Raw genomic sequence first — 233,633 nt, forward strand, 5'->3', positions numbered from 1 at the left:
CTTCTGTGGATACTAAAAGAGAATAAGTTAATATTAATTAATTGAATGAACAAGTGCAGAAGAATTGAAATTCTGAGACTCTTTCAATGAACACAAAAATATACATAAGCAATATTAAGAATTTATTCAAAATATTAAAAAATTTACTCTGAAATTAATTTAATTTTCCACCATAATTTAATTGCATTAATTTCATTTTCGATTTGTGTACCCCGCCGTACCATTCGCCGAATTCATTCAATTCGTAGTGTTCGCCATGACTACCATTCATTGCATTCAATCACTCAAAGGGTTTCCATCATCAATCATCAGGAGAGAGAGAAAGAGAGAGAGCCTTCCTTGTCGCAGGCTGCCCCCTTGTTTAGACCCTGACTTACGCTGCCAGTCCGTCGCCCCGCTTATACTCATGGACACCCGCCACTCCGCTTGGCAGTCACACGGCCCCAGCCCAGCATCATTCAATGCAAAATTCATTTACGTTGTCCTGTTTCATGTTTTACGTTACGCTACGCGCGTCCCATATACGAAGCGGAGGACCAACCGAGTGCCTATGTACCCGACAAAACCGACTATAGCCGAAGCGAAGCGGGGGGAGGATATAGATACACGAACACGAACACGAGTCCTCTGAATGTCCCGTCATCGTTCATTTTACGATAAAATGCAACTCTTGCCAGTGACGTAACAAGCAGTGTGCGAAGGTATGACGAGAGAGAGAGAGAGAGAGCAGTGAGGAGTACGAAGCGTATGAGGAGAGAGAGAACAGGATAGAGTGCGAAGTATGACGAGAGAGCAGGACAGAAAGAAGGAGTACGAGCACGAGTACGAGTACGAGTGGGTGTTGTAGCGTAAAACTTCGTGCGGCATCGTTGCAAACGTAGTAACCTATTTACCAGAAAAGAGCTTCATATACAAATGGTACAGGATACACACAAAAATACACAAATACATACAGATATATATACTCGCTTCAGAGGGTATACAATGTACGAGTATACCCTCACCCCTCTGGACTGTTGGTTTCGCCTGTTGCAGGCATCATCATCGTGTCGTGACATGGTTGCTTTTTTTTTTTCCTGTACCGAAGCGAAAGCTTTAGACCTGCTGCCTGCCGCCTGCCGCCTGCTGCCTGCTGCCGCCCGGCTACACGGCTTTTTCTGCTCAACTTTAAGCAGTGACGTCACAAGTGATTACGTATACGTCAATGGGCTGTGCGCTAGTAGTATATGGATGTTGGATGTCTGCCTTCAAAAGAGCTGGTAAAATGTGACTCTGTGACCAAGAAATTAGCGTAACAATCGTCAAGTCCGTCAGTCGCCAGGCGGTCCGTCGTCATCAGTTGGTGGATTCGTTGCGCCTCAAAGGCATATAGAATGGGGTCTACACGTGTCGGGCCTGCCGTCATTTGACATTGGGGTGCATCGACGTTTTAGTCGAACACATCATCATCATATCATCATCATCATCATCGTCAGTCGTCAGTCGTGTGTAATTAGCCTCGAAACAAGTTTTGCTCTCCTTTTTAGTGATTTTATAGCACTGCCATTACTACTTACTTAATGGTGGACGTGATGACCATTCCATGTCCATAGTTTTTGGCGCACTTTGTATTAGGAAAAGGACTCAGAGTGAGTGTACGAGTGGGCCATGTCCGTCCATGTGGGTGTACAAATGTTTGTACGAGGTCAAAGTGCCTCGCCTTGTGCCCCGCTTTGATCTCTGTAATTGGGTTACCAGGACAGAGAGGCAGCACTCCTCACCACTCCCACTCCCACGCCCACTCTCACCCACTGCTGCGGGCGAATAGGTCAGCCAGTGGGCGTCTGTTACAGTTACAGTTACATGTATACCCGTTACAGTAACAGTCACAGCTTTAGTGTAGAGTCGAGAAAGCTGTGTGGATTTTCCGGTGTCCATTTTGTGTGACAGTTTGACATTATGTGATTGCCCGAGCTGCATTTCGATGCGTAAACCGAGGAGGGAGGATTTCATAAATTGCATATTGGATTGGCATTCAATGTTGTATTCAGAAAGGGCTGCTTGCTTAGCACTCATTGTGTGTGAATACGTTATTCAATTGCTTTGAACTTGAAAGTGAGTTACATAGCATATTCGGTATTAATCAAAGGGTTGTGCCTTGACAAATGGAAGGATTATTTTTTCCCTCCATAACTAGAATCGAATATTCATTAAATTATATCCACAAATAATCCAATCAATATATTCTGCAAATGCCATTAGATAATTTATTTAATGTCTATATTTCATTTATACCTGCATGATTTCCCATAGCTTCCATTCATTCATTCGTTTTCACTTAACTTTTCATCATTCATGCATCATTTGATTAGAGCTCACTTTTCCCAAACGGATCATTGAATATTCACATTGCTAGTAGTCCCCAATGGCAGTCCCATTCATTCTAGAATATTTTATTCAAACTACAATTCCCAGAGCAAGTCATTCATTCCCGCTATTCATCAGGCAAATGACTCGTTTCCAATTTATTTTCTATTTCGAAATCCTTGAGGACCTGTCGCGCTTCCCTCCGCCCCTCCACCCTCACTCTCTCTCATCCTTCTCGTTATATCTCTATCTATCTATCGCCCTGCTACCGTTCTTCCTTATGGGGTCTCCTGTACATCCTATTCCTCTCTCTCTCGCCCTACATATCCACCTCTCCGTATGTTCTGCATTTGCTATCGTGGGCGGCGGGATTCGCTAGAGGATAGCGCTCTCTAGGGCAAAGTCCATTAGTCTGACGCCCACGTAGCTGGCCCTCGCCCTCTTTATCCCTCAGCATATGATTACCATGTGACGCTCAGCCTTTTGCTCTCTATCTCTCTATTGCGCTGCAATCCATTTTGGGCCGTTCTCTTCCTACTCCTCCAGCACGCTGGTGCTGCTTTCTTTTACAGTTGCGGATTGCACTTATTTAAGCAGTGCAAGCATGGCAGCTGCACTTCAGTCGTCGTCGGTCAGCAACCGCTTGCACTTGAACATGAAATAGCAACAATACACAAAATAAAAATACAAAATTAAAGCGGAACAGGGAAAGCGCGAAACAGAAACAGAAACAGAAAACCGTAACCGAAAACGCAATTGAAAACGAAAACAAAGCGGCAAGGCAGAGGTTGGTTCTATTGAATTGGATTTTAAACCGAGCTTTGCGTTTACTCAGGTGCGAAAGCCAGCAAGCAGTAGTATTTCGCATAGTATTTTGTGTCCACAAATGGTGCAGGCGCCTGCACTCGCTTTTCGGTTTGGTGGACATGAGAAAGGTGAGTGGCGAAAGGTCAAAGTTGAGGCCGAGAACATTCCACGCGCCAAAATCCACACAAACACAAACACATCAGCGCGCTTCCCACTCGTTTTTAAACACACACAAAAGGTCACATGGCCGTAGAACGTTGTCTGGTACGATGTGCCTCTGCCTGTGCCTGTCTACACTCTGCTGCTTGAAGGGTACGTTAATTCGAAGGGTAAGGTGGCGACCATGGAGAGTGTAACTTGCTCCTACCTCACTCCCACCCCCTTTTTTGATGCATTCATTAGTAATTTTCAGCATTGCTGCTTGCATGCCGTTCTGCCTTACAGACTTTCTCGTACCCTGCCTTACCATCTCATAAATATACTCTGCATTCGCTTTGTTGCACTGCTTCTAAGCACGAGGCAGAGGCCGTGCGGCAGCCCCCAGCAGCAGCAGCAGCAGCAGCAGCAGCAGCTAAAGAAAGAACTCGAAGCTCTTCGCGCATACAAAAGCCCAACAAAAAGTGTCGACCCTTGCCCCCCGCCCGACCCAGACGGAGCGCCCTTCTAGCGGGGCGAGCGCTTCTTCCGCCTTTGCCACAGAAAGAGACGTCGCAATGGGGCATACATTTTCGCTACGACGCAATTGGAAAACATATTCATGCAATCAATTGCGCTTTGCGCCAGAAGCAACAAAAAACACACACGAATTTAGGTGAGCAGAAGAGGAAGAAGAATTACGGAGAGATGAATAAAAGATAGGACACAACGGCTAAGGGATGCTCTGTAGGAGAACTGTAAATTGGATATAAGACTCATTAGACAGATCAAAATCATTACCCACAAAACTTAACACAAAATGTGATTCATATTCTATCTTCGATACTTGGCACTGGATTACCATGCCCTAAAGCCCTTATGTATTATTGAAAACAACCCTCAAACGAAACCCTTATCACAGTCCCCTATGCCCTACAGCCAGTAGAAGGGTAAACCGCCACAAAGCTATATGGCGCACTTGTCGTGTTGCACGTGAAATGGGAACGTGGGAATGGATTGTGCACTAAGCACACAAGAATAGTGAAAGAGGGGTGAGGAAGAGAACTGAACGACAATCGCCATTGAGGCGCCACCTAGAAATTATTTATTGTTTAAACTGCAGTCTCGCCCCGTGCTCACCTTTTTTCCCTCGCCTACCTTCTCCTCCAGAAAGCACATAAAAAATAGAGCGTTTAGAATTTATTAACACACCGTTAGGGTGGGGGGCGTGTTGTTGGAGTTTTTCCATTTTCTTTTGTTGCCTGCTGATTTTTTGTTTTAATTGACCGTTGCAAATTCGTTTGGCGCCAATTTAATTTTTACGCCGCCTGGCGCCGTCGCACGCGGCGTATGCGCAATATATTTCGGTGTGGCAAGGAGTTCGAGTAGGAGTGTTGCACAGTAGTTTGGCGGGGGGGTATATGTGGAGCAGGGGAAGCAGCAGACACGTGTGAGTTTTGTTGATTTGTTTGGCTCTGGCTTTTTCCGCGTTTTATTTGTTTGTCGTTTGAAAGAGAGTTGAAAGCCAAAGAGGAGAATGCAGATACAGAGAAGAGCGATAGACAAAGGGGTGAGAAAAGCGAGTGGGGAGCGCTCCCACGCGTTGTGTTAATTAAATTATGGCTTTTAATTCAATTGTTTGCCACTGCGACGACAGGACAAGTCCATTAATTTATAATCGAATTTTGATCAAAATTCAAAAACATAAACATGAATCGAAAACTTTATTCCATTTATCATTGCATCGGATACACCGTGGAATAGTAGAAAGGGAAATTGAAAATAATTGAATAGAAAAAAATGTGGGTTTTGTTTTGGTGGAATTTCTGCAACCAGCCTCAAGCCTCAATGTATTGTAGTCCATTGACATTTCATTATCGTTTTATTTGACCTTTACACTGTAATTGGATTGCCAATCATGGCTATATTTGAAGACAGGTAAAAGTGGGCATAAAGAACCCATTTAAAGTTCTCCTATCGAACACTTTTCTATCCCATTCTGTCGCCAACAAAAGTGAATGCTACCCAAGTCTATTAGATTTTACATTACCCATGATAACCTTTTCAAGTTTGTACCCATCCAACCATAATCCATTTCCCACTCCCATGACCTTCAGATTCCTTTAGCGGACTGCCCTTTAGCGCATACCATGCAACTTGCCCCAAAGGAACTATAAATATACAGAGGTCAATCGTTGATGCCCCAAAGGGACATTGAAATTAATATTTAAAATAGATAAAAAACAACTGGAAAATATGTCCACCTTTAAAATTTCCCCACAAATTGTTGGTTTCCTTCTGATAATTTTTCTCTCATAATTGACCAACAAATATTTCCACTCAACAATTAAATGAAATATTTCGTTGATCAATGTGATGCCCCTGCACCTAAATACCACAAATCCCCTTTCCCTCGCACTACGTTCCACTGTTTGCTAATAAATTAAACAAATTGAGGACGGATCGTCGGGTCCATTGATGTGTAACTCTGGGATACCACCACGAACCCATCGAACGCCAGTCAGCGGGTTTTATTAATGGGTAAACTTAGTGACAACTAAATGGAGACCTCCAGGGCCCACAGAGGGAGGGGGATGCCCAAACCGGTTAGAGCAGAGGCTCAGAGGGCGAAAAGTCAGTAATTAAACGAGACCAGCCCAAGAGACCTGAGCCCCAGACCCAGACCCAGTCCCAGACCAAGACCCCCCGACGAAACAGGTGGAAGGCAAAAGCAAAAGCAAAAGCAATCGAAAGACGAAACCGAACGAACCCAAAGATCGAGCTATGTGATCGGAGGGGGGTACAGCCATATCTTTACTAATGATTCGCTTTCTGGTCTCTGGAATGCCTCGTCTCCGAACCTAAAAACCAACACAGCGAAATCTCCACTAATCCAAAAGCAATCTTCGATTTCAGTTGAATAATTTGAGAAATTATTTTTTTATGCTAAGCGTAGATTTGTTTTATGCAAATTTCGTATTATAAAAACATATACAGGTGGTATGACTATATCTCCTCTCCCACTCTCTCTCTCTCTCTCTCTGTCTATATCTGTGCGGAGTATATCTATATTTTTGGAGGCGACATTGTGTCTCGCGGAACTCCGGACTTGTCGCCCATTAAAAATGCTAATTTCTTTAAATATTTTTTGCTCGAAAGAAGCAAAAACCACAGCAGAATCGCTCGGCATCTTCTCCTCTCCGCTGCCTTTTGTGTTTGCTCATTAACAAATGAATTAGACAGAAAATGCTAAAACTGAAACACAAAACAAAAATATATAGAAAACAGACAACGAACATTGATTCGAAAAAGTAAAAAAAAAAAATACTTTATATACAACTCCAAAATGAACTTTAAAACTCATATACGAACTTTTACGTTTATGGTTTAAGGAAGTTATAACATCTAGACCAACCCCAATAGACCATCCATAGCTCAATTTTCTGGAATAAGTTATCAGCCAAGTTATGTCTATCTATTGGTAATTGTTAATAAATCATATTAAACTCAAGAAATGTGGGTTTTTATTGATTAATATTGCAATTCAGTATAAAATATGATCAGTCATAGTCGAAAATATTGTTTGCTTCCATCAATTTGTGGCTTAATCGATATTTTAGTTATTTTTGGACCGTACAAAGTTTACCTAATCTTATCGGTAACTTGATATTTTGGCAATATGTACATAGATATTTTTCATTCCTAAAAATTCCTCATTAATATTGAAAAAACTGAAAGCACACCATACCTGACGGGAAAATAAATTAAAAAAACTATAATTATATCAAAATAAAAACACAAACGTAAAGGAACGCTATGACGAAAGAACAGCAGCAGAAGCAGCAACAACAACGACAGCGACGTAAAGAGAGAGAGTGTGAGAAAGAGCAGCGACCGCGCTGCCATATCTTCCCTCAATTTTAATGTTTTGTTTTCGCCGCATCTCGCTCGCACTCACACATACATACGCAAAAAGGCGCGCGCGACTGAAATCAAAACAGAGAACGTCTGGGACAAAACGGAACACTGTCGAAGAGAGAGCAAAGCATTGGCTTGTGTGGGACGCATGCGAATGTCAGGATGATCACAATGAATTGTGGACTGTGGACTGCATGTGAGGAACTTAAGAGCGCCGATCAATGAAACGATCCAAAACCAAGCAGATTTTTTGTGAAGAGGTTGAATGGAGTGAGGGGTCCAAATAGTTCAAATTCCAGTAATGCACATAATTGGAGTTTCTCGTGGATGAAAAGAGAGAGAGAGAGAGAGACAGATAAAGAGGTGCATGCCACACAAAGTGAGCGCCACAAACCGTTAAAACTGCCATTCGAAATTTCGGGATAAACTGTCTGTCAAAGGCCGAGGCCCTGACTCATAGTTGTTTTTGTATTATTTCGAAAAAGATCTTTCTTGAACAGAAAAAGTGCCCGAGAAAGCAGGTCGTTTTTGAAGAGGAAAACAAGTGCGTCACTTTGCCCCATAAATAATTTATGGGGGCTGCATGCAAATATCGATGCAAGGGAAAAAAACGCAAATTGCCAATAACGGCACCAATAACATGACTTGCAAATCGCTTGTGAAATTAATGCCATATAAAGCAGTACTATTTCGGGTGCACCTCTATGGGATTCGATCCACTTGATCTCCCTGCTCTTCCTTTTTTTTTTTTCTAATCTTCCTGTACAATAACTGAATTTCACAGCCACTCGATACATTTTCCCTCCTTTATCTAATGATAACATAACTGTTTTCATATCCATCTAACATTATCTCTAAAAATTCCCTCTATCAAGCGAGCAAAGTGTTTGGCTGCGCGCCTTTTTGAAATGTTCCGTTTTGTATGGCCGCAATTCCAGCGTTCCACTTTTATGCCAAGAATAAGAGAGGTTTATTTCGTTCATGGCTCAAAAAAGTGGCGCAGAAATGAGCTCTCTCGCTCTTCATGGTCTCTTTCCATTCCACATCGAAATTCTGGCTCTGGCAAGGCTGCTTCCGTCGCTCGGAGTTTTCTCGACGATGCCCACTAATTTTTTTGCCTTTGGTTCGGTTGGATTTCCGCGCGCTTGAACGAAATACAAAATTCAAGTCAAGTCACCAAAACACAGCAACGGCTCTAAGCAGAGAAGTTATCTGCGCGCGCCAAAAAGGAAAATCGCAAAACAAAACAAAAAAAGAAAACTTAACATTGTCCTACCATTTTATATGTTCCGTGTGTGTCCCCGTCGTGCCTGTGCCCAAGTGTTTGTAATAACTGTAACAACTAAAGTGTCGAACAAATTATGCACCAGCAAAGGATTAATAAAATAATAGCTGTTTCAATCTGACAAAAACTACACACATAGAGAGTGAACACACAAAAGACAAATAGGAGTAGCAGCAAAGCAGTGGAGCAACGGAAGGAGACATCCAGTGTTTACCGTTGTCTTTTACCATCCACATCTCCGACCCGCATTCGTGTGCGGTGGTCCCCTCCAGCCTCCTCATGAAATGCAAAAGTTGGTCCAATAAATTCAACAATTTCGTCGTACGCCGATTCAAGGCGTCAATCAAGGTAATAAAATAATAACTCTTAAATAAATTAGGGGCGACAAAAAACGGAATATATATGTTGAGTTTTTGAGGTTGAGCTTGAGGAGTTTTTGGTTTGATAGAAATGAGAAAAAAATATTTTTTTTTTTTTTTTTAACGTATGCAAAAACGAATTTATAAAACCTATTCGGTTTTTACACACAATTTCTAATTATATTTTAAATTTCAATATTTTCTCTATAACTAATTAGTCCTAAAGTAAAAAAGTCCATCCATACATTTTTTTTTTATTAAAGTCCAAAAACCCATAAAACTTCTATTAAGAACATAATAAATTTGAAAAAGAACCTCTTTAAAACACATCAAAATAAAGTGGAATTAATGCAAAAAGTACCACAACAAAAAATTTATCAATGTTTCTATATGTATTTTGTATAAAAATAGATATTCATGTGTAATTAAGTTTCTTGACATATGGGAGTCGGGGGCCCATTAAAATAAATCTTCCCTGTCGCTGCCTGTTAAAAATAAAACCAGACAGTGTCAAATAACGGTAACTAAATTTATTAAAAAAAAAAAAACGAAGAATAAACTGCAGTTCATTTGCCTTTGAGGCTCGAATACAGCTCCAGTTCCCTTTTGACATTTATAATAAACAAAAGACTCAAAAAATACAATAAAGAAATGCTAAAAATGTATTAAAAAATAAAAATATAATTATTGCTGGTGTTTAAAATCAAACAATACATTTTATGGCTATTCATCTTAAAAAATAGTTGATTTTGGAAAAATACAAGTATTTTTTCTGGTTTTGTTTTCTGCATTTTAAATAAAATTTTAATGGCACCCCACAATAATAATAAATCATGTATTTATTTAATTTTCTTTTTTATGTCTCCTTACTCTACCTCTTCTTTCCATCTCCACCACTATCTCTGGCTGTCTGTCTGCAATCAGCCAAATGTGAAGTTGTTTACCTCTCTCTCTCACTCCACTGCATCACATATCTCACCCATCTTCCTCTGTCTCCCTCTCTCGACTCCTCATCTCCTTTACTTTACCATCTTCGCAGTCGACCACTTTTTTTTGTACCGTTTCCTTTTTGCAAAAACCAAAAGAAGATGAAGAAGCTGAGGACGAGGAGGAAAAGGAGGAAGCAGACAACACCAGACACCTTTCACTTGCATTTCTGTTGCTCACTTTTTGTTTTTATTTCTTGTATAGTTATTATTTGTTGTTATTATTATACACACACACACATACACACCGACACAGATGCACTCCCTCTCACATGCACACACACACACTCGTATATTTGATAATGTTTATTTACATTTTGAAGTCTGCCGCCGAAGTCGAGTAAACGTAAAACGTTGTTTATTTTTACATGACTTTCGCAGTCGCTGTCTCTCTCTCTCTCTTTGCTTCTCTCTTTTGGGTGCCAGAAAATTCCTAAAATTCTTTTTTCTGTTTTCTCGCCTCTTTTGTTTTTGTCACATTTTCCAGCGGGAAAAACTAGTTTTTCCAGCAGCGCATTCTTTTCGGTCTATCTCTCGCTCCCTCTCCCGCTCTGCTTCTTCTTGCTTGTTTACAGTTAGGAATGCGGTCGCTCTTTTACAACTCGTGTAGAAGAGAGCGCTTCGTTTCTCTTCTTTTGGGATGTTGTTCATTTTGCTGGCTGTGTGTGAGAGCGAGAGGCAACTTGTTTTTGGCTTTGGACGTTATTTATTTATAACAATTACAATGCAACAATTACAGCAGCAATAAGCGACTGAGCGAGAGAGAGAGAGAAGAAACAAGCATCAGCAGAAAAAAAACTGGCGCGCAACTTGTTCGCCTTGGCGCTGGCGGCGACTGCGCTGCTTTGGCCCCATTTAACATTACGAGCGCCGCTCTCTTATGCTCCCGCTCTCGGCTGTCTTCGGGTTTTGATACTGCTTCGTTTTGGGGGTAGTATCCACATGCTCTTTTTTCCCACTGCTTAGTTTTTGTGGCGCCTTTCATTCGAACGAACGTTCCGTTCCGCGGATCGTCGGAAGCACACCCATACATATAAACGGCCGTTGATAGCCACACACTCACGCGCATACACAAAATTGTAGTGGTGTTGGGCCCCCGTAGTGCGATTAAATAATACTCCACAAAGGCCAAAAAAAAAAACAAATAAAATTACATAAAATAGGAATATAACTGAGCCAAAGAGAGTGTGTTCGTTCTCTCCTCTCAAAATATCTCTTTGGAAAACGTGTTCGTCTCCGTGTTGTGTTCAAATGTTTTAAACGAAAAAAGAATCAAATTGTTTTCATTAGTCAAATTACGTATAGCCGAAAAAAATTACCGTTCCTAAAAAAATACACATACACAAGCATATATGTATACACAGTAAACGTTCCTGTTCCGTTTTGAAACCGTCTTGCTGTCGCCGTTATACAAATTTTCCTACTGCGTCTTGCTGCCCATCAAACGAATTGGAATTATTCTTACGTTGCCGCTCCGTTACGCTTGCTGTTTTTACTCTCAACGTAAGCGCTAAAGATGAGCAAAACATAAATTAATAAGAACACTTGAGGAAAATTTATATGTGAAAAATCAAAGCAAAAAATTCATAGACACATACATATGTACATATAGAGACGAGACTCGCGCATAGCCGAAAAATACGCGCGCTTTATGGCTCAGTTTGTGTGTGTGTGTGTATGCGACAAAAAAACTGCTTCTTTACCTTCGCATACAGGCCCCCTTTACCACCCCCTCTCTTAGTGCGTGTGGTGCCCATTGGAATTTGTACCCGTGAATCGCAATTACAACATACACAAACAGAGAGAGAGCGACCAAAACCAGCAGCAGCAGCCTCTCTCTCTTACTTTAGTATTCTACGCCTCACTCTCGTCTTCTTGCATACCTCTGGCTCGCTCTGGCCTACTGCTTGGTCTTACTGCTTGCTCTCCCCATTCTAAGCAGTTAAAGTAAAGAGAGCAGAGTATTGAAATACAGTGTGTGTTTGTGCGTGAGAGTGGGAGCAGGAAAGGAAGACTTGCATTTGCATTCTTGTTTTGCTTGCATTCGTCTCTCTGTCCCCCCGCCGCCCTCTTTGCATTTTCATTCATAAGCGCATTTTTACTATTTTGTTTGGAGAGAGAGAGACAGCAGCAGGCCTTTCATTTAGTGACAGTCCAAAAAAAAATTACATGTTCAAAATTTCTGGTTTCAAGTGTATTTTTCCCCCTGTTTCTTGAATCATGGAAGCTTTACCGATTTTAAAGCAGGTATGGTGCTATATATATATATATTTATGTATATATCGGGTTTAACCCAAACCTACCCCACGCCATACGTACACCCAACATTTCGTCGATTAAATTATTCAAAAGTTGTCGTCTGAGAGGGGGAGACAGGGACTGCAGATCATCGTCTGATCTGTTCCATCCAATAGAAATCAAAAGGCGTTGGCTAAAAATACAAAAAAAAGAGATTGTGTCTTGAGAGGGGGAGGGAGAGGCAGAGAGGGCAAGAAAGAGTCTAACAAAAGGCGCAACAAATTTCCGCGAATTTTTTATTACCGTTTTGTGTATCAAAAAATTGTGCGGTGTGTGTGTTTGCTGATGCCAGGCGAGACGTAAGTACCACGCCCACATATAGCTATGGCTTTGGCTTTTTCGCCTCCCCCACTATCTGGGCAGAGACGCTTTTTATGATAGGTAATTTGGTGGGGGCTGGTCCGTAGAACCCTAAACAGTAGTAGGCCTCAGTACATTTTCGGAATAGGTAATGCGGGAATATCCGCTGTGGGTTTTTTGAACTACTAGTATAACTGAAGGAATTTGAGTGTTGGAATGCTATATCTTACTACCCCTTACTTTATCATCAGGCACTACGTGATTTCAGCCACGATCGGTTGGATCCCAATTCTCCAGCAACCATCATCTCTTGGTGGAGTGTGGCACGATGAAGGGGGCTCGTTTTTAACTTAACAAATAAACCAAAACCCACGCTGAATTTTTAATAATAGTTTTTGTTGTATCTTGTGTGTGTGTGTGTGGCCTCGCTTAGCGCTTTTCAATTTTTATGTGGTGCCAAAATTAAAAACATTTTCTGTATATTTAGCAAGTTTTGGCTTCTTTTTGCAATACCTTGAGAGACCACCAAAGCCCCCTCCTCTACGAGTGTATGCCTCCCCATTTCTCTATATCTTTTCGTGTTTTAATCAGATATTCTCTTCTCGGTGGCTTTTGCGGTTGCATTTTTTCTTTCAATTGGCTGCTGCATTCTCTAGACGAAAATCTTATTTATAAATATAAATTGAACACAAGACGAGGTGGTGGGGGGCTACAGAAAGTGGGATGGGGGATCTCTAGATCTGTGTGGTGTGGAGGAACATCGTCGTACCCCATTCAATGGCGTTGGCCTGGCAATAAAATAGATTAATTTAAATGTCATTTTTGTCTAGACGCCGCAGACAACGCGACATAACAACGTCCGAGAGCAGTGCAGAGGTAGAGCGTTTTCTTCTATGTTTATAGATCGGTTACATATGTATGTACATATACATATATCCCATGTATATGTATATCATATACACCCAGATATCTTGCTGTCTGGTGCCTCTTTAGTTGGACTCTTGTCATATTGTGGATCTTCTGGTGATACACGCCCACTCTTGGAAACAGGGAGAGGGGGGAAACTTTCGATTCTCTAAAACTTTTCCACAACATTTTTATGGATCTTCTTATTGATATTATAATAATATTTCTTGTCTCGAATGGGCTATCCGTGCTCCCCCCCCATGCAAATGCGTCTCCCTCTTGCTGACGTAAAGGGACAAAATCTGGTTTAAAAACCTCCATGTAATGGACAACAATACGATTCGGAATTTTGGGTATTTCCTGTTTTTTTTGTGTGTAGTCGCTTTTTGTTGGTGGATTTCTGCCATTCACCAATTGGTTGTTGACCAGTTTTTGAGCCGCTGACGCAGATCATCGTCGTCGTCGTCGGCTTAATTAGCCGAATAGTCGCCGAAAAAAAAGAGAAAAAGAAACAAGAAAGAAAGGAAAGATTTTGATTTTAACAGCAGTACGCTTTAAATACCCTACAAGAATGATTAAGCTTAAGATTAATTAGTTGGATTTTGGTTAAATATGAAACTTAAGTGAAGTATAATGTCAAATATGCCGTATAAGATCGATTTGAGTTTCCAACTCTGGATCAATTCTGTGATGCCACTTTTTTAAAGGGTATTATATAAAGTAGGTTGGCAACTTTTTTTGGTTTTTTCGCTGCGTTGAAACGGCGGCTGAGTTCAAATATCGAAGAATTTTATGTTTATTTTGTTTAGATTGACTCGTGGGTGTGCAGAGCCCCTCCCCCCCCCAATAGGAGGGGATGTGTGGCATGCCGTTGAGGTCATGTCTTAACATAGGGAGAGAGAGAGAAGCATAACAAAATACAATTAGCTCTCTTTCCCCTCTCTATCTGTTAGCCCAATATCTCTGATTTCCATTTGTGTGCGTGTCTGAAAAGTAAACCAACGGCATTCCAATGTGTGTGACGCACATAAAGATAGAGAGAGGCAGCAACAACTAAACTGTTTTCATTGACGAATGCAAAGAATGCTTATGCTATCTCCCTCGATCCACTTAATTGATAATACACCTGTTGGAGGGCCCTGTGGCCCTTGGTTTTGGTTGGGGGCCTTCCCCTTACTCAATCGTACGGTTTGATTCTTCTCGTTTTTCGCTCTCCGAAGCCCGGCCTGTTTCTATTCTGTGTGTCTGGTTCCATTTTTATCTCCATCTCTTTATTGCTCTAAAATTAGCTTCAAGCTTCAACTTTCATTGACGCATTTGCTCACCTTGTTTTTTAATGGCTCATTGAATTTGTTATTTAAATTTCGTTTGTTTGGCTAGTTTATGGTTGGCTATTTATTAATCTGTTTCCATTTGTGGAGAATTTGCACATTTTGTTTAGCATGTGACTCGATTTCGATCTGTTAAACTCTGTGGGGTGTACAAGGCAGTGTGCGGCACTGCTTGCCGGCCAAGCAACTTTCGTGCGAATCATACGACAGGCGACAAATGTGTCGCCAACAATTTGCTATTTTCACTGCTAGAATTGATTCCTCTTAATATTTTTTCATTCTTTTGGTTTTACTTTTCATTTATTTGGTCTGCTGTTCTCAACACTACAGCCTGCCCATAGGCTTAGCTCTAACTTTGATGCCCTCCCATGAAATCACGCCACAAAGATCTGTGTCTCGCATAATGAATCCGAAAAAAAAAACACGCTAAACGAGAAGCAATAACAAAGGTAAAGCAAAGTCCGCGAGCATAAACTTCTAATAGAAATGTAAACAGGTGGCAATGAACTTTATTATATTTTCATGCTCCAAGTCCTTGAACCCCGCCAAAATCCCACAAAAACTAAAGCGTAGAAGAAGCACAGAGCTTCTGCGGCAATGAACTTGGACGACGACGTCAATGGCGGACCATTGGGCAGACTCTGTTTTTGCTTTTGCCTTTTGTGGACCTGTTCTTGAGTTCCGCTTTGGAGCGCTGCTTCTTCTTGTGTTATTGTTTGTCTTTGTGGGGGGAGAGGGCGGTTGATTCTATACGTATGCGCAGCAGAAACTTAATTTATTGCGTGTTGGGGCCCCACTGCTGATTAACAGAGGCGGGAGCCATATCTATGTTAAGTTAACAGATATGTGCATTACAGAAGCAACTGCTTTACACTTTGACCTGTTCTCATCCAGATCTGTCTTCCTCTTCCCTTCTTGCAGAGTAACGGTACACAACAACAGCAGCAGCAGCTTCAGCCCTGCAGCGGGGCCAGTATTGCAGCCGCCTCCATCGTCGTCTCGGCTGCAGCCTCAAGCAGCAGCAGCAACAGCGATTGCAGCAGCATTGAACAGACTCAGACGTCGTCACAGCACAGCAACAGCAACCATTCAACATTGCTGCCACAACAGCAACGACACAAACGGCTACCATGCCGGCGGCAATGGCCAAGGAGAAAGCCACAACGCCAGTGTCCTTAAGCGAATCGAATTTCATGGAATTGAAACTGAAAGAGCAGCTGGTCGTCGTCGTTGAAGCCATGGCCGCCACCACAGCGGCGTCCCGATTGCAACAGCACACGTGCGGCTGTGGGGCAGCCTCTGCCACCAATATCGGCACCGGCAGTGCCACAACGACGCTGACGACGACAACAGAGAACAACAACAACAGCCGCTATGGCAGCAGCAACAAGTATCTGACAAACGGTAAGTTTCAGAGAGCAGGAGCTTCCCTTATCAACATGTTGTAATGATTTTATTCTCTGTTCTCTTTCTCGCAGGCCACACATCGCCTTTGGCGGCAGCGGTGGCCAGCAACAGTTCGTCTGTCGCCTCAACGCCGCAGTGCAGCAAAGCTTGCTGTCGGCATCAGTACCAGAATGTAATCTGCCACGAATTGAGGCAGCAGAAGGACATACTGGACATGTTTCAGCAGCAGCATCAACAGCAACAACAACAACAACAGCAGCAGCTTCAACAACAGCAGCAGCAACAACAAAATCCTCCGCCCCGCAGATCCCCAAATGATTTCATCTTTGGGCGCTACATCGGAGAGGGGAGCTTCAGCATGGTCTACCTGGCGGTGGACATTCACTCGCGACGCGAGTATGCAAGTAAGTAAAGACAAAGAGAACCTTAAGCAGTAACTGTAAAAGAATCAGCCGTGGGACAGACACCATCTACCACCCACCCACTCACCTCTTGAGCTACAAGGCGTGGCTACATTTGGCATTCACTTTCGCTCTGCCGCTGCCCGCCCACAGCATTTGTATGGCCTCTGCTTGGCGCCAGCGCGAGAATGCGGTCGCCATGTAGACAGTGACAGAGACGGCGCCGTCGTCGTCAGCGATGCCTGTCACCTGCTTAGCAGATATCTTGCCAACAATCGCCGCCGCCATACATACATACATACAAATACACTCTGCATTCGCGATTATTGCATATGTATGGAAAATACTCTCAACTGATGTGCGATTCTAGAAGAGAGAGGAGGAGCAGAGATTGATACGAGCAATAAAAGTCTAGATTATCAGTGCATTGCAATCAGGAGAGGGAGAGTGATGGAAAGAGAGCTCAAGCAGCAGAATGCTCACTCAGAAATGGCAGAGAGAGCGCATGACAGCAATCGTGCGGGTGCGCTGACAGGTGACAAAAGTGGCGCAAGATCACTCAGAAAACTAGACGGACAGAATGCTTAGCGTATATCTCAAAGGAACACCTTCAATGACTATGTTCTAAAAGAAAAGACAATGAGCACCCTTTGGGATGGGTAACCAATGAGACCTCTAGATTATGGCTAAAGGACAACCAACAAAGTATTCGCTGGCACAAAAATAGCAAGCATATCACTCACGTGACTCTTTTGTTGTTGGTAATTTCATAACTTCGGCTAACGATTTTTATCAGCAAGCAGAGAGAAAAAAAATACCCAAAACGCACCGAAAACGAGCCTCAATTTTGGACGTTTGTCTGCCTGCCTCATCGCTATCAGCATAAAAGTACATCAGAAGGCGGCGGCGTCTGCTCTGATAACGCCCGCACGGTATTGACGCCAGCTTTATTCTCGTTTTCTTTCTTTCTTTCTGTTTTTGCTACGTTTTGTTTATCGATTGGAAACCAAAAGCCGCCTAACTGTTGTTGATTGACGTTAGTGCGGGTATGTACTCTCTCTTTCTATCGCACACAGGCGGCAAGATCAGCTGTTTTGTGTGATAAGCTAGCTAGCAGTGGTGTCGGTCGGAAAGCGTCAACAAGTTGACAAGTGTCGCCAATCTGGTTCTCCTATCCCCAATCTCTTTTTCCCCCCTACGCCGCGACCCGCCAAGCCACTCTCAACTTTCATCTTTTATTGCAATTTCAATTAACAGCAAATAAAGTTGTCTGAAAACGAGTAAAAGCAGCTGTTAGTTGTTGTTCACTAGATTTCTAGATGTTATATTGTACAATGTACATATAGATTGTACATATATACCCACTTATTTTGTTCTACCTTGTTGTTTATTTGTGTTAAGTCAATTTGTTTAAAGATTTTTCACAGTTGTTGCTTCGCTTTGTGTTGGGTTGAGTTGCATGGGTTGTGTGGTGGCAATGATTTTGCTATAACAGCAAATCAATATGCCCTGGAGGCTTTTGGAGGAGCAGCAGAGAAAAACAAGAGGAACAGAAGCCGCGGCACGTGTCGCATAAATGCAAACGCCAGCAGAAACCGAAGCAAACAAAGTAGTGGTAGCGTGAAAGAGTGAGGACGATACAGAGAGGGAGCGAAAGAATGGCGCGTGGCTGGGAAAATGCAATTGCAGCTAAGCTTACTTGATAAGCAGTGAAGAAGCAGTCGAAATGGTAGTGCACAAGGTGTTTAAATACAAGGTGAAGCATTCGAACAGATAGCTTTAAAGTTTAAATAAAAATAAGCTAAGCGTAAAGTATGCAACTCAAAGACAGGGAATGCCCCACCATATACTACTATAAATACACCAAACGAATTCAACAGGGCTTTAACCGTTCTCACTGCCTCTCTCTCTTTCTCACTGTGTAAATACAAATATACAACATCTCTCGCTTTGCTGGCTTTGTGCCCTATTTAATTGCATTTAAAACGAAAGGCAATAATAACAAAGTCAAGTTGTATAAAAATAGAGAAGCGCACACGCATACGAAAGTCGTAAAAACTTTTCCCCCAACGAACGCGTGTGCCTCTCTCTTGTGGCGTCTGGCCTCTGGGAAGTGTTATGAAATCCCCAGCAACAACAACAAAAATTGATAAACAATTTGAATAAACAAAATTAGTTTGCACTTTTGACATTGAAATCGTGTTGCAGTTGCTGCTGTTTTTGAGCGGAACGGGCAGTAAATAGTGCAACAAATGTGGCAAATATTGACAGTCTGAAGGTCAACAGATGGGTGTTAGCCCCACCTCCCACTACACATCGATTAAAACATTATAGTAGGCCAAAAATGTCTAGCAACAAATGTTGCCAAAGCTCTTTTTGCCTCCCACTTGCTGCCCGCCGCCTCAGCCGCCTGCTTTGCCATCCATCACACACACTCACCATGAACGAAGCAGTTTTCGTTTTCATTTTGTGTTGTGTGACTACGCATTGCGTACGAGTATGCGTGTGTATGTTTCGTTCAATGACGACAACTGCGGCGTCTATTTGACGCCATACGGAATTCTCCTATGCCATGCCATGGGCTGGCTTTTCACATTGCCTGCCTCGGTATTTCATCATCTTTTGCAACAACACACAACCACAAAAATGACGACGACTAGAAGTATCTTTACTTTTCATTTACCTGAATGAGGGAATGGAAGATTTTTCTCAGTAACACGTGCTCTGGTTCTGCCTCTGTGTTTGATGCTGCCTACAAAGCGCAGATAATCCTTGGCGCAGACGTCACTGGCTTAACAAAGAGATAGATACAATATAGAGAAGAGCAAGCAGCAGCTGCTCTGCTTGAGTGAATTCCTGGAATTTCTAGCCGCTGCGCAAGAGCGAGTGCGATACAATACAGTTAGAGCTGTTGTGCACCCACGCAGCGTTTGCACTTTGAACTGCTGGCTGTTTACAGTGGTGTCTAGAAAATTAGCACCAGTTGCTGTTAATGCTGGGTTTAAAGTGAATTTAAATATTTTTCAAGTACTCTTTAGGGGTGGGGGCACACACCTCCACCTCCTCTTTTGGGCCACTGAACTCTCTCGAACTCGTTTCTCCTTTTTCTCGTGTCGATTCTTGTCTCGAGTCTCCCTTCAGGAGGGGGTTGGAGTGTCAGTCTGTCTGTTTCTTGTTGTATTTTCTTTTCATTTACCTTTATAACAGCGCTTCTTGGGCCCTGTTCTTTTTTCCTTTTCGTGTCGTTTCGTTTCTTTTCTTTTCTGTATGTTTTATTTTTAATTACATATTTATTTTTGGACAGCAGCTGCTGCTGCGCAGTCGCAGCTGGCTGAGACTGAGGGCAGCAGTAGCAGCCGCAGGGTATTCAACTGAAATAGTCTGCCTCCTCTCAGAGGGGGTACGGTACTCGTAGTAACATGATATGGGCCCTGGAATTGGGTCATTCAACCCGAATCCTTTAAGCTTTTGGCTTTTATCTTTGGCTGATTCATAATTTTGTTCGTTTTTTTTTTTTCCACCTTGCGTTCCGTGTTCCCTTACTTTTTTTATGGCTGCAGCAGCTGCAAAGGTAGTAGAAGAGGAGTGTGGGTGGTAAATGGGTGGCTTACTGGTGCACGTGCCAAGGACATTTCCACGGAGCGGCTGTGCCGCCTGACGACGCTTTATGAGCAAATTAAATAGCGCCAGGAAGTCGCGAGAAGCAGCAGTAGATGTGTGTCCCACAGGCCCGACAATGTTTTTTTTGGTGCCACTGTATTTCTTTTATTGCACACGCACACAGTGGAACTGTTGTCCCACATTTGTGTTGCCTCTCTTTGTCGCTCTCTATCTTCTCTTTCAACGTTTGTGTGTGTTAACAGTTATATTCAAAATCCTTTGCGTGCAGTCAATATGTCGCCAGTGGCATTCACTCTACACCCCCGCTGACTCCAAAGGGCAATAAACTTGGTCAAAGATAGAAGAGGCGGGGAGTGGAGAAGCAGCAATATACAAAAACAAAATGATTATGACACACACACACACAGTCGCACACGCGGAAATCACTCGCAGGCTCTTTGCCTCTCTCTCTCTCTCTCTCTGATACTCCAGTGCTTACCTGTGCCTGTGTGTGTGTATATTTATTAGATGTCCCCTTGGTCGCAGCTTGGCCTCTGCTTCATGCTCCCTCTCTCTATTTCTGTATTTCTTCTTTTTCTGCTCTTTGTGCAAATATTCAAATTAGGTTCGGTTCCAGCGAACCAGGCGCCCAGCGTTACGTCATTGAGAGCGGGTTGCGCGTTTGCCAATTAATGAAATTGAAATTGGCAAAGGAACACGAAGCTAAGATTCATTTGTGACACATTTTTGTCAGATTTATGACACCAGACAGACAGAAACGGAGACAACAAAGATGCCGGCAAACGCCTTCGCAGACACATCTTATTATGTGTGTGTGTGTGGGCTGCATTTGGGATCGTTCTCACCTGGCGGTCATATTTCCCTTTCACAAGAGGGGCAACAATCGCGTTCAGCTTCCAGCTAATTCTAACCTAAAAATAGTTTCCCCTTCAAGTTATCCATTTCCTTGCTCGTAATGATCTCTCTCTCTCTCGGTTTTTGTGCTGCACTCTCTTTGCTGCAGTTGACAGTTCAAACACCTCTCTCTTCTGCTTGAGAGTGGAGCAACGGCCTTGCGCCTAATTGAGCTAGACTTGAGCTGAGCTTAAGGCTTTAAGACTCTCTCTTCCTCTCTCGCTCTCGCTGACACTGTTTACAGCAAACCTCTCTCTAGCTATGTATGCATTTTTTTTTTCTATTCCTCCTTTCCATACGGGGAGTGAGTACAGTTTATCTATTTGTCTCATTTTTGGTCATTGTCCTCCAGTAAGCAGGCATCAGACTCTTTATTTGGTTCTATTTTTAGAACTTCAGAACACTGCTTTATCGACTTGTTGGATGTTTTTATGGCCACAACAAACCATTGCAGTCAGTCTCTGTCAGCATCCCCCTCTCTGTTGGCCATTCTGAAAACCCGTTGAACTGCATTCCTGGGGACAGCAAGCGCTCGCGTGTTGCAGCAACAAGTTGCAGTGTTGACTGCATTCTGTGCGCATTTTGGCGCGTTTTACCAGAACTTCTAATCTCTGTTGGCACTGTGTTTTCAATGGAAATTTTTCAACGCTTACAATGCTGTTGTGGCCAGACGAAAGCAAAAACCGATCTGCAGATAGAGCGAACGGGGAGAGCGAGGGTTTTTTGTGCAGAGGGAGCTTTGGACAAATATTTATGCTTAGACGGCGCTTTGCTTGCTCTGTCGCCGACTCTTTCGCTCCCATCTGCAGCTGGAGCCAGCCCCCCAACTTGGTGTTTCTGCTCTGCTTGTTATTTATTTATGTGTGTTTACTTTCGGTGCTGCTTGTGTGGTTGCTGTTGCTGGTGCACACATGCTGCAAGCAGTGTGGCCAAGTTCAAGGCTATGCTTATCACCGAGGCCGTTAAACCTAACCAACGAAAAATAAAAGAAAAAGCGATCCGAACCGAAATATCAGAATAATTAAACACCGAGAAAGCCAAGCTCCGCAAATGGCGCGCAAAAAATTAAAATAAATAATGTGACTTTTTCAATTAAAACGGAGAAAAAGGCCAAACATGCATAAACAGTCTCGCAACAATATAAAGAACGGTAAACGAAGAATACACGCTGCTTAAGCGTGTTCCAGTTCCATTGCAGTCCGAATCAAAAGCTCAATCAGATCATTCTCCCCCATCGAAGCCCCTTTTTCTTTCGCAACAACTTTTTGAAGGTCATTTTTATTTTTACGCACTTTTATTGTTGTTTGTGTGTTCTATTGGGAAATTTAAAACGCATAAAAAACGTTTTCGGTTTTTTCGATTTTTGGTTTCTATTTTGTTAATCTTTTTAATTGCTGTATTTTGTTTTTCCTCTTTCGTGTTTATTTTGTTGCCACTCGACCGCCGACTACACGACGACTTATCGCCCCCCGATGTTTTTTAGACTAGATTCCGATTCTATTTTTCTTTTTTCCTCCTCTTTTTCTATTGCTATCTCTTTCTCTCGGGCGAATAGTTGTTGGCAGATCGTTTTGTTTTGATCTTGATAGAGAGAAAACGGCAATAACAACACACATACTAGTAGAAGTAAAAAAAAAAAATGCAAAAATTATCTTGAAATTTATTTTTGCCTATAGATTTGTGATTGTGAATTTGTAGGGGGACTTCACCTCTACTATATAGTATGTATGGGCAGATACTATAGTAGTTGATTCTAATTTATTATTTTTAGCTTTGTTTTTCACTTTTTTTTCTTGCTTGCTTTGGAGGGAGGGAGGGAATGGTGAATCAAAATGGGGAAAAGTACCGCAAAACGATAAAATGACCAGCTTGACCGCTGGAACAAAAGGCAAACGGGAAAACACTACTGCATGACCGCCAAACAAACGAAAAGGGTAGAGAGGTGCGGAACAGCAAAGAAACTTTAACTGATAAGCGGTCATAACTCTGGAGAACCGTTAACCCCAGGCCGAAAGAGCGGGCGGGTGCTGGATCGAGAGGCTGGGGAGGGGGAGGCGTTGCCAAAGCTCAAGCCTAAAACTGTATCACATCTCCTCCCTTTCTCTTCTTATGGTTTCAGTGCCGAACGGATCCCTGTATGTGCGGGGCGCTACTTCTCTCGCATGTCAGTTCAACAACCAGTTTAGAATTTCTTATGGAAGTGGGTGAAGGGGAAGCAGGGGGGAGATCCGCCCAGAAACAAGTTCCCAAGCGCGCTCGCTTTCGTTTGCTCGCCAGACGCGAGACTTCTGTTAATTTAGCAATTTGAGCAAAATTCCTTCTTCTCCTTTTTCCGTACCTAGCTCCATTCTCTCATGCTCCCGCTCTTCGGCTGTGTCTGTGGCCATGTTAAAATCTCGCTTTCCTCTCCGCTGCTGCGGCTTTTTTTTCATTTCAATAAATCACGGCAAGCGATAGACAGGGATAGCAACGTTTGTAGAGTAGATAGATGGAGTGCAGTGCCTCTCTTCTTGACCAGGCAACAAAAGCGTCACATTCGACATGGCAGAGGGCGAGGACTTGTAACTTCGATGACTTGTATCCAAATGGATTTTGACAATTGCGTCGCCTGTACTCGAACTTTTTCTTTTTCTATGGCCGCAGGCATTGCTTCGCCCGCGTGTGTGGTGTGTGTGTGTGTGTGTGTGTCTGCGTGTGTGCGGTTTTATTATTCTCACGCGTTCATTCTGTGCTTATTTGTCACATTTTTAATTTGAATTATTTCATGTTCCACATTAGAAATGTTCTTGCTTTTGTTTTGTTTTGTTTTATTTTATTCTTTGTGGTTGTGTTGCCAAGAGCCAGTGCTCCGATGATTGTCTGGCATTGAAACGAACAGCTGTTTCCGTTACCGTTATCTATGGGATTGATACTAATTTCCCATTCTCCCCCGTCTCTTTTTTCCTTGCAGTTAAAGTCTGTGAGAAGCGCCTGATCCTGCGGGAGCGCAAACAGGACTACATTAAGCGGGAGCGGGAGGTGATGCACATGATGACCAGTGTGCCCGGCTTCGTGAATCTCTCGTGCACGTTCCAAGACCAGCGCTCCCTTTACTTTGTGATGACCTACGCCCGCAAGGGCGACCTCCTGCCGTACATCAACCGCGTTGGCAGCTTCGATGTGGCCTGCACCCGTCACTATGCCGCCGAGCTGCTGCTCGCCTGTGAGCACATGCACCGTCGCAACGTGGTCCACCGCGACCTGAAGCCCGAGAACATCCTGCTCGACGAGGACATGCACACTCTGATCGCCGACTTTGGCTCTGCCAAGGTGATGACAGCGCGCGAGCGTGTCTTTGCCTCCGAGCACTGTGCGGAGACGCGGCGCGGCAACTCGGACGACGATGACGAGGACAGCGACAAGCTGGACTACGATGACGAGGAGTATTACGACAAGGATTCGGAGCTGGATGATGGCGATGATGATCAGCAGCACACCGCCGACGAGATGGACTCCCCGCGGCACCGCCAGCGTCGCTATGCGCGGCGTCGCAAGGGCAGCTTTGTGGGCACCGCCCAGTACGTGTCCCCGGAGGTCCTGCAGAACGGCCCCATCACGCCTGCCGCCGATCTGTGGGCATTGGGCTGCATCATCTACCAAATGATCTCGGGCCTGCCGCCCTTCCGTGGCAGCAACGATTATGTCATCTTCAAGGAGATCCTCGACTGCGCCGTCGACTTCCCTCAGGGCTTTGACAAGGATGCCGAGGATCTAGTCAGGAAGCTGCTCAAGATCGAGCCCCGCGACCGCCTCGGTGCCCAGGATGAGTTCGGCTACTACGACAGCATCCGTGCCCATCCCTTCTTCGCCGGCGTCAATTGGGAAACACTTCGCCAACAGACCCCTCCTCCCATCTACCCATACCTGCCCGGCGTCAGCCAGGACGAGGACTTCCGCTCCAGCTACAGTGTGCCCGGGGACCTGGAGCCGGGTCTCGATGAGCGTCAAATCACCCGCCTGCTCAGCGCCGAGCTGGGAGTGGGAAGCAGCGTGGCCATGCCCGCCAAACGATCCACAGCTAAGAGTAAGTACAATCTACTGGCACTGCCGCCTACCTGAGCCTGAGCAGCATTCTAATCTCTCATCTTTTCTGTAGACTCCTTCGACTTGAGCGATGCCGAGAAGCAGCAGCGTCTGGAGCAGCAGAAGACTGACAAGTGGCATGTGTTTGCCGACGGCGAGGTGATCCTCAAGAAGGGATTCGTGAACAAGCGCAAGGGCCTGTTTGCCCGCAAGCGTATGCTTCTGCTCACGACTGGACCCCGCCTCATCTACATCGATCCCGTGCAGATGATCAAGAAGGGCGAGATCCGCTGGAGTCCAGAGCTCCGGGCAGAATACAAGAACTTTAAAATCTTCTTTGTCCATACGGTAAGTGGGTGATAAAAATAAAGGGGGTAAACTATGGGGGGATAGAGGAGCCGGAAACATGCAATTCGACAAGTTTGTTGAACCATTCGCCGGCTGTGTGGTGACGTCACAGTGCCATTCACACGCCCCCTTAAAAAAAAGCCATTTGAACGGCACTTTACGACTCCGGCACGTGTTGGCGATGAAAACAAATTAAATGCGGCATTGAAAACTGCACACGCAACACAGATAAAACCGAGAGAACTAGTTGGGGAAGTGGCACTGGCAGTGGCATTGCCAGTGGGTGAATGATTTCCAATGAGAGCGTCTGACTAATCTCCATTCTCATTCTATACATTTTACAGCCGAGTCGCACCTACTACTTGGACGATCCCGAAGGATATGCCATCCACTGGTCCGAGGCCATAGAGAATATGCGCAAATTAAGCTATGGCGACTCAACCTCCTCATCCGCCTCCTCCTCGGCCTCGACGTCATCGTCGTCGGCGGGAGCCACCACCATATCCTGCTCGAGCGGCAGCAGCAACAGTCTGGCTGTGGCCGCCGCCCACTCGAATTCATCCGCCGCCTCCTCGAACAGCTCCCCAACGGCGCGACGCAGCTCGCCGGTGAATGCGCCCAGTAGCCGGCAACAGCAGGAGGTGAGAACAACGGGGACGTCGCCGACAAAAAAGACGGCGTCCAAGTGAGGAAGTGGATGCGATTGTAAACCTACGATTAGTTGTAGCAATGAGAAATTCAATTCTAATTTAGAAGAAATTTAGTGCAAAGCCAAGGCAAAGCATCAGCAGGAAGAGCGATGATGAATCAATAATGATGATGATGATGATGATGGGGAGAATATAAAGATAAAGATGTCTCTAGTGCTAATTAGAACCCAATTTCTGTTTCTGTTTATCGTTTGTCGATCGTCGATCGTTGATCTTTGATCGTTTTGATTGTGCTTAGTGCAGAGAATACTAATATAACTAAAGCTAAAACTAAAACTAAAGTTAAACCTAAACTAAAGTAATCTAATGTTAAGTAAATTCAATTCGATTCGAAGCTTAAATTAAATATTTATATACAATATATAGCATATATGTATATTCTGTATGACATCGTCAGAGGGTAGCACACAGCCCATGCCGCTTACACCCCCCACGCAACGCAACCGCAACACAGCCCATCCCCCCCCTAAGATTTGCCTAGAATTTAGTATAACTTGTAATAATTTTTTAGTGCGTAGTTAGTCACAATTTAAATGAATTACCGAACTAGCATCAGATTGAGATATAGATCGAAATCCATGGGTGGGGGAGGCAAAACGGCGGAACGTTGTAAAGCGGAGCGGGAGAGCCGGCGAGCGGTAAAATTTGATACACGAAAAACCGATGAAAAAAACTGTATTTAATTTAATTTGTTGTGGAAAACGTACTAGCAAAATGTGTCGAAAATGTAATATAGTAATATTTATATCTCTATATATATGTATTTGTAGGCGTATCTGAGGAGTTTGTTGATTTATTGTACATTTTTGTATATAATCGTAACTATTGTAAACCACACTATACCACTATATATATGGGAAATCCAACAACAAAACAACACACACATCAGAAGGCCAGCAAAACCGCAAACAGAGAGGATTAGTGGCAGTGCCTAGCAGACACTAGCAGTCGGGGCACTAATGCTACACTTTCTTGTTAAATTATATTATATATGTATACATAAATATATACGTGTGTATAATCCTATGCTAATTATCATTATTTATCATTGTCATTATTATGCCTAATTGTTTAAATTGTAACATTTTTTCGTTTGTTTTCTCCACTCTGGATTTTTTTTGTACAATTATGATTTTCTGTAATTGCTTATTTGCCCTATAAAGAAACGTATAAGACTTGAGCAACAACCTCTATTTAAAACAAAAACAAAAGAAAAAAAAAACGATGAAAAATATGTGAGAAGAAAAAAAAACTACAAAAAAAGCTGAAAAATCCACACAAAACATGAACACAAAAAAAAAATATATATATATATATAGACATGAATCTATATGTGAAGCAACAAAATATATATACATATATGTATATGTCATACATTTATGATTTACATAAATTGTAAAACAACAAATTTAGTGGAAATTACCATTTGGCTTTGATTTTTTTGTGCTTCTGAAACAAAAAATGTTTGAAAGTAACATTTGATTATAATTTTCGATAATATTTTGTTGTACGAACACACAACGTTTTTCTGTTCTTGTTTTTGGATGAGGATTAAGAAGAGAAGCGGAAATTAGTTTGAAAAGTTTAAGAGAAAAAAAAACTATGCAAAACAGGTATAAAAATTGAATTTTAAATTAAATTAAACTAATCTAAACGAAACGATTGGAAAGCAGAGAAGCCCAGAGGTGGATTGTAGAACCCCTAAAATATAGATGTACTATGATGTATAATTTATAATGTATGATGTATGTATGTAAAACCCTAAATGAATGTTCTTTCTGTTTCGAAGATGAGAGAGAGAGAAGTTTCTAAAACTCGCGCGTATTAGTTCAATTTTTGTAAGAGTCTAAGTTACGCCCACTACTATTAATAGACCACGCCTCCCTCACACACACACACACACACACACACACATACAAAAAACACAAAACAACCACACACCTACACCCTATATTAATTAGAATCATCCTTGATTTAGTAGCTATTTAGAGATAAGGTGGAGTGGAGATGATGATGATGATGTACTAGCAGAAGTTGAAAGAAAGCAAAAAATACATTTTGTACATACATATCGCCCGCATACAATTACAAATATGTGGGCGTGGCAGCGGCTTAGCAGCAGCAGCAATCGATATAGTAACTAAATCTAAACCTAAATCTGTTTGTAACTTGTAAGTAAATTATTTTTGCTAACATTAAGTAAATTAAATTTAAAAAGGCAAAATGCTAAAAACCACACACATAAACACACACACACTTACATAAGTATACAATTAATTAAATTAAACGAAAAGAAAAGCAAACTACAGATGGAAATAAATATATATATATAGCATATATATATACATATATATTGAGAATATGAACAATATAAATTGTATAGATTATTGCAAATTGTCATAGAAGAGCGACTAAAATAGTGAGAGAGAACGTGTAAAATAAATATTTAAACAAATTATATATACACATGCATCTATATATATCTATATATATATAAATAGAAGAAGCAGCAGAAGAAATTCAATGATATATTATATATTATAAAATATATATATTATTCATACAGTAAATTGGTCAAAAACGAAACGGATGAAGAAAAACAAGCGAAAAAAACGTATCATTAAAAAACAAAACAAAAAATTAAAGCAAAAAATACAACAAAAAAACATTTTCAAAAAAAAACAAAAATTACAACAAAATTTGTTTTTATTTCGGTTAATTTTGGTTACAACAATTGGCTTAAATCATACACCCCTCCCTCAGCAAAACCTTTTCCCGAATTTGAAGAACTTTGGTTGGTGAAGCGTTACGATACACCTGCAACCTCTACCCTAAGTCCCTTCTCACTTTATTCCCCTACCACAACAAAGCAATAAAAGAGAGTGAAAGCGATCGGAAGAAAGAGTTAGAGAGCGAGAGCGAGATTTTCAATCTTAAGAACATAACCATAGGTTTCTAAACCAAAATGTAAAATACTACAAACCACAAAACGTACTACCAAATCTTTATTTTATCCCTATTTTTGTGCTGCAGTACCTAAAATAAAAAACCAACAAAAGGAGGATAAGTGAGAAGAGAGATCAATGCGAACCAGAGAGTGTAAATGGAGAGAACCCAAAAAAATACACACATTTTTCCATAATTATTGCTACGAAATAAAACCATATGATGATTAGTTAGTTCGATTTTTTTGTATCCAGATGCAGTGCGTTTCCGCAGAAGAAGATAATGCCAAAACGATTTGATTATATCGCGAGAATTGAGCTTACCGCCCCATACTCTGAGATACCCAACAATTACGGATCCCTAACCGTTAATGTACTCACATATAATATTTGTCTACTCTTATTCGATGATTAGATGCGAGTCAATGGGAGAGGAGATGATAACTGACTTGACTTTGATATCTGGCATTCAATTGGTGTCCTTATTCAATGGTAGCGCTTACGCAATTATAGTCTCGAAACGCACTGTGTACATCATTTGTAGATCGTTTATATTTTGGTAATTTTTGTAATGCAACCAGAAAACTAAATGAAAAATGAATGAAAAACGATAAAAAACCGAAGATCTATCAGATAGAAAAAGTGCCTAGAGAACCAGTAGAAGTTTAGATGAATATAAAAAAAAAAACAACAAAAAACGAAAACAAAAACATCCATGTGGTATATTTGATCATTTATCTGTCATCGTTATGGATCAAAACGCCAGGGCCAAGTGTATACGATTTATTTCATATATAGATTGTGTTTAACAATGATCGAATGGATGTTAATTGCGTTTAAGTGCACTTTAGATTCCAAGGAAAAATTGTTTCGTGTTCAATTTGTGTTTAAATCAATCCTTTTAGTTATGGGAAATTTTTTAGTCCAAACATTAGGTCGATTACGGCCCACATAAATCTAATTATTATACAGTATACAATTACCTACAGATATATATACATACATACATACATACATACATGCGTACATATATGTATGTGTATAGTTAATAATTATACATTAAATTAACTCCAATTGTATATTGATAAAGTCGAGAGCCGAGAGTCGATCGATCCTTTTATCCAAGTTCAATCTCTAGGGGTGCTAGACTGAGTTATACATATATTGTATTGTATTGTATTGTATTGTAAGAAATGAAGCCTAATCGAGAATTCTTAAACGTAAACAAACGTAAACGTAATTCAATTACCTTGCAAAGTATCAAATACACTAACTAATATGGGTAATAGGTTACCTATATTAACTCTATATTGTATATCCAGTACTTGCCATACCACGACCCGATCCGACCCGACCCGTTGATACTCGATTGAATACTCGATATATATATACATACATATATATTTATATTTATATAGATTGTAAGCGAGGAGAAGTATTATGCATACATATACACCCCTCCCCCATCTAAGTAAAAACAAAAAACAAAAAAAACATCCCCCATATGAAATTATCGCCTAAATGGTACTCTAACCAAGGGATCCCCTTTGGTTGGATTAGTACCAATCCCCCCGTATTGTTAAGAAGAGCGGAGATGGCCCGTAACAAAATCGAGAAATGAATTCCGGAACTGCAACGTTGTATTTTTGCTGCACAAGAAATGAGGAAAGGGAAATGACAAGAGAACTCAGAGAATAGCCGGGAGAAACTAAACTAAATGACAAAACTAAAGTTCGTTACACTAAAAGACGCATTCGCGCTGTTTGAAAAATCCCCCTCAAATATCAAAGAATTCCCCAAAAAGTAAACATGGCACACGTTTGTTAATTCAAAAATTAAGGTATGAGACATTTGTAAAGGAACTGAGGCAAGTGGAACGAGTGAGAGAGTGTTGATTGAAATAAAAAGTGAAGCGAAAAAGCGAAAGAAAGAGAAACGAGAAGTGACTGTCATTTGAATTTCAAATTGGGCGGGCAACCGAGTCAACCAGCAGTTAGCTTTGTGTCGGCCACAGCGCATGTTAGAGCGGGACAACTATATGACATATGTGTTGAGGTCGGTGCCATAGCAGTCAAATATTTTCTTGATGCTTTTAGTGTTGGGTAATTTGCCAATGACAAGATTCTAGAGTTGGGCAACGTGCACCTTGTTTGCCCACTCCAGATGGCCAAATACCGAAGTAGAAAAGAAATACGTTACATTAGCCGCAGAATAGCCAACCACATTTTGGATAATTGTGTTCCTTGCGGGGGGAATCGCAAATTGATTTCAAAAACTTATAAATTCTGTCAGTCTGGCATCAAGGCATTTGGCATGTTTCAAAATGGAAATAAGGCACGCCGTGTGGACATTTAAGGCTGTTGTGCCTGTCGTTCTATGCGGCTATATCTGTGGCATTGTTTTAACTCTCGTATGGTATGAATGGCATCCCTCGCTGCGCAGGCAAGACCTCAAACCGCGATGGCTGACAATTGTGGGCCTGGCGTTGCTCTTCATTGTTCTCTTCTATGGCCGTCCCGTCAGGTGAGTGGGGGAGCATGCTCATAACCATTTCTAATCGCTGATTCTTCCTCTCGACAGGTGCATACTGACTCTGGCCATTCCTTCGTTGTGCAGCTCACGCGGTCGCGCTTTTCTGATAGCCCTGGCGTTCTTTCTGGCGGCCATTGGGCCGACTGCCAATATCCTCGCCAATCTGAAGGTGATGCTGCGCAGCTTGGCCTGCGGCCAAGAGCTGCTGCGACAGGCACTGGGCCAAATGATGGATGTATTGTTAGAACCAGCGAAATCCATTAAAATGGCCATAGACCTGATGTTGGACGAGGTGCGTCGTGTGCTCAGGCAAGTAATGGATACCCTACTGCGCATCCAAGAGTACCTGATCATCATCAGTGAGTGCGAGTGGAGTCTGGCCTCCCAGACAGTTCGTTTGCCACATCTGTACTCTCCCTTTCAGTTGGAACCCTCAAGAACTGTTTGGCCTGGCTGCAATCCATTGTGGATATGTGCAACGAAGAGATGGACACACCGTGGGCACGCTGCAAACAGGCTGCCCTTCGCGCCATGACCAAGTGTCAGGAAAATCTGGGCATCTTCAAGCCACTCTGTCATGCGGCCAAAGTGTTTCTCGCCCTGTGCTATCCCGCAAAGATCATAGATGTCTTTTGCAGCGGCTTCTGGGATGTGCATTGGGAGTTGCTTGACAATGTTATGGAGCGTATGTAGAATCTACATGAATCGACATTTGAATCTAAATATTTTGTTGTTTCCGCCATCAGAGTACCATGTGTTTGTGGGCCATATCAGGAAAATGTTCGATGCGAAAATCACCTTTGAACACGACTTCTATTTCAATACAAACTCCTCGCGGGATCTCTCGGAGGTGGGTGAAGAGATTGTCCAGGATATCAACAAGCGATTGAGCCCATTGATGCTCATGTTCGGCTGGCTGGACATTCTCTGTTACATCTTGATTGTGGCAGTGTTTATTAAGTAGGCAAGAACTCAAACTCTTAAATGTCTAAGATCCATCCGTTAAGCGGCTACTGGTACTTCCCCTCCAGGGCCATCTACTTCTATGTCCGCTACATGCACAGTCTGGAGTATAGGAATGTTTATTTAACCAAATCTATTTATGCCATCGACATGCAGAGACAAACGCATGGAGACGAGCTGCTGCTGCCCCTGAAACGACTCGAAAGGAGAAAGTACATAGCGGTTGGTCCATATCGATCCTCTATTAAGGAAATATGAATAGTTATTCTCTGATTACAGCTCACCAGTCCGCGTCTCACCTCCTCCGAGTGCCGGGATATTGTGGGGAGCACATTTTTCATGATTTTTACTTCCCTGCAATTGTTTTCCATTTGCTTTCTGGACTACAGCCTGTTCTGGATGCTGGCCACCATGTCGTACTACGGCCATCAGGAGTCCGGACTGGAGGTGCCCGGCTATATAGATCTGCAGATCAAAGGAGGAGGCTTTGTGGCTGATATAATGCGAGGCATTTCGAATGGCTTTCGACCACTCACCCAAAAAACCGTCTTGGACACTAGTCATTGTTTGCCTCTGCCTGTGGAGCCGAACTATTGGAGATATGCTGAGATATTGGGAATCTGCCTGTTTGCCTGGCTGATCCTGCTGACGGAGCCGTATTTGCTGCGCCTTCGTCATGCCATTATGCGCTGCTTCTACCCGGAGAGGGACCATGAGAGGGCCCTGTACCTGCACAATAAGATCTTAACCGAGCGCATAAGCGTATTTAAGTTCGCCCGTCGCCGGATCCGAGCTGCCTTCATGTACCAGGATCACGAAGGGCACATCAGTTGCCTCAACTGGCTGAGGGGCAAGCTGAATCGGTGAGAGATTCGATTTGATTCGATTCGATTCGATGAGTAGCCATTTCCCCATCTAATTGAACTCTCTCGCCGGTGCAGGTGCTGCTGTTGTGCCTGCCTGCTGGGTGCCATGACTGCTGATGTCTGCATCATTTGCGCCAAGTCCTTGAGCTCGTTAGTAGTTTGTTCAACATTTGTCCCGCTTTTGTTTCACACTTTCCTTTTGTGTTCTCCAGCTCCACCCGCATTAACTGCGACACCCTAGGCTGCAAAGGTGTCTACTGCCCGATGTGTTTCAGCGAGTCCAACAACAAATGCTGCCTGTGCCATCGACCCATAGATTATGGCGACTTAAGTGATTTCTCTGAAGTGCAGTGAGTAGATTTTTGGCTGCAATTGTCATTGGTAATCCACATTATTGGCCCTGCAGGGACTCTTCGGATGACCCCGAGGCAGACTCTTTCACGCAGCAGCAAGCTAGATTATACAGCGATGGATACCGCAAGCAAAGAAGAGAAAAGCCACCATAGAATGTATTTTTTTGATGATTTTCATAATAAAAACAGCCCAATCAGCTGGTTTCGATGCAATGCAACCCTGTTTCCAGCCTCGATAATCCCATTTCGATAAACAGCAGCGCGTGGGTGTAATTTATATTTTAATTGTGGTGTTTTCTAAGTGCAATTAATTGCATAAAGGGTGAGTGGAGCTACTATTAACGATATTTATTATGTATTGCACATAAAGGCATTCACTGACCGCCATTTACACTCTGCTGCTGGTTGTTCCCATTTTATTGCGACGCTGCTGCGGCACCTTTCTCCCTATGGGCTGCGGGGCGGCAGCGGGAACCCTCATTTGGCGCGATCTGTTGGCTCTGCTCTCTGCTCTCTACTTGGGCATGTGAATCTCAAATATTCTGATGAATCGCAACTTTATATTGGCAAAATGGCATCGCAGACAACAGCCACATCATCGTCGATCGTCATTGTCGTGATTGTCATCATCGTTGTGTTGTGTTCTGTTGTGTTTGGCTAGATGTGCCTGGCAGCTCGTTCGGGTTGGCTTTGTCATGGCCATAACAGAGTGTTCTGGCAGCTACTGTAAGCTCGTTTGTCTCCTTGTCACCGCTGTCCGTTGGACAATAACACTTTGTTTTCAATTTGTGCAACCGGACGGCAACCCACCAACCGACCTCCCTCTTGACACAGCAACAGCCCGTGCAACCCGTACTCGAAACCGCCACCGCCACCGCCACCGCCATGTGTCCATGTCCATGTCCCTGTCCCGGCAACAGCTCAGCAGCTCTGTTTGGGGGCAGCATTGCTTGGCGCACATGTGGGCTGCAATTAAATGTTCATTAAATCCGACAACAACGACGGGCCAGAGATTGTTTCTCAACAATTAATGCGGTCGGGACAAGGATCGAATCGCGCCACACTGATGATGACATCCAGCGGTGTTTTAACTGCCGCTCTTTGCTGTTGTTTTGCTTTGCTTTGCTTTTGATTCGTTCCAGCATGCATGCTGCTGCATTCATTCTCCGGTACGGACAGAGAGAATGTGCTGTGTAATTTACGGCCATCGTTTGCGGTGGTCCCCGCGCTCTCTCTCTCTCTGTTTATTTACGATCCTCGAAATTTTGACATTTATTTCTATGCTTTTTGTTATTCCTACTTCTTCTCTGGCTCTTCTGGCTAAAACTGTAACACGCCGTAGATCTTGGACCATTTATGGGCCCACCTCTTGAGCTTGTGTGTGTGTGTTGGCCCGCCGTTTGATCTCCGGCCTCTCTGCCTGCGTCTTTTGTGTGGCGCATCGTCTGGTGTCTGGTTCTGTCTCATTTTTCCCTAATGGTTGTTTAATAAATTCTTCCCCCTTTCTCTGTGGCTGTGGCTACGGCTACGGCTACGGCTACCATTTGCTATATGCTAATGTGTGCACAAGTGTTTATTTGTTATTTAACACCCGCTGACCGATGACCAAAGAACGAAGAAAGAAGCCCTCATCCAAGGTGACCACCAGGGTTGACACTTGAGAGACAGAGAGAGAGAGAGAGAGAGAGAGAGAGAGAGAGAGAGAAGAGAAAGAGGAGTATGTATTCCAACCTATTTGAACTGCTTGTTGCATTCTACAGGTAAGGTTCGGTATTGGGTTACCTTATCATCTCGAGGGGATTGTCGTCTCCCGGTTTGCTCTGCTCTTCTCTTCTGTTATTTGATCGCTCGCTGCGGAACTGATGAGCCAACAAAACTCAATCCGTTATACCTATCTCTAAAGCTTGGCGAAATCTGTTTTTTTTTTTGTGGGGTTCTGTGTCCATGTCCGTGTCGTTGAACCCCATTTGGAGTTCACATTGCAAAACGGATGATGCGGAAACTGATAGCCGTTGTTCAATTGTGAAGCTTCAACAATGTTTTCTTTATTCAACTGGGGATATTTTACATTGAGGATCTACCTGACGAAGGTCTTGTTGGGATAGCCAAAGAAGCCCATGCTCTTGAGTTCCATCAGCAGCTCGTAATCGTTGCCAACGGCCTTGAAAATGGATTTCTCGAGCTCATCGTACTGAAAGTGTGGCTCAAAGGGCATATCGTTTAGTGCCTGGAAGAGAGTGTTGCCACGCTCGTTGCCCACTACGAGGCTACGTCCACAGTTGGAGAATCTAAAAGAAAGGGAGGAGGAAGAGCGATTCAGAGGAGTAATTCAATGGTCTACCCACTGTGCCACTGTGTTGAAGGATGAATCCATCTCATGTCTGGCCATGGGCTTCAGAATGTTGCGTCTAATGTCCCAGACATTCGCTGTCTCGCGGTTTACCGACACAATGATCGTGGAGTGTGTGGGACTCCAGTTGGCCCAGTGCACGGGCGTCATCTCGTCCATCAGCTCCATCAGGGGACGCGTGATGCCATCAATCCACACGCGAACGTACCTGTGGAAAGGATCACCATATCTGTACTGAGAATAGAAATATTAAAGAGAGAACACAAATGCCAACCAATCATTGCCACAGGTGAGGAAGAGCTTGGGCGACCAGGGGCAGAACTCCATGACATTCACGCCGCCATCGTGGCACTTGAGGACCTCCAGATACTGATGCTGATAGTTGATGGAGCACTTGTGGATGCACCCCTCGTCGGTGAGCACGTAGTAGATGTCCTTGTGCACCGGATGGGTAGTGAGGCTGAGTCCCTGCGGATGACGGTTCGATTCGCAGGTCAACTGGGGGGGTATGGGCACCATGATGCCCTCGGGATGGCCCTCCACGCGTTCGAGTGTCATCTGATTGAAGCCCAGCAGAAAGGGGCTCTTGATGATGCGGAAACGAGTGACGGACCCGTCCTGCGACAGACTCAGAAATGGATCGATGTCAAAGTCCGTACTCTCGCCCTCCTCCACCTGCTTGATCCAGCGTATGGCCACCACGGGCGCACAGCCCGGCGATGTGCTGCGCTGCGATATGGCAATGGGTGTCAGCGCCTGGCTGCTCACGTCCCGCACCTCCACAGAGCCATCATAGAGGCCGATGGCGATCAGCGAGGGCAGAAACGGAGAGAAGCAAATGGCCGTCACGGGTATCTGGTAGTAATACGCTCGCTCTGGCTCCCCCGGATTCTTGATGCTCCAGACGAAGACACTCCCAGACTCGGGCACCTGCTGCGAGGAGAACGAATAGAGGCCGTAGGCCACGGCCACAATGTCACCGTTGCTGCGGCAGAAGCAAATGTCGCTGACGGCCTTCCGCTCGTCCCGACTGGGCACGGGCATCAGGCGGAACAGCAGCTTCATCGAGTACACGTATTTGGCATCCGTGGCGGAGCGATCGATCTTCTTGAAGTTGCGAAAGCGCTTCTGGCCCCCCTCGTTCGTGTTGCTGGAGAGCGTGCGGCCCACGTACATGACGGCATTCCTGAACTCTGTGCTGCTCAGCAGCTTCTCCATTTCGGACATCACCTTGCCGCGCTCTGCCGTGTCCTCCTCCTCGTCGAAGAACTCTGTGGTTTGCGCTTCTTGGTCCTTTCCCTCGCCCGGCAGACTCCGCATCGTGGAGTACTTGCGATTCAGATTGTGCACCGTGTCGTACATCTCATAGTTGGAGACGTAGGAGCTGACCGTTGCCTGGGTCACCAGAATGGTGTTCACCGCCCGCGTGGTGGTCAGCAAAATGTCCGTCTGGGCCTGGTTCTCGGATCGGCGACGTACCTTGCCCTTGCCCGCTGTCAAATATTCGTAGACGCGATTGTCCTTCTCCGCCTCATCGCCATCGGCTGTGCCCTTGGCAGCAGTGATGCTGCACTGCGAGTGCAGCTCAAAGAAGTCCGATTTGCGGAGCGTTACCTTCACGAAGGATTTGTTGAAGGGCTGTGGCACATACTCCTCGTCGCCTCTGTCACGGACGTTCAACAAGTCAAAGGTGATGGTCTCGTAGGTGATCTATTGGATTAGGAACAAGACGATAAAGCTGACTCTCTGGCAGATCTGTGCCCAACTGTGCCAACTACAAACCCCATTCATTAGCTCATCGATGGACTGCTTGTTGCCGCCCAGTCCTGTCCGCATGCTGGAGCGTGTCCGCGAACGTGAGGCGCCCCTGGAGTGCATTGTCACCAGATTGGCCATTTGATGGAGAAACGTCAGGTTGAAACGCATAAATTGATCGGCATATGTGTGGGGTTGTATGTGCTTTGGTGTCATGTCCACCTCCTCGCCATCGACTTCCTCCACCACCTAAAAACGGTTCCAGATCTTTGCCAATCCACACACAATATAAACAAGTCTTAACCCACCTTGATTTGTGATCGATACTGAAGATCGGTTGCTATTTCTTGATTGTAGTAATGCTGAGACTCCGATTTCTTCTTTTTTGTCGGCTTGAGATTTGCCTCAGACTCGGAATGGGCCACCTGAACGGACTTTTTAGCCTTGGGATCGACTATTCCTGACCCCTGTGGATATACCCTATTTAGACATGGCTCCAAAAGGGTTCGAGGCTTAAGAGAAGAACCCACTTACCGTAGTTTTTGTTTCGGTTTCACGTGTAGAACTCACGGCCATAGACGCAATGGTGCTACGATCTGAATAGAGGCTCATTGTGTTGGATACGTTTTCGTTTTTTTCACAGCTTTATTGAGGTACAAGATATAAACAATAATTCTAAATTGGAAAATGGGTTCTGGGCGGGGAAGTTTTGTGAGCTGAATGTTTAGGGGAGAATGCCGCCTACTTTTCATGGGATAACATTCGTATCAATCTGCCAAGCTAATGAGAAATATTCTCATAATTCTTAATTAAATCTGTTTCGCTTTTTCCGCTATTCAGGAGCCGCACGTGCCACGGGCTCTCTCTCTCTCTCTAACTCTCTCTTTCTGTCTCTCTGGGACTTCCCCTGCGCTTGCTCGTTAGATAAAAGTGAGATAAAGTTAACACTTAAAGCCACCACCCGCCACCCACCTAACCACTAGCACCACCCCCCAAAAAGCGAAGGACGCCGGGGCTGACTGACTCCCTGGGCATGTGAAGGTTGCAAGTGCGAATCCCAGTAACAGTTGAACCCGCGTTCCGTGCACACCTTCTCCTTCGTGTCGGCGTCCGTGTACGTATCCGTATCCGTATGCGTGGATTCGTTTGGTTTTTCCTTTCGTTTTCCCTGAGTGCTGTGTCGTCTGTGTGTGGTGTGTGTTTGATGTTTGATAGTTAAGATACGTGTAGTGCGACTAATTGATTTCCATCTGGCTGCCAGACATGATATAAATTGCAACAGAGAGTGCAACAGAGAGCAAATAAAATCCTAATTATGTCCACCACACAACACCAACAGCAGCAGCAGCAGCAGCAGCAGCAGCAACAGCAGCAACAGCCTCCACTACTCGTAGAGGTTCCATCAATGGAGGCAATGGAGTGCCAAAGTGAAAACCGAGTACCAGAAAACTCAATTAGGAATGTTGCAAAAGCCCAGACACTGACAACAGCAATGGCAGTGGCAACAACGGCCACAAGCGAGGCACTGCCCAAACCGCAAACGCCTTCAGTCTTGGCCAAACAGCAGCAACAGCAGCAGAAACTCCAACAGCAGCAGCAACAGCAGACGCAGTACGTCATAAATTCAGTTGCAATGCACGCCAAGGCGACCACTGCGGGCGTCATCACTGGCGGCACGCTACACCGGGTGAAAAGTGCGCAGGTACGTTGCAAAGGTAGCAGAAGGAGCCGTGGAGGTGGTGTACAGTGGAGCAGGGTACAGTAAAGTGAAGTGGAGTGAACGTGACGTTAATTGGAAGGTTAACCCAAGCCAACAGGAATGGATATGCACAGAGATGTGTGTGTGTGGTTAAGGGATACGAGATAGGTTACAAAGATATGCAGCAGACAGAACATGTCTCTGTAAATTGTGGGAATAATAAAGAAATTGGGATTCCTTTTTGGTAATGCTTTCAGGGAAAGTTTCAGGGAAGAAATGAAGATACATTCGCTCTAGTTATTTTATATTTATATATCTTTGTCACTATATTCCATAAATGCCTTGTAAATCACCTTTTATATTTCTCGAAGGACGAAAGAAAGTCACGCTCTCTGTAAGTCCTTCGGACATTATCCTTTGCCTTTGCCCCATATCATCTGATCTGATCCCTTCATCATTCGTAATCCCTTTTGCTAATCTTTTGTATCATCTAAAGCGAAAGTCATGAGGCAACCCTCTAGCCATGCGAATGCGGACACAATCGAATACAGTAACAATGCTATAGATACAGATACAGATATAGATACAGATACATACCGATTATGGGATACGCAGGGTGGTGCGTAACGTAAAATTGTAAACTGTTTTTACCGGCTAACCAACGAAGCAGAGTCCAAAGCAAAAGTCAGACCACCCCCCACCCCCTCAAGTGTCTGTCCAGGTGGACGGAAGCTGAAGCTCAATGGCTGGATGCTGGACAGAGGGCCGCATGCGTGCAGAGAGAACGAGCGAGTGAGAGAGAGAGAGAGAGAATGCCATGTTATGTAAACACCTCGCGAGTCGAGTGGCGAGTGGGAGTGGGAGCTGGAGAGGATTGGGTGGGATACGTGGACACGACATGGTCGTGACGAAACAAAAGTCAGAGTAGATCTGACTGCTGGCTACGGCTGCTGACTGCCTGATGACTATGGAGAACGAAAGGGAGTCCCGTTTGGTGGTGGCTGTGTCGATGTGTGGCTGCGTGGCTGCGTGGCAGTGGCTTCTGTTCGCAGTCACGTCATACATCAGATGCTCCGTGATGTGAAACAAATTTGCATTATGGGGGGAGAGAGGAGATATGGAAACGGAAACCATTACCATGGCTCCTTCTGCAGAACAGACACTGAAGGATGCTGCTGCAGTGGCCAGAGAGATGTGGAGCCAACTATCCATCTGAAGTTGATGAAGTGGCTGCCGCACTTCAGACTTGAGACTGTATACATTATTGGCCCCATCGAGTGCTTCAAAGAAACTTTCCATTTGACTTTTTGCCGTCGAGATTTCCTTCCTTTGCTCTTCTGATGTATTCCTTAGATATATTCCACAACCCTCGGCTGGCAGCATCTTTTTAGATGAGGGTGGCTTCCTCTGCCCCTCTGTTTATGTTTATGTTTGCTTTCGATTTTTATTTTTTATCCCCCGATTCCATTCGATTTTTCAATGCCAATGTGAACTCTTCTCTTTTGCCACAGTCACAGTTACAGTCCCAGCTACAGCTACAGCTACAGCCTTGCACTTGCCCGCAATTGAACCTCACTTGGGGTTGTTCCGGCGTTCCCCCCTCCCATACGAGGGTACACAGTCCCAAAGAGAGCAAAGCTTATGCCACCTCAAAGTTGGCGGTTGTTTGTCAGCACTCTTGCTGAATTTATCTGAGAGAGCTACGGAGAGCACTCTCTCTTGGAGTGTTTTCTGGGCGGGGAGGGGTGGTCTTTCATCTCTGCTGTTTGTTTTGCTCTGCAACATCATCTCGAGGGGTTAATCAACCTTTCCACCCGTTCTTCACGGGCTGTAAGAGCCATAAAAGATGTGCGCAATTTAAGTTTGTTGTCGTCCCAAGGAACAAAAGGATGAACGACTATATTTATGATCCAAACTTTGTGTCTGTGTGTGTGTCCTCTGCTCTGCGCTCCGGAGGTACACTTTGTGTATTGTGGGAGGATTTATGGGATAAACTTTTAGCCAAAGAACTTGACCGTAACTATGCGGAAAAGTTTGGACTTCAAGGAAGTCAATTTCGTTGTAAAGCAGGCAACGATGATGTGTGATATGGGTATTCTGTAAGATGAACTGAAAGGAACCCTTCTTTGGCTACCTTTCAAGATAAACATCTATGCACTAGCCATGTATCTTGCCATCTCTAATGTACCTCTTATTCCATGTGTTGCTGGCTATTCCCCCAGCTATTTCCATCTATTTTGTGTCGTACAATTCCCATTTCTGTTGTTTGTACATTTTATTGTTACATCTATTTTTTGTGGATTGGATTTTCTGTTTGATTTATGAATTTATTCAATGGCATAACGGAGGCAAAGCCAAAAAATGCTTTTAGCTGTCGGTCATTGAGCTGCAGAGACCACTTCAGTCTTCAGACTTGAGACTGTAAGCAGATTTTCAGCGTGCAGTGCGAATGGGTAGCCCAGCCATGTGTCCACAAAACAGTTGGCAGTTTGCAGTAGTAGTTTCACAGTTAATGGAAGCGTCGCACTCCGTCTCTGTGTGGTGCTGGCGGTGGCTGGCCGGTGGCTGGCCGGTGGCTCTCTGGCGCCAACATATTTTGCTGTCGCATTCAAATTATGAGCTCTGGCTTTGGCTCTGACATTGGCTATGGAAATTATGCATAAATCGTGGCAAGCAGTTAAAAAGCAAACCAAAAAAAAAAAACCAACCAGAGAATGCCCCATAATGAAGTAGAAAATGCAGTCGAAGCTTTGGATACCCTTAAAGAGCGATCACAGCGATTAGGTATGGATTGAATTTGGTTTAGCTATGAAGTTGAGAATTACACTGCAGATTGTTGGTACATAAGAGTATTTCACACTGAGGACTTTTCCCCTATGCAGCAGCGCTCCTCTGCGTTGTATTTCCCATCAAAGTCATAGCATCCTCTTTAAGGGTATACAAACTAAGAAAGAAAGTGGAAAGCCGGGAAAACAGAGAGACACAGAGAGACAGAGGCAAAGCCATAGTGGGGGAAAAGTGAAGAATTTATGTGTACGTGTTGGAAATTCCTTAATTTGTACAGAGACAGACAGACAGACAGGGCATAGTGAAGAGAAGAATTATTTACCTGGCGGCTTTTCTTCCTCTCATCCATTCGGCTGGCTAAACAAATTTTCATGTCACGTGACGGCAGCTGAAATATCTTCAAGATACAACCGAAAAATAACACACAAACATGACACAAAAGTATCTCTCTTGCTTTTGTGGTCGATTCAAGAACTTCTGCACTTACGAATGCCAACATGCAACAACTTGTCGCAGCGCACAACATTTGATTATATAATTGGGGGGTTTTTTTTCGTTATTTTGTGGGTCTGTACTGTACACGGAAAACGTTTAATATGCAATTGAGGGAATAGTCGACACAACCCAGAAGATTTCCCTGGGAAAAACTCTGGCGTCAGAGATCGTTTAACCCAGCTGCCACAAATATTTTTCCATCTCCCTGTCCCTTTTCCAGTCTCTATTTTTTTTTTTTGTGCTCCATGCTAATCAGCGCTGTCAGCCGCTGAGATACACACTGAAAAGATACAGTCGGGAGATACTTCTGCAACTTTTTTTTGGGATGCACATGGCGATTCTGTATATGTATCAGAAAAAAAAAATATGTCACGCATTCCGCATCGCGCGCTCGCGCTCTTTTTTCTCTCTGTCTGAAATTAATTTATGCAGTTTGGGGGCAAAGATTTTTCAGTGCAGATTAAAGCGTTGCGGCATTTAATAAATTGCTCTTAAATTATAGAAGAAAAAAAAAAAAAAAACGGATCGGAGCCAACAAAGATTTATGGTGGTAGATCTGTGCATCCGTGAGGTGGGAAAGATACACTTCGTATGCCGAAGATACGGGAGCCGTAATGCGCCGTAATTTTGTGAACACCGATAAGACCCTATTGTGTATGGCACCCCCAAATGGTGATCATCATCATCGTTTTTTCATTAGCTTTGATCGCATTCGAATGAATCTGAGTTTGAGGCAATATCTATGCGATCGTTTGTATCACTTTCCTACACTTTTATTTGTTGGGTATTGGGAAGAGGCTGTAGCCAAAATTCTGCCTCTACTCCGCTCAAATGGTGACCCATTAATCCAAATATGTCAGCTCTCATCGTTAATGATCGCATTGAAGATCGTTTCTGTTTGGTTATTCCGATCGGACCCCTGTCATTGGGGTCGCCCACGTTTTGGCCCGCGTCTCTTGTTTTCAGCTTTTATATCTACATTTATTTCGGTCTATGCTGTGACCTTATAAATCAGAGATGCATGCACAGATACAGCTACAGATGAAGAACACACCAAATTTGTAAGATCCATAAACTTTTCAAAAATCTAAACATAAATATTTGATTTACGCAACGTTTCGGTTGAAAGAAGGTGGACTTTTTGTTGTTGATTTATTTCGACTAATTTCCACAGCCATCAAGTAATTTAGAGCTCGCGACAAATTGGAATTGGCAGCCATATAGCCAGCATTGAAAATCTGTAAAGAAAATCCATGGAAAAAGCCCTGGTGATAATCGTGTGAAATGTGAAAAAAGAGAAACATTTTTATGGGCCAATTATAATTTTTGGTGAAGTGTGCTGTAAATTTGAGAGGAAATTAAGGGGTTATATGGCCAAGCGGGACTGTAACTCAATTTAGATTTTTATGGATATATAAAAACGAATGTCGAAAAGTGTGTCACAAATTGATTTGAACACTGGAACAAATTTGTGTGTGTGTTTTGTAAGGATCAGATCAAAGAATTCGTGGAAAAAACAGACAACAAAAAACAGCAATGTATATATCATCTTTTATGGGTTAACCCGAAAAAACTTGTTAATCGCATAAGTTGTGCAATTCCATGCTAAGCTTTCGGCACAAAACAATTCCTTGGGCAAGCAAAACATCTGCTGCTGCTTCTGCGTATCTTTTGTGGAATTCCTAAGAAAGATCTCTACAAATTTGCACAGCATTTCGTCTGATGTTTGCTGGAATGATCTTACAGATATTTGCACAAGTGTGGCAGTGCTGGCATACCAGCGAGTACGTTCCATTTCTCGAGTAAATGCACTGTACACGGGCGGGGGACATTTATGGATTTATGGGAAAGCTCTCGGCAATAGGAAAAAAAGTTCCATAGAAAAACGTGTGTGTGGCGTATGAGTATCTAATGCTATTGATATAACCCAAAGCGAATCTAATCTTATCGTCCTCCGTTAGATATTTGCAAAATAAAATGTCAACATGTTGAGCACACGTGATAAGATAATGATACCTACCCCGTAGGTAGTAGTAGTACTCCATGTCTAGCCTTTTGTTTTTGACCATTATTTTTCTATGGAAATATTCGCACAACACCCATAAATGCTGCAATCGTCTATATATAGATGGACTGGCCAGCCTGTGTGCCCTTCTCTCACGTAAAATGTGACTATAAATAGACATTTATTTTGTTTACCAAAACACATATCCCAGATAATGCAGAAATGCCCAAATCTTAGTGGCTCCAAAAATACACACAACAACACCAGATCCATCATGGTTGAGGTTTTGCTGATGGATTGTTTGATGATAGCATGTGATGATGATGATGGCCCCCGATGATTGATTTATTTACATGACACACACCACTGCTGCTGATGGTGATGACGCTGATGATTCTGCCAGCACCTCTATTATCATGTGGGTTTTTGTATTTGTAGTTTTGTTGCCCTGTTCTTTCTCCAATTTGCTTACGAAATCAACAGTGTGCTTGGCGGTTCCCGTGTGTCTATAAACTGAATGATAAGGCCCACACAATGTCGAAGCATTCATTCTACCACTGCTGGCTCCCTCGTTAGTCATTCCCTTTATGTATTTCCGCTCCTGTAATTGACGTCAATGCCATGACACTGTTGTACACCCCGATTCCCCAAAAATCGATTTCCAAATCAAATTCCTTGTGTATTTTGAAATATGTTAAGTAAGGTATTGGAGCAGTGTTCGAATATTACCAATGCAAAGCATTGTCATAGGTCGTTGATCGTTCAAATTGTGTTGCAATACAAATAAAACTCCTTGAGTTCACACAAGGGATATCCAAAGAAAAACAACGGCATTTACGGCAGGCGACTTGTGGGAATCGTAAAACGATCATTCATAATCTTTATGTACCTGTAAAAGAAGTACTTTGGCTATACATATTGGATATAAAAACATCTTTAATTGGTCGAATTTTTGTGGAACAATTGAACTTTAAATTTGGTTTGCTAAAATGCTAAAAAGATTTCTTCTAAGTCTGGATGACTTTGGTAGTTTTCTTGACAGTAATCCTAGATTGTTTCAGAAGTTTCATGCGTTGTCATAATATTTAAGCCATAAGTACCATAATTACTTATCACAGATGTGAAAGGATTATGCTCATTAAAGTCCCAAAAATTGATATGGAAATATTCTACATGATTCCCTATACCATTTCTAGTGTTTAAGATATTAAAGAAGGTTAAAGTTCAACTTTCCTTTACTATCTATATCTCATATATCACTCCCTTTACCCCTTCTGGCAAAACCCCACAACAAATGGAGCTCGTATACCTCTCAAACTTTGCTCAAATCTTTCATATTCCGTTCGTTAAAGTCTTCAAAACCAAAGTCAATGTTCTGCTTTCGTTTGCCCATTTATGACTTGGATGATTTCTTGACTGATGACATGAAGAAATTTCCTGTTTGGGTTGCGTTTAACAGCCAGAGGCAGGCCAGCAATCAACGCTTTGCTTCCATAAAAATGCAGCGGCACAAATGTGCAACAAATGCAATGCTAGAGAAGATCTATACATCTATCCATCTACATATGTATCTTAGAGATTTTTGTTGTTATTCTTGAGCAGGCAAAGAAGCATCTTTCGGGCATGGCATTCCAGGAAATACTTGACTCGAATGGAATCCGCTGTAAACACTTCTGCCACCAGCAGCAGCAACAGCAACAGCAACACACAACAGCAGACCATAAAGATTTGTTTTATCTGTTTGTTTTTGCAAAAGTGAATCGGGAATTGGGTTAAAATTTAGTGCCGTCTCAGCGGAAAGTACAAAAGAAGTAGAGAACGAGCAATGAGGAATGAGAATGTGGCAGCATAAGGTTGCAATGTGTCTGTCGTTCATTCATGCACTCGGCAGTGGAAGAGGGCTCCGTGCTTTGGTCTCTGGTCATCAATGAACCTCTCTTAGAGAGCAGAGACACACAAAGGCGACACAGATTCGATTACAACTGGAGGTCGGTGGTTCTTGTGGTAATTGCTGGAAACGTAGCGGTGCACTGCAGGAGGTCTCGGTCTCTCTCCTCAAGAATCAGAATATTCTGCGGCTACTGTTACGCGAAGAGACTCCAGTGCAGACATTGACATCGGCATCGAAGTGGAGGAGAGGCGAGGCGAAAGCAGAAGATATGTCTTCATTATATCAGAGATACTCTGATGCTCGGATCGTGTGTCGTCGTTTAACATTTTTACTCGCAATCGAAAGTTGTTTTTCGTGTTTCTCTCTCCCAACGAATTGGAATTCTTGGGAAAGTGTTGCAAGCTTTGGCTGTAAACATAAATATGTTTTTTTTTTTTTCGTTTGTTTGTGGCAAGCACTTCAAGTGACAACCACAGCAAGACAATCCAGAGAGTGGAGAGCGGCAGCCAATATAAGTGGGAGATACATCCACATCGAGATACATCCAAAGCCGAACTCATCCGCCGCCCTCCACAATTCTTTCTCTTCTTTTACATCATTTTTGGCGCGTAATTGCAATCAATGCCGCTTTGTATCTCACGTCTGCCACCAGCGACAGTGACAGTTCCAACAGATGCAAAGCAATTATTGCGGTTCTCCCTTTGTGGTTTTGAGACTCAGGATACAGGATGCAAAGCTCCCACTGAATGGAGCTTCTAATTGCCAGATGATTGAGGCTTCAAGGTGCAAGAGTGGGGATTGATTTGCAGCCAGAGATACTTCCGGGGAAGGGGGCAGCTTTAGTTGCAGATATTCAATCAACCAAAAGACATTTCCCCTTGTGCATTCTCTTGGAGGATTCTTGAGACCGAACCGAATGCTGCTTCCCATAGTTCCTGCATTCAAGCATTTTTCCCCACTTCAGAAAACTGCAAAAGTCAGCAAAAGTCAGATATTGAAATACAATTCTTTCGTACTCGGACTCTCTGGCTCTTGAGATGCACCCCCGCAACGGCAGCAGGAGGAGTAGGTGGAGGAGTAGGAGATGGCCATAACTTATGCTTCCTACCATATACGATATGTGGTCTGGACTGCAGCAGCCTTTTGTTTTCGCATTTTGTATCTCAATTTTCAATGTGGCTGTAATGAATGGTTGCACGATCTTGTTCTGCCTCCGCATGTGGGTGCACTGTGTGGATTGTAGCTGGGAGACTGCCATGGATAGATGGGGGATCTCATGAATTATGCAAACGTTGGCACAAAAACTGCACAGCACAGAGAGAAGGAGAGAGGGGCCACAGAGGAGCCCCCAAACGAACACTAACACTGACACTGATCTCTCTGACAGCAAAAGCAAAACAAACAAATTGTTTGTTATTATCGCTGGGTGGCGCAGAATCGCGTCAGGAATCCGGATTTGGAGTCGGATTCGGATTCGGAACCGCCCTGCCTCCTATATCGTAGATTGAGATGCCGCCGGGAAAGAAGTAGAAGGCGGCAAATTGTCAAACGCGCCGCCAGCTGCCAAACGATTTACTTAGGTCTGTCCCTTCAGACATTATTCTTGCCTCCCCCCAGTTGCTGGTTGTCCCTAGACTAGTGTTTCTTTTTCGCTCCATCTTGTTATATTTATTTTGCATTTCGTATTTCCTATGGTCTGTTGTATTTATGCTTTATTTTTAGGCCTGTGCAGCCATCAGGCCATAATGTGTGAAATTGCCGACAGCCTCTGTACATAGGAGATCTCATGGTAGAAGATCTGCTGCTGGCTAGTGAGGCACCAAGTGAGAGATCTATGATTTTGCCATCTATGATAAATGGAGCGCACACAGCGTTGCTTTTATTTGAAGTTTGACAGCAGCAAAATATAAGGAAATCCAGAGAAGAAATCTCCGCTTGTTTTTAGAGACTAGAAGCTGAGAATACCCTGGGATATTAAAGCTGATTTCTGGATGGAAAAGGTCCATTGATGGTTTAGTGTTCAGTATTTGTTTAGTTTATATTTGTATCCCTTTTGTCCCCCCACTTTGTGTGTTTCGGCTGAGTGCCATCATACCCCATTGTTAGGGTATTCAATACGAATGAAGTCGTTTAGTGCTTAAATGTTTCTTTTGAACCAAATGAACATTAATATTATGGGATAATTAACCCACTGAGTAGAGTGTTGGCGGTTGGTTTTTTTTTTTATATTTAGGGGGAGTGCCTTGAAAAAAATCACAAAACGGAAGAGGTTAAAGAACTCTCTCTATAGAAAAATTATTGTTTGGTGTATACATATTTACTATCGTATGCCTTTCTCTAACGTTCGAACCTCTGCCCTCACTGACCTCTCTGGTCCAACCCCAAAAGCAACGCAGCCAAAATAAGTTGTAAAAATTTAAGTTTCATTAAGATGCACATCTTAATTGTGCCCGCAGCTGATGCCACACCATCCTATGCCCATGCCATACCATACCATACCATACCATACCATTCGATACCATCCCATCCGATCTGATGACGATGATGAAGAAGACGATCCTGTTTTCCAATTTCCACCAAAAGTGGGTTCGGTCTCTCTATTGTTTTATGGCTGCCACGAGGAGTGGCTGCGGCACTGTTGTCCCCTGATAATTGATGAATTTATTACCCAACATGGGTACTGCTACTACTACACCCTGCCCCACGTTGTTGCCTGTTGCCCAATCACTTTTACTGATTGGAAACTGCTGCCTCTCTCTCTCCATCGTCTTATCACGTGCCCCAGAGTGCCGTCGGCTGATGAAGTGCCGTCAGCCGTTTGTCGCTTTGGGTTCTTCTAATTGTTGTACGAGTAATCTTGCCCCCCGCTGCCTAATGGGTGGCTTAACATTAAGAATGAAAGACCGAGAGACCCGGAGACCGGAATTCTCGGAATCCATTCCGTATGTTCGCGTGTAAAGTGCATTTTTTTCGGGGCCTGCTCTCCTCTCCGCTCTGCTTCATTTCTGCTCCAATTTCTGCTCCATTTCTGTTCCAATCTCTTCGCTCTTATTGCTCTTTGTTTCCGCTGCTCTTCTGCTCGACACTTGATTTTTGTGATTTCTCCACCGATTTCTGATTTCGGTAGCATCCACACACACTTCCAATCCACTCCATTCCATTCCATACCCAAGTTTCGAGTGAAATACGCTTATGCATTGTTTTCCGAATGCGGCACGTTCTGGCCATTTATGGCGGCACGCATGGCCAACAGCAACGGAAGCCAAAAAAGCTGATTGGCCCCAGAGAGCAGTTGTTGAGAGTTGATTGGGAAACGCACTATTGGGGGCTATGGCCTATAGGTGTGACCTATCCCAAGATATTCTTTAAACTAGTAGATACCTTTTTGGATGGTAGTAATGCTAGTAATAGAAGGGAATCATTTAACCATGATTCAGTTCCCCATCCACTGATGAGAGGCACTCCAGCTGTTGCAGTGGACACATCTGTCCACCAAATGGAAGGACATTCCATCCCAAATAGAGATACAACTAAATTAAATTCCACCCCCAAAAGCAGTACGTACTCTCTCTCTCCCTCGAGGGTCACTTCAGCGGGGGTGACTGCAATAAAATATACAATACCTCCATTTGTTATAGATGATTCCCTTGCTGCTCATAGAAATTTCTCAATTAACACACGACAAATATTTGCCCAGAGATGTTTTTCTCGATGGAATATTTCTTTGTGCTGATTGCGAGATCATTGTTGGATGAACAGACAGGTGCCATAATTCCCATAAAATACCATTTTCCAGGGCCCCCGTGGCAACCAACAGACACACACACACACTCACACACACCCGAGAGAAAAACAAAATAATTTAGATAAAACATATGACGCCTACAATTTTTTTTGCGCAAGAGAAGCGATAGCAAAAATATTTACAATATATATGTACTACATGCCACGGGAATGGATATATGTATGTATTTATGTATATGGGGGTGCGTTGCGTGTTTTTGGTGGTCTGATTTACATATATTATTTATTCAACTTCTAAATTGCAAATGGAAACATGTTACGAGGTGTTATGAATGCTTTTGGCTGTGGCTGTGGGTCCCGAAAGGTAAGCTAAGCGAAGCATACGCTGACGCAGCCGCTGCTGACATCTTTTAATTTGCATATTTATGATGCCCAAAAAAAAAAAAAACAAAGCAGCATGCCCCAAAAAGTGTAACAAATAATGCCAGTAGGTGGGTGGAAGCTTTGAAAGGGAGTGAGAGTGAGAGAGAGAGTAAACGAAATTAAAGATACCAAAGGCAACAATTTTTGTGGCTCTAACGAGGCAATTAGTTGGCTTAGACATCTGTGTGCTGTGTGTGTGTGTGTGTCCGTGCCCTTCTGTTGGTCATTGTTTGCCTTGCATATTTTTCTAACCCCAAGGCACACACACAGAGAAATGTCCAAAAATTGCCGACTAATTCCCTGGAATGCGGGTGGGTTCTCGTTCTCCCCTCCCCCAACCACTCTCATCCTCATCCAAATCCTCTGCCTGGATTCTGGATTCGGAAATTGTTTGTATAGTCAGCCAGAACCGGTTTATGTATGCCACGCGTGACAGCAACAAAGATCCAAAATGAGCTCGAAATTGTCATTGTCCTCGAAGGATAATGACGGACGAAGGACTGTAATGACTGTAAAACAGGATAATGCACATGCACCACAGCTGTACAGAGCGAGGGAGAGAGGAGTCCCAATAGAGAGTGATTTCCATGCAAATTAAATGGGATGAACTTTTGCCCCAATATGAAACGCGAGACGATACCCACGCAAATGGAGAGGAAAATCTTATTTGTTGAAAAGTTTTTTACGACCCCAGCCAAGCATTTGAGATAAGAACACAAATCGATCGAGAAAGCCAAGCCAAGTCGCTCCAAATGGTAATCCCCGTCCTGAAGTGTTTTGTCTACCATAAGAAAATCAAATCAAATTAAATTAAATCAATTCCACAACGAAAGTGACAATAAAACTCAACGAGTTTTCTGTCTGTCTGTCTTTTATTTTTTAACTGGCGGTCTCGGGGCACTACAATTTTCATGTTGTTGCCTTGGACTGTCTCCCTGTCGCTGTCTTTCTGTTCATTTCCATCTCCATCTCCGTTTCAGGCTCTTGACGTGACTGATGTGGGCGTGGCACTTGTGTGGCATGCAAATCATGTCAAATGTCACATTCAACTTCCACAAAAACTGCAGCTGCAACATCAGTGGCGAGGCGATGCGAGGCGCGTCTCTTTGTTCTGTTACTCGTAGCAAGAGGAGCTGGGAGGGGGTTATGTTACCCCATAAGAACTTCCTTTTTATGGAACGGAACGGGTTACCCCTGACCTTCAGCCCATTGACTTGTTAAGGAGGTGTTTCTGTTTCCTTCTTTTTTTTTTGGGCAGAACTTCACGCCTCTCATTCAGGCCTCAATGTACACAAAAAAAAAAAAAACATTGTGTTGTGTTTGGACAGCTGCTGTTGCTGTTGCACGAAGCTACTGTATTCGGTATTCGGTATTCTGTGTTCAATGGGGCAGGGCACACTCTTATTCATCGGAGTGAGGTAACGTGAGCTTGCAGCAGGGGTCCCATCATCATCTTCTGGCTAATTGAGCTTTCTGTAGGGTAAACATTCCCCACAATGGATAGCGTCTGCATTTGATATGTTCCTAGATGCATAGAATCGAATAATGGGGCCTGTCTCCCATAACCGAATATTTGTCATACCCAAATAGAAATTGGAACAAGAATATCATCGTCTGGCGAGAGGGCAGTCAACTTGAGAGCAAAGGGAAATATAATACCCCATAGAAATGGCTATGATATGTGGCAATTCGAGTTGTGGCCATTAGATATCTTCCAGGGAGGAAACTAAATGATAAAATATGGGTATAATTATAGATAAAGAGTTCCCTCTACTGATCTAAAAAAAAAATCTGCTCATCTTCATAATTTCTTATCCCTTGACTTCTTAGATTTCTTTGGAAAATTGCAGTTTTTGTTTTGGAAAATCTAAAATCTTTTTGACTTGAGAAATCTTTGGTTTTTCTTCAAGTATTCCTCTGATAAATCATAATATATATCCAAATAATTCAAATCTGAAGCAGGTTGGTCGTCTTCTGCGGAAAAATTTAAATTTCCTTCATGTAATCTATAATCCAACTGCTTTTTATTTAAATATACGAATATAGTATGCAAATAAAACCAAGCGAGCGAACGAACGACTGGCTCTATAAGAACGAGTACCGTAAGAGACACACGAAGCAAAGCACCCGACCACAAACGACTCGACTCGACCCGATGCGTGGCCGAACGAAAGCCGAAGCGCAATCAGCTGATGGCGTAGCAGCACCGCTGTATGGCTGTGGCTCTGCCACACAGAACGTCACAGTCTGCGGAGTCGCCTGCTGCGGTGCGGAACACACATTCGAGAGCGAAGCGCAAGAAAAAAGATACGACTACGGCTACGGCTACGAGATACAAAATACGAATCGTGACAAACAGAAAAAAAACTATAAGAGAAATAAGCAGCAGCAATCTTTGTTTTTGCTACGTTTGTGGTTTGGCAGCGGCTTTTGTTTTTCGATTTCGGTATCGGAGTTTGAGTTTTTTTTCGGGTTTGCCCCGCGGCTAAACTTGAAATCACAGAAAGCTGATTCGGCATTAAAGAAAGATACGAGATACATATGCAGTTGCAGATGTGTGAGCATTGCAGATAAAGATAAACCAAAACCAAGTGAAGTGTGCGAATACGCGGTGAACCTCTTACAGCGAGATACTTTATTTATATTGTCCTGGATTAAATATATATAAATCTATCTCAATGTTGTAGTAGCTTTAAGCTCTGACAAAACCCTCTCAAAAGATACTCGAACTGCCATTGAAATCTGCTGCCAAAATGCTGGACAAACAGAGCTCCATCTCGATGTCCGGCTCCTGCTGCAGCTCGAATGCAACGAACGCGGACCTGGACTACGATGTGCCCGTCTCGCGGCGCATCCACATCAAATCGGTTAGTATCTGCAGATATGCATCCCGCGATCCATAAACTATGCCGCTTTAGTGCGCAGATTAAGACATTGAGGGGAGGCCGGGGCCGTGTCCGAGGCCTCCTTCAGGATCAACTCATCAGCCAAGCCATGCTGCTATCTGCATGCCCCATCTGCCTGCCTGGCTGCCAGACGTCTGTCGCCACTTCTTCAACTGTTGTGGCTGTGGCTGGTGGCACTGTTGTGACAGCCGCCGCTGCTTGGCCACAGTTTGAGCCTGAAATTGTAACGGATCGCTCTCTCGCTCACTCTCTTCCGAGAGATCTTTTTCTATCTTTGGCAGCTGCCAGGCAAAAAGTTTCCGCAATTTTTGCATTCGTTATCACCTGAAAGTCAGAGTCGACACCGTTTGATGTTCTACTTTACGGCTTCTCAGGTGCGATATCGCAATGTCGTGATAACTCCTCCGGCTCGTACTCCTCGTACAGGTGATGCCTGAAATCTTTTAGTGCTTAGAATGTCTCAAGTTATTCTGCTAACAAAACAACGCATGAGCTCATCGCGATAAGGAATCTACTACTCTCTTGTGGTTCCCCATAACGATATTTCGGAATGAAGAAGAAGCCCCTCCGATTAGATTGGGAATCAAGTGGGCTTGCGCTTAGTTCGATTAGTAAGTAAGAGCTTTGACTGATAGCAAAAAAAAAGAAAGGAATTTCGTTCCCAAAGTTAGCGCTCATTAGAGCAACTTCAACTGCTCCTTTGCTTGAGGCAACAATTGCCGACACTCTGCCATAATCATTACGGATCACTTTTGAGTTCATTTAAAGTCCACTTTGAAAATTCCAATTGATTAAAGTATGGAATGCAAGCGGCGTCGCATTCCAACTCGTTTTTGTTGCACGAGGGGACTGTGGACTGTGGACTGTGATGGAAATATGATTTAATGGCCGCGGCACTCAATCGATCTGCGATCTGCGACGAATGTTGATCAATAGATTTATGCTGCCATATATTTTCATCAGTGCCCCCCAAAAGTCATTCAATCAACTTCATCGCTCGACGACGCCACACGCGGACGGACATTAATTCTAATCAATTTTCTCCGAGTCTCCGCGTCACTTGTAGCGCACACTCAAAAATTAAATTTCGAAGGAGAAGTATGTCTAGACGGAGAGAAGAGCTAGAGCTAGAGCTGTGGGGCGCCCACTTAATCAGTAAGAGGAAAATGTGGAAAAATGATGTCCCTCAGGGAGTCTCAGCTCTGCGGTTATCCTGCAGATAAACTCACGACTGGAAGACTGAAGACCTGAAGACCTCCTCTGACATAATCGTAATTAATATTGAGAGATATGCTGGCGACGATGCTACTTGGGATTAGTTTGGTTTTTTTGTTTTCGTTTTGTATCGGGTTCGTTTTCGTTCTTTAAGTTTCCCTGACAACTTAAGGGTCTTTGTGTCTTTTGGTTTTTGGTGTGACGCTCAATTAAGACTGATTAGATTTTGCCCAGAAATTCAGTGTGAGTGTGTGTGCTAGGGCACAGCCCTTGGACTTGCCCTTATCGTTTTGGTCATGCCTATTCCGCTATTGCCCGATAAGGGAATACCATTCCCATGCCCAGTATGCCTCTGGCCATTCCTCCAATCAATTTCATAGACAACGTGCGTGGTCTTTGGGCCCATGAGAATTTATTGCCTTATGGGGCGCTTGGGTTCTCTCTCTCTTGGCCCTTGATTATTTATAGGCTTCTCACTTGGCCTTTCAATCAATTGAAATCCTCGGCAAAAGAAATCAACGCTCCACGTTCGCGACTATTAATAACTGATTTTATTTGCCATGCCACAGGGGGATCTATGTATCTATCTGAATGCGCCTTACTTGGGATTCGCCTTCCGCCACGTCCTCCTCCATTAGTCTCCCCTTAATTGCGGGCCTTCAGTCAGGCGCACGTCCTCGGGATGGGATGCAATGGAGCTGGAGTCTACAGTCTAGAGGGAGAACTATTAATTGCCATCAGTCAGCGGCATGCTAATAAACCCTTTGGGTACCCTTTGGAGGATGTACTATTGGCTGTCTAGAGGTGGAAGCGTGACACGAATAGAAGCCATTTCTAAGTTGTGGTGGATCACAGATGATAGGGATACAAGAACTGGCTCTCCAGGCCCGTCTGTACGCCTCTCAAGTGCATCGTGAGTGTGCATCACGCTGCCATCTCTACATTCAAAGACCTCCACCTCCAGAGATTGTGTCGGAAAGCCATCTTCGAATGTTTTCCGCTGTTTGCATTTTGAAATCTAAGCTGAGAACTGGAACCGGCTTCTTGCCAGACATCTCAAGACACGCTCCAGCGTCAATTACTTTTCGCATTTGTGCGCATTTGGAGCACATTTATTTTAATCTCACCTGTGTCTGCCTCCCTGCCCCTCGCTCTCCAACACTGTCTCTTCTGTGTCCCTCCTGTCTTTGGTCTCTCGATCTCTGTGATGGATGCATCTGCGGTCGGTGCCAGAGATGCTCCGTCCCCTCCGGCAGCCCTTCAATTATGGCCCATACTTTGTGTCAGCGACTGTTAGACCAGGGAACAAGTAAAGTAACCAAAACAGGACTCCAGACACGACTCTTGTAATTAGCCGTTGTTGTTTATTTAATTTCAAGCTTAATAACGACAACGACATGCCACAGCCACAGAATATTGAGTGGCGAGTACAACTCGTAGTAGAAGTAGAGGTAGAGTGTTGTTTGGAGTGCATTTGCATTTGCATTTACATCTGTGCTCTTGGGGAGCTGCTGTCTCCCCCTACCCCCTCACCACACTTGATGGCCAGACACACTTTACTCGTGTAAAAGCCAGAGACGAAGACAGGGACAGGGAGAGGGACAGGGACAGGGACAGGGACAGCGAGCTCTGAAGTCGTAAGTAAGCTAATTTATTTCAGTGCTCAAGTTGTGCAAACATTTTGCAAATTCAAATTTGTTTAACAGGTTGTCCGGCCAAGCTATTGGCAGGCAGGCAGCTGGAAATTGATGAATGGAAGGCAAGGTTAAGGTAAGGAGCGAGCTGCAGATGGAGGCTAAAGCAGAGAGGGATCAGAGATTAATGAAAGAATCTGTCATTAAATGTGTCCGAAGATCAGGGGAACTGCGGAGAATAGATAGATATACAGACATTCAAGAGTTTTACACATAATTATTACATTACCTCAGCAGCCTTTTTAACAACATCATTTCAACAGCTTTTCCGCTATATCAAATATGGTTTTTTCTATAGGCCTTTTCAAAACAAAACCCAAACCCAACGAAGAAGAAAAACTTTCGCTTTTTTTGTGTTCAAAGGCATTTTATCTCTCGCAGTCGCATTCGACACTTGAGTTGAAGTTAAAGTTGAGATTGCGTTGCGTTGCGTTGCGTTTGGCTATATATTCACATATTGTATTATCTAACAATTGGTGGCAGTGGCAGTGGCAGCGACAGTGGCAGGCAGAGTCATGTGCTACCAACCTAACGAACCTCAACGTCCACACTGCTTATCATTTTTGCCGAAGCAAACATGTCAGCCAAATGGATTAGAGAGACGTACACACACACACACACCGTACACACGGGAAATTATGGCCAAGAGAGTGTCGATAATGAGGAAAATACGACCATAAGTACAGGTCGCTCAGGTGTTGTGTCTGTGAGTGTGTCTTGGCCTTTGGCACCTCACTCTTACTGCCTCTTTCTGCTTTGCGTTGCCACTTTCCCGCTGGCCATGCACAAACGTGAGACAAATGCACTGCCCGCGGGCCACTGTTGATAAGAGGCATGTGATAAGAGCGCCGCCCCTGTGTGCTGTCACTGCCTGCTGCCATGTAAACATGACGCGAATACATCAGCAAATATGTGCGAAAAGTAAGGATTGTCTAACAATGAGGTTTGCCATGCTACCACGCTTTTTCTTTACCTGGAATTGATTTCTTTTCAGATTCAAATGGTGAATGTAAACTACAGAAATATCTATACAATATTCTCTAAATATAACGATCGTAGCAGAATAAATAAAACAAGTTCTCAGTTACAAGCAATACCCCTCTCTCTCTCTCTCTATGCGCCGTTATTTCTGGCATTGCATTGCCAGAAATTCTTTATAGTAGGGTTCTATCTCAAGGTATCTCCACAGTCGGGAATGTTGAGTATTATTCCGTCTTATTTGTTCTTTTGTGTAAGTATCTATGGGATACGAATGCGCATTGTTTGTCCGACTCTCAATGGTGTGTGGATGGAGAGGAGAGGAGAGTACGTGCACAAGTTTACATTGTGAAATATGAATATGTCATGTCACGTCCAGGACCTCACTCACACCTCCCTTCAAAAGAGAGGGGGAGAGAGAGAGAGAGAGAGAGAAAGACTGAGAGACTGACTTGACTAATTGGTCTACGAGTCGGAGATGGAGTTTGAGGAGTCCTTCAAAAGTCGTAGAACCCCAGGTGCAACATTGAGGCTGAGGCTGAGCTGAGGTCGAGACTGTATTGTTCCGAGTGTTTACTACGGATAAACAATTGCAAATTGGCCTTAAAGGCAACTGATAATTTGCACTACATTGCTCTCTGTACTCTGTACTCTCTGGCCGTATCTGAGTCTTTAGTTAATGGGCCCCCAGCCACACCGGAAATGTGTTATGGAATGAGCTTGTCATCGTTTATGGCCAACAGAGAGAGAGAGAGAGAGAGAGAGAGAGAGAGAGAGAGAGAGGGAGAGGCAGCAGTACTGTGGGGGGAGTCTTCTTCTCTCTCTAGATAAGGACTGGAGGCAAAACTGGTCGTAAGCGAGCAGAGCACCAGCAATAAAACTTATATTGTGGCTCGTAAGTGGGCTAGGCCATCATCGCCGTTCGCAGTTCGCAGCTCGCAGTGCAGTGCAGTGATTTCAGTGTGTCTCAGCCTGCGGTTACTGCTCCTCACATCACATCACAACACATCACATGGCTCAGAAGACACTTAATGGGCCCATTTACACCAAACTTACGGATGGGCTACTGGAGTTGGCTGGCGGCGAATGAATTGGATTGGATTGAATTGGCTTTTTGGACGGGGAAAAGTGCATGGGCATAAGCGATGATTGAATAACTTACAAGAGAGTCATTTACTGGTGCGATACTGCTGATTATTCATCACTTCCCAGAAGAAACTTCACTGATCTGATCTGATCCCTCTTTAAGATGTCATTTCCTCTTCATCCGTCAAGCCGTTGTCCATCCAACGTCTTGTCCGCTCACTTTCGTTCATTAACCATCATTTTGCGTGGGCCAATGCCTCAGAAGTCGGCTTATAAATAGAGCCCAAAACAGTAATCCATCATAAGTCGCCTAACGAACGATAAAAGTGCCTTAGATGCTCGTCCAATTCCATTCAGGGTTCAAGGCAACACACACACACACATTTCACGTGGGAGAAGAGATCTTCTTCAGAGAGAGAGAGAGAGAGAGCGAGAAAAAACTGGTTAGAGGAAAGAGTTTGGATGCGGAACTCCAGGTCGTAACAAAAGCCATAAGCAAACTCCAATCATACCTCTCGCATGAGTCACGTCCGGGGTATTCCTCACATCAGACCTAATCTCAAAGTCCACTTAATGACGTATTCCACGACTCAGAGGGGGAGGAGAAACCCGAGACACATCAAATACCCAAAGTCTTGAATACAAACTAATTCTCGTAAAATGTTGTAAATGAATGGAATGGAATGAAATCTATTGAACAAACTGCTTAAATTTAAATGGTTTTGTTTTTTATTAATTTTCGTTATCTTACGCATATATTATTTTGTATTTCTTTGCTTTTTTTTATGCTTTCAAGTTCTTTCCTATGCAGTAATTTTAATTGGCACTTGCATTGCCTGGGGGGGACATTTCTTTTTGTGTTTTTTTGTTTTACCCTAGAGATTTATTATTTAATGTTTTTTTCCGTACACAACATTATGTTTTAATCTTTTTGTTGGCTATCAAATGATTGATCTTTTGTTTTTATTGGCTTTCAAAGATAAAGATATGTTATGTCCAGGGGTTGGGTTCTCGTACTTCTACACTCATCTCATTGCATGTGAAAAAATCCATTATGAAACACACTCTAAGCCATAAAAATAAGTATACAACAAAACTATTTGTACAACAACAAAAAATGCTTTACAGACACGCTCGAAAATTGATTTTAGCTCGGTTGTTATTTCCGTTGATTCATCGAACGCTTGGGCTGATTGGTTAGTCGGGTCTCTCCCTCTCTATAGAGAGGCATACAATGTACATACTACTACAATGCCGGTTCGGTGCCATTTTTCTCGATTTCTCGTGGGGAAGTAATTTTGCAACGTTTTTGCCGTATTTCACTTGAAAATTTGCTGCGAAGGTCGGCAATACTTTTGCCGTGTAGACTCCGTTTTTTATTTGTTCTTTAATATTTCAAAGTCAACAATTTGGGTATTTTCCTTTGTTATTGGACCTCGCTTTACTTCTTTGCGTTTGGGTTTATTATTTTGCACAGAAGTTACTTAAGTTAATTGAAATTGGCATGTGTTTGCACTGATGATTCGGTTTTGTTTAGTGAGTCATTTCCCTTCGGTTGGGCAACGTCTTACGATCCACCAGCGATCCACTTTTGTGGTAAATTTGCATTTTTCGGGGAAGAATCGGTACGAAAAATTCCCCTTGTTGTCATGAAAAGTGTTGAAAGTTGGGGAGCTATGAGATTTATGGATAGATCATGGTAAAATGAGCGTTAATATCTCACATTACATTGTATTTTTCCCACTTTTCTTTTACAATAGCTCCCTCTTAGCTTCTTCAATCTATTCCTTAACTCTACTTGACCCCACACATCTATGATTTGCTTAATGAACCCAAAGATTCTATTAGAATATTCTATGTATATCTAGTAAAAAGATCAAAAGCTAAAGCTAGAGGGCCTGAGAGCGACTTGCCCCCAGAGTTGAGCAAGAATAATGCAAATTGAATGAGAAATACTTGGGGGGGGTGTTGTCGTCTATAGAAGGAATGCAAGATGCAATTGACTTTTGCCTCACTCTCGCGCTGCATCCCCATTGTTAAAGGGTGGAGCTGGAGCTGGAGCAGGTTCGAATGGGTGGATGGTGATTGTGTGGATCAATTGCGCTCTCATTGACTCGCTTACAGCCCAGTGGTCCGTACAATGCCTGTCTTGCTGCGACATGTGGCTGTGATGTGGAGGAGATGCTAAATTTGATTTCGTGCACTTGTCAATGCAATTTAGCATCAATGGCAAACGGCTTTCGACCCAGTCTCGCGTCTCCATCTCTCAGATCTCTCGGATATCTCAGGAACGTGTTTCTCTCCGATTGAGTTGGCCTGCTTTTTAAGTTTTATTGTCACACCGAGAGTCTTATACAGATTTTTTTTTCTTCTTTATTTCTGTTTTATATTTTATGTATTTTTTGCACACAACTTGACGAAATGTGACGAAAAGGCCGCCGCCACATGTGAGCGCGAGAGCAGTAAACATTTTGTATATTTTTATATTTTTGCTGAAAAAGAAACCAGTTCAACGCGACGACATATGGCGTTTTATTATAAACCAACAAAAATATTTTGTTCCGAAAACTTCCCAAAAACTGCCCGCTGCGGAAGAGGTTGGATTGCTGCTGCCACAGAAAACCTTTTAATCAGTCACAGTCTTCCAAGTCCAAAGTTTACTCACAAACGAACCTTGAAGGAAAGTGACGCATACAGGTGTTAAAAATAGATGAACGCCTAACCAGGTTAAACAATACGGAGGGTGGGGTGCGAAATATTGCATGGATATCGGAAAGTAGAGTTACCTCGCAAGTGGATATTCTACATTTGTAGTTGGCAGAGTTGCGTCGTTTCTACATACTTTTGAATAGTTAAGAAAAGTTAAATCCCTTTATTATTTAGTCGCATCTTTCTAGAGTTGCTTTCTGCATGAAAATACCATGCAAAGTTGCGTGAAAAGTTTTCTTCATTGACCCAAAAGCAATAATTCTCTCTTGAGAGTCACTTTGGTGATTAAGCCCAAAAAGATTCTCCACTCGGAAAGTTTTCTTTCATCATACCAAACTCTTAGAGAGGTTTCTTCCTAAGGACAAAGCTGCCCCCTCCTGGACTACGCTACTCAAGCGCTTCCCTTCTATTTTTCAATTTCGTCAAATTCTGTTAATTAAAATTGACAAAAAATATTATCTGTCACGCAAGCGAACGCTTGACTTTAGACTATAGCCACTTATCAGCTCTCCGGGGGTTGGGTTATCACTTGGGCGAACTGTCATTGCAAAAAAAAAAAACCAAGGAAAACTGCTACAATTTCTATAGGAAATATTGCCAAGACATGGGCCATTGATTGGCGTCGAGTACGGCATACCCTCCAGGGTACCAGGCCCCTCTAATGCGGTTAATGGTCTTGGAGCTCTTGGAGCGCCGTAAAGCCAAAAGCAAATTGTCATCTTTGTCAGGTCTCTGAGCCGTGGATCGGCGTAACCAATGAGGTTTTGTGTTGTTTGTGAGTTTTTGAGTGCTCATTAAGCTGTTTGTTGGCGGCTTCTTCGCTTTCGGACTTGATTATTTATGTGCCACAACGAAATGTGCAAAAAAAGTGAGGAGGATAAAGAATGTTGGGATTGAGTAATTGAATGATCTTTTGGCATGGATCAGTGCCACTCGGCAATACCTCAAAGAACACTCGAGCATAAATAACCGAAAATGAAGTTTGTTTTGCCGAATATGTTGCTTGCGCGAATTAAAACCTCGTCTGGGGGCCACAGCCACAGCTATGGGCCATTTGGTGGAGCCATTAAAAGCAATATATGAGCTGGCAGCTCTTTCACTGTTCAAAATTCGGGGTCCGAAATGAAAGGAAAAAAGAAGCAGATACAGAGCCCAAAGGCAGAAATTACTTTTATTAAATTTACTTGACTTTTTTTCGGTGATTTATGACAGCATTTATTGCCACAGCCCTGGACAGAGGAGGGATATGTCATGTGCATGGGTTGGAAATCTAGGAATGGACTGGACACTACGATACAGAATGTTACCTCTTTTCAGTTCCGTTTCTCGTCGGACAGACGGATGGATAGACAAGAAAAATGCACTAAGCAAACCAATTAAAGTCACTCTCCTCGACCAAACAAATAAACCTCTGTCAAGAAACGCTTGCCTTGGCCATGGGGCTAAGCCTAATTTTTCCTAACCCACACACAAACAGAAATTTGATTTTTGTTTGCTTCGAACGGGTATCGGACCGCAGGCGGAACTTCAATCTTCCAATTCTCAACTTTAAATATTTGCCCCTTCAATTAGCGTGGTGTTAAAAGAGTGCGAGAGATAGCAGTGAAGAAAGCAACGAAAATACATATGTACGTTGAGATACGGTGACAACCCTGGCGCTCAGCCCAACAAACATTTGCATTGTTTGCTTTCCTTTGCTTTAACATCGTTCAAGTGTCACTCTGACGTCTGACGTTGAACTTCAAGTGCGCTCATTTTCCTTTTTGACATTTGAACGCGCTTCCATCGCGCTTTCGAAATTGAAAAGTAGAATAGCCTCCGCCTCCGCCTCCGTCCGTGGCCTGGCCTGGCGAAACGGGTTTCGAAACGTACCTCCACTTACCCACAGACGAGTACGAGTATCAAACGCTGAGACCCCGAGTTGAAAGTTCACTCGCGATTGTACGCTCGATATTGTAATCGCTTCGCTTGCCGATCGCAGCTCTCTCTCTCGCGCTTTAACCGCCGTTTCCCCGCCCTCTTGCTAAGCACTATATCCGCCAAAGCTCATATTAGTCGTAGTAGTGCAAGAGGGATAGTAAGCGTATGGTAGGAGAGTGAGAGGTACACCACAAAGAGAGCGGGGGAGAACGCGAGCGTGGAGTAGGGTAGGTAAAACAAGCAAGAACGGTAATGAGTTTCAGCATTGCGACCCATCGATACCCAGTACTTGGGGATTATCTAAAGAGACCTCTTGGAATAAGTCAAAAAGAGAAGTTCCTATGCTTTTCATACTGCAAAGAAGCATTTATTCTTCATTCTGGCAGTAACTATTGTCAGTTTCTGTGATCTAAAACGCATATACTTGAACCAACTCTGTATGCCCGTTCATACTCTATAAGTACGGGGTACCACAAAAAGTACAGGAGGAAGGAGGAGCAGTCACGGCTTTTGTCGCTGCCGCGCTTTGGCTTCGGCTTCGGCTTTGAGTTCGAGTTCAAAATGGTTCGTTTTGGATTTCTTTACGAAATTAAAAGCACACAACGCTTAACCCGCGAACACAAATACCTGCACACACCAACACATGTACAGCAATTACACATGGACACGGGACATTCATTGAGAAGAAGAAAAGCAAAGCAAACCTTTGCCCCACTCGCTCTTTCGCTCCATCTAACTCTTGCTACCCCACAGGCCCCAAAGGCTGCACACTCGTGGTCAGTGATTTAGAGACAAAAGAAAAAGAGGAAGGCTGGAAAGTGTTTCATTTCAAGTGATTAAATCCGATTGAAGGAATGTTAAGGTTCGTGCAGATGATGAATGTTCCCCTGCCATAGAGTAAATTGTGGCCCGAATGGCTAGCAGAATGTGTTGAAGTTTTATGATTGGTATCAGTTCAAGGGAGTGCTACGGAAATGATCAACAAATGTCTGATTCCAATCTCTCTCTCTCTCTCTGGCTCTTGGAAGTTGCTTGCTCACATCCTCTGAGATTCCATGAGTTCTAGACAACTATCCCCGCCTGTATGGATAGGATATCTGGGATATCTCTACTCTACTGTTAGAGGCAAACCCAAATAAAAACCAAAAAAACCAACCCAAGTTGACCTGAAATTCCAGCTAAACTAATGAAGCGAGCGCCGCATGGGCTGAAGCAACAACAACAACAAAAAATTGGCATTGTTTTGCTTGCTGTCTTTCTTTTGGTTTTGGTCTTTGCAGTTTTTCTGCAGCTCTTTGTATTCCATTCCCGCAAAACATTTCGCTACCTAAAAAGAAGAGAAATATGTGTGAGTGTACGTAAAAGCTAAAGATCAGCAAACGACCAAGTTCTTATGAATGATGGAAGTTTTTGGGTATGGCAAAGCAGTAGATCGAGACAGGGACGGGACGGGACAGGGGCAGCACAGGGTCAGTGGCTGGTCAAGCCCCCGAGAAAACGTCTTTGAAATTCCATTGAAATTGTTGCTTCGCTTGCGGCTTCTCTTAGAAGTGAAAAAAACACAGCATAAATCGCCTCATTCCGCTGATAAAACTGGAGTATCTTTTTTCTTAATTGTTTCATTTTTTGTTCGTTGATTTATTTGCAGAAACTTTATGCCAAGGCCATATATGATAATTATGCAGACAGCCCCGACGAGCTGCCCTTCAAGAAGGGGGACATCCTCACCGTCATCGAACAGGACACGGAGGGCATCCAGGGATGGTGGCTCTGTACGCTGAAGAACCGACAGGTGAGTGGAAATATTTAGAGGGATCTTGGTAGAACGAGAACCCAAATCAAGTCGAAACATCTCTGGGGCCGAGCCGAACCGAACGCCCATCAAGAGCTAACAGGGAAACGCCTTCTTTTTCTTGTTTTCTTGTATTTTTCGTTCCCTTTCTTGTTCTTAAATTACGAGTATCCGTTGGGTTGTGCTGTGTCTGGGTTCTGTCTGCATTTGTAATTAAGCAATCCGAAGTCATTTGCATAACTTTTTCCATTTCCATTTGCCCATTCTTCCGTTCCTCCCGAGGGGGGAAAAAGAAACAAAAAACTCATTTAAATTTTTAATTTAATTTCTGTAATTGTTTCAACGCTTCATCATCGCTGGCACGTGGCCCAATTGATGGCGTTGCATGCAGCATGCGGGAGATGCCACATACCCCCGAGAGGCTGAGCGCCTATATAAATTACACATATTTTTTGGCACTTTAATTGTGTCTGCAACAGCCCGCTATAATAATCATCATCATCAAAATGATGGCCCCCTCTAATGCCAGAAAGGGGGATATGAGCATTACCAGACGATTACAGATTACCAAAGTGCATACAGCATTATCTTGCCACACCAACTGTGGGGCATACAACATTATCATGCCTCGGCAAATGTGTGGAGTGGATAAATAGGTCGAAGTTGTTTGCTTCGCCTCGCCTCGCCTCGCTTCGATTTCGTTGGTAAACAAAGTGATATAATTTTTCCAAGGAAATCCATATGTGCAGATAAGGAAATTCAGACCGAAATGGGGCTCATAGTTGTGATATGAAAGAGTTCTCTTTCAGAAAGGGGAAGTACCTGAATTAAAATTAAATTCTTCGACCAGATATTTCCCATTTCAACCAATTCTTTCTCTATAACCCGCATTATAACCCCTTCTTCGAGCAAAACTTTCTAAACGAAATCTCATTTATCAATGGCAAATCCAAAACCTTCTTCTGGCGAACCTTTTCCCATAGCAAACTTCAACCTCAATTTGCGAACTTGTTAATGATTTAATCTCCCACTCGCACAAATTCGCCCCGAGGCAACCTTGAACCCCTCCCTCCCTTCTGTGGCTGATTAACCCCACCAACTAGCACCCCACCGCAGAAACAACTTTTCAAACTTCAGATCACAAAAATGATCGCAAAATTTTTCCAATTTCTGCACGTCGTTCGGTGGCAATTTTTAATTAACAACTCAATTGGCGCCGCCACTAGATAGAAAAAAAAACAACCAGCCCATTGGCGGGGCGGAACGGGTTGACTGGCGATGCTGATGATGATGGTGTCAAAACATATATCAAAATGGAAATCAAAATTGGCAGGCAAGCGTTATAGATACAGATACTACTATGTAGTAGATACTATGCCACGGTCCGTTGCTGGCCGCCAATTGTCTCTAATTAAAAAGTAGCTGCAACTTTTTAATGGAAACAATTAACCCAAAAACGGACAATTGAGTGCCTGCCGACAACAGAGCAGTAGAAACGACTTAAAAAAAAAATTAAGAGAAATAGTGTTGTGTTATAAATAAAAATCAACTTTTGGCATAAATTTCGATCGCGAAAAACACATGTTGACAAGATTTTATGGTAGACTTTGATGTTGGCCGGGGGGCCAAAGCACCAGCATTCAACATCCACAGCACACAGCATTGGGAACATTTTTTTTTTGGAGAACATCTCACACCACAGATCGGTGTCGGAAAATTGCATTAAACATGTGGGACAGCAATGATCTGCAACAGATCTTAAATAGAATGACAAGGAATGCGTCTGGCAATTAAAAACAAGCGAAAAATTATTGCAATATGTTTTCCTTAGCCATTTTATTTTTTGCACTGCCGATACATACATACTCGTATATATTTTTCATTAATAATTCATTCAGCATTGAGTTGATTAAAAAGCAATCAAAATCAATTGAGATCATTGAGCGCAGACATTGAACAATGAGTGGAGGGGGAGGTAAGGCTAAAAGTTGCGGAAAAATTGAAAAAGAATTCTGCTAATAAAACCAAAGAAAGAACTTGAGAATTGAGGATGCAAAAACATTTAAAATTCCATGCGGTTTCCATCTCTTTTGGCTATTTTTTTTTTTTTGTCTTTTCTTGGCTTTCCCTTTGACTTGATCGAGTTTCCCTAACCAATTGCTTAGGCTTGTTGTTGTTGCAATTTTCACTAAATTTCTCTCTATTTTCAGGGTCTATGCCCCGGCAACCGGTTACGCATTTTGAACTCGTACGATTCGGGCTGCTTCTCGCCATCGCCGGCCAGCTCCCCGATACCCTCGCTGGCGGCCAGCACTGCGACGCTGAACAGCTCCATCTGCTCCGCGGAAATCTATGAGAATGGGTCCATCATCAGTGCGGCCTCGTCCTCAGGTGGTGGCGGTGGCGCTGGTTTGACAAATAGCCAAGGAACGAATGGCCAGGAGTCCTCATCTGGCACGCAGGGACGCGGCGCGAGACGATCGTGGCATGTCTCACCGAACAAGGTAAATATCTGTTCCGTTCCGTTCCGTTCCCCCAACCCAATCCCAGTCCCAATATAATCCTGGTTCCCGTTCCAGTTGGTTTGTCAATTTCTTAATTTTTCGCTTCGTCAGACTCTGGGACTCCGTCCGGTAGGGAGTCTGGGGGGCTCTTAATTGATTTCGTTTCTTTCTGCAACATTTACATCCTCCTGTGGCTGCTCTGTGGCTTCTCCGGTGGCTACTGAATTATGATATTTGTCGGGAAAGTGAAAGAAAGTAATTTCTGTGGCTCCTTCGGTCCATCATTACGCTTTGAGGGGTCCATCGTTCATCGTTCACCATCTCCCCCCATACCCCACACTGGATACTCCATGCTCCACACTCTCCTTTCAACTCTCCTCTCCTCACGTCAACTGCGTGTCGTAATTGTGCAATTAATAAGAGTTGCAAGAGTCGATCCTCGGTTGCAAGTTGAGGCTGTGCCTCGTGACTGTGCCTCTCGTGCTCGTGGGGCAGCACTCTGGGGGCTCTGCTGCAGCTGCTGTCCAACGGGTTTCCCCTCTTTGCATTCGGTCTTGTAATTTGCCAATTTGTCAGCTGGACATGCGTTTTATTTGCATTTCTTTCACTTTGATTTGGTTTGATTTGGAAATTAAAGGAAACGAACAATTTGCCAACGGAAGAGCACATCGAAAGATCAATAGAGAAAGATCATAAATGATGCCAAGAGATGGGAAAAACATGGAAGAGATTGATGGGGAAAGAAGTAGATGGCTGGGAGAAGATATGGCTAAATCCCTGGGAAGGCAAAAAATATTTTTGGATGGCTACAAAGAGAGATCTTTGACACTCTAGATCACAGCTAGAGCAGTCTTTGATAAACCTTTCGCTTTCATGGGGCTTTTGGGGATTCCCCATTGCCCATTCTTCGACTCTCGATATTGCATAATGCTTAAACTTAATTGACGATCGGATCACCGATCATCATTAGCACCGCATGCAAGCGGCCTTCGAGAGCGCAGCCTGAACTTTGGCATCCAATACGCCCACCATCCATGGTGGGATGGGGTCGTTCCAATGGATGGATGGGATGGGATGGTCAGTGATTTTTGATGCGGTGGACTTTCGCTTTCCCAGCGCACTCTGGAGCTGGTGGTTGGTGGTTGGGGGCTCGCAGGCAAATCAAATAAAATGAAACCCAAATTACAGAGTCGTAAACATTTCCTCGCATTATCGGCAGCTATCAATCTTAACTGGAGGCAAGTGAAACCATAAATTCAAATTCAAATTCGAATTCAAAGTAAACGCTATGCGGGGAGAGCAGTCGGAGCTGTGTAAGCTGGAGGGGGCAAGCCACAAATTGCTGCACGCCCCAGCTGCCATTTCATTGGAGGCCCCAAAACTGCGAATTGCATTGCCAGAGCTGAAGACGAAGTCGAAGTTTCGGGAGAAACCTTTTCCCCTTGGCTGCTGCTGCTGTGCTAGTCATAAAAGTCTGACAAAACAGTAAATGCTGCCCGGCCTTTGTTCATTCGTTTGTTCGATTTGATTGACTCTGGAAATCACCGCGTGCGAAGTTGCAGCTGTCACTCGAAGGCGTCAAATGGGATGTTCGAATAGAGCTTTGAGCACACACATCACACCACACTTTACCCCCATTCAAACACTCGAAATAAAAGAGTGAATCTCTGCGGCATTCCCATTGACCCATTTTCGGGATGCAGGTTGATCGAACTTTACATTTTGTTGCTTTTAGACAAGAACGAAGTTCGAATTGTGGCCTACAGATGGGAAGATATTTGTATGGATAGATGGGAAGATACATATACGAATAGAATGAGAGATCTATGCATTGATAGATAGCTCTATAAAGATTGATAGATATAGATCGATTGAACAAGAGATTGATTGGTAAAAAGATGCATATTTAAAATAGAACAGTCACCTGAAATGTATCCCATATCCCACATAGTAACCCCCTGAATATTACAAAACTTGCAAGCTGCAACGCCTTTGCCCAGCGACAGACATTCCTTGGGGCTAATTGAGAACGGAAATGTCTCGTCTAATGTTGTGCAATCGTTGGACTGCCCAACGCCACAGATACTACTCGTGCTATTCGTATTATACTTCCAGCATCCCACAACCCACATACTTAAGTATGTTTTATGGCAGAAACCCAAGCTGTTGGTGGTTTCGGAAAAACTCGCCTCCACCGTTAGACGATGGACGGGCGGCAGCAGCAGCAGCAACGGCAGCGGCAGCGCCAACAACATTGTGTGACAACTTCAAGTTCCTTGAGCCCACATACAGACTGCTCTTTGGAGCAGACTCCAACTCTGTCTGCGCCTGCGCCTGCGTCTCCGTCTTTGTCTCCTTCTTGGTCACGCACTGACCATAAAGCCAAAAGCAAAAACCCATTCGAACCAAGCCAAAAGCCAAAAGCAAACCGAACCAAGCCGAACCATAGTCAGGTGGTGGCCAAATGCAACCGCTGCTGCAAAAGCCAATGAAGATTTATGGCCAGATCCAAAAGCAGAGAGCGAGAGCCAGAGCCAGAGCGGGAGAGAGGGAGAGCCGACGACTCTTTGAGCTTGAGCAAAACATGTCATTTTTATTTTATTGCCCAAAAATGGTTACAAATGCAGGCCCCGAGTGCCGCAGCAGAGCATCAGAGCAGCCACAATAACTCTTTTTTTTTTTTCGTATTTCGGATTCTGCCGAGATTTGTGCGTGACCAAAGTTATGGCCAGAGTGTGTGGATGGGCCATCGGATCGGGCAATGCGGATTCATAGCAGAATGTGTCCAGTATGTGGAAAGCGGTGAAAAGTCTTTACAAAAGCGGAGGAGATCCGTCCGCAGCAAGGTCGTTAGTGTTGGCCGGGGGGATTACCGCATTCGACAACAGCAACAACAGAAACAGTTCCCCCCAGCTATCCAGCAGATCCTCAGATCCCTTCCCAGTGATCGTTCATTCTTTCTCCTCTTTCTTTACTTTGGATAATTAACATTTTCCATACAAATGTTTGTTGTTTTGTTTTTTCTGTTTTCGGTACGTGAGAAAATGTTGAAATCCCAAAGAACTCAAGAACTGCGTGGGCCTCTGCACCGCTACTCCCCCGCTCCTTCTCCGACTCTCTCTCTCTCCAGGGGGCAGGTGTCCGTTGATCAGAAGAACTGGAGGGAGTGATGAAGGGAGCATTGAAATGCATTCAACGAACGAAACTGCGAAACTCCCGAGATGATTATCAGCTCGTTTGCTACTGTTTTCGGGAGAGGAATTTAAACGAGAACATAAAAAGATTTGTTTTCCTGAGATCGTGTATCGGTATACACATCTCCTCCGTGTCTGTGTACACTCGAAGAATCTGGAATTACTCCTTGACGTGTGGGGAATACTACAGCATATCTTTCGACTATCAAACGCCAATTAAATGAGGGAACAACCAGCCCCCTGGGCGGACCCAACCCAACCCAAATCCAAGCCCATGGAATGCCCCAAATGTGTCATAAATCTCTTGATATATGCCCCGGAAATGTTGCTCATTTGGGTCACACAAATATAAAAACAAAAAGGAAATTTTCGCCAGAAAGAAAAGTCGGGCAAAAAATATGGGTCACAGGGAAAAACCAAGCCCACAAAAGGAAAAACAAAGAAATAAACCAAAACCAAACCAAACCCCCTGCTGGGTTGTGTTCTTCTTGGAGTTCGGTGGTGCAATTGCCGAACCCAAAACCCAATAGCAACTTTTCAGGTGGTCAAGTCTTTGATGATCTTGAGTTCTGTTTTTGTTGGTACTTCAAATGGCATTCACATTCACCGCCGGCCTCCAGCTGTCCATTCAGCTGCTCCGATTCCCCCCGATTAGATAAAAGATAAAAGAGGGAATGTTGATACGCTTTTAACGAAACCATCCCGCAGTTTGTGCAGCCTCAGCTGTTCTCTATCGCATCGCATCGCATCGTATCGTATCCCTTTTTCTTTATTTTTTTTGGCATTTTGTTGACTCGTGTTACGCGTCAATTGGCACTTCAATGGTTGGTTAGAACAAAAGGGAAACACAACTCTGGCAACCCGATACGAAATGGCGGGGAGAGGACTGCAGCCACAGCCACAGCCACGAGTGTCCACTTCAGGTAGCATTCTTTATTTATTTATTTATTTGTTCCTCTATTCCCCTTTCTACAGATCGATCCTCTCTTTTAGAGGGGTTACTTCCTGGCGTAACGGTTTACTTAATTAGGAATCGATTCATTTCGCTGGGCTGCGGCGGTAGGCGTGTCTCTTCCCTCTGCGGTGGTACGTGCCTCGCTTAATCGAATAATTTCACATATGCCGCAATAATATTTCATCATTCGACGGCGGCAGCATATGGCCACAGATCGCATCCCCTCGTTCCTAGACTAGGCTTATGGGGAGGGTTAGGTTAGGGTTAGGCCTTGGCATATATTTATAAACTTAACGTTTATGTTGTACTCGGTATTAGTTTTCCAATTTGGATTATGTGACTTTATTGTTATGCAGTTTGCGCTGAAAGATTAACTTCTTGTCTAGTCTCTAATCCCTTTTTTATGGCAAATCAATATGGCTTGAAAAGCAATTTGTTGAAGGGTTGTTTGATATATAATTCGATATATTATATTTCTTTTCTATTATACTTGGTTCCTTTTGTTCTGCAGGAAATGAGTTTGCCATCATATCATATATTATCCATGCATGAATAGTTCATTCTGGTTACAGTTCTCAATTACCATAATTATCCATATAATTTCCATTCATTATTATTACTCGAATTTATTGTTCTTCTACGAGTATACAATATGAAGTATTGCGGGGGGTCCTTTACCTTGACACTGAACTGCCTTGAACTGCAATCGACAGTAGAAATGTCCTTCCACTTTGCTTTCAGGGCGCATGTGCCGCTAAATTCCCATTTTGTAAAATTTCCCCACTTGGCAAACGTACGACTCCGTCCGTTTACAACTCTCTTTTTGGGGGCTGCAGTCGCAGTCGTGTCTTTCCCTTTGAACAGCGACGTTTTTTGTACGCCAGGGTTTTCCCCTATTTTTTTAAAACTTTTTATACTATTGCATTTATGCAATAATTGAGAAACCAGATGTGATAATCAGACAGCAGGTGAGAGAGACCCCAGAACCACCAAACCACAACCAGAAAGAGAAACACTTCCCTCTTGGTAGACGGTGGTTCATTCACAGGAATCGCCAGACAGTCAGACCGAAACAGCAGCAGCAGCAGCAGCAAAGAAAATCGATAAACCACGGGTGTGGGTTGCAGCGTGGAATGCGACTAGTAGTAGTCGTCGTAGTAGTAGTAGTAGAACCACCCATAACTGCTTCAATAGCGACTAATCTATACGTTTTGCTCTCTGGTTTCTCTTCAGGTAATTACACCACAGAGACACGGTGATGTCTACATCTACAACTGCTCGCCCACATCATTGCCTGGAGGGGGAACAGGAGTCCGCACATCGCACCAGCAGATCTACAGCAACCAAAGCATATACCAGAACCTCTCCATGATGGCAGCAGCCCAGCAGAATCAGAACGTTGGTAGTGGCAGCGAGTTCGAGACGTACGACATACCCAAACCTGCCACGCCCGTGCCGCTGAACTACGACAGTCCCAAGGGCGGACATCCGAGGACACCCACATCGATCTCCGGACTGGGGGCGCGCTTCGAGTCGCTGAAGAGCGTGGCCGCCTCCATCGAGGAGGAGTCCTACGATGTGCCGCGACCACTCATCAGCAGCAGCAGCCTGCTGCAGCAGCAGATGACGCCGAGCAGTTCGGCCTCGTCCCTGCTGACCAGCGACAGCCTGTCTCTTAGCTTCTCCAGCTCGAACCGCTCCTCGCTGGCCAACATGCCCGACTACGATATCCCGCGCCGCAATCCGCTGCCCGTGCGCCGCACACCACTTCAGCCGAGCGGCCTGACCTACGACTTCCCCCTGCCGCCGCTGCAGGAGCAGGAGCAGCGCCTGACCAGCACCCAGAGTAACGGCAGCAGCAGTCCGGCCGCCGTCAAGGAGCTGCCCCTGGAGCTGAGCTCCGCCCTCGAGACGCTGGCCAAGCTGCAGTCGCAGACCACGACGGCCATCACGCGGCTGCTCAGCTTTGTGGTCCCCAATTGGCGCATCCGCAGCCAGCTGGAACCGGCCATAATGGAGCTGAAGCTGGCGGCACTTCGCCTACGCACGGCCCTGCACGACCTGGCCGAATTCGGAGAGGGAGCCCTGGGCAATGCCACGCGCTCGGAGGACCGCAATCTGGCGTTGAAGTTGCGGCCTTTGGTCCGGGCCCTGCGGGACGCTAACAAGCTGATACACGATTCCAGCGAAGCCCTGGACGCACAGGGCGGTTGGTCTGTGGATGTGCTGGCGCGGAGCGACGAGAAACACGGCTGCCGGCCGCCAGATTCGCTTGATCAGCTGATGGCCTGCGCACAGACCCTCACCGAGGACGTACGCTCTACCACCAGCTTTATCCAGGGCAATGCATCGCTGCTCTTTAAGCGTCTGCTGCCCTCTGAACAGAACGGTGGAAACGGCGCCCCTGCGTCCAGCGATGGATGCATTCGAGGCAGTGCCGAGTGGCTCGAAGACTACGACTACGTGGCCTTCGAATCCAAGGATGCAGCGGCCAAGAAGAACCAATCGTTGCGTGAGGCCATTCCCGTTGGCCTGAAGACGCAGTTCGACACGGTGATCCGGACCGCCGAGAGCACAGCCATGGGAACGACGGGGGGAGTGAGCTCAGTGCCCACCACACCGACGGCGGCCACGCCCTGCAAGTCGCCGGAGATGACAGACAAGGACAAGAAGCTGGTGCGCTACTATGCCCAGCAGATCTCCACGCACATGGGCAACCTGATGCAGGCGATCGACTCGTTCCTGGAGACCGTGGAGAAGAATCAGCCGCCCAAGTTCTTCATTGCCTACGGAAAATTCGTGGTGGTCAGTGCCCATAACCTGGTGACCATCGGCGACAACGTACATCGCAACATTTCGAAGGAGGCGCTGCGCGAGAAGATCCTCCACTGCACCAATGGCCTCTCCGATGCCTTAAAGACCTGTGTCCTCAAGTCGAAGAAGGCGGCGGCCCACTTCCCCAGCGGCAGCGCCGTGCAGGAGATGGTCGACTCGGTGGTGCACATCAATAGCTTGGCCAGGGAGCTAAAGACGGTCATGCTGCAGGCGGTGCATCTGTCAACGGTCGCCGGAGTGGGAGCTTGAAGAACCCTATCGTCCGTCATCACGGCACAGTATTACCAACTGGTGCAGCTTCACAGTAGCCCTGCCCGTTACGGGCACAGGATCAGTGTGTAGCGATTGCGTAGACTTGCCCAGAGTCTTCCAGCCTGGCAGCGCAATGTTCCTTAATGCTTCGTCCATGCATTATTCCCGGCACATCCCTCTATATAGAGATGCATGTACATCTGAAATTGGCATATCCCTACAGCAGACAGAGTCGTCTGTCGCTTTTATTTTGCATTGTGATATTTTTGAGCAAAACATCTGAAAATGCACAGCACCCCAGCAGCAGCAGCAGCATCAGCATCAACCCTACGATCGCACGATCTCCGCATGAACCCGACTATAACTATATTTATAGATTTAGATCCCTATTGTTAAATACCCATCAGAAAGTCAGTCGCCTAGTTTTAGTTTCGATTCCTGTACATAGTGTTTCGCCCATTTTAGCTTAAGACTTTTGTAAATTTCCATCTTCCTAGCCCTAGCCCTAGCCCTAGCCTTAGCCCTAGCGCACATCATCCGCCAGCATCAGCCCCGCTCATAGCCCACGCCATGCGCACAAACAATGTTGTGTCAGTGAAGCATTTCAGCGTAGAATACTATTATATTTGTATACCCTAGAGATAATAGTCGTACCATATTATACATATGTACACATTTATTTACGTACATAACCTAGGCATGTAGGCATATACAAGTACATACATACATAGTCAAAATCTGAAAGATTTACATTCAACATTTTGCATTTGCGCCATGGCAATTTAGTCATCAATATACAAAAATATACACATTAGCATTAACTACCATTTAAACTGTAAACAATATGGATAATATCATATAGTATGATTGGAACGAGGGACGGTGTCCGGTCCAAGCTTATTCTATGCAAAGGGAATATAATTATATTAAAACATACACAAACATTGTTTGATTTCTATTATGGAATAGTGTTTTTAAAAGACCCGCTAATTAAACTCAAAAATTAGTGATATCGGGATAGAGAAATGATTTCCGATCATAAACATACAACGATTAACCCATTGTCGTCCAGTAAGTAATTCGATATATGTACACACGAATATTATGAAAATTGAAACATTTTTTTCTCATTTCCGGTGAAAGATATCGTTGTCATATATTTTTTTAAGTTAAGTGGAAGGATGGATCTACAAGAAGAATATACAAACAGTGTAATATTCCACGGCTTAAGTGAAGTTTTTTCACTGTTTAAATAGAGGGGGGTTCAGTGGACTAAGTCTTTATTTTCTTCGGTATATTTAAAAAATGATAATTTCTTTTGGTATTTTTCTGAATGTGAGTCCTCGAAGGACCAACATTTCCAGGATTTTTAGGATCCAAACTGTCCATCGGCTAAAGTTTTCCCCCAATCCAATGGAGGCGTGGCCCGCCCTGATCAAACGAAAAATTGCGAAGGAATAAAGGATTTATAACGATTCCAGGACAATATTCTTATTGTCCTTGACGTCAAACGGTGGGGGACTTTCTCCCGATCACGAGAAGGCGTGGCACGCCCAGATCGGACTGGAAATGGACGAGTTATACGCATTTTAAATAATGCTGAATAATAAAAGAATTGTAGTTCCAGATTTCTCCGTCCCACTTATTACCCACTCAAAAATGGGGGCACCACTGTGCAAATAAAAATGTTGTTGCTGCACAGTGGCGCCCCCATTAATGAACGGTGATTTCTCGAACTACCATACTTTAGTTCCATCCGTGGCCGTCGGTCATAGTGGGGCACCACTGTGCAACAACAAAGTTTTAATTTGCACAGTGGCGCCCCCAGTCATTGATCCTTGGTCCTTTATAAGGACTCCACAAAATCGAGGATTTTCTTCCGATCACGAGGACACTTACGCGTAGGACACGAATGAAAAATGACAGAGAAAAGTAAGTATTTAGGACTGGGGGAAATATCCTTGATCCTTGGTCCTTTATAAGGACTACACAAAATAGAGGATTCACTTACGATCACGAGGACACGTACGCGTAGGACACGGATGAAAAATGACAGAGAAAAGTAAGTATTTAAGACTGGGGGAAATATCCTTGATCCTTGGTCCTTTATAAGGACTCCACAACATCGAGGATTTTCTTCCGATCTCAAGGACACGTACGCGTAGAACACGAATGAAAAATGACAGAGAAAAGTAAGTATTTAAGACTGGGGGAAATATCCTTGATCCTTGGTCCTTTATAAGGACTCAAAAAAAACGAGGACTTTCTTCCGATCACGAGGACACGTACGCGTAGGACACGAATGAAAAATGACAGAGAAAAGTAAGTATTTAAGACTGGGGGAAATATCCATGATCCTTGGTCCTTTATAAGGACTCAAAAAAATCGAGGATTTTCTTCCGATCACGAGGACACGTACGCGTAGGACACGAATGAAAAATGACAGAGAAAAGTAAGTATTTAAGACTGGGGGAAATATCCTTGATCCTTGGTCCTTTATAAGGACTCAAAAAAATCGAGGACTTTCTTCCGATCACGAGGACACGTACGCGTAGAACACGAATGAAAAATGACAGAGAAAAGTAAGTATTTAAGACTGGGGGAAATATCCTTGATCCTTTGTCCTTTATAAGGACTCCACAAAATCGAGGATTTTTTCCGATCACGAGGACACGTACGCGTAGGACACGAATGAAAAATGACAGAGAAAAGTAAGTATTTAAGACTGGGGGAAATATCCTTGATCCTTGGTCCTTTATAAGGACTCAAAAAAATCGAGGACTTTCTTCCGATCACGAGGACACGAACGCGTAGGACACGAATGAAAAATGACAGAGAAAAGTAAGTATTTCAGACTGGGGGAAATATCCTTGATCCTTGGTCCTTTATAAGGACTCCACAAAATCGAGGATTTTCTTCCGATCACGAGGACACGTACCACGTCCTGATCGGTCGATAAATAACGGAGTTATGCTTTCGGCCATTTGAGCCTTTGCACCGTGGCGCCCCCATGATCACCTACGGCCGCTGATGGAACTACAATACTTTAGTTCCAACAGTGGCCGTCGATGATGGTGGGGGCGCCACTGTCATTTTTCATCCGATATGGATGTGATAGGTATCCTCATAATCGGCAGGATGTCGACCATCGTTTCACTTTAAGGACAATAAGGATATTGCCTTTAAATCGCTATAACTCCGCTGTTTCTCGTCCGATCAGGGCGAGTGACGCCTACCCATGATCGGGAAAATATCCATAATTTCTTAGATTCCTTTTCAAGGAATTTTCAAGTCTATTCATTTTGAAGCCTGATCTGTCCTGAACGAATATTCTTGGCCTCCCGCCCATTCCAAATAAAGCACACATATAAATTGTATTTTTTGATTTTTTAATAAACTATACAATATATATATGATATATACATGTAGCTTTATATAATATTCCGTCCATGTTACTGCTAAATCCATACAAAAACACTATACTATGGTATTACTAACTGGCAAACTTATATAAGTAATATCGTATTATGTACAAATGTTGATTTCCGTTTATTAATAATGCTAAACGCATGTTTATATGTATTCACACATTTGTGAGTGTGTTTGTCTGGTGTGGCACCCAAATGAATCATTAGCTTGGCAAATACCAGAGTTCATACGCAGATGAGCAATTATTTGTATTCAATCTCTCAGTCTCTCCCCATTTATAATGATGTCACCGTTGGCTGGTAGGGAGAATCTACAAAAGGAAGAGAGATGGGATGTTAAATGAATGCCAGATGGGATATGTTTGTGTTTTGCGCACCTGAAGATTTCAGATCTCCCTTTTCGTTGAAATTGTAGACACGTGCATTAATGACACTCAAATCGGTCTGACTGGATTCCCTGTGGAAGGAGAAAGATGTTACACATAGAATAGATGATACTTGGCAGTCGATAGCGATCGCAGCTTACACATTGATGGCCTACCAGCACACGCGTATGTCCCGTCGCACAAGAGGGCGAGGGGAGGGAAGAAGGAGGTGCCACTGGGTGTGGCGCGTGGAGTCCTGGTATATACCAATTCCATGCATATATGTACATATATGTATATAGAAATGAAAAGTTCTCTGAAAAATATAAATTTATTGACAGAGTTCCAAAGTCGAAAGACGACGGCATTTGCACAATATGTAATTAAAAAAAAAAAAACCTCTCTAAAATACGGATATGTAAATGTGCAATTTCAATTAAATCAAACAATTAGTATATTTTATTTTTATATATTGTATACTGCGGCAGATCAGCTCAGGTCGCTTCATCAGCCCTCAAAAGAAAACGAAAAACCAATTTCGGTTCAAGCGTCAAAAAATTGTAGAACCCACACAAGCACAGTATGTGAAAATACATGGAAAATCTGAAATCTCAAGGCAGAATCGGTTTCGGCAGCTAAAAATGACTCCATGCATAAGCCTAGTACTCAGATCTGAAAAAACACCTCGCGAACAGAATCAGGGTTGCTATTCGTATGAAACCGATTCCGGCAAAAACTGTTTTCTAGGCTCTGTACGGAAAGCCTAGTACTCAGATCGAAAAAAACGACATTTGTTTGCTAGCAAACCGTTTTTAGATCTGAGTACTAGGCTATACAATCATATATTTTGGAGTGTAACACATACATATGTATGTACATGCTTGCTTTCAGTCGGCTCATGTCATGTCATGAGCCGAACGCGGTCGGTCCCAGACCCTAAGACCTGGGACCGTACGCTGAAACCTCAGCTGCGCCACTTTCGTTGTATGAAATGCCACATCTATACCATCGATAGTATCGGCTAGCAGCAAATCAACGATACCATCGATAGTACCCTCGATGGTTTGACACCTCTACGACGCAAGCGACGCTAGAGCTGTCAAACGATTGATAGTTGAGCCATCGATAGTTTTGAATGTTTTGAAAAAAACAATCGATACTATCGTGATAGTATCGAGCTCAAATAATTATTAATTTTTCATTTTTTTGTTGTTGATATTTACTTGTTACTAACCTGATTAAATAGAGCGGGGCTAAGCTATTTTTTCTCGGTTTCTGAGGTTCCAGTCCCACTCGACAAAACAAATCAAGTGAAATATTTATTTTTCCATATATGCATGTACATTTGAAAATGACCGCCAATCTCATTTAGCGCACAAAAATATCGATATTATTCGCTCCCAAATAGTGGTGGTTTTTTAAAATTTGCTCTCAATTCGTGGTGGGTTTTTAAAATTTGCTCTCTTTTCAGTGGTGAAGAGAGCATTTTAGTGGTGACTTTCCCCTCATTTTCGTGGTGTGAGAAACATGTTCTTAACGGGAACGCGTATGGAATGGGTTCCAATAATAGGTATCAGAACTGGGATAAATGTATATATAAAACAAAACATATGCATTAATAGGTAAAAAACATGTCACTCTAGGATAAAATCATAAATAATGTTTCAATGGAGCTTGGAACAACAAAATTAGCATCAATTAAAAGAAATAAGGTATACAAAAGTACATACGCATACAAGAAACTTAGTTGACCAGCAACACTGACGTCACATTTATAGGCCGTTTACACTGGGGCTGCGTCATGCTTCTTTGCGTCTTGGCGAAGACGCAGTTTTTTTTACATAGGTTAAGCATAGGGCCCTAGTGGTGGCAAAAAGTTGCGTCAGTGTCTGATTCATGTGCGTCTATTCGGTATATTCGATTGATTTTGCTCATTTTTGGTATTTTCTGCCTATCAGCGCAACTATCACCACTAATAACAACAAAAAATTGTAGATCAAAAATCAAATTTTGGCGCTAAAAATGTATGATTGTGCAAAAAGGTGAAAATATACATAAAGTCATTAACTAAAATACTTGAAACTGATTGTATTATTATCATATGAACTTTTTATGACCCCCTGATGCCATTAAGACACTGCTGGAGACGAACTTCGGTGGTTTTCATAATTTGAAGAAGAACTCCCACAAACTCTACAATGAAATGTCTGAAAATAATATTTAAATATGAGAATCAATTCTTTTTCGTCCATTTTCCTGACGTCTTGCTTAATTCTGTTGATTTTCAAAAATTTGTGTATCTTTCCTTGTCATCAAACACCCAAATCCAAATTCAAGGACGCACGTCTTCCAATGTAAACGCCTTTTCTGCTTCATTGCGTCTATGCCGATATCGATAGCAGACGCGCCCAGTGTAAAAAGGCTATTAGTCAACATTTACGTTTTATGCTTTGGCCGCTTTTTTTTGAACCTTAATATGTAAACAATTTAATGAAAAATAGTTCTGAAAACTAGCCAATCCTAAACAAAATTCATTGAGGAATTGGATAAAATTATTTTTTTAGGGCTGAGAGGGCCATCTATATAGTAATATTAAACTGAATATCAAAATTGACGAATTTCATATCACAAAATATCACGGTATGGCAGCCCGCAGCAACTACGAATTGCAGGAGTCTGGTAGCGCCACAAAACGACGACACATTCGTCTTATGTTGTTTTTGTTTGAACCTTAATATGTAAATAATCCAATAAAAAGGACTTCTAAAAACTAGCCAATCCTAAACTAAATTCATTGAGGAATTGGATAAAATTATTTGTTTAGGGCTGAAAGTCCCAGCTAGCTAGTAATATTAAACGGAATATCAAAATCGAGAAATATCAACGTTGAATGTTTTGAAAAAAACAATCGATACTATCGTGATAGCTCTAATAATTATTAAAAAACCATTGAAACCTTTTAGGAACTTGTCCATTGTAAAAATTAGATGCCACCTGTCGATGATTTGTTTACAAATGTGTCTTCGTATCTTATAGCAGACAATCCAAACGTATTAGAAGCGCAACGACTGTAGCTCGATACTATCATGATAGTCTCAAAACCATCGATAGTAGAGGCTAGAAGCAAAATATCGATACTATCGATAGTGCCCTCGATGGTTTGACACCTCTAAGCGACGCCAATTTTTTCTAGATTCAGTTCATTTTTGTTTTGTGTGTTATTGTTTATATATGTATGGCACTATGCCGGATGTCATATGCTGCAAATGCGGATCGCTTCCGCATGGTTTGCCATATTGCATTGGGGGCACTGGGCAAGAATATCATTGCTTTTGCTGTCTGAAACCGCCACCACAAAAGTGCATTTATTGCAATTCGTGGCGGGATATAGACCTGTGCGCCATGCACACTGACTGCGTCCAGGGACAATATCATGTTTTTGTGAGTACCGAGCCGTGGCCGCCATTTCCAAGCGAAACACCCAACATACCCGTCATGCGAGCTCCAACTCCAGAGCTCCTAGTGCCAATTCGCTTTGATCCGGAGCAGGAGGTGCCAATGTCGAGAACAGAGGTTGAATACAATGCTGAAAACTTTGCACACGATCCGGAGGAAACGATTGTGCTTGACGACGACTGTGCGTCCTCCGAGACTGAGGATGTGAAACCCCCTCGGAAACCACTACAAGAGCCAGATTGGTATTCTGTCCAAGAGATAAAGCAGTGGTACCGCTGCATCCGCTGTAATAAGGAAAAGAAGGCAATGGCTGGGTGGATTAAACATGCCCAGAAGTGCGGGCAAGACCCAAATATAAATGCTAAGAAATTCTTCATTTACAACCACATCAATGGATGGTGTAACTACCAGGTGTTGGACTCCCGCTGGGACATTCATAGCAGCCCGAAAATCGGCTCTTGCCGCATCTGCCGTAACGCGTAAGTCGATTAAAGACCCAACCTTATCAGTTATAAAACTAACCGCCTTCTTCCATTTTTAGACGGGAACATGGCAATCCCCTTCCCTACATGTCAAAGCCACCGACAAGACCCAACGAAAGCAAGCTGGCCGCACAGAGATTGCGCAACCGACGTATGAGAAAACATCGCCGGATGACACGTCTTTTCAGTCCGTCACGCAATTTAGAAACATAAAGAGTCACGCATCCTCAGCCTTAATACTTAAGATAGTTTAAGACCACCAATGTGAGTATAATTCCAAATTGTGATCTCACAAACGTACAAAATATCCAAAGAACGACGAACTTGCCATGCTGTTTCACGCATCCTTGGCACACCGAAAGCCCAGATTCCCGGCCGAGCTGTCCTCGGTGTTTTGCGAACGGGCCGCACAGCGGTAGCGGAAGCAGTAGGACTTGTGACACAAGTATGAGCCGCCCTTTTTCACGCGATTTGGACTCTCGCCGACGTCGTTCGTGTCCCACAAGTCCGCAGTCCATTCCCAGACATTGCCCACCATATTGTAGAGGTCGTACACATTCTGGCGGAACCTGTCCACCGGGCAGGTGCCCTCGTATCCATCGTCAGCCGTGTTGCCATCTGGAAAGTCACCCTGCCAGATGTTCAGCCAGTGCTGCTCCTTGGGCATCAGCTTGTTGCCCCACGGAAAGAGTTTGCGTTGCTTGCCCCCTCGGCAGGCCGCCTCCCACTCTGCTTCGCTGGGCAGACGCTTACCGGCCCAGGTGCAGTAGGCAACAGCATCGCGCCAGGACACATGCACCACGGGATGCTGCTCGAGACCTACGTACAAACGGAAACAGATGACATCAAGATGGCTGAAAGTTAATAATTTAAGACTTCACCGTTCAGGTTGGTGTCGACGCCGTTGGGATTTCGCCAGCCAACACCACTGACCTTGTACCACCAGGGCGCACTAGCCACGCGGTAGTCCTCGAGACGCTTCTGCTCTGCCGCACTGAGCAGTGTCTTGAACAGGAAGCTATCGCCAAACCGTTCCGCTTCAGTCGTGTAGTTGGTGGCCGACACAAACTCCTCAAACTTGGCGTTGGACACTTCGTGCTTGTCCAAGTAGAAGTCCTTCAGTTTAACCAAACGCTCGGGCGACTCCCGGTCCGCCTGGAAGTGAGGGTTGTCGGTGCCAATGTGTACGCTTCCACCGGGTATCAGAGACATGCCCTCGATCTCGGGCTCCGGCTCAGCATAGTAGTCACGATAGTGCTTGTTCGTATTTCGAGCCTGTTGCTGGCACACTTGATCCGACGCCTCCACGACAGTCGCGTCTCTGTCCAGCTTGTTGCAGCCGCAGTCGCCATTAATGCCAGTAAGGAAAATGATCAGGAGCAGGCCATGAAATGATGCTAATGTTTTCATTTTTATGGAATTTCCACTGTATCGATATGTACGCGATATATTTGGATATACCAAACCATCGATTATTCAAAATACTAGACGCTGAGACAGATACCACATCTCTGGCATCTGCAGTAAATTTAAACGAATAACGGAATTGGCCATAGACGAAGTAGACTAAATTTTTTTTTTTGTAATTAATGTTTAATTTTTGTATAATTGTACGAAACAAGTATGTGAACGAGCTCAATGGGTATGTGGAAAATAAAGATAAAAACAATTTGCCCAGAGAAATCATCTGCAGCAGCAGGTCGAAATTAGTTGATGGTTTTTAGATTATTTAATTACAAGAAACAGGTAGACCGTAAGTCTCAACACATTGGAAACGGTAAGTACACACAACACAAGTTAAATAGGTTTAAATTAGTTTATGGCGCAATTTGTTGTTAACAAGAACTATGAATGTGTGTGTGTGGTGCTATGCTTCACTTGGTTTCTCGTGCATCCATGGCCGGAATATTGGCAACGTTGATGGGTAATGTGTGTCCGGCTTTAGCACCGATTCTGGCCACGTGTTCGCATTGGCTGCATCGCCGGAGTTGTTCCGGAATGGATAGGTCGCCAGTACAATAGGCAGCTGAAGCTTGATCTCCTTCTCCATCGACTTGGGCTCGATCACAAAGAACACATCGTAGGATATTTTGATCAAGTGACAGCCGTGCAAGTTGGTCGGCGGCAGCGGTGGAACATACAAGCTCTCATTGTGCCACTCATCCTTCCCTCCCGGACGTATCTTTCCGCGCACCAGAACAGCCAGCTCCCGCTTCTCCGTCTGCAGCACCTTGCCGCGCGCCAAGTACTCGATTGTCTGAAAAGGAACCGGGCAATCAATGAGGGCTGAGCAATGCAGCATCAAACTGTTGATCCTACCTCTGTGAGGGACGCCTTTGTGCGCTTAATGGACACGTTGCTGTAGTTCGAGATGAAGGCTGTGACCAGAATGTTCTCCCCGGGCACATAGCCACCCCGATCCAGGGACACTCGGCACTTAATCTGACCTCCACCCACGCATACGACTCCGAGCTTGTGCTCCACCTCGCAGGTGAACGGTTGCTGTGCGGAAGGACACCAAGGAGCGGCGTAAGTATAATGATCTCCGATTATAATTCCATGCGTTACTCACTGCTAAAATCGGTTTCTCCAGGTTCAGGTCGATGGGGTTCATCACTATAAACACCTGGTGGTTCTTGTGTATGATGCCGTTGTTCTCGCGCAGCGCCGCCTTGCAGTAGAACTGTATCCAGCCGTAGCGGCCCAGGAACGTCGATGGCAGGCCCAAGGGCAAGCCAAGCTTGAAGGGGAAACTGTGTATTCCTGGCGAGAGTATGGCCGGACCTCCTTGGTCCACATCTCCGAGCAGTCGCATGCGAAAGTCAATGTAGTTCTCCTTGTCGTACGTTCGCTCCTGGCGTCGGCCATTGCGCACCACGCCCTCCCCCACCACATGGAAGTGCAGTCCCAGCGCCGGCGTCTCATCCTGCAGCTCAATGAGCACCCGTCCAGACAGGAACTGGCCGGGAAAGTACAGCAGGGAAGTGTTATCGAAGATGATCAGGAATTTAAGTAGCTTGCGCGGCATCTTCGCTTCGGATGTGGGTGTGTTGCACTCCGCTCTGGTCTGCTTTCATTCCCCTGTTGCTCCCTCCCTGTTGCGCGTTCCGTTTGTCCCTGGGAATATTCAACGACATTCAATATAAAAGAAATTCCATTTCGTGTTTTGTGTTTCGCGTTTGCAATTATTTGGCAACGTCGCGCATGCGTTCAGTTTGGCTTTTTTAATGACAACTTATCTGTCATACTTGGCTACGTCTCCGTCTCTGGCTGCGAGTACGAGTATTATGTAGGTATGGTATGGTATGGTATGGTATGGTATGGTATGGTATGTTTTCTCGGATATTTATGTGGGTAGCATCTAGGCGGGGTAAAGGAAGGAAACCAAACCAGTTTGATGTAGCCCCTAGAGATGGGTGCGTGCGTGGCCATCCAACGCGTTGGCTACATGGTACCCCAGAAGCAAGGTCAGTCCATGGAGCATCTCGTGATGCGGATCGTGTCACGACCCCAGCTCTGGGGCCAAAGTCAAGTATGTACATCTTGGCCAAAACCGTAAGCTGCAACAGCCATAACCGGGGAGCCAAACCACTTTGGTGCATTGGCTGACGACAATACTCGTAAATTGGCAATTGGGTGAAATCGAGAGGAAATTGACGTAATTTGCCCATGGGAAGCCAGGCCAAACAGAGTCACAGCAGCTCTTTGTTGTCAGCCAATCTACATCCGATTGTTGCCTCTTAAATCGTTGTGGGTGCAACCCAAAAAAAAATGATTAGCGCACATACGTACTTTTATACACACACACACACACACAAAGCTATTTTGTGTTTGCCAGATCGGAGAATCGATCCAAACCGATCAGAAGCGATCCGTTCAGTGCCGAAGTTCAATTGAGCGCGCGGTCACTTGGCCAAGATCTAAACCGCGCACGCTGACGTTTGTTTAGCGACTGAAGCAGTCGTCATCGGTTCATGCACCAGGCCGTGGCGCTGGCTGTAGCTGAAAAAGCCAAACTAAATGAACAACTTGTTTTGAGCGCGTTTTTGTGAGCAGTTTGCTGGCAACGAGAGATTCAGCTGGAGTCGAGAGCTGGGAGCTTCAGGCCAGATGCCAGATGTCGTAATATGCCAACTGAGTAGCCTCGCAGCTTTTGATTTTATTATTGTTACTGGTTCCCATACAGTCACACACATATACACACACATATTGTACATATGTATATATCTCTGGCACAGCTTACAGGATACGATTAATGTTACGCCTTTCTTTGTGTGGCTGGTTGCGCCAGACAGACCGAACGTCTGCATGTTCACCTGTGCCTGACCGAAACAATGACGACCCCAGAGGATGGAATGGAACCCGATACGGGGGAACCCTTAGAACATTTGCCATGCCGCCGCCAGCTTTGTTGCAATTGATCCAAACTTGTTTTACACAAATGGAATGGCTCAGCCGACGACGACACTTACGACACATCGCACAGATTTTGGGTGAGTTATTCAAATTCATATCGAATTGATCCGCTCGATTACAAGAGCAATTCGCTAATCAAATTTGGTAATACTCGTAGACAGACACTTGGCACTCATGGAGCCAGGCCAGGCCAGGCAGGTGTTGCGTCGCACTCTGACAAGTACGTAGCCTTATTTAGCAGTTAAATGGGTTTTGGTTGTGGATTTGGATTTGGATTTGGTCGCACCTACAAAACGCTTGACTTATAGGCTGCGAAAGACAGACACCAAGCCTGTAACAGGCTCTACATACAAACATACATATGTATGTACTTATGTATGTATGGTACATGGTGTATGGTGTATGGTGTATGCAATGCACATAAATGCATTAAGTGGCACACATTTATGCATTATGCATGCAATTCATACCGGTTTAGTGTTGTTTTTAGGTATCCAAATCGAAGAACCTCAACTGTAACTCATGAAAATGAAAGGCCAAAAGCCAAGCCAAGCCAACTATCAAAAGAAAACACAAATTGCACAGGCTACAGAAATTGAATCGACAAATGGGTTTGCAGCCAGTGCAGCATTATACACTTATACGAGTACATTACATACTATACTATTAGCATCATAGATCCTTTGATTTGATCATGCAATACTCTCTTCTACTTCTGTGGAAACTTGCCCAAAACTACTGCAGACATATTTGGACAGATTAGAGAGTTGAAAGAGATTTCCATTTTGAGGTTTTTGTAGACTAAATTGGCTGAGAATTGTGGACTTAATGACCCAAACAATAACCACGAAAGATGAACGATGATACGAGTAGACGAAGACGCAGAGGAAGACGAAAGATTTCCCAGTCTGCGGTCTAAGCTGTAGGTACAGAGTATTCGGAAATTAGTTTACTTCTGAGTGGAGTAGAGGTAGAGTGAAGTGGAGTGGAGTGGAATGGAGACAGAGACGTCTATACTTGTTTGGACTGAAATGATAATCGACTAGCTGCTGGGCTGCCGGGGTTTTGGGTAGCTAGCAATTAAGTGTGGTGAAGTTATAGTAGAGTTCAGTAGAGTTTTGCTGCTCCACAGGCACCCAGGTCTCTGAATCTGAATCTCGGCATCGTTTATCGCTTTGTTGAAGACAAACTCTTCACTTGGTCTGAGTATACGTATACACTTTGTAATTATAGTAAAACTCTGTCTTTCATAATAGACTAGAGTAGAGTAGAGTAGAGTAGCGAAAGCAAAGCCAGTCACAGGTTCGGCTTGGAGTGGACTGGCTGGCGGCCAAGAATATCTCTGCATAGCATCAACTACTCTCGTACAAGGGGAGTGGCCGGGACAAGTTATAAAACTTACCCACGATACCGTAAAATTCAAAGAGAAAAACAAAAAGTGTTTCTTCATACCAGCCACTCGCATCGCACACTCCACTGTTAGTCGGAGCAGCCACAGCTACACAGCCACAGAGTGGATCTGTTCGGTTCGGTTCGGCTCAGATCGTCAGTCCCAGAGTTAACATGGTGTCTTGTCTTGCTTGCCACACAGGCCACTGTGTACTGTGTGTGTGTGTGTGTGTTTTCGCCACTGTTAGCGCTGCTCTTGGCTTCTTTTGCCAACCGAGCGCCACTTCGTTTCGACAGGTCTCTGGTCTCTGGTCCGCTCTTACTTACTGGATGGAGTTTCTTTTTAAGCTCGGCGCTCGGCCGCCTCGTGCCTCAGTTGTAGCGATGACGTTGAGCACGCTGGTAAGCCACATTCCCGCAGAGGGGATTCCGCCGTCGACCGTCGAGACAGGTGTAACGCGAGAAAGTTGAAACTGTAACAAAACAGAAACTGTGGTGCAGCACGCTCGTAATCATACTCGTATCCGTTCCCGTACCCGTACTCCATCTCCTTCTCCATGACTCATCAGCGGTGTGGCACTTACATGGTGGCACATGTAACGGCATGGAAAGGAGAGGAGACCCGCGCGCAGTGGCTTGTTCTAGTTTGTTACCGATCTTGTCAGCAGAAATGTACACATGTTATGAGCAGCGACAGTTACGGGCTCGCCACTGCACTGCAGATTGTCGAGAGATTTGCATAATTGCCTAATTACAGATCTTGACACGTTGTTAACAGCCAAAGAGAGCGAGCCGAGCGTCCAGCTCAGGCTCTGGCTCTGGAACGGAGACTATTGTTTGTGTGGGGAAGAGAATAACTGTTAGCCCATTCTCAATCGGAGTACTATCGGGCGGAGAGTGGAGGGTAGGGTAGTGGGCAGTGGGGACTGAGGCTATCTCAAAAGAGTGACTGAATAAATTAGATGTAACAAATGTTTTCGTCGCTTTGTGCAAAACCGTTAAATGCTCGCCCCGTCTTATACAATAAGTTATTTGCATATTATTATACGCCGGACGGAGCGGAACGGGAGGGGATGGGATGATGGTAGCTAACCCACTTCTCTGTTGTGTGCCATTTCCACAGAATGCCAGCAGACATAATGCAGACCACTGACCAGGCAACGTTTGCACGGTTCGAGCACCAGAAGATAATGCCCGCAGCAGCAGACGACGCTGCGGGGGAGGATATAGAATCGGTCTCCTCGATGGCGGACAATCTGTCGATTTGGATTGATGGCGAGGAGCACTGGATATCGGGCGTGGATGCCAACACAACCTGCACGGATCTAATCTGCGCACTGCTCAGCTACCAAGACGATCCTCAGGATGCAGGGCCGCCAACTGCAGATGCCCTGAAGCCAACAGCGAACATCAAACAGTCCCCGCCAGCGATGCAGGAGTACGCGATTGTGCAGAAGCAGCGGCACTACGAGGAGTATCTGGATGGCAGTGCCAGACTGTTTGATGTTATCAGCAATCGTCATGCCTCGCCAAAGGAGGAAGTAAGGGCACCAAGGCACCTTAAATTAAACTCTGTTCACCCTCTCGATATATTTCCCTTTAGTGTCAGCTACAGCTACGCCATTTAGCCACTTCATCGGCAAGAAAACACACCCCGACAACGGACAAGGACAGTGGAATGGGCAGTCCCGTGGACAGTTCTCGTAGCATGCGCTTTCGAAGAAGGGGAAAGCACAAAGTGCTGCCCTCTCTCAAGGTGCCGATGGCTACAGATCACTGGGGGGGAGAGACGAGAGCCAACAACCCCAAGCAACCAAAGAGAAGCCGGAAATTGCAGCAGAGGAACTACCACATGACTCCGAACGAGAGCCTGCTGACCATCATTCTGGCCCAGGACGAGACTATACTCCAGCAGATGTCCATGTTGCAGTAAGTTATACGCAAGGAATCGCCTTTGCAAATAATGTCCATTATATTTATGCGAATCCTCTTCCTCCTCACAAAGCGAAAAAGATCGACAAATATTGAAAATCGAAGAGGAGAAGCACCGAGTGCGGGAGCGTGAGTTGGGTAAGAATTACCTCCTCGAGACGTATTTGAAGGACTTGGACGAGCCGCAGGACAACAGCCCGACAATAGAAGAAGTCGATGAAGATGAACCACCAGATGCAGAGGATGTTCCCTTATGTACAGGTAACGATCTCCAAATATCAGCTATCAATACTGCAAATATAATGGAATTATATTCACAGAAGATGATTATAGAGCAGATCCTGCTTGGACACCGAACGATGTTGAGGTCAAGGACGAGATCCGAGTGTATTGGCTGGAAAAGATCCATGCCGTTAACAAACAGCTCCAGCGGGAGGAGGAGCTGCTACTGAGTCTGCACGCCAAGGTGCGTAGGCAACAGGTGAAGCGGGCGTATCAGACAAAGAGTGAGGTGATGCTGCAAATCGATCGACTCGATACAGAGCTGTCGACACAGGTAGCGGATATCCACCGAGTGGAACGCAAATTATTCACGGCCAACGAGCAGTTAAAAGCCAAACTGGGAGTGCTCGAATGCTTGGGTCGCGAATTCGAGACAACCGTTACCGTTGCCGACAATGATACTCATAGAGAACCTACAGCTACAGCTACAGCCACAGAAGCCGTCGACAGCGGCGAAGAGGTCACCGAGGCAGACAAAGTGGCGAAATTAATCCAATCTTCAATGCGTGACGTAGATGATCTCCGTATATCCGTTAAGTTGCCTCCAGTATTAGAAGCAGGGGTAAATCATAGAAACAGACTGCGCCACAAACACAATCGCTGCCTGTCCCCCCAGGAATTGGCCGAAAAGAACTTGAATGTTCGACATGTGGCCGACAAGGGCTTAACGAAGCAGATGTTTACCACGAGCAGAATAGGACACACCCCTGCCTCACCAGCCGTGGATGCCTACAGTGGAGAGATTGACCCTAGAGGAGCAGTCGCACTGGACAGCATCTGTGGAGCTCCACTGCGCTCAGCGCTAGATCTGCAGCACTTGGGCACCCTCGTTTAGATTGAGGTGAGCGAATGGAGTGGAGGTGGAGTGTAGAGTGTTGAGTGAGGAGAATCGGGGGTGCAATCCATTTAAGAATCTTGTGTAACGTATTTTGAACATCCCGTACCAAATTGTTGTCAACTAACCAAATAGAGATGTTTTGTTAATGTTTAAATGTTTTTGATGTCCTGTATCCGTGTCGTGTCTGTGCATTGTCTCTGTGGGGCATGGGATTTGGAGTTCTTTTGTAATGGTAAATACGTGTTAACACTTTATTGTGCTAATAGTAACACACTAAACACAGTTAAAGCCAAAATGCAGGTAAGCGGACACCGACTTAGCCTAATTTATATTTATGTTTTGCTAGACTTCTTCAACTGCTGCATGAAGCCTGCATTGGGTTGGATGCAGGGCCGCCAGGACTTGACCAGGTTGTAGGCATCCTCGTAGCACATGTCCCGCCGCTGCATCAAGTAGCCAATGACAACAGAGGCAGAACGCGAGACGCCCGCGTTGCAGTGGACTAGAATGCAGCCGCGGGACTTGCGAGCCTCCTCGATGAAGTCAATGGAGACGGGCAGCACGTACCGCAGCAGATCCGTTTCGGGAAGATCCAGACAGGGTAAGTACTTGCACTTGACCGACGTTGGAAGCTCGATATTGGGGGTTTCTATGCCAACGCTGAGGATGTGCGTCAGTTTGTACTTCAATATGTTTTCCGCACTGACGGCATCTTGGGAGCCCAGATAGAGGAATTCACTGAGAATGCATGCGGGCACGGCGTCAGGTTTTGTGTCCACGACAAAGCCATACTGGCGTGCCTCCAGCTGTTGGGGAGTCGTGTCTGTTCCGTCCTCGCTTCCAGAGGACCTGCGCCGCTCGATGAAACGTGCGCCGGTGGGTGTGGTGACGACGGTGGTGGTGGGCCTCAGATTGGCCAGCCGCTTCTGCAGCTCATACAGCAGTATCATGATTGGGACTTAGCTTAGTTGTCCGTAGTATCTCTGTAGTGCACACGGCACAGGTAAAGTCCGCAGGCTGGCGCTGGAACTACTCGGGAATTCCACGAGTGCTTAGAGGGTATGGTCAGCATTTGGTAGATACACTTCTCGTCAATGCGGTCGCTGCCCAGGGAAAGCAGTGACCCCACAATCCGCCTCACTTGCTTGTAGAGAAACGATTTGGCCTTGATCTCTATGTCCCAATAGTCGTAGGTTTCCGCAGCCAGAGTCGCGTTCGACGGCAGGGAAAGCGTTCGTCCAGGACGTATATTGATCTCGTCGATTTTGCGCAGGGTGAACATGGGATGGTCACGACTGGGGCTCTTCTGCCGGCTGACGCTCATGAATGTGCGAAAGTCGTGCACGCCGATAAACATGCGAGCCGCTTTTCGGATGCGTTCAATGTCGAAGCTCGGGGCCCTATGCGGAAGAAGGAATTAGGGTTACCGCACGGTAGGGGAAACTCTACAAGCGGAATACTTTACAGCAAAAAATAACAGCGATCGATTTCCTCCACGGGCACAAATGCCTCGAATCCTTTTTTCCGAAGCTTCCCGTCGGCGAACAGGGGATTACGCGCGACGGCAAAGCGATACAAGTAGGTTCTCCCTATGGCGTGGTAGCGACAGTGGAAGGTATCTGGCACCACTTGGCTGCTGAGCACGCGGATGGGAAGGCGCTGCTTGTCCAGAGTCCTATTGAGAACTCCCGTTAGCGTTGTGGTATCATAAGGTTGGCCATCCCGGCGCTCCAAGTCCACGTGCACCGTCGAGTGCAAGGCATGAACACCCGCGTCTGTGCTGAGAATGACTTGATTAGCTGATGCCAATAACCACTTGACCATTCGAGACCCTTACCGACTGGACAGCACTGTCTGTATATCGTTGGTGGGATGAAAAACTTTTAGTGCTAGCTCCAGGCAGCCTTGCACTGAATTGGTGTCCAGACTCTGCTGCTCCAACTTGTTTATGGTCTTCTGTATACCACTGCACAAAATAATAGTTGTTGTTCATGGCTCTAAATAGCTTCCAGTTAACAAATTGCTCACCGAAAAGTCGTGCCTATGTAAGAAATATTGAGTAAATATCTGTGCATCTTCCCAACGCCACCCACATGACCAGTGTAACCTCAGAAATATACCAAAATATACCGTGTCATTACCAAAATATACTGAAAGACACGACAAAATGCGTTGATATTTTGCGATTTTGATATTCGGTTTAATATTACTAGCTAGTTAGCATTCTCAGCACTAAACACATCATTTAATCCGATTGATGAATCCACTTTCTACACGATTGGCTAGTTTTCAGAACTCTTTTTCATTGCATTGTTTACATAAAAAGGTTCAAACAAAAACGGCCAAAGCACAAAACGTACATGTTGACTAAATGTGACGTCATTGTTGCTGGTCAGCCAAGTTTCTTCTATGCGTATGGGCTTGTGTATACCGTATTTCCTTTAATTGATGTTAAATTTGTTATTCCAAGCTCCACTGAATCATTAATACTGCATTTTTTTTAGATTGAAATGTTTTTTACCTATTAATACATATGTTTTGTATTATATATATTCATTTATCCCGGTTCTGATCTATTATTGGTACCCATGAGCTGCAAAAGTTCGTTATTATCTTTAAAACAGAGACTGAGCAGCTTCTGCATTAATTAGAGCCTAAGATTACAAATATTACATCTGTTCGATAATATTCATTTTCCCAAGGTATGCAGATTGTTGCTCATTCCGTGCCAATGTTTCACAACAATACTGCTAATTCATTTCCCCATGTTGCTGAAAATTTTGCTCGATTTTGATGTTCCGTTTAATATTACTAGCAAGCAAAGATTCTCAGCCATTAAAAAAATAATTCATCAATAAATTTCTTATAAAATAAGCTATGCTAAAATAAAAAATTTGTTACATGGTATCTACACCTTGGCTTCATGTCAACTACATATCGATATATATTTAATCAGCAATCGATATAAAAGTACGCGAAAACTGAAACAGCTGTTCATCGATACCGATAAGTAAAGTAAGCAAGGCTGTTTCTGTCATAATTTTGTAATCAAAAAATCAAGTTTTGCATTTGCAGAGCCGGTTAATTGATAAATTGCTCCGTATTTGTTTAGCACAGCACACACCAAATTCAGCGCGGCTACTCTAAAGGCAGAAGCATAGCAAAAAGTATATATAATGGACGGACCTTTTGCACGAAATGAGGATACGGAGGTGAATAGTTGGATTAAATTTGGCATGCGGCTGGGTGTTAGCGCTGCCCTGCATCCATTTGAGTACTCCAAGACGCTGATTCAGCTGGGATATGAGCCCATTGCGGCCATTCCCAGCACGTCGTGGACGGGCAAACCAATCCTGAAGCTGCCGAACATTTTCCAATACAGTGGGTACAAAGTTCTCGCTTGCCGGGCGGTATTGATATCGCTTTTACCTTTGCAGCCGGTCACATCAAGAGAATCGATGGGTTCTATGGTTGCTACCGCGGCCTGGCTCCTAAGCTGGTTGGATCCGTCGTGGCGATGGTGGTGAGCGAGCGAGTGGCCGACAAACTGGGACTGAATCAGTTGGAGGAAACCAAGGACGACACTGATCTGTCGGAGGAAGACGAGCAAGTGTTTATTCACCACTATCCTGCAGCTCTCGTCTGATTTTTCGTCTCATTTGCTTTAGGTATGCTCAGTTCAAGTTGAATCTGAAGCGTGATATTGTCGTGACTGTGAGCGGAATTGTTGCTTCGCATCCTTTCCACGTGATCTCGGTGCGGATGATGGCCCAGTTTATTGGCCGCGAGACTCTCTATAGATCAATAGCCGGTTCGATTGTGGAGATCTGGAAGACTGAGGGAATTGGTGGCTTTTTTGCTGGACTGGTGCCCAAGCTCTTGGCCGATGTGGCCTGTCTGGTACTCAGCAGCTCCACGATCTATATTATTAACAAATATTGTATCAAGGACAAGCTGGCCAGGCAGTACAACGGTGCCATGATGCAGTTTGGCTTTTCTAGTCTGCTGTATCCTTTGCTAGTGGTTTCGACTTGCTCTTCTGTGAGTGGGTCGCGTCTGATGGCAGGCCAACCGCCCATCATGCCCGCTTACGCAAATTGGGTGGACTGCTGGAACGATTTGCAGGCACGAAAGGAGCTGAAGCGTGGCGGCTCGCTCCTTTGGCGGTGAGTTTACAACCAAATTGACAGCTGTTTTATTTCTAATGGCCGCAACACCTTTTCTAGCTCTCAAATCAGACGTTCTCCCACCCTTTCTGCTGGCTATGTGCCCTTGCCCTCTCTGGCTCGTTACCAATAAACACCACAGCACACATAATAACTACGTCGAGAACAGGCTCTCAATTGCCAAACACGCCTAGCGGTGTTTGCCTTTGCATTTTAATGGTACCACGACGACGATGAGGTCCAACCGAAGACAACCGCATTTGTTTTACTGCGACAAACCCAATTATACATCTACATATGTTGACGTGTGTGCATTCCCATCGGGGTCGCTTAGCCTTACGTTCTATCTATCCTCGCATTGTATCCATTTATTTATCCGCGTCCCTATATCTCCAAATTCCTCTAGAACGAAACCGTTTTCCCAAATCCCACAGACTGCGCAGGATCCTTGTTACTGTTTTATTGCGACAGCGTTAAAAATAAAAATACCCAAAGAGCGGAAAAATAACAGAATAGAAAGAACAGCGTAAAGAAAAGGCTTATATTTTTTCTATTCATGATCAAGGATATCAAAGATATTTTTCTAATCACGGAATCACATCAAACGTCACAAATAACTGAGAAAACGAAATATTAGATTGCAGTAAAGGTTCTTGATAATGACTCCATCGGTGATGTTGTTATGGCGAATAGCGGAAATATTGAATATTTTGATCCTTGATATCCTTGGTGTTTGGCAAGCGGAGTCCATTAAGTCAAGGATGTACTATCGGCCACAGGAAGCCTTTGCAGCCAGCCGTCGACCGGACCAAAAATATTGGAGCAAAAAGGATAAGGACTATCAAATCAAGGACATTTTTCTGATCACAGGCAGACGTAGCACGTCCCGATTGACCCACAAATAGCGCAGGAACAACAAAACAAAATTGCCTTGATGTCAATTGATGCTGTTGTTGCATAACAATTTTTTTCTTGTATGTACAACATAAATTGACAACAACAACAACAAGTCAGTTTTTGTTGTTGTCTGCGCCATTTCTTGTCCGATCAAGGCATGCCACACCTTTGCTCACGAGGAAAAATTCCCCAATCCTGTTTATTCAGGTTGGCAGGCAAGTATCCAGATGTGATACGTGTCCTCATGAGCGGAAGAATATCCCGTATCCTTTGCATCCATCAGGACTTCAGAAAGTAAATGACTTTTTACGCAATTTCGTAATATAAGCGTTAATAAATCAGCCTGAAAGTATGCCATACTCTTTTTTTTTAAATAATGCTAGCCCCCAAAATTCAGCCTTGGTTTTTTAATATATTTGACTGAATAAATAACGATATTGACGTTTCTCGTCCGATCTGGACGTGTTTGTCCTCGTGTTTCGGGAACATTTGGCAATCAAGCATATTGTCTTTTTACCGTTGCTGTCCCTTAAATTCGTCATTAAGAGTTCAATATTTATCTATACGTTTTTATTTCATTTTTTAAAGCTAGTTTTTAACTTACATTTTTGTTCTCTGCGATGCGCATACATTTTTCAGATTGAAGATTGTCCTTCAGCTATGCCGTACCTCACCAGTCGGCCTCGTCTTTGATTTCCGGGCTCCTGGGTGAGATCTTCATGTATGTAGGTCGCACAGCTGCATTCGCACCCGATGTAATACTGATACCAAAATGGAATAATAAATAAATATATAATAATACAGCACAATAAAATGAGAGGAAAGGCATACTACACACTTACCACATTCTGGACCAGACCAGGCGATGTTCCACGACTTTTGGTGATCAAAAACATATCCTTGTTCAATGAAATCTCTCGAATAATTTCGCAAAGCATATAAATCGATTCCCAAATCAACAGAGATTCCTGAAAATAGCCGGAAATTGAGATCATCGTATGTGAAAAGGGTTTCAGTTTTCTTTGAGAATTTTCAAAGCGAAAACAATCTCTCATTAATAGAAACGCCCAAGACTAGGAGAACAAATTAGAGCGTAATTATAATGTGCGATACAAGAGCTAGGCCTGGCAAGCCCCCTGGGCATCAATCATTATGCAATTTTTATGAAGACAGCCTCGCGCGCCAGCTACTTTCTTTGGAGGCGGTTCATTGAACGGTTTTTAGGGGGGCCAGCTTTGGCCTGCCTTTGGGCTCGAACAGGAGCAAAGTTGCTGCGTTGTGTCGCTGCTAATGGAAATGGATAATGGATGCAGCAGGCAGCAGGCAGCAGCCTTGGCAGCGACTTTGTGTGGGAACAGGTTTCGGGGTTGGAAAAACCTCTGCGGCAAGTGTTTATGCACTTGCTGGCCCGGTCTCTTGGCCACTTAACTTCACTGGCTATCAACAAATACGGCCCATTAGAGATTATACGACAATTTCAATTTAAAAACTCTTGTAAAGCAGAGCAACCAAAACTTGATCCGACAGTGGTGCGACAGTGCATAAATTTGTGGGGGAAATGAGTTGTCAAATGATATGTGCATGGGGGGAGTGAGGGGAGGAGGTGCTAGGAGAACTCTCTATTAAGGATTCACCGAGCTGCCAGAATCAGCATTAATACAATTTATAAACTGTCGTTGGAGCTGGCTCTCCCCCCGAAACAAGTTCGCTGGCTACGCGCCTGGAAGCCCATATGAAAAGCGATTCCAACCAGCGGCGGTAGCCGTGCCATCTGATCGCAGACTTCATTCAGTCTGCAACTCGCGTTTCAGCCGATCAGACGCGCCAAGTCGTCGTACAACCAGACCCAGACCCAGACCCAGTCCAAGCCCAAGCCTCAAGTCGTACCCGTAGTCGTAGTCGTAGTCGGATCGAGTCGAGTCGAGTCGAGTCAATCAAAGCAAAAGGCGGCTAATAAAAAGTGCTAATGTTGTGTTTAAAATATGAATAAATGCGAGTGTATGCCAGAGCCACAAAAACGGTTACAAGAGCCACCACGGCCAGAGCCACAACCACAACCACAACGGTAACGATAACAAAAAGAGATTTTCTTTTTCGTGGGACGAAGAAATCGCATTTGCATTTCTCTGCGCGCTTGCTGGAAGATTAAATTGGATCAATCGCCGGTCGTCCGTTCTCCGTCGATCGCTGGTGCTGTATGTTTTGTGATTGTGTGCGAGTTTCGAAAAAGGTTGCCAGAATCCGAATAATAAATATTTAAATGCAAATATTAGAGACCCGTTAAGAGGTGCAGGCAACGTCAGAAGAAGAATAGAAGCAATCGGCCGCGATCACAACATTTCTGGGAGAGTCTCTCCCTCCGCGGGTCCCAGTGGGTAAGTCTGTCGGCATGATCGATGCGCCGATCAACTGCGATTTGTAACTGTCACAACAATCGGGCGGGGGATTCCAGTTTCTGTTTCTGTTTCTGTTTTTCGATTGGATTTCTTCTTTGAGGCAATCCATAAAACGTTTTAATGGACTCGCACTCGCAATTGCAATTGCAACCGCAGTCGCAGTCGAAGTTGGAGCTCTGCATGAATCAAAGTTATTAAATAATTAATGGCCAGCGGTGCAAAAAGAAAAACACAGATTGCTGCATGTTCGGGGCATTATTTACGGCCTGCTTAGCTCTCTGCTGTCTGCCTGCCGTGTGGAGTCTCTCATTAGGCCAGGCATGAAGCCGCAGCCCCAGACCCAGACCCAGAACCAGAACCCCACCAGCCACCAGCCACCAGCCACCAGCAGGCATTCCGGCCTAGAAGATCTCGTTCGAGCACTCATCGAGATCATTTGCCGATCGATTTGCATGGCAAAGAAAGCTGTTGCTGCTGCGGCTCTAATTTTTGGCAATTACATAAAGCCAGCCCGTCGGCACCTGCGGCCAGCTCCACAAATGATAGGCAACCAACCATCGTGCCACAGGGCCATTCGAGAGATCGCAGACGGAAACCGAAACCAACTTCTAAGCCACACATTTATTTTTGGCCTCCGCTCATTAATATTTATGATGGATTTGGCAGCTGAAGACAGTGGGCCAGAGATAACTCTCAGCTACAGCGCTAATCCTCCTCCTCACTGTTTCTCTGTCTGGGGTGGCCACATGGCCACGAGTGTACTCCAAAAGAGAGAAATGTCTGTGGGAATCACCTTTGGAATATGCTGTCTAAATATATGGCCCTATCTTCTTCTTATGAGCATTTATTTATGACGGATTAGGCAATGGAAAAGTCGGATACTTATACAGACAAAGAGAAGATCAGATAAGATCTAATCTCTTCCCACTTTGTGGGTGGACAGGGGCTTGTCCACCCTCACCACCCGCTCGGCGACATTGAGATACGCCTCGTACTCCACGATATCGGGAGTAGTGTCGTAGTGGTAGTGGCCGCCCCAGTTGCTGAACGAGAATGAGTGGAAGTGCTGGAGGCGCAGGTCGAGGTCGTGCTCCTTGGTCACCAGGGTGCCCACGGCATTGAGTTGGGCCGGCATCTCGTAGAACTTGAGCCACTCGTTGACCTCCTCGTCGGTGTGGATGGGCGTCTTGCTGAAGTCCCGCATCACGTGCTGGTGGGCGGCGCCCTTCTTGATCAGGAATATGCCGCCCAGGCCCACCACCTGGTCGCCGTAGTGCTCCTCCAGCCCCTTGCGGATGCACTCGATGAAGTTCTGTTCGCCGGTGCGCTGCTTGGCGCTGATCTTCAGCACTTGTCCAGGCGCTCCCTGGCTGAGGAACAAGTTCAGCAGCAGGGCACAGCGGGGCTCTGTGTGGGGGATCTTCTCCAGCACACACTCCTCCTGCTCTCCCCGCACCGTGGCCGTGTAGCTGCCGTTCGTCAGCTCGCCGCTCTCGCTCACCGACAGATTGAAGATGCCCTCGCAGTTGGAGCTGCGGATGGGCCAGGGTCCAGCACCGGCGCCCACAGCGAAGATCTTGCCGGGTCCCTGGATCTTCCGCGTGATCTCCTTGATGTTGTACAGCTTATTCCGCTGCACGAGGGGCAGCAAGAAGGGTGGGCCACCTGCCTCCAGCAGCGTGGGCCTGCCCCCCAGTCCGCTTTCCACCAATCCAAACCGTGCCGCCTTCAGATCCGGGCAGGCACCCACACTCACCTCCACCTGCGCGAAGTTTCCACTCAAAGCACCCTGTATGACTGCGAAACGACACAGAGAGAGAGAGAGAGAGAGAGAGAAAGAGAGAGGCGCCCATTAAACCAAAAGCTTTATCTTCCAATTCATCTAAACAAACGAAACGAAACGGCTTTTGGCGTACAAAAGCTGCCCGAAGCTCTCCGCCCCAGTCATATGTTTTGTGTGTTCTGTTTAGAGGCGTTGTACGAAAACAAAGAACAAAAAAACACACAGAGAAGCAGAACAGAGAGCCGAAATGGAAAAACTCTACAGAAAACCGGCTATGGAAAGTTCGACACAGTTCTGAAGGTCATTTGCACATGGCACCGCATCGGGCGGTGGCACGTAGTAATCTTTAAGATCTGATCTCTCCCCCTCGCTCACCATTCTGCAGCTCCGACAATGGGGGCACGTGGAGCGGCTTCTCCTCGAAGAGCAGCTGCTCTGTCTCCAGCTGGTTCTGTGTCTGTTGCTGGCTCATGCTGACGCCCCAAGGTGTGTCCTAGTTACGAGTATTCCTATTTGTATTCGTATTCCTTTCTAGCTACTGCTACTGCTACTGCTACTGCTTCTGTTGCTCTGGCTCTGGCTCTGGTTCGGGTTCTCCACTGGAGTGTACCGCTCTCTAGATCGTTGGAAACGCGACTGTGAGGCGTACACGGCTGCCGCTTCGCATTTCAGTGCTTGGGTGGTTGAGTGCCGGGGCTGCGGTTCGTCCTATAGTTAACATTGCTGCCCGTACAGGGTGACTTCTCTGTGATAAGATAAACTCTTGGTTTAATTATTGCCAAGATCTCAAGCTCTTCCACTTTTCCCACACACACGCTCAAACCGCATGTCTTGGTGGTATTTTGTATGGTGCAACTTTTAAGTACAGTAGTACCTGCATTTAACGACCCAAACGAAACGATACGAAACGGACAGAGCCTACCCTACCAACTTTTCCAGTGAAGTGCCCGCCGACAAAAACTTTCCACTTCTTTATCAACACTTTCACTGGTCACAAAAGGTTCTGCAGGGCCCTCAGAGAACAGGTTCCCATTTGGTGTGTTCCCATTTCTGACTCCCAATTTCCATATTCGTTGACAGCATGAAAGTTGTTCTTCCAAGTTGATCTATAATTTATACCTAATCTCAGATCTATTCCCGACTAATTGATGCCCGAGATTTAGCGATCGATTGCTGTAAATATTTTTACGATCCCTGTGGAGCACCTTTCACTGTGGTAGGTGGCGACGGTGACGGCGGTGAGGGCGACCCATCACTGATAGTGCCCGTGGTTCTGGTTCTGCTTCTAGTTCTAGGTTCTGTTTAGCGCTGTTCTATTCTGGTTCTGCTCTGTAATCGTGTTTTGTCGTGTTCTGTCATTTAGCGGTCACGTTTAGCTACGCTTGCAGATAAGCCACTGACTGCGGTTCCTCTGCTCCCACCCAGTGGAGGCTCTAATGTGGTCCCATTCGGGGTGTGGATCGGGTCAAGCCGCAAGTGCCGGGAGAGACAAATCGTGCAAGGGCGATAATTTGATGAATGGCCTACCTAATGAGTGTGCCGAATGCGTGGCCTAGATGCCGCTCAGCAGATAGATTTCAGCCATCAAAAGTGTCACTTACTGACAGCCTCCACGCCCCGCCCCGCCCCGCCCCGCCGGAGGAGCAATCATGTTGTCCAGCTTGCCAGGTTCTGGCCGAAACTGGTCCACGCAATCCATCATTTTGCCAATGTATAGATAGTTTATCATAATTACAAGTTGCTCGTGAGGACCGGGCATGAGTAGGAGCCCCGATCACGTCCAGACCATCTACAGGCATTTGTTCTCGCCGACCTCGTTACCATCCATCGAGAACTCGCCGCTGACCCAATTCCATCGGGCACTTCACTTTTTTTTCGCTTGCCAATCGCTTGCCAGGCAATAGGCTGGTGGGGGAACTGGAACCCAAACTGGTTAGGAATTGTGTCAGCGCTAATACTCTTGGATGCGATCCAAGCAGACATCATCCTCTGCTCTGCCCCCCTGCTCTAACATATGTTGTGCTTGTCCATGTCACATTAGGCAATGCCTGACAGACGCCGATCAGCGACTGCGTCGTAATGGGCAACCGCATCGCAGCGACTGGAGCTGGAGGTGGAGTGGTGGCTGGAGACGAGCTGCCTTCGCGGTTCAACACACGCAGACGATACCAGCAGCACAAGCAGGAGTACTGCCTCCAGAGCGAGTACCGCTCCAAGACCCTTCCCGCACGCCACCCACACCACGACCACGACCACGACCACGAGCACGTGCACGGGCAGACCCCACAAGAACCGAGGCTTGGGTCCAGCAGCTGCCTGGGCGGCGGCGGCGGTGGTGGGCCACATGCATCTAATGCCGCGCCACCGCACAACGGAGAGACGTCGAGGGTGTTGTTTCTGCTCTACTTGATTCACCGCACCTGGAACGTGGTCATGGACACAATGGACACACGCACCAAGAGGTAACACTCCATTTTCTCCGTTCTCTGAGGTTTGCCTAATCTACCGACTCTTTCCAGTCGTTCACCCCGCAGTGATTCCCTCCAGAAGGGGGAGACCATACCGATGGAGGCCCAGCGACGGCCGATGGACGAGGAATGCTCCATTGGCATCACCGACTTGGATGCCTCCTCCTACTGCTCCCAGTACTCGTGCTGCAGCTGCAGCTACTGCGACGAGGAGACAGCGGGGACACAGACGAATGTCTACAGCTCCATTGCGGATGACTATTCCCTGGACTCCATGTGCGAGGAGGGAAAGTCGCTGGCCGAAGAAAGGTAAGCTAAGCGAAACTTCTCTTCCCCCCATCCGAACCATAGCAGCCAGCATTCGTCTATGGGCTTCGAAACATTGCATACTTTCAGGCTGAAACATTTGTGTAAAATGTCTCGAAGACATGTAGTTGGAAAGTAGATTTTGTGTAGCAAAGCATTGAATGTCATGTCAAAATCTGGCAAGCTCTGCTCCGGTAGATTTTGAGGAAATATTTAAACTTAAAAAACTACTTGATTTAAACAACTCTAAAAGAGAGTGGAATGAAGGAATATTCGATTCGTTATATGCAATTATTTTATTCAGGGGTCGAAGTCAGAGCTTAGAAGCAGTCATTGATGGAGGGCAGGGAGCCGTCGCAGTACTTCCAGGTGGACCAGGCAGACCATCCCTGCTGGGAGAGGACCTTCTGGGCGCAACGCACGGAGTTGGTGATGTCGTCGGTCAACAGGGCGTTGCAGCTCAGGCCGCACTCGTTGTAGGAGAAGCGACCGCTGGGGGGAGCGCACCAGTAGTAGTCGTTGATCTGGAACAGACCGTAGTCGTTGGAGCCGTTGTAGTTCTCGGGTCCGACCACTCCGGTGCGGTAGGAGCTCTCGTGCTCGGCAATGCAGGTCCAGCGGGCCAGCTGATCGCGGGGAACGCCCAAGTCGGACATCTCGCGGGCCAGGGAGCAACGGTCCATGGTGCGAGCGAAAGCGGGAGCGGCCAGAGCCAGGGCAAAGAGAACGATGAAGGACTTCATGATGATTTCAATTATTGGAAACTGATGTCGATTGGTGCAAGGGTTCGAGCTTTTATAGCAGAACTCTGCGCTGATAAGGGAGTTATCTCGAGCATGTTCGCTGATAGGAGGGGTTCCCTTCGTCAGCAAGTCAAGAAATTGACCATCGCCATCTTTTAATTAACACTGATAAAGTTAACTGAATAAGCTCCCTGAAGTGTCGGCGTAGAAGCCCCCCCCATATCTCAACACTAAAGTAAACAACGCTATGGAAATCGACAAGTCGTGCAATATGCTTATACGCGGTATGCGAATTTCTTCTATTACTTGAATACTAAAGTACTCGATAGCTTTCCTTACGATCTCTGATAGCTGTGACGCCAATCAGTGGATCTTCTTTAAATGGGATGCTTCTAAGCTGTGCTTCCAACGGTTGATTATCAATATGTGATCTTTTACTGGTGGTTTGGGGCTCGTTTCCACATTCTTCCGCCTAATCACGGCTTGTGGTTGGGTGTTTGGAGATGCCCTAAGGCGCTTGACAGTCTTCATCAGGTCGGAGTGGTTCCATTGCTACTGTTTCTTGCAGCCAAAGTCTTATATGCAGAGAGAGAGAGAGAGAGAGAGAAATCGCACTTGCCGAATGCTACTTCGGCTACATGAAGCTCGGTCTTCGACTCGGCTCGGCTCGGCTCTCGATCGAATGAAGGCCCAAACAGGGGATCGTGTCTCGTTTAAGCTACGAGCCCGGCTCTCGATCAGTCGGTGCGTGACTTCTCTTCTCTTCGGACGTGTGTGTGTACAGATCGCAGATAGCGGAAGCGCTTTTGGTTACCAATTAAGTCGAACGGCGAACGGTGAACGATGAACGATGAACGATGGCTTTGTTAGCTGTTCTTGAGGTCTAGCAAAGTTCACTCGTTAGTGGGTTCAGTTTAGTGCGGAAGCAAAAACTCAAGCCGATCCGAGCCGATCCAAACCGATCCGCAAAAGGGATACTGTCAATCTTTGTCATTCTTCGATCCTCCTCCCCCACATAACTCCACCTCTCCAGCACCTCTGGTTACGTGTCACAGACGATTACGCGATATATATTTTTTCTTATTGTGTATTCTCTTGGGAGGAGAAACAAGTTTGATTGGATCCGAGTAGAAGTAGAAGTGCCTGGTGCTAGTGCTTGCCTCCCCGCCCGCTTGGACCCGCTCTCGGACTCTCCAACGCTGGCTAACAGCATCGCGAGTGCCACAGTGCGCGCGCAGATTGCATTCTAACGGTAAAACGAGTACGACTCTCGGCTAGAACTGGCCCCATGCCCCATGCTGCATGCCCCTGCTGCATCTAGTGGCCTATTGCAGCATCCACAATAATACTCCACAAGTAATAGCCACAACAGCAGCACCGGGCAGTGGCAGTGGCTGCGGCTGTGCCTCTTCAGCGGGTTCTCCTCTTGTGCTGCTAATCTTCTCAATTTACGTTTCTTGTTCGATGACGACGCAAAGTGCAGCATGAAAGTCAGCTCCAACTGTGCCCCAATCCGACAAATATGAAGAGTGTGTGTGTGCCTCGTAGAATTTAAGAACGTTCTGTTCAGCAGCAAGCAGCAAGCAGCAGCATCAGCAGCAGTGCCCCAATTTGGATTCGTGTCAGTACTCCGTACTCCGTACTCCGCACTGCTCTGCACTTGATCCCAATTGGATTTCGGACAGACGCACTAGCAGCGCCAGCGCCAGCATCAGCAGAAGAACCTGTAACCGCGGAAGCCGAAGCCGAAGCCGAAGCCGCATAGGCAAAATAGGTAAGAGTCATATCTCACTCTTTCTCTCTCTCTCTATGGAAAACTAGTTCCCGATCTAAGTCAGAGGGTCAGATTCAGATCCAGCTGCCCAAGGCTTCTTCCACTTGGTCAACAGATTGGATCCCCACATGCCACATACCCATACCCATACAAATACAGATACCCCTGCCCCAAGCCTCTGCCTCTGCCCCTGCTCGAAGCTCGAACCTATGCATATGCTAATGGGCCCCCCCAACTTTCTTTTAGCTACTGCCCAAAATCAAGATATGTAAATCTCTCAGTGCGGGGCTTGTGTGGGAGTACGAGTAGCACTGACATTGAACTGTGACGCCCACTGGCCATAGCCATAGCCACCCAAGAAAGAAAGAAACTCTCCGCCGAGATTTGGGCTAAAAAAAAAGAACGCAACACAGACAATGGATAAAATAAAAAAAAAAAAAAAAAAATTATAAAGAAAAAAAAACGGGCCATAAAATAAAGGCGTTATGACTGCGTGTTCGTTATAAAAGCATAAAAACAAATTACATTCCTCTGTAGCCCCATGGAAAATTGAAGTGAAAATTGAATTGGCAGCGGCACGAGACTGCGATGGACTTCGACGAAGCAGCCCCCAATCCTCAATCCCCAATGCCCAATCCGACTAACAATGCCACTTTGTCCATCCGTCCAACAGAGAGACAAAGCCAAAGACAAATGTAGAAGAAACAGCACAAGACAAACAGAAAGAGGTGAAACTGAGCAGACACTAAATATATAAATAAACAAGAAAGAAATGTGACTTTCAGGGTGGAATTTGCAGGCTTATGGATGCCCTTAAAGAACGATCGTTCCATCAGAATTGAAGAATCATATTACAATGCGAGTTCTAAGGTTTGGTTTAGTTTATTTTGAAAATGAAAAATAACTTACGCAAAGTTTTCATTGAATAATTCGTTCCAACGCGAAGCAAGACTTAAGGTTCGAATATCCAGAATATAGTAAATATACCCTATGCAGAGCCCTTGTAAACACCTCCCCATGGTCATAGTACCCCATAAAAGGGTATAATTACAGTCATAGACGCAGACACAGGGCAAATAGCGAGCATTCGTATTCCAGTGTACGGGCTACAGAAAAATCTGTTCCGGTCTGATTTAACAATTGTTAAACAGCTTATGCATTGGCCATGCCCCAAAAGAGTGTGATGTGGTGTGGTGTGGTGTGGTGTGTTGTGTGGGGCATGCCGCCTGCTGTTAGGTGGGGCGTCACACGCAACCCAGCAAATGGCCAATCTACTTTCGGTGCTGCCCAAAATAAAAGAAATCTTTCTTTCTTCACGCGATTTTGTGGTCAACTTTGGCCATTCCTTGTCGGGCCTTTGTCTTCCTTGTGGACACTGCAACAGCAGCAGCTCAGAGCAGGGCCACATGCCACATTAGAGGCACAACAATCATGGGACAACCAGATGTTGGACACCTTGACAGGCCCCTGACAAATGGAGCAACAATCGGCGATCGGTGGGATTGAGTAACCAGCAACCACCGCACTTGGGAAATACTCGTAAACAGCAGGCAGTAAAATACTGCGAGTAGGCATTGGGCCATGAGCAGTGGGCTTTTGTTAGCCCCCAAGACTAATTGAAGCCAATGGGCCACGAAAAAGGGGGACCAGCATACAAAGAGACCCTAAAATAGAGAGATCAGAGGCCAATTGGTCGGACAAACAGTCCCCCCCAAACAATGGAGCTGCTGCCTCACATTTGCATCCACATGCAGAGCAGGTGAACGTAGAGTGACGGCGGACCTACGTCATACCCTCCGCCAGGGGATTCACAATCGAATTTCCGTATTACTCCCTCTCCGCCATTCATATTATCGAAATTATCAATGGAATTATCAAAATGGTCCGATTCGCACTCGAATCTTATTCGAAGAGTCCAGATTACCCCGCTGCCATATGCCATATGCCCATCAGATATACTACTCGTAACTACTCAAAGATAACCCTCCTCGGCCGCGCGCAGATAGTACTCCGATTCTCCGGCTATAAAAGCTCGAACCCTTGCACCAATCGACATCAGTTTCCAATAATTGAAATCATCATGAAGTCCTTCATCGTTTTGGTTGCCCTGGCTCTGGCCGCTCCCGCTTTCGCTCGCACCATGGACCGTTGCTCCCTGGCCCGCGAGATGTCCGATCTGGGCGTTCCCCGCGATCAGCTGGCCCGCTGGACCTGCATTGCCGAGCACGAGAGCTCCTACCGCACCGGAGTGGTCGGACCCGAGAACTACAACGGCTCCAACGACTACGGTCTGTTCCAGATCAACGACTACTACTGGTGCGCTCCCCCCAGCGGTCGCTTCTCCTACAACGAGTGCGGCCTGAGCTGCAACGCCCTGTTGACCGACGACATCACCAACTCCGTGCGTTGCGCCCAGAAGGTCCTCTCCCAGCAGGGATGGTCCGCCTGGTCTACCTGGAAGTACTGCGACGGCTCCCTGCCCTCCATCAACGATTGCTTCTAAACTCTGACTCTGACCCCTGAATAAAATAATTGCATAAAACGAATATTCCCTGAATCTTTGCCTTTGATTCTGCTCGGAGAACGAGTGATGCTCCCCTCCATTGCTAATCCTGAATCTTCGGAAAAGTTTCTCTTTCTTTGTGGCTGCATTTATTGATTGATTGATTAATTTCGTTTGCTGGCGAGGCTTTGTCTCTGGCCAAATCACTTTCTAATCCCATGAATAGAATATGAATTCGCTAATCTAATAGATACTGTCGCCCTATCTTATGGCCATAAATAAGTCGAAGCGCGAATTTAGAAACTTTTGCAAGACAAAACACACATCAAATGAATTCGGCTGCTTTTTGCGGCTTTTCTCCGGTAGAAAGTAAACCCGAGCCGAGCCGAGCCGAGCCACGAGTTACCGCCACAAGTGACAGCGCGGGTCAAACGCCAAATGGTATCCACCAAACCCAAAGACATATTCATTATAACTCCATTGAGCACTGCGCTGGGGACCTGGTCGAAACGGAGGCCTGAACCAGTCAAACTGGTGCCTCTTGCGCGCAGAACTCGTCAATGAGTCTATATTTAAATAAATAAAATAAGAAACACAAACACATAAAAAACGTAAAGCAATTTATGAAAACTTCCGTCTTGAATCAGCTACGAGGCAACGTCCAACGTTCAAGTCTCCTCCACAGACCAAATAATGTCAAATCTATTATACAAAATGCGATTCGGCGCCCAGGGCCGACCCGAAATTGTGCACACGACATGCGATTATTAGTCGATTGGCATCTCAGTGCCCAGGGTTGTTATTATTTTCGCTGTAATCGGGAAAGTGGGAGAAGTGGGAGAAAGTGTGGCCACAAAATAAAGCAACGAAAATTATACGTCAAACATTTTATTTATTTCGAATCAAAAGCCAAAGCTTAGAAGCAGTCGTTGATGGAGGGCAGGGAGCCGTCGCAGTACTTCCAGGTGGACCAGGCGGACCATCCCTGCTGGGAGAGGACCTTCTGGGCGCAACGCACGGAGTTGGTGATGTCGTCGGTCAACAGGGCGTTGCAGCTCAGGCCGCACTCGTTGTAGGAGAAGCGACCGCTGGGGGGAGCGCACCAGTAGTAGTCGTTGATCTGGAACAGACCGTAGTCGTTGGAGCCGTTGTAGTTCTCGGGTCCGACCACTCCGGTGCGGTAGGAGCTCTCGTGCTCGGCAATGCAGGTCCAGCGGGCCAGCTGATCGCGGGGAACGCCCAGATCGGACATCTCGCGGGCCAGGGAGCAACGGTCCATGGTGCGAGCGAAAGCGGGAGCGGCCAGAGCCAGGGCAACCAGAACGATGAAGGACTTCATGATGATTTCAATTATTGGAAACTGATGTCGAAAGGGAGAGTGGCGTGTGCTTTTATAGTGCCCAATTATCTCGATTTTCGCCATGCTTTAAGTACTATCTCGAGTGGGGTGCTATCGAAACATTTAGACTAAAGAGGAGTAGACGTGCAATTCATCACGCTATCACCAGACAAGTGGGGCCCTTAGTCGCGTGGTCCTCCAAATGTCGCGACGCCAAAGCCAGCAGCAGCAGCAGCATCAAAGGCCAAGATTAGCCTCATCTCTCGGCCAGCGCTTTGTCAGGGGTTTTTGGGGCACAAAGTATTAATTTTTTGTTAAGGTAAACGTTTGCTCTTTAAGCCATTAACCTTGTTAGCGTCAGCGGTGGGGCAATTACTGCGGGAGGCACCAGTGGGCAGATGGTACGGAATATACGAACGTATATGAGAAGCGCAGCTCTTCTTCCGACTTCAAGTCCAACTCTAGCTCCACTTTTGAGTACTTGAGTGAGACCTTTGGTGGAAGAACTGCCCTGTTCGGGGGGCTATGGCTTGAAACGGGCATGCGTTCGATCGTAAAACCACTGACTCGACAACGAGACCCCAAGGCTACCACACATCATCAACATCCACATCAACATCAACATCCACATCAAACATGAACATCATCACTGAGCGCCAAGAGCCTAGAGCCAAGAGCTCTGCTGCACATTGCTTTCTCAATGCATGGATTGGGCGGAGGTAGACTCCGACTGCGACTCCAACGCCAACTGCAGCTGTAACTCTGGCTTTGGCTCTGACTAACGATACAACTAACCGCAAGTATGCAAACGACAGAGAGCCTCAGTGGCTGTTACATTAACCCCATTCGAGTGTAAGACTTTTGAGGAGGCGTACGGACGGTGCATTGCTAGCTAGCGGTATTCCTGGGGCCTGAGGCCTGACCCGCCATTCGAATAGCCCCCGAGGAGGGAGGCGACCACAGATTTCCACACAGGTGAGCCCCGGAGTGCTTCTTTTGGGATGTATCTCCAACTCCGACTCCGATTTTGCCAAGAAAGTTGTTAACCTTTCGCATGTGGCGTGTGGTTAACAGCAAAGACAAATGACAAAAGGCTACTGTAAAAATAGTCGAGAGATTGCTGGGGCGATGGGCGATGGGAGATGGGAGATGGGGAGATGGGGCGATAGGCAGTTGGGAGTTTGCAGATGGAATGATGAAAGATGAAACAGCTTTTAGACAAAGTTGTTTTCAAGTTTGTTTGGGGCCTTTGAAGCGTGACCCTCTTTGAGCCCCCCCATGAATTATAGATGAATTCATAGATTAATGATCATTTGTGAACATTGGAGCAGAGCTCTCTCACCGCCAATGAGTGGCCGATTCTTTTGAAAGCCAAGAAAGAAAGAATGTTTCTCACTTTTACTTTTTGTTCGCTGATTTATCGACGACTCCACTCCACAGTTTTTACAGTCATCCCCAAAAGTGTGTCACCTAACAGTTGATTCTCCGAGAAGAGAAGAGACCGATCAGAGCTCATTGCCTATGCATGAGGCATGGGGTCGCTCTCAAAGTGGTGTCCCCTTGGAGCCCAGGCCAATTAAGCCACATTTTCCCCCCCGAGAATCCACTAATTATCGTTCGAACTTTCGGAAAAACGAAACCACTGTTAGGATAATGGCCAAGAAAAGTTCTTCTACTTTCAAACGGTTCTCCAATCGGACATCGGAGCCAATTACCGAGCGGCCGACGTCAGAGTTTCGGTATTTGTAAACAAACATTTGAGATTAGAACTGATTGATCAATCGAGTTTCGGCTATGGCCACTATCGCATCCACAAGCCCATCGACAGCCGCCCCAATATGCTTATCACCTTTTCGTCACGGCCCCAGCCGACTCTCCACCTCCTCGAGTGCTCCTCCTGACTGCGATAGATAAGCTGACAGCCCTCTGAAAAGTGCTATAAAAACGCCAACTCCGAGGACCTCAACATCAGTTTACTTCCGTATTCCGAACCAACAAAACAAAATGAAGTCCTTCATCGTTCTCTTTGCCCTGGCTCTGGCCGCTCCCGCTTTCGCTCGCACCATGGACCGTTGCTCCCTGGCCCGCGAGATGTCCGACTTGGGCGTTCCCCGCGATCAGCTGGCCCGCTGGACCTGCATTGCCGAGCACGAGAGCTCCTACCGCACCGGAGTGGTCGGACCCGAGAACTACAACGGCTCCAACGACTACGGTCTGTTCCAGATCAACGACTACTACTGGTGCGCTCCCCCCAGCGGTCGCTTCTCCTACAACGAGTGCGGCCTGAGCTGCAACGCCCTGTTGACCGACGACATCACCAACTCCGTGCGTTGCGCCCAGAAGGTCCTCTCCCAGCAGGGATGGTCTGCCTGGTCCACCTGGAAGTACTGCGACGGCTCCCTGCCCTCCATCAACGATTGCTTCTAAACTCTGACTCTGACCCCTGAATAAAATAATTGCATAAAACGAATATCTGTTGATTTGTGTCGCATTTTTGCATCTGTGAACAGTCGAAGTTTCTCTGATTTTAATGGCTTTCCTTTCGATTCACATTGATAGGGGTTTCACTGGCCCGTCCCATGAATAGAATGATGCATATTCATGGAGATTCTCTAATCTGGTTGATGGTTGATATTAAAACTAGAAACTGTTGCCATAAGAAAAACATAAATCTAGTTCGGATTTTTGTCCAGTAGAAAATGACACCGATATTTCGCCTGACGGACAAATGTCAGCGGGGGTCAAAGTCAAGTAATTGCCCAGCCCAGATCCGAAGACATAATCATAATAATTCCATTGAGCGGGATTCGAGACCTGAACACCAGATTGACAGGTGGCTTTAGCTTTTGTCAGTGCAGAATTAATTTAAAACTCAAAGCAACTTCCGTCTTGGATCAGAGACATGATTATGCCCATGAAAAAATGTCAAATCGATTATAGAAATTGCTCAAAGCTAAAGGATGCCTTCCAGTTGTCACCATTGTGGATACGGAATGCAATTATATCCTTAATATTAATATTGATAGACGGGGAAAATGGAAGCCACATGGAAAACATTAATTTTTCGTTTAAAATATAATTGATTCCAAATAATTGTCAGATCGATATTTGTGAAGGCTAAACCATCTGTAAATGACATTTAATAGAAATTTAATTCTCCTTATTTTTGTGGGAATTGTGGGATAATTCAAAATTTTCATTTTAAAATCAAACAAAATTCACCCAATCAAAGTATTCTGACTCAGAAGCCCAAGGGTCAGTTGTTAATTCCGAAAAGGATGCACTCTTTCAAGAAACCCAAAAAATTATGATTGCTCCAAAATGATTGATGAATGAAATTAGAAATATGAACACCAAACATATCAGAGAACATTCCAGAGAGACTGATAAGTACTCATGAATTCCATTGCACACATGCGGTCTGGTCTGGACTGCTAAAAATACTTTATCTTCAGCAACCTCTCACTAGTCACTAATCAAGTGAGGATTCAACATTTCGGGGGGATTTTTTCCTGAGATTCAGATACACTTCTACAGATAGGGAGAGGCCCTCCTGCCTATCGAAGGAACTACTTCAGATAATGGAGATAATTCCTCCTATAAAAGCGCAAACCTTCGTGCCATTCCACATCAGTTTCTTCTGTATATTGTCAACATGAAGTCCTTCATCGTTCTGGTTGCCCTGGCTCTGGCCGCTCCCGCTTTCGCTCGCACCATGGACCGTTGCTCCCTGGCCCGCGAGATGTCCGACTTGGGCGTTCCCCGCGATCAGCTGGCCCGCTGGACCTGCATTGCCGAGCACGAGAGCTCCTACCGCACCGGAGTGGTCGGACCCGAGAACTACAACGGCTCCAACGACTACGGTCTGTTCCAGATCAACGACTACTACTGGTGCGCTCCCCCCAGCGGTCGCTTCTCCTACAACGAGTGCGGCCTGAGCTGCAACGCCCTGTTGACCGACGACATCACCAACTCCGTGCGTTGCGCCCAGAAGGTCCTCTCCCAGCAGGGATGGTCCGCCTGGTCCACCTGGAAGTACTGCGACGGCTCCCTGCCCTCCATCAATGACTGCTTCTAAGAGGCAGCTGCATGTTGCCCCCTTTGCATTTCCATTCAATAAACTCTGATTGTAAACTGATGTTTGGTCTGGCTGTTATGCGGTTCCGAGAGTGTGTTCGCGTGTTCCCAGTGTCCGTCTCTGCAGACACTTTCTAAATGGAAGAAATGGGAGAGAAGCGAAGAAAGAAAGGCCAAGAAAGAATCGATCGCAGCTTCCCTTCTACTTGCTCGAGACATGGCATGGCCTGGGCCATGGGCCGTTCGTTGACGTTGGACCGGTCAATGAATTCATAATGTGGCGGCCATCGGCAGGGGGGGCGCAATAAATTACACAAGTGGCCGCCGCCGTCGCTCAGGCTGGTGATAAATGTACATAAAGTGGGCTCCAGCTTCAGCTCCACATCTTAGAACGGCAACGGGAACGGGAACTGTGGAACTCTGTTCAAAGGAAGTGGAAACGCAAGACCCTCTTCGGGAGGCACGCATCGATCGTCTGTGGGGAGAGAGACCGAGGCATGGAACGGGTAGGGGAGGGGAGGGCCTAAAACAAAGCAGGAAACCAAAGACCGGAAAATTACACCATTCCAGGGAAAGAGGAGATGGTAGAGACGCCTGCCTGTGTCCAGTCCAACCCAAGTGCCTGCCTGCTGTCCCTCAAGTGTTTCCTATAATCTGAAGACATTAGCACAACTCCAGCAACAGAAACAGCACCGGCACCACAAGTGGAAATGCATAAGTAATTGTCTTCGGGCTTCGGGGTTGGAGTTGGGGTTCGGCGCCCTCTGGCTGCGACATTGCGTGGGTCAGACCCAGACCCAAAGACAATTGGATGGAAATGGAATGATGGCAGTGGAAGTCGCTCTACCGTAAAGTTATGACGGTCCAGAGTTGCTTGTAGTTGTACGCGCAGTCGTAACAATGCAACGTTGGAATCACGCTTACCGCAATGAGAATGAGGGGCCATAGGTTCGAGTTTACACTTGGTTTGTGGCAGATCTAATTGGTTTCGAGGGAGGAGTAGATGACAGACAGATGGTGGAGGAATAGGGAATAGCTTGTTGGTCGGATGGGAAAGAGGTTACCAGAGAATGAGGAACCCAAAACAAGATTCATGGAAAGAATTAACAGAAACATCTTGGGCTATAGATCAGTAGATGATTCGGTGGAGGAAGTGGATGTTCCTCAGACATCACATCACACGATCTCTATTTCGCAAGATGAAAAGTCCCTGAAAGAAGAAGATTGACATGAAAAGTTCTGGAAGAAAAAGATTGACTGAAGCCTCTCCATTCATTGACCACTGACTAAATTGGATCAATATTCTCGCTATTCATGTGATGTGATTTTTTATTTAGATTATAGACTAGGAGGGAGCCATAATTAAATTATCTAAAAGAAGGCACTCCTCGAAGCGACGCTTTCGAGTATTTTCTGGTTCTTTTCCACTTCTAATATGAACACACGCAACTGTACTGATCTGATCTGATGGCCACACAAATTGAACGAATCGAATAGGTCCGATAGCTGATAGCAAAAGGGGGGTTTACTTTTATCAATAGACACACGTTCCACGGGACTGCTGGCGGGTCTAAACCCTCGACTGAAAAGTCAAAGTCTGAATGGCAGTATGGTTCCAGAATCAGCAGCGTGTGGAGGGATCGCTCGAGTCGCATGGGTGATCCGCTGCGAAAGTTCTGGAGAGATGGATCTGGTTACGTGGTGGGTGAGTCTATCGCTCTCTCTCTCTTTCTCTGTTTTTCTATTCTCTGATGCTCAGGCATTACAATCTCAAGGAATAAATATTATATTACTGCTTTTTCCACCCGGTTACGTTTACATGATCTTCAGCGGCCATGACACAGACACCAGTGGGCCTGGCCTTTTCTTTCGGCATCAATTACCCGAATGCCAGTACCAGTACCAGTACCACTCTGCCCCATAAATTCGACTCACAAATTATAGACATTTCTCTCTCGTCTGTCTGTTGTCTCTCCTCCTCTGTCGTTTGACAGCCACCAAAAACGCAACTGTGTCAAATGGCAAGCACCAGAGACCAGAGCAGAGCAGGCCAGACCCCGCTCTGTGATATTGTTTCAACAACCTTAAACCTTAATTATTATATTTGACAGCTGCTGGAGCTATATTTCTCTCTTGAAATATAACCCCAGGGCCCCCCTTCAGTGCTCAATCTGTAGCCAACAAATACCCAGTGAAAACTATAATGAGCGTTGGAAAAGACTCTTTCCCTCCCAAAAAAAAAAAAAACACAGCTAACACACAAAAAAAGTAACGAAGAAACGTATTTTAATTTAGAGTCAAGCGCGAGGCCGTCAAGCATGACAGTCGACAATCAAAAACAAAAAAAAAAAAAGATGACAAAAGTCGGGAATGGGCGATGCGATGCGATGCGCTGCGATGAGATCTTGGAGCATAGCTCAAGGGAGCTCTGACAGCCTTGGGAAAATTCAGAGGAAATCTCCATGGAGAGATCTCTGACAGCAGCTGAAAAGTGGCCACATTTCTTTCGGAGGTTTCGCGTTTGCTTTGTTGGTTGCTAAATTCTCCTAATAGTCTTATCTTTCGAGTGCGAAATGCGAATGCAAATGGGGCTAAAGAAATGGAACTGCCATGAGAACTTTTGTCAGTCGGTGACTTAATCTCTGGCATCACCTGGCTGGCATTTGGTGGCACGCCACACCACATCCGATGATGTTGGATGATTGTGGAGTGTCGTCTTGTGCAACACATCATCGCAGCGGGTCGGGGCGGGGCTGGATGGAACACACAATTTGGCAAGGTGTCGGCTCAACGAAATAAAGAGAAACTTTTACAATTTTCCACTTAAATTTTCTCCTTCTTGAAAGAGAACACCGCGTCTGAGGATTGCGGGAAAGTTTTCTGAGAGAGATAGATGAGATGAGATTCTGGGGGCCATGTGGCGGATAGGATTAAAGTGGATTCAGCACATCCATCATCAGTCAATCAATCAGCGAACAACGAACAGCGAACAGTCAAAAGAATGTCGTTCAACCCCGCCTGCGGACACGGACACCCTTGAGAATAGCGCTACAAATTGATACATTAGGCTCGTGTACTCGTAGCCGCTTTTGCCCGCTTTAAGACAAGGCCCAAACCGCTGCTCAAAATGGCAAAGTTGATCTCCAACGATTAGCCCCAAAAGGCAATCCCATGGATACCCTACATCCATCTGTTGTATCTGTTGTATCACTGTAGCTGTGTAGCTGTCTAGCTGTCTAGCTGTCTCTTTGCTGTGCTCTGATCTGCTCTGCCGTGGATTGCCATAGATGTATGTAGCTCTGAATTGAAATTGTTTTCAATTGCAAACTAAAGTCCGTTGCCACTTGCGATGGCAGACATTAAAAGTTTTCCACTTAGGGGACCATCCATGATAAACCCCCTCGATAACGGCGGCCAGTTTTCATACGTAATTTGTTTTATGCTTGGAAATTAAATTAACTCGTTTTTTTCAGCTACAGCCACAGCCACAGCCCCGCGCGATCGAGTGGCGCGATTGAGGCTCGGGCTCTGACTCTGGCTGTTGGCTGTTGGCCATAATGTCTAATAGATTTCATTCGCTTTTAGCCCGGTCCAAACTGTCATAATGACACTGTTATGTGTGTGGGCCATTATGTATATATAAAATTTCACTTTTGCAGCCAAAAAGGCTCTCTTTTGCTGCTCTCTTTTTGGCTGCATTTTTCAAACGGCAGTTTTGCAAAGCAGTTTTCCGTCCCCCAAAAAGATCACTCAAATGCCTCATTAAAAGTAATATTTATGGGGTGTACAATCCTCGAGGATTTACATAAGGTTTGCCATATTTGAAGTCTTAGAAACAATCGTCGATCGATGGCAGCGACTCGGTGCATCCTGGCCAAGCGGACCAGCCCTGCTTCTCCTGTATCTTCCTGGCGCACATCACCGAATCGCCAATGTCATCTTCCAAGAAAACTTCACAGACGGTGCGGCACTCGACCTCCCTGGAGGGTTCCTTTGCTGAATAGCACCAATACTGATTGCTGATCTGAAAGATCCCGTAACTGCGGAAGCCGTCCTTATTTGTCGGGCTCACCGCGTCGGTATGGTAGTTGCTCTGCTTATCGGCGATGCACGCCCAGCGGGCCAGCTGATCCCGTGGAACCCCATTCTGGGCCATCTCCCTGGCAAGGGAGCAGCGGTCCATAACGCGGCTGGCCTGGATGGCAGGTGCCACGCAGACCACAACCAAGGCACAGATCACTAGCGAAGCTCTCATTGTGTTAACAGTTATGATAGAGTTCGAACTGTGAACTGATGATTGGATTCTTGATTCAGGGAGTATTTATACTCAAAGTAAATGCAAGAAGTACCAAGCATTATATTATGTGCATTTTTTCTTGGAATCACAAGACAAATATGTGCAGTTCCTGTGAAATCTTATCAATGAAGTGGATAAGACATTAAGTAATGCATATCATAAGAACTGTGTACATACATACATATGTATGTATGTATAGCCTGAAACTGAAACAGAAAGACAAAAGCTACAAAGTCCCGTTCATTACTGGCTATGCTTCACACGAGGGGTCCCGTATTTGCGGAGAGCGTCGACTCTGCTGGCGCTCAGAGTACCGCCGCATTATTGTTGTTGTTGCTGCGAGAGCGATTGACAGAAGGAATTGCGGAGAGAGCAATGAAGCACTGGCGAGAGACCATCTGAAGATCGTGCGATAAGACAAATTTTGTGACGTGACTTACTTTTCACTCGAGATGCAAAGTGCAATACAAAACGTAAGAACTTTTGTAGTCAAAAAGTCTCTTCTGTTCTGCTTTGCCAGCAACAACATTGCACTGGTGTAACTCCACAACACAATGAAAGATCACAAGTCTCTCACTAATAGGATTCTTTATTGGTTATACTGGGTTATAATCCTTGATAATTTACATAAGTTATAGGTGCATACATATACATATATACATGCATATGTACGTGTAATTATGGATGTATGTTTTTGAAACAATCGTCGATTGATGGCAGATTGCCTTTGCAGTAGTCCCAGGTGGACCAGGCGGTCCATCCCTGCTTTTTGAGCACCGTTTGGGCGCATGTCACGGATTGTTTGATGTTGTTGTCGAGAAGGGCATTGCAGCTTATGCCGCACATGTTGTAGGAGAATTCAGCCCCCTCCGGCTGGCACCAGTAAAGATCGTTGATCTGGAAAATGCCGTAGTCAGTGGAGTTATCCGGTTTGGGCGGCCCCACCACATCGGTGTGGTAGGAGCTCTCGTGCTTGGCAATGCAGGCCCAGCGGGCCAGCTCACGGCGGGGCACAAGCAGATCGTTCATCTCGCGGGCCAGGGAGCAGCGATCCAAGATGCGGGCCAGAGCTGCAGGTGCGAAGCCGGCCAGAGCCAGGAAACAGATCAGTAGAAAAGTTCTCATTGTGGGAATGTTGTTGGGCTGTTGTTGATTCTATAAACTGAAGATTGGGTCTACAGACAGGGAGTATTTATACCCAGAAGAGAAAGGAGCTATGCATATACTTTCCTAGAATTACAACGAAATGATATGACATGCATGCGATAAGTTATCACTGGAAGGGATATAGAAATCAGGTGATTCACAATTTCAAAAGTCTGTGGTAATTCCTTTATTGGACTGCGAGTAGAACAAGGACAAGATTACGCCGAGTATCAGAAGCAATCGTTGATGGAAGGCAGAGAACCACTGCAGTACTTCCAGGTGGACCAGGCGGACCATCCCTGCTGGGAGAGCACCTTCTGGGCGCATCTAACCGACTTGGTAATGTCATCGGTCAACAGGGCGTTGCAGCTCAGGCCGCACTCGTTGTAGGAGAAGCGACCGCTGGGGGGAGCGCACCAGTAGTAGTTGTTGATCTGGAAGATGCCGTAGTCGTTGGAGCCATTGGAATTGGCAGGGCCCACCACCCCAGTGCGGAAGGAGCTCTCGTGCTGGGCAATGCACGTCCAACGGGCCAACTGGTCCCGCGGCACACCCAAGTTGGACATCTCTCGGGCCAGGGAGCAACGGTTCATGGTGCGTGCCACTGCAGCAGATGCAAAGCAGGCCACAACCAAAGCACAGATCAATAGATAAGCTCTCATTCTGATTAAAACAAAAACTAAAGTATCTGCAGTTGGCGGGGCGGGAGTATTTATAGCCAGAGAATGCTTAATATTGCACTGCAGTTGAGTCAACAGTGCATTCTGCGAGTATTTGCCAGTAATTACAAATGCTAATATTGGCATTCTTTCCGAGAGAGTAAATGTTGTAATACTCGAATCTTCATCGTAAATTGATTCTATGGAGAAACTCCCACTGAAATGGTGGATACTCGTATTTACTTCGCTCACTCAATCAATTCTACACACATCATAAAAACAATCTTAAGGTACGGAAGCACTTGGGTGCTGCTTGCTGCTTGCCGCTTGCTGCTCACTCGATAAGGTATTCGCGTTCCACTCGATCCCCAATCGGGTGGGCAGTTACAGGTGCGTACTGTGGTGGGGGGGGCCTGTGTTTGGGTCTGGGCTAGCGCCTTCTCTTTCACAAGCTATTCGAAATATTTATCTATAATAAGAGTGCGATTGTGGCTCTTGGTGGCATTGTCTTCTGTGCAGCTTTGTCTCTGTCTCTGTTCACGCAACCCGTGTGGCGTCGTGTTGCATGTCGATGGAAATTATTCATAGTTATTCATTGTGCGGCATCCCAGCGATTCCGAGTCTGGAAATTGCGAGGTATTTCTTTCAAAACGAAACTCCCATCTCTGCCATATATTTTGCACGGGATCCCAAGTTTAATGTCCGACTGTGGTGGAGTCTAGTCGTTGGGTTTTTTAATGGCCAAAACAGCTCCACTTGACTGCAGCTATTAGCCCCCCACCCCCCACCCCATCCGACAATCCGAATGGGGCTATCAATCATATGGATCACCATTAGTGCCAACTTGGGCGGGGCTTGGGTGGTTCGGTTCCATCTGGTCCATCCATTCAGGTATTTTTTCGGGGCCCTAATCCAATGACTCTCGCGATAGTACAATGAGCCCTTTCTAAGCAGCGAATCTCCAAGCGAAACAACATCCATTCCATCGTCATTGTTGATATAACAACAATTATGCTAATCAGTGTTTGAGGGCGCGTCGTCGAGGTCTCTACCACTCGCACCTTGTACCCCTTTACCTTTCTCCCAGTTTCAATGAACTTTAACAACGAAACAATGACGAAATCAAGATTAAGAAATGATTTTCAAGGTGTACGTACAGTATATAAGTATGTGTACATTTATCTGCTGAAAGCTTTGCTGAAAGAGCCACAGAGTTCTGTCCCTAAAAGCCTAAAACTATGCCACATTGTGGGGCATAAACCTCTTCAACGAGCGGAGCACTCGTGTGCCGCATGTGGTCGCCGTCGTCTTGTCTTTTGATAAGAACAAAAGTAAAGTTTCTTTTGGTCTTGTTGCTTGACCCAAAGTGTTGAGACTTTCAATGTATTCAATGGCATATTTAAATAGGTTTTTTTTAATTAAAAGCCACACACACACACACACACACACACACATGGACACGCACACGAATCCTCTCCAGATCCGAATCTCCTGGCACTTGGAACTCAACAACAACCCGATAGATAGGACAGAACCCACAGAGCCCGAGGAGGCGGCAAGTGGGCTAGATTTTTTCCATAAATACGGCGGCCAGAACCACAGAAAAGTCAAACAGTTTTCGTTTAAACAACAATCAGCAACATGAAGGCTTTCTTTGCTCTGGTGATCCTGGCCTGTGCCGCCGCTCCCGCCCTGTCCGGACGCACCATGGACCGCTGCTCCCTGGCCAGGGAGATGTCCAACCTGGGCGTTCCCCGTGACCAGCTGGACAAGTGGACCTGCATTGCCCAGCACGAGAGCGACTACCGCACCTGGGTGGTGGGACCAGCCAACTCCGATGGCTCCAACGACTACGGCATCTTCCAGATCAACGATCTGTACTGGTGCCAGGCCGATGGACGCTTCTCCTACAACGAGTGCGGCCTGAGCTGCAATGCCCTGTTGACCGACGACATCACCAACTCTGTGCGTTGCGCCCAGAAGGTCCTCTCCCAGCAGGGATGGGGCGCCTGGGCCGTCTGGCACTACTGCAGCGGATGGTTGCCATCCATCGATGAGTGCTTCTAAAAAGGTGCTCTCCACGCGTGCCGATCGATGAAAACTCATTGAAATAAAACGAAAATAGCTTGAACACTTGAAAATTGAAGATTGGAGAGTGAATCCATTAGCTGGGGGGGGGGCTGGAGCTGGGGGCGCGCTGCTTATCGATTCCTGTTTTTGGAGCATACTCTCGTACATCGTTTCGTGATTTCAATTTGTGTCTTGGAAATTGATTTATGCAGATTTTCCATCGGATCTTTCAACACATTTTGAGCGGCTGCAGCGCCAGCGCTGGTGGGTTTCTCTCTTGAGTCGTTCACTGACATTGATCGAAGTGTTTTAGCTGCTGCTGTGGGAACGAACAGGCAGCCAGACAGCCACTCAATAATCAAGACTCAAGCCTTGGCTGGGGGCTGCCTCAGTGTCTGTGCGCAGCCGTGGCTTCAGGGGCACACCTGATGAAAGAATCCAATCGGTGGCACCTCCATTCGATCGAATCGACTGAGTGAGTGTATGAATGCCTCTGCCTCTGCCTCTGCATAGATCGTACGTGACTGATTGATGGCTGATTGATGCACGTCATAATTCCCCGGCAGTCGAACAATGCAACTGCGAGTGGCATATCAGTGGCATTTGCATAGCCCCACACATTGGCTTAACGGCACAGCCACCCAACAACGGTAACGGTATCTCTCTCTCTCTCTCTCTGTCTTTCTTTTATGGGGGTTGGGGATGTATCGAGTGAAAGTGAGTCTTTCTTTTGGGCCGAAAATTAAATAACAAAATCCACGAATGTCACAAATCAGAAATCATTCGAACGTTCGTTCGATCAGTGGCTGGGAAACGGGCCTACAGCCTACAGCCCACATGCCACAACACCTCACAACACTCCTCCAGCGGATATCCCAGATACCACCTGTATACCAGACTCCGATTTGGCAGTGACTGCAATTGCAACCTGCAACCTGTGGCAATAGCAACCTGCCACAGAGAGTAGATAACTCTGTTGCTTTAAATACTCGTAGAAATATGTTCAATAAACTTAACGGCTTGTTTTTCCGGTGCGTTACGTGCGATGGCCCCTCCCAAATCTATCCCCCCCGCCCGCCATCCACTATCCTCTATGGAGTCCCCCAACTGGCTCCAGGGGATTATTTATAGTCCAATGTGAATGCAAATTCAAGTTCTTCGATGTCAGGCACGTAACATTAATTGACTCCACCCGATGGCTTTTCCGTTTATTGCAGTGACAGCTCAACGCTGCAGCGACACCAGCAGCCGCAGCCACAGCCGCAGCAGCACAGGGGACACCACCGACACTCGTTCCAGATGGCTCCCAGTGTCTGCCACGACACTGCCACGAAGATGGCACCACAAGCACCGCCTGTGGCTGCTTCGAAGACAGCTGGCGGCAGTTCGAGCACCGCCTCGGGTACACAGAAATGCGGTGGCAGTAGCCTCAATGGATCTTTGGCCTCCTACAAGATGGCTGGCTCCGAACAGAGCTGGCCCCAGGCGCCAGTCTACAGTAAAGTGAGTGCTGCTGCATTGATTGACTGCTCCCCACAAAAGAAACTAAAGATCTTGCTCTCTAATGATAGGAAAATCAACGTCCACCGGTATACAATCCCGAGGATTATGTGCTCTCGCTGCGAAAGTTCACCAAGGGGAGCAGTGCCTCGAAAATGAAGTCCATTTACGATGTCTGCACGACGCCCAGTGCCAAGGAGGAGGCCTACAGATCCTCCACACTGCCAGCAAAGCATTCGGAATACAAGTAGGGACACTTCTCCTTCTAGTTGGGATCTCTTACTATATCCTCGTGACTCCCTTTTAGATCTCCCATTCCTGCGCCGCCAGAGAGCGACACCGAGATGTCGCTCCGACAGTTTGGCTCCATCACGGATCTGCTGACCAAACTGAGGGCTGATCTGAGGGTCTCCTTTCCCAGGTGATTTGCTCTCGCCTCTAGCCTCGGCTTCAGCCTCTAAAGCTCTTCTATCTTGCAGCTTTGTCCAAGAGTTTGTGGCCACGCCATCGGATGGGATTAGCCATCTGCTGGAGGTACTGCGGGCCATACAAATGGCGCAGGCGAGCAATGCGCCGGCGCCAGTGCCAGGAGCGAGCAATTCCCTGGCCATGTCCCGCAATCCACAGAGCTACCAGCGACGGGCACTGCTCGATGAGCTCTCCTGCCTGTAAGTCCTGAGTTCCCAGAGTCTCTGCCCCAGTAATTCTGCATCCTGCATGCTCCCCTTTACAGCCAATGCCTGAACATCTGCTGCTCTCGCTCGCTGGATGCCATAGCCCGTTTGGGGAACACACCCGTGGGTCTCATGCCGCTGGCTTCTTCGGCCACGGGGCAGGGCATTCGTGCGCGAATCCTCGCGTTGCAGCTGCTGGCCTCCGCCTGCGATCGCCATCCGTTTGGCAGTGGGAGTGGCAGCCAGAAGATCGCCTCCGCGGGACACACAGCCGTCTCGGACGCCATGTCCACGCTCCGATTGCGATGCAGTGAACCCGTGCGCTTCCGCCTGCTGGTGGGAATCCTCAACAGCGGCGGCGGTTCCGGGGAACTGCAGTGTGCAGGTGTCAAGTGAGTAGAACCATCAAATCGCCGAAGATGAAGGTCTGCAAGTGTCCCGTAATCCTCTCCAGATTCCTCAACACATTCATCGAGAGTGCGGTGAGCATTCAGCAGCGTCTCTACATCCAGGCGGAGCTCTTCCAGGCGGGTCTCGATCCCAGCACTCTGGCGCGGACCATCTCCTCCTCCTCGCCCTGGCTGGACAGCCTGCGGGCGGAGGTGAAGCGCTTCAACGAGCTGCACATCGACGTTGACAAGATGATGGCCCAGGCCCGCGATGCGGACCGCACCCGCAGCCAGATGGTGATCCTCGAGCGGCGCGTGCAGATCCTCCACGAGGAGAAGGCCGTGCTCACGTCCATGGAGCGGCGTCTGCAGGAGCGGTGCGCGGAACTGCAGCGGGAGATCTTCCGCTTGCAGGGAGCACAGCAGGATTCCAACTTCAAGCCGGTGGAGGCGCATCAGCCGGTGGCACTGCCCCGCCAGGTGCCACCGCCGGGCAAGACCACGAAGCAGAGCTGTTCGGAGCACGAGGATGAGGGCATCAGTAGTTCCGAGACGGGCGCTTCGCTCAGTCCAGTGCCCATCCTGGTGCTGCCCTCGAAGGCGGCGAAGAATCAGCATCACAAGTCGCTGAAAATCCCCGTGGACGATGACGAGGACGATGCGGCCACCATTGAGGATGTCATCGAGGAGCTGGACAACATCGTCAGCGAGGCTGAGAAGCAGATCAGCAGCCACCACCCCTCGCGCCATCGTCCGCCCGTGGAGCAGGACATTGTCCCGGTGAACATTGTGCCGCAGCCTCCCAGGAAATCGCGCTCCCTGGCGCACCTCGTGCCCCGCACCGACTGTTCCGAGCAGGAGGGCGGCTCCGACTACGGGATGCTGGTGCATCATCCGGGTGATCCAGCGGCAGCGGAGCGACTGGCCGCCATGCAAACATTCTTCGATGAGGCCGACTACGATGCGCCCGAGACGGATCATCCGTCGAGCTATGCCATGGACTCCCCATCCCCCGATATGCCGGAGGCCAATGCCACCGCCACGGCCTACAATGCCAGCACCAATCGGGAGCTCTTGGATGTCATTATGAATGCACGGCACGACGAGCACGATCCCACGATGCAGGCCCTGCGCAAGAGCGCCCAGGATGTGGCCCAGGTGCAGGTGCAGGTGGTGGTGCCGCACAAGATGAAACCCCCAGCACCGGCACCGCCTGCCCCACCGGCCCAACAGTTCAATGGCGTCTTCTTCATGACGGGAATGAACACGCCACAGCGGTACCCAAAGCCCGACATCACGGCCGCCCTGCAGGCCCGTCGCGTCACCAAGAATGTGGAGCGACTGGAGGCGGCCTTTGCCTCCTCCTCCAGCGGCGGCGCCCACGAGGCACTCAATGAGGCAGCCATCAACGGCAGGGAGAAGTCGCGCAGCAACCAGCAGATCTACTTCAGCAGCAATCCGGCCATGAGGATGCACCAGGAGCCACCGGTGGCGGTGACGATGCCCGGACAGAGCCCTGCATCGCGCACGCGCTCCTACACCCAGGGATCGATGTCCAAGGTGACGGATCTTCCATGTGGCCTCTACTGATCCTCAGATTCTCTCTCGAATAAATGATTCTCTCTATGATTCCCGCTCCTCCTGTGCAATAGCAAGCCACACACTTAGGTTACGACAGAAACACCCATCAGATCGGATCAGAATAGAGCAGATCGTATTTATAGAACTATTCATATAACTATCGTTCGTATATATACATACATATATATATATATCGCATATCTCATGATCAATTGTAGTTACGGTGGCAGCTTCAACCGCGGGTTCATAGCCGATAAGTAGCGTAGATTTAAGCGAACTTCTACTCCTATATACGTATATATGTTTCTTTTGCTACCAATACAAATAAATAAACTATATATACTCGTACTTGTACTTGTACTCGTACTCGCGCCGATGCCAATACGCTATCTATGGAAGGAAGCCCAATCTGTGGGGTTATCTTTATCTGTACTTTTTAGAGGGGTTTATTATGATAAGAAATTCGAGCACATAAACAACTTGGCGAGTGTCTGGAACTAGAACTTCTACTCGTACTTTGCTGTATTGAATTATGCATAATAATATAAGATTTGTTTCCATTTGTGAACCGCAAAAGTTGTCTCAACCCACAAGACATATTCCTGTAAACTGGAGGATCCTTAAGAAAGAACAATGTGCATCGATTAATTGGGTCTGTTCTGCTTTAAAATGAAGACCTATTCCCCAGCTGAGAACAGCAGAAGTTTGGCTAAAACACTGGGCACCCAGTGCTCTGCTTCAATATGCTTCAATGGTGGATAAACCCTTAAATATATTCTACGATTTCCCGCCACAAACTCCCACGAAGTGCTAACTCCGAACTTTCCTCCCAAACTCTTCAGAAGTGCCATTTTTGTATGGCAATCATGGCCATAATCTGCAGCAGAGATCATACACCTTCAGTGGGCCTGCCTTTCGTGCCTCAGAAGTCACACAGCAAAAACCTAGCCAGACCGCAGCTAATCGTTAGATTAGTCCGATCTTATCGGCTATAGCTTTGAATAAACATACTGTCGAGTGTGGAGTGGGGAGCATTGGAAGTGCATTAACGAAATTAGTAATTTGTTTTGGAACATTTTTTGGGCAGTCTGCAATCGATAGCGCGATAGTCAGCATGACATTCCTTCGACCCTTGCCGGCGGGCCTGCAAAAGATTGCCATCGAGGAGCTCAATGAGGTGCCCGATCGCGTGGAATCGGACATATCCGCATTGAGGACATGGCTGCAGAAGCAGCCACATCTTTCTGCCTGCATGGAGGATCAGTTTCTCCTTAGTTTTCTGCGCGGATCAAAGTTCAGTTTGGAGAAGGCCAAACAGAAGATCGATCGATTCTACACGCTGCAGGCGGTGATACCAGAGGTCTTCAATGAGCACCGCCTGGTGGATGATCCTCAGGTGCTGGAGATCATTCGAATGGGGTAAATTACATTCGGCATTTAAGAGAAAAGGTTTCCCCAAAGAACGCCCTCTCCTTGCAGTGTAATCTTGCGCATACCCCTGGACAAAGAGGACACTGGCCCTGCGGTGACAATAATTCGTGTGGGCTCCTACGATACTCAGAAATTCAAGTTCCAGGACATCATTCGCGTGGGCTCCATGTTCGGCGAGATCGTGATGCTGGAGGATGACAATGCCACTGTCAGTGGCTATCTGGAGATCATGGACATGACGGGTGTGACGGCTGCCAATCTCTTTGCCCTACAGCCGCAGCTGCTAAGCAAATTCTCGGCCTACGCCGATGAGGCGATGCCCACGCGACAGAAGGGCATTCACTTCATCAATGTGCCCAAAGCCTTTGAAACGGGCTTCAAATCGCTGCTCTCCTGGTTTCCCGGAAAGATCAGAGAGAGGGTGAGTCCCAGACTTGAATTAGGCATTAAATTTCACATAATTTTATGTACTTTTTAGGTATCTGTTAGCTCTGATCCAGAGGCCATCTTTGAGCGCGTCTCTCGTGCGTATTTACCAGTGGAATATGGCGGCACCAAGGGCTCCATTCAGGATTTGATAGAGGATATGGAAGCCCAGCTGGAAGGCTATCGAGACTACTTCGAAGGCACTCAGATCTTTGGCATCGATGAGCAGCTACGGGTGGAACAACGCTCGCCCGGCAACAGCCACGAGAGTCACTTTGGTGTGGATGGCTCCTTCCGCCTGCTGGCCATCGACTGAGACCAACCCCTCGCCTTGCCGTAGTACGAGTATCTGCCCCATAAACCGATAATAAATGATTGCTGATAAGCGCTGATACACTCTTTCTTTGCGACTCGCTTGACTCTTTCAATCGTCCATCCAAGATAGCCTTTCGATTACCCATTTGAGGCACACAAAGGCCAGGGCCGACGCGTCGACGCCACTCGACATTCGGTCGCCGATCAATCGAATCGTTCGCTCCCCCAAGATGCCGCCTGCCATCCGTCCGCTGAGCCCCGAGCTGCAGAAAATTGCCGTGGAGAAGCTGAATGAGATTCCCGAGAAGATTGAGGATGACATCGCCGCGCTGAGGGAGTGGATCCGCCAGCAGCCGCACCTGAAGGCACGCACAGACGATCAGACGCTGGTGAATTTCCTACGCGGCTGCAAGTACAGTCTGGAGCGAACCAAGTCCAAGATTGATCGATTCTATACGCTGCGCACCAAGTACCCGGATTTCTATGCGGCCCACAAAGTGGATGTGGACAAGTTGCTGCAGATCTTTCGATTGGGGTGAGTGCTGCAAAGGAAACCCCGGGGAAGGTATTCATCGATCTCCCTCTCCAGAGCTATTATCCTACTGCCGCGTCCCCTGAACGACAATGGTCCTCGCATAGCGCTCCTGCGTCAGGCCATGTACGATCCGAGTGTGTACACCTTTCAGGAGGTGAATCATGCCGCAGGACTCATGCAACAGATCATGCTGAACGAGGACGATGTGGCCATTGTCAATGGCATGGTCTCCATATTGGATATGGCGAATGTCACCACGGGCCACTTTCTGCACATGACACCATCGTTTGCCAAGAAGATGACCGTCTTCCAGGAGGAGGCACTGCCCCTGCGGCCCCAGGGCGTGCATTTCATCAACACTCCTGCGGGTTTTGAGACCATCTTTAACATGGTTAAGCCTATGCTCTCCAAGAAGCAGCAGGGACGCGTAAGTCTCTGATCTATAGTCAAAATCCAATCGATTCTCAATCGATTTCTATCTCTTTCTTTAGCTGTATGTCCATGGCAGCAAGTGGGATGCCCTCTACGAGCAAGTGCCCAAAAAGTACCTGCCCATCGAGTACGGCGGGGAGAACGGTTCCATTCCGGAGATTATAGCCGAATGGGAGCAACGCATCCTCGCCTACCGAAGCTTCTGGGCGGAGGAGGAAAACTACGGCACCGACGAGAGCCTGCGACCGGGCAAAGCTATCGATTTCGAGAACCTATTCGGGCTGCAGGGTTCGTTCAGGCAACTGAATGTTGACTAAGGCCTGCTCTACACCCTATAAATGTGGCACTAAATATAGTCGCACAAACTGCAGTTCACTCCACTCCACTCCACTCTTATCTTAAGTAACGATGATGTAGCACAACGCTAGCAAGTCGATTGACCATAAATGGTTATAATAGATAAGCAAGATACGATGTGAAACAAAGTAAAGGAACAAAGTACTCACCAAAGTACAACCAACTGGAAAATGTATGGCAATCTGTAAAGATTAAGAGGGGAAATTCCTTAATTTAAATACTGAAATTATAAAAATATAATTTGTAATTTAATGAATTGAATGAAGCATTGATTAAGCTTACAAATTTTAAATTAATTTCATAGATTCATTTAGAAAATGGGCTTATAGAGTTATAGTGATTTCTCTCTTTATTTGTGCAGTAGAATCAATTTAAATTTAACTTTTTATATCACAGATACAAACAGTTTTTTTTGCAGATATTTATGGATTCATTTTTATAAGCACATCCAATGCCTCTTCTTGAACTGGAAGATGCCCAAAGCGACGAGAAAGTAGTTCCCCTAAAAGGTTGTTATTTCTTTGAACGGTAATTATATAGAATTTTTGCTTTATGGTACTTTTCTATGAGCTGTATATCATCCATTAAGTTGCCAATACAGCAATCCATCGTTAGTCCTTTCCAATTTCACTTTCAACTTAGTTTTTCCAAGAAGCAGCCGTTTATTGTCAGCGAAATTGAAATCAAGAACACGCCCGAATTCGTCTGCTCTTTTGGGTAAAAGTAATTTCGGGAGACCCCGCCAAAAGTCCGACCGAATTCCACCTGATCCAACGATCCAACGATCCACCGATCCACCGACTGATCATCCACATGAGTAAACCAAACAAAACAGAACAAGAACATTTTCCAAAAAAGAAAAACAAAAGAGAGCTTCGAGTAAGACCAAAAATAAAACCGTAGATCAAGAGAGAGAGAGAGAGAGAGATTGAGATCTGAGATCTGAGATCCATCCCTCAGCCAGTGGCTGCCTCCTCAGTAAACGTTGGAGAGTCGTACGGTTCAGTACGGATCGGTGTGTCGGTTCTTTCTGCGCGGATTCGTCGTCGAGGCAGTGTTTTGTTTTGTTCTTATTGGAAGCAGAGGGTGGTGGTGGTAACACAGCATGGAATGGAAAATTGAAAACTAAACAGAATTTCCCATCGCGATTGAGATTGCAATTACCCCGTGCGTAGGTACCTACATAACATACATACATACATACATACATATGTACGTGTTCGGTAATCATCATTAGTGGGGCAAGCCATATCCACAGCCATTCTCCATTCAAATGGGAGGTCAGGGACCCATAAATCGAATCTAGAATCGAAGTTAATAATTGCACGGAAATTGTTATGTAGTCTCTGCATCGCATAGGCAGAAAGAAAGCAGAAAAAAACCGACTCGAAAGAGTAGTTCTCTAGAGACGTGTGCTCGCGTTTTTGGATGCTGAGATGAGGGGGCATTCCCCTCCCGGTGTACGAAAATAGTTTTCCATGGAGTCGCCTCTCCGCTCCGCTCCATGCCTCTGCCTCTCTCTCTCTCTCTCTCTCTATCTCTCTTTCCGCTCTTCTTCGGCCTTGCCCCCAAACAAACCCAACAACCCACAAAAATAAATATTTATTTAGACAAATAATCGAGCGTCTGCGTCTCCGTCTGCTTCTGCGGTTTCTTGTCCTTAATTTGGTTTTCGTTTTCGTTTCTTTTCCACACATAATTTACGATCAGCCAAGCGATAAATTAGGCCAAGAGGAGGGTTCCAAGCGGTGCAGCCATGTCGGGCAGACGAGCCCAATCACTGCCGCCGCACATGTTGGAGCCGGCAAAACCCGAACGCGGACGCTGTGTGACGGCCATCTGTTTGTCATGGAAGATCATCACCTGCATTGTGTCGCATGTGCTGCTCGTCCTTCTGGTGGTCTCCTACTGTGTGGGTGGGGCGTATCTCTTTCAGCATTTGGAGCGACCACACGAATTGGAGGTAGAACCCTTTAATACATCCTGCTAATCCCCTCCATTGATCGAACCTCCATTTTCTACCACCTTCAGGTCAAGCGCGACATTCAGAATCTTCGCTTCAATCTCACGGAGAACATTTGGCTTCTGTCGGACGATGCTTTGGTCCTGAGGGAAAGCGACTGGATGGCGAATGTGAGCAAACATTTGGCCAATTTCGAGAAGCAAATTCTCACGGCCATCAAGGCGGATGGCTGGGATGGGGATGAGGATCTGCGCAAGTCGCAATGGACCTTTGCCGGCTCCCTCTTCTACTCGATCATTGTGATCACAACGATAGGTGGGTGGTCTTGGCCTCTGGCTTTCTAAAGATTTATTCGATTCGTTTCTAGGTCTAGATAGGATCTACATATACATAAGTTAATTAGGCTTCTATATACAACTGAGGGGGCGGGGTGGGAGTACGTCTAAGGGATCTCCTGGTCCAGCATCCTTAATCCTAGACCTTCTTGCTTAGCTTATCGTTCACGTTCCTGGGCGCCGCTAACACGCTCTTGGCGCTCTTGCCTTCGGCCACCACCGGAGTGGCTGATTTTTCATCGAAGCCAAAGTTTCCCCCACCGTAGGGGCCTCCTCCGCCGAGACCCAGCTGCTGTCCCAGACCCGCTCCTCCGGCCAGACCATAGCCCTCGGTGTATTGCGGTCCGCCGCCAAACTGATTCGCGGGAAACTGCTGTCCTCCAATGCCAGGGTATTGTCCTGCAAACTGGTTGCCACTGAAGTCTCCCCCTGGATAGGATCCGCCGAAGGGATATTGGCCGCCAGCGCCAGGGAATTGGCTAGCGCCAGGGAACTGCTGACCAACGCCAGAGAATTGTCCAGCGCTTGGGAATTGCTGTCCCACGCCAGCGAACTGCCCGACGCCCAGTCCATTGCTGGGATAGCCGCCAAAACCTCCTCCGAGAGCGCCACCAGGATAGCCAGCGCCTGCTCCAGCGGCTCCTGGATAGCCCTGGAGGCCTGCTCCCGATGCTCCGCCATAGATTCCGCCAGGATATCCGCCAATGCCATTCTGTGCGCCGTTGAATCCCCCATAGCCGGGCTGATAGGGCGTCGGATACAGTGGCTGCCTTCCAATGATTCCAGTGGGTCCTCCTGGGCCCACAAGAACGCCCGGACTGCCGCCATATCCGCCGGAGAGTCCTGAGCCTCCAAATTGCCCAGCATTCGGTTGTCCCCCGTACGGATTGTACTGCCGCGTGCCCACCTTCGGAGTAGTGTCCTGCGATGTCCTGGTGGGATCCACCACATCCGCATAGTCCTCGATCTCATCGTTCTCTGGCTCTCCAGGCAGAGGTCTGCGTGTGGTGGGCTCTCGCCTCAGCTTGTTGTCGTAGGAATTACTTATGGCAGCACTTCGACTCCTGCCAATGTCTCCGCCCCGAAAGGATCGCTGCTGTCGGTTGTAGGAGTGCCACACCCACTGATCGCGATCGCGATCCCCATCGGATGCAGGCGATGACTTTCCAGCCACAAATCCCACCAGCAGCAGGCCCAAAGCCAGAATTAGGCAATCACTTCGCATGGCTTTTGTTTTGGTTGGTTTTCTGACCCGTTTATTGCGGCTTGTTCGCCACGAGATGCCCCAACAGAATGATTCGGCAATGCCACCAACGCATGCTACTTATATAACAAACAATAACCAGAGAACGAACCACCAACCACCGATGGGGAGCAGCCGATGGGCGCAGATGGTGACGACGCACAAAAACTCAGTCAACCGGCGAGGGCACCGCCATCCGACAGGCAGGCAGGGAGCCAGCAGCAGGTGGGTACGAAGCCAATGAATCAACGCAAACATTGGAGCAGAGGCAGCAGCAGACATTTGTCGTGCCAGACACTGCCGCAGCACAGATCTTTTTGGTGCTAGGGCCCACGTATCGCAGCGTATCGTCTCGGATCGGATCGGTATGGATTGTTGATTCACGTTGAAGCGAAACCGCAAAGAAGCGTGGCACGACTGGCGGAGGAACGCCCAGGAACTGCTGCAATCCGACAACCGATTATGTCCATTCAATGATCACGTTGAAATCACATCAATCGCAACCAAACGATCGTCAATCATTTGGCAATTACTCACATGAATTTATGTCACGGCAAAGCCAATTTTCACGCACAACCAAATGTTTTCCTGGAACTTATAATGACTTGGCATGATGCCTAAAGGGACTCCCAAGGCTCTTCCACCCTCGAGATCACAGATTGCAGAGCAGCCATCCCACACCCATGGTACCATGATAACAGATCGCAGCGTACTCCCCTACTCCTACTACTCCTAGATCATCAGTCAAAAGTCATAGGTCACTGGGGCCACTCTGCCGCCACAGTTTGTTGCACACACCGCACACGTGAATGACCTCTAAAAACGGGGTTCCATTCCCCATACCCATTGGGGCAGGTGCGCAGGCTGCAGGGTGGAGGGTGGAGCGTGTCAAATGAAATCAAAAGTGGAATTATTACGACTGTAGCTGTAGTCAAAGCAACGGCAAGGTCAAACGCGACTGACCGACCAAACGAACGACCGATCGTGATGAGAGTTTACACTGGGGGAAAACAAAGAGCAGAAGAGAACAAGAGAGAATTTCCAGAGTTACTTGCTACGGAAGCTGTCGATAAAGTGATTTCAACCCGCAAGTTCCTCAGTTGTTTCCTCAGCAAGAATTTAACCAGCTTTGGAAATGATAGTCAAAATAGCGCAGAAGCGTTTTTACAGGATAATGCAGGATGCTTAGCACAATCTGTTCAGTATTTTTAAGGGATTCGCATAAAAATAACAGCTATAAGATCTTTTTGGAAGAATCCTTAGCCATGCAAGACAATGTCAAAATGTGAATTATTTTTAATTTTATTATTATTTATTCTCCAAATTATTTTCTTCGAGTGTAGTTCATTGTTTAGAATTTAATGATGGGAATTTTTTGGGTTTTATTTGGTTTTTTGCCTTTTGCACAATTTCCCGATATGGATTTATGCTGTTCGGCTTTCGGTTAGATTTTAACTCTGGGGTTTACTGACCCACACGCCCATTAAGCATAGCAGATAGTCGTAGTCGTAGTCATAGAATTCTATTGAGAGATAATCGCATTTCCGTAAATGCCAAAAGCGGCGGCGGCAGACTTGAAATGCCATTTGTGGTAATGGTTTTTGGAGTTTTTATTTTTTTTTTTGGGAGCGACAAGTACAACCTGAGATTAGACCCGAGAGACCCGACCTCATTAGCATTTCAAGAACTTTTGGGGGTTTTTTTTTTTTGGAAGAGTTGAAGGTAAGACACGAGGAACAAGACAAAAGACACTCCCTGTTCGGAACGGAATCGCTTGCCATGTTTAAGTAGCTTCTAATACATCATTGTCTGTATGTACTCGTTTTTTTGTTTGTTTGTTGGGTCACAGGCTATGGCCACATATCACCGCGCACCGACTGGGGCAAGGTGACAACGATTTTCTATGCCATCGTTGGCATCCCCCTGATGCTCATCTGCCTGTCAAACATTGGGGATGTGATGGCCACGTCATTCCGGTGAGTCTGCCGCCTGCCTCTGACATCTCCACAGTTGCGTGACTCCTCCAGTAATTGGGGTTCTTCCATTCACAGTTTCCTCTACTGGCGCATCTGCTGCTATGTGTGCACGCGTACAGCCAAGCGGCCGCGGAATGCCCGCTCCAGGCAGCGTTCGGTAAGGGGACAGCGGCAAGCCCGCTCCCAGCCGCCGCCCTCGTTCCGGCGATCCATGAAGATGACACAGCGTTCGGGCAATGACTCCGGGTTTGGTCCCTCCATGGGACATGCCCAATCCGATCCAGAACTGCGAACCGTGGGGCGAGGTGGCGGCTACGATGATCGCGAGTTTGGCCACCGGAGCAGTGGAGGACGCAATCGGTACCAGCAGCAGCATCAGCACCAGCACCAGCAGAATGCGGCACAGCCCCGCCAGCAGCGGCACACCATCTACGGGGATGAGTACGAGATGCAGACGCAGACCCTGAATCGTGGCAATCGCTACAGCAGCCGCCAGAGGCAGAGGGATCGGATGCGGGATCGCCACACGGTGGAGCGGGAACGCTATCGGCACGATTTTGATGCGGGATCCATGGAGGATTTCAGTGATCTGCAGCCGCCAGCAAAGAGAGCCGCCAGCGTCCGTTCTGTCCGCTCGCCACATCATCAGGAGTCCAAGGCATCGCGCGAGCTGCATCGCCTGCACTCCGCTCCAGGACGCGGGGCGCGGGCCAAGTCCGTGGATCCGCGGCATGTCTCCTCGCAGCACTACGAAGACGTTGATGAGGATGTGGTGCGCAAGACTCCGATTATACCCAATCGATATGCTTTGGATGACTTCGGAGGCGGAGGAGGCCACCAGCGGGCGAGGCATGCGACTCCACGGAGTCAATCAATGCCCCGATCTGCCCACCAGCGGCAGCGACAGAGGGATCGCGAAAGGGAACGCTCTCCACAGCCTCCGCGGAACGCAGGACGACGCGCTGGCAGCCTGGGACGCCAATCCTCACGCTACGGCAATCATTTGGAGCTGCCCGACTACGATGCTCCGCCACCGGGCTCTTCCAGGGAGCATCGCAGGGAGCGGCGTGGCCGCTCACCGCGCAACTACGAGGATTATGTGGAGGAGAGCTTCGATGAGGGGTCCCTTTTGGATGGCGGCCACTACGAGGACTATCCGCCCGTTCAGAGCAAGTCGAGGAGTCGCGAACCCCGACGCAATCATCGTCGCAGAGAGCGTGCCGAGCGTCTGCCCCCCTCGCCACGTATCATGTCACCCATGGGTTTCCCTGTCCAGCGGCAGATCCGCCGTCGTCCCAGCTACGAATACGATGAGGATGACTCCATGTATGGGGAGGATTACGGTGACTATGGTGATCTCCTGCCCAAGGATCGTCCCGTGCCCATCTGGCTGTGCGTTTTCCTGGTCGTCAGCTACATCCTGGGAGGCGCCGCTCTGTTTGCCCACTGGGAGAACTGGTCCTTCCTGGACTCCGCATACTTCTGCTTCATCACGCTGACAACAATTGGTAGGGCAGCATTCCCGGAGATCTTTCTTCCCTCAGTTGATTCTATTTACTATTTACATTTCTCTATAGGATTTGGTGACTTTGTGCCTGCCAAGGGCGTCAAGGATGAGTCGGAGCAGTCCATTGCCTATTGCTCGTTGTATCTGCTCTTTGGCATCGCCCTCTTGGCCATGAGCTTTAATTTGGTCCAGGAGGAGTTCATAGCGAATGTCAAGGAGGTGGCACGTCGTCTGGGCATACTCAAAGATGATGATGAGGATCGCGATGAGGATTAGTTGGGTTTACTCTGACAAGCTAAGTATTTTTAGCACTACGGAATGTGCCTAGGAATCCTTAACTGCAGTCGAATTCTTTCTATTCACTTTTAAAGCAAGAAATGATTCGAATGTCTCGAAACATTTGAAGACTTCGTTTCCAAAATGTTTCCTTTGTCTGTAGATTCATGCAGTACTATAATTTACACACTTTTCATAGCAATGTGTACACTCTTCTTAGGATATATCTCCTATATCTTTGATTAGAGCTTAAATTAAATATCATGAAGTTTCCTCAGTGCCAGAGCAATACTCAAAGCAAATACTCAATTCAGTTCAATTAAAACCCCAAAGATCGTAAACAATAAGTTTCTTTAAATTTACACACGTTTTGCTACAAATATTGAAATTAAAGTAAATACCTCAAGGGGTTTGATACATTTTACATATGATTAAGCTTAAACTTACAAGCAAAACACACTTCATTCTGGAAATTTGCATTGAAACCTAAACAAATAAGCTTCCTTCAACCTCAAATTGAACTCTCAAGGTCGCAAACAAGACGTTTCCATCATCAGTTTGCACAAATTTTTTTTTAGCGAATATTTGAGTGTAAAGTGGTATACCCAAGGTCCATAGCAAGGGGTTTGCTTATCATTAAGTTTATTTAATTATATAATTGTGCAATATACAGGAATAAAACGAGACCCTCCAGTGGATTTGAAGGCGAATGAAAGGTGAGTGGAGTACTGGGGCGAGTAGTAGATATCGATATAGCTATATGTGTGCCATCGATCCCCAACGATCGATTCAGGCCACGTTCTCTTTGTTTTTTTCCTGCAAAAAGGGAGAGTATTCGCATTATTTATTGAATCATTAGCAACAATTACTCACTCTCTTAAAGGCTGGAGATCCACGCGGTGAATTTTTGCGCGGCGTCAGAGAGCGGGACAGCGAGCTGCTTCGAGGAGGCTTCAAAGCATTCGAGTTCATGCTGCGTGTGGTGCCGCAGCCGCGTTTCATGTTGATGCCCGATGACGAGCCTTCGATAGGCGTGGAGTTCATGATGGTCTCCGTTTCGGAGAGCTCCTGAACGCAGTTCAATGAGTCCTCCTGCTCACCCTCGCTGCACTAAAAGGATACAAGATTTAAAAAACCAACTTTTAAGAGGAGTTTCATCTATGTGGTTCTACCTCATCTATGGTGGCTGTGGTATCCAGATCCGACCAATCCTGCTCCTGACGGTAACGCCTTACTATCTCCTGATGGGGCGACGTGGCCACCAGCGCGCGTGGATACACGAAATCCCTTTTCGAGGGCGTTGTACCCGTTGGGGCATAGGTCTTCAGTTCGTTCTGTTGGAAGCGAATGACATCCTGCTCGCAGTTCTGTAGCTGTTGGCGCTGCAGGGCCTCATGTTCTTTCGTTTGTTGCTTGAGCACCTCCACAAGGTCACTGGCAACGGCCGAGTGTCCAATGAATCGCTGGCGCTCCTCTGTTCCCAGCTGCTGCCGCTCCTCACAAAGCATTTGCAGTTCCTTTTGCTGTTTCTCTTGGAAAGTCTCCCGCTGCTTGCTATTCTCCAGGCACAGACACTTCACGTCCGCAAGGTGATTGCGACACACTGCGACATTCAGATTTGTGTGTTTAACGAACTCCTGGCAGAGATTCGTCAGGTGAGCCTGCAGCATCGAGCACTTGGCCACGCCCTGGTCCACGCACTGCATGCCGCTGTCCATTTGGGAGGAGAGCTCTGCCTGGGCCGCCTGCGAGGCGGCGGATCCCTCTATCTGGTAGGCCTGCACACTGGCCTTGGTCTTTTCCACTTTTTTGATCTTTTGCAGACGATTTTCCTCCATTTGGACGAGGCGTTCGGACATGCTCTGGCTGTTCTTCGCCCTTAGCTGCTTGATCTGCTCCATTTGCATCATCAGCGAATCGATTAGGGCCTCCTCCTGGTGGGCCAGTGCCCGCTCGTTGGCCACCTCCGCCTGCAGCTGCTGCAGTTGCTGCGCATCGGGCAGAGACAGTTCACTGAGCAGCTCCAGCTGCTGCTGCACCTCTGTCACATGCTTCTCCAGCGACTCGGCATTGTTCGCGATGATAGAGGAGAAGCGCTCCTGCATGGACTCCAGCATGGCCCTGTGGCTGTGGTTGTTCTCCTCCAGCGCCAGCACCTGCAGCTGGATATCCTCACTCATCTGCTTCTCCCGCTGCTGCAGTTGAGTCAGCAGTCCCTCGACCAACTCCTTCGTATGTCGATCGCAGCTCTCCGATAAACCAGCCACTAGTTTCGCCTGGAGCTGCTCCTGATCCTTCAACGATTGGCTGCATATCCCCTTGAGCATGTCAATGCTTTTGCTTGCATTCGAAGTCAAGCGTTGGACCACGCCATTTGAGTTTTCTAGGCAACAAAAAGAGGCAGAAGTAAGTGGAATAGTGGCAGAGAGGGATAGGTTGTTCTAGGTTGTGGCTCACCCAATTCCTCGCTCAAGTGCTGCTTGGAGGCCGCCTGCTGCTCCAAATAGAGATTCAGGCTACCGCCAATCACCTCCAAATTGTCCTGCATTCGATCCTTGAACTGATCGCAGGCACTGCGTATCTTTTCGTCCGTATCCCGTCGCCGTTCGATGGTACCATGCAGCTGCTCCGTTTCATTGGTGGCCAGATCTGCAACGGCCAGGATCTTGTGTGCCTGCGTGGTGAGGGCCTCCTCTGTTTTCATGTGCGAGGCCACCAGCTGCTTCTTCTCCTTGTAGCGACGCTTGGTCTTTGTGAGGACCTTCTTTGTCAGCAGCAGACTCCCCTTGGTGTCGGTTAAATGCTGCTCCGTTTTCTTCAGCTCCTGGGTCTTCTCCACGAGACTCATGCTCACCTCGTTGAAGATCTTCTCCTTCGACTGCAGCTCATCCTTCAGGGCCTTCAGCAGCAACATTTTCTCATTGAGCTCTCGATTCTGGGACTCCATTTTCATGGTCATCTCCCCGTAGGTCTCCTCCGCCAGATAGATGCCGTTCTTGTCCCTTGCCGCGAGGAGATCTCGCTTTAGTTTGTCAATCTCCTCGGTGTACTCCTTGAGGACGGTCTTCTTGGTAAGCTTCTGGTTGACTTCTGGCTTATTCTGGATATTCTTCGCACGATGCGCATACTCCAGCGTGCTGAGCGTCTCGTCAATGTCCTTGTGCCCTGGCGAGATGGTGGCAATGATCGAGGTCTTTGTCCTGCCGCCCAGCGACTCCTGCAGCAGGCGGGTCAGTTTCGATTCGCGGTACGGCACGTGTGGGGCTCGATCCACCAGAGCTGTGATCACACGCCCCAGCGTCAGGAGGCTCTGGTTTATGTTCACCGTCTCGCGGACACGTATTCCCTTCTCATTACCCGCCTTGGAGACGTTCTCGCTGCCTGCCAGATCCACCAAATTGAGTTTTCCGATCTTCAGCATATCCTCACCATCGATGCCGTTCTCCCGAATGTGCACCACGATGGAGAAGACGGTGTGGCTGCGCGAGGACTGGGCATTCATCAGGGTGGTCGCGGTCTTGCGTCGCTCCTTGCCCTTCTCCAGCAGCTTGTAGACATCGTCCTTGCTCTGCACGGTGATCTCCTCCAGGCCCTGGATGATCACCGAACCCTTCTTGGTGGTGTCATCGAAGATGCGTATCTTTGTGGTGTCATCGGTGGAGAGGAGGTCGCACAGCTCCTCGTTGTACAGCTCCAGGTAGGAGATGCGCATCGTAAACTCCACTTCCATCATGCGCAGCTCGTCGAAAAGGTGACTGAGGGCACGCGGTATGATGCCCACATCAGAGTCCTACAAAAGGGCCAAAATGCAAAGGCAGGTAGCAGCAATTAACGTTTGAACCTTCCCCCGTTTCTAGGAATTAGAAAACAGGTTCGCTTTTACTCACATCTTCCCATGAGGACTTCAGTTCGGCGGTCTCATTCCCCACCATCGTGTGCGTCTTGCCAGTGCCCGTCTGCCCGTACGCGAACACCGTGCAGTTGTAGCCGCAGAGCACCTCCTCGATCAGAGGAGACACCACCACCGCATAGACATCGCATTGCTTGGAATCGGGGCCGAAACTCCGATCGAACGTAAACTTCTTCGTCAGCTTCGAGTCCAGGGTGTGCCGTGTGAGGATCTCGCGTGGATTGAGCACATCCACAACCTCTGCGGAGCGTATGCAACGTTCGCGTGCATTCAGTGGCCTGCGGTGACGGAAATCTAAGCATGATGGAGGGATCCAATCTACCCACTGATGGGACTCACCTAACGCGCACATAGACCTGAATGTTCTGATTCGATTTGCGTGCCTGCTGCTGGCGCATGCTGGTCCCATTCGATGTGTCCATTGTGCTGCAGAAATTCTCTCTAAATTCACTTTTTAGCGCGTAAAATGATGCCACCCGAAAGATGGTGTGTGCGTGTGTGTGTTTACGTGAAACTTTTCCACCCAGCAATCGAAAAACTACACTTTTCACTCGGTTCAACTTTTGTACAGCAAAATAAAGCCTTGGAGGAACTTAAAATTCAATGAAATTCCACAGCAAGCCACAGCGTCGGTCGCCGCGTCGTCCGTTCAGTTTTCAAAATGATGCACACAAAAAAAATACTCAATTTTGTCATTAAAAAATACCATAAGGTATTTAAAATACCACAAACGGTCACGCTGCTGCACAACCACAGATGGCACTATCGATAGTATTGTTGGTTTTTGGAATTGTTTAAGGTTTAGCGTAAGAGTTAAGCGCAAATAAAGGATATAAAAATCAAGCTCTTAATGAGAAACTCCAACCACAATATGACAGATGAGTAATTTTGTATCAGTTCGTAGTTTTTTTTTTAATAATATTAAAATTGTTCGATATATTGTATGGTTTTGCAGCCCTAGAGCGCTGCCAACTTGCTTAGAACTCTCGAGTTACTTTTTTTAAGCACCTGTCACAATTTTATTAGACACAAAAATGTGTAAATTTTAACTAAATTAGCATGTGTACAAAGCCATAAAATGCTTTCTTGGATTTCTTTGATCCGTCACCGAAACACGCGAAGACCGTGTGAGTTGGCAGGCCGCACAGACACACCAAAAATACCACGAGACACAATCACATTAATACCACCAGAATACCAGAAACAATGGGTTGGCAGCACCGCACATAAATAATACTGGAATTCTAGTAGGTTTTTTTTGCAGAAAAACGCAGCGGCCACACGAACACCACCCACACGTATTGGCAAAAAGAAAAGACAATAACAATAAGAAGTTAGCATAGGATTAACCCATAAAAGAGAACACGACACGTAGAGATTAAGTAGATAATTTGTTTTGTGTGTTGTGTTTTAACTATAAACTCGATTGACATTTGTAGGCGGGCTGTCGGTGGGTGGCAGCAGGTGCAACAAGAAGAAGATAATAATAAGAGTTCTGTCGCTGTCGCTGCTGCTGTTGCTGCTGCATGTGTGTTCGTGTGCCTCTGCCTGCAGTCGCAAGATAAATAAAAAATTCTTGGCCATAAAAAATAACAGTAAGACACAAAAAAGAAACACACCCCCAGCCACAAAGTAAATGGAAAAGTAAACTAATAAAAGGCGTATCTTCCCTCTGTAGATCCCGAAGATCGGAATAAACCCCCTTTGATACCAATAAGGAGCAGCAGCATGGAGGACGACAACGAGGTGTACGATGACATGAACCTCTACATCACCCCCGAGAGCTTCATTGTGGAGCCAAATGGCAGCGGGGAGGTATTGATTATCGGCCGACACGACAAGGTCACGCGAGTGCAGCCAACGGGCGGGCAGCTGGCGAACCTGCGGCCCACTCGACGCATCTGCGGTGTCCTCGGCACGATTCACTTGCTCAGCTGCGACTATCTGCTGGTGGCCACCCACCGCCTGTTCGTGGGCGTGCTGAACGGATCGATTGTGTGGCGACTGGCCGGATACGACATAATTCCGTACATTCCGAATGCCATTCAGCGGAAGGAGAACGAGACGTATCTGCAGATGCTGCGCATGACGCTGGACACCAAGTACTTCTACTTCTCGTACCGCTACGACCTAACCCACACGATGCAACGGCGGCGGGAGCTGAAGGGCCAAACCGTGCGGCAGGGCCTGCTGCAACGAGCCGATCCCCGGTTCGTGTGGAACGGCCACGTGCTTCAGCAGTTCCAATGCGACAAGATGCAGAGATTCCAGCTGCCGCTGATCCACGGCTTTGTCTCCGTCAACCAGGTGCAGATCAACGGCCAGACCTTCTTCTGGAGCATCGTCACGCGCCGGTCTGTCCAGCGGGCGGGCACGCGCCTCTTCTGCCGCGGCATCAACGACGAGGGGCATGTGGCGAACTTTGTGGAAACGGAGCAGATCGTCGAGTTCAACGGACAACACACGAGCTTCGTCCAGACGCGCGGCAGCATGCCCTTCCACTGGCACCAGCTGCCGAATCTGCGGTACAAGCCCCGTCCGAGGCTGATCCCCGGCAAGGATCACCTGGCAGCCTGTGCCGCCCATTTCCAGGATCAGGTGAAGCGCTACGGCGCCCAGGTGGCCGTCAATCTGGTGGATCAAAAGGGCGCCGAGGGTGAGCTAGAGGCTACGTTCGCGCGGCTCGTCAGGGAGTTGGGCAATCCGTTGGTCAAGTACGAGGCCTTCGACTTCCATCACGAGTGCCGGAAGATGCGCTGGGATCGGCTGAACATCCTTATCGATCGGCTAGCCCACGATACGGAGAGGTTCGCTTTCTATCACAGCTTCGACGACGGCCGGCTGGTGTCCACGCAGACGGGGGTGTTCCGCACCAACTGCATCGATTGCTTGGATCGCACGAATGTCGTCCAGAGCATGCTCGCGCGACGCTCCCTCACGTCCGTCCTCCAGAAGCTGGGCGTCCTACATGTTGGCCAGCCCGTGGAGCAGGCATCGCGTGGCTTCGAGGATCTCTTCAAGGGCGTCTGGGCGGACAATGCGGACCTCATCTCGCTGCAGTACTCTGGCACGGGTGCGCTAAAGACGGACTTCACGCGCACCGGAAAGCGAACCAAAGCGGGCGCCCTGCAGGACGGCAAGAATTCGATGATTCGCTACTATTTGAATAACTTTGCGGATGGGCAGCGGCAGGACGGTATCGATCTGTTCCTTGGACATTATTTGATCAACGATAACGAGGGCGGGGCCCTACCATCGCCGCTGGAGTGGCGACGGGGCTGGAGGTTCTTTGCCTTCCCATCGGTGCTGCTGATGGCCATGGCCATGTTCATGATCACCCTCACATATCCCGCGGAGTTCAACACGGAGAACCTGCTCTTCATGCTCTTCTGGGGCGCCATGATTGCTGTGAGTGCCACGGGTATCCTCCACTACGGCGTGGAGTTTGTGCAATGGCCGCGGCTCTTTCCGCCGGTGGCCTTTCGCGGCGCCTGACGTTAGTGTCGTCTAGGAAGGATCTACCAGGATCTACTACCTCTGCAGCAGCACACAAGACGCTTCCACACTCTGGACTCCACTCCACTCCACACACACACACACGCAGCATCCTGCTCCTACTCCAAATCCTGTAAACACTCCTGTAAATTCCTGTAATACGATGATTCTATCGATTCCTCGCTCTGTGTTCCGTCTTCTGTTTTCTGTTGGGTTTCGCACCCTTCACTTTTCCTCTGGCATTTAGCAATCGACTTTATGGTAGATCTTAAGACAAGCCTCCTCCTCCTCCTGCAGGAATTGTAGATACATTTTCGGACTGGGTGATCCGATCCGCTTTGTAGCTATTGTATGTTTTTAAGTGCAAAGTAGTTCAATCAATCAATCAATCGATCAATCTTTTGTAGAACCATTTAACGTGACGTTGAATAAAGTATTTTACGCATTGCTAGAAATTGGAGATGGATCTTTGGAGGCTATAGTATACGCATGTATATACATACGAGTATATGATGGAAGTATTGCAAGTATTCCATGCTAAATGGAAAAGAGCGAATCGGGAAGGAAACTCCTTATATATATGCAGAGTGTAACCTGTCACTACCCGCAAGGCGGAGATGGAAAGTCTTGCGAGTGGGCAGTGGAAAATTACTAGCATGGTCCCTTTGTACAAGTAAAAAGAAGTCAACTCGACGCAGAAGGAGCTGCTGGTGTCCAGCATATGGAAATCTGTGGGAACTGTGGAAATCACAATTTAATCTTAACTGAAATTTGTATTCAACCTTTAAAAATTCGAGTGTGGTAACGCCCTTTCGATAACATAACCAAAGACAATATAAGAATTCTTTGACATAACCCTCAGAAGAGCATGCCTTGAGAATTCCATGCAACTTTTCATGCCAATCCCTCCCTTTCCATTACTGTTCGGCCTGCCATCAAAATCGTAGCACAGATTCTCAAAATTCAGTTCTAAATTCTATTAGGGAAAATATATTTGGTAAATACTTTCGGAAAAATGCCTGGCAAAAATTCATTCCTCTACATGTTCGAGTTCGTGGTCGATGATCTGCTGATCACGCGGCAGAATCTGTGCGCCCCCGAGGAGTATCCCACCTGCACGGAGATCTCGTTCCGGTCTTCGGTGTTTCTCTCCGTCTGCGATCGTGAGTACGGGACGTGCGTGAATCCGTGCGGCCCCAAGTGCGGCAAGTGCTGCCTCTTCACGCTGGAGTCGCCGGTGACCGATAAGGATCGCATCCAGGTGCATGTCTATAAGAAGCGCACGGAGAGCTGTAAGTTCTTGATTGGTCTGTCCGATTTTGCGGCCAAGCCGATCTTCGATCGCGTGAACGAGTCCTTCGATGCGGAGAATCCCAATTGGAGCAAGGCCCTGCAGTTGCATCTCCAGAAGATGCCCAAGCTGCGCTCCCCCAACAAGGAGGCGCCGCAGGACGACTGCCACTGCTACGAGCCGCACTCCGGGCGTCGGGAGCAGTGGTGCCCCACATCGGAGCTGTCGAAGCGCCTGCTGCCGCTTTTCAATCTCTGCAATATGCAGACCGGCAACATTGTCCTGATCATGCGGTTGGTGTGCAACGGTCCGGCCATTGTATCCTCCTTTCCGTTCTCAAGGGTCTGCTCGCGGAACCCCAAGTGTCCGCCGCCCTGTGGATCGCCGTCTCCGCCTCCGTGTGGCAGTGAGGCCGATCCCTGCGCTGCTTGCGGCTCCTGTCCGCCGACCAGCGCCACCGGAGGACCCATGGACAAGAAGAGCGGCGGGTGTCGCGGCGGTGGATGTCCACCGTGTCCCAGGCCCTGCCAGATGCCCGATCCGTGTGCGCGGAACGATTTGGATCGTCCCAAGTGCCTGCGCTACTATGCCTGCAACTTGGACAAGCAGTGCCCCTGCGATTACTGCGAGGATGAGTTTGACAGGCGTAAGACAAACTTGCTCCCCCTGCTGCTCACCCTCCTTTATGCGCCATCCTTTACTCCCCATAGAATGCCCCACTGTCACCTGCAAGGGTCGCCCCAAGTCCGTTATTGAGCAGCGCCTGCAGACCTGCGGCCCTTGCGGTGGTATTCCCGCGTATCCACGCTATGTCCAGGAGCAGAAAAAGGCCGAAGCCGAGGCCCTGGCCAAGGACAAGGACTTACAAGCCGAAAAGGACAAAAAGGAGGCAAAGGATGCCAAGGGCAAGGGCAAAAAGGACAAGAAGCGGCAATCGGGCGGCGGCTTCTTCTGCGAGAATGATGGTCCTGGACCCTCCACTGTCTACGACACATGGGGCACTGGCGGCCAATCGCTCTCTATGGGACTCGACCAACGGAAGTCGCATAATTGCAGTCCATGTGAAGCCTGCTGTCCACAGTACGAGGCCTGTTGCGATGCGGGTGAGTAAAAGATGACCTCCAGATGATCTTTGGATGTTTTTATTCTTAAAAGATTTCTTCTACCTTAAATTGGCGTTTTTTTTTTGTATAAAGAAGATGAGAATACAGACGATTGGTGATTGGTATTCCCTAGCTGATCATTCATTGATTATACCACTGCTACACTTGCGTTATCTGAATGTAAGCACGAACACAAAATCCAAGAAGTTTACGCTCTCATTTTCTTTGTTAAACTGCGTTGCCTTCTGTGTCCCTTTTCCTTTTTGCATCCAACCGCATATCCATATCGTTTACTTTTTCAACCAAATCAGCATTATCTTTGTGTCTCCAAGTTATACACATACTCCCTCCCTTTTCTCTATATGAAAGGAATGGTGTAAACTTCAGTTGGCGTGTGAAGTCTTCTATGAATAGCAATGACTGAAGCTCAAGAACTTTCCCTCTCTCCAAGATAGAATGGAGTCTCTTTTAGGTTCAGCCTTAAGAAAAATAGTTATATCTGTTCTAGATACTTTCTTTTAGTTAGTAGAACCTATCATAATCCCCCACCCTAAAGTAAAAGCAATCTTCGAATCGTAAACATAGTAGGTGGACCTTTAAATACAACTCTCTAGAAAATCGTTAGTCAAAACTTAGCCACAGACAGCAACACAAAAGTTGGCATCGGGTAAAACTTCAATCATTCAGTTATATTAGAATTATTCCAGTGTTCAGTTTTGTTTCCACAAATGGGGAAATTTTCTTTGCCGTAGAAATACAAAATTCAATTTGTTCGTAAGGCTTCCGCTTCAATTTTCAAATTAAAAAATAGAATGATACTTGTAGACGATATTTAGTAGTTAATATCTGAAGAAAATACAACTTAATATTCGTTTCTTTATCTTTTCTTGGTAGCGCGGAAACGAGCACTAAGGAAATTGCGCCATTTGCTGGTTAAGTACAACATCCAAATTGAGTAAATCTCTCGGGATATTCTCCCGTATCCAAATTGAAATTTGAGCATCAGATAAAACAGAAACTACAGACTAAAATATGGCCAAGAAGAAGGGGAAGAAGGGAAAGAAGGGCAAAAAGGGCAAGGTCGATTGCAAGCTGCCAATCACCGATGCGATGCTCCAGCAACCCATGACTCCCCCAGGTGAGTGTCCATTGCTCCTCCAGGGGAGATTCCTCTCTTAATGGATTGATTGATCCTTTAGTAATGGATGATTGCGATGGCTGCTGTCAGTGTGAGTGCGTGTGCGATTGTGACTGCAGTCCGGAGATTGCGCCGTGCTTCCTGCAACCGCGTCGCGCCGAACCGGGACCCGAGGCCTATGAAGAGTTCGAGGCCTGCCTCAATGGCAGCGGCCTGACCATTCGCGTCCTCAAGGACACCCACAAGGTGGAGACCGTGGACGATGGCAGCAACTTCAATCCCGATCTGGGTGCCGACGATGATCCCTGCTACCGCAACAGCATCGACGACTGCGAACCGAAGAAGGACCCCTGCCTGCACGAGCTCCTGCAGCGTAGCGCCTTTGCCCGGAACCACATAAGACGCCGAACGGGGGGCAAGATCATCAATCACCCCAAGATCCCCAAGGTGCGGGCGAACATCAAGTATTCGGGCAACGATGCCTGCGAGACGGACAACTATTATGTGCCCTTCTCGAAGATCAAGGAGGCCTGCGACTTCCAGGACGATCGCAGGGAATGCTATCGTCAGCGACTCTGCGGTGGTGGGCCGCCCATGGTGCCCGCCTGTCCGCCCTCACAGAACCAAAGGAGCTGCTGCATGCAGGTGGACCACAAGGACATACAGCAGACAATGAAGGGCGTGAATATGGATACCAAAAAGAAGGGTATCGAGGTGAGTGGTGAATTCATCTGTAGATCTGTAGATCTGTGGCTTTGTGGCTCTGTGTATTCCGCATTCCTGTGCTCCTCCATGGTTATGAGGAATGTGTGACCGTTTTGTTTTTTATGGTGTCGTGACTTGCCTGTGCAACGGCTGCAAACACAAAACTGCTGCTGATGCAACTGTTGTTGCACAACACAACAAAACAGCTCCAATTGTGGCACACTCTGAAAAGCCTTTCCTTTTCTGTTCACATTTTACAGGTGTGCTACAAGACCTGCGACGAGACGGACAGCGATGTGTTCCTCGTGAAACTCGGCAGCAAAGCCAAGTCGCGCCACAAGAAGAACGTCATCGAGATTGAGCTGCGTACACCAAAGCAGCCAGTGATCCTGCCCAGCAATAAGGTCACCGCCGAGACCTATGTCACCGAGGAGCTACTGAATGCCGGCGGTGGCAAGAAGGGCAAGGGCAAGGGAAAGGGCAAAGGCAAAGGGAAAAAGAAGAAGTAGATGGAATCCTATCTGCAACCCAACTCAACCGGACTTGACCAGATCTACAGGATTGACAACCTTTTTGAAGGATCATCCCACACACACACACACACACACACCAGAGAGATTCCCATTCAAAATTCCAGCAGCTTTTTCCAATTTCAATTTCCAGTTTTCAATTTGGCATCCCAAAAACATTCCACTCTACTCACATTTTCTTTTGGCATTCATATTTCGGAAAAGAATTAAACAATAAATGTGAACTTTAGAATTAAAATATGGGAATTTAAATGGGTAAAGAGGGGAAAGAGCTATAAATATTCCTGGGTAGCATGTTCTGCTTTTGCTTTTGCTTTTCCATTTTATATCCCCTGTTTAACATTCCCAAAGTTCCATTGAACATTCCACTGAACTCTGTTACAAATCCTTACAGAGAAACTGCATCCATAAGTGCTTTGGTTTTGTCTTAAGCCCTCAGGCTATTTATAAACCGAAGGCCGAAGCGATTTTGCATCTAAAAATAAACGATTCTTCATGGATCTCTTACTAAACAGGCTTACAGCAGCAGCAGCAGAATAATCATCCCAGGCATCTGAGACCCATCCCATGACCATCTTCATCTATTGGCACACCTGTAATTAAACGACACCATAAACCCCATCTCCGGCAGAGATCTTCAACGATGGGTGGAAGAGGTGCAACCAATGCAGAGGCTGGTCATCGCAAAACGAGTTGCACAGGCACACGACAGACAGACAAGAAAGCTGAAGAGATCGCGAGAGGCAGAGAGGAAGAGAGAGAGATTCGACTCGACTCGACTCGATTTGTGGTCTCTGCTGACCGCCGATCGAGACAGCAGCTGGCTCCAACGCTCCGGCAACGATCTGCAGCAGCTAGCTCGGAGAGGAATCGAGCGACGGAACGTGTTTTAGTTGCGTTCAAACGCTTTAGTCTGTAAGTCTCGCTTCGATCGCAAGGAAAGCTGAAAGCTGGACAGAAAGACAACCGAAGTAAAGCCGAAGTGTGTGCACGGTTCGAGGGTCCAGCATCGAGTGCGGACCACTTTTCAGATCGGTCAAGTCTAAGCCGAAAAAGTGAGAGTAACAAATAACAAAAAGAGCACGAGCGGAGCGGTCGATCGTTTGCTCTCCCGATCATTCATTTTTCTCTTTCTTGATTCGAAAAGCGGAAAGAAAGTAAAGCGATTACTTAATCCACGTTCCGCGTTCCAGCATTCAACGGCCACACCAGCCAGAGGCGCCTCTACACCCGCCTCTCCCTCCCCCCGATGACAGCTTTTGGGAGGAGAAAACAAAAGTTTTTTTTTTTGAGGGGACAAAGACAAAAAGGCCAGCGACCCAGAGATCTAACCAGCTATCGATACCATATTATCATTGATAATTTAGAAAGCGAAGCTGCATACCAAATAGGCAACTAGATCTGGACATCCACAGCGACACTCTCCCATTGCGGTGATCGTGGACCCATCCACAGTTTGCTTTCAGTTACAGTCCGGGGTCGTGGCTCTACCTTGAGGCTTTCTCCTGCAGCAACGCGTTCAAATTGTCTGTGGATTGTGCTTCAAAGTTAAAGTAAAGTGCACTTGCAACATTATACCTGGTGTCTAGACCGCAAAAAGCAAAAAGCGGTGATAATGATACGCTTCACGCTCTTGATAGTGCTCATGCCGCTGGTCTGTGTCGATTCCGGTAACAAAGCACCATATCCCGCCATAGCATCGGTAGCAGCCGCTTCCATTCATCCTCCACCCGCAACGGGCAATGTGCCGCACAATTTCCATCATCATCAACACAGCCACAATGGCAACAGCAACAGCAGCAGTAGAGGAAATATTCCAGTCAACGCCAGAAGAGAGGAGACTCCAGCCCCAGGGGCTACCCCTGAGGAGGTCGTCTCCAATGGCCTCCGTGACAAGCGAGGTAAGTAGTACTTCTCGAGTGTGGCCAGGGGGGGGTGGGGCACAAGGCACAAGTGTCTTCTCGATTGTCTCTAAATCCGTGTCAGGGTCAGTCATTGAGGGTTTGGTGGGGGTCTGTCTGTCTGTCTGTTTGTCTGTGTGTCAATTGATTGGCAAATATTAACAATTGCACTTAAACAGATTGCCTTTTGTGGATCAATTTTAAGGGCTTATTTCCATGGTAATTCCATGTAGGTGTTTGTGATTTTAATTGGGGATTGTCTAGGGTTTTCGATTGATTTATTTGGAAATTGGAAATTCATGCGAATATTATGGCAGAATCTTTAAGGAATAAAAGGAATTCAATTTTCGTATTAAAAATGGGAATTCATAATCAAGATTCTAAAAGGATATCGCCCTATATAGATTATGAGACATTTAAAATATATTTGAATAAGAATTAAACTAAATATTTCCCATAGAACAATCATCCAGAATAATCCAGAAGTTTTTAAAACAAAATAAAGAAAGCGAGTCTATCAATTCGCTTCTAGCACATTCAAATGCTCAAATTTGCCCTAGTGCAGCAACAGAACAGGTCTCCTCTTGTGATTTCCATACATGGATAGCAACAAACATTTCACATTTCTCTCTGCCATAAAGCTAGTTACCGTTATACATATGCCTTTATTTCCACCCCGTGCAACTTTTGATATTTCGTTAAAATGAGAGTTCTACTTTGGACACAATCGAACCGAATCAAACCGAATCGAAGCTAATCGTCAGATCAAAAAGACTCTCACAGCATGGCTTCTCCCCCACTGTTATTTGCTATATGTATATAGAATATAGGTAGATGTACCTATGTTTTTATAATACACATACTTATTGTAGAGGTAAGAGTAAGAGGCAGGTGCGTTCAATGCCCATCTTCTCGATGCATAAATATTCAACGATCCAGTTTGAAGTTTATTTTTCACCGAAACTGTGATACCGATTTCGAGTTCGATTTTGATTTTCTGACTGCATTTCGAATGCCGGAATGCTGATGACCTCAGAATATTAAATGAATTATTTCAGAAGAGTAGAAGAAAACAAACAACAACAAAATATAGAAACAGCTACGACGACGACGCCAAGCAGAAACACATAAAATGAAATTTTATGCAAAACGCGAAATTAAAAACGAAAGAATTATGGGGAGTGCTGTCCACACACACAAAATTTGCTGGTCTTTCACCTTGTGACATTTAAGCGAGCAGATAGATAGAAATTGAGAACAAAAGCCAAGGAGCCGCCGACGCCAGATGAGACACGTGGCCTATGCTTCTTTCCTCTCCCAAAAAAACATGTCCGAAGATTGATGGGTCTACCACTTTGTTGGAGAAGAGTTCATCCACCTCTCAAGTCGTAGAAGACATCATCGCTAATTGCTGGGTATTATGCCAATAATATACTTTGATATTCGATTTGATTTGCATTGGAAATTCCAATCGAAATAAGCTGAAAGTTTTAACCAACAAATAATATGTTAATTTTTCTATTTAAATGTGAACAAATCTCCAAAAAAAAATCAAATATTTTGGGGCTTGAGGCTCTTTGAGCCTACAACCTAAGAACTTAAGATTGGTAATTTGTCAAGATAAGGTTTGTGATGATGGTTTTTGTTGGAAGAGACGACTGACAGTAGTACTCTATCAATATAAAATACATAATAAGTAAATTGTAGGAATTCACTTACAGATATGATTCTGGGATCATAAATAATAGATATATCTGATAATAGATAAGAAATATTAAAATATGATAAGATTTTTAGAGTAGAAACCATAGAAACCACTCAGGAAAAGAAATCTAAAAATTCTATAAATCTATTTATAATTATATACAACAAAAAAAGTTTTATTGACTTACCTTTTAGATAGCGATGACAAATAGGCTTCAAAATCATATATTTGCAATCGAAAACAAACTCCTCTCAAGAATCCAAAGAACTCTTTTCGACAGAGCACCACACACGCCTGTAAAAATACACACAACATTTTCAAAGTTAATTTAACAAATCTTTTTCTAGTTTTGGCTTGACATTGAAACGAACCACCGAGACTTAACTTAATTATGATCTAAGCAGACAATATGTCGGAGTCGAAGTTGAATTCAGAAACCGATTCTCAAGAGACAAACAGCCGTTGAGTGTTGGTGCGTCAATCAAAGACTTGGCTTTTGGTGGCTGCGTAACGTATACGCCTCATGCGCCTGGCAGTTCGTGTAATTACATACACGGAGCGGGGCGGGGGAAAAACAGATACAAGAAGATTACGCAAGACAAAAAAAAATGTATCTTTTAGTATGGTATGCTGTGGTCCGTCCGTAGTCCGAGCAAACATTTAGCGGAGCAGCTATGGCGAAATATGCTTTTGTTTTCGTAGTGCAACTGTGCAGCAGTGCCACAGTGCCACCACAGCAAACTCCCCTCATGAATGAATGCAATGGCGCTGCTAATTTGACCTCTTTCCACCGAAGCGGCAATTGTACGGCCCTCAAGTTGCACTGTAACTTCTGTTGCAGATACATTAACAGAGAGAGGTTCTTAGCCGCAGATGCTAGTCAAAATGATTTACGGCTTACGGATAGGTTCAGTTTCGCAGTAGTTTTTCTCAAGGCATTCGCCGGCGGCAGTCCCCACGTTCAACATCCTCGGCGAGTTGTCATGATTTATGCGGTGGCCTGTGCAAACGACAATTAGCCAAGTATCTGCTACAGTTGTTGCACACCGATATACAGAGGAGATAGAGATACAGATACACAGATATACGTATCGGAGTGGAAACTGACAGATAACTGGGTCACCGAATCGTCGTCGTGCACCCCTTCCTTCTGTTGCGTGCCCCAGCAAACTATCGACAGACAAACTGCATTTAACATCCAACAAAGTCAGGCATTTAGGCCATCACGACTGGCCATTTGTGACTGTTTGTGTCATATTTTGGAGTACAATTTTCGATTGGTCAGCTCCCAACAATGGCACGTAAATTAGAGCTCATAATGGGGCTCCAATAACCAGTCAAGGCTTTCGTTTCAGAACAATCACTCGATAATAGAATAATTATTCCGAATACTTGTCGAGTGCGTAGCTAAAACTTGCCTTTGTTCTCCCTTGTTTCTCCTCCTCTTACGTTTTTCAAAGATACCGAATCCCCCCTCTCACACACTAATTTCGGTTTCATTTTGGTAATTACTGCCACAAAAAGGTAGACTCTTGTTCAATGACTTGGCTTTTTCACTTGGACTGTGGCATTCCATGGATTTTTAATGAAAATTTCAACATCCGCTCTGTATTCCAATTGAAAATCACTTACAAATTTTGGAATAAATAGATTTGCAGTTGCTAATGAGAGATTGAATCACTTTAGATTCATTGAGGCGACTGATTAAGTTTCCCCAAATTAGAAGGTCCCATTTAGAAGCGATAGATAAATACACTATTTACCTATTTTCTCTTTTACTCTTTCATCTTGTCTTTCTTAAGACATTGTTAAAAATGTCCATCTCCAATTCCGCTTCTTTCCTTTGGAAAATGAATCATAACCTCCCAAAACCGATACCACTTAATTTCCTCTTACATTTTTTTGATATATCCCCATTTTACTTTCCATTAACAAGCATTTTCAATAGCTCTCCAATTACTACCAACAGCCATAAGCCATAACCACTTTCCATCGCACAACTGCTCAGATCTGCCATAAAGATCTCATCCCATTAAAAGATCTCATTGATGATTTCTCGTACGAGTACGAGACTGAGCGTATGAAGTGTTTCTTTTGGCGATTCATTAAGCGAATGCCATCGGATAAGCCCCCGAGTGCCATAGCACGGAGGCCTTGTTTCCACAGTCAATCTGCCACATAATGTTTCACCTGACATCTGGGGCACTGGCACTGGCACTGGCACCAGACACCAGGCAACCCCCCACCCTACCCACATAAGCGGCACTCAATCACCGACACAAATGTCAGGGCGGAATTTTCAACTCTTTTTTTTTTTTAATTTGCGCGCTCTTAACTGATGATAAACCATCATCCAAAAGAGACTCAAAAAGAGTACAAAAAAATTATTAAAAAAATATTAAAAACAATTACATTTAATTGCATAATAAATTTTACTTTATGTTTCGGGGTATTTCTCCTCTCATCGGTTGAATGAGGGAAGATATACGTGTATGCCCCCTGAAATAACGCATAAAGTTGTGTCTAAAATGCCACTCAAATTATGGGCTAAGGGCGGGGCGTGCACCTAATGCCTCATTAGGTGTTTAGCATTTACAATCGGCAGCTTATGTACATCAATTATTAGGCAATTCCCAAAGGGCGACATAAACCGGGAAATAAACGGATCCGCAATCCGCTTAACTGAGGGGCTGTAAAAGCGCCTCTTCACTGGCGTGGCCTTGACACAGTTTTATTTATGTTTATTTTTGGAACGTTGCAAATGGATCCCCAAACAGAGGGTACATCCAAAAAGAAATACTCGTTCTCTTTACATATTCCCCTTTCTTGGAATCGAAATGACTCTCAAATTTCTTCAGCTTCCACTCGCACCATCTCTCAGTGATCTCTCACTTCGGTATTACCATATTTCGTCTGCACACCACACTCTAAAAGGGCATAAGGGGTATTCCTCTGATGCCCAGAGACAGACCTCATCGCTGGCTGCTTTTGATGGATGTGTGTCACTTGAGAAACAGAAACGATGTAATCAAAAATGCATCAAAAGACACTCAGAGTTGATGCCCTAACATCCATTCACACACAGAAACAGATCATAAACAGGTTTTTGGTTCCATTAAATCTCCATTAAAAGAGTAACCAAAACTTCGTTGATTTTCTGGCCAGAGTTTATTGGTTTTTTGTTTTAATTACTTTATTTTCCACACCTCATGTGTGTATGGGACGTATGTATGTATGTTGTCCCGCACTTTATGTAATTACCATCCCAAAAATATCAGTGGGTTACACAACTCTTTTGACCCACAATGATTCGTGATTGATTTGTGATTAATCGTGCCACATATTTCAGGCACAAATCAGGCGGCAGCAAATGCCAATGCGACGCCCGGCTTCCAGTTGGATCAAAGCGAACTCCAGCGGCAGAATCAGATAACCCAACAGATATTCGCCAACTATTTGGAGCGGCGACTGTTTCCGAATCGCAGTGCCAACCAAAAGATTCCCACCATTGCGGACATCCTCCCGAAGCCAAAGCCATCGGCCAGGCCTCGTCCCCGTGGCTTTGCGGCCAACGATGGTGGTCTCAAGCGGAGCGGCGGTGGGGCACAGCGGAATCGTCTGGCAGCAGCGGCGGCCAAGCGGCAGACAAGCAACTCCCAAAAGAATCGAGGCTTCGAGGAGGAGCAACAGCAGGAGGAGGACCAACAGCCGCAGGCTGCCGCCAATCAGGAGGACTTCGATGACGATGTCCAGGAGTCGTTGCAGAGCGTGGAATCGGAGCAGCATGATCAGTACTATGGCAACATATTCCATCGGGATCCCAGCGAGAATGAGATCGATGCGGGTGAGTCCAGTTCCCCCTACAATCAATCATACAACAGATAGAGTGATCAGCCTTCGATCGCTTCATTTCTATAGCTATGCATTTAGCCATGCTGATCCATCCATCAATCTCGTACAAGTAGTCGCTAAGTAAATTAGTTCCACTTAGTGGTAGTTCCCTTTCGCCTTTAAACATCATTATCTTTACACAAATTAAAGCCAAAAACCATAAAACTATTTAAATTTACAGTGGATTTTTAGGGCATTCCTTTTCTCTGCCTGAAGCTGTTGCCATCATTCCATTACCTAAACTGCAGTTGTCATTCCATTTCATTCATTCCGTACCTTATACAAATTGCAATTATCATTGCAGGGCATTTTCTGCGTCCTGCTGTGCATTCCATTTAATTATCCTCGACGTTTCCTTGCCATCTTTTGAACGCTTTACGAATAATTGAACATTAAGCCAATTCATTTTAAAATTATATTGATATTATATTTCTCCATTTTTGTTTGGCTTTCAATTCATTCCCTACTCATATGCTCCATCCAATTAGTGTTCCATTGCTGTTTGCCTCTACATTCATTCTTCTCTGTTCCACATCTAATTATTCTTCAATTTTTGTTTGTTTTTCTTTTCAATTACCATTCCATTTCAAGCATTACTTTTCCCATTTCATTATTGACATTTCTTTAAGTTTTATTAGCATTGAATGCTTTGGCGCCTCCGTTTGCCGATTTGCGGGGCCACCAGTGCGTATGATGAATGCCCTCGAGCCCTCGATCCGTAGTTTACATAAGCCGCAAGCATCGTTTTTTTTCAGCGGCTATTTGCACAATTTTAAGGCGAAAAAATTGGCAAATATATTAAGTTTTATTTCACTTGGCCCCAGGGTTGCCTCCACACCCTTCTCCTTCGTTTGTGGCCCTGAGCAGAAAATCTGCGGAACTGTTCGAAATTTACGACCTGCAGGCGAATCTGGTGGCATCGCAACGAATCGATGTTGAAATCGATTTTTAGAAGTAGTTCGATGACGAGATTTTTATTTTACTTAAACGTCAATCCATTGAAATTTATAGACCACACGCCACAAAATACACACAGCACACAAACCCGAACGACGACTGTGAAACAAAAGAGGTTGAGCCATAAAAATGGAATTGAATGTCAGTTTGAGCTTCAGTTTAGAGGAGGCATTGCACCCACGATTGGAAGCATCGCCAGAACTTGTTGGGGATTTTGAAATGATTCTCTTAGCAATTCCCCTAAATCGAATGCGACAGACGATTGAGATAAGAATTGGGTATCGAATGGATGGTATTAAAAATAAATTAAATATAATTTATGGTTTCTTTTGACAACAACGAATCAGGAAATTCGCGAAGAATTGCCTTCAAATATTCTTCTTTCATATTCTTTTCGTTTTATGGTTTCTTTTGGGAGAAAAAATCATCTAACATTTCACGCGTTTCTTCTGGCATTTTCCTTCCTTAAATTCATTTTGCTGTATCGTTTTTTATGAGGCTGCCCGTAGATGTTCTCCTAAATCTAACAAACATCCAAATTATTAAACCAAACAAAGCAACAAACAGCTTGGCAACTGCCACAGAAATCACACCAAATTAGCATAAAGCTAAACTTGTATCTATTTTGCATTGAAACAAACTTTTAGTTTGAATATCCATCAAAGACCAACACTTGCGTAGATTTGAGGTTTGCAGGTTGATGTTTGTGTGGGGATTGATTCACATTAGTTTGAAGGTTTTTTTAAGGGAATCACTGGGTTCCAAGAAGCGAGGAAAGAAGGCTTACCAGTAAGAGGAAAAAAGAGTCAAGAAATAACTATAGAGTTATTAATAAAAATGGTAGCTATAAATATCATTCAACATTCAACAACCTTTTAATGGTTTTATAATTTCCTGTAATATCCGTCAAATTAATTCGGTTTTAATTGTTGATATTCAGTCAATTCCGATTGTTCTATGCCGCGAGTGATTCCCCCAGCAGAAGATACTATTGATAGATACTTGCTTAAATATGTAGATAAAGATATTTTATGCTAAAGAAGTTTTTTATTTTGATCACTCCATAAGCCTTCAGAAAGCAATGAACTCTGCCGTCTTATATACCTACTTATAGTATTTGCCTTATATATTTTTTACTGGTCTCTAATCTGGTTTCGTTTTTTTGTCTGAATGGAAATTAAATCTTAAGGCAAATCGAAATAAAACACGCATTAAGTTTACGAAATCTTGTTTCTTGTTTTCCCAATTAATTAATTAGTTCGGGCTCCCCCCGTGCGGAGTGGGAGAAGAACGGCCACGAAATCTGTAGCGAATCTTGAAGGCGATGCCGCACTTACAAGATACCACAAAATGAACGAAAAATTCAACCAAAAAAAAAGCACGTAAAAAAAGAGCGACAAGAGCGGCAACAAAAAAAAGGTAGCCGCAGAAGTTGATTTTTATGCAAAAGATACAAGAAAAAAAATACTCGTGCTTCAACAGTGGCAGCGGCAACACCAACAAGTGCAACAAGTGGCTGCCACTTCTGCCTCCTCTCCTCGCCCCAGCACTCCACTCCGTTCGGTTCGTTTTGGTGCGATTTTGGTTTTCGTATTTCCTCACAAATTGCGGCCATTGCAGATGGGATTCCAATTCCATTCCTACTCTCTTCACCCCGCATCGCATCGCTCTTCTCCCCCATCCCCGACAATCTGCTGTTGACTTTTTGGCCCCACAAAAAAGTTGTCAATAGTCTTTGCTGCAAAATCAATTTTTATGACCGAGTCTTAATTGGTGGCACAATCGTACACCCAGTCCCGTACACTCGCACGATACATAGATATATGTTTTTATAAACCCAATCGGATTATCGGAATTCAGAAAAAAAAAACTTTTGAAAACTTTAATCGGAAAATGTTTGCAGTTCTTAATGGAGTGACATCTTCAATGGAGATCCTTTGGATGATTGATGGGAATTGAGAGGAATACAACAAGGAATTCCAGCATTTCAGACACATTTCAAGGCCTCTATCTGTAGTTTGTCCCTTGTTTTTCATTCTCTAGCAATCTATCAACTATTAATTGATAAATAACGAATCGGAGATTTAAATAACTAGAATCAGGAAATCGAGTAGATGCACAATATACAGAGAGATCACGTAGCACCTGTATAATTACTCTTCAGAAATACATATCTATGAGAAATTTAAACCATTCAAATACCCAATACCCTGTCGTACATTCCCCTCCTGCTCTATCAAACATCTTAATTTCGACCCACCGTAGTGTCTCTTGTGGGTTCCATATCTTGTTGATGTCTAAACAAATATCACGCACACGCATGGGTTGACAGTGGGCCATACATAAAGCGCACTTCAAAGCCCTCTTCAATCGAATGAAAATGAAACGAAAAACTAGTTCATCAGCAGCAAGACATCAAGGTCATTGATTCGCTGCAGAATGTGAAAATCAGTTAGCCGACAGTTAGAAGTAAAGTTTAGAGCAAATTTGGAGACCAAGCTCAGGGAATGCATCCCTCCATCTAGGGGTATGTGATGTAATCAGAGAACATTCTTCTTGTTTGGATCTTTGTTTCATTTCGAAACCGCAGAGAATCGAAACCAGAATAACTTCGGGGCGTACGACTTTGGTGTTTGTTTCAGGCGTCACACACGTCCACGCTTCGGTGATAGCTTGGACCTTGGTGAGGCTTCGGCTTCAGCTTCAATCTTGATATACAGCATCTCCTACAGCTCTGTCGAGGCTGAGGCTAGCGTCAAGTGTTTGACAAACAGTCAGAGCAGACCAGGCCAGAGCCACAAGTGTCCGCTGGTCGAGCGGTGCTGTGCCATACATGGGATCTCTCGCTCTGATGTTAATCTTTCGAGTTTCGTTACGGAACAAGTTCGTCTTCGAGCATTGTGATCTCTCTCTCTCTCTCTCGCTCTCTCTCACTCTCAAACCAGTCTTTCAACTCTCTCAAAGAGCCTCTGTCTGCCTCTCTCTTCTCTTCGGAGATCTCTCCCTCTCTCTCTTTCATGGGGAGGGATTCTGCCTTGGTTTGAACCGAAGCCAACCAAAATCTTTAGTTCTTCGACAGCCGACATTCAGTTTGGGCGCGCGCCTGCGCACATATCTCACAATATTTTATTCACTCGCGAGTATTTTATTTGTAACCAACTTTCGATTTCATTTCAATTCCACGCCGATTCCGCACAGCTCCGATAAGCATCTGTATATTATTCAAAATAATTCATAAATCGAACGAAAACAATCAATAACCCCAATAAAATCTCAATAAACAAAATATGCGTTGAATCCACATACCACACAAAAGCGAAACTTTTTTCATAAATATTATACGGCATTTTTCAGGGTAAAAGTGTGTTTTTTGCGGAAGTGTGTAACCAAAAATATATTCATATTTTGTTTGGTATAATTTAACGATTGAAAACATGCAGAATTATTATATTTTGTCTGTGATAATCTCGGTTCAGCTGCTGGGCAGCCTGGACACGAGGACATTGGCAATGGCAACGCCACAAAGCAAAGGAGCTGTTCAGGGTCCTGTAACGGGTATGTGTCCACGCCTCTCTTAAACTCTCTCATTGCATAAGACTCTCTCATTCACGATTCACGGTTTCCCATGACGGGAATCCTACTTAAAAAGAAAACTGGAATAAACAAAAAACAGATTCAAAATTCACTTTCACTTTTCTTGATTCGGGGGATTGGATGAACAGATGGATCGCTGGATAGATGGATGACTGACTCTGACTGGACTGTGTCTATGGATGGGAATGTGTGAAGTGGATGGCTTCTTAATTAGGGAGACTAAAGCCATAGTTTATGGCCAGATTGGGGCTACTGTTTAGGCCATGTCCATGCATTCATCTGTCACTCTCTGCCTGCTGCAGCTCATTGGCCCAAATTCGATTTATTTTACCCGTATAAAACATGCTCTAAAAATCCAAATTAATCAAGAGCTTGTGCACCTTTTTTGTGTGGCTGTTGAAATGTTTGTAATAAAACAAACCATTTGGTTGACATGCGAAATCCCCATTAATCAGTGGAAAATGTGCCCTAAATGGGTTTCAAAATTTAAAATGAAGTTCAGGGTCAGTCAAAGATTAAAATTGATTGAAAATAAAGTGAAGGCAAAGAGTATTGAATAATTCTTACAATAATTACAGTGGGATTTCAGCCATCTGCTGAGGATTAAAGTTCAAATTGGTGTTAAGTCTGACCGGCTGTGCTCCTCGTTTCTAGGGACATTTCCTATAGCAGGACACCCATCATTGTATTGATTTTAAACATAAAATTTTATCAGAATTAACCAGTATTCCCTCTATATCTCATACTCATCTTTTATTGCTTTTCTATCAGATTAAATCTACATTTTTAAAGCATTGAATTAATTTCCGCTTAATCCCCGAATCCCATGTCCAATCCACAATCTCTTTTTCTGTTAAAAAATTGCATCGCTCAAGCACACACAAATTAATTAATAATATTTATAAAAGTCAAAACATAATCATAAACACAGAAAATAAGCATACACAAAAAAAAGAACCGAATTTAAATATTCAGAAATTCTTTTGTTTTGTCTTACGTCAAACATAAAACGGAAATTTGCATAAAACACACAAAAATGTTCTTCTATAAAATATATGGCAGGAAGAGATGGATATATAAAAGATATTTATATACATACATATGTACATATATGTACATATACTCGTATATTGTTGAATGTCTGGTTGATGATGCAGATGTTTCATGCACATATTTCTCCTTTTATGGGTTCTTTTTTTCTTGATTTTTCGGGTGTTTCAACGAAGGTCGACATCTTGTGGTATAAATATAAATTTAATTGCTGGAATCAGGCGATCAGATCAGGGTTTATCCACCGCTTAACGAGGTATCCAACAAATTGACATTGACTTTTCGTACTTCGCAAACTCGTTTATGATTCTCTTGCGGCTAATAAATCATACAAACACTCGACGGTTTCGGCCTTTTAGAAACTCTAAGCCATAATCCTCGTGCAAAATGCATCAAATGTTTGCTTAAAAGTTTAACAAGCAATTAATGAATATATTCAATTTACCGTTTTCGTATCGGTTAGTGGATTGCAAATTATATGTTTGTCCTACCCCCCCCCACCACACACCAGGTCTTAATCAATTTTGCACCTTTAATTTGCTGCATGTCTGTGTCTGTCTGTTTGTCTGTCGGAAAAGATGGAAGATGTTTGTTCGTTCGGCATCGCGTCACACACAGCAGGAGAGCCATCCCAACTGGTTTGCATTTATGGTCGCTCTGTGGCTTCAAGATTGTATATAATTAGCAAAACTGTTTTAATTCAATGATGCAACAGGCGGGGCAGACACATCGGACGATCAGCCGATCAGAAGAATTGCAGGAATACCATTTAGAGGGCAAAATATGGGGGGAAGTTTTTAATTTTGGAGATGGAAACTTATAGTAGTTTTTAATTTACTTTAAGGAACTCCAAGAACTTAAATAACGGCGATAAATCTATTCTTAAGGTGAGAAATTTTCCAAAATTCAAGACAACAAAGATTTACTACCACCGCCGTCTAATATAAATTACCCCAAAACACCTAATAAAAAAACACCTTATAAAAGGTGTCTGAATAAAACATTGCCATTGATTAAAAGCCCAGGTCTCAAGACCTTTCAGAGTCAGAGTCTGGCATTGTTTCAGCCTCTTCTTTGCTTTTGTTTTCAGGCGAAAAAGTCAAAATGTTAACTGCTTTTTGGCCATGTTTTCACACGGACTTGGCTTGATGACCCGTTGTACGTTCATTGTTGAATATATTTCTTTATATTTTTTGGCGGAATGAGACGCCCCCAACAAACATACAACATTCAACATCATCATCATCAGAGTTTCAGCAAAACATTTGGCGGAGGCAACCTTCAAATGAATGGGCCGCACATTTTGGATGATTAATTAACAAACATTAGCGAAAAAAAAACAAACTCTATTACGAAACAAAAGGGAAACCATTTGGCTTTCATTTTCTCTCATATATTTAGAAGGAATGTGCTGTGCCGCCCTCCGTAAGTGACCTTCACATACTTGGGGCCACAAATCGAAACAAAAGCCCCGGCCTTGATTCACATTCCAACAATAAAGAGAATAAAGAGTAAAGTTCTATCTGGTTCAAGCCCGAATCTCCATCACGTCATTTGGGATTAGGCCACATCGAAACATTTGCAGCCGTTTCAGACGAGTCGAACGTGTTCTTGATTGTAGTGCGAGTATTCGTATTCTTATTCTTATTCTTATGAGGGGAACCAGTTCCTAAAACTCAAAACTTAAACCAGAATCTGTTGTTTCCTTGTGACTTTTATCCAGCGGGGCGTCGTTCATAATTCAATTTCTTTCTCTTGTCTCTGATCCGCAATTAGTCCGCGAATCATCAATTTTTTGTTCTATAAAATATCCGTTTATGGTGGGCAACGGCATTTAAGATTTAAGATTTACGATGCTTTTTATGGGCCATCGAAGAGTTAGTTAATTAAGCTGTGGTGGTGTCCATGTGCTGCCCATCAAATGATGACTCAAGCAGCAGCAGCAGTAGGAGACGGGACCTGCAGATGCATCATTATACATCATTCATACTCGTACTCGTATTCCCTAAAAGAACCAGTCGCCACGATGGCAAAAAATGGCTTCTAATTATCATGCATATCGTTTTATATGTAGATGTAGATAATCCTAATGATTATCATACGAAAAGTCAAAGAACTAAGGTTCATCTGAGGTTGTTTCAAGTGAATATCATTCAAAAGTTAAGTTATATTTAGTTCGAAGTTCCTTTTGCACGTAGTGATACATAAAAAAAATATCTAAAGTTCTTTCATTTGAATATCCTAAATTAGGTTTTAATTTCTTGAAACATTCTTATAAATACATATATTCCATAATTTCATAAACATGCAATTATTATTACCGACAGAAAACGTTTATAACCGTCGCATACATCATCCTACATGTCTCCTACCCACATTTTTTACCAGGCTCTTCTTTTTTTCTTTTATTTTGTTGCATCTTTTCGTTCGAATCTGTATCCTTATGCCTGTTTTTGATCTTTATTTATAGACTGCCCGAACTGCGTGGACGAGTCACAGTACACGCCGAACAAATGGACAATGCCGCTGCTGAAGCTCGGGGAGAAGCGCTATTACCTGGGCATCTTCTTCAAGGTAAGCGGCATTCCGCACGATGCCCCATACGTTGGCCCATACTCGTAATGTGGCCAATAAAGTAACCAACAAAATAACCAACCAAAAGTGCAACTGTCCAGACGGTTCAGCCATCGGTTGAGACAACGGTTTACAAGTCCGGTTTGATGGGTCGTCGTCTCTCGAGTGGGGACTTGGGGCAGCAGCTGCCGTCTGCCGTTGCCTTTGCCGCTGCTGATTGCAAGAGGATGATGGCATATGGAATATTTACAGCAGCAGCAGAAGAACCAGCTTTACTTTACACTGAGCTACGGGTTTTGTGGGTTTTATAGAAATACAGAAACCGAGAAAAATCCAGAAATTAAAATGTCTTAAGCTTTAATTCTTTGGATAGAACAATGTTATCAACGAATTCCTTGAGTTCCTTGAGGAACTATTGAAGTGATCAAGAAAGCTTAAAAGTTAATAAAACTAGGGCCTGCTTCAAGTAGTTACTGTTCCTTTTTCCATTGAATTTCGATACAAACAGCCTTCGAACTACTGTTCAACAGATTATTTTTAAAGACTTTCCTTCAGTACTCCAATCATTTCATTCATTCAATCATAGCTACGTTTCGGTACAGTTCTCGGCCTTCCATGAGATATCGATTATACAACGCTTACATTAACAAAACAGCCTTAGAACTGCGCTCAATGTCAGTCTGCTACCTTGAGGGTCGCTTCATCAAAAGTAGTGTATCATATCATATCGAAAAAAAAAGAGGCGCGTGCTTGGCCACGCATCATAGCACGCACGTAAATCGAATAACAGATCTCCAACCTTATGTTTATCTAGATGGATAAATATGCGTTATGATATTCATATTAAAAACAAATTAGTCAAAAGAGCCAAGAAAACGCTCGAGTCATTGGCATCACTCGATCGAATGGATAGGTGTGGTTTGGTACTAAGCAGTATGCAAATGTGCGTCACAGACTGAATTATATTTCATTGGGTAGCAGCAGCACCACAACATTCTCCTTGAACTTTAAAGCCAAAGGCAAAGCCGAAGAGCCATCGAATTGGAAGAGCTTTGGCCATTGTAAAGCAAATCGTATGCAAACGGAGTATTCATTGTATTTTCATTCAAAAATTAAATGAGGAAACGGAGGGCCACCAGTAATGGATCAAGCCACTGACAAGCAAAGGTCGGATTTGAGGATTGATGGAGCAACCAAAGTGCATGAGATTCCAATTTTGGAAGCATCAATATTCATTGGAAATAATCTTCGAATGACTCAGAGAATCTGTTAATCTAAGATTGATTGAGTTTACCAGCCTCGGAATGAATTTTAATCGAATTTTATCGAAATATTTCAGTGATATCCTTGAGATGCAGTTCTTTTATGGTTTTTTCCCATAGGAATTTCTTGGAAAGATTTAAAAGAGAGGGTTTGAAACACTCTGCTACAATAATTCCTTTGCTTACTTTGGAATCCCATTAAAAACTTTCCGCAGAAGAATATTTCAGCTTAGCTTTCTTTCTATCATCCCATTTAATCCTCTCCTCTTTGCAATCCCCCCCGCACATTATGTCACCAAACAGAATTAAATTGTTAAGTTTGTTGCCGACAAATAAATCTCTGCAGTTTAAATGCGACATTTCAACGCTTTGATTGCAGTAAAAACTCAATCAAAAACACAAACAAGTAAATATTTAATCAAATTTCGTTGCATATTTTCGGTTTATGAACGTTTATTTGCTCCCCCTAAAGCCCCTGATTCCCAACTCGATTCACGAAGAGCTTTGTGTAAATAAAACACAATTCCATTTGGAGTATGCCGCCAGATAAACAGCGGGGATTGAGAATACATTATAAGGTCATTAATTAAACAACGATTCTCATTCCCCCCACAATCTGCACCTGTTTCTCATTCGCTGATTAGCCAAAAGATAGGGAATACCACCCAAAAAACATTCAAATACAAATTTATATACATATAAACAGAAAACAGAAAGAAAGTCATAAATTTATCCGAAATTTGCCTGCTAACGGTACCTCCTCACACATTTGTATCTTTCCTTCACTCTCCCCACTCCCTTTCTGCCTTTGTCTCTAATTCGAAATTCAGGCAATTGTCAAAGCGATTAAAATTTTAAGCATCTCGTAAGCTCAGAACATTGGCATTTTAATTTGGTTTTAATTTTTAATTGTTTTTATTTGAATACGAGTATACCCTAGACTCTAAAGGGTATACACTTTAAGAAGAAGTGTGCTAACAACAGAAAATACTCTTAAACATCTTTTCTTTTCACTCCATCATCCTTAAAATAAACGGTGCTCCGTTTCATGAAAAAACTTGTTGATTTCCCTCCCTAGAAATTTTCTTTTTTTTTAAATAATTCCTAAATTCCAAATATCCCATAAATATAGTAACTTACTATATTCAGTATCTGAATCGCTAAAAATATCCCTTTACATTTATAGCGAATTTCTAGATTTCATTCTAATCTTTATTTTATCCCATATTTTGTAGAGCATAGCCATTTAAGCGTTAGCCACAAATTAACATTGAAATATACTTATTTTTAATGGTTCTGCTTTGGTTTTCTTAAATTCTTTTTTAAATTTCTGCATTAATTATCACATTTGGTTTGCCAAAAGTGTTTTCCGAATATTTATGGGGACTTCACTAATTAAGAGTTCTGCCTAATATTTCATTTTCAAATATTTTTGAAAACTCGAAATTCATTCAGTGTTTGTGTTGCTTTTTCGGTAGCGATGTGAAATATTATGCAATGCAATTATATTATGAGCAATTTAATACGAATTTTATTTCGTGTGTAAATATGCAAATGAAGCAATTAAATTATATTATATTTCTGTATTCGTTTTTTGGGGGGGAAATTAAGGCCTGACAACCGGCGACACAGTGGAACACGCAGGGGGCAGCAGCAGGGGGTCTCTCGTTGCACACGCGTTTACGCAGGCGCAAATCAAATCTAAAATTTAATTGAGAGCCAGAGGATAGGAGGGAGGTATGGAGCTGTAGAGTGTTGGCCATGCTAATGACATTAACAACATGTCCCACATTTTGTTTGCCACTTAATTGAGTTTCGTGTAAAACTTCATTCGGTTGATTGGTCGTCCGTACTCCAATTTGATCCCTCTTTCCAACCTTCCTTCCATTTCATGCAACATTTTGTGGTAATAGAATTTTGTGTGCTGTTGCAAAAATTAAATTAAATGAAAGAGAAAACCGTAGAGAAATCGATAGGGACATTTTCCCATGAATGTACCCCTCATGGGAGTCTTATTGCAATTTAAAACAGATTTAAGATATTTTTTTGTGGAAATATCTTAACCCATAATTCATTCTTAGATGAAATTCCTGAACAGGTTGCTTTCCCTTCCCTCCTTCATCTGTTCATCTGTAAGAATGATTTTCTCTAACCGAAAAATCAGATCCAATTCCTCTGACAAACCATTCACCTGACTCTGTCATCTCCTGCTGCCTAAACCGACATCCGAAACCACTAAAAGTACTCTTCCTCTCACTCACCCCCTCACTCATACCTGCCACACAACAAAAACTAATTGACTTCTTGGCGCAGAGCGAGAGATGAACGTTTTTACAACCCAATAAACGCTTTCACTCCGAGAGGCTCCCCCAAAGAAGAAGAGAATTTCAGCACCTTCTGTGCACGTTGTGTGCCACATGTGGCATGCACGCTGTATGTTCACAGAAGCAGCGGCAAAAGTAGCAGCAGGAGGAGGAATACCTCGCTTTATTCGCGCACAATTACGGCTAATACAATTATGGGCAAGTAATGGGGTTACAGGTGGGTCAGAATGGGGCATGGAATGGGCCAAAGGATGTGGCTAGCGATGAGTGAGGATGTGGGGCAGGAATGGGTGTGCCGGGTGACAGGATGGATAGTTGTGTAATCGATTTATGTGCACATCAGAGAGCTGCCTCGCAGCAACAGCAACCGCAAGAGGCAGAAAGGAATAAAAGGGGAAAGGAGATGCGCGCAATCAACAGGAGATACTCTTCTTCACTCTCTCTCTCTCTGTCTCTTCTTTCCCTGGCACTTTCTCTTCGCTTTTTTTCTATACCACTGACTAATGACACGAGGGGCCAAAGTCCATTAGAGTTAATTGAATATGTAGTTCGGACAGAGGATATGGTTATAGATTGAAATTGATTCCGATTTGACTGTCAATTTCGATTCAGAATAACATTTTAGAAGGCCCAATCCCCACGCCACAAAAACAGCATCACAAAAACACTAATTGGCATCCGAGAGATACATTCAATTTCCATAGATATATGTGAACATATATGTATATAACTCCATTCAACGCCCCATTTGACTTTTATTGACACAAACTTTTCAGCGACTGTTTTTGGTGACTGCTGGATATGGATCTACGTATATCTGGCAGGCTATAGGTGTGTGTGGTGGGGGGAAACTATGTCACACAATTATATAATCTCCCAACGCTTTGGCTTTCCATTCATCTCTAACATTTTCCTTTGGTTTTCTCTGTTTGCAGGCAAACTGGTTCAAAGCCACACAATACTGCCGCTACCATGGCATGCATTTGGCGAGCATTTCATCACAGGAAGAGAACGATAGACTGGAGAAGCACATACGTGACTTTGGTAAGTGAAATAAGAGACACAAGAGACAGACACCATGAAAACTTTATCCACAACTCTGTCAAACCATTGACACAACAGATGGTGGGGAAAGAGAGACATGGGACCGTGCAACATGCAACTTAAATCACTAGAAAAGCCGATCAATATGACAATAGACATGAGACACCGCACCGGCAAACAAAAGCAATTTTTGTCGACTGGTCAGTGGCATTCGACTTTCGAGCACTATTGCTCTACGTATGTGGCATAATACACGGAAGTTGGTAACCGAAAACCAACCCCAACACCAGCCAACAGCAATAAACGTGCAACAGAAAAGGGAACAGAGATATGCAACAGCAGAGGTTAAGCGAGTGGGTGAGATGGTAGATGATGGAGCTAACGAACTCCTACAACATTGCATAAATCTCTAGAGGGAGCAGCCTAAAAAAACAGCCACAGCTACAGTTATTGCTAAAAGTGAATGTTGCACATTGTTACATACCGGAATGTTGAATGTTGTAAGCTGCAACGGCTGCAGGGCCATGGGCAAAGCGCGCGCCCACAATTACTCTCTGAAAGAGAGACACGAGACATTAAAATAGGGTTTTTTTGGAAATGCAAAGACTATGGGGATACCCTCTAGGTAAGAATATTGTGGAATGTTCCGGCTGGGATGAATTTTAGTAGATAGTTTGGCAGATACTCGTATTAAAGATAAACTTATGAATTTTGAACCCAATATTTCTACAGTTGTAGACACAACAGCATCAAATTAGGAGGATTTCCGGTATTTAGGTATATAATTGTATGCTTTCGGTACACTTGTAAATACCAATAAACATTTCCCTGACAGACAAAAGTACAACACAATCAACAACATTTCAAATATCAAATCACAAACGAAGAGTAAAGTGCGCATTCAGGATCGTAAGAGCTTCCCTTTACCCTTTCCCTTAGATACATTTTCACGAGTCAACACACACTCTCGTTCCCTTTTAATCGTATATTTTTTTTGCAACATATAAATACATTTGTGACTTTCATTTAATCAACTTTTTTCACATTTAAACGCCACACAGGCCTGGGCCACGAACATTTCTGGATTTCCGGCACGGATCTGGCCGACGAGGGCAACTTCTTCTGGATGGCCACCGGTCGTCCGATTACATTCACTAACTGGAATGCCGGGGAGCCGAACAATTTCCGTTACGAGAACGGGGAGGAGGAGAACTGCCTGGAGCTGTGGAATCGCGATGGCAAGGGCCTCAAGTGGAACGACTCCCCCTGCAGCTTCGAGACATATTTCGTTTGTGAGGTGCAACCGAATTAGGAGGCGCCACACCACACAGAGCGCGCACACACACACACACACACATCCATTTTAGGCATATAAAGATTAGTGATCAAAGGTTAACATTAACAGGGGGTTAAAGTGCTTTGACCCCCAGGTTGAAGTGAAAGTTACAAGTGAAAGTGGAAGTGGAAGAAAAACAGTGAGAGAAAGTAGGGTTTTATGTATGTAATCTAAGTGTATAAAATTCTTGTTGATAATTAGATAGTAGGCGTAATTAAATTATAATTAGAATTCTCTCCGTCTGTCTTCTCATGTAAATCTGATATACAAAAAAAAATACAAATAAAAATGTATGATAAAATATTTATTTTCAATTTTTGATAATAATTTAAGGTAAATTCAATCTGATAACAAAAGAAAAATGTATTAAAAAGTTGATATTAACATCAATGTAACTATAAAGTACACATCTCGTACACAACTCTCCCCCCTCCCCACATAGCTACGAGAATTCAATGAGCTAGCTGCGCGCTTTTAAATTCCATTAATTAATATCAGCTTTCAATCCGCACTCAGCATTCATACAAATCAAAATCTATCAAAATTGCGCCACTAAAATCAGAAAATATTCAATTAGATTTATGTCCTGCCTCCGTCCCCCTATCCTATAATTTTGAGAGCATCAATTGGAGTGTATTTTTTCCATTACACAAATTTCGAAGCATGGAAGCTGTTTTTCCTTGGAATTATGTTCATCATTTCATCATCGGTTCTCCCATGGGGTGCAACGGTGCGTATGAGCAATATATTTTGAAGAGAGAAACTCCTCCACAAACCATCCATCCATCCTCTAATTTTGCCTCCTCTTTTCCTCTCGCCATCCCCCTGATAATCAGGATGTTTTGCCATAATGCGCGCAAATAAAATTGAAAGTGCCTGTCGGCGGGAGGTTCCCTTCCTTTCCCACCTGACACTACACCCACACGTTCTTATTGCAACATTTCTCCTCTCTCCCTCTCTGTCTCTCTCTCTGCCTCTGGGGATGCAGCCACCTGTCGTCTGTGTGTGTGTGTCTGTGTTGCGGCAACTAAACACAAAACCAAACTAATGCTGATAAAATAATCAGCTGCTGCTGTTGCTGGCATCTCTGTGCGAAGGCGATGAAGATGCCACTGACTTTGCCACTGCAGCAAAGGACTCGGATTTCCATCCATGATTTACTTTGTTCTGCTCCAGCGACAAGCAACGAGGACGAAGCGACTTTAGTCGACAGCCAGTCCCGCTGTCCTTATGTCCTCTTTATCTGTCCTCGTGTCCAGCTGTTTTGCTGGATTCCCCCTCCCTCGATTACCCAGATAGTCGTTGCCACCCTATAGCCACCGGCAAGGGCTAGTCACGGCCCCAGAGGACACCGACAAAACGTGCACACACGATGACTCCTCCTGCTGAGAGAGCAGAGAGCGCAGTGCGAAGGGAGAGAGCCAGGACATGCGCAGGGCATGTTTAAAGAGACATTTTGTTAACGGAGTTAAGAGAAAACAGCTGATGGATCCCGTGAGGTATCCTCCGTAGTTGATTGGTAAATGATCTCTTAATAAATAAATAAAAATAAATAAATAAATATACAATAAAATATACACCACTCTACTGCTCTCAAGAATCTCTCAACTTTTATGGTTTTTTTGGTGCTATATTTTCTCTGTCCCTCATTACTTTTCATGATAAGTGGAAAATTCTCGAAGTACTTTGATCATAGCCCAAATCTCACAGTTTTCCATCAAACAGCTTGCGTCTAGCATACCGATTCACATTAAAAAAAAGTCCCCCAAGAGCAAGAGAAAGTTCTTGGGCAAGCAACGCATATTCTCTTTTCGTTCTCTCTCTCGCTTTTTAGCCAGAAGCATAGAATCCAAGCCAAAACACGGCAATCGTTGGCACGAGGAACCAAACACTCACCGACGCTGACGCTGACGACGACGACGACGACGACGCATTCCGTGGATGAACGGTACGGCACGGCATGGCAGGGCACAAACGAACGGTTGGGTTGTTCTCCGGACTAAAGCATCTCCGAGGCAGGCACGGCACCGTTAGTTCGCTGTAGACATTTTCCCGGCGCGGACGTGCGTTTACCGGTAAACCGTTTTGAACCGCTTTCGAGGCACACGACCCAAACGAGTGACGGGGACAAAAAAAAGTACTACCAGTAATTCCTTTCCCATTCCGTTTATTCGGTTTCTGCGGTTTTCGGTGTCTCGCACTTTAATTTCATTAGCCCGACGGACCGACCCCCTCGCCATACAGAGAGACAGAGAGAGAGAGAGAGAAAGAGACAGTGTGAGAGTGTGTGCCAGAAAGAGAGGCAAATGTGGAAGCAGTGCAAATAATCAAAAGGCAAATGAAGAAGTGCGTAAATTATGACATCTTGCGGGAGGAGGGAGCAAGAGAGAGGAAGAGAAAGAGAGAGAGTAGCCGAGTTTAAACAAAAAAAAAAAGAATGTAGCGAAGCTTTGTGTTTTTTGTGTGTGTGTGTGTGTGTGTGTGTGTGTGTGGGTGGTTCCTCTGTCACTGTTTGTGTGTCCTGATAAAATCGCAGAAAGTAAAATTAGGGCAAAATCCTGCTGCTGATGCTGCTTCAGAGAGGAGAGACAAGAGGGTCATGCGCTCGTTCAACTCCTGTGTATGTGTGTGTGCTACTGTGCCACTCCCACCACTTGACCGCCTCCCACTGCCCTCTTGGCTTTAAAGTGTTTCCCTCCTCGTTGTCGCAGCCTAATTAATTTCAAATGGCTCCTGTTACACTCACCAGAGTGCGTGACTTCCCTCACCGATTGCCATGCCTCGAGCATATATCTAAATATCACATAAAAATGAGTATTAAACCCCCTCAGCAATGCGTTTTGGGTCTAATTATTTTTAAATTGCAAACACATTTGCATTCAGAAAACATACAGAAAAACACACACAACATTTAAAAATAATCTTTCACATTTTTCATGGCCACAAAAACTGTCATCGTAGGGCAAAAAACTCAGAAAGAAACCAAAAAAAAAGAAATGGATAAAAATACAAAAAGAAAACACCAACAAAAAATGGCACCAACCAAAAGAGAAAATGTGAATGTAAATGAAAATGGCAGGGAAATGGTGGGGAATTGAAAATATATTATGCGAAATTGTGTGACAAGTCAGTTCGACACTTTTCATTCTCTTTCTTTTCCCCTAAAATTTGAGCAAATTTATGTTGCATTTAATTAAAAGGAACGATGGATAGGTTGCCCGAATAAGGAGAATAACGGGGAGATTGGCTTGCAAATTTGATGGTCAAACAAACAAAAAAAGGGACCAAAGAGGGTCTTGTGGCGCCCACAACACTGTGCTACAAAGTCTACAAAAATATATATCACATTTCAGCGGTACAGATGGACTATAATCGACCATAATCGATAGATAAATGTTCAACATGTGTCCAATTGACTTTCAAAGTTTTAATTAAGGTAAATTTTTTGTATACAAAATATCTACTTTATTATTGCATCGTTAACCGAAACAATAAATTAAGTAACAGAATCGATTTATAGCAGTACAACAACCCTTTCCTTGTGCCCGAAACCTGCTTCCGCACAACTCAATTTCCGCTGGCAAGTTCATCAAAAACCAGAGTTCTTAGCCAGAGCTAACTCCAGAATTTATAGCGGTTCCGCTGCCTGCGTGTCTAGTGTAATTTGGGCTATGTGTTGACATGGCCACCTATTAGGCTCTGCCGCCTCCCATGGCCCACCCCACTGTGCCACCAAATGCGTGAGTCACATGTCAGCCAACTGTGAGAGTCGTCATCGTTCTGTCGCTCTGTCGTCTCCGTCCTCCGCCACTTCACGTCATGTTCGGCCGCCAACAAACATGACATTTTACGGTTCTTTTATGCTTGCCACATGTCACGACACAGTTAACTGCCGCCGCATAACGCAAAGCAGCAGCAGCAACAGCCACACACAAAAAAAAAAGGCTGGCAGTCGAAAAATAACATAACCGAACACTGAACCGCACTGAACCGCACCAAACCGCAGCGGAGACAAGGATAATAATATGAGAGTCTGTGACAGGAGCAGGGACACAGGACACTAGTGGTACAGCCAGACACGGGGCTAAGCGTTTGTCTTTCTGTGGGTTCTTCTACTCCTACAATCTAAGGGGTTTTATTTTATGTAAAGCTACTCGAATTTATGACTCCGAGCAGAAAATTCACTGTAAACAGACTGCAGAATAATGTGAGAGTGAAATGCAATGATCTAAAAGATCTAGTTGCTACAAAATTCTGTTCTGAAATCGGATATTTGAGTCAAAATGAACAAAATAATGTCCAGTGAGCATCGAACAAAAATTTGAGAGTGGTTGAATCTATGAAACTTTGTATACAGATGGCCAGTTATCCTTAATACATGTCATATAGCCCTGCAAATGGCCAATAAGGGTTACATTTTGTGCCGCAAAAGCACGGCAATTATGCAAAATGGAGGCATGACTGAGTTCAGGTTTTCGGGGTTCAAGTTCCGAGTATGAGTTGGGGTTCGGTTTTTGGGTTCTAGTTGTCAATCAATGGAAATTGAAATTGCAGTCGACAATCCGTGAGATATGTAACACTAAAGGGACATAAATTGCTAAAAGGTTGGAGTCAGGTGGGATACGGATATGGAAAATCGCAGGGCAGACACATCCTCGAGGCTGATGGGCTGGCTGATGGGCACTCCCCCCTCCCCCTGTTGACTCTTTTATTGCCCGTCACTTGAGCCAATATTTGCACATTTCCACAATGTTGCCATTTTTTGTTCCATGTGGGCGTCACCCTGTCTACCCTATCCTTCCCTTTGCACATTTCCCATTTCCCATTCATCCATGCATGCTTAAATGTAATGAAATATCCTGTTCCGCCTCCACATCGTGCCACCACGTGCAACCTCGTGGCACCCCATCCCCAACCCCATACCGTAGTCATCGCAGTCTAGTCGCATAAAAAGGCTCAATTCAATTTCTCCCCTTTACAACTTTGGCCCCAGCCCCTACCAATGCTCCGTTTCGGTCTGCTGGCAATTCAAGTTTCCATTTTCATTAGGAGTAGAGTCCAAGCCCTAGAGAAGGTCCTTCAGGTGTACTCCACCCAATCCCGCTGTCGTGCTCTTTCCTCGCTTTCCACAATGCACAACCCACTTACTACGTTGGGGCTTTGTTTTTGGAGTTGTAGTCCAAGTGGAGGAGAGTGCCACAGAGGAAGCAGGTGCTCGCTGCATATAATTAAGTCATCCGGTGGGCGATGTGTAGCATGGGGCAGGTGGCATGGGGCGTCGATCGAGTCTTGTTTCATGCATGGAAATGTTTGCGGAATGTTTAGTAAATTATGATGTAACGAAACACATAGTTGTCCTCATACATCATTCGCTCCTCCCGTGTGGCACTTCTGATGCTCAGTATATCAGGTAACTGTAACACTTTTTTTAATTTTGAGATTCCAGAAAGCTCTGTCAAGCCATTCCAATGTTTCACACCCATTTCAGTTCTTCTCCTCATGCCTACTTCTTCCACTTCCACTTCCTATCCAATCCTTCCTCTCCTCGAATTCTTCCAAACTCTTAACATTCAACCTGCGTACAGTTTTCCTTTCAAGTCCCAAGCTTTTTTTTCCATTTTCAATATTCAAACTTCCAATAAATCCTTTCAATATTTTCATCTTCCATTTATTTGAAGTACTTGGAAGTTCCTATAATATTCCATTATATTCCACAATATTTATTGAATATTTCCTCCAATCGCTTAAAAATCTTTTCTGTTTAGTTGTCCAGCTTTTCTGTTCTCTTGTTTGTTCTACTCGTTTTCTTGTGATCTTCTTATTGCTATACTGCAGCTTCTTCTTTTCAATTCCATTTCATTTCGCAAAGCTCTTTTGAGCCACGGCTAAATATTCTTTTCATTTGTCCATCGTGCATTTTTTCCATTCAATTCCATTTGATATGCCATAAGCTTTTGCCTAGGCCTCTCCTTCTGTCTGTCTGTCTCTACCTCTCCTCCTCTCTGTCTCGTTTGCTCAGCTGTTTGCATCTTTCGTTTCTCTTCTACCCATTCCTAAGCTATTGCCATCTTCCACTCCTCACCTACTCATTCCTTTCCACAAGTTCCTCCTCACTCAAAATGCGTCCACGTGTCTTCATAAGCAAGGTACATTAAATCGAAGGTAAGGGTAATATGCCCCTGCTCTATAGTCTACAGTCAATCCTGCCCCCGTGGCATTCCGGACTCTGCGTATAGATGCACCTAAACGTTAATATACCCTGTAATTCTTGAAGCCAGTCGAAATGTTGACCAATTCCTGCCGCTTGCTTGCTCGTTGAAGCTTTCCCCGCTTCCTACCAATCGCGTGCCCCACCATCGTTGCCGCCTCTTGTTGTTGCACTTGAGCGTTGTGTGTATCGCATGCCCTTTATTGTTTCTTTTCTTCTCTTCTCTCGTTGTGGGGCAGAGTTGTGTCGTTGCCGACTTTGGCCTCTTGCGGGCCTCGACACGTGAACGTGAGCAAGTGGCCGCCCAGACGCCCCTGGCATCAGGCCCGGCCCCTAAGCACGCGATGCACTTGGCCAAGATAACCAGCCGCCTTCTGGCGTCCCTTTTCGCAGCCTGCTCTCTGCCGTCAGCTGCAACTGTTGGCAATTTTTTTTCTTATTGTTGCAACACACAGTAAAAGGCAAGAGGTGAGTGAAAAGGCGGTAAATAATTTTCATGCTCACGGACGAAGACGAAGTCGTCGGCACTTGAGGGCATTTTTTATGAGATGCCCTGGGAAAATGTTGGCGCTCCATTCGTTGCAGGAACGAGAGCGAGAACCTTTTGTATAACTTTGGAACTTCAATGAAATGAATGAATAATTTAAATGGGAAAACTCACTCGCATATTCCAGTATGTACTTTTAGCCAGAAGTCAGGAAAGAAATCGGTGGCTGGAAAATGTCTGGTATGAAAATTGCCTATTTCCGGCTTTCCGTCGGAGCGGAACGAAACGGAACGAAAACGGAGGCAGGAGATCTTCTCCTGGTGTTTCCTGTTGCCCAAAAAAAAAAATTACAGGACAAGCAAATTGAAAAAGCTTTTTTCTGTTTTTTGTGGCGCCAACAAAGATAACAATCAACTTTGACTTTGCCACGTTTCAGATTACATTCAAGAAAAGATATTCCATTCTCTCCCCAAAATGTTGAAAACTTTCCCAACAACGCGCCCACAAGTAGGCAATACATATTGTTCAGAGGTTAAAGTGCATGAAAATTCAGATGCTTCAAGGGAGAACTTTTTAGTAATGAAATCCCTTTGATCTGCGACAGAATTTAAGCATTTTAAAACATTTTTAATTAAGCTTTTGGTTGAAAATTAATTGAAATCAAGAAAGAAGTGAAATTGAAAGACCTCAGACATTAACACATTTACACAGAAATAAAGGTATGTATGTATGTATTTGTATATAAAGGTATATGTAGACAAGTAAAAGAAGCAACATTTGTTGTGGAGGCCTGTGGGCAGGCAACGAAGCCTAACAAACAACACAAACAAAAAAGAGAAAACACGAATCGTGTTGGGGTCACCAACTTATCTCCATTACAGACCCATTCCTCGTTTGTCTGCCATTGACGGGCCCGTGCGTTGGCCAACCGTCCTGACCCGTCCTCGTTTGTCCTTCTACTTGGACTTAAGCCAGACAACGATGATAATTTGGGGCACACGTAACGTAAAACGATAGAAGTGCGGAGACTGAAATATATTCCATGGGATACTTAAGGTTCGGGATTCGGGGTCCGGGTAAGGGTCCGGGTAAGGGTCCGGGTATGGGTCCGTCCTATCTTTCTTTCATTTCCTTTTCGCGGAAATCTTCTTCTCTTCCTTTCAAGGGACATTAAGGATAATCATTATGATGATAAGCACGAGCGATTTGATTTTTCCTCCTCGTTTATGAGGCCGTTGTCATCGACAGCTGTTTTGGCTAACAGATACATATACCCTCGTCTATATAAAGCAGAAAGGGGGGAAAGGGGATTCTTAGGATCGGAAATGTGAGTGCCTTTGTGCCAAGTGTTTGTTTGGGTTTTGTTTTGTTTCGATAACTGAGGACTCAAGTGGCTTTTGGTGCTTTATTTTTTATGGCTAACGCTTTTTCCCCCTCACACGATTTTGTTTTGCGATTGAATGTGGCTATTATTTCTTTCAGTTTTCTAATTGAAAACTTGTTAAATGCTTTTCATTTTTCTTTTGTGGCTCCCTAAGTTTTTGGCGAACAAAATCCTCATTACGCTCTAGCTTTTCCATTGTGTTAATCCATTCCGTCGACGGCTTTCCAGCACTTTATCCACTGCACAAATATGTTTTTTTTCGGAGGTTTGTGGCTTTATAAAAGTTTCCGCTTCCCATTTCTCTTTCCTTGTGGTTTCATTGTGTTGGCACTTTTCACAAATCGTGAACTTTATCGCTGACCTAGTTTTCCCCTCTTCCCTTGGCCATTTTCCCAAAAACATTTTTATTTGAAAATTCACTCAGACAACGTGGCGTATGCGTAATGTGTGCTAAAAGTTAAATATTCATTTGTGAAACTAACGAAAAAATTTGCTTTTAATTTTCCCCAAATCCAAAGCCGTAAATTCCCCCCAATTTTTATAGAGCACATTTAAAATTCATGAACACAAATATATGTACAGATGCAGAGAGAGGGGATATAGGGTGGTGTGGGCAATACATTTAATGGCAAAGTAAGTCAAAATGTAGATACGACAACATTTGCTCCATACATCACATGGGGGATAAAAAGCAGCGGGGATACAAAAGGGGAAGGCCATTCGCAAGAATAGCAAAATGCGAGCGGTTTAAGGACTTTGCTAACAAATGGCATCATCACTTTCACTTTGTCGGGGGCTGCACCCACAGCCCCATACAGAGGGACAGTGCGGTAGAGCACTATAAGTCGTAGGGTGAATTCAAGATAAAGATGTTTTTTTACTCCAAAGGAAGATAGAAGGATGTGTTAATTAGCTGTAATTCCACTTCTTATGTTGTACGATTTTCATCGAAAAAAGGTGTCGAATAAGTATACAAAATTGTCAGATTTAAGTATTGAAAGTAGTGTATCCCGTTTTTGATAAGAGTTCCTTTAAATATGTACTGTTTATTATAAAATAAACCTAGGACAAATGCGCATTATTATGGGGAATAGCAATACACATCAATTAATGCAATCGGTATGGAATAAAGTATCAAATGAGCCAAGCTAAAGATCTGATTATCATTTTCAATTCTTAGAGTTTCGTCACGCAGTGTATCCTCCAAACACCTACCCACCCACCCACTGCTTGGCTCACTTAGGTTAACCCACATTGACAATGAGGCAAACAGCAGACAGAAGAAGACAAACAGACAGACAGTTAACAAGCAAGAGAGAGAGAGAGAGAGAGACAGAGCAAGCGAGAAAGGCTGACTTGTTGTTCCCTTTCCGTTTCCCTTCTATCCTTAAAAATCCACACGAAGAACTCTTTCATTCAACAGCAACAACAACAGAAGGTGCAGAAGCAGCAGCAGCAGAAGAAGAACTAACAAGGAGAAGAAGAAGGAGCATCATCAGCAACAACGGCAGTTTTCCTGCCTTGCTTCCATTGTGTCAACAAGCGGGGTCACGAGTGGGCCGGGTGCGAGTGGGTGGCATTAACTGCAGCACATTACAGTTATTGTAGGCGTGGGTTTCACAGGCGACTGACTGTCTGTCTGTCTCTCTCTGTCTGACAACAGCAGCAGGCAGCAGGCAAGGCAGCAGCCGCCGCCGCATGAGAATCAAGAAAGGAGCTTTTGTTGTTTGGGCGATTAAAAGTTGCTGTAACTGTTTGTTGTTATTGTTGTTGTTGGTTTCCTTTCGCTTTTGCCCTCATTCGTCGTGACATCGTCGCGGGCTTCCCTTATTCCGCTTTCACTCTGTTCGTCGCTGCTGCTGCTATTGCTGCTGAGGCCTGACCCGCTAACCTCAGAACATAATACACACATACACATAGACAAACACTCGCCCACACAGAGCCACCCACAGTGGCAGTCAGCAATACATTCAGCCCGCGGTAAAAATCCTCCACTTGGCACAGTTTCTCCGCACAATTACTGGGCCATCAATTGCTTCAAGCTGTCAATAGTTGTTGGGCAATAAATTTATTGAGAGCACTGTAATCGAACTTGGCAAAGCCAACGGGATTACCAGCAAGAGGGAAAAGGCAATAAGCGCACACACCCAAACTGCAAACTGCAGTCACAGCCAAAAAAAAACGGTACTTAATGCTTCTCCTTTCTTTGCTTACCCCGCTCATTTAGGATCCAGCAGCGATCCGCCACTCGCACACGAAATCAGCCCCAGGACTCCGGCACGTGAAAAGCCAATGAACTTAATGACAACTTGAAGCGCCGAGCGCAGGAGGAGGACAGGACGCTGCAGGGCCCGTCAAGGAACACAATGGGCGACCTGCAAGCCACCATTGAATTCTCTGTGGAGCTGCACAAGTTCTTCAATGTGGATTTGTTTCAGCGCGGGTAAGTTTAAAGCACAATCACAAGCGGGGAAACACACGCGCACCTTCACACACGATTAAAACACTTTCAACACTTCAATTTCGCAAATATAAACAGGCCGGTCGGAGAAAAACACGCGAAGTTTGCGTTTTGCGATATTGGCACGGTTTGGCTATCGAACTGATCAATAGTATCGATCGTTTACTCATGCAACTATCGATATGTGTTTGTGTAGGCGGCAAATTGCAATTAAAAGCATACATAAAATAAATTCAGGTCAACAAAGTCTCCTTTGCACCTTTGCCAGCCAAGCAATTTATTGCTCTTTCTGTAGAAATAACGCAAATAAAGCTGTTAATTTCTCTCCAATTTCTCACACATGCACACACATACACTTTGAAGTGTTGGGTAAACAAAACGGAATGCAGTGGAAATAAGCAAATAAAAAATGAACTGCACAACAGCCAGCAACAACATGTTGATGGGAATGGTAAAGAGCGAAAGAGGGGGAATAGTGGCGTAGCATCGAGTAAATTGTCAGCCAAGTGTTTATGGGGTTTCAATTTTGCTGCTGCCGGACGGGCCCTTGAAGATGGACGGATGCAATGCGTCGAGTGTGGGACAGGAGGGCTATGGCCGGGACGGCAGCTCGTGTGTTAAAAATACATAAAAAATCCGACGCTCGCATGAAATGTGCGCAAAAATATACACGAGTGAGAGAGAGAGGTGCGGTGCAAATAAAGCAATTGTTTTGGGCAGAATGTTTTTCTGTGATTTTCCTTTGTTTTTCTGTTGTCACTGCGAATGACGTTGAACGGAGGTGTCAGCAGTCGATAGAAAATTGAGGACTTGTAATCTTTAAAGTTTTTCAACAAAATATGCCCCTACGAATGCCGTGTACACTATCAATGAATTGAAATTCTGAATTAATTATATTTTTCGCCATTTCAGGCTCTACCAGGTGCGTTGTGGCCTGCGCGTTTCACCCCGTCTTCCCGTTCAGGTGGAAACGAGCATCCCGGAAGCGAGTGGCGCCAGCAAGCAGCAGAACGGTAATTCCACGGACCATGGCAGCAGCGATAGCGACCGCGCGGAACAGCTGTCGCCAGGGGATGCGCCGGGGGCCACCGTAATCAATGGAAGCGGCGCCTCGCGTATCTTTCAGATACTCTACCGCAACGAGGAAGTGCCCTTGCGCGATGTCATCCACTTTCGCAGCCATTTACTGGGTGAGTGGCCGACCGGGCCGGCACGACTAGAAGGCCAACAAAAGAAATTTGCACTTTGTCGTGTGCCAAGAATTTGCACTGCTATCCATTCCACTGCCGCATTGGTGGCCCGGGAGCCAGCTGGTAACCAAACACCAGATCACTCTCTCAGTTAGCGGTGGGGGGCGGACGGAGAAACTTTTGCAACCTGAAATGAGTTTACTGTTCAATTGGAAATATAAATCAAATTGTCAGAGTGCGGACCAAGTTTCTTGGTTTGGGGCCGAAAGTTTTGAGCCCTGGGAATGGAATGCCATGCCCCAGTGCGGATGGAGTTGATGATGACCACACGCGACAGATGCCGAAGATGCATGGGCTCCGCTTTAAACTTTGCTTTGAAAATTTCCACGTAATTGCATTTATTGCAATCTGCAACTAAAAGGGATTTTTTAGTGCAATGAAATTACGGAAAAGTTGGCAGCTTCTTTAAGGAGACTCGCTCCTGTTCCTGCTTCTGCTTCCTCTCATTCATCCTCTCATCTAGTTTTCTGCTGAAAGAAGCAAAGTCTTGGCCAACACATACACATTGACCCACTTTCCAAAGAGGCGGGCATTCTTATCATCGTCTATAAGGCGGAAACACACAAGAAAAAGGCCAAGCACAAAGTAAAATAAAAAGTAAACAAATCGTCTATCGCTAGTTTGTGGGTGAGATCGAATTGGTGCTGCCCCTTAGATGTTGAAGGAGATCTGCTTACCATGGAAAATGTAAGTGTTGTTTGCCGAGAGAGGGGAAAATGCTGCATACGCTTTGTGGACTCTTCATAGTTTAAGCGCTTACGCTTTACACGGTACCAAGCGCATAAAAGACTATGAAAATCTCATAAAACTTAACCAGGCATAAAAAACGAAAAGGAAAAAACGCAAATTGAAAGTAAATTTTGTCAAGTAACAAGCCCTGGGGAGCAGGGGGAGCTGTGATGATGGCTGTGCGGCGTGCTCATAAAAATATATACACACAAGCAACAAATGAAAAATGTATAAAAATATATAAAGAGATATTTTTATATGAATTGTGTAATGAAATAAAAACGAAAAACTGTTTTCAAGGTGTTGGCATCACGCTCCCTCTCTCTGTCTTTGTTCCACCCACGCTCTGGCGGTTTGTAGGAGTGTTAGAATGATGAGCTCTTGACAGACTGCTATCCCTTCCGCCCTGCCTCCCATCCACTCAAGTTGCTTTCTTATTGTTTCTTCTTCTGCTTTGAGCCTTTTCTTGTATATCCTCTGCGCTGGGCCGCCTGTCAGCAGCAACAATAGACACATCATCCACTTGGCTGCTGCTGACTAAAGTGATTAATTCATTTGGACAAGTTTCCACTAGAAGGCATGTGAGCGGCATGTGTGGACGGAATCTAGAAAAAAGCCGCAGGAATACGAGTAAAACAAAAACCAAAGCCAGAAACCAGAAACAAAAACAAAGTGAAACAACACAAGTAACTTTTCACTGTTTTTGATGTGTTCGTGCCCATGCGGGTGTGTGTGTGTGTTTTGGCTGCTCTTGTTCTCACTCTCCTTCACCCTAACCAGGGTATATTAAATAGAAGGTATGACTATCATGATCTTTCGGTACTCTTTCTCATTAGATTTAATTATATTACGCGTATCAGCATACGCATGTGAGATTGTATTTATTAGTGCTTGGCGGCCCCTCATCTTCCCAGTAATTTACCTTGCCTTGGCACTAACTGTTCAATTTATTTCTTTCACTCGCTGGCATCCTGCGGCGGATGGGAAGATACACAGTGTGGGCCAGAGCAGGACGACCGTAGTGTGTGGGTTTTTGGGTGACGACTGCACCGCAGACAATAAAATAAACTGTGTCGTGAAGAGGAGATAGAGACTCTTGAAAATCCTCGGCATTTAAAATATTCTGCCCAAAAGCAATTGTCACCAGGACGATGGCAGGCGATGGAGAGCACCGACCGAAGGACCAACACCACCACCACACCACGAGTGATGCGAGAGACCAAGTAAATCTCAACGGGGCAGAGTGAGAACCTCCAGCGCGATTCCTTCCCCTTTTATTGCCATTTGTGCGCCCCCAATGGATAAATCCTTATTTTATGAAAACAAATGAGTTTTATGGCCACACACGCTTGAGGGAGACACATGGATGGATGGAGGAGTAGCGGGAGGATTAGGCAATGGATGGGAGAAACGACGCCTGAGTAGCGCTGTATCGACATCTGAAGCAAATTGAATTTGATTAACACTTCCCGCCGAGGCAGAGGAATTGTGGATTCGGGGAAACTGTTATGGTTATTTTTATGGACTGGCAGGTGTAATAATCGAAGTTATTGACAGAAGAAATAAGTTAGATTCAACTTCAACAAAGATGGGAAAACTTTGGTAACCCAAATCAAAAAAAAAAAAGGCATCCTTTAAAGCGGGAAATACTCCCGCGTTCTTTGAACAGATATGACCAACTTTTAAGCACTGAAACAACACAGATTGAGGATTCGTATACAATGTTCTTTTGCATTCTTATAAACTAATGAATGACTCAGAGAACTACACACTCATATTGATGCTAAAGTGGATTAAACAATGAAATTAGTTTGCCCAAGTTTAAAACTAGAATTTGCACCACAGAAATATGAAATTGAGGGTAAAAAAAACTGCATTTAATCCATCTATTTTCTGGAATTTCCATTCCGTTTTCTATGAATTTTTGATTTGTCTTTGGGGACCTGCACAACCACAGAGTCATTAAACCGTTCCCACTGCCAACACATCGCCCACATGGAAAAGCCTAAACGAAAATCAATACGAGAACAAATAAACCGAAGAATGAACTGAAATCGACAGCAGACACTCTCGAGCGGAGGTGGCAAAACTTGTTTGCATGCAGGATTTTCTACCTACCACATTAATCCCTGGCGATTTGCAGTTCACTCAACCTCAAGACATCCTTCTACATATTTTCCCTCTCTCTCTCTCTCTCTTTGCAGTTGACAGCCGCCACCTGAAGGAATCCATTGAACGGGCAGAGTTCTCGCTGCAGTTGGAGCTCTGGTTTGCGGAACAGAATGGCACCAGCAGCTTCATCAACTCCGGCTCTGGTTCCTGCCTCACTTTGGCCTCCACAAGGACTCTGCAGCTGAACTTTCATCCGGGGCGCGGCCTTCATTATCATCTGCCGGTGCTCTTCGACTATTTCCATTTGGCGGCCATCAGTGTGGGCATTCATGCCAGTCTGGTTGCCCTCCATCAGCCCTATATCAAGTGAGTAATGGTGTGGGATGGATGCTGCTGGGGAGTGCTGCTGCTGCAGTAGCGCAGGAGATGACAACTTGATCTCTAATGTCAGCGTGGAATATAGTCATATTTTTTCCAGTAAATTGAGCCCCCGACAAGGTGGGCGGTTGTGGTTGCTAGGCAGCAGGCGTTGCGTTGCGCCTCCCCACTGTCATTGCAGCATCAGCATTGGGTGGGTAATGGGTGTGTAGCAGCGGTAACTGGAGGCCAGTTACCCGCACAAATCATTTCCAACTCATTAAAATTGCACACAGACTTTCCCCACCACACACCCACCCACGCCCACTGTCCAGCCTCCTCCTCACCCACTGTGCATACAACAAGAGAAAAGATGAACAAACAAAAAAAACCAGTTGGAATGTTTTATATCGAGGCAAATGTGACTCGACATCAAGATACCCGGTACCCAGCATTCAAATACGAAATTTAAGAATTTCTTCCGCCTATTACATTCATTTACACGACTGGAGTATAGCCCTGTGTACCCTTCGAGTAGCGCGGTCATACAAATAATACGTTGTGGCATAAATTTTAATGACTCTCGCAGTGCCATTGTCCTGCTCTGCAACACGGGGAAAATGCTGCAACGAAAAACAAAAAATGAAATGAAAGAACCGAACCTTGAGAAGAGGAGGAGAGGCAGCATGGCCGTCGGAAGATCTGGGGAGAACTTCAACTTTATCATTGGACAAACTCAATTTTTACGCCGTTTGATTCAACACAAGTTCGTATCCCGCCATAACAGAAGGATCTCCCCAGCATTTGCTCAACCAATTTCCCTGACAGAAAGTTCTCCTTTAGACTTTAATCTGTTTTGTATTGCTATAAAGCTGTCGGCGATTTTCGAGCGCGCCTTCCCCAAATTTCTAGTTGGATTTCTAGTAGCAATTTGTAGTCCTCGTGCGGGGTGGACTGGCATCGGAATTGGAATGGCATCGGAAAAATATATGAAACGGAATTTCAAATCAGGGAGGATGCTGTGCTCCTCTGTCCATCTCTTTCGTATGAATAAAATATCATCTCAGTGGGTTTTGGAATTCCTTGTTGACCTTGGCCTTGCCTGTGCCGCCCCCGATGTGGATATTCATGCTGATTACACCGCCCCCAAGTTCCCGCAGTTCCAGCTCACAGCAGCGATGTTTATCTCCACAGGACAGAAACGACCATTCATGGCACGAGTTGAATCTGGAGTCTGAAGAGTGGGAAAGTTTAAGGCGCAGAGACTTTAAAACGGGAAGGCTTAAACTGTTTCAGGATTGCCTTTTCCGGATAGCAATTCATTTGGTTATTAATTCGTTAAGCTTTGCGTTCCTTAATATTTGAAATTTCTTTGTTCCGACTGCGTCTATTTAGGTTGTCCTAATGCAATTTTAAAAGTTTATCATCCTGAATGATGGGAATTCCATTAGTTCTTAAGCTTTTTTTTTTATTTTAAGCATCCGTATTGTTCAAAATAATTTGCAAGCTTCTTATGTTTTTGTGGACAATATATATTCCATTAAATTCTTGAGTTTTTCTTTGCTGTCATCATAAAAGATAGAATATTTTTCCTTTCGAAGAATCACTCTACAAGTCCCTAGAATTTTCGGAAGCACTTTTAAACCTAGAACTTTTCCAGACCTCCTTGACTTTTACCAGATAATATAGAACACGCAGGCAACGAATTCTAACGAAGAGAATGAGAGTGTAAGCTGAACCGAGTGCACAGATGCTTCATCAATGTATTCTTTAATCCTCTGCTTTGCTTTGCTTTGCTTTAGGTTCTCTTGGTTTCCATCCTTCCGTTCCTTTGCATCCTCTACACACTTCCACACATTACCTTAGTTAATGCCACTCGTCGTATAAAACTCCTCGTTTCCCGGATGTATCCACAGTTTTAATTATTTTCTATAATCTCCAATTCATTTATCTCATTTTTTGCGCTCCAACGATATCGAATCCAATTCCACCAATAAATACAAAATATATATAATATATCCACATATCATATAATAAATGGAAACCAAACACACAATAACTGCCGCAGGAAAAGCATGTTCTCATATATGAAGTTCTGGTAAGAATCCAAATCCAATCCACATTCCCGTACGTAATTCATGTATAATCGGTGCTCGCTCTGCTCCACTGATCGGTTCCACGTAGTTCGGTGTAGTTCTGTGGCCAGAGTTCTCCTCTGTGTCGTCTGTCCGTATCCGCATTCGTATTCGTATTCGTATCTGTGTCTTTGTCTGTATCTTTCTGTGTGTATCTCTGGTAGTTGATTATCCTTGGATCCATTATACTTCAGTCTCAATCCCATTTCCCTTCTCCTCTTGCAGCGCCCCGCGCAGTTCGAAGCCCTGGAGTGCGGGAAAACTTAGTTGCCGGGGCAACACCTCGCCGGGACCCCTGGAGGCTGTGTTCTTTGGCCCACAAATCGGTGGCACCACCAAATGCAGTGGCGGTCCCGCTGGCAGACTCCTCCAGTCGCGGGCCATACACAAGGAGATCTGCTGCCTCCTGCTGGGTGCCGTGGAGCAGCTGAAGGCGACTCTGAATGAATTCAGCAGCGTTCTGCCGCCGAGCATCAATTCGCAGATTGGATCGCCGCCGCTGAGGGAGAACGATACGGGGGAGCGGCTGCAGCTGCTCTTGGATCAGGCCAAGCTCCTGGAGGCGGAGGAGGACTTTGCCATCAGGGCCAATTCGGACATTGCCCAGCTGTGTGCGGAGAGCATTTTCTGGTGGCGTCGCGTGCTGCTGGCCTCGCGCTCCTCCACGGCGGTGCACACGCTGCTGGCGCGGAAGCATCACATCCTGCGAGTGCGTCGCTTCGCCGAGGGTTTCTTTGTGCTGGAACAGCCGCGTCATGCGGCGGCCGCCGGTTGCCAGGAGCAGGCCAATGGCAGTCCCTCGCCGGGACACTGTCACGGGTACGTGGCCATTGCGGAGTTGGCCCGTCGGAGTCGCTACCTTCAGTCGTTGCCGCCCCTTCCAGTGCACTGTACACCCATCGATGGGGATGCCGCCTCGCTGCCACTGATCTTCGAGGATCGCTATGTTACGCCGGGGAGCAGCTACTCCCGTCGTCGTTCCGGCAGTGAACCGCAGCTGGAGGAGACTTCCATGGGACCGCAGAAGAAGAAGGCGGACAAAACGCACTCCAGCAGCAGTCTGAACGGGATCAAGGACTGCCTCGCGTGCCACTTTGACTACGATTATCCGCAGATGAATGGCCCAGGGCCGGCCCATCCGCATGCCAAGTGTGTGGTCACGCCACGCTTCGCCCTCGGCGGAGAGGTGCTCCAGGCCAGTCTCACGATTGCACCCTCCAAGGAGCTCCCCGCCGTGGCGGCGCCGCCACCAACCGCCGCCATGCGTCACAATCTGTCGAGGCACTCGGTCACCGGGCTGCTGGAAGATCTTGATCTGGATGCCGCCAGTGTGCCACAGGCCAGACATAGCAAGTCCCTTGATCAACTGGATGGCTGTGAGGCTGCTCCAGCGCCCCCTGCCAGCCACAGCACTCTGCCACGCCTCCAGGCGGACGATCTCATGCGGAACATTTGCGAATTTCGGCAACGCTACGGAAAGATCGACTATCTGCACGAGATTAAGCTGCTGAATCCTCCCAAGCAGCACCAGCAGCAGCAGCAGCAGCCGGGGGCGTACAATTCCCTGCCCAAGTCGATGGTGCCGCCGCGCAACTCCTACCCACCGCCACCGCCCACGCAGCACACAACGATGCCCAGGAGCAGCTCCTCGCAGATACCCCGTGCCGTGGAGATCGCTCGCGTGCGCGTGTCGGACATCAAGGAGATGCTGCGTCAGGGACAGCTGCGCAAGGAGTCCAGCAGCTCCGAGAGCGACATCATGCAGAAGCTCCAAATGCTCTCCTCCAACAGTGTGCCGTACCGCCTGGACGCCACCACCACAACAATAACAACGAATGGGAGTGGCAATGGGAATGGCAATGGCAATGGCAATGGCACCAGCAACAACAACACCACCAGCAGCGATCCGAATACGAGCGGATTCAGCGAATCTCTGCCCAATCTGGCACCTCCGCCAGAGTTCGATTCGGACTCGCTGCGACGACGGCAGCGCAGCAACTCCACCTCGTCGCTGAGCGAGGAGAGCGGCTGGGTGAGCAGCCGGAGGAGTTCGCTTGCAGCCTCCAGTCCCGATACCATTACCAGCACGGGCCTGACCACGCGACAGCGGCACACACAGCTCAATCTGGGCATGGGCATGGCCATGGAGACGCGTTTGAATGGGGAGCAGCTGCGTCTGCGACTGCAGAAGGTCCTGGAACAGCAACAGCAGCAACATCCCCACAAGACACGCAAGCGGCAGGCGGCCGGAGGAGCGGGTTCCAGCAGTCAGAGTCGAACGCCTGCACGCCAGCAGCAGCAGCAGCAGCAGGAGATGCACAAGAAGACCTCCTCGGTGACGGTAACCATCAAGAGGGAGCGCTCTCGCTTCCAGTTGGATCGACTGCGTCATCTGCCCAACGGCGAGTCCACGGAGATGGAGGAAATGGAGCCACCGCCGCGACGCAATCGCCCCAGGCATGCGAACAAGTACGAGAAGTCCAAGTCGGATTTCGATATCACCAGCCTGAAGGATATGCAGCCGCTGGATGCCGTTTGCCTGCCACCGCCGCAGCAGTTCCAGGATCAGGAGCAGGAGGTGTTAGCCCTGGCCCTAACGCTGGCTCCCCCGCCACCCGATGAGTTCCGAGATCCGCCGCCAGAGCCAGCTCCAACCACAGCTCATGTGGCCGCTCCCATTCCCATTCCGATTCCAATTCCAATTCCGGCTCTAACTGCCACACCACTTCCTGCGCCCAGAACCAAACTGGTAGCAGCGCCGCCGCTGAAGGAGCGCCAACCGGTGGGGGCCATCGATAATCCGGTGTACCACATCTACGAGTCACTGCGTCCCATCTCCACGCCGGCCATCTTCAGCAACAAGCCCGTTCTGAAGTCCCACAGCCTGGCAGAGCTGAAGCGTCCGCAGAACCTTCAGAATCCACCACCCAATGTTCAGTGCAAGACGCATCATGGGCAGGAGAACGGATTGGATGCCGCCGAACAGGATGAGAACAAGGAGAACGCCCACTCGCACGGGCCCCCGGTGCGCGGCAAAACCTCAACGGTGGGCACAAACACCAGCACGAAGCACAAGCGCAAGGGACAGCCATCAGCTGCCTTGCAGGAGGCGCCGCCAAGCATCTCCCTGTTGGAGTTTGAGAAGTACCGCGAGGAGTTCCGCAAGCAAATCAAGTACCAGGGCACCATCTACTCGGACTACGTGCAGCTGGCCTCGGAGCTGCCCTACTTCTACATCAGCGACGAGTATCGCGCGTTCTCCCCGAACGGCATGCACTTGGTCATCTGCGTTCACGGATTGGATGGCAATTCCGCTGACCTGAGGCTGGTGCGCACATATCTGGAGCTGGGTCTGCCAGGCGTAAATCTGGAGTTTCTCATGTCAGAGAGGAATCAGGGCGACACCTTCTCGGACTTTGACACCATGACTGATCGGTGAGTGTGAGAATGCGTCCAGAAAATGGTTTCCTAACCAAGTTGATCCATTGATTTGTTTTTTTGCAGGCTGGTAACCGAGATACTCTACCATATCGATAGCTGCGCCCTGAATCCAGCACGCATCTCGTTTGTGGCCCACTCTTTGGGCACCATCATTGTGCGCAGTGCCCTGGCCCGTCCACAGATGCGCCCACTGCTGCCACGACTGCACACCTTCCTCTCGCTCTCCGGACCGCATCTGGGCACGCTCTACAACACCAGCGGACTGGTTAATATGGGTGAGTGTCTAGTGGAATGCCCTTTTTGATTCCTAACTCACTCTTGCGGGATTGCTCTCCCAACAGGCATGTGGTTCATGCAAAAGTGGAAAAAGTCGGGATCTTTGCTGCAGCTCTGCATGCGCGATACCACGGATATGCGCAACAGTTTCCTCTATCGCCTGAGTCAAAGGAGCACGCTGCATCATTTCAAGAACATCCTGCTGTGCGGTTCCAGTCAGGATCGCTATGTGCCGGCGCACTCGGCACGCCTGGAGCTGTGCAAGGCAGCCATGAGGGACAGCTCCACACTGGGCACCATCTACAGGTGCGTGTGCAACACAAATCAATGGCAAATCAATGCCAAATTTCATCACACTCGTTCTTGCAGGGAAATGGTGCACAATGTAATTGCTCCGATATTGGCCAGACCCGAACTGACGCTGGCCCGCTTTGATGTGCACCATGCGCTGCCACACACCGCCAATACGCTGATTGGCAGAGCCGCACACATAGCAGTCCTGGACTCGGAGTTGTTCATTGAAAAGTTCATGCTTATTGCTGGCCTTAAGTATTTTAGTTAACCAGTTCGCTGATCAACCTACAGCATGCATGCCCCTCAATGGGCGGAACCAACGGACATTTATAGAGGGTCCCAGCGCGTTAGGCCCCCTCCTCCACTTGTGTAAACCCTAACCAAAGTACTCATATTTTAAAGTTATTTAATGTGTAAAATCAAAAGGGGAAGAACCAGAACCATCAGCCAACTGATTCCAAGGAATTTATTGACGCAAATCGTTAGACTTGAATTTTTTACCAATGCAAATCTTTTGTAGCGAATTGAAACATAAAGCAAGGAACGGAATGGGAGGAATACTAAATCAAAAAAAAAAACCAAAGAATGTTTAATCAAAAAAAAAAAACCAAAAGAGAGCAGCATAACTGTTTAAAACGTGTGTGTGTTATCGGTTATTACATTTTTGTAGCTGTAAGAGTTGAACAAAAAAAAGCAAAACAGAAGAGAAGCCAAAGAGACATCGCATAAGTAGTGTTTACATTCAAGTTTAAAACTATACACGAGACTTTTCGAAACAGAACACACGGTTGAATTGCATAATGAAATTGAACGGATTGATCATGTTAAGTATACGTAACGTAACGGTAACTATCGAATTATACTCTGTAGTTTGAGCGCACGGTAAAAGCAAGGTTGCATTTTGATGATAGTAACAGTAGAGCAGGCAGAATAAATAATATTAGCAATTTTTAAGACTTATCCCCCAAAACACACAAACAAACGACAACAAAATGGTTTTTTCAAATCTTTGTACTGTTAGAAAAGAGAAAGAGAAACAAATTTAGAAAAATTAGAAAATAGGAATAGATCTAGAGCTAGAGGTAGAGCTAGACGAGTTGGTAAAGTATTTGATAGTGTAGATCTGAAAGGCATTTTGTGGAGAGCGTCAATTAAGCTGGGTTCATTTTTTTTGGTTAATTTTACAGACTACAAAATTCGATTTTTCATTGGGAACAAAAATGTAATTGGCATCGAGTAGCAGCGGAGTGGAGTGGAGCGGAGCAGAGCAGTTAGGACAGTCTAGTCTTAGGTATTAACTACAATATGGTATGGTAATTTTACGAGTATGTGTGTTTTCAGAGCTTTGTCAAATTGTTGTTGTGAACAAAACAAATGTTTGGCTTTCATTTGTGGGGATTAATCCCCATCCCCCACTGAGAGCCTACCCTACCAGAACTTGCATTCTTCGTCTGTATGTGTATAACCGTCCTAAATGTAAAAAAAACTGTATCAACTTGCTAAAAACTAAATATCTAAGAGTAAACTGATTTTTAAAAGTGTTTGTGTGCATCCAAACTTTGAATGTGTGTTAAAAAATGTTTCCTATGGCACTTCGATTTTACTAAATGTATTCCAACCCAAAATTGTGCAAATTCCCCTGAGTTGCAGTTTGAATGTTTTTCGTTTTTGAATAAAATATGCTAAAATCCAATTTTAGTGGAACAAAAAGTAAATCAGCCAATTTAAATTCAAATCAGTGGGGGCCGCAACCGCATATTCGTTTTACGGTATTTTATATACTCTTCGGTATATTACGAAAATGATAAGGTATATTTCGGTATATATCATAGGGTCTTGCAGTATATTTGATCGATACATCCACACTGCACAGCTGGGACAAATTAAGCAAGTTTTTCCAAATTTCCAATTTTGATCCCCCTGCCGTTTGTTGTTGTCAATCAATTGGCTGATAGGAATTATCAAATCAAAGGTTGCGTTGCTTATACTCCAACATGTCAACGGCCGCACGCCCACCCTCGTTGCGGTTGGGGCAGCAAGATCTGAAATGCAGGGGGGGCTGTGGCTACTATGGAACTCCGCAGAACGATGGCCTCTGCTCGAAATGTTTTCGCGAACGCAACGATAAGCAGCGTAAAATGCGTAAGTCCAGCTTAATCTCCAGTCGAGCCTTTAGTCATGAAGTTGCGCTTTACAGTGAAGGCTGGCGACATGCAGCCCATCATCGGTGGCAGCAGCAGCAGCCACAGTCACGCGTCCGTTTCCGCTGGCGGAGCAATCGAGCGCACGTCGCCGCAGCATTTTCATCTGCGGGAAGCCCCCAAGAAGCAAGTGGACAAGGAGCCGGATACCTCGACGCTGCAGAAGAAGAAATTCACGACGGTGCTGCAGAAGACCCTTCAGGCGGGGGCACAAAAAAGTATGAGGAAAATCACCTTGATTAATCAAAAGTACTAATGATACGAATTCGCCTGTATATGTAGTCGCCCAGCAGCGTGGATATGTGCCCGATCCCACCGAAAGTCAGTTCGTGAAGCAGCTGCAAATGCTACGCATTCCCGACGATGGCAAGCGCAAGCTGAAGAACGAAATCCAGCGACTGGACAATGAGATACGGAAGTATATGAACAGTCACAGCAGCAAGAACGTTGACGAGCTCTCGGATACGGTGCAAAATGCCTACACAAAGGTGGCGGACATTGTGCACAATGATCCGCGCTTTGAGATCGCCAGCAATGAGGATCGCGAGAGTGCCATAGACTTCTTTGAGAAGGTCGTGATGACGCAGAACCACAAGTGAGTCATCGCCATCGCAGAACCCATTCATTCTGGCAGTTATCAAAACAATGCGCGGGGGAAAACTCTTTTTGCAGATTTCTCTTTAGTCCCTACTTCACAACGGACGAGGAGAGCGACATGAAGGTGCAGAAGCGCATACGCCAGCTGAGCTGGATAACGTCCAAGCATCTGGACTGCAGCATTGATGAGGTGAATGCCGAGGCCAGGGATCTGGTCTACAATGCCATCTCGGAGCTGGTGGGCATCGATTCCTACTATTCGCCGCAGGAGAAACTCCAGTGCACCGTCCGCTGTTGTCGTCACATTTTCGAACTGCTCAAGCGTGCCACGGGGGGCCCTGCCAGTGCCGATGACTTCCTGCCCGCCCTGATCTTTGTGGTGCTCAAGGCCAATCCGGTGCGGCTGCACAGCAACATCAACTTTGTGACGCGCTTCACAAACGCGTCGCGCGTGATGAGCGGCGAGGGTGGCTACTATTTCACCAATCTCTGCTCGGCCATTGCCTTCATCGAGAACCTGAACGGCGAGAGTCTGGGCATCAGCAAGGAGGAGTTTGATGCGCTTATATCCGGCCAGCAGCCCTTTAGCACCCCCTGGGAGAGTGCTCTGATGGCCTGCGAGAGTCTGCATCTGATTTCGGAGAACATGAAACAAATGGAAAGGCTGCAGAAGAAGAATGCGGACATCAGTTCAGGGATAGCAACATTTGAAAAGGAGTTGATTGAGTTCCAGCGCGAAGTCTTTGAGCGGGTGGACACGGTCATGGCGAAGGCACCGCTGACGCTGTTGCCCATCAAGACGCCCGCCTTTCTCATCGGCCAGGCACGCTCCCAGCTGCTGCAGGAGATGCAGGAGGGCGAAGCGGGTCATTATCAAGCGAATGTATTGAGTGGCGCCCAATCCCTGACAGTGCACAGCGGCAAGGTAAAGGCCTCTGTTCCAGCGGAAGAGTCCGGCCTGGCCCTGAAGGATACCAGCATCAGCTCCATTGGACGCCTGTCGCCGCTGCCTAATCATCAGCAGCCCGACAATCTCTTTGCCTCTCCCATCTTCAATTATGCGGCCTTCGATGCAGTGTCTCTGTTGGAGGAGCCCTCGTCTGGCGGCAGTGCAGATGTCCTGATGCTGGGCGCAGAGCTACAGGGCGGCCTAACGAACATCAATTACGACTTTGATCTGTCCGACCAGAGTGGCGAGAACAGCACGGCGGAGGAGTCCAAGTTGAATCTCGATGAATTTGATCCCCTGGCGCAGCGCAGCGCTGCAATAGAACCCGAGACGAGCCTGCTGGACAACACTATGGACAGCCTGATCGACAGCGATGTGCCCGGCACTTGCGTCTCGCTACCCTCGCCCCTGAAACCGGAGGTGGCCAACTATCGGGGATTTTCGAATTTCGAAATTCCCAGCATCTCTTGCAACACGGGGGACTTCAGTTCGCTGGGCCACGACACCGGGCCGGCTGAGGGACACAAATAGCTGGAGGATCGTTCGACTCCTTACCCTACCCTGCACGTACAACAGAGATGTAAATAGATATATGATGTAGTTAGCCCATAGCATAGCTCGTTTCAATTCAACAATTGGCACATATTTATTTGTACGATATTTAAATAGCTTTACAGGAAACAAAACAAACAGACGCGACGCCTAAATAAATTTCAATCGACTAGTAGCGATAACTTTCGAATTAGCAGCGAGGCGCGCGTTTTCCGATAAGCTTCTGCCGCCTTGCAGCACCCCCAATGTTATGCGTTAACATAGCTCCAGTGCTCCAATGTTAAACGTTAACATAGCCCCAGTTATTGGAACCAGCCCCCACTCTCCAGCGAAGCCACACACACGCGTTTTCCAAAACAAAATTGAAATCAGAATTCCGCTGCCACTCGAATTGAACGGACGCCTGCCCACTCGTAGCCGCAATGTCGAGAACCATAACCAGAATGTTGTTGCTGCTATTTGTGGCCGCCGCCGCGATAAGCGTTTCGAGTGCATCCAGCATACCGGCAGAAGTGCCTCACAATCCCCTGGAGCACGACTCACTCCATGTGCCGCACTTTGATGGGGCCGAGCACAATGCGCAGTACGACCACGAAGCCTTTTTGGGGCCAGATGAGTCCCAGAAGTTCGACAACCTCTCGCCGGAGGAGAGCAAGCGGAGGCTGGGCGTGATATTCGACCGCATTGATGAGGACAAGGACAGTCTGGTGACGCTGTCGGAGCTGAAGAACTGGATCTCCTTCACGCAGAGGCGCTACATAGAGGAGGATACTGGTCGTCTCTGGAGGCAGCACAATCCCGAAAACAATGCCACCATCAGCTGGGATGCGTACCGGGATGCGGTCTATGGTTTCCTGAATGATTTGTCCGCGGAAGAGCTGGCACAAGAGGAGAACGGTGAGTGGATACAAGATACAGTGGATACAGTGGACAATCTTTAATCAATCCCACCGTCCAGGCATCAGCTACAAGGGACTGCTGAAGCGTGATCGCCGCCGCTGGGCCGTGGCCGATCAGAATCTGGACGATAGCTTGACCCGCGAGGAGTTCACCGCCTTCCTGCATCCCGAGGACCATCCCACCATGCGTGACGTTGTCCTGCAGGAGACTGTGGAAGACCTGGACAAGGACAAGGATGGAAAAATCAATGAGAATGAGTACATCGGCGACATGTACCGCCCATCGGAGCCCGACGAGGAGGAGCCCGAGTGGGTGGCCAGCGAGCGCGAGGCCTTTGGCAAGTATCGCGACACCGACGGCGATGGTTATCTCACTGAGACGGAAGTACGCCAGTGGATCACGCCCCAAGACTTCGATCATTCCGAGAGCGAGGCCAAGCATCTGATCTTCGAGGCGGATGTGGATCACGACGAGAAGCTAACAAAGGCCGAAGTCCTGGACAAATACGATGCCTTTGTGGGCTCCCAGGCCACCGAGTTCGGTGAGGCTCTGGCCCGTCACGACGAGTTCTAGACTAGACAATCAAAAGCAAAATCAAATCCCTGAGATTAATCCCCCAATGCGAAAAAAAAACAAAAGAAAGCTTAAGAATCTCCAAACTCGAATGCCAAATAATTTTGTAAAACTCTCTTTAGACCTAAGACAAAAGTGCATTATAAACGGATAAACATAAACACTAATATTTCTGCTTAAGTAATCCCACACCCCCCCCTCCGGTGTTAATTGATTTGATTTTTTCCTAATTAAAAAGCGTCCACGTCAGCGTTGGGTCCATCATCTGCGCTCCTCAATGGAATGGACACGTCACTCGCACGCACACACGCATGGACACTTGACCCCATCTCACTCCGCTCTCTCGCACAAACAGATACGGAATCATGTGTGCATGTATTTGTGTGTAACATAAACATAAAACGATTTTAGTTGTTTCCAGATTTATTTCCAGCTGCGAGAACATTCCACTCCACAGACACATCAATATATATGAGCATACAGTGAGTCGATTATGTTTTGGGACACCCCATAGTGTTGAATATATTGAATATCTGATATATCCTTCTATATTATGTTTAAAAGGAATACATCATTAATGGATATTTTGTCAATCCTTATGGGTGTGGCTAGACTTTTTCCATTCACTGTTTGTGTACAATACATCAAGAATGATAGTGAAAGAGTGAGGGGAGTGGAGTCCGTTACTTAGCTTCAAGCTGATTTTGATTATTTCTTTTTTGGGTTTCAACTTTCGCCGAGATAAGCAAATATTTCCACTTTCGGGTTGATAATTCTGTCTCCTTAACATTGTGTTGAGTACAGTGGAGACTGGCGATAACGGGAAGGCAGTCAGTGCAGCAGCGGATTGTTGGTTTGTAGATAATCCAGCATCAACTAGTGCATGGCACACACATTCATACATATATATGCATACATATCTATGTTTCAGTAGGGAAAATGATCCTAACTTTAAAAACGAATAACTCCACTCCCAGAAGAGATATCAGACCCAAAAAAATGTCAATTTCTTGCCCATACATTTTCATCTATTATCAATACTTTGTAATATTTAAATTTAATTCTTTAGCCAAAGAATGTTGATAGTTTTGTTGTATGCTTTATTGATTTCCATTGAAATAGACACATTTATATAATTATCTTGGTTTTGCTCTTCTGCGTTGTTTTTTTTTTTTTGTTGAATATTTTGTGGTTTTTAAAGTACAAAGTATTCAAAGTTGCTCAGTTTTCTTTTGATGATTTTTTAATTTCAGTACATAGTATACGAAGGACTTCCTCATCTTATACATACATGTATAATATTGTATATATATATATATATATATGTATGTATATATATATATATATTTTGATAGTTCCTGGATTTAGCAAAAGTTTAAAAAGTTGTTACCTGCTTCTCTCTCATTTGCCGATCAATCGGGCTCAATCTTTTCTATCCAACAACATCTAAATACAAATATGTGTGTAATAATGTAAGTGTAATTGCAATGGAACGTTTACTTTACTGACTCTCAAATACCCTACTATATCCTGATCCCCGAAGATATGCCCCCCGAGGGATCGACAATCAACAAGCGAACTCTATTCTTTATGCTCTTTATGCGGCTATTCTCGTCAACTCGTCCTCCTCTACTCTCCTTTACTATTCTCTCTTTTTTATGTTTTTTTTTTTTTGGTTTTACCTCAGTTTTACAACATTAATTTTAATTACAAAAGGTTATTAAATAATACAAAATACAGTTACGACGTGTTTACAGTTACAGATTTTCCCCATTGGTTTTTTCTTTCGTTTAGAAATATCTCGCATCTGGCGACAACTTGTAGTTCGAATTAATGCACATGGAGAAAACTACCAATAGAAACAGAATTATAGATTTGAATTATATGTAGAACAAACATGGAAACGGAAACGAACATGGAAACGATAGCGAAACAGAAACGGAAACAGAAGCAAGAAGTTGTGGCTGGGAACGTTTTGGGGTTCCCCCAAATTAGTCGCAAAAGCGTAACATAGAAGGATATGGACCACATCCGACTGACGGGTGGTGGCCAATGCCTCGGTTACATAATTGTTTTATCGTTAATAATATTACGTTTAAATAGAAGTGTGTGTGTGTGTGTGTGTGTAATGCTTCGTGGGTGTTGTTGCTTCTTCACTTGCTCTGGGCTCCTCCATCCTTTCTGCTCCTGCCTTCAGCATCCTTCTTTTAGAGCAGGGCGCACTTGCGCTTCGACTTGGGCTGCAGCACTGGGCAGAGCACCGATCTGATAGCCTCATCGAACACCGTCTTCAGTCCCTTTTGCGTCAGCGCCGAGCACTCCAGATATTTGACGGCGCCAATCTCCTTGGCCATGGCCAGGCCCTGGGGATACGTGATGGGTGCCAGCTTCTTGTCGCGCAGCTTCTCGATGGTGTTCTTGTCGTCGCGCAAATCCAGCTTGGTGCCCACCAGTATGATGGGTGTGCTGGGGCAGTGGTGACGCACCTCCGGATACCACTTGGCGCGCACGTTCTCGAACGAGGCCGGATTCACCAGCGAGAAGCAAATGAGGAAGACATCTGTCTGTGGATAGGACAGCGGACGCAGGCGATCGTAGTCCTCCTGCCCAGCCGTATCCCACAGTCCCAAATTAATGGGCTTGGCATCGACCATCACATTGGCCGAGTAGTTGTCGAACACGGTGGGTATGTACTCGCCGGGAAACGCATTTGTCGTATAGCTGATCAGCAGGCAGGTCTTACCCACGGCTCCGTCGCCAACAACGACACACTTAATCGCCTGCATATTTGTTGCGTTGATTTACTATTTTCTGTGGTGGGGCTGCTGCTGCTGGAGTGCTGTGCTTTGTGTGTGCGGCTGCTGCTGATTGTGCGGGGGGGTGTGGTGTTGTATGGTGGCTGCTGCTGGTTGGCGTTTTTGGGCGAGGGCTGTTGCTTGCGACGGCCGAAATGCGTATATATCACCACTTGTTTTAGTTGCCGTTTGGTCCTTTCGACGCGTGGTAATCGCGCCTTTCGCTGGGATGGCTTTTGTTCACGGTTTGTGCGTTAAATTTCCCAATTTTCTCAAAAAAATTAATATTTTCTGTGTACTGCAGTGTGACCGCTGATGTATCGACAAAATATACCGTCTGACCCTCAAAAATATACCCAAATATACATTTGCTTTTTCATAAAATACCGTAAATATACTGAGGGACACGACAAGATGCGTTACTATTCCACGATTTTGATATTCGGTTTGATATTACTAGCTAGTTGGTCCTCTCAGCCCTAACCAAATAATTTTATCCGATAGATACATCAATTTTCTACAAGATTGGCTAGTTTTCAGAACTCTTTTGCATTGCATTGTTTATATAAAAAGAATCCACGGTTCTCTCAGTCTGTCCACACTATATTCAGAAATCCAGTGCTATAAAATTACACGACTTATCGATTGTGCTGCAGGCGAATTTCGAATATTAAATTTTAATTCTTATTTGTAAGTCCATAGACTCCAGGTATTACGTATCCAGCAGCCATGTCTGACGTGTACATTGTGTCCGCAGCCCGCACGCCCATAGGTAAACAAATCGAAGCACACGCGCCAGAAGGTGCCATGCGATATCCAAATTCCAATTGGTAACTTTCTCTTTCGGCTGCACCGACGACTCAACAGGTAGCTTCAGTGGAACGCTTTCTAAACTGAAAGCCTCCGATCTGGGCAGCGTGGTCATCCAGGAAGTGCTCAAGCGTGCGAATGTGGAGCCCCAAAATGTCAACGAAGTCATTATGGGTCAGGTACGAACTCCCATTTGCTTATCTTTTATCGTTTTTGCTTCGTCAGAGAATTTCTACTTAATTGTTTGTTATGTAAATCTTTGCCAGGCGCTCACTGCGGGTCAGGGCCAGAACCCCGCACGTCAGGCCACTCTCAAGGCGGGTCTGCCCATCCAAGTGCCAGCCTATGGCATCAATATGCTCTGCGGTTCAGGTCTCAAGTGGGTTTGGTGTGAGTTCTCCTTTAGAAAACCATTTCCTAAGCCCATTTTCAACTCTTTAGGACCGTTGTCCTGGGCTATCAGTCCATCCGCTCTGGCGATGCCAATGTCGTGATTGCTGGCGGCCAGGAGAGCATGTCTCTGGCTCCCCATGTCATGCATTTGCGGCAGGGTGTGAAAATGGGTCCTGGCACTCTTGTGGATTCGATGCTCCATGACGGCCTCACCGATGCCATGGAGAACATTTCCATGGGCCTCACCGCAGAGATTATTGCCGAGAAATATAATCTGAGTCGCGAGGCCCAGGACTCGTACGCCGTTCAGTCACAGATACGGGCAGAGGAGGCCCAGCAGAAGGGCTACTTTGACAAGGAGATTGTCCCCGTAGAGATCAAGGATCGAAAGGGCACACAGATCTTCAGCAAGGATGAGTACATCAAGGCGGGCAGCACTGTCGAGGGTCTGCAGAAGCTGAGAGCAGCCTTCAAAGAGGGCGGCAGCATCACCGCAGGCAATGCTTCGGGTGTGAATGATTCCGCTGCTGCTGTGCTGCTGATGTCCGGCGAGGAGGTCGCCAAAAAGGGCCTAAAACCGCTGGCCAAGATTGTGGGTTGGACGCAAAGTGGAATAGAGCCACGGGTAATGGGTCTGGGACCGGTTACAGCTGTGGAAGCTTTGGTAAACCTAAAACCCATCTTCTTCTTTCATTTTCTCATATTCTGCCTTCTTTCAGTTGACCAAACTCTCGTGGAAACGCGAGGAAGTCGATCTGTATGAGCTGAACGAAGCCTTTGCTGCCCAATCCCTGGCTGTGCTGCAGGATCTGCAGTTGGATGCCACCAAAGTGAATGTGAATGGTGGGGCCATTGCCCTGGGTCATCCGATTGGTGCATCGGGTGCCCGAGTGCTGGTCACGCTGCTTTATGCCTTGGAGCGCACTGGCGGTCGTCGTGGCATCGCTTCTCTGTGCATCGGTGGTGGCATGGGCATTGCCCTGGCCATCGAGCGTGCCGTCTAATGGATGTAATCCTATCCTGCTCTCTCTTAGTATTCAATATAATTTATTATTCGCGGTGTCTGTTCTCTCAACTTAAGTATAAAGTTGTGTTCCTCGACAGGTTTTTTTTCACAATAGATTTTATGTCCATGCCAATTAAAATCCATTTTAGAAAAGCTGTCAAGTGTTTCAATTTACAGAATTTTCAATTGCCAATCTCCTGCAATGCCTCGCGCGTTTTCTCAATTGAAATCTTTCGGGGGGAGACACAACCCATTTATTTTGCAGTTACTTTTGTTTATGCAGCAAATATTTGTACAAAGTGAAGGTCAACATGGGTTAATTTTAGCATGTACACTGCGTTTCGGGAGTATAATATATATAGAAAATTCTCTTCTAAAAGTTGCAATACGTTTGGTTATTCGTATAAATTTTAGCTAAAAAATGTTGTCTATTCTATTACATATATGATCAATTTGTTTTGTCTATGATTCAATTACAAAGGGCTTAGCATTAAGACGTACACTGTATAGTCGGCCAGAGTGCAAAATGTTTACAGTAGATTTCCTCTCTGCGAGCTGCGGATCTTTCTGGCATCCAATTTATTGTTATTACTGAATACAAATTTTGTTGTACGACTGTAGAATTTTGATGAGATGCAGCGGCGTTGATTATCTGCGAGTCGAAGGCCTTGGGGGTTCATAGATCGTTTATTGTCACCAGCGGACGATGATAAGGAAGGTGGAGGGTGTGGTGTGGGGAATCACGTGCCACTCCCAGTGCCGCCCTGCCAGCAGCTCGTCGGACTCACCGTCTCCAGCTCTTTGGGCAACTTGGGCAAAAAGCCATGCGGATTGGTGCACACAATACGCTGGGCGGGCGCCGTCTGGGCCACCTCCTGCATGGACGGCACACAGATCTGGGCAAAGCTGCTGATAAAGTTCGACCAGAGGGTGGGCTGGCAGCCGATGGCAAAGTACGAGCCCCACAGCTGCGAGTCCAGCTCGGCGAAATACGGATAATTCTTCTCCTCCATCAGCAGCTCCTCGGCAATGGCCACGGCATCAAAGTCGCGATGCTTCACGGGTGTGTACACATCCTGGATGATGTTGTCGCCAAAGTACAGCGCTTTGGCCTGGGCGGTCTCTTTGTTTAGCAGCTTGGCGAGTGCCTCGTGCAGCTGATGCCAGTTGCCCTGCGAGTAGATCTCTCCCGTCTTGAGTACCCCTGCATCCTGTGGCAGCTCCGTGTTGGCCAGCTCTTTCAGTCCCTTCACATCCACCCGCAGAAAGGGACGCTGAATGGTGAAGAAGCCCGGCTTCTTGGCGTAGGTCACCACAAAGTCGAAATACTGCTGCCAGTCCTTGCCCAGCGCCTGAGTGGCCGTCAGATTGGCAAAATCAATGTTGGAGCCCGTCAGCAGGAAGAGTTTCTTGCCGGATTTCCTCAGAGCCGACAGCCAGTCCATCACGCTGCTGTCCGTGCACAGGACATACTTCTGCGGATCCGCCCGCATACTCTTAAAATACAGACTAATGTCGTTGGAGAAGTGATCTCTGCTGAAAATGTGCATAAGGCCAGCCTGCAGATCGCGCCACACTTCGTACTCCTGCGGCTGGGACTCGCTCTCCTTGTCCACCACATCCACGGCCTGGGCAAAAACCAATGCACTGGGCATATCGAAGTAGTCCAGCAGGGAGCGCATCTGCTCGGAGGCCGCACCATTCCAGGTGGACAGAGGATCCTTGTAAAAGGATGTGGTAACCTCCCACTGTCGCTCTGGGCCATAGATGGCCACGATTTCCTCGTTGGTCAGTTGCCGGGTGCCATGGGTGGCCCTCAGTATCTGTGCCTCGCTACTCAGCTTCAGGATATTGCCACGCGGGCCATCAAGGAACAGACCCTTCTGCAGAAAGTCCAGATCCATGGGCAGCTCCAGCAGCGTCTCGGAGTAGCCTTTGTTCTCGACCAGATAGCGCTTCAGCACATCGTAGATTAGGGCCGACATATTGGTGAGATTGTACCGCAGCAGAGTCCCGTCCAGGTCGAAGCCAATGATGTCATACTGCTTGAGATGCAGCTCCTTGCAGTAGGAGGTCATGATGGTGCTGGCCGAATATCGCGAATACCTAGGGACAGTAAAACTGTGCAAGTGCCGCCGCGTCGTCTGGGGAACTCGTTCACGTGTTGGGACTGCTGCGGAAGCTATTGCTGCTGATACAGCTGGGGCTCCAAACGTCATTGAATTTTGCGCCAAATTCGCATAGTTACGTAATAGGCACAAAACATCTGTTCGACTACATCTATGTGTGCGTGCGTTTGTTTTTGTTGATGTGGCGTACAGAAACGAGCTGGAACTGGCCACCAAACTGTGACCCGATCTGCCCAAGGCCTGCATTTTATCTTATCCGCTAGCACATCTTATTGCCCGAATTGATTGTCTAAAATTAAAAAAGATTGCACATTTTTCCTATCTTTGTTTTGTTGTTTTGCTTTTTTTCTTATGGGTTTTTCAATTTCTCTCTCTACCCATCTTTTCGATAGCACTCAGTATCGATAGGTATGGCTATCGTTGTCGGCAGCATTTTTCTTCAGCTATCGAATGGCCCTATCCGCATGTTTTGCCACCTCTAGCAAGAGTACGCGGAATGGAAAATTGAGTTAGTTTTTTTTTTTTTTCTGCACATTTTTTGCCACTAAACCGGTCACTCGTGCTCAGATTGTTGGCTTCTAGGCCAAAACCGATCCAGCCATGTCCAACTGCATTGAAATACCCTTGCAGGACACCGATGAGGTGAGTTTTGAGGCGTCTTACCTGCATTTTCGCAACAGAGGCCAAGATGTTTCGCATTTTCGTAGGTCATAGAGGTGGATCCCGATCAACTGCCGGACTGCCTTGAGGTGCTGAGTATCCTCAAGCAGGAGCGAGCCCCATTGCATGTATGGGTGAATGTGTCGGTAAGTCAAAGGAATCCCCTCCCATCCGCTGAATCCACTTCCAATGGTGGCCACATGGCGCTCTGCTCTCTTCCAGCTGGCATACTACAAGCAAAAGAAGACCGATGATTTCGTCACGCTGTTGGAGGACTCTCGTGGCCCCGAGGCCAACAAGGAGTATCGCGACTCGGACAAGGATCTCATGCGGGCCCTGGACATGCTGGCCGCCCACTATGTCCAGGAGGCCTATCGCGAGAAGTCCAAGGACAAGAAGAGAGAGCTCTTCATGAAGGCCACGAACCTCTACACGAATGCCGACAAGATCATCATGTACGACCAGAGCCATTTGCTAGGCAGGGCCTACTTCTGCCTGCTGGAGGGCGACAAGATGGACCAGGCGGACGCACAGTTCAACTTTGTGCTGAATCAGTCGCCCTCGAACATCCCCTCACTGCTGGGCAAGGCGTGCATTGCCTTCAATCGCAAGGACTATCGCGGTGCGATGGCCTTCTACAAGAAAGCGCTGCGAACGAACCCCAACTGCCCGGCAAATGTGCGCATTGGCATGGCCCACTGTTTCCTCAAGATGGGCAATCCCGAGAAGGCCAAACTCGCCTTCGAGCGGGCCCTGCAGCTGGACCATCAATGCGTGGGCGCCCTCATTGGTCTGGCCGTGCTGAAGCTCAATCAACTGGAGCCCGAGTCGAATAAAGTGGGTGTGCAGATGCTCTCCAAGGCCTACACCATCGACAATGCCAATCCCATGGTGCTCAATCATCTGGCAAATCATTTCTTCTTCAAAAAAGACTACCAGAAGGTGCATCATCTCGCACTGCACGCCTTCCACAACACGGAGAACGAGGCAATGCGCGCCGAGAGCTGCTACCAGCTGGCCAGGAGCTTTCATGCCCAAAGTGACTACGATCAGGCCTTTCAATACTACTACCAATCCACACAGATAGCGCCGGCAAACTTTGTCCTGCCACATTATGGCCTGGGACAGATGTACATCTATCGCGGGGATACAGAGAATGTAAGTTGGATGAGGATATGGATACCCCTTGCCCAAGGTGAATTACTAACAAATGATTCACTTTTCAGGCAGCGCAATGCTTTGAGAAGGTGCTCAAGATTCAGCCTGGCAACTACGAGACAATGAAGATCCTTGGCTCTCTGTATGCCCACTCCAACTCGCAGTCGAAGCGAGACATGGCCAAGACGCACTTGAAGAAGGTCACCGAACAGTTCCCGGATGACATCGAGGCCTGGATAGAGCTCGCCCAGATCCTCGAGCAAAATGATCTGGCCGCTTCGTTGGCCGCCTATTTCACAGCATCAAAGATTCTGAAGGACAAGGCTAAGTATGAGATTCCTGCAGAGATACAGAACAACGTCTCGTCGCTGCACTACCGATTGGGAGATCTGATTGAGGCAAAGGTCAAGCTGGAGTCGGCGCTGCAGCATGCCATCTCTGAAATGGACAAAGATGTCAAGTACTACGAGTCCATTCAAGTCACCATGAAGTACAATCTGGCGCGGCTGAACGAGGCCATGAGCAGCTACGATGTGGCCGACAAGCTGTACAAGGAGATCCTCAAGGAGCATCCCAACTACATCGATTGCTACCTCCGTCTGGGCTGCATGGCCAGGGACAAGGGTTTAATTTTCGTGGCATCGGATTTCTTCAAGGATGCCCTGAACATAAACAACGACAATCCGGATGCTCGCTCGCTGCTGGGCAATCTTCATTTGGCCAAAATGCAATTTGCTTTGGGCCAAAAGAACTTTGAGACGATCCTCAAGAATCCAGCCACATCCACGGATGCCTACTCCCTGATAGCCCTGGGCAACTTCTCCCTCCAGACGCTGCATCAGCCGAGCCGCGACAAGGAGAAGGAGCGCAAGCATCAGGAGAAGGCATTGGCCATATTCAAGCAGGTCCTGCGCAACGATCCACGCAATATTTGGGCCACAAATGGCATTGGCGCTGTGTTGGCCCACAAGGGATGCGTCATCGAGGCGCGGGATATCTTTGCTCAGGTGCGCGAGGCCACCGCCGACTTCTCCGACGTCTGGCTGAACATTGCCCACGTTTATGTGGAGCAGAAGCAATACATCAGCGCCATTCAGATGTACGAGAACTGCATGAAGAAGTTCTACAGGCACAACAACGTCGAGGTGATGCAGTACCTCGCTAGGGCCTATCTGCGGGCCAATAAACTGGTGGAGGCCAAGGCCGTGCTGCTCAAGGCGCGCCGAGTGGCCCCCCAGGACACTGTGCTGCTGTTCAACATTGCCGTCGTGCTCTCCCGCCTGGCCATGGCCATTCTAAAGGATGAGAAATCCACCCTGGAAGTGGTCCTGCAAGCAGTCCACGAACTGGAGTTGGCGCACAAGTGAGTCTCACCCACTCCGGCCCCCTGTGTATACCCTATTTATACTTTATTCTAATCCAACAGATACTTCCAATATCTATCCGTTCATGGCGACAAGAATCGTTTCAATATCGAGGTCGCAGGCGTGGAGGCCAACACCTGCCAGGATCTTCTGTCGCAGGCCCAATACCATGTGGGTCGCGCCCGTCGCATTGACGAGGAGGAGCGCTCGTTGCGCCGCAAGCAGGAGGAGGAACGCGAGGCCTTCAAGCTAAAGATTGCCGAGCAGCGCAAGCGGCGCGAGGAGGAGGCCCAGACGTCGCGCGATCAGCTGCTGGCCAAGCGGCAGGAGTATGTGGAGAAGACCAAGAACATGCTGATCATTGCCGATGCGCCGGACAAGGAGCGCAAGAAGGGCAGCGGCAGGCCACGCAAGGATGACTACATCTCTGGCAGCGACAGCAACGAGGGTGGACCACGCGAGGGCGGCGAACGACCTGCCAAAAAGAAGAGCAAGGGCGAGCGCAAGAAGGGTGGCAGCGGACGCAAGCGCAAGACGGAGAAATACGAGAGCGACAGCGAGGAGGAGCCCAGTGGCAGTGGCCAAAAGTCGGGCAAACGGAAGAGCAAGAAGTCCAAGCCGGGCGCGGGAGCCAAGGAGTCCAAGGAGAAGCTCTCGGCCAAGCAGCGTCTCAAGATCGTGTCCAAGGAGACCATCTCCACGAGCGAGTCGGAGAGCGATGGCAAACGCAGGAGTAGGAGCAGAAGTCGCAGTGGCAGTCGCGCCAGTCGTTCGCCCAGCGGCAGCCGCAGTGGAAGTGGCAGTGGCAGCGATCGTGGCCGCAAGCGTAGCAGAAGTCCCAAGAGTGGCTCGGGCAGTGGCAGCGATAGCGATGGTGCCGCTAAGCGTAAGAGGGCCAAGAATCGCATTGAATCTGGCGGCGAATCGGATAAATCACGCTCTCGGTCGCGCTCGAAGTCCGGCTCACGTGCCCGATCTCGCTCGAAGTCCGGCTCACGTGCCCGATCTCGCTCCAAGTCCGGATCCCGTGCAAGATCGCGGTCCCGGTCCCATTCGAAGTCCAGGTCCCGCTCCAAGTCGGGCTCCCGATCTCGCTCTCGTTCACGATCCAAGTCCAGATCCCGCTCCAAGTCTGGCTCTCGCTCACGTTCCCGTTCAAAGTCAGGCTCCCGCTCAAAGTCCAGATCCCGCTCTCGCTCCCGTTCAAAGTCCGGCTCGAGGTCAAGGTCGGGCTCTCGTTCGCGCTCCCGATCTGGCAGCAGATCCAAGTCCGGATCACGCAGTCCCTCCGGCTCGCCGGCTCCTGCGGCCAACTGAAAGACACAGGCCAGCAGCGCTTTGCAAGATATTTTTGACTATATTTAGTGTGTCCTTCGAGAGTTGCAAAGAGTATAATAAAAAGAAATAACAAAAACTGATTGCCGCCACACAAAGGCAGTGGATGGAGGAGCAGGAGGATTCCCCTCTAGAGATCCTGGGGCTCGTTTGATGATCAGTTTGTACGGCTCTGCTGAATCATTTCGCGTACAATACCTGCCATCGGCTGCGAGTGCCGCAGGACAAAGGCATGGTCAATTTTTTTAGTATCCAGAGTGGCATCCACCTTCGGATAGTCCTGCTTGAGCTGCTCGTAGTAGGAGACGGGCACCCAGCCGTCCGTGGTGCCGTAGTAGAACTTTAGCAAATGCAGATTCCTTTCGATAATCTCCTTCTGGAGGCCGCGCACTCGGGACATCTCATCGTCGGCGAGGAACACCACCTTCTCGGCCACCGAGGGTTTGGAGTACTTGAGGGCGGTGCCCAGGAACGCTCGCGGTATGGAGAAGATGAGGAAGTAGATCTGGATGAGGAGGAGGCGCAGCCAGACGGGCAGGGCATTGAAGAATCTGAAGAAGATGTAGCCAAACACCGAGTACAGGGGCATGGCGACCTTGGTGAAGACCCAGCCGTTGGGCGATTCGATCATGCGTTCGACTGTGGGGAAGAGCATGTAGCACTTTTGGACACGGCTCCGCACGCTCTCCTCCTCCAGCATCTGCAGTATCATCCACGCGCCAATGGAATGTCCGATGAGATGGATCTTCACATCTTTGGGCACATACTTCTCGATGAATGCCACCTTATGTTTGATCTGGCCGTCAAGATTGAATATCTCCTCGTTGCCCGTCAGCTGGGGAACCTCGCGGATACTCGCCTCTGGCGGATCGTCATGGCCCGCGTGTCCTATACGAAAATAAGCGAAAAATAGAGGAACATTCTTCCGGGTTTGCTCTTCCACCATCTCTCACCAATCACCCACACCGGAAGATCTCCCAGTTGCTTTTGCAGGGTGCTGGCAAACTCCGTGTAGAAGCCCGGGAGCCCAGGGTTCCCCGTTATGCAAATGACGACCTCCTGCTCGGTGACCTTTTCCTCGATCCACCTGCCCCACGTGAGTATGTGGGTTGGAATGGAGTTGATGTTCACGTAGGCCTCATGCATTTTCACGGAGGCTGTGGTTGTGGCTGCTGTTGTTTGTTGGCGTGGCAAATGCGGTGAAAATCAATCGAATCGAACACCTGCACTGCCAAAAACTCTGTTCCCGTCCACAAGCGGCAACCGGTTTCTCTCTCTCTCGCTCTCACTCTCTGGAATCCACTTGTCGAATGTCCGTTAACTGAGTTTTGAATGTAGACTAAATGGCGCGATTAATCTCGGTCTATCTCTGATAACGCGATTCCGTATTTCGCTAATCTTTTATGGCAATCGTGCAAAGTTCAGCAAGGGTTTCCAGGTGATGGGAGGCGTGATGGCGGGCGGACTAGGGCCAGATATTAGTGATGCTAAATAGACTAACATATGTATGCATCGATTGATCGATACCTTTGTGCGATAAGCAAACCTAACGGCGTTTTTTTTTTTTGAAAACACAATATCACTTGATTGATATTTCAAACTTTTTGTATAAACTATTTAAGGGGCGCAACAACTACGAATTGCAACACAAGCAACAACGAACAACAAACTTATTTAATTTAAGTTCTTTTTTTCCCAGCGACTTTGAGATTTTATGCGATACATGCGAGGGGATCACAAAAAAAATTCTATTTCATAATTAATTAATTATATATATATTAGATCCCATTAACTATGCTTGGTTTGTGTATTATATTTTATCTGGGTGGGGTGCTACAGGTCCGTCTAGAGGTGTCAAACCATCGAGGGAACTATCGATAGGAACTAACTATCGATATGGAAGTATCGATATTTTACTGCTAGCTAGTATTGCATGATAGTATCGAGCTACAGTCGTTGCGATTTTGATATGTTTGGATTGGCTGCTATAAAATACGAAGACACATTTGTAAACAAATCGACAGGTGGCATCTAATTTTTGCAATGGACAAATTCCTAAAAGGTTTCAATTTTTTTTTAATAATTATTTGAGCCCGATACCATAACGATAGTATCGATTGATTTTTTCAAAACATTCAAAACCTTCGATGGCTCAACTATCAGAGGGTCAGATGATATATTTTATCAATAAATCCGCGGTCACACTGAAAATTAGTCATCAAACAAAATTTTAAACGAAATTCCCAAAAAAATTTAACAAAGTTCGGTGCGTAAGCCTATTTAAACCCGAAAATGAATCGCCTTTTTGGACGCGGTAAGCCCAAGGAGCCGGGACCAAGCCTAAACGACTGCATTGTGGGCGTAAGTGGAAGAAATAAGCAGACTGTAAACAAAGAAGTGAGACATTTGTAATTTCCCAAATAGGTCGATGCTCGGGCCACTAACATCGATGAGAAGATCGCCAAGCTGGAGACGGAGCTGCGTAAATATCGCGAGCAAATGTCCAAGATGCGCGAGGGACCAGCCAAGAACTCGGTTAAGCAAAAGGCTCTGCGAGTGCTCAAACAAAAGAAAGCGTAAGTGCAGACACAGATACGACTTCAACTGCAACTAATGGTGTGTTCCCCCACAGCTACGAACAGCAGTCTGAATCTCTGCGCAACCAGTCGTTCAACATGGAACAGGCCAACTATGCCGCGCAATCACTCAAGGATACTCAGGCCACGGTGGCGGCCATGAAGGATGGCGTCAAGCAGATGAAGACAGAATACAAAAAGATCAACATTGATCAAATCGAGGTGGAGTTGTATTTATATATGGTATGAAATACTTGCCAACACTGTTTTCTTCCCGCAGGACATCCAAGATGACATGGCAGACATGTTCGAGCAGGCGGATGAGGTGCAGGAGGCCCTGGGTCGCACCTACGGCATGCCAGAGGTGGACGATGATGATTTGCAGGCTGAGCTGGATGCCTTGGGCGATGAAATGGCATTGGATGACGACTCCAGCTATTTGGATGATGTGGTCAAGGCACCCGAGGCCCCGAGTCGAGAGCCAGGCGCCGACAGCATCGTACCGGGAAAGGTTTGTGTCCTGTCTACAACAACGAATGCAAGGATGAGATGACATTTTCATGAATCTTTTATAGACCTCTACTGGTATCGAGACGGACGAGTTTGGTTTGCCCAAGATCCCAACATCGCTGAAGACCACGTAGAGAAGGAGCCGCAGGCGTCACTTGATTTTCCATACAGTTTCAGGCACGCTTTGTATATTATATATAGAGAATATGGTTGGATCCATCAAAGATTTCACTTAAGTTTCGCTTTTGTATGCATTTTCTGTTTTGTTTAATAAATAGCCGGTAAAAACAAGGTCCAGCTATTACGCTTTACGTTAGATATTTCCATGTTTCATTTTAAAGAGACGATACAGAGCGCAAACAAGAGAAAAGCCCACCAGTTCGTGGCAAAATAAAAAATGAACCGTTTTCCCACTTTACATGCTGATTTACTCTTTCGTGAGAGAGCTTTTGCACTGCAGCTACTTTGCAATTGAAACTGCACTCTGTACTCTCTCTCTCTAAGCTCACTCTCCCACACACACACACTCACGAACACAGATGCTCCCTCTCTGTCTGTCTCTCTGCATGAGCACGAAACGTTCATGCTCATGAACTTGAGCAAACGCGCGCGTGTATTTCTCTGCCGCCGCTGTCCAAGTGTGTGTGCGTGTGCTGTCTCTATCTCTGGCTGCGTCTCAGTGCAGTCCCTCGCTGTGTTGTGTGCAAAAATAAAGCGTTTAGTTGCCTTTTGACGGCTGGTTGTAACGGACGCAATTTTCCCCCCAAAAACACAAAAAAAGCTAAGCAAATTTACATTTACCTTCGCTTTTCAACAACAACAACAACAACACAAAGCACCAGCAACGAAAATCAATTGTTAAAACGTAACTGTAAAAGCGTGTGTGCCTTCCACCCGCGCTCCCTCAACTGTCACTGCCACTGCCAGTTTCGTCGCCGCCGCCGTCACCGTCGCGTCGCTAATTAAACGATTTGCTGTGGAAAATATCCCCCGATCAAAAGTGCAATCCTCAACCGATCCGATGCGATCGTTTGTTTAATCCATAAAAATGCGCTACAAAAGATCCGCCGCGGGTTGAAAAATCTTAAAGATTTTGTGAATGTCATAAAAATGCTATCGAAAATTGGCAGTTAATTTGAGAGCCAAGAAAGAGGAGTCTTGTGTAATTTGTATCCCTGGTCCCCCGTCCCAGACCCAGACCCACAACCGTCCCACCCACCAGCCAATCAACCAACCAACAAGTGCCTGAAAGTTTATCCAAATAAATATTTACATAAACAACAACTTTTTCTGTGCAAGTGGAAACAGTGGAAAATATTCCCAAGAAAAACTTGAAACATTTAATATTATATATGGTATTTTATTGCTGCTGCATGCCGAAACATAATGGATACACCGCCAATTGGATTACTTTTACTTGAGATGGTAAGATGCTACATAGTACATATTGGCCAGAATTTCCACGAGAACTTTTCGGTTGTAGATCGCTCATATGCAGCGTTGCAATCGCAATGCGATTCGATTGCAGGGGGAGTTGCTGCAGCCAGCAGTCGCCCCGAATGCAGGAAGCGAATGGCGCGAAAAAGCTTTTTATATTTCTATTTCGTCATCGGCTGTCGGTGGACGGGGGTCATACATAAATTCATATGGCTAATATATGCAATATTTATGGTTTATAGTGCAATGGTTATTAAAAGTTTAGATAGCTGAAGGAATCCAGATATATGCACATATGGGATGGGCAGTCGGTTTTCAGGATAAAACTAAAATAAACAGTAATGAAATATTGAAGCTATAATATAGAAATATTTATATTATTATCAAAAGCTCTTCTTTGTTTGACTTTTCGAGTATTATTTCCTATATTTTGCTTCTTTTGCCTGTTTTCTAACACAAAGGCAACACCTTTTATAGCCTTCTCGCGCTTTTCTTTCATATTTTCATTATGTCGAACATGACTAATGTCCAGGTTTTTAGGGTGAAGAAAAAACCACAAATTTCGCAGAACTCTGAAATTGCAAGACCATCAGTTTTTTTTTTTTTGGATTGATTTGGATATGGATTCCGTTTTTGTGGCTGTCTTCTAGAATATGAGACCTGTCCGTCGGTCCGATCCATGGCCCAGTTAAGACCTAAATTTTGGATGGTAACCAATTAACAGAATTCGATGCCAAAAGTCAAGAAGCGATCGACGAAAACTGCCATCAGCAGCAAAATAAAATATGCTTTATTTTTTATTGCATTAACATGTCAATCAGTTTCATTTTGGGTTTCGTTTTGTGGTTAAACCAAGTCAAAAATGGCCAAAAGATTTAGAGATTTGCACGTCGAAATTATGCATGCGACCTTCGATAGGGTAGGGGGATATGCAATAAACAACGCCGATTGACCCCTAGACCCTTTCCATACCAAAGCGTTCCCTTGACATCTGTCAGAGGTACGAGCAGTACGAGCACGAGTATTACCGCGATCTGAATTACTGACCAGCCTCACCGAAAAAACATTTCCCCATTCCCATTGCCCGAAAATAAAACCCGCAGCAAATAAAATTCATTATAATACGAAAAGAAAAAAAAGATTGCCCTGACTTCCCTAGTGATAAGATCCCCATAGAGAGGTTCCATCTCCGCACTGTCAGAGCTTGCCTGTTGGGACTCTCTCTACTTCTTGGCCGCTTTGATCTGAGTTTCCAATCACACAAATATTTATGATTATTTCTAATGCTCAGTCGAAGAGGGGGAGCCCTCCCCACTCTGTTATAGAGAGAGGGAGAATTAAACTCAGATAGACAAAAAGAGCGTCAAAGCATAACAAAAGCGAGAGAGTGAGGGAGAATCGAAAACGTTTGCAAAGGCAATGAACGCGAGCTTTTGGCGTTTTCTTCCGATAACGGGCACTACGTACACCACACACTCACACAGATACTAAACACACACACACACACTCGCATACAGGGACAAGTTCGCTCAGTTTCGCGTCAGTTCAGTTTTTCCCTCCCATGTCGCATGACCCTGGCCTGCTATTGAAGCTCTAGACACACTCGGAGGCCAATACAAAGCGCAACCATTCAAAATAGTATACTCGTATCTAAGTATTGTCTATACAGAGAGGCAGGCGAACACCACACCACGCCGCACACCACGCCGCACACTAAACATCACACACATATGGATATGAGATACTCTCTAGCAATAGGTGCTGCTGCTGCTGCTGTACGAGTAGTACTCCGCTTTTGTTTCTCTGCTTCAATTTTTCGTTTCTAAAATAGAGCTACAAGTTATTAAGAAGGGGACCAAACCAAGCCCCAGGAAAGGCTAGAAAGGGTTTGGGTTCTACTTAGCAGGAAGCAAATGAATACACATCGACGGATTACTATTGAAATGGCTAAGCTGCTTCTAGTCTTTTAATATGATATAAAAATAAAAAGGACCAAAATTTACATAAATCCTTAAGATCATTGAGAATTAGAATAAAATCAAGAGTTTATATTTATAAAGAGAAATCTTCAACCTATACGAAAACTTTTTAGGATGCATGCCAAAGTCGAACTTTCCTTAGATCCACTGAATACTTAACAGATGAGCATACGACATGTAGGGTGAGGTCAAATGATTATTCTAGAAATGAACATTAATCATACGACCTGTTGTGCACATGGCATAAAATGGAGATTCCTCAAAATGTAGTGGAAAATTCCAATTCGGACACTTCTTAAAATTAGAGGCGGCCCTAAAATGGGAACTCGAATGGAATGACAGAGAAAACCTCAAAATTCCTTGAGTTGTGATTAGCTTCGCTTTTAACTATTTCCTTATCTGCTTTGGCCTAGTGAGAATAATGCTTTCCAGCGGTAAATGGTATAAGCCCCTTAAACCCCCCTCCACTTCAGGCTCTATCACTTAACCGTTCCAGAGTTCCCATTCAAGACCATTCATCAGAGTGATTTACGTAGTAAATTCTTCAACGTATTAGCCAGGGCCCCATAAAACGTGACCAAAGTCAAATCAAATATATCTGCGCAATCGATTTAAACTAATCCAAGAATCGCAATCCCCTCTGATCTTTTGTTTGCTTTCCTTTGCCTGATAACCGACCCCCAAATGCGGCGCGTATATTTGATTAAGTAGTTACAGCAGAACAGAACGAAAACAATGAAGGGGGAAGGGTGGGGGCAACCTTAGACAAATCAAAAGCAATCCACACGATGCCTTTAACTCCGACCAATTGTGGAAATATTTGTTGAATGCTGCTGCTCATGGGGCAGAGCTGCAGCCTTGGGGTGGATGGTGGCTTTGGGCCGTCATCTAAACTAGTTCTAAAAGTTATGTGCCCTGATATTAAAAATATGAAAATGAAGCATAGGGAGGAGCGAAACAAAAAACCAAAAAATACCCCAGCAGCAGCAGCAGATGCTTCGTGCCGATGTATGTATCTCACAGATACACAGATACGTAGATACACCATATGATGGCTAACCTTAAGTCACGTTTGCTTTTCTGTAGGTCTGCGACCGCGTAATATTTTTTTTTTTTTTTTTTTTGGTAACTACTACGTTGTTTTCTTGGCATTCTGTGGCTGGGCTGCTGCTGCGGCTTGCGGCAAGTTCAACCAAAACATTGACGAAAAACCCAGCCAAAAGCACATACTGCTGCCTCAACTCGAACTTCTCTCTCTCTCTCTGTTTCTACCTCTTTGCACCCCCTCTTTTTGCCTCCTACCCACAACATACATACATACAATTCGGCACATTGACGAGGTTCAAGGCGAAAAGACCCACAAAACGGAGCGGAGCGTTCGACTCCAGCAAGGCCAAGTCAAGTGCAAGTCCGAGTAGTCGTGGCTCTCGGTTTCTGCTCGTACGTTTTCGTTTATGAATATAATATGTTTTAATTATGCATTTTCTGGGGGCTCAAGAGGCACGAAAGCAGCCGGAGAAAAAACCATGACAAACATTTACCGAACGTATTTCTTGTCTTGTGTAGGCCTAAAATGGCAAGGGCTCTGTCACTGTTGCCCCCAGCACGTGCCCAACGCCAGCGAGGCACTCCACAGATTAATCAAAAAGCCAAGTAACAATGAAATATGTCAAGTGTGCTTTGTTCCAGTCATAAACGAAGCGTGAATACCCTTAAATTGATGGGTGGATATTTAGTAAAGAATTCGTGAACAAAAGGAAGGGATTTAACACAAAGATTGTATTTAATGTAAAGAAGCTTAAACTCTGTGAAACTTAACATGTAAATCAGACACACAAAATACAGAATATCTTAAGGGTATTTTAGTTTTTGAAAGGGAACAAACCATCGAGTTTTATCCATCGAAAGAATAACTGGAAATCTGTCGCGCAATACTCTTCCCTTATTGGTAGCAGTTCTTCCCAGCCCAAAAAAAAGTCAAAAGTCATTAGCCTTCCACAAGAATTCAACTCAAAAATGAATACCCTTTCCATAGTTAGGACGCACAGCGACCTTTATGGGCCATAAATCTGATCAAAAAAAAAGCTCTCGACTAACAGCACACTCCACTCTACTCCAACAGTCAGTTCCATAAGCAAGGAAATCAAATTCAGTTTCAGATTGAGACGCTAAGCGCGCACACCGCTCTCCGCCTTACCCATACCACTGCCGAAAAAATCATGACCTTCCACAATGCCAGCAGCAACAGTTGATTCTCCCTCTGCCTCTGCCTTGTGCCTGTGCCTTTGCTTCTGCCTGCTACTTGCTCTGCCCTCTGTCGACGTCGTGAGCTTTTTTGGCAATGCGTGAGCGAGACGACGGACACATGCGCGCAGACAGGCAGGCAGGCAGGCAGCAGCAGCAAAGAGTGCGCTGCTCGAAAATAAGGCCAAGGTGACTCACCTTGATTGAGACCGAATGAGCGGCGGCAGAAACGAAAAGTAGAAGCCAGCGGCAGAGTAGAGCAGAAGAGAAGTGCCGTGCGGTGCCGCACAATACCAACACTTTTTCAATGACCTTGCCCAAAAAAAGAGCTTTAAGCATAATAATTAAATAACATGAGCGCGTAGAACCGAACCGAACCTAAATCAGGCTTCGCTAAGAAAACGAAAACGAAAAAATGCTCAAGTCATTGCCAAAAAGCGAGAGCCACACAAAGGGAGAGAGAGAGACGAGACGAGACGGAACCAGATGTGTTGGATACACCAGACAGAGATAGCCACAGACTTGATGGTACCCCCCGAACAGCCTGCTGCCAGCCCTGCCTGCGTCGACGGCCCTGTCCGCTCCGGCAGAGGTCAACGCCAGGATCAGTGTCATTGCTTCTGACGGCAGACTGCAGAGCGTGCATTGACGCCGCGCCGCTGGTGCTTGGGGTACATTCACTTTAGCGGCGAATCAACAAAAGTTTGCTCTTGGCTGCGGCTGCGATTCTGTGAAGGCTAGAATTTAATCAACACGATATATTCACTGAATTCCAGTTGTATAATACTCCTGTGCAGGGAAGTGAAGGGTTCAAGGAACCCCCCGACAGTTGAACCCAAAAGTTGTTCTTGAAGACCTTCAAGGGTTCCCCCAACTGCCGTTCCATATGGAATCCCTTGAAGCAGAGCAGCAATTTGTAAGTAAATATTCTTCTCGAATATAATTAGAAAAAAATATTCTTAAAGGAGGAATACTTAATCAAAGAATCGTAACTGAAACAGATTTTCGAATTTCATCATAATTTGCATTCTATAATTCTGTAATATATAGTCACATCTCTTCTTTAATGGTAAATTACCTTAAAAATGAATAATAGGCACATTACACCTAAAATTTGATTTCTAGAAGGATCTAGGATCTAGAACATTGCAAACATAGTCGGGGGGACATTGGGGGGCAATGCTTTTGCAAAGTTACTGAACATAAACTCATTCAAGAATTATTCTTATGCTATCATATTATTCTTAAATTTGTAATGCCACTTTTCGGTATGATCATTCAACCGAATTATTTTTTCCCATAATATACCATTCTAACAAGCCCCAAGGAACGCTATATAGCAAAGAAACTCATAACAGCCGCATTGATTACTAATCCCATCGCAATGTACTGTTGCCTTCAGTATCCAACAGTTTGAGCAGCATTCTAAGCGTCTAGTTCTTGTCAAACTGGCAACACGTGCCGCACTAAACACTCAAGGCTCCACAAATGCAGTTTGAGATGCATTTTGAGCGACAAATAGCGCGCGCCTATCTCAATAGCCCCCAAACATGCACACACACCCATGCACATGCACATATGTGTAAGCGACATGCGCGCGTAAAATAAAAACAACACTCGGCGTTTAGCCTTTGTAGAGGTCTTGCAATGCACCTCGAAATGCACACACACACAAGCACACGCATAGAGAGAGAGAGAGAGTCAGAACAGTGTAAATGCAATGCATGAGACAGCAACAACACAACTCCCGCGCTTTTACAAATAGAGAGAGCCACGCTCTGCCAGTCAGAGAGAGTGAGTGACAGTGAAAGAGAGCAGAGCCAGAACAAGCAGAAAAGCTAAATTTAGTTCATTGAATTCTCTTACTTACACTCACTCTCCCGCTCTGTTTGTGCCTCCATCTCTCTCTCTCAGTGTCTTTCTCTCTGTTATTGTTGGGGCTGTTAGTGCATTGACTACCAAAGCAGCGGCACAGGCAGAGTGGGGGCAGAGGCACATTGACTGAGACCAGCGTCGCAGCCAGTGATGGAGCACGTTACTCCACTCGCTAATGATGATAATGATGTTGCCCGTCGGTCTCTCTCTCTCTCTCTCTCTGGCGTTCCGTTTCTGCAACTGCAATGATGATGATGATGATGACGATGACGACGATGGTTATCGAAGGTCTTTCACCCGAACTCGGTCATTGGCGTACATTTGTGTGCTGCTGCCGTCTCTGCTCAGCTGCTCTGTCGCTGCCTGCTGCTGCTTCTGCTCTGGTGCAGCTGCAGCACAGCACTGGGCTGCGCTTTACTGCTGCTGCCCGCAAATCCAGAGCTTTTCAAAGTGTACATGTCGCAATTTCTTAAGAAAGTTCAATTACCCCAAACAATCAGATTTACTGTCTGTTTTTTGATGCATACACTCGCCGTCGACGGCGACGCTGGCCGAGACGCTGCACAGTGGGTCAATTTTGGAGGCGGCGGTAGATGGATGTGGTTGAAATAGTTGTACCCAAAATGACAGTGCGTTTTGAAAGGGTAAATCAGCAGAAAGGGATAGCACTGTGACCCTTGAAAAATCTACTAGTACCGGCCATACACATACGCCCCTGAAAGATGGATATCTGACTCCCACAATATATTTCCTTTCTAAAGATTATTAAGTTTTTAAATCAATTTAGACAGGACTTTTCAGATTTAATTTATTATATATTGTTTAGTTCATATCTTTAATTATTTCGTTTTGTTTTTTGCTGTTTCCACGTACCAAACTTTTGCCATGGCCTTGCGGGGATTGCGCCCACTGTGCAGCTGCTCGGTTCATTCGCTTTTCTCGCTGTCGCCGTCGCCGTCGCTTTAGTTCATTTGTTGTTGTTGCTGCTGCTGCATCGCTGCTGCCACTGCTCTGCTGCTGTTGGGTTGCAGTTTTCTAATGTTGCATGGCATGTTGGGAATGGGCATGGTTTGGTTTGTTCGGTTGGTTGGGGCCCATAGTTACGAGCAGCAGCAGTGGATGCTACAGCAATGGCAGTGGAAGTGTCAGAGGAGGAAGAAGAAGCTGCTGCTGCTGCTGCCCGAGGCCTGTTGTTGGCTAGTTTTATGGCGCATCTTCAAATGTTTGGCTTGCAGTCTCGCTCCCTCTCTGGCTCTTTCTGTGTCTCTCTCTCTCTCTCTCTCTCTCTCTCTTTCTCTCTACTGTTCCTCATGTTTATTTGCGTCGCTGCTGCATTCAATTTCAATAAGAAATGTTGCTGCTGCATTCGGATTCCGATTCCGATTCGGAATTGGAATCGGATTCGCTTTTGTTTTGGTTTTCTTATATTTTTTGGCTAAAGATACAAACAAAATTGTTCCTCTCCGCCCAAAATGCAGATCAGAATCGCCATCGAAAGAGAAGGAGGAGGAGAGGCGTACCCGAATCAAATGCACTTTCCCTTTGACCAAATCGAAATAAAAATGGAAAGGGGCTTTTGGAGGTGGAAACTTTAAACTTTTACTTTGTCCAGGGGGTGGGAATCAATCGAATTTTTTAAGATATAGGGAATGGCCTTAAAAGATACAAAACAGAGTGCAAAAATCGCAGATGAAACATATTGTACGCAGGATTCAAGTCATAGAATCCATCTATAAAAAACTAGCTTTAAGAATTCGAGCGATATATATTCGTAGAGAGAGACTGTCCGCAGTCCACACACCCAACGGATGGCTCGCTCCCCGCCCTTCCGTTTTTCTGCTCGTCAGACCAACCTTTTTCTTTTATTTTCTTTTCACATTACTGTATATCTTTTAAAATTTCTCAGCCATCATTCTTCATCATCCTACAGGTAATCCATAATTTCCAAAAAAAATAAATAAAAAAAAATACATTACTGCATTCGATCCTATAGACCCCCAAACAACACCACCCCCTCCACTGCGCCCCACCACCCCCCCTGCCAGTTGAAACTTTCAAACAAGTTTAGTACTTGGCTTGGGACTGAGACAGGGACTGGGCCTGGTCGGAGAGGCCTCTTGGCCAGGCCAAGTGCCTGGCATCCTCATCCTCGGGGCCCAGGAATTCCGCCGACACATTTACTTTGGCGATTTCGATTTTTGTGTGTTTCGGGTTTATCTTCTCCGCTCTGCAATTTTCCCTGTTAGCCATTTTTTTTCGGCGTTTTTGTTGTTGTTGTTTGCATTCTTTTTTTTTCGGCTACGAAATTTTTTCAATGTCTTAGCCTGCAACTTTCGTTGCTGCCATATTTTGCTTTATTTCTTAGTTTGGTTTTTTTTTTTTAATTTTATTTTTATGTTGCTTTCAATGACAAAACTTGCTTGGCCTGCAGTCACTGCGCTGCTGCCGTCACAGCTGGCGGCGCTGCTAACGTCGCGACTGCATTTTATGCTGCGTGCTGCAGTTGTTGCAAAAATGCAAGTGGAATTTTGGTTTTTCTTTTATTTCGTAATAAATCGATGACTGTAAATCAGAAAATATGTCAAAAAATGTCTCGTAATTTTTCTGTAAGTTGGTTTTTATTTTTAATTGAAAATGAAATTCCGAAATTAATGAAAGTGCATGAGCAACTTGAGGGTTTAAGCAAACAAGCCAAAATTACCTAAAGTGATGAAATAGGTTCCAAAAATAAAATACAAATTCCGAATTTTTGGTGTGTGGTTTAATCTCTGTTTTTGGTTGGCAATTTTCGTAGTAAAAAAGGGAAATTTCACTCAAAAAAGTTACTCAATCCAAAACCAAGACAAATACAAAAAATACACAAAACTGCATTTGTTTTTATATTTTTCATATTTTTGTTGTATAATTGTGTTTGGCTTTCGTTGTTGTTGTTGTTTTTTTTTGGGTGCAATAAACGGCAAATTGTTTAATTTCGTTTCGTTTCGATTCGTGGGATCAACGGAAAGTGCGTTGATCTCTCGGCAAAAAGTGAATGAATGCAAACGGTGACGTCGCTGCTGCTGCTGCCTGCTGCCTTGGCGTTGCGTCGCTGCTATCGGGCGCTCTTTCTGCTGCTACTGCTGGTGTGGGCGTCTGCGTCGCTGCCTGGTCACGTTTTGTGCTGCCTGGAAATAGCTCAAAATGTGACTAACAATTAATAAATAATTAATTAAACAGCTTTTGGGGCAATGATTCATTTCGTTTTGAGGATTGCCCTGAGGTTCAGGGAACTTCCAGGGAATCCAGTTTGCTCTTTCCCGATGTAAATGCGCCTTCCTATAGTTATTCTTCTCTTTGCTTCGATGTCCTACCACTCTTTGGGATCTCTTTCTCGCTTACTTTCACTCCATTCCGATTCCAGATCGAATCCCTTCCAATATTTCTTTTCTTCCACTACTAGACTCCACCAGCTTTGGAACACCAAACACCCGAAATTCCCGTAAATCTGCTCTGAAGCTGCTCCATCTCCATCTGCTTCTGTCTCTGTCACTCTCTTTCCATCGCGAAAGCAAAAGCGAAACAAAAATTCGCAGCCGTTGGATACTCCTCTCTTCACGCTGTATCTCTCTCTTTCTCTCCGCCTATCTCTGTCTCGCTCTGCCATGCTCCATCTCCTTCTCTCTCTCTCTTTCTCTGGCTGTAAGTGTTCGTGTGAACTCTGCTTTTGACCGACGAGGCAATGTTGTTCGTTGACCTTTCCCAAGTGTTGTTGCCATGAAAGGAGTGCGGTGCGGTGCGATGGGGCAAGGGGGTGCACGCTGGAGGCGTAAGTAAGTTGTGGGCGCTGCTGCTGCTGCAGTTTACACGCAGCCGCTGCTGCTGCTCTCTTTCGCTTTTGTTTCATATTTCGGCAGCGTTTCCTTGGTCATTAAACTCTTAAATGCAACGACCTTCCTTCCATTCCACTGTGTGTGCGCGATCGACAGCGACGTCGACAGTAGCTACGACAGCAGTGGCAGTAGCAGTGGCAGTAGCAGTGGCAGTAGCAGTGGCTGTCGCTGCGACAGCGAATTTCAATTGAAGTCTGAAGCCTGAAAAGCTCTTTCGATTTCGATTTCGGTTTCAGTTTTGTCTTTTGTTTTATGCTTTTTTTTCTGTGCGGTGCGGTGCGTGAAGGAGTAGGAGCTAATCGTTTTGGACAGAAGTGTAGCGCGGGGTTGAGGCCACAGTTTCTGATATTATTTTTTTTTGGCCAGTTAGTGCCTTGGGGCTGAGCATTGAACCTGCCAGTGAAGTGGGGAATGAAGGTTTCGCTTCGGATGCGGATTCGTTTTCGTATTGAGGCCTTTGAACGCTTTAGTGAGGTCAGGGATGAGCTTAATGCTGAAGGATTTTTCGCATATCGGGGGAATTATTTCAAGTCAATGTGATGGCAATCAATGCAAGAGAATTACAAATAGTTAAAGACTTTATGGGGAAAGGAATGCCAGAACGCCTGATTCTAGACTTTTGATAACATTTTTTATGGGTGTGAAAATTATGCAAAAAAAAAAAAACTATTGTTCGTGTTTATTATATGCTTCTTTTCGATCAAACAACTTAAAATATCTGCGAATTTGTGGGAGTTTCCTGAAACAGATAACCCTTGTTTTGGGTCATTACCCTTTAGCTTTCAACCAGTCGACCCCCCCATTTTGGTCAGAAATTACCTCACAAATTTGAACTCTTAATATTTATGAGTAATTTCGCACAATGAAAAGTAAAATTTCCAGCGGCAGCAACAGCAGCCAGTAAACTCTCCCATGCCATAATTTTGCGGTATTTGCACTTTTGGCGTTAAACAATTTGAATGAATGCAGAGCGACAGCCTAAAGAGAGCCACGCATGCTCTTAGGTGAATGGAAAATCGGAAGAGAGACCCAAATGAAGTAAGAGCAAACGGTAAAGGGTGAGATGCATCTCACACATACAATAATAAATTTCCATGCAAAAGCTCTCGCTCAATTTTAATGAGAGAGAATCAGCGGGAGCAAATGCACTGCTGCAATTGCAAGTGATCTCTCTCGCGCTCCATCTCATTCTCTCTCTATTTCTCAGTGTGTGCTTTACTGTAAATGAATTGTTGTTTCTTCTTTCTTTTCGTTGTTGTTGTTTTTTGCGTTGTTTTGCAGTGCATTTTTGCCGGGCGCGCTTTTACACAAGTTTTTCGTCTAATGCTGCCTCTGCATGGATGTGTGTGTGTGTGTGTGAGAGAGGTGTGCGCCTGTGTGTGTGCGTACGAGAGCGACTAACTTGTTTTTGTTGCCGTCGTCGTCGTCGTCGTCGCATTCGACTTTTTCAATGAGTCAATCCTTGAAATGTTGACTTCCTGATACGCATATGACTATTGAACAAGTTTGCTTTGTTAGACTTTTTTGAAGGTTGCGTATTTAATACAGACACAGACACACACATGCACATGGATACAGAAGCGCTCACATGCACTCTGCCTGGGGCACCATATACTTAGTAGAGGCACATCAATTTTCGTAGTAAAATGTGCACACCCCCTCCATCCCTGCTATTGTTGTACCCTGTAATTTCCGGCAAACGGGAATGTGGGATATTCGTGGGAGGAGAAGAATTTGGGATCTCAGATATGATAAGAATTATTGTAAAATAATATTCATTTTTTTATTCATATGTATGTATGAATATGCTCTCAGTTTCAATGCTTTAGAGGGTATTTTCATATTCATATCATCCCCATGTCAGCTTTTCTTTTCTTGTTTTTCATCTGCACTTACAGTTTAGCCAAGAACAATGGGGCCTAGTGAGTGGGGCAGCCAGATCAGACGACATCTCACTATGGCAAGTCTCTCCGCCTCACCTTCCTAATCCCCTAGCCACTGTTTCCATCTCCACTATGCTAGCCACCATCCATTATCCATTATGCATAATGGATGTGTCTCGTGTGTCTGCCATTTCTTGATCGCACTTTTTATGGCAGCTACGGAATAATTTTTCCATTCAACATGTTTTCGTCGTTGTCGTCGGCGCTGCTTATGTTTATCTTAATTTCATTAATTTAATTAGAATGCATTCTTAAAATGTTAAAATTGTGTATGCGTGTGTGTGCGTGTGCGTGTGTTTCTGCTTTTCCAAGAATTTGAATATTGATTATATTATAGTGTCTCAAGGTCATTGATTTCCCATGGTCTAACCTTCGCCGGGGTGTTCTCGGCTCTAACAATGGGCCGTCAAAACAGAACTTAACACATATAATACGCATACGCCACGTGTGGCCGCACCGATTGGAGTTGCGTTCTACATAATGATCATTTTGGTAGCGACTTTTAAAGGGCATTTTCTAGACCCCCAAAAAGCAATGCCCATTCAATTAACATAATTCTTTGAATTGAATATGTGGAAGGGTTACGTGGCGTATGGGTAATATGGCAGCGTGTAAGAATGGTTAGAGGTTGATTCTAGAGCTTGAAAAAGTACCAGAAACGTCACGTTGTGGTTCTCACAAGGTTCATAAATACATACATATTTCAAAACTGATCTTCTCCGAAGACTTTTAAACAATAAAACCCTTTTATCTCCTATCACTCGTGCCTGAAAAATTAAAGTGTTTTTTTTGCGATTAGTCACAGATAATGAGGTGTATTATATTTTAGAGATATTTTAACCTATTAAAAGATTTCTTTCCACATACGTGGACCGTGGAAAATACAGCCAGGCAGCCAGACAGTAGCCAGAAATTACTGAAATTATTTCAATTGCATAGAAAACAGAAATAAAGCATAACAAATCTTTCTTTTAAATATATATGTACATATGAACATATAAATAAATGCGTTTATTTTTCCCGTACAGCTAAGAAAGAGATAGAGAGAGAGAGAGAGAGAGAGAGAGTGAAACGAGACGCATACACAATTACAACAATATTCGCTACGCCCTTGGTTAGTGGAGGAGAGGAGGGGCTGAGAGGGGTGATACAGCTACCTGTAAAACCAACAACAATATACCCTACACCCATAGACATTATTGCGGCATTAGCGACTGTCTAGACCCCGAAAGCTAAAGCTCTGCTGACCTTAAACTTGAATCGGAAACACAGCAACACGCAGCAGCAACAGCAACAGAAACAAAAAGAGAAACAACAGAGAAAAGAAGAAGCAGAAACGAAGAAGAAGGTTACTAAGTTTTTATTTTTGTTGTTTGTGTTTTATTTTGTGGTTACAGCAGAGAAAAAAAAAACCGAAACAGCGAATACAATAGGTAAAACACACAAAACAAACAACAACAAAAAACTAAGGTTAAAATTTGCCCACTTATTAAATTGTGACTAAGTTTAATGCGCTTCTTAAACGTTTGTTTTAGTTTCATAATCAAGGAGATGGCTTGGAAAAGAAACTAAATAAATTTAGAAAGAATTTTATTCTAAAATGAAAGGCTTTTCTTAGTGGGATAATCTTTGAACTGAATTTTGGAAAATTCTCAGTCAAATTCCATTGATTGACCTTGAAAAACTTAACCCAGAAATAATCCATTTTGATTTTTAAAGTTTATTTTATGCAATTAAAAGCTTTTCCTTTGCCAAATCGGAAGTGTTTCACTAAACAAATATAAGATAAAAACGCAGAAAGTGACTCGACTTGACTTTTATAACAAATAAAACCCAATAAAACTAATAACTTTATTAACAACAACAAAAAAAGTTTTAACAACAACAAAAACAAGAAAGACAAAAAAAACTAACGATCTTGAGCTTGGGGAACGTTAATATTATTTTGTTCAATGAAATATCATGTTGTTGTTGCTGATGTTGTTGGTGTTTCTGTTGTTGTTGTTGCTGTTGTGATTTAAGCACGACTCGGTTATGTTCTTCACACACACACATAAATATACACAGAAATATACATACATAAATATGTATATATGTATGTACATATAGAAATAGACACCGACTTCGACACGCATTGGGAGCTGCATACAAATTATAAAACCGAAAGCTTTTATTTTTCTACAATTTTTATACGTAGCCATGACAGTGTGAGAAGGTCACCACACACACACACACACACACACACACACATACATACACACTTAAACAGTCAGCTATCAGCAACAACAATTACAACAAGCAACAACAATCATATTTACGCAGCAAATGAGAGCGATAGAGAGAGCCAATAAAGTAGGCAACAAGTCAAAGAGGCCGGCGTACTTCGCTTCTCTCTCTCGCTCTCTCTCTCCGTCTACCTACCTGCCATTTTACCCCCCTTTGAAAGTTTTGTTCTCTCTCTCAAACGCATTTTGCATAGCAAAAGCTCACCTCTTCCATGATTTGTTCTCTCAATGCTGTTGTTGCTATTGCTTTTGTTTTTATTTTAGTTTAGCTCAAATTCTATATAAAATCGGGAAAGTTTGCTATGGGGGTGTTCGGGAATAAAGCAGATTACGAAAGGAGCTTAATATCCTTGGAGTAATTCAATGTAAAATTCACATACATAAATGGCAAATTCCACGCGTTAACTTGATCAAAGAAACTCTTTCAAGAAACACCATCCTTGGTCATGTATATGCTGTTGTCTTTCAAGTATTAAATTTTTGGCCAATTAAAATTTGGCAGAGAATTTATGATCTGCACCACAAAATGTTAACTGGAACAACACCGTCCGCTGGCCATCGGCGGATCGGTTTGGATCGGGTCGGTACCGTCTTTGCGTCTGGCTGCGGTCAACCATCAACCGGTTTCCGTCAGTGTCACTCGAAGATTTTAAACAATTCAAACTTATGCAGCAAATTAATGTTTATTTCATATTTATTGATTGGTTTCTCTATTTCTTTCGTTTCTTCGATTCTACTTGCAGAGGCCGCACAGCAAGCCGACATAGACGCGATAGAGAGAGAAAGATAGAGAAAGAGAAGAACGAGAGGAGGAGGAGGGGACGAAACCTCAGCCGCACCCCAAAACCCCCCAATGCCCCAGCGGAGCTGCCAGCCCCATAAATGCGTGCCCCAAGCAGCAAACTGGGAACTGATGCAAATTTGGGCAACGCCAATGCCAATGCCACTAAAACTCTGTACATCTATCGCATACGCTGTAAGATAAAATCAATCGAATCGAGTCCCTGCCGAGAGACTGCTCCTGCTCCCCCACTACCAACAATAATCAATCCCAACCAATCAATCATCAAGTTCTTCGCGTATCTGTGACACAAAAACCCAACGAAACCGATCGGAAGACAAACTAAAATGCGCCCGAGTGCGCCGCCAAGCAAATACAATACCAACATCGGCTGCGATTGCAGGTCCAACTGCAATTGCAAGTGCAAGTGCAACTGCAACAAGTGGCACCACCACCTCGGTGGGTGTGGAACCCATCAACCTTTTGATAACTTTACACTGCCTTATGGATGATAATATCTACATTAATGATTAATCAAATCCAAACTTAGTTCAATATACAAACAAAATATACACAAGCAAACAAAAACAATCAAAATTTATATAGTTCTTAACAAATTGATATACATAGTATACATATACAATATTAAGGAGGAGAAGCAGCAACATTCAGCAACGATTTGAGCGGCCAAAACGTGCAACAAACAAAAAATAAATACATAGATTTCCAAGGAATCTAAGAGGATCGCGGGAGGAAAAACCACAAAAACAATAAAAGCGAAAGGTGAGTGAAATAAAGTTAATATAGAAAGATAGAAATCAAGAAAGAGCAGCACGTGATTGGCATAAGCGGGAAGACAGGAGATACATATATCCAAAACTCCCGATAAATCATCCCCTGATAAACTAACTCTGGGACTCACTAATCAGGCCGATTATGTCTTGTAGTTTGCGAGATTTACTGTTCTTCTGAATCGAGAACATCTACAGTAGCAGTAGGAGGGAGATGCATAGTCACAGGTTATATGGAAGAATAAAAGATCATCTAGAAACGTTAGATAATATTTGTTACACTAACATGAAATACTTCACTTATATCCCATGAAGTGTCTTAATCGTATTCGTCTGTGGCCATATCGTTTGCACGATTCAGGAAAATCCACATATAATTTCCCGCTTAGAGTCGCTCAGCATGAATGAGTTCAGCCCATAGAAAACCACCAATCTAACATGTAACCCACTGGTGAGCCACTTAAATAATTACATTGCATATTGTATGTACCGAAACCCATGTCAATCGAGAAGCTGAGCAAACATTTCCGAATGTCAACCATGGTGTTTGCTTATTACATTACATAGCATAGCGTTTTCCGAGAGGAGACGTACTTCTGTGCAAGATCTGGTATAATTATTCAATTTTTCAAATACTTTCTTAGTGCTCGCCTGCATCCGACAGGCTTATCCGTTTGATGTTGGTTTCCTTTAGGGAGGAAACGGAAGAGAATCAATCGAAGCTAAAGCCAGCAACTCATTTGTATACCCAAAACATTCCATAACACATAAGGTCATCCACTCACTAAGAAATTCCAGTAAAAAATGTAAACTTTCGCATGGAGAACAAACCCCACACACTGCACTGGACCACACACTCTACATACATATGTATGTATATCGAATACCGCTCACTGATCCCACTCCCCGATCGAGAGACCGCACCCAAATCGAGAATGGAGAATTCTCATTGCTAGCCACTCTCGCTCGAACGGGGAACGGGGGTAACCAGGAAGTGGGAGCCACTCCGCTCTCTAGATTCTCGACTAAATACACATGTTAGGGGCTGGGGCTGGAAATTGCAGAGCTAATCAGAGATTGCGTATACGCATTGTGGCTCTGTGATTAGTAGAAGCAGCAGCAGCAGCGGCCCTGGAGAAATGTGAAAGAGGAAAGGAAGGAGAATGAGCAACGGGCGGATCGGGGCAACCAATATTTTGCATAAATGTTGAGCGACCAAATGTCTAATTATAATTCCGCCTGCAGCTTGAGCCGAGGAGGGCGGGGGGGAATGGAAGCGGCAACAAATGGCAAAACTTGGCGCCACAGATGCCGCGCGCAGCAGAAGCTGAAGCAGAGGGTTTTCCATTTGCTTTTCCTTTCTCGCTCGTCTTTTTTTTTCTCTTTCAAGTTTTCTTTCTTTCGCTTGAACTTGCAGTTTGTGGCTGGAAAGTGAAATAGTTGCAACAGCAGCGGCAGTGGCAGTGGCAAGGGGCAGGGGCAGGCAGCTGCTTGTATTGAATAATGAAAAACGAGTTTTCCGCCGCGCATGCGCATCATAACAGCAGCAGCAACTTGAACGATGGCTGTGCATGCCATGGAAAAACCAAAAGAAAATCAAAAGAGAGAGATAGAGAGGGAAGAAGAGATGTTGATGTTGCTGTTGCTGTGGATGACGCGGGTGCCAGGCAGCGCAATGCTGTAATGTCTGTGCTTGAAGTTGTTGCTCTCGTAGTTGGTGCTGTGCTGTTCAATGTACTCGGATTTTCCAGTTGTAGTCTCTATTGGTCGCCTGACAGTATACCCTTTCAGAGGGGTACTTAGCGCATGCACATATACCCATAATTCCTATGCAGAGAGTCGCCATATGTCGGAGCAATGGATCTGCAAGGGTATCCGCACACTTCGGTTCTTACGATGTTGCTGTTGAAAGTACTAATATTCTCTGCTGCTGCTGATCTTGCTGCTGCTGCTGCTGCTGTTGTTCGTAGTGATTCACGTACTTGTACTGTTGCTGCTGCAGTTTCTGTTTCTAATGTCTATATTGTTGCCTTGCTTGTTTCTTGTTCATGTTTTACCCTTGATGATATTGTTGTTCCATCTATGATGTTTCTTTTGTTGCTCTGCAGTCCACTCTAAATATGTTTCTTCCTATTGTTGCCCTTGCTGCTGATGTTCTTTCTGTTGTTGTCAGAGCAACATCCTCTAATTCTGTTCCTAATTCCTAATTTCGGACTGTCGATGTAAACTCTTCCTCGCTCTGGCTAACTTCCACTCCGTTTCCCTCTCTTTGTCTCTTACTTCTTCTCTCTTTTCTCTACATCTTTCAATATTTTTCAGCTAACGCTTGCCTGCAAATGTTGTTGTTGCCATTGCGCTTTCAAGTTTTTCTGCTGCAATTTTTCATTACACTGAAAACAAAATCAATTGTTACCAGTACTATGCACTTGATTTTCAAATGTTTGCACTATATTTCTGAATATCTTGTTCTAGGATTAAATTTAGTTGAAATATATTATTGACGAAAAGGCGATAGACATTATTATTCTCATCTAAAGGTATGAATGATTTGATATTTTATATAAAAGATACTTCTTGTTTCTTCCAGTGTATGCACATTTTTTCTCTTTCGTATTCCGCCTCGTTTGCTTCGTAGTGTAGTTCAATGTTAACGAACTTTTTGCGCTGTGAATGCAAGTTGTTGTTGAATGTTGTTGTTGCAGTGTTGCAGTGTTGCTGCATTGACTTGTGGCTGCCGCTGCCGCTGCCGCTGTTGCTGTTGCTGCTGTTGTTGTTGGACTTTCACTTGTAATGAATTTGGCGAGTGCAAAACTAGTTGTTGGTATTGGTGTTGGTGTACTTATTGGTGTTGTGATGTTTTGGTGATGGTGTAGGTGTGTGCAAGCGGTTCAGTAACATGTTATGTAAAAAGCATTTTTCCAGCTTTGCTTCTGCTTGATTTTGTTTCTATTTTGGTTTTTCTGTTTTGTCAGTTTTTTCAGTTAAAGTTTTACCACAACATTTTTGTGTGGTACGTCTTTGTCGAGCGTTTTCTTACCGTCTCCCCCCTGCTCGACTCTCCTTGGGATGCAGCTGTCGTGTTGGTGTTGCAGTTGCTGCAGAGTTTTCTTTCCGCTCTTGCTTTTATGTTGTAATTCGCAATTTCTAATGTTATTGAACTTTAAACACAAACAAAAACGAACAGTGGAAAGGGGTGGAGAGGGAGGGGGGAGCACAACTTTGATTCAAAAGAAAATTAGTTATAACCGGAAGCCACAGCTACAAAAATTGAAACAATGCAACAAGACGACTTTCTATATTTTCAGCCTCTTCTTGTCTTTCGGTCTTTCATACAAATGTATGTACATATCTATTATACATAGATATATTTTAATGGATGCACGATGATGCGGCATTGTTGCAGATGCAAATTTAGATGGCATATGGGATGGGTTGTGGTTGGGGTTGGGGATGGGGATGGGTTGGGTTGGAATTCCCCCAAAAGAAATTCAAATGCAAATGCAATTTGAAATTAAAATGTTTCAATTGAATATTGACTTCCAATGGATAGTTTTGACGGGAGAGAAAGGGGAAGTTGTAGGGACGGATAGGTATAGGAAATGGTAGCAGCAGTTTTGGATTGCTTATCGCCTTATTTTACGTTTTACTGTATTTATTTTAATTTTAAACGTATCATTCATCTAATGCCCGTTTTTCGCTTTCTTTTCAGACTCCGAAAATAAAGCCAAAATATTCTTACAATTAAACAAAAATATATTTATACAAAACTAAACGAAAAAAAAACTCTTAAACTTTTTTACACTTTTGTGTGCAATCAAAAACAAATCAAAAGTTTTTACACAAAAAACGGAAAAATTGAAACA

The 233,633-nt window shown here is 45.5% G+C and overlaps 39 protein-coding genes and 2 long non-coding RNA genes across 59 annotated transcripts; 23 read left to right on the plus strand and 18 right to left on the minus strand.

Moving 5' to 3' along the window:
* Positions 1 to 8,321: 8,321 nt before the first annotated feature.
* LOC111080514 (3-phosphoinositide-dependent protein kinase 1) lies at positions 8,322 to 27,382 on the plus strand. Of its 2 annotated transcripts, XM_041594648.1 has the most exons (7): positions 8,322 to 8,839; positions 15,593 to 15,710; positions 15,743 to 16,075; positions 16,150 to 16,482; positions 23,945 to 25,057; positions 25,130 to 25,404; positions 25,749 to 27,382. In XM_041594648.1, exons 1-7 carry the CDS (start codon positions 8,771 to 8,773, stop codon positions 26,091 to 26,093), a joined length of 2,586 nt encoding a protein of 861 aa, XP_041450582.1. In that variant the 5' UTR covers positions 8,322 to 8,770; the 3' UTR covers positions 26,094 to 27,382. The 2 variants fall into 2 exon arrangements, with proteins under 2 accessions (XP_041450582.1, XP_022231868.2); XM_022376176.2 differs by lacking the exon at positions 8,322 to 8,839 and having other exon boundaries at positions 15,701 to 16,075.
* Positions 27,383 to 28,396: 1,014 nt separating this feature from the next.
* LOC111081720 (DC-STAMP domain-containing protein 2) lies at positions 28,397 to 33,976 on the plus strand. Of its 2 annotated transcripts, XM_022377854.2 has the most exons (9): positions 28,397 to 31,582; positions 31,640 to 31,950; positions 32,016 to 32,276; positions 32,338 to 32,551; positions 32,623 to 32,776; positions 32,834 to 33,417; positions 33,496 to 33,570; positions 33,633 to 33,770; positions 33,827 to 33,976. In XM_022377854.2, the coding sequence occupies exons 1-9, from the start codon at positions 31,383 to 31,385 to the stop codon at positions 33,924 to 33,926; spliced, it is 2,037 nt and encodes a 678-aa protein (XP_022233546.2). In that variant the 5' UTR covers positions 28,397 to 31,382; the 3' UTR covers positions 33,927 to 33,976. The 2 variants fall into 2 exon arrangements, with proteins under 2 accessions (XP_022233546.2, XP_022233547.2); XM_022377855.2 differs by lacking the exons at positions 28,397 to 31,582; positions 31,640 to 31,950; positions 32,016 to 32,276 and having other exon boundaries at positions 32,472 to 32,555.
* A 1,817-nt stretch (positions 33,977 to 35,793) lies between these two features.
* Positions 35,794 to 38,598, minus strand: LOC111080515 (dynein intermediate chain 4, axonemal). The gene is made up of 6 exons (XM_022376177.2): positions 38,413 to 38,598; positions 38,187 to 38,345; positions 37,906 to 38,127; positions 36,398 to 37,833; positions 36,119 to 36,331; positions 35,794 to 36,061 (listed from the first exon to the last, which is right to left on the minus strand). Exons 1-6 carry the CDS (start codon positions 38,488 to 38,490, stop codon positions 35,851 to 35,853), a joined length of 2,319 nt encoding a protein of 772 aa, XP_022231869.2. The 5' UTR covers positions 38,491 to 38,598; the 3' UTR covers positions 35,794 to 35,850.
* Positions 38,599 to 39,277: 679 nt separating this feature from the next.
* Positions 39,278 to 75,898, plus strand: LOC111076917 (breast cancer anti-estrogen resistance protein 1). Of its 3 annotated transcripts, none has more exons than XM_041594579.1 (4): positions 39,278 to 39,580; positions 65,079 to 65,222; positions 67,433 to 67,726; positions 73,109 to 75,898. In XM_041594579.1, the coding sequence occupies exons 1-4, from the start codon at positions 39,284 to 39,286 to the stop codon at positions 74,957 to 74,959; spliced, it is 2,586 nt and encodes an 861-aa protein (XP_041450513.1). In that variant the 5' UTR covers positions 39,278 to 39,283; the 3' UTR covers positions 74,960 to 75,898. The 3 variants fall into 3 exon arrangements, with proteins under 3 accessions (XP_041450513.1, XP_041450514.1, XP_022226662.2); XM_041594580.1 differs by lacking the exon at positions 39,278 to 39,580 and adding an exon at positions 53,165 to 53,789; XM_022370970.2 differs by lacking the exons at positions 39,278 to 39,580; positions 65,079 to 65,222; positions 67,433 to 67,726 and adding an exon at positions 72,733 to 72,843.
* A 2,709-nt stretch (positions 75,899 to 78,607) lies between these two features.
* On the minus strand, positions 78,608 to 78,943 carry LOC121404663. Its single transcript, XR_005968132.1, has 3 exons — positions 78,917 to 78,943; positions 78,768 to 78,847; positions 78,608 to 78,701 (listed from the first exon to the last, which is right to left on the minus strand). It is a non-coding gene; the product is annotated as an uncharacterized LOC121404663 (long non-coding RNA).
* Positions 78,944 to 81,911: 2,968 nt separating this feature from the next.
* LOC111076916 lies at positions 81,912 to 84,395 on the plus strand. The gene is made up of 2 exons (XM_022370968.2): positions 81,912 to 82,690; positions 82,753 to 84,395. Exons 1-2 carry the CDS (start codon positions 81,987 to 81,989, stop codon positions 82,904 to 82,906), a joined length of 858 nt encoding a protein of 285 aa, XP_022226660.2. The 5' UTR covers positions 81,912 to 81,986; the 3' UTR covers positions 82,907 to 84,395.
* Positions 82,940 to 84,129, minus strand: LOC111076914 (formylglycine-generating enzyme). The gene is made up of 2 exons (XM_022370965.2): positions 83,575 to 84,129; positions 82,940 to 83,512 (listed from the first exon to the last, which is right to left on the minus strand). Exons 1-2 carry the CDS (start codon positions 84,101 to 84,103, stop codon positions 83,031 to 83,033), a joined length of 1,011 nt encoding a protein of 336 aa, XP_022226657.2. The 5' UTR covers positions 84,104 to 84,129; the 3' UTR covers positions 82,940 to 83,030.
* A 12-nt stretch (positions 84,396 to 84,407) lies between the features above and the next one.
* On the minus strand, positions 84,408 to 86,655 carry LOC111076915 (arrestin domain-containing protein 4). Its single transcript, XM_022370967.2, has 4 exons — positions 86,486 to 86,655; positions 85,266 to 85,810; positions 85,013 to 85,195; positions 84,408 to 84,950 (listed from the first exon to the last, which is right to left on the minus strand). The coding sequence occupies exons 2-4, from the start codon at positions 85,719 to 85,721 to the stop codon at positions 84,561 to 84,563; spliced, it is 1,029 nt and encodes a 342-aa protein (XP_022226659.1). The 5' UTR covers positions 85,722 to 85,810; positions 86,486 to 86,655; the 3' UTR covers positions 84,408 to 84,560.
* Positions 86,656 to 86,870: 215 nt separating this feature from the next.
* On the plus strand, positions 86,871 to 91,702 carry LOC111076926 (ras association domain-containing protein 10). Of its 2 annotated transcripts, none has more exons than XM_022370994.2 (6): positions 86,871 to 87,186; positions 87,267 to 87,329; positions 89,622 to 90,039; positions 90,102 to 90,427; positions 90,504 to 90,691; positions 90,751 to 91,702. In XM_022370994.2, the coding sequence occupies exons 1-6, from the start codon at positions 87,140 to 87,142 to the stop codon at positions 91,545 to 91,547; spliced, it is 1,839 nt and encodes a 612-aa protein (XP_022226686.2). In that variant the 5' UTR covers positions 86,871 to 87,139; the 3' UTR covers positions 91,548 to 91,702. The 2 variants fall into 2 exon arrangements, with proteins under 2 accessions (XP_022226686.2, XP_022226687.2); XM_022370995.2 differs by having other exon boundaries at positions 90,754 to 91,702.
* Positions 91,703 to 91,761: 59 nt separating this feature from the next.
* LOC111076941 (dual specificity protein phosphatase 19) lies at positions 91,762 to 92,500 on the minus strand. The gene has a single exon (XM_022371014.2). The coding sequence runs from the start codon at positions 92,498 to 92,500 to the stop codon at positions 91,883 to 91,885; it is 618 nt and encodes a 205-aa protein (XP_022226706.2). The 3' UTR covers positions 91,762 to 91,882.
* Positions 92,501 to 92,514: 14 nt separating this feature from the next.
* On the minus strand, positions 92,515 to 93,673 carry LOC111076935 (tRNA pseudouridine synthase-like 1). The gene is made up of 4 exons (XM_022371007.2): positions 93,579 to 93,673; positions 93,388 to 93,516; positions 93,016 to 93,330; positions 92,515 to 92,950 (listed from the first exon to the last, which is right to left on the minus strand). The coding sequence occupies exons 1-4, from the start codon at positions 93,623 to 93,625 to the stop codon at positions 92,515 to 92,517; spliced, it is 927 nt and encodes a 308-aa protein (XP_022226699.2). The 5' UTR covers positions 93,626 to 93,673.
* Positions 93,674 to 94,579: 906 nt separating this feature from the next.
* On the plus strand, positions 94,580 to 96,221 carry LOC111076937 (mitochondrial carrier homolog 2). The gene is made up of 4 exons (XM_022371009.2): positions 94,580 to 94,931; positions 94,988 to 95,156; positions 95,219 to 95,716; positions 95,777 to 96,221. The coding sequence occupies exons 1-4, from the start codon at positions 94,727 to 94,729 to the stop codon at positions 95,847 to 95,849; spliced, it is 945 nt and encodes a 314-aa protein (XP_022226701.1). The 5' UTR covers positions 94,580 to 94,726; the 3' UTR covers positions 95,850 to 96,221.
* An 821-nt stretch (positions 96,222 to 97,042) lies between these two features.
* On the minus strand, positions 97,043 to 97,576 carry LOC111076954. Its single transcript, XR_002608095.2, has 3 exons — positions 97,456 to 97,576; positions 97,218 to 97,374; positions 97,043 to 97,141 (listed from the first exon to the last, which is right to left on the minus strand). It is a non-coding gene; the product is annotated as an uncharacterized LOC111076954 (long non-coding RNA).
* A 968-nt stretch (positions 97,577 to 98,544) lies between these two features.
* LOC111076922 lies at positions 98,545 to 126,650 on the plus strand. 3 transcript variants are annotated; one of them, XM_022370984.2, is made up of 9 exons: positions 98,545 to 98,988; positions 102,834 to 103,254; positions 103,312 to 103,569; positions 123,392 to 123,677; positions 123,746 to 123,921; positions 123,982 to 124,095; positions 124,154 to 124,342; positions 124,408 to 124,740; positions 124,803 to 126,650. In XM_022370984.2, the coding sequence occupies exons 2-9, from the start codon at positions 102,872 to 102,874 to the stop codon at positions 126,325 to 126,327; spliced, it is 3,264 nt and encodes a 1,087-aa protein (XP_022226676.2). In that variant the 5' UTR covers positions 98,545 to 98,988; positions 102,834 to 102,871; the 3' UTR covers positions 126,328 to 126,650. The 3 variants fall into 3 exon arrangements, with proteins under 3 accessions (XP_022226676.2, XP_022226677.2, XP_022226675.2); XM_022370985.2 differs by lacking the exons at positions 98,545 to 98,988; positions 102,834 to 103,254; positions 103,312 to 103,569 and adding an exon at positions 115,604 to 115,707 and having other exon boundaries at positions 124,803 to 126,648; XM_022370983.2 differs by lacking the exons at positions 98,545 to 98,988; positions 102,834 to 103,254; positions 103,312 to 103,569 and adding an exon at positions 115,617 to 115,703 and having other exon boundaries at positions 124,803 to 126,648.
* Positions 99,838 to 101,434, minus strand: LOC111076936 (ester hydrolase C11orf54 homolog). The gene is made up of 2 exons (XM_022371008.2): positions 101,168 to 101,434; positions 99,838 to 100,806 (listed from the first exon to the last, which is right to left on the minus strand). The coding sequence occupies exons 1-2, from the start codon at positions 101,262 to 101,264 to the stop codon at positions 99,923 to 99,925; spliced, it is 981 nt and encodes a 326-aa protein (XP_022226700.1). The 5' UTR covers positions 101,265 to 101,434; the 3' UTR covers positions 99,838 to 99,922.
* LOC111076948 (lysozyme D) lies at positions 103,844 to 104,324 on the minus strand. The gene has a single exon (XM_022371020.2). The coding sequence runs from the start codon at positions 104,307 to 104,309 to the stop codon at positions 103,887 to 103,889; it is 423 nt and encodes a 140-aa protein (XP_022226712.2). The 5' UTR covers positions 104,310 to 104,324; the 3' UTR covers positions 103,844 to 103,886.
* LOC111076952 (lysozyme D) lies at positions 108,129 to 108,629 on the plus strand. The gene has a single exon (XM_022371025.2). It carries the CDS (start codon positions 108,164 to 108,166, stop codon positions 108,584 to 108,586), a length of 423 nt encoding a protein of 140 aa, XP_022226717.1. The 5' UTR covers positions 108,129 to 108,163; the 3' UTR covers positions 108,587 to 108,629.
* LOC111076953 (lysozyme D) lies at positions 109,459 to 109,960 on the minus strand. The gene has a single exon (XM_022371026.2). It carries the CDS (start codon positions 109,923 to 109,925, stop codon positions 109,503 to 109,505), a length of 423 nt encoding a protein of 140 aa, XP_022226718.1. The 5' UTR covers positions 109,926 to 109,960; the 3' UTR covers positions 109,459 to 109,502.
* LOC111076951 (lysozyme D) lies at positions 111,895 to 114,063 on the plus strand. The gene is made up of 2 exons (XM_041594653.1): positions 111,895 to 111,929; positions 113,581 to 114,063. The coding sequence occupies exon 2, from the start codon at positions 113,581 to 113,583 to the stop codon at positions 114,001 to 114,003; it is 423 nt and encodes a 140-aa protein (XP_041450587.1). The 5' UTR covers positions 111,895 to 111,929; the 3' UTR covers positions 114,004 to 114,063.
* Positions 111,904 to 112,395, plus strand: LOC111076949 (lysozyme D). The gene has a single exon (XM_022371022.2). It carries the CDS (start codon positions 111,930 to 111,932, stop codon positions 112,350 to 112,352), a length of 423 nt encoding a protein of 140 aa, XP_022226714.2. The 5' UTR covers positions 111,904 to 111,929; the 3' UTR covers positions 112,353 to 112,395.
* Positions 117,761 to 118,289, minus strand: LOC111076947 (lysozyme P-like). The gene has a single exon (XM_022371019.2). It carries the CDS (start codon positions 118,255 to 118,257, stop codon positions 117,832 to 117,834), a length of 426 nt encoding a protein of 141 aa, XP_022226711.2. The 5' UTR covers positions 118,258 to 118,289; the 3' UTR covers positions 117,761 to 117,831.
* Positions 118,978 to 119,477, minus strand: LOC111076944 (lysozyme B-like). Its single transcript, XM_022371017.2, has one exon. It carries the CDS (start codon positions 119,422 to 119,424, stop codon positions 118,978 to 118,980), a length of 447 nt encoding a protein of 148 aa, XP_022226709.2. The 5' UTR covers positions 119,425 to 119,477.
* On the minus strand, positions 119,602 to 120,133 carry LOC111076943 (lysozyme P). Its single transcript, XM_022371016.2, has one exon. It carries the CDS (start codon positions 120,105 to 120,107, stop codon positions 119,676 to 119,678), a length of 432 nt encoding a protein of 143 aa, XP_022226708.2. The 5' UTR covers positions 120,108 to 120,133; the 3' UTR covers positions 119,602 to 119,675.
* On the plus strand, positions 121,707 to 122,245 carry LOC111076946 (lysozyme S). Its single transcript, XM_022371018.2, has one exon. The coding sequence runs from the start codon at positions 121,746 to 121,748 to the stop codon at positions 122,169 to 122,171; it is 426 nt and encodes a 141-aa protein (XP_022226710.1). The 5' UTR covers positions 121,707 to 121,745; the 3' UTR covers positions 122,172 to 122,245.
* Positions 126,651 to 127,395: 745 nt separating the features above from the next.
* Positions 127,396 to 130,036, plus strand: LOC111076939. Its single transcript, XM_022371012.2, has 6 exons — positions 127,396 to 127,737; positions 127,798 to 128,170; positions 128,228 to 128,489; positions 128,617 to 129,025; positions 129,080 to 129,452; positions 129,517 to 130,036. Exons 1-6 carry the CDS (start codon positions 127,433 to 127,435, stop codon positions 129,772 to 129,774), a joined length of 1,980 nt encoding a protein of 659 aa, XP_022226704.2. The 5' UTR covers positions 127,396 to 127,432; the 3' UTR covers positions 129,775 to 130,036.
* Positions 130,037 to 130,804: 768 nt separating this feature from the next.
* Positions 130,805 to 137,812, plus strand: LOC111076923. 3 transcript variants are annotated; one of them, XM_022370987.2, is made up of 6 exons: positions 130,805 to 130,989; positions 131,525 to 131,777; positions 131,846 to 132,092; positions 135,205 to 135,331; positions 135,407 to 136,839; positions 136,909 to 137,812. In XM_022370987.2, exons 2-6 carry the CDS (start codon positions 131,571 to 131,573, stop codon positions 137,112 to 137,114), a joined length of 2,220 nt encoding a protein of 739 aa, XP_022226679.2. In that variant the 5' UTR covers positions 130,805 to 130,989; positions 131,525 to 131,570; the 3' UTR covers positions 137,115 to 137,812. The 3 variants fall into 3 exon arrangements, with proteins under 3 accessions (XP_022226679.2, XP_022226680.2, XP_022226681.2); XM_022370988.2 differs by having other exon boundaries at positions 130,805 to 130,985; XM_022370989.2 differs by having other exon boundaries at positions 130,805 to 130,981.
* Positions 132,103 to 133,414, minus strand: LOC111076932 (glycine-rich cell wall structural protein). Its single transcript, XM_022371004.2, has one exon. The coding sequence runs from the start codon at positions 133,335 to 133,337 to the stop codon at positions 132,252 to 132,254; it is 1,086 nt and encodes a 361-aa protein (XP_022226696.2). The 5' UTR covers positions 133,338 to 133,414; the 3' UTR covers positions 132,103 to 132,251.
* Positions 137,813 to 137,855: 43 nt separating the features above from the next.
* Positions 137,856 to 141,790, minus strand: LOC111076921 (kinesin-like protein Klp61F). The gene is made up of 6 exons (XM_022370982.2): positions 141,364 to 141,790; positions 141,002 to 141,302; positions 139,572 to 140,904; positions 138,287 to 139,497; positions 137,988 to 138,224; positions 137,856 to 137,930 (listed from the first exon to the last, which is right to left on the minus strand). The coding sequence occupies exons 1-6, from the start codon at positions 141,444 to 141,446 to the stop codon at positions 137,904 to 137,906; spliced, it is 3,192 nt and encodes a 1,063-aa protein (XP_022226674.2). The 5' UTR covers positions 141,447 to 141,790; the 3' UTR covers positions 137,856 to 137,903.
* Positions 141,791 to 142,043: 253 nt separating this feature from the next.
* Positions 142,044 to 144,974, plus strand: LOC111076925 (phosphatidylinositol-3-phosphatase SAC1). 2 transcript variants are annotated; one of them, XM_022370992.2, is made up of 3 exons: positions 142,044 to 142,151; positions 142,464 to 142,619; positions 142,703 to 144,974. In XM_022370992.2, exons 1-3 carry the CDS (start codon positions 142,103 to 142,105, stop codon positions 144,517 to 144,519), a joined length of 2,022 nt encoding a protein of 673 aa, XP_022226684.2. In that variant the 5' UTR covers positions 142,044 to 142,102; the 3' UTR covers positions 144,520 to 144,974. The 2 variants fall into 2 exon arrangements, with proteins under 2 accessions (XP_022226684.2, XP_022226685.2); XM_022370993.2 differs by lacking the exon at positions 142,464 to 142,619 and having other exon boundaries at positions 142,051 to 142,151.
* A 445-nt stretch (positions 144,975 to 145,419) lies between these two features.
* Positions 145,420 to 147,939, plus strand: LOC111076928. Its single transcript, XM_022370998.2, has 3 exons — positions 145,420 to 146,456; positions 146,521 to 146,913; positions 147,808 to 147,939. The coding sequence occupies exons 1-3, from the start codon at positions 145,535 to 145,537 to the stop codon at positions 147,870 to 147,872; spliced, it is 1,380 nt and encodes a 459-aa protein (XP_022226690.2). The 5' UTR covers positions 145,420 to 145,534; the 3' UTR covers positions 147,873 to 147,939.
* Positions 147,940 to 147,945: 6 nt separating this feature from the next.
* LOC111076933 lies at positions 147,946 to 149,524 on the plus strand. The gene is made up of 3 exons (XM_022371005.2): positions 147,946 to 148,051; positions 148,113 to 148,765; positions 149,017 to 149,524. The coding sequence occupies exons 1-3, from the start codon at positions 147,946 to 147,948 to the stop codon at positions 149,263 to 149,265; spliced, it is 1,008 nt and encodes a 335-aa protein (XP_022226697.2). The 3' UTR covers positions 149,266 to 149,524.
* Positions 149,525 to 150,192: 668 nt separating this feature from the next.
* On the plus strand, positions 150,193 to 171,206 carry LOC111076930 (C-type lectin 37Db). 3 transcript variants are annotated; one of them, XM_022370999.2, is made up of 5 exons: positions 150,193 to 151,187; positions 156,242 to 156,736; positions 164,855 to 164,958; positions 169,480 to 169,588; positions 170,650 to 171,206. In XM_022370999.2, the coding sequence occupies exons 1-5, from the start codon at positions 150,902 to 150,904 to the stop codon at positions 170,898 to 170,900; spliced, it is 1,245 nt and encodes a 414-aa protein (XP_022226691.2). In that variant the 5' UTR covers positions 150,193 to 150,901; the 3' UTR covers positions 170,901 to 171,206. The 3 variants fall into 3 exon arrangements, with proteins under 3 accessions (XP_022226691.2, XP_022226693.2, XP_022226692.2); XM_022371001.2 differs by lacking the exons at positions 150,193 to 151,187; positions 156,242 to 156,736 and adding exons at positions 160,824 to 160,953; positions 161,095 to 161,295 and having other exon boundaries at positions 170,650 to 171,201; XM_022371000.2 differs by lacking the exons at positions 150,193 to 151,187; positions 156,242 to 156,736 and adding an exon at positions 160,824 to 161,295 and having other exon boundaries at positions 170,650 to 171,201.
* A 1,718-nt stretch (positions 171,207 to 172,924) lies between these two features.
* LOC111076918 lies at positions 172,925 to 192,372 on the plus strand. Of its 7 annotated transcripts, none has more exons than XM_022370971.2 (10): positions 172,925 to 173,270; positions 174,125 to 174,360; positions 181,231 to 181,446; positions 182,377 to 182,654; positions 185,648 to 185,921; positions 187,981 to 188,010; positions 188,273 to 191,482; positions 191,552 to 191,763; positions 191,830 to 192,070; positions 192,134 to 192,372. In XM_022370971.2, the coding sequence occupies exons 3-10, from the start codon at positions 181,370 to 181,372 to the stop codon at positions 192,324 to 192,326; spliced, it is 4,515 nt and encodes a 1,504-aa protein (XP_022226663.1). In that variant the 5' UTR covers positions 172,925 to 173,270; positions 174,125 to 174,360; positions 181,231 to 181,369; the 3' UTR covers positions 192,327 to 192,372. The 7 variants fall into 7 exon arrangements, with proteins under 7 accessions (XP_022226663.1, XP_022226664.1, XP_022226665.1 ...); XM_022370972.2 differs by having other exon boundaries at positions 174,278 to 174,360; XM_022370973.2 differs by having other exon boundaries at positions 172,925 to 173,061.
* A 1,535-nt stretch (positions 192,373 to 193,907) lies between these two features.
* Positions 193,908 to 196,532, plus strand: LOC111076924 (rab5 GDP/GTP exchange factor). Its single transcript, XM_022370991.2, has 4 exons — positions 193,908 to 194,200; positions 194,256 to 194,477; positions 194,542 to 194,854; positions 194,932 to 196,532. Exons 1-4 carry the CDS (start codon positions 194,053 to 194,055, stop codon positions 196,334 to 196,336), a joined length of 2,088 nt encoding a protein of 695 aa, XP_022226683.2. The 5' UTR covers positions 193,908 to 194,052; the 3' UTR covers positions 196,337 to 196,532.
* Positions 196,533 to 196,695: 163 nt separating this feature from the next.
* LOC111076934 (calumenin-B) lies at positions 196,696 to 198,014 on the plus strand. Its single transcript, XM_022371006.2, has 2 exons — positions 196,696 to 197,254; positions 197,316 to 198,014. The coding sequence occupies exons 1-2, from the start codon at positions 196,780 to 196,782 to the stop codon at positions 197,828 to 197,830; spliced, it is 990 nt and encodes a 329-aa protein (XP_022226698.2). The 5' UTR covers positions 196,696 to 196,779; the 3' UTR covers positions 197,831 to 198,014.
* Positions 198,015 to 198,913: 899 nt separating this feature from the next.
* Positions 198,914 to 200,960, minus strand: LOC111076942 (ras-related protein Rac1). Its single transcript, XM_022371015.2, has one exon. The coding sequence runs from the start codon at positions 200,614 to 200,616 to the stop codon at positions 200,038 to 200,040; it is 579 nt and encodes a 192-aa protein (XP_022226707.2). The 5' UTR covers positions 200,617 to 200,960; the 3' UTR covers positions 198,914 to 200,037.
* Positions 200,961 to 201,250: 290 nt separating this feature from the next.
* On the plus strand, positions 201,251 to 203,280 carry LOC111076931 (acetyl-CoA acetyltransferase, cytosolic). Its single transcript, XM_022371003.2, has 5 exons — positions 201,251 to 201,397; positions 201,493 to 201,614; positions 201,702 to 201,814; positions 201,877 to 202,492; positions 202,548 to 203,280. The coding sequence occupies exons 1-5, from the start codon at positions 201,355 to 201,357 to the stop codon at positions 202,830 to 202,832; spliced, it is 1,179 nt and encodes a 392-aa protein (XP_022226695.2). The 5' UTR covers positions 201,251 to 201,354; the 3' UTR covers positions 202,833 to 203,280.
* Positions 203,066 to 205,358, minus strand: LOC111076927 (5'-nucleotidase domain-containing protein 1). The gene has a single exon (XM_022370997.2). It carries the CDS (start codon positions 205,207 to 205,209, stop codon positions 203,575 to 203,577), a length of 1,635 nt encoding a protein of 544 aa, XP_022226689.2. The 5' UTR covers positions 205,210 to 205,358; the 3' UTR covers positions 203,066 to 203,574.
* Positions 205,359 to 205,439: 81 nt separating this feature from the next.
* Positions 205,440 to 209,559, plus strand: LOC111076920 (RNA polymerase-associated protein CTR9 homolog). Its single transcript, XM_022370981.2, has 5 exons — positions 205,440 to 205,605; positions 205,671 to 205,769; positions 205,846 to 206,781; positions 206,850 to 208,144; positions 208,208 to 209,559. Exons 1-5 carry the CDS (start codon positions 205,564 to 205,566, stop codon positions 209,460 to 209,462), a joined length of 3,627 nt encoding a protein of 1,208 aa, XP_022226673.2. The 5' UTR covers positions 205,440 to 205,563; the 3' UTR covers positions 209,463 to 209,559.
* On the minus strand, positions 209,483 to 210,956 carry LOC111076940 (lipid droplet-associated hydrolase). Its single transcript, XM_022371013.2, has 2 exons — positions 210,434 to 210,956; positions 209,483 to 210,368 (listed from the first exon to the last, which is right to left on the minus strand). Exons 1-2 carry the CDS (start codon positions 210,624 to 210,626, stop codon positions 209,638 to 209,640), a joined length of 924 nt encoding a protein of 307 aa, XP_022226705.2. The 5' UTR covers positions 210,627 to 210,956; the 3' UTR covers positions 209,483 to 209,637.
* A 711-nt stretch (positions 210,957 to 211,667) lies between these two features.
* LOC111076912 (charged multivesicular body protein 5) lies at positions 211,668 to 212,879 on the plus strand. Its single transcript, XM_022370962.2, has 5 exons — positions 211,668 to 211,841; positions 211,905 to 212,056; positions 212,113 to 212,278; positions 212,337 to 212,567; positions 212,632 to 212,879. The coding sequence occupies exons 1-5, from the start codon at positions 211,773 to 211,775 to the stop codon at positions 212,698 to 212,700; spliced, it is 687 nt and encodes a 228-aa protein (XP_022226654.1). The 5' UTR covers positions 211,668 to 211,772; the 3' UTR covers positions 212,701 to 212,879.
* The last annotated feature ends 20,754 nt before the right edge of the window (positions 212,880 to 233,633 follow it).

This window comes from Drosophila obscura, unplaced genomic scaffold (assembly GCF_018151105.1).
Source record: "Drosophila obscura isolate BZ-5 IFL unplaced genomic scaffold, ASM1815110v1 contig_30, whole genome shotgun sequence".
Lineage (NCBI taxonomy): Eukaryota > Metazoa > Arthropoda > Insecta > Diptera > Drosophilidae > Drosophila > Drosophila obscura.

Coding starts and splice junctions, on each gene's coding strand:
- LOC111080514 (XM_041594648.1), top strand. CDS start 8,771: ATGAAATGCAAAAGTTGGTCCAATAAATTCAACAATTTCGTCGTACGC. Junction 15,711..15,742: donor CAGCAGCAACAGCGATTGCA/GCAGCATTGAAC, acceptor ACGTCGTCACAG/CACAGCAACAGCAACCATTC. Junction 16,483..23,944: donor CTCGCGACGCGAGTATGCAA/GTAAGTAAAGAC, acceptor TTTTCCTTGCAG/TTAAAGTCTGTGAGAAGCGC.
- LOC111081720 (XM_022377854.2), top strand. CDS start 31,383: ATGGAAATAAGGCACGCCGTGTGGACATTTAAGGCTGTTGTGCCTGTC. Junction 32,777..32,833: donor AAAGGAGAAAGTACATAGCG/GTTGGTCCATAT, acceptor CTCTGATTACAG/CTCACCAGTCCGCGTCTCAC. Junction 33,771..33,826: donor AGTGATTTCTCTGAAGTGCA/GTGAGTAGATTT, acceptor TTGGCCCTGCAG/GGACTCTTCGGATGACCCCG.
- LOC111080515 (XM_022376177.2), bottom strand. CDS start 38,490: ATGAGCCTCTATTCAGATCGTAGCACCATTGCGTCTATGGCCGTGAGT. Junction 37,834..37,905: donor TCGATGAGCTAATGAATGGG/GTTTGTAGTTGG, acceptor CTAATCCAATAG/ATCACCTACGAGACCATCAC. Junction 36,332..36,397: donor CTCACCTGTGGCAATGATTG/GTTGGCATTTGT, acceptor TCCTTTCCACAG/GTACGTTCGCGTGTGGATTG.
- LOC111076917 (XM_041594579.1), top strand. CDS start 39,284: ATGGAGGCAATGGAGTGCCAAAGTGAAAACCGAGTACCAGAAAACTCA. Junction 39,581..65,078: donor ACCGGGTGAAAAGTGCGCAG/GTACGTTGCAAA, acceptor ATTTATTTGCAG/AAACTTTATGCCAAGGCCAT. Junction 65,223..67,432: donor GTACGCTGAAGAACCGACAG/GTGAGTGGAAAT, acceptor CTCTATTTTCAG/GGTCTATGCCCCGGCAACCG.
- LOC111076916 (XM_022370968.2), top strand. CDS start 81,987: ATGTATGGCACTATGCCGGATGTCATATGCTGCAAATGCGGATCGCTT. Junction 82,691..82,752: donor TGCCGCATCTGCCGTAACGC/GTAAGTCGATTA, acceptor TTCCATTTTTAG/ACGGGAACATGGCAATCCCC.
- LOC111076914 (XM_022370965.2), bottom strand. CDS start 84,103: ATGAAAACATTAGCATCATTTCATGGCCTGCTCCTGATCATTTTCCTT. Junction 83,513..83,574: donor CGTCGACACCAACCTGAACG/GTGAAGTCTTAA, acceptor GTTTGTACGTAG/GTCTCGAGCAGCATCCCGTG.
- LOC111076915 (XM_022370967.2), bottom strand. CDS start 85,721: ATGCCGCGCAAGCTACTTAAATTCCTGATCATCTTCGATAACACTTCC. Junction 85,196..85,265: donor TGGAGAAACCGATTTTAGCA/GTGAGTAACGCA, acceptor CCTTCCGCACAG/CAACCGTTCACCTGCGAGGT. Junction 84,951..85,012: donor CAAAGGCGTCCCTCACAGAG/GTAGGATCAACA, acceptor GTTCCTTTTCAG/ACAATCGAGTACTTGGCGCG.
- LOC111076926 (XM_022370994.2), top strand. CDS start 87,140: ATGGCTCAGCCGACGACGACACTTACGACACATCGCACAGATTTTGG. Junction 87,330..89,621: donor GTTGCGTCGCACTCTGACAA/GTACGTAGCCTT, acceptor CCATTTCCACAG/AATGCCAGCAGACATAATGC. Junction 90,692..90,750: donor GGATGTTCCCTTATGTACAG/GTAACGATCTCC, acceptor TTATATTCACAG/AAGATGATTATAGAGCAGAT.
- LOC111076941 (XM_022371014.2), bottom strand. CDS start 92,500: ATGATACTGCTGTATGAGCTGCAGAAGCGGCTGGCCAATCTGAGGCCC.
- LOC111076935 (XM_022371007.2), bottom strand. CDS start 93,625: ATGCACAGATATTTACTCAATATTTCTTACATAGGCACGACTTTTCG. Junction 93,517..93,578: donor TACATAGGCACGACTTTTCG/GTGAGCAATTTG, acceptor TATTTTGTGCAG/TGGTATACAGAAGACCATAA. Junction 92,951..93,015: donor GATCGCTGTTATTTTTTGCT/GTAAAGTATTCC, acceptor TCTTCCGCATAG/GGCCCCGAGCTTCGACATTG.
- LOC111076937 (XM_022371009.2), top strand. CDS start 94,727: ATGGACGGACCTTTTGCACGAAATGAGGATACGGAGGTGAATAGTTGG. Junction 94,932..94,987: donor GCCGAACATTTTCCAATACA/GTGGGTACAAAG, acceptor TTACCTTTGCAG/CCGGTCACATCAAGAGAATC. Junction 95,717..95,776: donor GGCGGCTCGCTCCTTTGGCG/GTGAGTTTACAA, acceptor CACCTTTTCTAG/CTCTCAAATCAGACGTTCTC.
- LOC111076936 (XM_022371008.2), bottom strand. CDS start 101,264: ATGAGCCAGCAACAGACACAGAACCAGCTGGAGACAGAGCAGCTGCTC. Junction 100,807..101,167: donor ATTGTCGGAGCTGCAGAATG/GTGAGCGAGGGG, acceptor GTCGTTTCGCAG/TCATACAGGGTGCTTTGAGT.
- LOC111076922 (XM_022370984.2), top strand. CDS start 102,872: ATGGGCAACCGCATCGCAGCGACTGGAGCTGGAGGTGGAGTGGTGGCT. Junction 103,570..123,391: donor AAGTCGCTGGCCGAAGAAAG/GTAAGCTAAGCG, acceptor CGTTTATTGCAG/TGACAGCTCAACGCTGCAGC. Junction 124,343..124,407: donor CTCGATGAGCTCTCCTGCCT/GTAAGTCCTGAG, acceptor TCCCCTTTACAG/CCAATGCCTGAACATCTGCT.
- LOC111076948 (XM_022371020.2), bottom strand. CDS start 104,309: ATGAAGTCCTTCATCGTTCTCTTTGCCCTGGCTCTGGCCGCTCCCGCT.
- LOC111076952 (XM_022371025.2), top strand. CDS start 108,164: ATGAAGTCCTTCATCGTTTTGGTTGCCCTGGCTCTGGCCGCTCCCGCT.
- LOC111076953 (XM_022371026.2), bottom strand. CDS start 109,925: ATGAAGTCCTTCATCGTTCTGGTTGCCCTGGCTCTGGCCGCTCCCGCT.
- LOC111076949 (XM_022371022.2), top strand. CDS start 111,930: ATGAAGTCCTTCATCGTTCTCTTTGCCCTGGCTCTGGCCGCTCCCGCT.
- LOC111076951 (XM_041594653.1), top strand. CDS start 113,581: ATGAAGTCCTTCATCGTTCTGGTTGCCCTGGCTCTGGCCGCTCCCGCT.
- LOC111076947 (XM_022371019.2), bottom strand. CDS start 118,257: ATGAGAGCTTCGCTAGTGATCTGTGCCTTGGTTGTGGTCTGCGTGGCA.
- LOC111076944 (XM_022371017.2), bottom strand. CDS start 119,424: ATGAGAACTTTTCTACTGATCTGTTTCCTGGCTCTGGCCGGCTTCGCA.
- LOC111076943 (XM_022371016.2), bottom strand. CDS start 120,107: ATGAGAGCTTATCTATTGATCTGTGCTTTGGTTGTGGCCTGCTTTGCA.
- LOC111076946 (XM_022371018.2), top strand. CDS start 121,746: ATGAAGGCTTTCTTTGCTCTGGTGATCCTGGCCTGTGCCGCCGCTCCC.
- LOC111076939 (XM_022371012.2), top strand. CDS start 127,433: ATGACATTCCTTCGACCCTTGCCGGCGGGCCTGCAAAAGATTGCCATC. Junction 128,490..128,616: donor CCGCCTGCTGGCCATCGACT/GAGACCAACCCC, acceptor CGTCCATCCAAG/ATAGCCTTTCGATTACCCAT. Junction 129,026..129,079: donor CTGCAGATCTTTCGATTGGG/GTGAGTGCTGCA, acceptor CTCCCTCTCCAG/AGCTATTATCCTACTGCCGC.
- LOC111076923 (XM_022370987.2), top strand. CDS start 131,571: ATGTCGGGCAGACGAGCCCAATCACTGCCGCCGCACATGTTGGAGCCG. Junction 131,778..131,845: donor AGCGACCACACGAATTGGAG/GTAGAACCCTTT, acceptor TACCACCTTCAG/GTCAAGCGCGACATTCAGAA. Junction 132,093..135,204: donor CATTGTGATCACAACGATAG/GTGGGTGGTCTT, acceptor GTTGGGTCACAG/GCTATGGCCACATATCACCG.
- LOC111076932 (XM_022371004.2), bottom strand. CDS start 133,337: ATGCGAAGTGATTGCCTAATTCTGGCTTTGGGCCTGCTGCTGGTGGGA.
- LOC111076921 (XM_022370982.2), bottom strand. CDS start 141,446: ATGGACACATCGAATGGGACCAGCATGCGCCAGCAGCAGGCACGCAAA. Junction 141,303..141,363: donor CAGGTCTATGTGCGCGTTAG/GTGAGTCCCATC, acceptor CCGTCACCGCAG/GCCACTGAATGCACGCGAAC. Junction 140,905..141,001: donor TGAAGTCCTCATGGGAAGAT/GTGAGTAAAAGC, acceptor GCCCTTTTGTAG/GACTCTGATGTGGGCATCAT.
- LOC111076925 (XM_022370992.2), top strand. CDS start 142,103: ATGCTTTCTTGGATTTCTTTGATCCGTCACCGAAACACGCGAAGACCG. Junction 142,152..142,463: donor CCGAAACACGCGAAGACCGT/GTGAGTTGGCAG, acceptor TGACATTTGTAG/GCGGGCTGTCGGTGGGTGGC. Junction 142,620..142,702: donor CTTGGCCATAAAAAATAACA/GTAAGACACAAA, acceptor TTCCCTCTGTAG/ATCCCGAAGATCGGAATAAA.
- LOC111076928 (XM_022370998.2), top strand. CDS start 145,535: ATGCCTGGCAAAAATTCATTCCTCTACATGTTCGAGTTCGTGGTCGAT. Junction 146,457..146,520: donor CGAGGATGAGTTTGACAGGC/GTAAGACAAACT, acceptor TACTCCCCATAG/AATGCCCCACTGTCACCTGC. Junction 146,914..147,807: donor CGAGGCCTGTTGCGATGCGG/GTGAGTAAAAGA, acceptor TTTTCTTGGTAG/CGCGGAAACGAGCACTAAGG.
- LOC111076933 (XM_022371005.2), top strand. CDS start 147,946: ATGGCCAAGAAGAAGGGGAAGAAGGGAAAGAAGGGCAAAAAGGGCAAG. Junction 148,052..148,112: donor GCAACCCATGACTCCCCCAG/GTGAGTGTCCAT, acceptor TTGATCCTTTAG/TAATGGATGATTGCGATGGC. Junction 148,766..149,016: donor CCAAAAAGAAGGGTATCGAG/GTGAGTGGTGAA, acceptor CACATTTTACAG/GTGTGCTACAAGACCTGCGA.
- LOC111076930 (XM_022370999.2), top strand. CDS start 150,902: ATGATACGCTTCACGCTCTTGATAGTGCTCATGCCGCTGGTCTGTGTC. Junction 156,737..164,854: donor CGAGAATGAGATCGATGCGG/GTGAGTCCAGTT, acceptor CTTTATTTATAG/ACTGCCCGAACTGCGTGGAC. Junction 164,959..169,479: donor ACCTGGGCATCTTCTTCAAG/GTAAGCGGCATT, acceptor CTCTGTTTGCAG/GCAAACTGGTTCAAAGCCAC.
- LOC111076918 (XM_022370971.2), top strand. CDS start 181,370: ATGGGCGACCTGCAAGCCACCATTGAATTCTCTGTGGAGCTGCACAAG. Junction 181,447..182,376: donor GTGGATTTGTTTCAGCGCGG/GTAAGTTTAAAG, acceptor TCGCCATTTCAG/GCTCTACCAGGTGCGTTGTG. Junction 185,922..187,980: donor CTCCATCAGCCCTATATCAA/GTGAGTAATGGT, acceptor TAACTGCCGCAG/GAAAAGCATGTTCTCATATA.
- LOC111076924 (XM_022370991.2), top strand. CDS start 194,053: ATGTCAACGGCCGCACGCCCACCCTCGTTGCGGTTGGGGCAGCAAGAT. Junction 194,478..194,541: donor TCAGGCGGGGGCACAAAAAA/GTATGAGGAAAA, acceptor CTGTATATGTAG/TCGCCCAGCAGCGTGGATAT. Junction 194,855..194,931: donor GTGATGACGCAGAACCACAA/GTGAGTCATCGC, acceptor CTCTTTTTGCAG/ATTTCTCTTTAGTCCCTACT.
- LOC111076934 (XM_022371006.2), top strand. CDS start 196,780: ATGTCGAGAACCATAACCAGAATGTTGTTGCTGCTATTTGTGGCCGCC. Junction 197,255..197,315: donor GCTGGCACAAGAGGAGAACG/GTGAGTGGATAC, acceptor CCCACCGTCCAG/GCATCAGCTACAAGGGACTG.
- LOC111076942 (XM_022371015.2), bottom strand. CDS start 200,616: ATGCAGGCGATTAAGTGTGTCGTTGTTGGCGACGGAGCCGTGGGTAAG.
- LOC111076931 (XM_022371003.2), top strand. CDS start 201,355: ATGTCTGACGTGTACATTGTGTCCGCAGCCCGCACGCCCATAG. Junction 201,615..201,701: donor ACGAAGTCATTATGGGTCAG/GTACGAACTCCC, acceptor AATCTTTGCCAG/GCGCTCACTGCGGGTCAGGG. Junction 201,815..201,876: donor CTCTGCGGTTCAGGTCTCAA/GTGGGTTTGGTG, acceptor TCAACTCTTTAG/GACCGTTGTCCTGGGCTATC.
- LOC111076927 (XM_022370997.2), bottom strand. CDS start 205,209: ATGCAGGCCTTGGGCAGATCGGGTCACAGTTTGGTGGCCAGTTCCAGC.
- LOC111076920 (XM_022370981.2), top strand. CDS start 205,564: ATGTCCAACTGCATTGAAATACCCTTGCAGGACACCGATGAG. Junction 206,782..206,849: donor ATCGCGGGGATACAGAGAAT/GTAAGTTGGATG, acceptor TTCACTTTTCAG/GCAGCGCAATGCTTTGAGAA. Junction 208,145..208,207: donor GAACTGGAGTTGGCGCACAA/GTGAGTCTCACC, acceptor CTAATCCAACAG/ATACTTCCAATATCTATCCG.
- LOC111076940 (XM_022371013.2), bottom strand. CDS start 210,626: ATGCATGAGGCCTACGTGAACATCAACTCCATTCCAACCCACATACTC. Junction 210,369..210,433: donor TCTTCCGGTGTGGGTGATTG/GTGAGAGATGGT, acceptor ATTTTCGTATAG/GACACGCGGGCCATGACGAT.
- LOC111076912 (XM_022370962.2), top strand. CDS start 211,773: ATGAATCGCCTTTTTGGACGCGGTAAGCCCAAGGAGCCGGGACCAAGC. Junction 212,057..212,112: donor GTGCTCAAACAAAAGAAAGC/GTAAGTGCAGAC, acceptor GTTCCCCCACAG/CTACGAACAGCAGTCTGAAT. Junction 212,568..212,631: donor ACAGCATCGTACCGGGAAAG/GTTTGTGTCCTG, acceptor AATCTTTTATAG/ACCTCTACTGGTATCGAGAC.